This window comes from Crotalus tigris, unplaced genomic scaffold (assembly GCF_016545835.1).
Source record: "Crotalus tigris isolate CLP2741 ecotype Arizona unplaced genomic scaffold, ASM1654583v1 scf7180000017576.4783729, whole genome shotgun sequence".
NCBI lineage: Eukaryota > Metazoa > Chordata > Lepidosauria > Squamata > Viperidae > Crotalus > Crotalus tigris.
The window spans coordinates 868,811-1,072,500 of record NW_024096487.1 but is presented as its reverse complement, the minus strand read 5'-3'; the positions used below and the strand labels follow the sequence as shown (position 1 = coordinate 1,072,500).

The following is a 203,690-nucleotide window of genomic DNA, read 5'->3' as shown; positions in this document are numbered from 1 at the left end:
TAAAAATATGTTTTGGAAATGAGTGAAAAGGACTAAACAAGTATATAGCAGAATGCATGAAACTAAAAAGAAAAGAGATAGAATGATTGGTGATGAAACCTAATGAGGAAATGCTTGAAAGAAGATTAAGATATGTACTGGAATGATAGTGATAGGTTGTAGCAGAGGGGAAGAAACTCCATTCTGCCCAAAGCCTTAGAGTTAGACCCAAGAGAGTTAAGGGGAAATTTGAACCTGACTGTCCGTTTAGATCAGTGGTTCTCAACCTTTTTAATGCCGCGACCCCTAACCGGTCATAAGTCGAGGACTACGCAACCAGTCGTAAGTTGAAGACTACTCAACTGGTGCAGCACCGTTTGCAGAATGGGACTTTTGGCGGGCTCAGCAGGTCAGAGACAGCCTGGACAATTCTTATTGGCTTTTGAAAGCCAATAGAATTAGACTCTATTCAAGAGAGTCTATTCTATTGGGTTTCAAAAGCCAATAGAATAAAAGGGAGTAGCACAGCTAAGGAAAAGGGGAAAAAAATAGCGGACTGCGTTGTTTGGCGACCCCCGTGAAATGATCGTTCAACCCCAAATGGGGTCCCGACCCACAGGTTGAGAACCACTGGTTTAGATAGAGGCCACCACCAGACCCCAGAAAAATCAAACTTTGAAGAACTGATCAGGACAGGAAATTTTCCTTCTCAGTAGGTTTAAAAAGAGGACCAAGAAAGTCTCTTTTGATTCTGCTCTTAGATCTTCATTCCAAGAGAAGATGGGCACTTATCTATGTGACTCCTGACAAGTGAGAAAAAAAAGCTTTTTTTTGGGAAAAAAAGCTCATCTATGTAAGAAAAAGTGAAGCTAGGTACAATTAGAATTCCTTTACTTTAATGTATACATTGATCTCAACTGCTTCTTTGTATTGTTGGTCCTATTTTATTCCACTTGTATTTGTAGGCCAATATTTCTGCAGAGTTTAAACTTCGAGGATTCATTACATTTACCTTTCCTCTATCTCCACTGTCTTCAAGTCTCAGGCCTATCTTTAATCTACCTTATAAGCGATTCGTATTTACTGGTATGGAATTTAACATACGGTACTTACATCCTAGATATTCCTGCTATTTGCAGGAATGAATGAATTTCAAAAGTGAAAATGGCTGTGTCCAAGAACAGACTTCTGCCCACTTCATTATACAGAAGTGAGAAGTGTATAGTCAGGTGAAAAATCAGCATTGAATACAGTGGGAATTATTATTCAAAAAATAATTTCTCATACTTCCTGCATTTTGTATGACATTGCTGGCCCCGAAAGAGAACGGCATGATGCATACATAGGTACAGTGTGTTTGCATATGTATGTATGTATGATGTGCCACTGACCTCATTAATTAACTATGCATCATGGGAAGACACACTTCAGTTTTATTTATCTAGAAGAGTCAGAGCTATAGAGATCTTGGTATACTACTTTTTCCCGCCCACAGATTTATAGCAGCCATTCAGAATCAATTCTGGATCTTTGTATTCCCATGATTTGTCTGTTTTGGAATAAGTCTCCCCCCCCCCCAGTTGTATGCAGGTTATCTGAAAATGCAGCATGGATACTATTGCTTAATCTTGTTTCATTTGCATGTTTTTAAAGGTCATTTAAGAGGAAGATGGCTGTGCAATTCCATATACAGTAGTAACCACTCAGATATGTTTATTTGGGAGATATGACTAAACAGATGCACACAGTATAAACCAAGAGCATAAAGTGGAAGAATTACTATACATTTATTTTTCGGTGGAATAATCTGAGAGAAATTTGGCTCTTTCAGGATCAGTGGGTAGTTCAGAGGTGGTTGACGGAATGAAGTTTCTGCTCATTCCCCCTCAGCTCTCTGAGGTCAATGTAAATGAAAAGGTTGAGAGGTTGGGGAATGGAAAGGATGATGTTGTGAAAATCTCTTTTGTTGACTGGTTTCCAGATCATTAAATATACTGTGGAGAGCAGATGCTTTAGGTCACATTACTTTTCACCTCTTTCCATTATAAAAATGACTGTTTATATTTCGACATCTTGTTTAACCATCTCCTGCTTAGTAAAAATAATTTCTTGTTTATGCCATGGCAGCATTATTTTTCAAGAACCTTTGAGAAGGTATCATTCAAAATGACTTCAGTGCTCTATTAATGGAAGATCTTCTAGCTTAAGGTATTTGTTTAACATGATCTCATTTTACAAAATTCATATTGGCTACTTTAATTCAGTATTTATCTTGAGTTTAGTCAATTTGACCTTGAATTCAATTGCTATTTATGTTGACTGGCACCAAAAATTATGTCCTATAGATCATCTGTGGAGAGTCTTAAAATACTGGAATCTTTAGGGAACAAATGGTGAATATCATCAAAAGGAGACTTAACAATAGTGATTTCAAAATTAAACTGCTCTGAATACTTTCTAGCAGGGCTTTTTTGGTCATAGAACGCACCTTTTTTCGGCAGATTTTCCAGAGTTGCATTCTTTTCCTATTGTTACCATTCCTATCCTCGTTTGCTTTTGAAAATGCCCTGCTGGCAGTACGGTGCTAGTGGGATCCCTTCCGGCACTGTCTGCCTCCTCTAGGAGGAGCCATGAGGCGCCGGAGCACCACAGCCAGAGGGTGGCTTGATTGGCTGGGTCGGACCATGTGGTGTGGAAGCCGATGGTGGCGGTGGGAGACACATAAACATGGAGGCCCTCTTTCACAAGAGGGTGAGTGAGCCTTTTGCCTTCCCTTACAAAAAGTGGGGTATGAAGTTAAAAAGAGACGAAGTGAGAGGAAAAAAAGACGGCTGGTATGGAAACTTGCCTGACAGCAAAACTTTGCTGTTTCAGTTCCTTCGATAGTTCAAAGGCTGGGATGTCTACGAAAATCTCTTTTTAGTCTTTTATACTTGATATTCAAACTGCAGAGGGGAAGAATAAGAATAAAGCCAATGTCTTGGGATTTGGAGGTATTATTATTAATAATAATATATATTAATTATGTATTGGTCAGATGTAAAGGTAGACCTACAGTATGAGGTTTAATCAGATCTATTTATTAAATTGGGTTTAACTTAAAGGTAAATTAAAAGTAATCTGTTCACTGACAAAGATTCAACTTTAATTTGTTTCAAGCCAATATCCATATTAAACTCCAAATGTAAACTTTTCCACCTTGTTTGACAACTTCTTAAAAATAATTCAATCTTTTACAAGCAACCAAATTTTGTTTTATTGGGCCAATTTCATTCCACATAGAAGGCTGACATTTCCACTCATTAAATGGGTATGCCAGTGGTAAATGTCCCAAAAGATGAATAAAATGCCTTCTTGCAATTTAAAGCCACACAATGCATGGTAACATTAATAGTATTAACTTACCTTGAACAAAATCCTAGTCTTTTAGGTACACTAAAAATTGAAGGGTTTTTTTTTTTTTCAACTACAAAGGTAAACCTTGTAAGGTAGGCAAGGCGGGTTGTATGATGTGTGTGAGTTCCGGCACCTTTTTTTTTTTTTTCAAAAAAAGCACTCTCTATTAATCATTTCAAAACAAGTTGACATCTATATTGAAGCAAAAAGAAATAAGTGTCTTATCATAATTTAAGAACTAACCAACTAGTTGTGACATACGCTGTGCAGACCAGAGTACATTTCATCAGTTGCACAAAGTAATATTCTCAGGGTAATATTTTATGCTCTTGAAATAGACTTAAGTTCATTAAAGTAGATGCCATACTTAATTGGTTCATTATTAAGTGGCTCAAGAATTTTGTTCCTTAGGAAATTCCTTACATTAATCACATTAGGGAGTTAGTTCAAGCATAGCTACTTCTTTGATATGTTTAAGGTAAAATTTATCAGATGAACCAAAAGAGAAGAAAAAAGGGGAGATGCAAAACAGCTGCAAACTATAAGAAGTTTAATAATTGCAATAAGCCAAATTTTGGGAGCTCTTTACCATGCTTCAGCTTTTCCAACTTTGTAGTTTTCGGGTCAAAAATCTTGGTTAATTTTGAGGAAAAGGAAGATAAAACAAAATAGAAAAAGAATGTTGGGTATTTTTTTTAGACTATGATGGACATTAGATTTTTGTGGGACTAAAATAGCATATTATCAAGTCAGAGACTTCGATAGTTGATAAATCTCTAGAACAACATATGCTGCACTTTTAAACTAAATTAAGATTATCTGATCTTAAAAAAGAGATCATATAATTCTTGTTTTATTTTATAAGGAGCATTTAATCAGCTACCAAACAATAAGTATGATCTCGTCACATTATAGAATTTTTGGAGGAATTGATTCCACTTTCCAAAATTGAGGGCTCATAATTAATTAACAATACTTTTATAGCTTTCATTAATATATAGGTATTTGTGAGATTTTTAATTTTTGGATGCAGTTTTTGGGGAGCTTTTTTCTTTTTAATTTTATGTGCATGATTCAATCTTAGCTTGACAACAATTGAGTTTATGGGCTTTTAATGAAGCTTACCCAAACTTCATAGTTCTGTTGACTACAGAAAAGAGAAGAATTGTAATACCATAAAACTGGTGAGCACCAGATTTCAGAAAAATCATTAAATCCGTAAATAACCGTAAAGTATATTTAGACGCATGCAATTTGTGTGCTCGGTATATTGAAATATAAGATACAAATACAAAGGATTGATCAGCGAAGGGAGGGGGAATATTGACTGTTGTATATAATCTTTCTGGACTCCTCAATTCAATTTAATTCTCACCTTCTTGACTTCCTTCCTTCTCCTCGGAAACTCATTTTCATTCTGACTTTTTTACCTCAGCTCCTCACCTTGTTTTTCCTACTTTCAGATAATGCTCCAAATTCTTTTGGTTTTTGTCTCTAGATGATGCTATAAACCTTTTTTGAAGATACCCCCAACTGCACTTCAATCTATTTAGAAAATCAGAAGAGGTAAAATAATGTATTTTTACATTATTTATGGGGGGAATGGAGTGGTGGTAATGACTTGGATATTTTTTATTGACAAAAACAGGTGACAGTGATATTTTAAAATTGTAGTACACTGATCTATTATTAGCACAATCAAAATGCTTTTTGCAGTCTTCTTAGCACAGCACAGTTCACACCATTACTACACAATTCTTCATTCTATTGCTTCCCCAAACATTCCTATTTTCCATGGCTTTATTTTTATTCGAGGCTTTCTTTTGACACTATCACAGCAACTCAGCACAATTGAGGACGTAATTCTTTTTTTTTTTTTTTACTCCCCACACGTAGCTTGAAAACGTGCTTCTGTTTGAAAATTTGTCCCCCAGGAATATAGTCTAAAAAGGATGCAGCAGCTCTTGTATTCATGCTGTTTCTTGTTCGCATCCATACCCACACATCTGGATTAGAAGCAATTACAAGGCTATTTTGCAGACTGAAATGGGGGATAAGAAGTACAAGTCTTCCTGGATTGCCCCCCAGGATGAGCTAAGTCTTGGCTGTCAGATTGCCTTCTTCTGCCAGGTTTCCAAGCTATATTTATTTTGAGCAGGCATTTTGAACTTTTTTTGTCTGGCACGAAACAAGTCTGCCAGAAAGGGCTGTTTTTCTTTTTTGCATCATTAGTAAGGCAACCTTCCAACAGTGAAGGGTCACTCACTTGGTACTTAAGTATTTTTAAAGATGTTTCCTTTTCCTAACTGGAGAGATAATTTGAACAGAAATTCTCCAAAGGCTTTCTTTTAGCCTTTCTTTTTTTTTAAAAAAAAAAAACAGCTTTTCTTTGTCACTGCTTTGAACTCAGCAATGTTCCACTGTGACCTCCCTTGAGGTTAGTGCAATCAGCAGTCACCTCAGAATTGTTCTGAAAATACAATTCTGTATGAATTATATACTCAGAAAAGCAGATGGTTCAATGATTTGGTCTGGCAGACAAGAATATTCTTTGTTTTTAACTATGCTTAATTTCAGAAAAATAGTGGTAAGCAGGCTCTATTTTGTGAGATATCTACAAGGTTAAGCTATTCCTGAATGCGCTCAGAATTAACCTGTGTCCAAGTTCATTATTTCATGAGGCTAAATGATGCCTATTCATCAGAGTCCTTCAGGTTCCAAGTTTGAGTCCCAATTATCGTATTGTGAGAAAAAAAAAAGTGTGGGCATGAATTAGTTTTAACTCTTTAAGAATTAGGAAATAACAAAAGAAAGAACCATCTGTACTCCTTTCTCATTTGAAATGTGTTGAAAAGACTCTAGTGGAGCTTTAGGCAGTGATTACAAAATCAAGGTTAAAAAGTATCCCTTATCCTTTTAATGGTTTTCATCATTTTTGACACTGTGTTGAAAAATCTGTCTCCTATATATAACCTTGGAAAGAAATCAGTAACACCCAAGGCTTACTTCTACCTTGCTCAATGATTCTAATGATTAAGAGGTTTCTCCAATTCTTTCACATAGGTCTTACTATCTTAAGAGTCTCTTAAATGCTTTGTTTCTTTCATAATTTCAAATTTATTTAGATAGTTTCAGATGCAAAGACAATAAAAAAGATATACGATGGAATGGAATACAGTATGTGCAGGGAAAAATAAGATAATATGACAAATCATCTTTTTAATTTTACATTCAAATAACTAATCCAGTTAGAAGATAATTTTTAACAATAATACTGCAAAAGATTACTACTAATAAATTGCTGAAGAGAATAGCATAAAAAAGGCTGTAGTTTAAAATGGGTGGAAGTTCCTAAAAATTAAGATATTAAAAGCACAATTTCAAACTGTTCTTATGAACAGTTTTCTCTTATGAGAAAAAGAAATGAAAAACTGTAGAAAAATTGAGTGGTTCTATAAAAAACTCAGAGACAATCTGAAAACAAAAAAGACCTCATAACTCTATGATTCTAACTCCAGATCATCTTTCTAAAGTGTTGTATATAGTGTTTGGCATGTGTTTCTTTTTTCTGTCTGATGCAAAGATAGGATACTACGTTTTTCTAAAGAAATTTCTATATATCTAGTCTCTGGTTAATCTCCATGGTTTCTTTTATAAAGCTTACATTCTATACTATACTTGAATTCACAAATGGACTAGGCAAAAATCAGTGTGATTTCTTGTTTTAGCTAATTTGCATCACATAATAAACATGTTCTAAAACAATGATTTTTAAAAAATTCTATGCATATAAAAAGTAAATATATTTTAGGGTGTGTATATATTACTCTGTACGGGAATCCTTTCACCTTTTAATATTCCCATCAGGAATATTGGGATGGAACATTGAGATGAGGGTGGGAGTAGTGATTGGGGGAATGTTATATCAGAACTGTGTATCATATACTGCTCAAAAAAATAAAGGGAACACAAACGTATAGGATCCTATACATTTGTGTTCCCTTTATTTTTTTGAGCAGTATATTTTGTTTAATATGAGCAGAGATAAGTCAAAATAATATCCAAATGATAGTTAAATATTTGTAAATACTGAGTTGATATAAAATTCCATTTTCAAGTGTATATTTTATTTATTTGATGTTTTTTCAAAAACAAAACAATTCTGATACCATTGAGTTTATTAATTCTGCTATGAACAATATATAACTACTAAAATTAACATTATAACTGCTCATCTATTTTACTAAACTGTAGGCATAGTTTGAGGCACTTCTAACTTTATTTTGTCCTGGTATCTTGATTGGACACATACTTTAAGTCACCTAATCCTAATTTTAAAATAGGGTAAATTTTACAGCCTTGCAAAATTATTGCTCTTAGGCAAATAAAAATATCCTGTTTTATGGTTGTTTACATTGTCTAAAAATCAGTGAAACATAAAATTCAAAATAGACTCACATCATTCCTGAAAGAGATAGAGGGATAGAAGCCATGTGAAGTATTAGTATTGCTTTATAAAGTCTTAGTAAGACTACACTTAGAATACTGCATCCAGTTTTGGTCACTATATTATAAAAAGGATGTAGATACTCTGGAAAGAGTGCAGAGAAGAGCAACAAAGATGATTAGGGGACTGGAGACTAAAACATATGAAGAATGGTTGCAGGAATTGGGTTTGTCTAGTCTACTAAAAAGAAGGATTGGGGGTGTGTGACATGATAACAGTGTCCCAATATTTCAGGGGCTGCCAGAAAGAAGAGGAGAACCTATTCTCCAAAGTACCTGAATGCAGGACAAGAAACAATGCATGGAAACTAATTAAGGAGAGATGCAACCTAGAACTAAGGAGAAATTTCCTAATAGTGAGAACAATTCACCAATGGAATGGCTTGCCTTCAGAAGTTGTGAGTGCTCCATCAGTGAGGCTTTTAAGAAGAGTCTGGATAGCCATTTGTCTGGAATGGTATAGGGCACAGGTCTGCAACCTGCGGCTCCGGAGCCGCATGCGGCTCTTTGAGCCTTCCCCTGCGGCTCCCAGCCTCCTCTGCCTTTGCAGAGAGAGACAGAGACAGAGAGAGGAATTGTGCTTCCCTGCTTCTCTCTCTCTCTCTCTCTCTCTCTCTCTCTCTCTCTCTCTCTCTCTCTCTCTGTGTGTGTGTGTGTTTGTGTTTTTGTGTGTGCGTGTGTGTGTGTATGTAAAAGAGAGTGCACTCACAGTGTTTTCCGAGGAGCTGAAAAGCTTACTGGGCGGAGCTCCTCCCTTTGCTGCGTCTCTGCAGGAAGCAGGAAGGGCAGGAGAGAGCTAGCTAGCCCAGCTAGGCTGACTCAGGAATTCTGGGAGTTGAAGTCCGTGAGTCATAAAAGAGACGAGGTTGTCTACCCCTTATCTTGTTGGACAACAGCTTGAAGCTTGTCAGGTGAGCAGCAGATAGGAGAGGGGGGGAGAAAGAGAGAGAGAGGGAGAGAGAGAGAGAGAGAGAGGAAAGAGAGAGAGAGAAAGAAAGAGAGCGGGGGAAGAGGAGTGGCAGGCAGACCAAGGGCAGAGAGAGGGAGGGAGGGAGAGAGACAGAGAGACCCTTTTGACATCTAAAATGAAGATAACACTGCATATATCCTTTTTTTACCTGTGTGTGTATGTGTGTGTGTGTATATATATATATATATATATATATATATATATATATATATATATACATACATACATACATATACATATACACACACACACACACACAAACACACACACACAAACACACACACACCTATAATAAAGGTAAAAAAGAATATATGCAGTGTTATCTTCATTTTAGATATCAAAATGGTTTTGCGGCTCCCAGTGTTTTGTTTTTGGTGGGAAACGGGTCCAAGTGGCTCTTTAAGTGTTTTGGGTTGCCTACCCCTGGTATAGGGTCTCCTGGTTGAGGAGGGGGTTGGACTAGAAGACCTCCAAGATCCCTTCCAACTCTGTTATTCTCTGGATATTCCATAACTTACCTGATCTACTGTTATCGGTACAGCACTTGGGAGCTCTCATTACTGAGATTTTGGGGATGGAATTCTGGGGTAGATTTGGATCACTTATGCAATATCCAGGACAACTCACATTCTTCTGGCAGGATTCGGTGGCTCCTTCCACTCCCCAAATAGAGTTACAAGTGCTGTTTTGGTGCTACTGAGTCATATGGTATATATTCCAGTAATAGAACTCTGATCAATCAAAGTGGACTAAAGCTGTATAATTTGTTTTTCAGCATTTCCTCCCACACCCTGAAACATGCACACATATACTGTCCTTTGATCTCTGACTAGGGGAAGGGAAATCGAGCAGACAATCCAGGGCTATCTTGGGATAGCTATCAGCCTTTTTTTTTTTTTTACTGCATACCTATGAATGGCTGTACCCTGTTTATTTTAAATCCCCATCCCTGCATAATTGAACATGCCTGCCACGCCACTAATAACTACATTAAAACAACAACAACAACAACAAAAAGAATGAAATCTGAAATGGTAGCCTAGGTGGAAAATAACCACAATCAGGTTAGTTTATACAATGGCATTCACTGTACCTCTCCATAATATTGCTTTCATTATGCGTATATTTAGAACAGTTGAATCTGTTGAAATCAGATGGAAGGGAGGGCAGATCCAACGGCTAGAAATCCTTGGGTGTAAAAGAATGGAAAATTCCACCAAAGATGATACTGCAAATAGTTCCTATTAGAATGAAAAATAGGAGACATTGCAGATAAAACATACATCCTTTTACCTTTCTGAAAAGAAAAATAGATATTTAAAGATAATTTAAAGGGCTTACAAACAAGAATACAAGGCAATCACCAGAAAGTGCAGATATTTTATCAGAAAGTCTAAAGCTCAGAATAAGCTGAGACTTGCAAAAAATGCCTCAAACAACCAGAAAGACCTTTTAGACACACCAGGAAGCAAAGCAAAGGAAAAGAAATTGTGGGTCTGTTGGGAGGAGAAAAGGCTGAACTGATAATAGGGAGTATCAGTAAGACAGAATGTCTTCGTTTTTTCTCTCAAAAACGTTCATAATGCTGTACCTGTTGTTCCACCAGAAAAAGAAGTGAGCTGCAGCTTAGGGCAGACAAAGAATGAATAAAAGAACACTTAGATGATTTTAATGAATTCAAGTCTCCAGGGCCAAATGACTCACATCCTTGGATATGGAAAGAACTACAACGGGGGAGCAGAATTTGCACAGATGCAAACTCTACTTTTTGAGAATGTCTGTAGAATTGGTAAGATCATAGAAAACTGAAAAGAGCAAATGTTGCCCTTTTTTCTTATCAAAAAGAAGGTGGAGGAACTAGAAAATTATAGACTTATCAGTTTGACATCTACTGTTTATGAGCAAGATCCTGGAGCAGAGTATTAAAAAGTATGTTTGTGAATATTTGGATAGGAATGCAATAATTAACAAGAACCAACATGAGTTTTTCACAACAAATTATACCAGATTAAGGTGATCTCCCCTTTCAACATAATTACTAGCTAAATAAATTGGGAAAATGCATTAGACACAGTATACCTTGACCTCAACAAAACATCCAGTGAATTCTTTTATGATATCCTCATGAATGAAATGAGTTAGACTAGAGTACAGCTATTAATGAATGACCACACCCAGAGAGTACTCATAAATGGCTCCATTTCAGACTGGAAAGTAGTATTGAGTAGAGTATCATGGGGCCCTCTGTTAGGCCTTGGGCTGTTGAATATGGATGAAAGGGTTGAGGGAATGATATGCAAGCTATTAAAACCAGAAGAAGTAGTTAACACTTTGGAACAGAACATATGTCAAAGTTTTTGAATTTTCTCTGGAAGGCTGAACAAGCAGAAATGCAATTATCTGCATCAGGGGGAAAATTGAGGGCAAAAGTATATATGTATAAAGGATTGGGTTGTGCTAGTGCAGTGTTTCTCAACCTTGACAATTTTAAGCCATGTGGACTTCAACTCCCAGAATTTGTGGAATTCTGGGAGTTGAAGTCCACATGCCTTAAAATTGTCAAGGTTGAGAAACACTGTGCTAGTAGGTTCCAAACATCAGCTAACAGTATAATACTAAGAAGGCAAATGTTGTTTTGGAATATCCAGATCATAGGAAGTCCAGATCATAGGAAGTAATTGTGTTCTTGTGGAAAACGGAAGGACTCTTACGAATTCCAGAGGGTTTTAGCAGAGAGATTTATTGCGCAGGTTCAGAAGCAATAGCAACCAGCAATTCTGAACCCTGAGGGCGGGTTCAGATTTCAGTTTTATACTTTCCCTTTCTCAGGAACAAAGGAATACACATTGTAATACACATTGTAATACATTAAGTTCGTTTCTCAGGGGTATACAATGGAGAGAGTTTGCTACATACATTGTATCCAAGTCCAATGCGCATTAGGTTAGTCACATACTACTAACACAGCATTATTCCAGTAATTATGCAGTCACATCATTATTCTAGTGATTGTTCATTATACCACATTAGTGTCAGGCCAGGCCCACTTGAATACCATTGCTGGGTACCACAGTCCAAGAATGATATCAAGAGACTGAAGTAACTTCAGAGGAAGCCTGCCAAGATGGTTAGGAGACTGGAAACAAAGCCATATCAGGAATGGTAAAAGGAAATGGGTATGTTTAGCTTCCAGAGGAGAAGACTGAGAGGAGATGTGTTAACAATTTCATACATCTAAAGAGTTGTCATGTAGAAATGGGAGTGAAGCAGATTTAGGTTAGATAGTGGAAGAAATGTCTTGACAGTAAGGGATGTCAACTAATGAAATAAATTGCCTCATTAAACAAGTTCTTCAAATAAAGCTTGGAGAGATTTAGTGCAATTATTTTTTCACCTTTATTGCATCTACAGGTAGCCAACTAGCTGTTTCAGGTAACCAGGTCCCTCCTGGATAAGGGAGCCTTTGTAGATTGTCTGTGAGGAATTGTGAGGAAGATTGTCAGCATCTGTCAGGTAGAATTGCTCAACTTCATTTGGAGTTGGACTCTGGCTGGGCAGAGCCTTTGAAGTCTGAGATACAGAAGAAGAAGCTTCAGTGTGAACCTAAGAAAAATGAGGTATTGTTTTAGGAGTTGTGTTAACTTTAATGAGAAAAATTCTTTAAAGCATTTATTAGTCCTGGTGTCAACAAGCATGGCTAAGATAGTGTGGTCTAGAGACTGGAAAGTTTGGTGTTTATACCAAACCTGAGAAGGTTGTATGAAAGAAAGTGCAGTTTACCAAACCATTGCATTAATTCTTCACAAAAGCAAAGTTTTGCTTCTTGAACAGAGCCAAACGTGCAGAGAACAGTGTAAAATGAGTGGGCTTGTTTAAAAAATGGCAAGGGACACAAGATCAGAGAACTAATATAAACCAGATAATAGAGAGCAAGATAACATAAAAAGCTTCTTTTTGTTTCATTGACTGCAACAAGGCCTTTGATTTTGTTGATCATGCCAGAATGTGGAAAATGTTAAGGTTAATGAATGGGTTTGCCAGAACACCTGATTATTCTTCTGAGGAATCTTTATGATAAACAAAAAGTTATGGTAAGAATTAAAATCAGAGATCAGAATATGAAAGGGAACGAAACAAAGATGTGTATTGTGCTTATAATTTGTACATCATTACATGTTAATAATGACGGGATGGAGGAGATGACAGTACATCCTGAAATGGAAATTAAAACAATATCTATATGAGATATGCAGATGATATCATTTTGTTTGCAAAAAGTAACAAAGAACATAATAAACATAGTAGGAAACCATGTAGGCAAAATATGTTTGTGAGATGGGTGATGGTATACTGTAGATACAATGAAGGAATAAAATATATAGTAGACAAAATAGACATGGCAATAATTGGAGATTACAACCACCTAAAGATAATCTCCGAGGTATCTCTCATCCCTTCCATTTTTATGGAAAATTTTTGTTAATTGATGGTTAATTAATTAATTAAAATATATGTAATGCCAGTTTACATGCATAGTGAACTTACAGAAAAGAAGTGAAATGAAAGTCGCAGTTTTGTTTTCTTTTGTATTTCCTTTCAAGGATATATATATATATATATATGAGAAAGGACAGCAGTAGGAAAGATTACGGTAATTCCAGGGAAGAATGCAAAAGACATAATTTGTTTCACTCAAAAAAGTTAGAATAGTTAAAGCAATAGTTATGTGTTTTTTGTTTTTGTTTTGCTTTGCTTTAACACTGAAAGTCAAACATTGAGAAAAAGTGAAAGGAAAAAAAGATGCTTTCAAATGGTAGATTGGGTGGCAGTGAAAAAGAATAGCAAAAGCCAGGTAATTCTGGAACAAACAAAAAAAAAAGTCTTACTACTCTCTTGAAGCAACAGTCAGCAAGCAGAAATTCCTACACTGTTGGCATATAATAGAACAGATAATGTACTAGAAAAAATATTCTAGTCTTGGCAAAGCTGAGAAAAAGTAGTAGAAGGAGAAGACATCAGATAAGGTTGATGAGTATTTGTTGAAACAATCAGTAAGAGCCAAAACTGATTTAATAACCTCTAACTTATGAACTAATAACTATTTAGCAGGCTCATATTTAGTTAATGTAATATTCACCTTTTCTTTTCTTGCCTCAGGGATACTGTTAATATGTGAAAAATATTCTGCTTAAAATAGCCTTGAAAATTAAGTAAGCTTTTTACACTAACTACTAGTAACAGAATGTTGTATATGCTTATTTAACAATTGTTACATAGATTTTAATACCAGTAATAGCATTTCTATAGCTAGCAGTGAGGTTTTAATTAATTAATTGGCCTTGTATATAGATGATAGAAACATTCCAATTATTTTTTAAGGAACATAAATGCATTTCTCTAAGTTAGGGGTCCTCAAACCTGACCACTTTAAGACTTGTGGATTTCAACTCCCAGAATTCCCCAGCCAGCATGGGAGTTGAAGTCCACAAGTGGCCAAGTTTGAGGACCCCTGCTCTAAGTAGCATCTGCCTGTCCAATAAGATGTAGTGATGAGAGCAAGTTGCTACTAAATTTGAGGGAACATCACCTAAAAGGGACCTTCTCAAATCTTCTCAATGATGGCCCCGTTTCTGGAACCACCAATCCCCACAAATATGTCCTACTCCCACCCTATTAGATATGAAAACATGGCTCTTCACAGAGGAATATGGAAATGTTTCAGGCCTTGTTGTTGTTTATGCTATTGGATTTTTTATATGTTACCAATTGCTTGTGATACTTTTTTGTTCTGTAATTTTATGGGACTATTTAGAACCCACTCAAACTAATCAGAAGGAACACATAAGCAAAAAGAAGATTGATATAAATAAATTTACTAGTTGAACGTATTATTGCACAATTGATTCTGGGCATTTCTTTTATGCAGAAAAGGGACACATTAAAGATGGCATGATGATCAGATTGAACATTCACTATAATATACAGTATTCATATATATTTTCAAAATCATAAATATTAAATAATTTTAACCTCTCTCCAGCCCAATCCTTAGAAAAATTCTACATATAGAGGGGTTTTTTTTACCCCAGAACTGGTCCTGAGTCCTCTAATTTTTCAAGCCCAACTGGATGATTGCCTAAAAGCACAAGCTAAGGTAGCCCTTCTGTTTGATTTTGAAGGAAAAAGAATGAATTATTCTTCATTCAGATCATTATGGCAAGATCTGACCAAAACACTTTTCTTCTTCCATGAGTTTTCCAGTCAATTATTTTTTGGGTTTACACATTGCACAAGGAAAATATGGTTATTTTGTCTCTGGCTTAGGGTTCAATGCAGTTATTTCTCAACTAAGGATGCCTCTGTAATATAGGCAAGCCTTTCCCTATATAGAGATTAAACTCAAGATTTGAATCAGAGACTTCTGAAGGCAAACATGTGCTTAATAAATGAATTACAGTTGTTATAATTGAATGTTCTCAAGGCCACCTGTTTTAACTGCAGTTTACTAGAAAATAAATCAAGATTCTGTCATATTTGAAGACAGTAATGTTCAAACTTCATCAGACTTAGATAGAATACAGATTCATGTATGAGCACTAGTCCAGCAGTTCATTTTTCTTTTCCCCGTCAAAGTTTTTACTAAGTTTAGAAATCATTCAAAGACTGGGATCTTAAAGTTGTCTGCACACATATTTAGAAAGGATTCTAGATTTAATTCCCCTCCCTCAAATCAGGACACATTTTTTAAACATATGAAACATTTCTGCTTCCCATTATATGCTTGTTAGACCATGCCAACACACATTTTATTAATTTAGTATGCTTCCAAGATACTTTACTATATTCAAACACTGGTGGATATTAATAGCACTGTAATCTTGATCATAATCATAGGTGTGTCTATGTTTTGCAAGTATATAGTTTGCTGCAGCTGCCTCCAAGCTGACCAGTAGCTACGGGTTGGTCTCTAATCCTAGTATGTATCCACAAAAGTAAAAATAACTTGCTGGTCCCCTTTTAAAAGCCATGTATCTAACTATATTTTTCTAACAGTTTGGAATTCAGATTCCTTTCATTGCTGCCTTATGGGAGATGGCAGTGAAGGAAGGAAGATCAATTGTTAAAAAAAAAAAAAACCTTCTTAAATGCAAGAGCTCCATGGCATTGTAATAATAAACCTGTGGGTGAAAGATTTAAAGATTTGGCGGCAGTTATGATGTTGTGGCCTACATAACTATTTGTATGTCTAGAATCTTTCTGAGGACTGATAAAAGTTAGTACTGCCCTTCTAAACACTTCTAAATTGTGGAGATGAAATGAAGGCCCTAAAAAATAATAAACAGGGAGAAATGAAGACATTTGGAATGTCATAATGTTTCCATGATTAAAAAAAAAACATTTTACAGTATAGAAGTGCTCCTTTTTCCTCATCTTATCTGATTTTCTTTTTCATATCATCCCTTATCTATTTTGTTACAGAGTATTCAACTTATTAAATATATTTGCAATATTATTTAGTTTCCTTGTTTGAGTCACTAAGATTGCAATGTGCACTTACCAAAATTTCCTCAAGGAACCGCAAAAGTTAAAAGTTAAAAAAAAATTAAAAAAAATAAAAACCAGGCCCAATTTAGATCACTGTGGTTAGCATGAGTACAACAAACATTAATTGTTAGGTATACCAAAGCTCAATTGGCTCAAGAGACCAAAACCTTAATTATGGTTCTTCTGGAATATTATTTCACTCTTAGAGAGCATGACAGAGCAGGGTCAAAAGGGTAAAATATCCAAGTTCCAGCAACTGTCGGCCTAGGTGGCATGCATTTAGAAACCTTCATATTGTTTCATTTTGCTGCAAACTTACTGCAGATTTGGAAGCTGTAAATGGTGTTTTGGTCTGTCCAGATGTTTTGGGACTATAGATCCCAGATTTTCTAGCCAAAAGCCTTAGGGGAAAGTTGGAATTTTATTATAAATCCAAGATGATGGAAGTCAAGATAGACCGTTAACATTAAATGCAAATTTCTATTTTTCCATCTCTCTCCTAACTATTTCTATCTAATCATTCTTTATAATAAATCTTGTAGTGGTCAGGGTTTTTTGGCCAGCATTGCTGTAAATTTATTCTGAATATTGATAAATTTGTTTAGAATATTGTGATACATTTGCTAATCTTTTTTTTCTGCATCTCACCTCAGCATAGTTTCTGGCTTACAGGTCTGGGAAAAAGACAGTGAAATAAGGCTTTATAACACATAAAACAAGACCATGACTCTTATGTAGAAGTCTGATCATATATGACGTGGATAATATAATTCAAAATCTATATATTACCTTAACTAAATCAAACGTGAGAGAATTTTATTAGTTTGCTAAAACTAGATTGGGGGAAGGAGGGAGGGAGGGAGGGAGGGAGGAAGAGAGAGAGAGAGAGAGAAAGCAATTGAAAGTCGTTGAGTGAATTTCAGGGCTAAGGATAGATTTAAACTAAGATTTCCTTACACTTAGTCTGTTATCATAAATACTATACCATTGGCTCTACCATGATCTGCTTGAAAAGTTTTGTCATTTTATTGTGGACTTTAACATTTTTAAAAAGTATGTTCTCAGATTTATTTGTACCATCTGGTTGCCCACTTTCCTTTAGGCTGCCAACATTTCAATTATAAAATTGAATTAAAAATTAAATTAGGCATTTTTGTTCTATTCAAATGGGATATAAATTATTTTTTTCTAAAGGAAGTCTTCAGAATAGTTTACTTCACTGTTAATTGCTGCAGGAAGGGTGGAAGGGCTGTACAAACTCTTATATCATTATTACCACAGTTAAATCTGGACATTAAGATAAATACTTTCGGGACTTCCGGTTTGCCATCATGGCTGCTGTGGCCGCTGGAAGGTGAGCTCTGTCTTCCGCGTTTGATTTCGTACCGCTGGGAAACCCTGGAAATGTCAAAAATCGCCCTGTAGGGTCGACAAGTAAGGAGGGGATCCCCGCTTGATTGCAGAAGGGCAGTAGCCCTTCCACTTGATCCAGGACAGCCCTCCAAATTGGTGGACAAAAGACCGGCCATAGAAATATGGCCCGTCACTAGGCTGCAGACAGCCGAAGTCAAACTTACCACCAGGCACTCCTAAAGCAGCGCGGATGAGACTGGGTGAGATCTGAACCTCTCTTCAATCCTAACTATCTTTTTTACCTGTATAAGCTGCCCAAAGTATTTTCCCCCATGTGGAGAGAGGGAAGGGAAATTCTATCCCACCCTCTAAGAGCAGTGGCGACTGACTATCCAGGGGAGTTTAAAATGTTGAAAGAATAACTTTATTTTAATTAGATTTATATGTTTGGGGACCAAAAGATTTCTTATTCCTATTGAAGATTTGGGTTTTTACTTACAAAAAAGAAGTAAAATTGGAAAAAGAATTATAAAAATTTTGGACTTAAAAAAACCTTAAAAGACATTGGTGACATCTTGTGGTTAAATCTGATACTACAACCTGTTATTGTCTAAAAGAGACTTGGCTTGAAGCCAGACTACAGATAAGACTCCTTTAACCTTGGCAGATATCAGCTGTGAGAACTCAGCTGTGTTCTATACCCAGTGATAAAATTCTTTTTATCCCGATTGTAAAGCTTTTAATTTAATACACCACTAAGAGAATATGGATGAAGATCAAAAACAGATTCTTTCTATGTTGAAAGCAAGTCATGAAACTATTCTTACAACTTCTGACGAAATAACACACTATAGAAAAGAACAAGATGTCAGCCTAGATATTAAAACCCTAATTTTGACTACAATTAAAGAATCAACTATGCAGAACACAATAGAAGAAGTGGAACAATCAAACACTATGATCGAGGATTCAATAGACCAACACAGTTAATGGAAAACCCACAAAAGGGACCGATAACACTGAAAATGGAAAAGACTTTCTATATAAACCAGAAGAAATCTGAGGAGCAAGAAGAAGAACAGACTAAAGGGAAGATAAACATTCTAGGATAACTACAGGGAAATGGAATAATAGAGAGACAATTTGTTAGTCCTTCCAAAAGAATGGCAATTGGATGGTTTCTTTTATTTCAAATAATATATACAATAACAGGGAGATCTATTTGATGATTTAAAAGCACAGACATGGAAAGCGAGTTGGCAAAGAAAGAAAACTAGAATAAGGCTGAAGAAAATTGGGGTTTGGATTTATTAGTGAGGATGTTATATCATTAATTAAAATAGAATATACTCAAACAGACAAGATGTGTAATTTGAATACTAGATTATGCTATGAATTGAGATAAAGAAAACTTTGGTCATTTAAAACTTGGAAGTATAAATATCAAAAGTTAAATTTGAATATTGATGGGAAATTAAAAATTTGGAAAAACAAATAAATATGATATTGTCTATAAAGATTGAATGTAAAAATAATTAATATATATATATATATATATATATATATATATATATATACACAAGCTAAAATTTTTGATAAATGTAATAAACATGTTTTTACATAGTTGATAAAATAGTTTAAATATGAGATAGTAGATATTAAGAGAAAAAGAGAGGAAGTATTTGATGTTGAAATAAGGGAAATTTTGGTCATTAAATTTAAGACATTTGGAAATTAGTAGAATATAAGGATGTTATACTGTATCATCAACTAGATGATATAGATGGTGAGAAATAGAATATATTCAAATAGATAGGACATGTATCTTGAACATTAGGTTTTGTGATGAATTGTGGTAAAGGAAACTTTGGTTACCTAAAACTTGGAAATTATAAATATTAAATTTAAATATTGATGGGAAAAACTAATTACAGGATATTGATTGTCTATAAAGATTTAATGTTAAAGCAATTAGGATATGTATAAGCTAAAACTATTGATAAATGTAACAATGTTATTTTTACTTAATTGATATAATAAGAATTGTATTAGCTTAAACATGAGACAGTAAATACTAAGGGAAAAAGAGAGGAAATATTTAATGTGGTAGTTTGAAATCTGTACTAAAGACACTTGTATGTTATTGAATTATTGATTAACCCAGTTGCCATGTTGCTTTTTAAATACTTAAATGTAAAACTAGAAAATCAATAAAACTTTTTTTTTAAAAAAAAAAAGATAAATACTTTCATAATATTGTAATTAATTTGGCCAACCATGTTAGGTACCTCAGGTAGAGTCAAATTATGAAGTTTATAATAAACAATAAACTATCATAAGCATAGATAAATAGGCAGTGAGACATCTGATCATCTATGTACAGACTAATCTCATGTGTATTTTATGGTTTCCTCTTATATGATGAACATGCAGTAATACAAACAATGCATACAAACTTTACAAGCTACTTATTCAAAGACTGGGGAAGAAATTGTTCCTGCATTTAAAGCAAAGGATAGCAATGACTCAGACTAGATCTGCTTTATTAATTCAATATCATTTAATAGTTTCATTCTCTGTCTGCTTTTGTGCCACTCCTGTACAATCTTCTTAATTTAGATAAGCCAATTATGTAAATGGCAATAGAAGAGAATGTCTGTACGTAGCTTAGGGTGGAACAGTGAGTTCTTGATGCTACCTGAGCTTAGTTGTGGTTTTGCTGATGTTTCATTACCCAAGTAGGTATCATTATCAGTTTGTACATTGATATTCCTTTTTTGTATTTTTTGTTATTGTTGTTGTCCCTTACTTTTTTTCCCTTTCACTCTTCCTTCTAGCAGGGTCCACTGTACAGAACTGCCTCTGAATACATGACCCAAATATTCCAGTTTTATTGTTTCTCCTGTACATCTCCAGGGCTTCAAGATTTTATCTTTTGCAACTCCAAGGATTGTCAGAGAGTTATCTTTAAAAGTCACATTTCAAAGACTCTCAGCCTGTTCTCAGCTTCCTTTTTGTCCATGTTTCACAGCTTCACATTTATATATTTATTACTTTCCTGCTTCACTTATTCTCTTTATATTGGCTGTCATCAGTGTTGAGCTTCAAACTTAGGCAACATGGAAAATTGCAAGAGACTGTGAAAGGAATAGCCCTAATATGTGAAGAATATTATGTTCTCAATCCTTGAAATATAGGATTTGATATTTCCCCCCTCCTCCCATCCTATCCTTATCCTTAGCATTTTGCCAGTATGTCAACAAATCTATCCAGTAGAAGAGATGGGTTAATATGACATCGTGCTAACAGATTGAGGAAGTTCCACTCAGGGCTTTTTTTCTCATAGAACGCCCAGAACAGAGTTCTGGCACCTTTTTTGGATGGAACCTTGTACGGTAGGCAAGGCGGGTTGTATGACGTGTGTGAGTTCTGGCACCTTTTTTTTTTTTTTTTAGAAAAAAAGCAATGGTTCTACTTATGTATGTTTTGTCGAGTGACAAAAAATGTTTTGTAGAGTGACATACAATTTAATAAGAATCATGAAATTCTATAGCGGAGAAGGGAGAGGGTTATGTGGAACACTTGCATGCTGAACTCTCCATGTCTGTATTGGCTCATCACAGCTCCTGTACTGCAGTAGCCATTTGGAATTTCTGAGCATATTGATTATATGCCTTTGGCTATGTTGCCCAATGCGGTTGCCTCACTGATTTTGTTCCATATAGGCAGGGATGTCAAACTGGCGGCCCACAGGCCGGAGACATCATGAGCAGGCCACGCCCACCCCAGTTCCACAAAGGCAAAAAACGTCGTGATAAGTCACGATACGTCACATGACGCGATCAAGTTTGACACCCATGATAGGATATCAAACTAGTTGCATCAAGGTGTGAGAAAGCCCTCATCCTCTTTGTGACAGCAGTTGTGTATTATTCACCAGCTGCAGGCAGAAAAGCCAATGAAAACAGGAATTTCATGCATTTACTCTGATCTGAAAAAGAGTTTTAGAGCATGCAGGAGAGATGTAAAGCACCTTTTTGGAATCAGATCTAAAGCACCGCACAGCTGTAATCATTGCTTACCTTGGACTGATGGACTTTGTTTCATTAAATAAAATGTCAATGTAGGTAATTCATCCTTTTCCTGATTTGTCAGGACATATGCTCACAAAAGCAAAGCAAATATTATTTGGGTTATCTATCTGGATTTATAACTGAGAGTCATAGCTCCAAAACTAAAAACCAAATGAAGATTAAATTAACTCTGATAATATCTCATTTGAAGAAGAGCAGTGATATTTGCAGTGGATTTTGTAAGGATGTCCAGCTCTGTCAGACCACTGTGGAAGTGACAATAAGCAGAGGAAAGTGTATGAAGGACTCCAGAAACAACATCTTGTTTTTATTTGGTTCTCTTTTGAGTCATTAACAGTCAGGCGCCAGTAATGCTGAAACTTATCATTATTACAGCCACAAATGGGCTTTGAATCCAAAAGGAAGACTTTATCCTTTAGCTGGCCTTAGAAGAGAGGAAGAGAAAAAAAAACTGCCATAAAAGCAAAAACTAAATTTTGGGGGGGAAAAAATCCAGAGTGAAATAAAAAATGAAATTATTCAACCTTGATCTAGCATAGCAAGCATAACTAAGTAGCCCATTTCATGGCAAAAAACAATCACAGCCAGATAACAGTATCTAGCAACTCTAATTATATTTTAAGGACCAGAATAAGAAATGTTAGGAATTATTTCTCTGTTTTCCCTGCTTCTACTGCCCTTTCCTAAAATGTTTCCTATATCAAATGTTAGACTGGACAGTGTTTGAGGCAAAATCATTTCTCTTCACATGCATCATATTTTCTGGGGTAGAAAATACATACTCCTCCATGTCTCACTGAAGTACAGTTTCATCCAGACCTACTTTGCTCAATCAATATAGAGGTGTTAATATTCCAGCAATATCCGAAAGGAGGTCACGTAACTGGGAATTGGTCTTTTCTTTCACCTTAGTGGGCCTGATGTCTTTCAGAAGAAAAACCCCTATTCATCCTCCAACCATCTTTTTCTCCTCAGGGACAGGATGGAAGCAAGGTTTCCTACTCTTATGTTCACATGAAAAAAGGAACTGTTTTCTTCATGTTCTGCAGGGGAAATTGCTTCCAATCTCTTGCTGCACCTGAGGAAAATAATTGCCTCTACCTGCTCCAGCACTGAGAGACAAGCTCTAGGTGAGCTCCCTTAACAACAGGGAGGACAACATCAACTTATATCCAATCTGCAGCAGAAAGGTGCTGAGAGACCTCTCAGCGTTGAGAGAAGATTAAATGGTGGGTTAGCGAAATGGAATTTGGACCTGGGAATAGGGACATATACAAGGAAGGTTTAAAAAAAAGTCAAGATGGGAAGCACTTCTTGCATTATAGTAAGGTGACCAACTTTTTTACAATGAAAAGGAGGACACAAATAAATTGAAGAAAAAAATATCGTAAATAAAAGAAACATTTTATTTGTTGCAACAATAATACAGAATACACTATAATATGATAAATGCACAATAAAACATTTGTAATAATAACATTTTATATTGTAATTATGCTTACATGCCTATTAATTATTATTTAAATGAGTACTGTTCCATTGAATGAATATTTTTGTCAATGTATCATCTTTTAAAAATATATTGGAAATATCTGAACAAGAAATATCCTTCATACTGAATTTTACGGCAAGTGCTGCAGCTAGAGTATCAACATTCAATCTTGATTTCTCATTTTTCCAAAAATCATTAGCAATTGAAAAAACCCTTTCAACTGCTGCATTAGTTCCAGGGCAGAACAACATAAATTGAACAAGAATAAATAAATTTTCACATGGAATATGTTCATTTTTGAAATGGCTGAATATTTCCACCCATCTTTTATCAATTTCAATGTGTTTATTTTCCCATTAAATTAATTTTTCAGAATTTAAAAATACATTCAGGCTTCTAATTTCTTCAAAAAGACAATTGTCTATTTTAATGTCTGGCATTTCTTTAGAAACTCAACACAAGATTCAATATCTGTCCAATATACTTGCGATGAAGTCAAAAAACATCATTGAAACTGTTATTTCCTGTGATGTTTGTTTCAGACCATTCTTCGATATATTGAAAACATGTTTGGTAAAAATTCTGCACTTCTTTGATAAACTTTTCCGTTATGCCTGGATTTGATTCCTCTAAGTCTGACAATTTTCTTTTTATAACTAAAGGAAGAAATTTTTCTTCAAATCAAGTTTTATATTGAAGGATAAAGTCATTCAAAATAAGACTAACTTCTGTAGCTGAAATGTGTTGACCTTCAATCTTTTGAATCGTTTTGTGAAAAATAGATGCTTGATTATGTACAAAATACATTAATATCTCAGATATTTCATTACTGAAAAACGATTCCAGGATTTTAGGACATTTGTCTAAACTTAGAAAATATGAACGGAGAGGCTCAAATAATTGAAGAACACGCTCTATAGCAGGTGTTAGAGCAAGCCATCTAACTTTTGAATATCCTAAAAGTTTTTGTATTGAACATTAGCTTCTTTACAAAATTGTTTTAAAGTAGCCATACGAATGGTAAAACGACTAAAATACAAATAAATTGTGGTTATTATTACTTCTGCATCAATTGGCATGGCACATGACGCCGTGTTGATTGCATTTGACAAAATATGTGCATTACAACCTATTCCTAGTATTTTCTTTTGAAGTAAATCTTATAATTTTATATGCACATTATTCACCCCTTTGCGTCTTTGCCCACCAAAATTTGTATTTGTATTATCAGCTGTTAGTGCAACAACTTTGGATTTCAAATTGTTTTCATTTATTACTTTGTATAGATGGTTTGACAAAATTTCAGCAGTTTCGCCCTCAATAGATTCTAAATTTAAAATTTTTACTTGAATGCCCTTCCTAACATTAAAATATCTTAAAATGTATTGGATACATTTTAATTTCATTATGATTGGATGCATCAGATAAAATCGTTACAAATGCTGCAGTTTCCAAGTCTTCTGTAAGTATTTTGTCACAGTAATTTTTAAATACTGATTTAATTATAGCCTCGCATTTTGTCTTGGTGCATGAAAATTTAGCATCATGAAACTTTTTCAATAATTTAGTTGTACAATTCATACTACGAAAACTTTGATTGTGAATTATGGTATGGTATGGAATGCAAATGTTTCCTCCATTGCAGCTAACTGTTTTTCATCTTCAGAATACTTTGAAGTTTTAAAAAAACTTGTTACTTTACAACTGGAAGCAGATGCATCTGATGATTGCTTATGTTTCTTGGTGGTCAAGTGTTTCGTAATAGCTGCTCTGCCCCCAACTGCAATACAAAATTCTCCGCTGCAAATATTGCAGAAAACAATGTTATCCTTCTTTGATGTGATGAATGGAAATTCCTTATTCAATTTATCGTTGAAATGGCATTTCCTCTTTTTTGATTTTTCCATCCCTAAATGGAAGTTAGTCTCCTCCAGGTATCTTCGGGACTAAGTAGGAGATGGTGTAGTTGGGTAGCAGGGAGGGGTGCAAAGTTCCTGCCAATTCGCCTTCGCTGTAGACAACTTGCATATGCAAAGTTTGCCAGCCGGGTGTTTTGGCATACTCAGCAGCAATTCCTATTGGCTTTCGAAAGCCAATAGGGGGAGTAGCACAGCTCATGCAAAAGTTGAAAAAAAACCATCAAAAAAGGTGCCAGAATGCCGTTCTGAGCGTTCTATGAGAAAAAAAAGAAGCCCTGCAGATTAGTCTTCAAATATCAAAAAGGAGGACATGTAGGAGGACACTTTTCAAGGGAGGACAGAAATTAAAAAAGGAGGACTGTCCTCCCTAAAGGAGAACGGTTGGTCACCTTAATTATAGTGTGTGTGTGTGTGTGTGTGTGTGTGTGTAAGTTCTGGAAGTCCATAGGTCTTGACCTACAATCTGGAAATGTCCCCATACTTGATTTATATTCCTGCACTTTCTTTTTTTAAAAAAAACCAAATTTTATTGGTTTTACAGTTTTACATTTCAGTGCTTGGAAAGCAGCGTGGTGACTGGGTAGTCAAAATTCAATAACAAAGTCTCTAGTACATATCTCAGGTTGTATTATCAAAAATTCCTTCTCTATTTCCCTTAACATTCAATGTATCATACTTAAATTAGTAAATTCTAATCATGACAAACTCAATTAAAACATTTATCAATATTTTTTTGCTTATAGATATCCATATACTGTTTTTAAGTTTTAACTACTTTTTCATTTTTAATTACAATAATCCAATGTGCCTTTAACATTCATAGTATTTAAATTCCTGGCAACCCAAATTTCCTTTATTTTACTGCGCAAAGGTTTTAACATCTAAAATACACATATTACTTAGTTAAATATATTCTTATTCTATTTCATATAAATATATTCCTGCACTTTCTTGTATCTGGCAGAGAAACTTACTCTGTTCTAGCAGCTATTGATCCTGTGTATGGAAAATGTACAGTTTTAGGCTGTGTTTGCAGAACACACAGCCTGTGACTCATTTGATGATAGTTTATTAAATAAATTCAATTGCTTCATACAATTCAGTACACAGGACAACCACATTCTAGCTTACATAAAAGTGGGACTTTTTTTCTCACAAAACGCCCAGAACAGAGTTCTGGCACCTTTTTTGGATGGAACCTTATAGGGTAGGCAAGGCGGGTTGTATGACGTGTGTGAATTCCAGCACCTTTTTTTTTTTTCAAAAAAAAGCACTGCATAAAAGTATATTATAAAATAGATAACAAACAAGGCCCAAAAACTTCACAAGTAGGTCTATACCTGGTGCTCTTCAGTCAGAACACATTATTATTAGGGATGTTCCAAAAAAAGATGTTCAAGAATTTTCCAGGAGAAGCTAGGATTGGAGGGATCCAAAGCATTTCTATTTTCTCAGACATTTCCTTGGAACAAGAAAAAGGTTAGGACACCTACAGTTATGGAACTAGCATTGTCTAGCTTCCAATAAAAGCAATGAGTTTGAAGAAGTAAAATGGAAAGAAAAACCATTAAAATGGTTTTCTATTTTATATTCTGCTTGTGCAAACTGACAAAACATAACAATAAATCCGATTAATTTTTTCTGTTCTGATTCCTTAGCTACTCAACAATTCATTCTGGGCTACTAACAGATTCAAAAACAAGTACATACATAAAAAATGATTACAAGAAAAACACCAACATACTACAGTATTGGGGACAAAAACTCACAAATTCTACTTTAAGTTAGGCTCATGAGGTATCCCAGGTCAGTTCTAAGTTACCGGAAACCGGTATCAGAGTTTTTCTAAAGGCCAGCAGAGTTGAAGGCATTCAAATCTTGGGGTAATGCTTCTCCACAAGGTTGGCACAATGATAGAGAAGGCATGGCTTCTGGATCTCCTCAAGTGAAAATGTTTAATAAATAGAACTTGGAGCACACTAGCCCTCTAATATGATTATATAATTCACCTTACTTATGGTCAATTTCCAAAAGGTTGCTAATAATCAAGGCATGAAATGAAATGTAATAACCCATGCATTACTTAATCTATGATCTGTTTGATAAGCCTTAATTGGCCTGGGTACATACAACATGCCAAACCAAAGCCAACCCAGCCACATTATTGCTTAATATGATGACTGAAGTTGCTACAATTATATTGTTGAGATTGGGACAACGCTCTTGAAAATACAAACAGAGAAACAAAGTTTTTGATTATACAATGGAGAATTGGGTTTGCACATCACATTAAGTTACCTTTCCCCAAACTCTATACCCTCCGGATGTATGGGCTTCTGAGAATTCCAGGAGTTGAAATCCGACTTCTGGACAGTGTCTAGATTGGAAGACTCTATGCCTAGACATAATGTGTAGGTTTTTTTTTTATTGGCTTGGTGTAAACTTAGTGTAAACCCAGTCAACTGTCATAAACTGAAACAAGGCATGCCTTTGAGTAATACACAAATTCAAAATTTTTCAGTAAGGTCAGCAGAGGGGAAGAATATGTCAGTTTTCTGGTATTTACTTTGCATTTTACCAGAATCCAGAGATCCAGCAATTAGAACCAGGTGCCAAATACTATCTTTGGGCTTTTCCTCAGTGGTTTAACATGCCATAGTTCTTCTATGGCAATAAAAATAATTGTCAGAAGATAGGTTTTCTGGACTATGGCCTCCATTCTGCATTTACAGGATCTTGCCTACCCAAAGTATGATCCTCATAGGGTATCTATAGTTTTCAGATAAAGATTGGTCAATATAAAATCAGTGATGCCTGATATATCTTGCTATCAACTTAAGCTGTTGCTAATCTTAAGCATCTCCCCATATCTCATTTCACCCTCTAAACAGTTAACTTGATTCCATTCTTTGTTAAAGGGTGGTTAAGTATTTATTTTTTAGTATCTTGTTGCTGTGGTGGGGCTTTTTTTGAGATGTAGAAGAACCAGGAAGAGCATAATACTGTTTACATCTTGGATTATCGAAGAGGGAACGTTTATATTGCCATGACATTCTGGTGTCAATATTAGCTGGAAATGAAATATTAGTGAATATGAGATACAAGTAGTCCTTGACTTATGACCATTTGTTTAATTGATGGTTCAAAGTTGCAATGGCCTTGCAAAAAGTGATGTATAACTGTACTTGCACTTACAACCATTGCACTACCCTCATGTTCATGTGATTGCAATTTGGGTGCTTGGTAGTCAGCTTGCATTTATGGCCAATTGCTACATTCTGCAGTCATGTGATTGCAATTAGTGGCTTCAGGACACACACTGAACCACGAACTAGCTACATGGCTTGAGTCCACAAAACATAAGATAGAATGAGGTTGGCTGGATTGTGGTTCAGGCATTCAGAGCACCAATAATTTCAGCTGTTAAATACTATAACTTAAAACACTGCAGAGCTGTGATTTTAAGGAGAGTGCATCTTCCTCTTGCGAATAAAACCACTACCCGTCACAACGGAGGGCGAATGATTGTTGTTACAAAACAACGTCCATCGAGGAAAGCGCTGAACTACGCCTTCCTCTACTGAAGCATCTTCGGCCGCGAAAAGAAAGTCTATGCAAAAGTGAAGCAAATCTTAAAAGATTATTTTACGAAGCAACCGGCTACCCGGCCCAGGAGAAAGCCGAGGAAGAGTCTGGAAGAGAAGGACAATTCCCGGTGCAACCTCGATCCCCTTCCTCCAAAGGATTCCGACGGCCGGCTCTTGTTTCTGGCCGGAAGTCATTTTCCTCGCGGCGGCGTCTGGTGTCCTAGAAACGGCCCGGCGACCGAGAGCGGGAGCGCGTTGACAGGATGCTGAACGCGGATCGCCTCTCTCAGCCGGGGCTCGAGTATCTGGGTGAGGCTCCAGGGGCGCGGCGGGAAGAGGAGGAGGAGGAGGAGAAGGGGATGGAGATGCAAGTAGCTTCTCCGTTCTCGCCGTGGGGCGAGGGTTGCCTTCCCGGGAGGGAGGGAAGGAGGGAAGATTCTGGGCTCTCTCGGGCCTTTCTTGCCTGGGATGATGTGCCTGCCTGGAGTCTGCTTCGCCCGCGGCGCAGAGTACGATGACCTCGCCGTTGCTCGCTTGGGAAGGCTGCTTGGGGCTGTCGGCTTGCCAGCCCTCGGGAGATTTGTTCCGGTCGGTATTTTCCTCTCCGTCCTAGGTGGGGGATATGATCCTTTAAGGGACCCGGACGAGCAAGCGTATCGCTGGAAGTACTTGCTCGCTTTCGGAGCTTGGGACTAAATTGTGCTGTCAAGGGAAAACTGGAAAACACGACTAATGTAACCATTTCGAATATAACCATTTGAAGTAATAAACATTTATTTATATTGTAGTAATATCACTCTGGATGTGACTATAGGATTAAAAAAGACCCTACCTGTCCCCGTGTACTTTGTGCTTCCTTCTGCCATCTTTTAATGATAAATTGTCATTATTTATTATTTTATCCTTGTAATGGTTACTGGTTTTAATGTTGTAAGCTGCCCAGATGAAATGGTTGGCACATAAAAGAGAAAGAAAGAAAGAAAGAAAGAAAGAAAGAAAGAAAGAAAGAAAGAAAGAAAGAAAAAGCAAAGAAAGGCTATGTTATAATAACAGCGTAAATGCTTGATTGTTCATCACCTGGTTCTCCAAGCAGTGATGCTTCTGAGGAAGAGGCCTGATTCACATACTGATAAGCCACAGTCTGTTGAACCATGGAACAGTTATAAGATTTACCAGACACCTATTGTTTAGGTTCACATAACCCTAAATTAAACAAAGTGCAATAACAATATGTGTTGGTGCAATGTGAGAGCCCACCAATTATGGTTTAATCAGTAAATCATTGATCAGCAAATTATGGCTTAACACAATGTGGGAACCTAGTCACTATGAGGAAATTTCATTTACCACTGTAAACTATAAAAATGCTTAATATCTAAATGTTTTATCATTTTTATCCCCCCCATAATATATTTACTCTGTGTAATTGCACTTGCAGGCTATGTTTAATTGGGTTATTATGCTGTGTGAACCCTAGTTATTTTGTCTCAATAGGCAAAATTTTCAAAATTATCTCAGTAATTACATATCCTACCTGAATTAGGATGTAGCAGCCAGGTTGTATCATACAAACAAACTTAAGATGCTCTTCTGGCCTTTGGACAGAGAGATGTGAGCCTAAAGAGGACCTGCCAAAATAGGAAACGCTAGGCACCATCATCATTATTATGACTATTTCCTTCTTGAGTGTAGGTGAGAAAAGGAGTGAATTAGAAACAAAACTGGGGTGAAGGTGGCTAAATTTTTCTATACCCCAGCCATCTAGTTGTCAGTTGAAAAGATGTTGGGATAGGGGCCATTAGTCATCCTAATGCCTTTTATTAATTGCTTTGCCTATAGACAATTAGGTTAACAGTCACCTAGAAGTGGTAGTGGATTTTTGAGTGGATCAAAATCATTTGGAGTTCTCTGTTTCAACAAAAAGTTAAAGCCAAACCAAAATTTGACATGTTGCCTTAATCTTCAAAGGTAAAACAATTAGAAAATAGTAAAATAAGGATTACCTTATTAATAAATATATTCTGCGAACAACTTCAACTATAAAACATACTCACATAGTTGACTAATATTAAAAGAAATAAATATAAAAAAGTTTAGTTTTAATATTAGATTTCTGCTATATGTAGAACTTAAAATCTAATAACCCAAAATTTTGAATCTCTGTTCAAAAAGGAAAATCTTAGTTATTAAATTGCATCTATACCATTTAGAATGCCTGTAATGTTCATTGCACTATATCTTGGCTGGGGGAAGAATACTATTTTTTAAAAAGTTGTTGAATAATTCTTTGTTTAACATGAATCTAGTGAAAGTAAGGTTTGGAAAAACACCTTTGAATCTTTTTTGGCATTGACTTATAGTTGTTCAAACAGCATTCTTTGAAGAGAATAGTAACCCTCCTCCAGGTGCTTTATTGTATTTCTCAAGGTTTTGCTAATAGTATTATTTAGCCGTGAGACTATAGGTAATTGTGACAAGAGAAACCAAATCAAGTTAATCTTATTCAGACTGTTGCCCAGGGCTGTCATATCAGGTGTTCTTTGAAGAGATGTTTAACTCAGTTTCCTTACTTTTGGGGATGGGTAAACTATCTTATAAACACTCTTTGTCACGTGCACATAAAAATCATGCAAGGTAATTGGGTGCTTCCAAAATCCCTTCTACCATATTGTAGTGAATATTCCATATTCACAATATTTTCTATATAGTATTTAATTACAACAAAACATATTTCTGTGCATATTTTTCTTTACTCATCACAACATTTATGTTCAATATACTTGTAGAAGTTGATGTTTCAAAAATTACTTCTCATTGGTAATGAGAAGTTGCAATGTCAGTTGCTTGATTTAAAAAGGAATAATATAACTTAAGCTTTCTTTCCCAGTAAAAAAAAAATGTGCACAGAAATATGTTTTGTTGTAATTAAATGCTACATAGAAAATTTTGTGAATATGGAATATTCACTACAACATTGCTCATATAATGTGTCCACTAAATTCGTTTTAGGGGAATTTGGAGGTGGGTGCATTCCTTTAAAAAATGTAATGGAATGAGAAAGTAAAATTTAGAGGCCGTAGAGAGAAAAAAAATCCATTGGTTATGTCAAACAGAATAACAGGATTGCAGAAGGAAAATCAGGTTTATTTTGAAATGAAAACATGGTTAATTTGCAATTGTTTAAACAGGAAGTATTGATATGTAGCCCCAAAAAAGAGTCAGACTAATTGCTGGAATTAAGGATGTTACCAATATGGAAACTAGGTAGTGAAATAAATTCTAATATTACTTAGTTTTTGCAAAATATGCTTAGTTTTTATAAAATACTATTTAAGTATAAGTAGTCCTCGATGTACATCCATTCTTTTAGTGAATGTTCTAAGTCAGTAATGGCGAACCTCTTAGAGACTGAACGCCCAAACTGCAACCCAAAACCCACTTATGCATCGTCGAGTGCCGGGTGAGTGTGGCCCATTGGCTGGATGTGGCCAATTGGTTGGGTGGGGCCAATTGGGTGGGCGTGGCTGCAGTGGCAATGGCAGACTGGGTGGGACTAAAAAGTTCAATCAATCAATTCCAACTTTTCAAGAACTTTTTTTTCCTGTGAGAAGTTGAAATTGACTGATTGAACCTTTTTTTTTTTTTTGCACATGGCGGCGGAGGCCTAAAGCGAAAAGGTTTTATAAAACCCAGCTGAAGGCCTAGGACTTGGGCAACGATGCATGTGCCCACAGAGAGGGCTCTGAGTGCCGCCTCTGGCACCTGTGCCATAGGTTTGCCACCACTGTCCTAAGTTATAACAACACAAAATGTGTCTTATAACTTGTCCTCACACTTCTAACTATTGCAGCATCCCCACAGTCACATTATCAGATTTTGGGCACTTGGCAACCAGCATGCATTTACAACAGTCTCAGTGTCCCAGGGACATGTGAACACCATTTGTAATCTTCCCAGCTGGCTTCTGACAAGCAAAGTCAATGAGAGAGGGTGGATTCACTCAATGAGCATATGATTCACTTAACTTCACTTTGGCAAGTGATTTCCTTATCAAATGTGGCAAAAGTCACAAAATTGGGCACAACTCAATTAACAATCAACTTGCTTAGCTAATAGAAATTCTGGTCTCAATTGTGGCTGTACATCAAGGACTACCTGTATCACTTACCACAGCCCTGTAAATTAGGCCAACATAATTACCACATTTTGTGGAGTCCTTGGTGCTCTCTGAGCTTGGTGGTTATCTAGCTGATGATGTTATCTTGTCTAGTAATGAAATTTCTGCAAGCAAAAAACCAAGCTCAGCACACCAAGGACTCCAGACTTTCATCCTGCAGTAATGTATTATCTTGTAATGTAATCACATTTTAGATGTCACAGTTCAGGCATAATGATTTTCCTGTGGCCTTTTTGTGAATGTTTTGGCTATTCATCCGGGAACTTTCACATTCTTAGCTCTACCATGTTTGATTCTGTTTCTCAGCCTTGAATTCTTGGTTCCTTTGATGAGACTTGGCCTTTTCAATGAAGCGGTTTATATATTCCATCTCTAATTGAGGGCTTACTCTTCATAGAGCAATTTTGAAACTTTTAATTATTTTCTCTGTTGAGTTAAGTTCCTTTCCTTCCCCTCTCTACTAGAATCCTTTTTCCTTCATCTTGTGCCAGCTGTGGACATGTGAGAACATGAGTCCCTGCCAGAGAAACTGCATTTTATAGAGCTTGGGTCTAGTCAGTGCCAGAGATGTTGTGCTCTCTTACAAAAAGGAAATGCTGAGGAATTGGTGTTTTTCTGCCGTTACCAGCCAGAGAGTTCTTGACTTTTAATATAGTACCTGAAAACCAGCTCCTGAAGCACTGCGTATATGCATGTTAATTTCCGGTCATGTTTTCCTTCCTTTCTAGCTTGCCACCTATCTTCATATAATTAAGTAATTAACATAAACATGTATTTAGTTCAGTTAAATAAAACTAATAATGTGCTAATTTAGTTATATCTGCAGTCTGAGTTCCTGCAGCACACTAAACCCATTTGGGTTGTTTGCATTTAATGCATCATGGGAATGTTGCTACCGTTTCCCCCCGAAAATAAGACCCAGTCTTATTATTTATTTTTTTGCCTCCAAAAGAGGCATGAGGTCTTATTTTGGGGGTATCTCTTTTACACAACCTCACCTCGCAGCAGCATCAACAGCCCCGCCCAGCCGGTCCACTTTTTCTGTGGCCGGAGGAAATGCCTCTGCAGCTGAGAACGGAGCTCCGACCTGCATTTTGTCATCAGGAAAGGCCTCTGCAGCCGAGAACCGGTCTACGGATTCAATCTCAGCTGCAGAGGCATTTCCTTCAGCTTCAGAAGCAGTGGGCTGGCAAGGCAGGTGTCGATTCATGGGAGGCCTGGCTGCAATGGTAAGCAGGTGCAGGATGCGTGGGGCAGCTCCAGCCCCCCCACCCCAGCCTAGCTTGATTTTTAGGTGTGCGCCTCGCCCCAAAACTAGGGGTTATTTTGGGGGTAGGGCTTATATTACCCCCCCCCCAATCAAACTAGGGCTTATTTTGGGGGTAGGTTTTACTTTCGGGAAAACATGGTAGTATGATTTTTAAACCATTGTTTATGGCATAGCAGCTATGAAACCAGACAGTTGTTGTGCATCAAATAAACCATGGTTAGCAAAACATTACACAATTGGTTTCATAAAGCAAAAAACTGGGTTAGATCCAGACTAAATCAGCCACTATTGTAACTAAATGCTTTTAATTTTTCCCATTATTTTCAGATGGGATATATATTCAGCTAATTAATTTGCTTAGCACTTTCTGAGTCCTAAAGAAAATATTTTCAAAATATTTTAGAGGGAAAAAGATACAAAAAAACCCTATTGTCTGTCATTTTGGGAACAAGGAAGAAGATGGAAGAAGAAAGAACTCTGTGGCATGTAGCATGCCCTATGCCTCTGAGCTAGCTTGTTGTCATCCGGTGCAATGAAGGATGCTATTCTGTTACCATATTAAAAAATAATTCAACTGCCATTCCATTCAGCTCTTGTATATGCAGTGGGGCTCCACCTCAAATAGTAGATGTCTTGAATAAAAACCTGAAATAATGGAAGCAAAAATGATAGTGGTATGTGAAAAGCACTAATATGGAATATATAAATCCTTCCATTCTCCACCATTCAGTCAGAACTTAAGAAGCTTCTTGGATGAGGAGCAAAACATCTTCAAGGAATAATACAGTTGCGTTGTGAAAAAACACCTTTGGGACAGCCATAGCCTGAATGACTGAGAATCTCCGTAGACACTAATATTTCTTACTAATATGTAAGAAAAAGAACTCAGGATTTTAGTAAACATTAAGTCTGATTTAGGCAAATGCAGCTCTTACTTTTGTATCAACAAAAGTATAATGTCCAGACCAAGAGAAATGACACTGTAATTTTATTTCACTTTGATGAAACCTCACTTGGAATAGTCTGCACAATTAAGCAATGCTTTTCAAGGAGGACATTGGCAATTAGGAACATGTTCAGAGAAAGTTGACAGATTGGGTTTGGCAACCAAATTCTATGTAGCAATATAGCTTCACGGAGACGACATTTAAAAGCCAACAGATACCATCAAAAGAATTTCAGTGAAATATTAGAAAGAATTTCCTGATTGTATTTTCTGTACCTCAGAAAATAGCAGATTGCATGTTACTAGGTTTTTAAGCAGATTCTGGTGATTAAAGATATCTAGGATCGAAATATCCAAAGATCTTCATGTTGTAAGGAATTGAACTACGGTAGGTAATCTTTAAGAACCCAACCTTTGGCTGAACTATTCATCATACTAAGTCAGGAGATTTGAAACTATGATTTGTTGAACACACCAGCCAGACTCATAGTCAGACTAAATTTTAAAAAGATGACACAATATGCAAAGTAAAAGTCAACATCATGCTGTCAATCCGATCAGGAATTAGAATAGAAAAGGAAAGAAAATACTTCCATGGCAATAATACGTTTGCTTATCAGTAATAATGCCAACTATTAACTTCCGCTTGATACTGCTGACTGGCTACCATGAATGAAAACAATTTGTGTTTGATACAAAAATAAATGAGAGAATGACAAAAAACAAGGTTGCTTAGTGGCTTCAGGAAGCAGTGTGTTGTCTTTGCTATGCTAGCTAAAAACATAAAAGTGTTTGTTTTCAGTTGAGCTCAAGACTGAGAAATGCTTTTGTTCTTAATTTAGATTCTGTTTGACCATGTTGTTCTTAGTGGTAAAATACTCCCAGATTGTACAGACTCAGAACACATGTCCTAGATCAGCAACATAACCCATGCATTGTAACTTTATCTACGGAATGACATGCCAGGCCAACTCATTTTGCCAGGCAATGGAAGAGACCCCCTCCTCCTCTGAACAGTTGCGATGGAATTAATGATGAATCACCCAAACTCCTACAAAGCAGAGAATGGTATTGGCATAAACTGTTATTTTTCTTTTTGGACCTTTTGTCTTATTCCAGTTGCTATATTTTGATGTCAAATATGAATATAAAAAGACTAAAAAAATTGGTTCTACTGGAAATACGTAAGCATTATTTTAGTTAATATGATGTTTGAGAATTATTAAGGAGAGTTAGAATTTCCAATTTTTTATTCCAGCTCTGGTCTGTGGTCTGTTCAGCATTCCTGAATAGAATAAGCATTAAAAAAAAAGCTGTAGCCTAAAACAACTGATTCTGAAATGCTGATTTTTGCATGACATGTATGTATGTGTGCAGGCAACCTTCAAGTTAGTCTTAACTGCTGATGACTTTGTAGACAAGTCCATGCAGCTTTTTTGGCAACATGTTTTGGAAGTGGTTTGCCATTGCCTTCTTCATAGGGCTGAGAGAAAATGACTGGCTCAGAGTCACCCAGCTAGTTTTATGCCTAAACTGCTTATTGCGTGACATACTGTATTGAGCTAAGATGTAATTAGAATATTTATTGCTCAAAATATTTTGTGAATCCAAATAGTGTGTTTAATTTATTATGTGTTACAAGAATGTAGACAGTTGGATTCATGGAGAGAAACATGGTTCAGTTAGCCATGAAATAGCACTGACAGTAAACATGTAGTATCAACATAAACAAGAGCTGTTCTGAAACCAGTGTTTGAGGATTATACAATATCTTGAAGTTGCTATTCTAAGCATGCTTATTGTGGATATGAACATCTGCAGTTGGAGCAAGAGGAGCAAATCATAAAATGTATTGCACTATTTTGATTTCTACATTTATTATCATAACCCATGTATATAAAGGATGGAGCTGCTTCAACTGATTCCTGCGGTTGTGGAAATAATAAGATACATCTTAAGGCAAAAATTATACTCTTTAAATGCATGATTTTCTTCTTTTTAGGTTTTTTTTTTAAATTAACACTGCTATTCTGGGTTTAGCTTCCAAAACTTTTAACAGACAGTACAGAGATCTCAGTGGCTGAAAAGAAATGAACTTATATTATGCCAAAAATTTGGATTTTTAGTTTTCTGTAAGTGTGAGCCTGGTTCTGTATATACGGTAATTTTTTTCCCGTTCAGTCATGTCAGAATAAATCCCTACAGTTTTCTTGGCAAGGTTTTTCAGATGTGGTTTGCCATTGCCTCCTTCCTAGGACTGAGAGAAAGTGATTGGCCTAGACCTAAGGTCATCCAGCTGGTTTTGTGCCTAAAATGGGACTAGAATTTCTGTTTTCCTGGTTTCTAGTCTGATGCCCTAACCACTGCACCAAACTAGCTGTCTTGCATACAAATAAATCCCACTAAATTCAGAGAAGCTAATCTTGGATAATGAGATTGTAACTTCTAGGCAGCCTACAACATATATAGGATAAAGCATTAATAAAATTGTAAATCCATATATTGAAGCAATAATTAATAAACTCTTAACACGATAAATAAACTCATGGTTGCTAACAAACAAGTCTGAATGTTCTCTTAAATGTGCTGTTTTCATCTTCTGAAACATCAGGTTATGTTACCTGACTATTACCAACTTAACAGGATATTAGCTGCCAAGACAAAACTACTCTACTGGTTCGTACCCTGAATAATTCAGTGGGTTCTAGTTGTTATGCTGAGACATATTTTTGGCACATTAGTCATATATTCTGTCTATGGCCATTTTATATTGTCGCAGATAATATATTGTCTTTTATATTGTCGCAGATGAAAAGGAGAGGGTAATAAAGAAAAAGTAATAAAGCACTGTGATAATGTGTTTTCTGATAAGCTATAATCCTGCGAAATGTACTGTTCTTTATTTTCTAAAGGTCATGGTGCCACCACAGCTGCTCAAAATTAAGAATGTAGAAAAGATATTTGTGCAGTATGTTAATATATTTTTAATATTAATTAACACATTCTTAAGTACTATTACTGGGATCTAGAAATACGATATGGTTAGAATGAAAATCAAGGCATTGTTGGCATAAAATATTATACTGTTGTAGCATCATGACTTGATTCTCATCAAAATAAAATTAACAGTAACATAAAAATCAAATAGAGGAGAAAGGGAGCCGTTTATGATCTGCTATTGTTGATCAGAGCTTTTCATATTGTGCTCCTAGAACTCCATGAGAACTTGATGGGTTCCATGAGTGTCTAAGGGAAAAAAAAAATGGTCCATATGAACAAAGACAGTTTTCTTCCACTAAACAATTTACCCTTCATCAGAAGCCCCAGAGACTTTTTTTTTTTTTTAACTAACAGGGTTCCACAAAGTGGAAAAATTTAAAAACTCCTGCTCTAGACTCGTCCAAGGTACTGATGTCAGACTGACTGGATTATAGTTGCTTAGATCCTTTTTCACTTTTTTGAAGAATAGAACGTTTAATCTCCTCCAGTCTTCTGCAATTTTTCAACAATATTTCTTAAAATACATAAATGTTTGGCATATAGGATAAATCTAGTCTCACTCAGAATAAATATATTTGGCTTGATTATGTTTCCAAAAATCTCCAACTGCATTCTTGCCCCTTCAACCTTTTTTTCCATAATTATTTATTTATTTATTTATTTATTTATGAGACTTATATACCGCTTTAAGTGCAAGCACTCTCTAAGCGGTGTACATCAGTAAGCAATGTATATATATATTTACATTGCCCCCAACAATCTGGGTCCTCATTTTACCTACCCCGGAAGGATGGAAGGCTGAGTCAACCTTGAGCCGGTGAGATTTGAACCGCTGACCTACTGAACACAGTCAGCTAAAGTGGCCTGCAGTACTGCACTCTAACTGCTGCGCCACCTCGGCTCATTATATAACAACACATATCCTCTTTTGAGATGGTTGAGATGAACTAAGAGTTTTTTTACCATTTTTCTTCTTAGTATTTTGCCATCATACTCTAGCAGCTGCCCTGATCCCTTTTTCATATTTTTATTTTGTTTGTACTGTATGTTTTTATTTTTTAACATCTTTACTAACCTTAATTCACTTTGAGGTTTGTTTTTTCTGATTTTACTTCTTTCGCAGTGATGGCAAACCTTTTAGAGACTGAATGCCCAAAAACTGGCTGCGCCCCCACTCCACCTCCTGCCTTGCCCCTGCTCCTCCCCCACTCCACCTGTCCGCAGGGTCACATACCACCTCCAGGGCCCACTGCAGATCACCCAGGCAGCCCAGCAGCGCCATGGCCACACCCTCTGCCCACGCCCCGCATCATAAACTGTGCAGGATGAGGCATGAGGGCAGAGTCTTGTCTACGCTGCCTGGCTGCCATGTCCTTGGCTGCGCTGCTCTGTGTAGGCCACGCTCGGGGGCAAGTCTCCTCCAGGGGGGCTGCTGGTGAGAGTCGTGGGGAGAAGCGAGCCTGAAGCAACGGCACGTGTGCCACAGAGAGGGCTCCAAGTGCCATCTCTGGCACGCGTGCCATAGGTTTGCCACCACTATTCTATTGGGTATACCTTGCTCTGAGTAATATTCCTTAATAATTTTATGATTCATTAACTTGCCCCCTATCTTCTCTAGCTGCACTTACACAGTGGTAGGTATTTCTATCTGGTAGACAGGTATGAACAGCTAAATATAAGAAGCTGCTCAGCTGTTCCATAGAGATTATTGTCAAACATTTGTTTTCCATAAAACTTTCAACTTAAGAACCAATTTGGTCTAGTGGTTAAGGCACCAGGCTAGAAAGCAGGAGACCATGAGTTCAAGTCCCATTTTAGCCATGAAAGCTAATTGCCTGAACTTGGGCCAATCACTCTCAGCCCAACTCACCTCACAGGGTTGTTGTTTGGGGGGAAATAGGAGGGGGAAGGAGTATCAGGTATGTTAGCTGCCTTGAGTTATTTGTAAAAATAAAGGTGGCATGCAAACAAACACACATCAAATTCCTGGGTGTGCAGCTAAGGAGTAGGCTGACTTGGTCGCTCAACAGTGAGAAACTGGTGAAGCGGGCACAGCAGTGCCTGCATTTTCTGTGCCGCATGAGGTAAGCACATCTTCCTTCCCCTGTCCTGACCATTTTCTACAGGGGGACAATCGAGAGCATCCTGTCATACAGCATCACAGTCTGTTTGGAGGCATCACTTCTTCAGACAGGAAGGCGGTGCAGAGAGTGGTGAGAATGGCTGAAAAGATCATTGGCAGTTCCCTCCCTTCCATCCAGGACATAGCACAGAAGCGCTGTTTGAGCAGGGTCCGTAAGATTATCTGGGACACTACACATCCTCTTCACGACCTGTTTTCCTTGTTACCTTCTCGGAGGAGGCTTCGTGGTATCCGTAGCAGAACATCCAGATTCAGCCATAGTTTCATTCCATACAGCATTAACCTTGCGAACTCTCAAGCTTCCTCCTTCTGTTATACATTCAAGATGGACAATATTTAATATTTATTTGCTACGTATATGTAGAGATGTGGGTCTATACATATGTTGTTCATAGTATGTTTAGGTGTGTGTCATGTATGTGTTTTACTTTGAGAGTGGGCAACTAAATTTCATTTTTGATGTGTGTCATTGTGCCCACAGCATAAAAATAACAATAAAGCTTCGTTTCGCTTCTCTTCTCTTCTCTTCTCATCTTATCTTATCTTCTTCCTTTGTATTCATGTAGAATCGAGCATGAGAAAATAAATTTGTTCATATAAAACTCCTTCCATTAAATATGGTTTGAGAATGTTTAATATAATTAAACAGATAAATGTGAATTAAGATAAAGCTATCATAAATTTATTGAAATTTAAAATGCAAAGAAAAAAAAATTAAAACCTAATCTCAACATCCTTGCAAGGAAGTAACAACTTGAGAAATTGATACCAATTTCTGCTGGCTGAGAGCCATCAGCCATAAAATTTTAAATTTGTGTATCTGAGAAATACTTGAAGTAGAACAATTACCATGAAATGTATAAACTATACACGTCAAATATGTACCAAGTCACATACACCAGGGCTTTTCAACCTTTTCACCCATTATACCACTTTTAGGATATGGCAACATCCGAGTACCATCAGACACCTAGGAAGGTATCAAAAACCTGATGACCAAAAAAAAAAAAAAAAAAAGGAAACAAGTGATAAAGTACAGGTAGTCCTTGACTTGCCGAGCAAGATACCTGCCTGCCCGCCTGGCCAAGGTTTTCATTGTTGTGAGCATTTCTGTTGAGGATTGGCAGTGGGGGTGGGATGGGGGGGGTGTTTGGTCTGCTGGGTGGTTACAGCAGGTTTTGGTCACTTCACATGACCCTGGGACACTGTGATCATCATAAATATGAATCAGTTACAAACCATCTGAATGTAAATCACAAGACCCTGGAGATGCTGCAACATTCCAGCTGGAGCTTGGCGCTGATTCTGGCGCTTCCACTGAGCCCTGACAGCCCCAAAGAAGTGCCGGTCAGCTGGAAAGCAACACTGATCCCGGCGCTTCTGCTGAGCCCTGACAGCCTTGCAGCTCCAGCCATCTCTCGCTCAGGCTTGTGCAGTGCTTCCACTGGTTCAGCTCATTCCCCTCCCCCACTACCACTTTTCTAGGATGGTCACGTACCACCTGCCAGGTGCCAATGTACCACAGGTGATATCTGTACCACTGGTTGAAAAGTCCTGAGATAAACCACTATCTCAGACTTTTATCTAGAGCTAATATTGTTGGGAAACTAAGGAGTTTTGAAAACACAGCTCTCATTTGTGCCAGTGGAATGTTGTATTAATTATGTAAAATTGTAAAAGTACCCTTTCGAACATTTGAAACAAATCATTGTATAATGTTTCTATTTTTAGTATACAAATTTAGCACACTAAAATGTCTCATAGTTGCAGATTTCACAGTGAGTGTGCAAAGATGATAAGTTCATAGATTCTATAATAAAGTTGTTAGGTATTTGAAATAATAATAATAATAATAATAATAATAATGTTGGAAGGGAGGTCATCGAGTCCAACCCCCTGCTCAGGCAGGAACCCTACACCATTTCAGACAAATGGCTGTCCAGTCTCTTCTTAAAAAGTTCCAGTTTTGGAGCATTCACCGCTTCTGGAGGCAGGTTGTTCCATTGGTTAATTGTTCTAACTGTCAGGAAGTTTCTCCTTAGTTCTAAGTTGCTTCTCTCCTTGATCAGTTTCCATCCATTGCTTCTCGTCCTGCCTTCAGGGGCCTTGGAGAATAGCTTGACTCCCTCTTCTTTGTGGCAGCCCCTGAGATATTGGAACACAGCTATCATGTCCCCCCTCATCCTTCTCTTCATTAAACTAGACATACCCAGTTCCAGCAACCGTTCCTTATATGTTTTAGCCTCCAGTCCCCTAATCATCTTTGTTGCTCTTCTCTGTACTCTTTCTAGAGTCTCAACATCTTTTTTACATTGTTGTGACCAAAACTGGATGCAGTATTTCCAAGTGTGGCCATACCAAGGCATTGTAAAGTGGTATTAATACTTCACGTGATCTTCATTCTATCCCTCTGTTAATGCAGCCCAGCACTGTGTTGGCTTTTTTGGCAGCTGCAGCACACTGCTGGCTCATATTTAAGGGATTGTCTACTAGGACTCCGAGATCCCTCTCGCAGTTACTACTATTGAGCAACGTACCCCCTATACTATACCTGTACTTTTGGTTTTTCTTGCCTAAATATAGAACCTTATTCTTTTCGCCATTGAATTTCATTTTGTTAGATAGCGCCCAGTGTTCAAGTCTGTCCATATCCTCCTGTGTCCTAAGCCTGTCTTCTGGAGTGTTGGCTATTCCTGCCAGCTTGGTGTCATCTGCAACTTTGATGCATTCCCCATCTATCCCCTCGTCCAAATCAATGATGAAGATGTTGAAGAGCACTGGGCCTAGAACAGAGCGCTGGGGCACCCCACTACACACTTCCCTCCATGTAGATGCAGTTCCATTGAGGACCACACACTGAGAACAGCTGGTCAGCCAGCTACGAATCCATCTGGTGGTGATGCTGTCTAACCCACATTTTTCTATCTTATCGAGTAGTAGGTTATGATCTACTTTATCAAATGCCTTACTGAAGGCCAAGTAAATTATATCCACAGCATTCCTCTGATCCACTAATTTTGTCACTTGGTCAAAGAATGCAATAAGGTTTGTCTGGCATGATCTGTTTTTGACTAACCCATGTTGGCTTTTAGTAATGACTTTGTTTTCCTCTAGGTGTTCGCTGATTCGTTGTTTGATTATCTTTTCCAGAATCTTCCCAGGTATTGATGTCAGGCTGATAGGTCTGTAATTTCCTGGATCCATTTTTTTTCCTTTTTTGAAGATGGGAACTACATCAGCTCTTTTCCAGTCCTCTGGTAGTTCCCCAGTGCTCCAAGATATTTGAAAAATATAATTCAGTGGTTCTGAGATCACATCTGCCAGTTCCTTGAGAACCTTGGGGTGTAATCCATCTGGTCCTGGCGATTTGAACTCGTCTAGGCTGGATAGGTGCTCACTTACCATTTTCTTGCCTATCTTAACTTGTGTTTTTATACTGTTTTTTTATGGCACTATTTTTGATAGGTTGGTCTGTTTTTTTCCCTTTGGGTAAAGACAGATGAAAAAAATGAGTTAAATAGTCCTGCTTTCTCCCTATTGCTAGTCACCTTCTTACCACTTTCACCCACTAATGGACCAATCGTTTCCTTCACTTTTTTCTTTTTTTTTACATGTTGAAAGAAGCTTTTTTTGTTATTTTTGACTTTGGTCGCAAGCCTTAGTTCATTTTGAGCCTTGGCTTTCCTCACTTCAGTTTTGCAGGCTCCGGCTATTTGTTGATTTTCTGATTTAGTTATGTTCCCCTCTTTCCACTTTCTATACTTGTCCTTTTTATCTTTCAATTTGTCAGAGAGTTCTTTATGCAGTCATGCTGGTTTCTTTTGAGAGCTGTTATTTTTCCTCTTTGTTGGTATTGAGCTAGACTGGGCTTCTATTATCTTGCTTTTCAAAATTTCCCAAGCTTCTTGTGTTGTTTTCCCCTTGGAAATCCCCTTGGAATCCTTCCCAAGCCCTCTCTAAGTTTATTGAAATTAGCTCTCTTGAAGTCCAAGACTCTAGTTTGACTATGTTCTATTGCTTGTGCTTCCATAATGTTGAATTCCAATATTGCATGATCACTACCTCCCAAGGTTCCTGTGGCTTCAACACCTTCTATCATTTCATCTCTGTTAGTGAGAATTAGATCCAAAATGGCTAATCCCCTAGTTTCCTTCTCTACTTTTTGGGAGACAAAGTTGTCTGCTAGGTTTGTCAGGAACCTGTTTGATTTTCCACTTGGTGCAGAGTTTGTCTCGCAGTTGATGCCAGGGTAATTAAAGTCCCCCATTATCCTGCCCCATTACTCATGACAAGGAATGTGTTAATTAAGTATAATATGGTAGTATTCATTGTGTTTTTAATTTACTTATGGTGATTATATTGCATCTTTCCTCCAAATAATTCATTGTATTGTATGTTGTTCTTCCGCATTTTCAACTTTATTACAGATTTGTGATGTAATTTAGGTTCTTCAAACATCAGCCAGTATGTTTCATGGCTTAGTAACATTTGAGCATAATATTTTCTAATCCTATGGTTCTGTATAGCTAGAAAAAGAGTTGATCTGCCAAGAATGTATAATATTGAATGAAAATTAATGTTTGGCTTCATATATCACATTAGCCCTTAAAAAATAGCATAATTAATTAGCTTAGCATATCTTTAACCCAGCCTGTTGTGATTTATTTAGTAAGGTTAAATGATTTGATTATTGAGTGTATGTCTCAATAATCCAGTATTTTATACAAGTTAACCTGCAAGTAAGCGTTAATTTTAGTTTCATTTCGCTTTTAAACATATTTAACTCTTCTGCCATAAAGTCATGTATATAAGTATGTTTTTTTCTGTTTTGAATACTCTTTTTTTCAAGAAACAGAAAAAGCTAAAGTAAATATTTCTTTTTATTTACTTAATTGTAAATGGTTACATTCAGATTTTGTTTAAACTGTTGCATGAACAAAACCAACTATAGCTTATTCAAATGTTTGAAAAACTTGTGATATATAACATAGAAATAAGGTATAGAAAATACGTTTTACATCTTTAATGTGTACAAGGTTACCATTAGCCAATCTAAATAAAGTTAACTGAATCAGAATATCTTTAAGCAGAAATGTGGAAGTTTCTTCTGTATTTTTGTTTCTGATTATTTCTATTATATGTGCTTGAATAGAACATTGTTTAAAACATACAGTTTGACTCTGTCTGATTAACATTCAGAATGTTACAATGCTGGTATCACTTTTGTCACCAATAGGCAACATATCAGAATATATATTTCAAGATCATGAAAGATAAAATCAAGCTCAGCTTCTGGTGATTTTCTATCCATTTAGATATTTTGGAAACAGTATGAAAGTGGCATGCCATTACCTTCTTTTAGTCAATGGAATGGACTGAGTTATTAGTTTGAGGAGATGATATCTTCTGGAAAATATAATATAAAGATAGGGAAATTGTGAGGTACATTTTTCATGCAAGAAATGTGTTTTTAAATAAAGGGTAATTAAACAAGGAATTTCATACTTAAAAGCTTTTAAAAATAAGCCAGAATATATATCTACCATCCATCCATTCATCCAACCCATCCATCCTGCTGTATCATGCTCTAACTTAAAACTTGTAGTATTTTATTTATAAAAAATGAGTATCTTTAACATTTTAGCTTGAAATTGGTGCTTATGAATTACTCCTGTCATTAGTGCTCATTTACCTGGGTGTTGACAGAGTTAAGTCTGTTTTAAATTGCAGTCCTTTAAATTACTATATATTTTTTAATTTTTCTACGGCTCTTGAGCCTAATTTGAAGAATTTGGAAATCTTGTTTATTGTTGCTATTTTTAAACCACAAGGAGTCAAGATATGTTGTTTATCATCTAGAGTTCTACCAGTAACTCCATTTTCTACCTATAGAACAATAGGTGAGATGCTTTGGGCTCAATTTTTGTTATCCCAGGTTTGACTGACCATTGGGCTTGACAACTCATACACTATTTTTTTTAAAAAAGCAACAGAGCAGACAAGCAGCTCTCAACAAAAGACTTAATATTTTTCCCAATTTGGGGGATTCCTGGACATTGATAGAGGGAGTATCTAGGGGAGTAAATTTGGATAAGATTGCTTACAAGGAATTACTTAGTTTGGTTGGGCAGCATTGGAAATTAAAGCCCTTAACTGAGTTGAAGCAAGAAAATATTGTATATTCTTGGTTTTATTATAATCAATTGTTAGTGAGGTGGAGTATAGATCAAAAGGTTGGTATCACTTTAGAGGATGTGAATTTGGTAAAACAGATTAAAGATCAAAGTCGAGCTCATATAAAAATAATTTATAGTGCCTTAATAGAATTGGACTCTGAAACGGAGTTAGTTAAAGATTGTATGGTCAAATGGGCTCAAAATATTCAAGATCCGATTTTATTGGATATATGGGAGACAATTTGGGTTAGAAATGTAAAATTTACTCAAGCGCAAAATTTAAGAGAACATTTTTATAAAATGTTTTATAGATGGCATTTGGATCCCCAAAAGTTGTCTTGCATGTATCCGAATTTACAGCCCTAATGTTGGAGATGTGGAAATTTAGATGCAACTTATTTTCATATCTGGTGGACCTGTAGAGATATTAAAACTTTTTGGATTAAAATTTGGTGGAATATTCAAAAGATTTTAAAGAGAAAGATAAAGTTTACTCCGCAATTATTTTTGTTGGGTATTATTGTAAATTTTGATGTTAAAGAAATCAATTTGATGTTGAATCTTATAACAGCTGCAAGATTATTGGTGGGGCAATATTGGAAGAAAAACTCTGCCTACTTTGGAAGAATGGATACTTAAGGTGTCTAATTTAGCAGAAATGGTGAAAATCTCCACCTACTTGAAGGACCATTCACAAGAAAGATACATTATGATTTGGAGAAGATGGATTGATTATATTCAAAAGAAATATGAAACTGAAAAGCATTACCTTGCTTTTGAGTAGATTTTAGATAATTATTAATAGTTTTAATTATATTATTATTTTTGTTTTAATTTGTTAATATTTGTTTTGAGAAGGAGTAAAAGTGTGTTATGGTTTTGATTGATAGTATAGTTGGTTTATGTTAGTTAGATTATGTTTGTTTATTTTTTACCCTGTAATCAGCTCTGGGAAGAGGGGGAGGGGGAAGGGGTGGGGGGGTTTATATTGTAATAAATTTGTAAAACTTTTAATTAAAAAAAAGACTTAATATTTTATAGATAATTATGAGTAAGATTAAGATGAGTAAGATTTCCCCTAGTGAATTAGAACAGCTGTTTATTATACTTGTTTTATTATTACTGGTGGTTTAACCATACTGAACACAGATTGAATACTTGATTTTTATTTTATCTTAGAGTAATGAACCCTTATGTTTATTTCAATTACTGATGTATTTTATTAATTAAATTTTGTCAGCTTTCCATATCTCTACAAACTGTTTCCAATTTTTCTTAGTACAATCAAGCAAAACATAACATGCTTGATAGAAATGACTTACAACAAAACACAGATTTTCTTCAGTAACCTGTTTCCCATTTGAGAGAGACTTCCAAGAAAAAAATAATGAAATAATGTTGACTTGACTAGAAGAATCACAGCCGTATGGAGCAATCTCCTCCCTGTCCCAAATTTCAATGAGCCTCATTCCTACCAGCCTTTAAGAAAGAAGGCACCGAAGCCTTCTTCCCCAGAGATGAATCAGGAAATCAGATGATCCTGCTCTAGTCCTCATTGAAGTGTATTTTACTCTATTACATTTAATTATTTTGCAATTTTCTATTCTTTGAAATTGTTAACCCTTCCTAACTTCCCAGAGTTGCTTGGTGAGTGAGCAGTATAACAACTGATTAAATAAATGAAAAGGAAATAATACAAATTAGGAGAAATAATTGTTTTAAATCTGTTTCTAAGTGATGTCGAAGACTAATACATTTATGTTTTCATTAAGTCAATGGACATTGCAATAACTCTCCTCTTTATCCTGTCTCTTTTCTCATTTGTTGTGGTGCACTGTAGATACCTTTGATTGGATATCCTTCAGAGGGAGAGTTATTTCAGTCTGTTGCAATTCTTTCATGACTGACATATATTGCTTAGCTTTTGTGATCTAGAAACAGCTTTAGATTCATGTGACATAATTCCAAAGTAAATTTTGATGTGTTACATACAGTACCACAGAAAAAATATATAACCTGAAGATAATTTGATTGAGAGAGATTGCAAACATTGAAGTCAAAGGAAAATGAAATGGACTTTGCTTCAGTTTTCCAACTCACTCTGGCTTTGAGAGTGCTTAGTTCTCCATCATTGTTTCATAAGAATAGGCCTAGAGTAAGTTGTTTGAATTTTTTAAAAAAATCTTTAACACTGTTCTGTTTAAAACTATAATTCTCATAATTCTTAATGGAAATCCATTTAATTATATTACAAAACTACTTTCCTGATCCAGTATAGAAACAGAAAAACATAGAAAATTGATGGCAGAAAAAGACCTGGTGGTCCATTGAGGCTGCCCTTTGAGGTTTTTTTTTTGCTGTTTGCTTAGAGAGGGCTGTAAAGCACTGTGAAGCAATATATAAGTCTAAGTGCTATGGCTGTTCCACAAGCTGGAGCTATTTGCTACATCTCTCCCTTCAAAAACATTGATTAGAACCTATCTGGAGGAAAGAGAACTACCACAAAACTATGCTCTCTCTACCTAACCGCTGGAACCGGTCCAGAAGGATACCATGGTCTGTGGTACTGAAACCCACTGAGAAGTCAAAAAGGGCAAGGGCAGGTTCACTACTTCCATTTTGCTCTTGTCAGAGGTCATCCACAATTGTGACCAGGGCCATTTCTGTACCATGACTGGGCCTAAAACTTGAGTGAAGGTCCAGATAATGTGTGTCCTCCAGGGATTTATATAGCAGAACTGTGACAACTTTCTCAACAACTTCCCTAAAATAGGAAAGGTAGAGACAGGACAAAAATTGTCCAGGAGGTGGGGATCTAGTGATGGCTTTTTCAGGAGGGGTCAGACTACCGCTTCTATAAATGTTGACAGGCTCACCCCTTTCTCAAGGATGTGTTTACCAGTACTTCCTTCCCTGTAATCTAAACTCTCTGGTCCTAATAGTACATCTCAAGTTAGCATTTATCTTTTCAGCAGTTGCTTTATGCTGGCTCATATTTAATTTGTGAAAAGAAGCTAGGTGTCCTTGTAAATTACAAGCATTTTTGCCAAGCGAAATCTCTTCCATCCTATACTTGTACCTTTTTGCCCACTCAGATGCATTTTTTTTACATATCTCTCTGCTAAATTCCATCCTATTCAAATAAGCCCACCACTCAACCTTTAGATCTTTCTAATTTTTTAAAGTTTTATTTAAAGTATTAGCCACCCCTCCCAACTTAGTGTCATTTGCAGACCCAGCAAATGTTTCCCCATCTTCCTCATCCAAGTAATTAATTAAAACATTGAACATTGTAGGGCCCAAGACAGAGCTCCATGCACTCTACTTGGTATTTCCCTCCAGCCTGAAATAGAGCCATTAATGAGCACAATTTATGTACCTTTGTTGAATCCACTGTGAGTGCATCCAACAGCATCTAGCTTATATTTTATCATATATAAAAGAGGCTATTATGAGGCATTCTGGTTTTGTTGAGAAGCCAAGTGCACTATATATATATAGCATAGTTATATAGATACCTGAGGGATTGCCTTTTTTCAAGAGTCTCTACCCGTTTAACCAGGTCGAGCAGAACGGGCATGCTGGGAATCCTATCAGCAAAAGAATGGCCCCTGCTCTATGGAACATTTGCCCTTTGGAGGTCAGAGTGACCCCAACCCTGTTAGCCTTTCGTAAGGCCCTAAAAACCTAACAATGTTCTCAAGCCTGGGACCCTAAATGTGTCAAGGGTCCCGTTTCCTGGCTATATTGCTAACTGGCCAAGCAGCTTGTTCCCATGTACATTTAATTTGGATGTTTTAGTGTTTAATGGTTTTACTGTTTTTATGGTTTTAAAAAAGTTTTTCATACTTTTAACTAACGTTTTTTTTTTTTGAAGTGTAGGCTCAGTCATTGAGAGTATCGCCCATAGAAATGGAAGAAACAAACAAACAAATAAATTCCATGATGTCAATTATATCTATGTAATTATATCTATGAAGGAGATAAGTTTAATATGGCACAATTTCTTTAGAGCATAATCATTCTGGCTCCAGTCAATTGTAGCTATCCAGGTGCTCACAACAGTATGTTTCCATCTCTTGGAAGTTGGAACTAAGTTGGACGTTGGCCTGATTCATCACAGATAATACTATGCACTTAAAATTACTAATTATAGTAGCAAGTTTTGAAGGTGGTCTTCCAACAACTTACATAGTTTTCTACACAGATTGTATTTTCCAACTTAGCAGATTCAGGACTTGCTTGAAAGGAGAAGAGCAAGGGGGAATCTGCTTGTAATTTTTTGGATGTCGCTAAAAGAGATTGCATTTAAAGATGTGAGAAATGTGCATGGCAGCTCAAATATTTTGAAATAAATATTACCTGGAATGATCTTTTAACAGAATTTACAGGTTCGTCTACGGTAATACTATTCATACATTTCACATGGTAGCTTTGTAACTGCTCCCAGCTATCCACTAATATTCAGAACTCAGGCAAAGAGCTAGGCCAAGAGATTCCTCCCTCTCCTCCTCCCCTGCTATTATATGTGTGTTTGTGTATGTGTATCTTCCCATTGTGAGGAGAAAAAAATCCTAATAGGTGTGAGAAATGCAGACAATTATTGCCTGTTTATATTTGAATCTGGTAAACACTGTTTCTAGCTAGAATGATTTCTGGAATTATTGAGCATGGAATTGGGACAAGTGGAGAAAAGGGTGGGAGGGGCCAAGATGAAAATAACCTGGTTGCTGTTAACTTTGGAGTGTGACTGACTGAATTGCATTAGTCGTTCTTCCCTGAGGCGATACAGGTGCGCAGAGTTATTTTTCTTTAATCACTCACATAAGTTAACATTTATTCTTTTGCATTAAAATAATTAAATAAAACTACACCCTATATCTTTTATTACCAGATAATATCTTTGAACCTCTGGCTGACAACCTTGCTATTGGCCGCAAGGTATTTTCCAGGGTGTGCTTTACCCACTTTTGTATTAAATAATGTTCTAAGTTGAAAACAAACAAACAAAATAAAAACCTCATAGCAATCAAAATCTATGAAAAGTTTTAATAATAATAATGCCCAGTAGCAAATCATATTCTCTAGACACTTCTCCTGGGTTTGTCCTCCCTTCCCATCTTATCACTTTCATCAGGGTGAACAAAATAGATAGTGTAGGTGGGCGAGCTGTTAGAGAGCCAGTTTGATTTAGTAATTAAGGCACCAGGCCAGAAACCAGGAGAGTGTGAGTTCAAGTCCTGCCTTAGCTGGTGGGGTGACTTTGGGTCAGTCACTGTCTCTTAGCTCATGACATCAGGCTTCAGGGACAAGCCAGTTGGTCAATTCCTATAATCAATTCTTGACTGATCTGATAAAGTGGACCATGTGCAAGTCAGGAAGGCTGAAATAGAGAGATGGAGAGGCTGTTACAGGTAATCCCCGAGTTACGAGTGTTCACTTAACACTCATTCGAAGTTACGCGACAAGTGCCCCCTAGTGTTTACGAGTAAGACCCAAAATCACAAATATTGCAGCACCACGGCAGTCGTTCGTCCTTACGAATGACTGCAGAGGCTCTGCAACATTCACCCTATTCCCCCCCTCCCCACTCCCCACAACTGTTTCCACCTCTCTTCCTGCCGCGCCAGACACATTCACCTTGCAAAATCGGTCTCCTCTCTGCTGCGGTTTCTTTCTCTTTGAGGGAGAGGAGGGACTGCTCAGAAATGCTTTTCATACTGACAATGGAAGCTTCTAGGTATCATAATATTGCAGGAGTTCAAACACAAATTCTCTGCAAAAAAACATCATGGCCCCCAGAAAGCTTCCATTCTTGGGGAGGGGGAATTATTTGCTTCATTTGCATGCCTAGGGGGCAAAGTGTAGAATCAAAGTCAGCTGGGCGCAGGAACAAAGCTGTCCATTGCCTGGGTGTGCTGCTCGCTTGCGTGCTCCGGCCTTAATTTGAGAGCAGAAACGAAGCCTTCAACTGAATGGGGAGGCTTTGCGGAGCCAGGCCACTTGCACCTGCATCCAAACCACCACTTCCGGCAGCAGTAGCCACCTGAGCAACTATGATCCCCCTGCCCCAGCCAGGCACCCGCCCCGCCCGACCTACTTGTTGCCTGACCGGCCGGCTGGCACAAATCTTGGCTGCTCTTCTTGTTGTTCTCCCCACTCAAGCGAGGCAGTGGCTTGAGTTTCTCGGCTCTGTCCAAAACGAAGAAAGAGATTCAGCAACAGGATTGCTCTCAAGAAGACACGCATGCGCAGCTCGGTCACGTGAGTCGGCCTTATTGAGAGCAATTCTGCTGCTATGCCTCCACTTTTTTCTACTTGGACAGAGCTGAGAAACTCAAGCTGCTGCCGCTGCTTGAGTAGGAAGGACAAAAAGGTCAGGATTTGTGCCAGCCAGCCTGCCAGGCAACAAGTAGGTGGGCAGAGTGGCTGGGGAGAGGGGATCATGGCCGCTCAGCTGGCTCTCTCTGCTGACAGCAGCTTGGAATTTACTGTGTTTTGAAGCACTCCATAGGTGCTGAAACACTTTTTATCCGAACAGAATCCTGACAAGCTCCATATGCCTGGAATGGTGTGCTTGAGAAACAGAATCTTCTGTTCTGTTTCTAAGCGTGCATTGGCAGCCACGCAGAGCTTGCAGTCGTCCATCAGGTCACCGTTCGGATAAAAAGTGTTTCAGCGCCTATGATGCATTTGAAAGCAAAGCGAACATCCTATATTCACTCAAACTCTTTTTACCCGGACAGTGACCTGACAGAGTCTGGAAGCTCCGTGTGGCTGCCAGTGGGGTGCTTGAGAAAGGAGTGTTTTGCTCCGTTTTTAAGCATGCATTTGCATGTAGATGGAGCTTCCAATCTCCCCAAGGTCTCCATCCTGGTGAAAATTGTTCCGGCAGTGGTGGAAAGGAGTTGGGGATGGGAGCAGGAGATAGGCACCACAAACGCTGCGAGAGTTCAGGATCCCATTCTCTGCAAAAGAGGATGGGAGCCTGTACTTGTGCTATATTACAGATACCCAGGAACTGCCATCAATTCTCCCTCAAACACAGAAACCAAGGTAAGTGAATCTGATGCGGCAGGAAGGGAGGGGAAGCATGAAGTATCTTAGTGGGTCATGAGGCCTTGAGGGCCTGTTCCATCACTAGGCCCCACCATGGCCTTCCCCACATTGAGATACCTCATGTTCACTTAACAAGCCTTGCTCGTGTTAACGAGCAGGGAGTGATCTTGTTCAAGGTACAAGATTCACTCCCATGAATTCTCAAGTTATGAATGGAACAGGCAGGCTCCATTACATTTGTAACTCAAGAACTACCTGTATTAGTACTATAGAAAAGAAGAAATATAGTAGTATTTTCCTTTTGCTATTTTCTTTTGAAAGTTTATCCTCAACTGCATTTAATTACATTTAAAGTAATGTAAAATGGAGGGTTATTCCTTTGCTTCTGGAATGCATTTTCTAATAACTTGAAATAGTAAGGTTGTTGCTTTTTCATGATAACGTTTATGGAGTATAGTCCTATATGTTGCTATTCTACTTCATTACAAGGAAACATTGGTGCAAATAGTTTGTAGAATTTGGGTACATTCAGATGAAACTTATTATTCTGTCTCTTTATAGAACTCTGGAGTGGTATATCCAGAAATTACACAATTTCTCATTAGTAACCTGCCTTTCTTTTATTTCATCTATCCAATGAGACAAAACAACAAAAAAGAAAATCACCAAGAAAATAAAAGCAGCTGCATAGTGGTTTTTTGATGAATAATCCTAGTAACTGTCATATGCTTCTGACTTTTCTGGGGTGACTGAGCCAGCTAGATTTTGTTGCGATTAAATAGAATTACTTGTAAAGTTTGAATGTCATTCCCTAAAGAGATGACATTTCCAAAAGTAGAAAGTGAAATTCTGTGTGACACTTGGTACAATTCAGTATCCAATGTAAATCTAGGTAGCTTACCTATATATTATTTAAATACATATAATGACAACCAAGATTTAAAAAAATCTACTGAAAATCAAACGATCACTTCATGATCTTGAACTAACAATCTGACTACATGCCTATTGTTTGACTATGTCTTGATACTGTTCAAAATAAAATAAATAAAATAAAAACTTACCTACCTGTAGAGTATTTTGGAGGGGAATTTAACTGTGTATGGCTAAGGTAATGTTAGCAGAAAGCTGTGTGGGGAAAGTCTCCAATCAGCATCAAAGTGGCTAAATGGCAGATTTTTCATGCCAATATTACTCTGCTTGTGGGGTCATTTTTTTCTCTTAAAGCAGCAAGATTGTTAAAGCATTTTATCAAGTTATGAAACTTATAAATGAATGGTGTCATTTGTCCAGTTGCAACGACCCTTATCCCAGCACACTTGAAAATGTACAGCTTTGTTTACAAACTATTTGATTCTAATGTGTCAACTTCTTTGCATGTTACTTTGATGTATGTTAAAATCCATTGGAAAAAAACATGTTTTGGAGGTATTTTAGGAGGATGTGTCTGCTATCATGAAAAAATTTGTACTAAAAACTCTGTGTCTAGTTCTTTCAAAGAAGCTGGTGAAGCTTAACAAAATTCATTTAGTCTATTTAAAACGGGTGCACAACTTATGTTGGCTCAAAAATTGCCATAGGCTTTGTGTGACATATTGAGGGCCACACTATTAAAATGGCAAGTTTAGAATGTAAGTGGGTCCAATTTTGATTGTGAAATAATAAGTTTGATGTTCTGTAAGAATTGACATCATTCTCTGGAAGGTTCTAATAGGCTACGTTTATGCACAGCTGTACAGTAATATATTAAGGATGGGCTTAGCCCAATACATAATTATATCTAAAATTTTATTATTATACTATGCTGCTTTCATTTGTTTTTCCCGTAGTAGCTGACAGATACAAAATACAAAATGTTATTGAATTATGATGTATTTTTTACTACCATTATATAACACACAAACATGTACCCCTAACCTAAGAATTGTTTTAATGACGTGGAGAAAATGTGATCAAATCTCAGGATCTCAGATATCTCACACATAGGATGTACACTTTTCAGGACACATTTCAGGACATAATAACCCATCTGTCATGGGTTACCTGAATTCATGCCTGAATTAACGATACGTTAAACCAAAACGAAAAAAAACTGTCTTAAGCCTTAAGGCATACAGAAATGTGTGAACAAGGTCACTATATATGCTTTTCAATTCTAGGATGTAAGAAGCATAACAAAAGGTTTAAGTCTTTAAATTTGCAACTGTTCTAATTGGATTAACACATGTGATAAGACATTTACAGGATAACAAATTCTACTCTTAATTTCAGCCCAAAGGCACGTCATTACTTATATGGAAGATGCAGTGAGTCAGCTGCTAGAAAGCAAGGAAGATATTGGTCAATATGGCATTGCCAGATTCTTCACTGAATAGTAAGTATATTGCAATCTACCAGTTTCCTTGTTTATGGAAAGTGGGGAGATTGATCTGATTCTCCCTCTGATTTTATACTAACGTACTCATATACTATGTGCTACAACATTAAATTTCCATGGTAAAATACATAGTACAAAATAATGCAAAGATGAAAAAAAAATTAACCAACTTAAGTTAAAGTGGAGAAATGTATGTATAAATAAACATTATGAAAAATTCCAATGTTGTTATCCATCCAATTAAAAAAAGTTGTTCAGAATGTTTTTATTATTATTTATACAATGCTTACAAATTTGAGGTAAATCTAATTTTTAGGGAGACTTTTTCATAATAAGGAAATGTTCTCTTAGGGGATTAAAAGCAATTTCTCCCAAGATTTTTGTACTGGACAGCTTTATTCTAGCTTAAGAGGATGGTCTTTAATGATGGTCCTATATGAACCCTGATTTCATATAGTAGCATATTTAGTTTCAAAAAAGCTTAGCCTAAAGAAACCAACCAATTTTTAATTCCCTAGTACAGTGGTGGCGAACCTATGGCACATGTGCCAGAGGCGGCACTCAGAGACCTCTCTGTGGGCACGCACGCTGTGCCCTGGAGATGGCAACCGTCCCTCTTCAACCAGCTGCCCGCTAACTCAGCAAGGTCCCATGTGGCCAGATGCATCCCAGCACTGCTGGTTTCCCTCCCCCCGTCCCATCCCTCCTGGCCTTGCATGCTCTCCTTTTCCCGCGCACGACCCACTGCATCGCCTCCTCAGCTGTCGGCCAGTCCTCCAGCTCAGAGGCGGCTTCTCTGAACTGCTGGCGGTGGGCTGCGGAGCCCCAGAGTGTGCTGGTTGACGGGCTGGCAGGCTATGGCTGCTGACAGACACTGTCGGGCTCCGTACACTCGCTGGCCTCTTCGTGCGGGGGCCAGTGGTGTCAGGCAGCAGCTGCCCCATCCCCTGCCTCACCTTGCCCTGCGACAATGGCACCCCCGCCCTGCCTCGCCTCACCCCACAGGACACCACCCCACCTGCCAGAGACCCTCTGGATCTCCCCCAACCCTGCCCGGCCCTCACAGGTGTCCCTCCCCATGAGCAACATCGAGGTGACCACACCCACCTTGGTCACACCGACCCAGTCTGCCAGGACCACCACAGCCACGCCCACCCAATGGGTCACCCAGCGATAAATAAGTGGGTTTTGGATTACAGTTTGGGCACTCGGTCTCTAAAAGGTTCACCATCACTTCCCTAGTATGAGTCTTGCCCAGTCATGTCACTTGTTAATATCTACTACAACTGGATATACATTTCAGAGAAATTAAGCACAAAACAGCTAGATGGTGTAACCAGACATTAACTAGATTCAGTTCAGTAGAAGATATATCGAACATTATTTTATAATAATACATTAGCCAGTCCAAATTTCTGGATGTGGGAAAGACATTATATTACTGAATTTGATGACTGATTGCATTTTAATAATAATAATAATAATAACAACAACAACAACAATAATGATGATGATGATTCACACAGACAAGCACCTGCAACATAACACCCCAGACTTAACAACTGTCGATAAGAAAGACAAAAAAAGTCTGGATAGTGGACGTGGCAGTGCCTGGAGACAGCAGAATAGAAGAGAAAGAACTGGAGAAGATAACAAAATACAAAGACCTACAAATAGAAATAGAAAGTCTGTGGCAAAAGCAAGCAAGGGTAGTACCAATAGTGATAGGATCCTTGGGTGCAATCCCAAAACAACTGGAGCACCACTTGAACACCTTTGGCATTGACAAATTCGCTATTAGTCAATTGCAAAAGGCGGCCTTATTAGGAACTGCTTCCATCCTGCAAGGATATCTATAATACCATCAAACATCCACATCTGCCTATCCCAGGTCCTGGGTAAGGACTTGATAGGTAGACAAAATGCCAAATCCAGTCTGAACATCTGGCTGACTGTGCGATGATCCATAATAATGATGATGATGATAATAAAGTTGGAAGGGACCTTGGAGGTCATCTAGTCCAACCCCCTGCTCAGGCAGGAAATCCTATACCATTTTGGACAAATGGCTGTCCAGTTTCTTCTTAAAAACTTCCAGTGTTGGAGCATTCACCGCTTCTGGAGGCAGGTTGTTCCACTGGTTAATTGTTCTGTCAGGAAGTTTCTCCTTAGTTCTAGGTTGCTTCTCTCTTTTATTAGTTTCCACCCATTGCTTCTTGTCCTGCCTTCAGGCGCTTTGGAAAATAGTTTGACTCTGTCTTCTTTGTTGCAGCCCCTGAGATATTGGAACACAGCTATCATGCCCCCCCTCGTCCTTCTCTTCGTTAAACTAGACATACCCAATTCCAGCAACCATTCCTTATATGTTTTAGCCTCCAGTCCCCTAATGATCTTTGTTGCTCTTCTCTGTACTCTTTCTAGAGTCTCAACATCTTTTTTACATCATGGTGACCAAAACTGGATGCAATATTTCAAGTGTGGCCTTACCAAGGCATTGTAAAGTAGTATTAATACTTCACGTGATCTTGATTCTCTCCCTCTGTTAATGCAGCCCAGCACTGTGTTGGCTTTTTTGGCAGCTGCAGCACACTGCTGGCTCATATTTAAATGACTGTCCACTAGGACTCCGAGATCCCTCTCACAGTTACTACTATTGAGCAAGGTACCCCCTATACTATACCTGTACATTTGGTTTTTCTTGCCTAAATGTAGAATCTTACTTTTTTCACCATTGAATTTCATTTTGTTAGATAGCGCCCAGTATTCAAGTCTGTCCAGATCCTCCTGTATCCTAAGCCTGTCTTCTAGAGTGTTGACTATTCCTGCCAGCTTGGTGTCATCTGCACATTTGATGAGTTCCCCATCTATCCCTTCGTCCAAATCGTTGATGAAGATGTTGAAGAGCACTGGGCCCAGAACAGAGCCCTGGGGCACCCCACTACACACTTCCCTCCATGTAGATGCAGTTCCATTGAGGACCACACGCTGAGTATGGCTGGTCAGCCAGCTACGGATCCATCTGGTGGTGATGCTGATATTTGGTGGTGATGCTGATATATCATGGTCTGATATTTCTCTGATCTTCACCAATTTCCCATATGAACAATTTCCCTGTTTTTGAGAACTTCTATATGTATAGAATATTGATCTTTACGATATCTTCTCTTCCTCCTTTTTCTAAAATAGCTGATTGATTGATTATGTGCCATTAAATTGGTGTCCACTCTTAGCAGGCTCGGATTTTCTCCATGAAGAATAGCTCACAGAAATATAAAATCTATTTTAACATAGGAAATATGTTAAGAGGCAGAAGGTGAGTAAGCTAACACTAGTTTTATTAGAGTAGCTACAGCCACAAAACCTTTCAAGTCTGAATGTGCTTCCCCTCATCCGTCTTCACGTGAATTAGGAGGGCACCTGTCTTAAAGTTTTTCCTGAATCCCTATCTTCACTTAAGCCATGTTTTTCTGTTTCATGGCTTGGTAATGGGTCTTCCCTCTTTCTTTCATTTGAATTATTTTTATTATACAGAATAAAAACATAAAAAAGGAAATAAAGGAAAATAAAAATGGTGAGAAAAGAAGAAAGAAAAAAGAGAGAAAAAAAGAGAAAAAAATATGTCTTCCAATCTTTACAGCAGTTGTAATGCTTTTAAGCTTTATCATCACTCTCTCTAAGGTTACATCATAACTCCTTTTCCCCCTAAGCCACATTTTCCAATCATCCAATTCATAAATCACAAGTACATTTTTTTCTGTTTTCAGCAAAAAGTCCATAATGGGTTTCCAGTCATTGAAAAACATAGTTATTTTCTTTTCTCTAATTAAATAGGTCAATTTTGCCCTCTTTGTAAATTGGCTTTGTCACCTATCGTTCTTCCATTTTAGGTATTTCAGAGTCTTTCCATCTTTATGTCGTTACTGTGTAATAAAAATAAGTGTCTGTAAGTCTTTTTTAGTTGTTTGTCCATTAGATCCAACAAGAAAAGCAGATCTTCCCTCTCTCTATCAAGACCATCATTTATACCAGGCCTGTACCACATGGTACGTGGGTTTCATACAGCATGCCAACTAGTCTTATGTGGCTCGCCAATGTTTTTTAAAAAGTAAGTCGCTGCCGCCACTGTGCCAAAAGTTATGTTGCCAAGTACCTCCGAGCCTCACTGCCATCCACCAGCTCCAGCTAGTTGCGGAACAGCTGAATGGCACTTCAGGTATTTCATTACAGCCCACAAGTATTTTTAATATGTCACTGTGGCCTTTTCCCCTCGACAAATTGTGCAAATCCATTCTATATTCTACATCAGCGGTTCTCAACCTGTGGGTCGGGACCCCATTTGGGGTCGAACGACCATTTCACGGGGGTCGCCAAACAACGCAGTCCGCCATTTTTTCCCCCTTTTCCTTAGCTGTGCTACTCCCTTTTATTCTATTGGCTTTTGAAAGCCAATAGAAGAGACTCTCTTGAATAGAGTCTAAGTCTATTGGCTTTCAAAAGCCAATAGGAATTGTCCAGGCTGTCTCTGCCCTGCTGAGCCTGCCAAAAGTCCCATTCTGCAAATGGTGCTGCAAGTTGTCTGCAGCGAAGGCGAGCTGTCTGGAAGCTTCCACCCCTCTCTGCTGAGCAACTACTAAAAATGTAAGTAAAAGAGGGCCAGGGATGGGAGGTGGGAGGCCGATGGGCGCAGGGAGGGTTGCTGGCGCACGTGGGGCCCGGCGGGTGCCTTACCTCCCTTGGGCTGGGCCAGCTGGTGGCCCGGCCGATGGCCTGCGCCGTCTCTGCTGCTTGCCACCTACGCCTCGGCCGGCGCAGGGGGCGGCACCACGCATGTGCGGCGCTCCTGGGCAGGGAAAGTCCTCAACTTATGACCAGTTGGGTAGTCTTTGACTTATGACCGGTTGGGTAGCCCTCGACTTACGACCGGTTGGGGGTCGTGGCATTAAAAAGGTTGAGAACCACTGTTCTACATATACCTGATATACATACAGTCACTTTCTGAAGATATTCTGCTTTAATTTTGAAAAAAAAAAAAAACCCAAATAGTCCTGATGAAATAAAACCTGTTATCTGAAAAGGCTAGCTAGCATTTTTGTCTTCATGAAGATAAGATGCAGTGAAAAACACGGTGAATACAAATAAGAACACTTAAACCAGGCCAATTTCTGCTTACTCTTAGAAGTGGAATAATGGGGAAGTGAGGGGATGAAGTATTTCTCTTTTAAGTCAGGGGGTATGGGAGAGAGATCACAGTTTCTGAGAAGGATAAAGTGGAAAATGCCATGCTGCGTATGTGGCATAGGTTGTTGTTGTATGGTGAACATTTCTAGAATTCCTAACATTCCTTGTGGTTCCTAGCAAAATATTCTGCCTAAGGAAAGACAAGAAGTAGGGTGATTTCCAAATGATTTTTGTAGAGCTCGAAAAAAGAAACAGAAACCTACACTATTCCTGTATCTTGATCTATATAGATTAGAATGCAATTTGGACAATCTTAAGCAGCTTCTCTCCTTCCATTTTTCTTCTCTTCCAACTGTAGTCTACCTAGGTTACTTTGAATAAAGAAAGAAAGAAAGCCAAGGAATCGTAGAACTTTGTTCAGTTGGAGCCAGAACGCTTCTATCATTTATTTATTTACTCTTTGTACATCTCCCATTCCGAGAAGCTCTGTTGACCAACCTCGACATCAATGAGAAAAAAGAGAGAAAAAAGCCAATGTAGAATATGAATAAAAACAACATCAAAATAATAAACATGAAAAGTACAAAATAATGTACCCACCAGATTCCAGACTTCATTCACAACAAGCACTTCTCCTGTGCCAGATGGAACAACCAGGTCTTAAGTACTATCCTGAAATCCAAAAGGAAATAAGTATACCAGATCTCTCAGAGGAGGGAATTTGTTATTCTGTATTTCTGTTTTATAGAGGTAGGGATAAAAATGCCCAGAACTTCATTCGGAGTCAAAGATAGCATTTCTTTAAAATGGTTAGGTCCAAAACTACTCAAAACTACTCTACCTTGCAGGAATTTAGTTAAAGTCTATCTCTCCCCCATGGATGCTGAAAGTCTTCAGCTACTTCTGTGATGTTGCCTCTTTGGCCCAAGTCCAAGATGTATAGTTGGGTGAAATCAGCATACTGATGATACCAAATGCTATGCTGATGGATGATCTCTAAAAGTTTCATATAAACATTAAAAATAAGTGGAGAGAGTTAAAAACTCTGAGGTATTCCAGAAAGTAGAGGTTCCAGCCAACCTGTCCTCTTCCTCTTATCTTATTGACTGGAGCCTCTCCCTCAAGTAGGAGAAAATCAGCTGTCCAAGAGTGCTCCCTACTCCAGTTCCAAGGAAGTGGTTCAAAAGGATGTTGTGGTCTGAAAGTAGCTGAGAAGTCAAGGAGGTGTACTGCAGCCTGCTAGCCTGCCAAGGATCCAAATAAACCTCTTCTAGGTTTCTCTGAAAATTTTAGATCATCATTTTTCTCTATAATCTTCCCTAAGAAGGAGACAGGTCTAAAATTATTAAAATAATCAAATTTAGCAAATGCTTCTTGAGCTAAAAATACACCGCAGCCTTTTGAATATCCCCTCTCCAAAAAACTTTGATTACTGCTTAAATCTAGCCTGTCACTCACAGGGGGCATTAACTAACCATGATGACTAGGATCTAAATGAAAGGTGGCAGAGATAATACAACAATGAATCTTAGCCATTTTTTCAGGATTCACAGAATTACAGATTATTTCAAATCTGAAACCCTAGCACTGTCCAGCTAGAATCCAGCTGTGTTTGGATCTAAGTGATTTTATTTGCCAAATATTGTGAAAATTATTCACAGTAACCCTTCAGATGTTGTCGAGTATTGTCTTTGTCTAAAAGGGAAATGATTTTATTTTTATTTTATTATTTTTAAAATGACAGGGAAACGAAAATGAAGTGGGAGAATGAATGATTTTGTAGGAGACTTTTGAGAATTTTATGATTCCATGAAAGTCCACGGAATCTGCCATGAAAACAAACAAACTAATTAATCTGGTGTTCTTACCTGAGACACAAATTACTGTGTTCAAATTATTATACTTTGTCACTTCTCTTTTGAGAAGTTTGCAATTCTGGGAAAGGGGGCAAAAGGGAAAAAAGAGGATGTCCAGCAGCAAAGTGAATATAATGGTGATAAGAACATCACTAAAGGATAAAGTTGAGGACAGATCTTCATGAAAAAAAAATATATCTGTGTGGTTGCTAACCAGCTTGATGTCACCTAATCATCAAAAGTGAACAAGTCATCTTACAAAAAGCTGCTGGGCAGCATCCAGGATGACAATGACAAAATGTCATTGAAAATGTCAATGACAAAATGTCTCCTTTTTGCCCCCTGAATCACCACTATGTGAGTTCAAATTTGAACTCTTATCTGACAGGTAAGATATGAGGTGGGACTTTCTCTAGCCATGTCCTAGGCTTTCCCCCTTTCTGCATTTCCTTAAATTCCTCATGAAACTGAGCAGCTGCAGTAGATCTGTGAATGGGGAGTGGCCACTCTGATGTAATTGGCTTAATCCCCTTAGTTGCCCCCTTATTCCTGTGGCCTATTACGATTTTGACTAAACTGCCCGCAGATCTTCAGGAAACTCCCCAAGTGCCTTCTGAAAACCACTGGATCCAGGAGATATCTGAGGAAAACTAATCTGAGGCTATTTTCCACTGAGAACAAAAAGAGAATGGTCTGTCCATGACAAGGAACTAAGCTTGGTTTTCCCCACCTTTCAGATCGTATTGCAAAAACAGTTAACGTGTAACTCTGATCTGTGTTTGGCTCTATAAACTATAAATTAAGGTGGTCAATGGCTGTCATGGCAGCCATGAAATCCTATGCTGCTCCAGACCCCTCAACCTGGGAAGGCACATTGAAGTCTCCCAACCACACTAGTTTGGGAGGGAATACTTCCGCTAGCAATTACATTGAGAAGCCTTGGCTGAGCAACAGGTAGAATGGTACACCATCATCCAGCCCAACTATATTTTCTTCCCCAACTGCAGAAATAAGGTCTCACATCCAGTTATCTATAGAGTAGTGCATCTTGGTGCCAGTAGAGTCTCATAGACGACAATAATTATAACTTTCCATATATGCACTGGCACTGACAAAGCTCATATAGGCAGATCTTTGAGAGACAAACTACCCATCCCCTCCCCTACTCCTAGATTTTAATAATGAAAGCCAGGTCTCTCTTTAATCCATAATTAAATCATAGGTGGAGATTGTTTGTTTTTTTTTTTTACCAGCAGACCTAATATTCAATAACTGGATCCAAACCTTCAGGGCTTTAAGGAATCGGTACCCTGGCTTTTGGAATGAGGAACAAAAGGACCAGTCAGAAATATCAATCCCCATTTTCCTGACTGCAGCCCATTCACTGCCTTTCACATGCCTCCTACTGCCACCATCACCATGATTTTATTCTCCCCAGTTGTGCCATCACTATGACCAGAATAACTCTCCGGTATCTTGTGCCAAATCACAGTAAGCTCAGGTAGCTTTTCAGCTTTTGATGCTCTCTGCCGCTTACTTTACTTACTTAGTCTTATTCTTACAAGAGATGGGAGATTGTAAACATACTAGGATGCTGGTGCCCAATGCTGACTCTCACCCAAGATATAGTTCTTCAGGCCTCTAGCCAAATTTCATTCCTCTTAATGCTATAAGTGAGGAACAAACAATCTTGTCATCCCAAATTGAACTGTCATCCATCCCTCCTATTTTAAACAGTCCATGCAACAAGGAGTCAGGCTGTTCCCAAACAACATCCAGAACAACTTTGATGGACAGAGAAACTAAAGCACAGCCTTACTGGAGAATCAGTGTTCCAAGGCATGTCCTATGCTGGCACAAACCTTCAAAGGTCCCGCTTTCACTACTGGCCAACTGTGATGCACAGTGAAGCAAAACATTAGCGAAACAAACAGCGAAGCAAACAAAATTACTGTGGCAAGATTATAGTTGTTTGGGTCTCCAATGCTGTCCTGCTCCCTCCTAGGCCTCTTAATTTATCATGGACATCTTCTAGTCAGGAAATGGCTTCTTTTCTGGTAAGGTAGCTTAAACCTGTAAGAAACAATTCTGTAGCTCTGTGCTCCCAGGATCTTACATATTGGCCTGAGATCCCATTCAATTACAGGTATTTTCTTTAGTAGATGGCTTCTTTTCCTTCTTCCTTTTTACTGTTGTTTTGCTTCTGTTCTTCTACACCTCACAGCTAAGTGTGCTAGGAGGATAAAAATATCCTGAGAGGAGTCAAGGCACAGCTTACTATGATGACGAAAAAGTGAATAAGTACATTGCCAGGTGTAAAGAGACAGTCAGATTAGACTGTCAGCTAAAACATCTTCAATATGAGAATAGAAAAAGTATTAATATTTTTGAAAAAGTATTGATAAAAGTGCTCTCTTTTATTGTGCTCGCTCTTCCCCTTCCTAAATCTTTTGCCAGATTTCTGTTCTTACTGAAGAATAAATGAGCCCCCTCCCCTCCAAACTCCTTCACTATAATAGTTTGGTCAAACAAACCTGTGATTGTTCCTATGGCTGTGAGCCTGTCATAGAACATGAGCAAATGATTGCCAATGTGCTCAGCTTTTATAGAAGACTTTCTGAAAAAGGGATCTTATTACTCTGACACTTATGATGAGAGAATATTAAATTCCAGGAAGGGGTTTTTTGGGGGTTTTTTTGGTTTTTTTTTTAGACAGAATGCTCCCAAGAGTTTCTGAAAAGTTTATGCCAAGAGAGGAGGTATGCTGAGGTGGTACTCCAATCATTTTTTTCTTTTGGAAATTGTTGCAGGATATGTCAATATTTCATTAGGTTTTGTTGAGGAAGTTATAAAACAAAACAAGGAGAAGAAAATATCTGAGGCATGATTTTTTTAAAAAACAAACACTAAAATGATGTTTTCTTGTTTTGAACGTTTCTCTGCAAATGGATCTTTTGTTACATTAAAATTAAGGTGGTCAAGAATCCCTTTTCAAGGTTGTTTTCAACCTTCCAAGAAGAAAGACCAAGGTGGACAAGTGGAATATGTTAATGTAAGATAGCGATTCTGTCATGCGTTCACACGTGTCCAATTTTCTGTAACGTTATGGCAACTTGGCAGAAGATGGTGTTTTTGCTGGATTTGAACATTCTTCTTCTGGATGACTACAGCATACTGTTGTACGGCAATTACTAGCAAAGAATAGATGTGACAATAGGGTTTTGCTACTTAATTGGCAAAACCCAATATCAGTGCTGAAAACTATTAATATTGCTATGAGGAATAGGTTCACATACTGAATATTAAAAAAAAATCTTATGTCTGCATCTTGTAAACAAAAATAGTTCCTTAATACATCTAAATTTCTCAATAATTTCTATGTAATGTAACATCCACAATGAAGTTAGTAGAATAGATTGCCCAGTATAAGGCATCTCCTTCTTAAGAAGAAATGTGAATTTTTTAGATATGTATTTATTTTGAGATACTTTAATTTCCTATGCAGAAAGTTTACTTGAAGTTGGGGGGGGGAGGGAGACTAACCAGTAATTGTGCCTGCAGCATTATCTTTTTGTCTAGGAATCAAAAAATAAGACTTTGGGTTATGAAGCCTGTTTTTTGTCATTATTAAATCCATTCAATAGGCTTTGGAAATTTTGGTTCAGATTTTCATGACCTAGTGAATGTATAGTTTCAACTTAATATTTGTATTATGGCTTCCACATTCAGGCCATGTATTTCTATCTCTTTCTTTTAATTTCTTATATTTGAAGTTCATTTCTTTTTTAGAATAGTAGAATCATAGAATTAGAAGGAGCCTAATCCTTCTAATTTAATCCTTTTAATCCTACACCCAAGTCCTCATACTGTCTTGGACAAATTGCTGTCCAATCGTTTCTTGAAAACCTCCAGTAATGGAGCACGCACATTTGTGGAAAGCAAGGTCTTCTACTGCTTAATAGCTCTCACTGTCAGGAAATACCTCCTGATTACCAGGTTAGACCTCTGATGAACTTCTACCAATTACTTCTAATATACCACAGGTGCTATGGAGAATAAATTAATGCCTTTTCCTATGGCAGTCCTTCAAATACTGAAAACTGCTATCAAATCTCGCCTCAGTCTTGTCTTTATTAGGCTAAACATATCTAACTCCTCTAGCCCTTCTTCATAGGATTTAGACTCCAGACTGCTTATTATCTTTGTTGCTCTTCTCTGCACTCTTTCTAGGACCTCAGTATATTTTTTTGTATTATGATGAATGTAATGGACTCAAAATTCCAAATGCAGCCTCACCAGTGTAGTGTAGAGTGATATTATCACTTTTCTTGATCTTGATGCTATCCCAGGACCATATTCCCTTTTTTGGCAGCTACAGCACACTGCTGACTCATAAGTAAGCAGTAGTCCACCAGGATACTAGATCCCTCTCATAGGCTCTACTTTGGAGCCAGATACTGTCTATCTTAAATCTGTCTTCTGAAGTGTTAGCAATTCCCCCCAGTTTGTGTCATCCACAAATTTGATGAGTGCCTCTTCAGGCTCCTCATCTAGAATACTTACGGAGAAGTTGAAGAGCATTTGGTCAAGACAGAGCTCCACTGCTTACTTCCCTTCACATAGAGGTAGTTCCATTAAGGACCACATTCTGAGTGACTGCCCTTAATAGAACTACTACAATGATTTCAACATTGCCTTTACTGAAATTAAAGATGACAGCATTATCTCCAACACTAGCTGACTACAACAAATGTAGCGATAAGCGCAAGGATGTTGCAATCCTCAACCTGGCTGTGAGCTGATATACTTTCAACTGGTGTCTTCTGGGATTCTTTGTGGCTGATTACTGACAAGTCTTCCACATTGCTAAAATTCCCTACTGTTAGAAATATTGAAAAGGAGGAGACCCTGGCAGGTTGTTTTATCCCTGTAATCTAGAGAATGAAATAACATTCTGAGATTTATACTCAAGAGATTGTTATTGCATTGATCTACAATACAGAATGTAGAAGGTCTTTCAGTATATTCAAAACTTGCACACTTTGGGGATTGAATTAGAGAAGCCAGAGACAGATTTACTTGATCTGCCAACTGGTTAGTGTTTTGTTTTTTTGAAGGATTTGCTTTTTGTTGTTTTGCTGAGCAATTTGAAATCCAGCTTTAGAAATATATTGGAATTAGCTTGGATATTACATCAAGTGAGATTTATGGCCACTGATTTAGCAGTTTAAATATGTTATTCTGATAGAATATCAATGTCTTCAGCATCTGCAAGTCAATGCTTGCAAATCAATGGTAAAATATACCTACTGAATGTTTAGCTGCTTTCTTAGTAATTGGTAGCCAGTAACAGTGAACTGTAATTATATTCTATTCCTTTCACTCCTTGGGCTTTCCTTTCTGCTGATGAAGTGTGACAAAGATTCCACTTCAGCATAGAATAAAGGTCTGCATGTTGACATTTTCTCAACAGCATGCTCTCGGGAGCCACTTATTTTTGCTCAGTGAGCCAAAGCTGGTTTTCTATGCCTTGAGAATGAATAGGGGGGGAAAAAGCATATAAGGAAGAATAGTTAAATATTCAGCAAGATGTATTACTTGTATATGTAGTCTGTTTATAATTTTCCTTACTCAATGCATGTAAGTTTCCTTACAACTTACAAAGTAAATGACATTTATGGACATGAAACTTTAATTTTCTTATGAGGAATTAACTTGCTGCTTCCCCAGATTTTTCTAAGGAAGATTCCATCAGGCTGCAGCAAAAGACTGAAAAATGGCAGATTCAGTTGTTAACTCACCTTGAACTGTTTTCATTTTAGCTATTTATTCTTTCCAGCTACAAATTAGTTTCTCAGTCTGCTTTTTTCATCCTTGTCCAATTCAGTTTCTTTTGAGTTCTTTTACATCGTATGGCTATGAGAAGAAGCTGTTTTGGAATTTTAACTATTGAATTATGTAATCAGTTCTTGGAGACTTTTCAGCCGAAGAGTAGGGTTAAGTGCTTTAAATAAGAGTTTCTGATTAAGAACTTTATGAAGATAAATTCAAATCAGCAATTTTAGTTGGAAAAAATATGAAACAGGAAATAGGTTTTAGGCAATTTTGCATGACTTTTATTGTTAGCAACTTGAGTGGAAGAAATGTTGTAAAACTCTTTCCCAAAAGAGCTAGATGATAATCATTGATGAATGAAAAACAATTGTGGATATAATAACAATAAGACAGACATGATATTTACAGTATCATTTTATCTGCTCAAACTCTAGATTTGTGGGGAATCTGCTTGGAATTTTAGCAGCTTTTAGAGAATTTAAAATTTTGTTAGCTTTGACAGAGTTGTGTTGTTGTTTTTTAATATATTAACCCTGAATACTTCTTTTAAAAATAAGTAAGATAGATACTTATGGAAAGAATTTAACATTTCATCTTGGAATTTCTCTATCCAGAAATTATTCTAGTTGCATATGGTATGGAACACTTTAGCTATGTAGGCTGTGTTGTATATAACACGAATAAATGAATGTTTTTTGGTTCTTGCAATATATTCCCCCCTCTCCCTAACTATGTTTCTATTTTTCTGAAGCAGGCAAAATTTAAATCAGTACTGTATTATTTTTAGAACTCTCTATGATTTTATGGCATTGATGGTCTAATTGTACCTGTTTATATTAGTGTTTGTATTTTGTATTTATTTTGTGTATATTTGCTGAATTCTAATTGTTGATTGTCATAACATATAATTGTCACTAGTGACTCTAACCAGATTAAAATGCAATTGGGTAATATTTAAGAAAATAAAATACAGGTGCAACAAAACACAGATCTTGCTACATTTTAAAATTAAATAATTTGACGTTGCTGAACAAGTGATGATTACTTGCACACACTTATACCTCTCATGCTCCTTCTTACACTTGGCAGTAGCCAACCCAAGCACTGTCATGCTTGTAGTGCGCCTCCCTGCCACTTGCTCACTCTCCCCCACCTGACAGAAGCCCCCCCCCCAGTTCTATATCAGGCTTGTGCCGTATCTTCCCCACCACTTGCACATCTGGCAGCAGCTATTTTGCCTGCCTGCCTGCCAGCCAGCCAGCCTGCTTGAAAGCCACTTGTGACTTGCAACTCCCTACCGGCTTTAATTGTTGGAAGTTGGCAGGAAGTTCAAGAATGTGTTCACTTCACAGGTATTGCCATTGCTCATGTGATCATATGATATTGCACTTTATAATATATTGTATTCTAAGTCAACATGCGGTCCATACGGACCCTTAGTTATGGTTTAGTGACTCCCCGATTCTATTTCAGTTTGATACCATTGTCCTATAGATCTGTTTATGCCTCCCAAATCATTAGAATATTTTAAAAGTGCATATATAATGTATACATATAATGTAGGTTTAAGCTTTACATTCCTAAGATTTTTGAAGAATACACATAAACTTGTTAAGATGTGCAAAAAACTTACAAGCTTTCCCCTATGGTTGTCAAGAGTTATTGTGTACAAAGGCTTTTCTGTTGCAGCATCGGTAGTCCTTGATTTACGACTGGTCGTTTAGCGATTATTTGAAGTTTTGGTCAGTTTGCGTATATACTGGATAAAATTTTAAGACATCTTCAGGGTCATGTTACTTTTCAGTTGTTTTTGGAAGGCTCTATTCTCTAATATTATCGCAGCATTCATCAAATTATAGTGATTTTTTAAAAATTTCTCTTTAAGTTCCAAACATTTTCCAAAGTGTAGCATATGCATGCCATGATAAATGAAGAAGAACATGGGGTCACAATGCAACAATGAGTGAAAATTTATAAATGTTGTTTTAAAAACAATTGCTGTTTTCTAATACTGGTCAATTTTCTGTACAAAAGTAAGTGGTAGCTTACTGAAAACTCATTCCAACCGTATACCTTTCCTTAGGGAGAAATAAATAAATGTGATAACCATCACCATGGAATGCAGAACGCACATGGGTTTTGCCTAAAGAATTCATAATTACTGATGTTCCTATTTACTCTTCCATATACCTATTTTTCCCACAAGGATTTTGCATTGCACTGTAACATAGTTATTGCGCCTTTCTCTGTAGAAGAAAAATGTTGTAGCAGAATCTACCCTTGGGGAGATCTATACATCTGTATTGCATTACAACATAATGATAGTGGATCATAACAGATTGCAGCTGATCATATCAAATGAAACAATCCTACATTTTTCTTTGGGTCACTTATTGGAAAGAAAATCAAGACATTTTACTATGTCCCTGTTAATAGTTTTTTCCCCCCCCCAACCTTTGAGAGAAATTCAGACAAGCAATTGCTCTCACAAGCCAAGTCTGTGAGTTAATGCTATCTTCATTCTCTAGTAGGGTGTGGGTAGGGGTGGAGGAAGAGAGGAAATTGAGGCATGAAGCTGCAGAGGCTCAGTTTACCTTTGGAGTGAATAATGGGGGGGGGGGGTTGTTCTCAGTTGTTAGTTGGCCACAATGACATTAAAAAGCAAGTTGATACTCTTGGGAATGTAATGTAATTTAATTTGGGCTGTGTTCATAAGATTATCTTCCACAGTTTTCTTAAAGTTTCAGTTGTGAGAGTAATGTGGATGCTGAATGTCTATGTTAGTTATACAGCACTGCAGTGATAAGATATTTATGGAACACCATGCAACACTCAAACACTAATTCTTAACTTTGCTGTGAACTACTTTTTCTTTTCCTTGAGCTATCTCCAAGCATTTCTCCATGGCTACTTAGCCCTTTATGTGATAGGACTGCAGCCTTCCAGCATACTGAATTTCCCAACTCATAACTCTAAAATGCTTTATTTCAGAGTAGAAAGAGTGCGCTATATGTAGCCTATTATATCCATATCAGTTTGCTTATCCTTTTCAAACAGCCATTGTTTTTTAATAGGGCTTTGCCTGGCAGGGGTAGTTCTTAAATCCTGCCATGTAAGAATGGCCAGCTTGAGTTACAGCTGGCTGTACTATGCTGTTCTGATCAAAGGATTCCTGCTTTTTAAAACTTTCTTTTCCCTTTGTTTCTTTTCCCTTTTGTTTTCATATATAGTGGTCCATAATTCAACACAGCAAAATTGTGCAACCTTTGATTTGAAAGATCAAGGTATTAAGTAACTGGCCTAGTTTCCTGTTGTTTCTTTGACCTACTAGAAAGACGGTAAGAAAAAACTAAAAGAAATTTGTGAGCAATGGTCTGCACCAGTCTCCTTCTGTCTAGTGCTTTCCAGATATGTTAGATTAGAGCTCCCAAGATATCTAGCTAACACAGTAAATGGAAAATATTATAATATTTTTGTTTGAATTTTGAAAAATGATTTGTCTGCTGAAACTTAAAATACCGGTAGTATTTTTTATCAAACTAGAAAGATATGAAAAACATTAGTAGTGAGACCCATGTTGACTACTGTTGGTAAACCCCATGTCTTCATCGTGACTCATTAGACTTAGAATAGTGAGACACAGCATGCGGTACTTCAGTTGTTGCTGAATTATAATTCCCAGTGACCCTATAAAACATGGCCAGAGGTGAGAAATTGTGCAAAGCTACTTATCCATTCACAGTACTATCAACTAAAAGGAGGAATGAGATCAAATATCCTTACACTGAGGTCCACAAATGTGAATGGTGTCCACTTTGGTAAGCATGTCTTTTAACCTGTTGACTGCATCCAATATTATGTTGTACTTTAGAAGCATTAGCACTTAAGTGTTTGCAAATAAGTTTTTGCTCTTTTCTTAAGCTTCCCAAGACCATTGAAGTTGCTGGAAGCTTAATAAGACACTGGGAATTAGATTCCATTTCTTTCCCAAAATGTGAGCAGGCAGACCTGGTAGCAACAATGGGTTCCTAAAGCTACCAAATATGAGGGCATACTATCCTGACAATATGAGGCTGTGTACCAGAGTTGAACACTAAATAGTATGGGCATAACACTGATAAAACACCAGATAAAACTGTACAAACTTGGCAGTGAGCCCAGGGGCTTCCTGCTGTGTATATAAGTGAACAAAAAGAAGACCATATAGAAGAAGCAATTGTTATTTACCTGAGGGCGTGTTTTTTTTTAGGATACAGTTAGAGTCAGCAAGATATGTGTGGACAATTTGATGATTAGATTAGAAACAATGCTTGCTTATGTTTTGCTTTTTTCTCCTCCTCTGATATTGAGTGGCATGAAACTCTCTTGTAAGTAAGTATTTGTATGTCTTTTTCTCAATATTTTCATTAAAAATGTTAGAACCATCTCAGATAGATTTCCCCCAATTTACCGGAGAAAAAGAAGTGGAGGAGAGGTACAGTAGAATGATACTTGCAGGATTCCATTGTGGAGAAAATAAGAGGAGGAAGGTATATTAGATATATTCACTGCCTTGAGTTATTTGCAAAAATAACAAACAAATAAATACAAATTCTGTTATAGACAATCTCAATGGTCTGGTATAACTGATAGGCTGATACCTATCAAATAATGCTTTCCTTGAACACAGTGATTATTAATTAGTATTAAGATCACTACAGCTAGTCCTTGACTTAGAACTATTTATTTAGCGACCATTTGAAGTTATGACATTGAAAGCAGTGACTTACAACTGGTCCTTGCCCTCACAATCATCACAGCATCCTCACGGTTACATGGTCAAAATTTGGGCGCTTGGCAACTGGCGAGAATTTACAATGGTTGCAGTGTAAAAAAGAAGGTGTATTCCTGGTTATCCATGTCAGGAAATAAGTACAGTAATACAGTATAGGAAGAGACGTGTTTTATAAAGAAAAACCATTCAAATCACACACCTTTAATCAGATTAAATATCCTGCAATGCCTCCCAATGAGACCCAGACATGGTACCTAATCACAGAATGAGTCTATTTGAAAGCACTTTCTGCCCTTTTCTGGAACAGAAGGTTCTCTTATTTCAATAAAGGAAAATATTTATAGCTCAGGGTTGAAATGAGGGTTGAAATTAGGGATCCTTGGTGCTCTCTAAACGTGCTTGGTCTTTTTTGCAGACTTTTCATTACCCAAACTAGTTTTTTTTTTATTTGCACGTATTTAATAATAATAATAGTAGTAGTAAAGTTGGAACGGACCTTGGAGGTCATCTAGTTGAACCCCCTGCTCAGGCAGGAAACGCTATACCATTTCGGACAAATGGCTGTCCAGTCTCTTCTTAAAAACTTCCAGTGTTGGAGCATTTACTGCTTCTGGAGGCAGGCTGTTCCACTGATTAATTGTTCTCACTGTCAGGAAGTTTCTCCTTAGTTCTAGGTTGCTTCTCTCCTTGATTAGTTTCCACCCGTTGCTTCTTGTCCTGCCTTCAGGTGCTTTGGAAAATAGCTTGATTCCCTCTTCTTTATGGCAGCCCCTGAGATATTGGAACACTGCTATCATATCCCCCCTTGTCCTTCTCTTCGTTAAACTAGACATACCCAATTCTAGCAACCGTTCCTTATATGTTTTAGCCTCCAGTCCCCTAATCATCTTTGTTGCTCTTCTCTGTACTCTTTCTAGAGTCTCAACATCTTTTTTACATCGTGGTGACCAAAACTGGATGCAGTATTCCAAGTGTGGCCTTACCAAGGCATTGAAGAGTGGTATTAATACTTCACGTGATCTTGATTCTATCCCTCTGTTAATGCAGCCTAGCACTGTGTTGGCCTTTTTGGCAGCTGCAGCATACTGCTGGCTGAGATTTAGGTGATTGTCTACTAGGACTCCGATATTTTCAAAACCTTTTTTTTCGGGAGCCATAGTTGATCCAATATTGTGTGGTTGGTTTCTAATAAAAAATTAGCATGACATCCCATAATTTTTTCCCTTTGTTGAAAAAGCCCAAAGATTTTCTAAGGGGTACTTAAATATTTTTTTATATTATTGGCACATTGCCTAAATATAATTATACTGGAGACAATGCTCAATTGAGTCTGTGCTCAGAGCAGTAGCACCTGAGTTCTAATAGTCCCAGCACATCCCTATTGGAAAAATTGGGCTTTATAATTGCTGAATCCTGCTCCATCTACTCTTTTTTTTTTTTCATGTGAACATGCCTGTCTTGCTAACATAGAGTATGCTGCAAGGCACGTCTTTCCCATTCCTGGCAAGAAGATTCCTGTCTGGTTTGGCTTCTGTGGAGCATGTAAAGGCAAGGTTTCTAAGTACAAACATTTTTTGCTGATGCCCGCAGTCCTCTAAACCACTTTTAAAATTTCTGAAGTTACCCTGGATTCGGTCTCCTGTCCCCCTCCCCTTAACAGAGTTTCCCACTTCTTTAATGTGAAAGGTGACTATTGCTATTAAAGAGACCACCCATAAGCCCAACAAAACCTTTAAGCGAAACACTAGTGCTTTAGTATGTTAGGGTACTAATGAGGACTTTAGTTTTGTTAGTGCAAATAGACTAGTCAGGAATTGTGTCCATGGTAACTCCAATTGATATGTTAATTTGCCTATTCCTCCTCAATGGTTTGAAGAGACCCAGTCTTTAATAATATTTGATGTAATGGCTGTCATTCTTTATCTTTAAGGGCACATACCCGTAGGCAATTATGCATAATACCCATTAAGAAAAATGGAAAGTAGCTGAATATGACACACTGAACCACATAGTAACCAATCTCATTTCTGCCTAGTATTGTGCAAATCTATTTCATGTGGTTAGTTTGTGATTCAGCATGTCATATAAAGATAGAACGTTGCATTAATTGGACAAAGCATGGTTTAGTTCATGTATTTATTTAAATATTTTAATTAATTTATTTTGTGTCCTGCTTTTGTTTTTTCTACAAATAACTCAAGGCATAGAACATATCCAACATATATCTTCCTCCTCCTCCTCCTCCTGTTTTCCTCACAACAGCAGCACTGCAAGGTGGGTTGGGCTGAGAGACTGACAGGCCCAAAGCTGGCTTTCAGGCTAGACATGACTTGAACTTACTTTCTTACCTGGTGACTTAACCATTAAAGCAAACTGACTGTATAGAACTCACCATTTGTGATAGTTAATAGGCTTTAGGAGTGTTTTAGATGTTAAAAAAACATCTAAAACATCTGTTTCTGTAGAAAATAACATATAGCTTTATTATGCTTTCTTTATTCAAAATGCTTTTTACCTGAAAATTTTAAAATATTTTAAGAGTTTTTTTGTGGGGAGATGTCTTTGAACCAGTGTTGACTCCTAGTGACTGCTTGGACAGGTCACTGCAATTTTCTTGCCAAAACTTCAGAAGTGGTTTGCCATTGTCTCCTTCCTAAGATTGAAATGACTGGCCCAAAGTCACCCCGCTGATTTTGTGCCAGTTTCTAGTCTGGTGCCTTTAACCAAATTGACTCCATATTAAGTTTGATAAGATGATCACTAATCTAATTATATTAAATGTAAAGGAAAACTGTGCTACAGTACAGGATATATGAATTCAGATTGTCCTAAATTGGTGTCCTTCAGATATGCAGAGCTTCAAACTTCACGCTCTCTAGGAATTATGAGTAGGGATGTCTACCACACCTAGCTACAGAAAGATTTCATTAGATCTCCTACTGAGGTTCTTCACATTGTTTCTTGATTTCTTCCCATAGACCCTTCCTAATATGAAGTAGCCAAATGTTCAGGTTCACACATATCCTGGTACTGTGTTCTTTTAGTTCTCCAGTTTGTCAGTCAGGTAGAGAAAAGGCTGAACAGATGATTCCATGAAATCATTTTTTTTTTGCAGATTTTTCTTATAGGATAAAAAAATATGAACTTTAATAATAAATAATTGGGGTGGGGTTGGCCAGATTTTTATATAATATTACTGTTTAGTATCACCATCTCTTTTGTATAAATACACTGAAGCTATTTAGAAATCGGTGTCCTGTACTGTTTATCAGAATGTATACTAGTAACAGACCTTCATAAACTATAACTGTTTATTTATTTTATTTATTTATTTTATTTTTAAAATTTATAAGCCGCCCCACTCCCGAAGGACTCTGGGTGGCTAACAATAAAAAACACATAAAACATAACAAAACAAACAGTACAAAGACAATCATCCAGGGGTCAGGTTTTATAAACCCCAGGCCTGCCGGAAAAGCCAGGTCTTAAGTAGCTTATGGAAGACCAACAGGGTGGGAACGGTCCTAATCTCCGGGGGGAGCTGGTTCCAAAGCGTGGGCGCCATCACAGAGAAGGTCCTCCTCCGCGGCCCCGCCAAATGGCACTGCTTGGCCGACGGGGCCTGAAGGAGGCCCAGCCTGTGGGATCTAACCGGACGTAGGGAACTATGAGGTAATAGGCGGTCTCGCAAATAGCCTGGCCCTGAGCCATATAGGGCTTTAAAGGTAATGACCAACACCTTGAATTGGACCCGGAGACCAATAGGCAACCAGTGCAACTCACAGAGGATAGGTGTAAAGTGGGTGTATCGAGGAGCATCCACTATCACTCGCGCGGCTGCATTTTGGCTGCATTCTAATGGTTTATTCAGAAAACCATTTACTAGCCACTAATTTAAAATCAGTGTATTAAAAAAATATAAGTTTTTATTGATCTCTGGGCACTAGTAATTTATGCAATTCCGTCACTGTGCTTAAAGAACATAAATCATGTATCGTAGATATTTGGGGAAAAAGCATATATATAAACAGGAAGCAACTATTTTCAGGAAAGAGTTTAAATTAGAACTCTATTCTGACATCTAATTTGATTTTTTGAAAAATATACAAAGAGAATTTACATATAGCCGGCATTCTGTCAAGATAGCCTGTAGTTATGTCTGAATTTGTACAAACCAAGAAAACTCTTCACCATTTCATTTACCAAGATTAAAAGTACTGTTTTGTGGGAAGAAGTGTTGACATAGAGGTAAACAGCAAAGAATGGGCTCAATTTCCCACAACTTTGTCTTTAAAATAATCCTCCCAGCTTTATACATGATTGGAACCAAGTAGGGAGAAGTTTATCTAAACAAGCCTGTCCTGGTTAATTGAAAATGAAAATGAAAACCTCTGATCTCTTCTTGCAACCACACCAAAGCAGTAGGGAGTGGAAAAGACTCACACCCAAAACTCATTCACATCAGCATGAATCATAATTTAGTGTTACTTTCATGCTAATGTAATATGTTGTATAAAATACACTGGATATTAAAAGTTTACACATTAAAATGCCAGGTTTTTAATATGTAAATAAAGCAGACCAAGATAAATCACTTCAGATTTTTTTTTTCCACCTTCTGTGTGGCAACGCACATCTTTGCCCCAGTCCTTGGCCTTCAGGTGGGTTTTATAAAACTTTAGCTTTAGCCCTTCGCCTCTGTGTGCAAAAAAAAAAAAAAAAGTTCAATGAATTAATCAATTTCAACTTCTTGCAGGGAAGAAAAAGATCTCACAAAGTTGGAATTGATTGATTGAACTTTTTTGTCCCACCCAGTCTGCCGTTACCACCGCAGCCACGCCCACCCAATGGGCCACGCTCACCCAATTGGCCACATCCACCCAATGGGCCATGCCCACCCGGCACCCGACGATACTTAAGTGGCTTTTGGGTTACAGTTTGGGCACTCGGTCTCTAAAAGGTTCGTCATCACTGATATAACATGTAAGCTTTTCAATTTTTTTCAATTGAAAAAAACCAACTGAAATATTTTAGGGGGGGAAATAATAAAAAAGCATACAATAATCTGATTGTATAAATGTTCACACCCTCTTATAAATGGGGGTGTGACTGTGTTCAGAATTAACCAATCACATTCAAACTGATGATAAATAATGGTCAGTACACGCCTGCTATCAATTAAAGTGATTCTGATCAAGCCCATAGAAAGTTCAGCCAATATTTCTCTGGTATCTCTGATTTGGTCTTAAGAGCAATGTTTCCACAATATGCAGAGTTTGGGATAGCTTCCTTGCTGCACATTCTTTTCTCAGCAGCTCCACTAGCCTGAAGATGCTATGATGTTTTTAACAAGAAGTTTTGGCTATCACATAGGTCTTTCAGAATGGTAGGAGTTTGAAATAACAGTAAGAATTTGGAACTATTACAAACATTTCTAAACCTTTGTGTTATATGTCAGCGCAGCATAACTCTCATTTTACTGTTCAAATTTCTAATATTCCAAGCTGGTTGAACAAGCAGGCTAATGCTTTATTGTGAAGACAGAATGTTATATCTTATAGCCCTCCTCAGACTTCTACTCTGGGCAGTGTTGGCCACCTGGCCCAAATTGTGAACCTTTTTGAACTGATGGAATTTATGCTCAGCTGTAGTAATACACCTGAGTAAAAGTTGACAGAAAATCTTCCATCTTTCCCTGGAAATAAGGAGTACTATGCTGCAGAGATCAATTATAGAGCCATTCTTCCTTCTAGGAAAACGTACTGCAGCTCTGTCACAACAGCCAGCCAATTGGCCATTATGAGTATTTCAAACTATCTGTTTTCTCCTTTGTAACTTTTGATGGCTTCATATTAGAGAAGGCTTGGATGCCTTTCTGCCAATAGTTGATCTTTTTTGTTGGTGGCTGATTTCACTCCCTGATATGGGTTACATTGACTTTGCCTCTGAGGTGACTAATCTATTCATTCAACACATTTTCTGAAACCACAGCTTTCTCAATCAGCTAAGTTCCAAGGCACAGAAATCAGGGCACATATTTGGAAAGTCTTATTCCAGCTACCAGAAATGAAATCTCCATGAAAATATATTTAACTGTTCATTATATATATTCTAGATCAGTGGTTCTCAATCTTTCTAATGCCGCGACCCCATAATACAGTTCCCCATGTTGTGGTGACCCCCAACCACTTATACATCACCGGGTGCCAGGGGCGTGGCCAAAGAAAAGGGAAAAAAAATGGCAGACAGCCTTGTTTGGCGACCCCCATGAAATGGTCATTCGACCCCAAATGGGGTCCTGACCCACAGGTTGAGAACCACTGTTCTAGATCAAATTAATTTTTAATATTTCAATCCCTGGGTCCAGTACTATAGCTCCTGTTGTATCTCCTCCAGAGATATCGATGCTTTTTTGGGAAGAAATTATATAAGACAAGACTCTAATATGTCACTAGTACAGTGCTTCTCAATTATTTTCTGTCATGCCCCCCTAGGAAGAAGAAAACATTTCGTGCCCCCCGCACGACTGTAAATAGTATCATTTGTCTATAAAATTGTTATAAATACACCTCTGCATAACACTGTATCCTTATTAACGATAGAGCATCATGTCTATCCAATCGGGTCCTTTGCATGTGTCACGTGCGTTGGCAGTCATGTTGTCCTCCGCGTTGAGCTGCTACTGGGGCTGCGCTGGGACAATCTTCAGTGTTCGCGCCGCGCTGCTCCCTCTCTGACAGTATTTGCCGAGGTCAAACGAGCCCCCCTTTACGGAGCCACACGCCCCCCCTGGGGGGCGCGCCCCACTATTTGAGAAGCACTGCACTAGTAAGAGATTCATTGTTGGGTAACAAAAAAAAAACAAAAAACTTTTTTTCCCCAAATATTCAAAAAGTTTGAGAACTGGTTGAGACACTTTAAAGCTTTATATAGGGCAGACCTATATACTGTATGCTACACGGCAATACATTTTCAAAACATTGCTCAAGCTTAATTTCATTTTTAACTTTACACAAAACATTATATTCTATTCATAATGTGTAAACCAGGAAGGCCCCTGGTTTGAATGAATTTCCAATAGAATGGTATCAAAAAAAAATGTAGAAAACACTGGATACATATATTATTAGAAGAATGTAATGAGTTTTTTTATAAAATTATTCCTTCAATTATTATTGTTATGGGACTGATGTAATAGCCACATTGAAACTAAGCCGTAAAATTGATTAAATTGTTTGATAACTTTGTTAAATAGATGTAAAAAATTTGACTACAAGTCCAGCATGCAGGTTGCAGAATTTATTCCTTTGCTGGTGCTGAAAAATAATAAAGATAGCACTACATGTATTTTATTGGAGAGAAGAATTTCCCTAGATTTAATTGAAGTGCGGAGCAGCCACTGAAAAAGGGTCTATTCCTGGACTAGCCACCCACTGCAATTCAGCTTGGAAGGACACCTGAAGTAGCTTTTTTATATATTTTAGATTATAAAAACAAACATGTGAAAGTACATTCCTTATGATTCTGTGGTCTCAGACCATGAAGGTTTTTATCAGTTAAGACCAACACTTTGATTTGGGACCAATGTAGTGAAAATGATAAAGAACTGGTATAATGGATTCATACACATCACCCATTTCCAGTTAGTACTCTTACCATTGCATTTTGTGCTAAGTGATGTTTGTGGAACATCTACAAGGGTAGTTCCCTGTTTAACACATTATGGTACTCTAAATGAGTAGTTTCCAGGACATCTATTACCTTTGCAGGGCTATCTGTATCTAAACTGGAGCACCAGTAAAAACTGGTATAGGTGCTTCATACCAAAGAGGCCAATTATGCCTATTTTTTTTTTCATCTGCCTTTACACAAATGGAAAAAACAGTCCAACCTATCAAAAACAGTAAAAAACAGATTAGAAATACAAATTAAAATAGGCAAGAAAATGGTAAATGAGTACTGTGCACCCTAGATGAGTTCAAATCACCAGGAACAGATGGATTACACCCCGAGGTTCTGAAGGAACTGGCAGACATGATCTCAGAACTACTGAACTATATCTTTCAAAGATCCTGGAGGACTGGGAAACTACCAGAGGATTGGAAAAGAGCCGATGTAGTTCCCGTCTTCAAAAAAAAAAAAAAAAAAAAAATAGATCCAGGAAACTACAGACCTATCAGCCTGGGAAGATTCTAGAAAATATAATCAAACAACAAATCTAGAGGCAAACAAATTCATAACCAAAAGCCAACATGGGTTTGTCAAAAACAGATCATGCCAGACAAATCTTATTGCATTATTTGACAAGGTGACAAAAGTAGTGGACCAGAGGAATGCTGTGGATATAATTTACTTGGACTTCAGTAAGGCATTTGATAAAGTAGACCACAACCTATTACTTGATAAGATAGAAAAATGTGGATTAGACAGCATCACCACCAGATGGATTCGTAGCTGGCTGACTGGCCATACTCAGTGTGTGGTCCTCAATGGAACTGCATCTACATGGAGGGAAGTGTGTAGTGGGGTACTCCAAGGCTCTGTTTTAGACCCAGTAATCTTCAACATTTTCATCAATGTTTTGGATAAAGGTATAGATGAGGAAATCATCAGATTTACAGATGACACCAAGCTGGCAGGAATAGCTATCATTCCATGAGATAGGTTTAAGATACAGAAGAATCTTGACAGATTTGATCAGTGGGTGCTATCTAACAAAATGAAATCCAATGATGAAAAAGTAGGGTTCTATATTTAGGCAAGAAAAATCAAATGCATAGGTACAGTATAGGTGCTACCTCTCTCAATAGTAGTAACTGTGAGAGGAATCAGAGTCCTAGTGGACAATCACTTAAATATGAGCCAGCAGTGTGCTGCAGCTGTCATAAAAACCAACATAGTGCTAGGCTGCATTAACAGAAGGATAGAATCAAGATCCTGTAAAGTGTTAATACCACTTTATAATGCCTTGGTAAGGTCACACTTGGAATACTGCATGCAGTTTTGGTCACCACAATATAAAAAATATGTTGAAACTCTAGAAAGAGTGCATAGAAGAGCAACAAAGATGATCACGGGACTGGAGGCTAAAACATATAAGGAACGGTTACTGGAATTGGGTATGTCTAGCTTAAAGAAGAGAAGGACGAGGAGTGACATGAAAGCATTGTTTCAATATTTCAGGGGCTGCCACAAAAAAGAGGGATTCGAGCTATTCTCCAAAGCACCTGAAGGCAGGACAAGAAGCAATGGATGGAAACTAATCAAGGAGAGAAGCAACCTAGAACTAAGAAGAAATTTCCTGACAGAACAATCAGTGGAACAACCTGCCTCCAAGAAGTTGTGAATGCTCCAACACTAGAAGTTTTTAAGAAGAGATTGGACAGCCACTTATCTGAAATGGTATAGACCAGGGTTTCCTGCCTGAATAGGGGATTGGACTAGAACACCTCCAAGGTCTCTTCCAACTATTCTATTCTATTCTATTCTATTCTATTCTATTCTATTCTATTCTATTCTATTCTATTCTATTCTGTTAAAGATAGATTCAGAATCACACCCGAACCATGAATCTGATCCATTGCATTCCTATCCAGAGCAGGTTCAGTTTCAGTCCTTGGTGCAGATAAACAGTGCATGTCTGTCTTGTTTTGATTGAAATTCATTTTGCTGGCAATCATTCAGTTTATTATTGCAACCAGGCTCTGATTCAGAAGTTTTACCATCTCACCTGAATTTGATGAAAAACAGAGCTAGAGCTAAGTGTCATCAGCATGCCGACCACATTTTAGTCTAAACCTTAGGATTATCTTATTCAGCAGTTTCTAGTAGATGTTAAATAGGAAGGATAAAACAGAATTTTTCATAATATACCACAGAGTAAGTACTATGGTTGCAATAGTGGCAAATATCTGTAGCTCGGGTGTAGGATGAGGGTGAAGGTTCATTTTCCGAGCTTGTGGGTTAGTTTCCGAATGTTTCGTTACCTGGCTAAGTAACATCTTCAGCAGAATTTAGGGGATATCAATGTCAGTATTCTGTTTGTAGAGGCTTCAGGTGTGGGTATGTCAAGTGAGAGTCTTGTGATGGATCTTGCAGTGGGTCAGTTATGAGTAAGCAATGAGTGTTTTGATGAGTCTTGTGATAGGGAGGTTTCATCAGGTCAGGGTCATTGGGAGGTGAACTGCTGGTGGAGGAGGGGGCTTGCATGGGTGTTTGAGCAGAAATTACCAAGTATCACCTTATGATGACTATTACTCAGATATGAACAGAATCACTTTAAAGATGTTCTACCCATACCTTGCTGGGACTTTCCAAAAGGCTATAATCATAAATGGCATCTAAACGACTACAATGGCCATGTCCTTAGAGATTTTCAAACAAAGGCGTATTGGTCATCTGTCAGAGATTCTGTACTGGAACTCTGTGATGTTGGTTAGGATGGATGAACTCTAAAGTTCCTCTAATTCTTATGGTTTTTATGAACTCAAAGATAATTGATATCCTCCATCCTCAAAAGGAGGAAGTTGTCAACAACTTCCTAGAACAACAATGTTTTCCAGAGTACCTACAGTTTGCTTTTAAAAATCTTCATCAACAGAGATCAACAAAGATGGTAAGGATTTGGGGACTAAAACCTACGAAGAGGAATTAAAGGAACTTGGTATATTTGTCCTAAGAAAAGAAGGCTAAGGGGAAACACGAGAGTTGTCTTTCAATATGTGAAGAGCAGAGGGTGTGGATTTATTCTCAATGGTACTCAGGAGTAAAGCAAGAAATATTGCTTAGTAACTTTATTTCCAAGCTTGAAATAAGAAGAAATTTCCTGATTGTGAGAACTATTAAAAAGTGGAATGGCCTGCCTCCTTAAAACCAGGGGAGTACCACAGGAGATTTTCAAAGAAGTTGGACAGCTTCCAGAATGATTATGAGCATTCCTGCATTGGCAGGGGGTTAGACTAGAAGACTTTCAAGATCTCTTTTCCCTGTGATTCTCCTTAGCAGGGTTGGTAGTGATCAACAAGAGTAATGATTTTATGAATTCTTTCACTTATTTTAACCTGTATGGGCCTGGCAGAGGACATACAAATGCTTGCTGACTTGCATGCTAGAGCAGACATGTCAAACACAAGGCCTGGGGGCCGGATGCGGCCCGGGAAGTGGTTTCATGTGGCCCGTGAAGCCATCCTGGAAACAGTGAGGGAACGGCCCCTGCTGCCTTGGCCCTGGCCCAGGCTGACCGGGAGCCAGTGTACAATTTTGTGGTGGCCATCTATACTGAAATGCATTCAGTCTTAGCTCCACAAGGCCGTCTAGAAACAGTGAGGAATCAGCCCCTGCCACGTCGTCCCCGTCCCCTGGGTGCATGCTGTGGAAGTGTCACCCTTTGTGAGGAATGAAGAAATGGACCATGCCTTGGTGCTTGCCCCGGTCCCACCCCCTTCTGCCAGAGACCCTCAGATCTTTCCCACTCCTGCCTAGACCCCCACAGGGACCCTTAATGCGAACGATGTAGAGCTGGCCATGCCCACCCAGTAGGCCACACCCACTCCATCCACGCCCACCCAGTAGGCCGCACCCACCCTGACCCCCCCCCCGAGGGCAACCACAATGCTGATGCAGCCCTCAATGAAATTGAGTTTGACACCTCTGTGCTAGAGTGATCTGTGGAGCTACATGGTGCTGGGGAGAGAAGATAGCTAGGCAAATGAACGTTTGCTGGCACTTCCTGAAGCAGGTTGGGGTGGCTGAGACTTTCCATGGCCTGGCAAACAGCCCCAGAGCTGCATGGTTCTGGGCCTGCTTGCCACAACACAAGGCAGCATGCAGGGTGGCCAAAAGAGCATTGATGGACAGGGAGATAGGGAAGTGGGAGAGTTGATGAACCACATGGGTTGCCAAGCCCCTGAATTTTGATCATGTGATTGAGAAGCACTGCAACACCGTAGTTTTGGGCATGGGTTGTAAATCAAGTCTTTTCAGCATTGTCATAATTTCAAATGGCTACTGCATGAATATTTGTAAGTTTAGACTATCTGAATACTAGGTTAGCGATAGTGTATGTATAAATACAACTTTAGGCAGGATTTGCTCAAGATGAAGATTAGGGATTAATTTGCAAGAAAGATAGAGGAGTGCAGCCCTGTTAAGTGTCGGACAGTTCAAGAGTAGTATTTTATGATGCTCAGCTCAGGTGATTATTTACTATAATTATAGATACATGGTGAAAAACTATGTTAAAATGTTGTCAGATAGTAACAGGCAAATTGGTGGACATTTGCATTTTATTAATAGAATTGTAATGACTGTTAAGAAGTCCTTCTGCATGGTATAAAATCTAAATAAGAGTCCAGGACAACTCCCCTCAGCTGGTTTGCCCCAGCTGATTCAATGCGGGACAACTCGCCGAGGCCAATTTCATTTCATTTCATCCCTCCTTTAGCATCCTTTTTCTATACCACCATTTCTTGAATATTTCAAGTAAGAAGAAATATCGAAGAAATGGTGGAATAGAATCATTTTTTAAAAAAAGATGCTAAAGGAGGTACAAAATGAAATGCGAATGACAAAAATTAAAGTGATGTTGAAGAAACAGTGGTGGATAACAGTACAGTTATCTCAGATTGAGTTATCCGGCACTGAGTTGTCCCACAATGAGTTGTCCTGTGGCGAGTTGGCCGGGGTGAGTCGTCCCACTCCGTCTAAATAATACTAAAGCAGTATAATAGTAAAAATAATCTTGTAATCATCAGATATGAAATTAACATCTTTCCCTTTCTCTCTTTTTAAATGAACCATATAACACTTGGGGCTTAAATTATTTTTATACTTTTAGCAACTGATCCAAAGCTTGGTAAAATGATTTTTTTTTAATTAACTTTGCTGGGTTTTGAATTAAGCCCTTGGGACATTATAGTTTGATTCTGGTTGTCTCTTTAACTTGTCATATCTCACTAGGTAACAACAGATATCTTCCCCTGATTTGTACAACACTGACAGCACAGTATTTCAGTTCATAATCATTCAGCAGCACTTGCGTAAAAATAGCAAATAGCTGCAGAAGAAAAAAAAATCAGAATCCAGTTGTATGTTTATTGAAAAGCATTTCTTGTATATACGACTCCAATCTAAAACACATTAGATGGTATACAAAATCATAATATAATATTAAAATATTATGAAAACAAAAAACAACTAGAGGGTTGTCCATAATTTTTCACAAAGGGTAAACAGCTTTCATTGCCTTGGAAATGTCAGGAAAAAAAGGAGCCACACTTATCTCTGGGCAGTATATTTTGTAATGTGGGGGACTCTACCAAGAGGGCTTGCTTTTTGACCCACACCCGTACGCTAAAGTCATATCTAATAAGGCAGTTCCCGATGCACTGAATAATATTTGCTATTTCTTTGGTGTATAACTACATTAGTAAGTCATATTTTAATGTATTAAAAACATTTAGATTTAGAGAACCATTTTGGTCCAGTGGTTATGGTGCTGACTAAGAACCAAGAGACGGTGAGTTCAAGTCCCATCTTAGGCATGAAAGCTGTCTAGATGACAGTCATTCTCTCTTAGCCCAAGTCACAGGTTATTGTTGTGGGGAAAATAGGAGGAGGAAAGTGTATTGGATGTGTTTGCTGCCTTGAGTTATTTGTAAAAATAATAAAGGCAGTATATAAACAAAAAACAAAACAAAATTTAGTTTCTGGTCTATAATTCAGCTTGAATTCCAGCTACCAGTATCAAGGTCCCACATACTTTCTTTGTTCCAGAGCTGACATTTGCCGCATTATTTTCTCTACAATCATCTTCTTAGACCGATGCAGACAGCAAGCATGGCAATTACAACTCAAATAGCTTTTATTGATGTGTTGTAAAACTTGAAGCAGAGACGAAGGGTGGTTATTTAGTCAGAGAGCAAAGAATTTAAGAGAAATTTCTTTGCCTTGTAATTATGCCTAATGCTGCAAGCTGCTAGCCAATAAAGTTCAGAGACAGAAATACCAAAAATAGTTTAAGACAGTTAAACACCAGAGACTTCCACAGAAGCCAATCTAGCTGAGGGTCTGATCGCAGGCAATGGGCAGGAAGTATCTGGAACACATTCTTTAAAGCCAGAGTTCCTGGCTATGCTTAATTAGAGAAGTTAATGCCCCTTCCTTTTGAACTGTGTTGACCTTTACTGCTTTGCTCTCTTTAGCCAGCGGCATGAATTTAACACTTAACCCTCTCCTGAGGTCAGGCTCTGACTCCTTGCTGTTGGAATCAGTGGTCATCTGGGCTGAGTTATTTACCAGTGTCTGACAGCCTCTTGAACTGTAGGCTGGGAGTCAGTGGGGTTCTCTTCTGTCTCCAAATCTGTGGAATCAAAGGAGTCCTCTGAGGCAGGTCCCTTGAGGATCAACCAACAGGAGCAGACTAGCACCTCTCTCAAGGAAACTGGAACATTTCCCTTTCGCAATGAGGTATTCACTGCAGCCCAATAAAGAACCCTTAGTTCCCTCTCATGCCACTTTAACTATATAAATGGGTGGGTCATGTTCACAAATTGTCATACTTATTCCCTAGAACAGAGGTCTCCAACCTTTTGGGCACCAGGGACTGGTTACGTGGAGAGAGGTTTTTCTGTGGACTGGAGGGGGCGTGGCTTTGTGTGCTGCTTGCATCCTGTGGATGGGGTTTTCCTTGTTTGTGCGGACCGGTTGCTGGCATGCCCGCAATTGGTCCACAGTATTGGTCCATGGCCCGGGGGTTGGTCCACGGCCCGGGAGTTGGGGACCCCTGCCCTAGAAGACTCAGTCCACTTCTTCACAATCCATAGCCACAAACACCTTCCAAATAGCATTCCAAGTAGATGTTATTTGTATCACTTCTTTGGATGTCACCCATCCGACTTCCAAATCAGAGTGGATATTATTGTTTTATTTACAAAATGTCTTAGCAAATTTGAACACCTTGAACTTGGTTATTCAAGTCCAAAAGTGATACTTTCTTTGTTATTATTTGTTTAATATGAATTCAAATCAAGAAAATGTTTTGAAAACTGCTGAGAGAAATTAACTTGTAGTTAAGCAATTAATTTTAAAACATTCTATGCTCTAAAGTCCAGTTTGGTCTAGTGATTAAGTACTGAGGTAAAAACCAGGAGACATGGCTTTCGGCTTTTCGGCATGAAAGCCAGCTGGGCAACATTGTTATTTTTCACTCCTAAAAGATTTCAATTTCTTTTTCATGTGAATTGTATGGCTTATATGTTATATAAATGGTGGAAAAAATTCTGATTTAACTTGGTCTGATTTTTTTTACATCTCAAAAACTTGGCATTTTATCAAGGGCATGTAGACATTTTATATTCACTGTAGATCCAGAAGGCTCAAATATCCACAGCCACTTGGTCTTGCCAGATTTCAGCTAAAGGCTGTTATTCCTCATCCAGACCTGCACAGCTTCCAAAAACTGGGACAGGACATCAATAGTAGAATAGAATAGAGCTGGAAGGGGCCTTGGAGGTTTTCTAGTCCAGCCCTGCTCAAGCAGGAGAATCTATACCATCTCAGACAAGTAACTGTCTAGCCTCTTTTTAAAAATCCCCAGTGATGGAGCGCCCATGCTGGCTACTAGTTATAACTTTATTTGCTTCTAATTGTTTGCAGATCTGTTTTTTTATTATTTTTTCTAGTATATTAATGTTAAACTGATTGGTCTGTAGTTTCTTGGGTCTGTTTTTTTTCCTTTCTTGAAGATGGGAACCTCATCAGCCCTTTTCCAATCCCCAGGTACTTTCCCTGTGCTCCAGGATTTTTGAAAGATGTGATGCAATGGTTGTAAGATAACATCTGCCAGCTGCTTCAGTACTCTGGGATGTAATCTGTCAGGCCCCGGTGATTTATATTTGTCAAGGTTGGATAGGTGTTCTCTTACCATTTTCTTGCTTATTTCAATTTTTGTTTCTAATTTGTCTTTTACCGTGGTTTTTTTTGGTATGTTGGGCTATGGTTTCTTTTTGTTTTCTCCCTGTTGCCATCTTCTCTCTTTAGTGGACCTACAGTTTCCTTGACTTTTTTCTTGTTGTAAAAAAGAAAAACTTTTTTCTTGCTGTAAGAAATTTTTTTTTATTATCCATGATTTCTGTTGCAAGTCTTTGTTCATTCTGAGCCTTTGCTTTCCTGACTTCATCTTCACATGTTCTGGCTGTCTGCTGATAACCGGCCTTAGTTGTGTGCCCCTCTTTCCATTTTTTGTATTTGTCTTTTTTGTCTTTCAGTTTGTGCAAGAGATCTTTGTGTAGCCATGCTGGTTTCTTCTTGAATTTCTTGGGTATCTTTTTTTCTTCAGTGGTATTGTGGTGGTCTGGGCTTTTATGATCACATTTTGCAGAGTTTCCCATGCTTCTTGGGTTGTTTTCCCCTTTAGGATTTTCATCCATGGGATCTTTCCTAGGTTCTCTCTGAGTTTGTTAAAGTCAGCTCTTTTGAAGTTCAAGACACTGGTTGGATTGTTTTCTGTTTCTAGTGTTTGTGTTATATTAAATTCCAGTATGACATGATCACTTTCGCCCAAGGTTCTGGCAACTTCAACTCCCTCTATCACTTCTTCTCTATTAGTTAGAATTAAATCCAGTATGACTTTCCGTCTAGTTCCATCCTCCACCTTTTGGATGACAAAGTTGTCAGCTAAGTTGGTTAGGAATCTGTTTGATCTTCTGCTCGCTGCAGAGTTTGTCTCCCAGTTGATAGCTGGATAGTTGAAGTCTCCCATTACTATTGTGGTATACATTTGTTAACTGGTTGGCAAAGAGTTCATCTATTTCTTCTGATTGGTTGGTTGGTCTGTAATATACACCTATGGTAATGTCATTTTTTTTCTTTTTTATATTGACCCATATGTATTCTGGAGAGATTTTATCTTTGATCATGTGTGCTTCTGTAGATATGTAATGTTCTCTTATATATAGTGCAACTCCCCCTTCTCTTTTTGTAGACCTGTTTCTTTTGAACAATTTGTATCCATCCATCAGTCCATTCCATTCATGGGTTTTGTTCCACCAGGTTTCTGTAATACCAACTATGAAATACCCCCCTTGTGTATTATTGCTTCTAATTCGCCCTGTTTGTTCCCCAAGCTTTGAGTATTACTTAGTTTCCCAGGGACAGAAAGGAACAGCTGAGTTTCATCAACAGTTCACCCCATGTTGATGAATGATCTCACCCAGTGGCTTCATGATGTTAAATAGTAGCAGAGAGAGCATTTATTCCTGCAGAACCCCACATAGGAATTGAAGGCAAGATTTTTAGTCAATACTGACTAATGCAGGGAAAGATTGAGGGCAATAGAAGAAAGGGAATGAGGTGGCTGGATGGAGTCCCTAAAGCAGTAGGCGTGAGCTTAAATGGACTCCAGAAGATGGTAGAGGACAGGAAGTCCTGGAGGAACGTTGTCCATGGGATTGCGATAGGTCGGACATGACTTCGCAACTAACAACAACAACAACATTGCAGAAAGGAATCGAACCAACATGATACTGTACTGCCCACCTTCAATCCATGGAACCAATCCAGAAAGTTACCATGATCAGTGGTAATGAGAGCTGCCATACGTTCTAATACAATGGGTGGATAGACAATATTCATATTTGTACAGAAATATATATTTGATGCTTATTTTGGCATTTGAAAACTAACCCTAGATGCCTTGCTGCCTTTTTTTATCTCAGAAACTTTCTCATGTGATAAAAGACTTTCCAATTAACAGCTCATTATCATAATTAGTAAATATACCAAGATTAAGCCAAACATGCAGCATATCTGTTGAACAAAATGATAAGTGTATACTTAACATTTCTTGGAATCTACAACTTGTATTTTATGTAAGTTAACCACCCTGTAACTAGAAATAGTAGTTTCAGAAATGGCTGTTCCTTATCCAGTCCGTCTTGTAAAAGGATAATATTTCCTAATTAATTCTTTGTTTCTTGACTGTATATAATCTTTATGACAACTTTATCTGAATCTGGAAGATCTCCAGTTTGTTGATATATAGGCAGCTGAATGTTAACAGCAATTTAGTATTGAGATTTATTTATTTTTTATAAGCACAGATGTGTAGTTATTATATGTATTTTCCAGAGTGTGTGATACCTTACTCTCTTTCCTAGAGCTACACCTGACCCTAATTTAATTTTCTTTCTTTATAGCTTTAATAGTGTACGTCAAGGAACTCACATTTTGTTCCGAGAATTCAACTTTGTCCAAGCTACACCCCATAATAGAACATCCTTTCTAAGGACTTTTTGGCGATGCTTTAGGACAGTGGGGAAAAATGGAGGTGAGTCTTTAATTTTTTTTTCTCAATTTTTAAGCCAAAAGTGTGATAACCTTTTGTCTAGAATTTTTGAATCAGTAACTAAATCTGCCAATTTTTGCACTGGTTTTAAATATCCTTTATATTCTTTTTCTAGACTGTGTTTTGCCTATGAACTTGTATAGGCTACAATTAACATACAAAAGAGATTAGTAATGGAATTTTTAAACACATGTTTACAGAATCAATATTGTCTCATACTAGGAAAAATTAAATTTATGATTTAATTACATAAGTTAAAACCAGTCTGAGAATATGTTAGGGAGTTCAATGACCAATCCAGTGTAGGACCCTTTTCTGTTTTTCTCATCATATTAAATGGATGGATGGATACACTTAATTTAGCTCTTTCATTAAGAACTATCTGACATGGGGGACCCGTTTTGTAGAATGCACTATTACTAGTATAGTTCTCAACTTCATCAGAACATCACAAGCCCTTCCCCCACAACAAGAAGGTATCCATGGAAGGGATTGAAATTTTTGTTATTATGGCTGGTTTCACAGTCAGCCAGATGTTTAGACTGGATTTGGTTTTTTTATCTGCCTATTGAGTCCCTCCCAAGGACCTGAGACAGGCAGATGCTGTTTGATGGTGTTAAAAATATTGTCACAGGATGTAAGTTGTTCCAAATAAAGCTGCTTTTGGCAATTGACTGATGGTGATTTTGTCAATGCCAGTGGTGTTCAAGTGGTACTCCAGATGTTTTGGGATTACACTCAAGGTGCTTATTACTATTGGTACTATATTTGCTTTCTTTTATCACAGTTGTTCTACTTCTGTTTGCAGGTCTTTATATTTTGTGATTTTTCTCCAGCTCTTTTTCTTCCCTTCTGCCGTCTCCCGATACTGTAACATCCAGTATCCAGACATTTTTGTCTTTCTTATCAATAATGTTAACTCTCAGATGTTTTGTGACAGGTGCTTGTTTGTTTGAATTCTAAAGTACCAAAGCACGTAGGTTCTTCATTTTATATTATTTGTCTATTTTGTGGTCCCACAAGTTCTTGTTTGAGGGCAGATAGTATTTCTTGCAGATCTTCCAATACACCATTGTTGCTACTTTGTCATGCTAGTGTCTGTAGTCAGTTTGTGCAGTTTTCTTGCATCAACTAACTACTGATCCACTGTTACTTCTTCTTTGTAGAGCTCAAGCAATGGTTTACTTTTTTTACTCCATTTGAAAATTGGGGTTGGAGTTTTCTTGGAAATGGAATGAGAATGACAGATGTCCTGTGATATGTCATAAGAGACAGTCACAGGAAACATTAGCTTTAGTGAGGTAATCCTCCAATTATTTCATTGCAGTAAAGGGTATGTTAGCCAAGAAACTGATTTAAAAACAACTGTAAACAAACTCCATGACTGGAATGTTTATCTCTATTAGTACAGACACATCCAGAAGTATTAATACCTCTCCCCTTTTCTCAAGGAATTCCAATTTGCCATGCAATGCAGTGAAACTAACACAAAGAAATGGTATGCGCCATTCTTTACTCCACAGTCCAAAAAGGTGGGCACTTCACTTTTGCTGTATTCTTATATTCTTGTAAATAATAAAACAAATGAAAATGGGTGTGGACATAGTTATTGGTACCCCTTAGAAATTAAAAGACATTATCGGATTTTAATGAATTCTCAAGCAGGCTACTTAATTGCTATCAAAGGTATTTTCAATTTCATAATCAGTCACTCGGCTTATTTGAATGGAGTAAACTGCCTTTTGAGTCATTGTGTGCAGTGCAGTGAACAAGCAGAAGAGAAAGAAAAGCAGAAAGTTGTTTGAGGAGGAAAGGAAGGTAATAATCAAGCATGGTAAAAGTTACAAAGCCATATCCAGAGAGCTTCGGATTTCTGTGACTGCGGTTGCTAATAGTGTAAAGAATTTTAAGGTCCATGGGACTGTAGTCAACCTCTCTGAAAAATTGATGCCAAGTTAAATAGAAGGATAGCTTGAATGGTGGAGAAAGAATCAAGGAAAAGTTCACAACAGATCTGTACTTCCAAGATCAAAGTACAACAATATCAAGTTGCACCATCTGTCTTCATCTGACTGAATGTGGCCATAATGTTTGAACATCCAGGAGGACACTATTCTGAAAGATAGGTAAAACATAGCCATACTGGAATTTGCTAAAATACATGAGCCGAGGTGGCGCAGCAGTTAGAGTGCAGTACTGCAGGCCACTTTAGCTGACTGTGTTCAGCAGGTCAGCAGTTCAAATCTCACCGGCTCAAGGTTGACTCAGCCTTCCATCCTTCCGGGGTAGGTAAAATGAGGACCCAGATTGTTGGGGGCAATGTAAATATATATATATATTTGTTTTCTGAGGTTTTCGCGGGTGTTTATATGTAGGTCTTTGGTTGTTCGGGTTTTCTCCCGCGTAAAATTAGAAGTGTCTTGGCGACGTTTCGACGAAGTCCCATTCGTCATCTTCAGGCTGGTAGCCTACCAGCCATTTTGAAACCCGCCCTTATTGACAAACGACTCCCTAACACAAAAAAATGATACCAGACCCACACTCACAAAAACCACACAGGATGTCACCACCACACATCCACGCAAAAAACAAACCCAAAGCCACACCGATGATGAGGCACGACCACAAACCAGAAGGGGGGGGAGATTCGCGAGGTCGACGAGGCGCAAGAGACCGGACCATCACGCCCCCCATCTGTGAACCCCAAAGACCTCCGTGAGACTTGCGTAGACACCAGCAACGTAGGAAAGAAAAGGAAAATGGGAGAAAAGTACTGTAGCAACCCAGGGGAATGTAGTCTCGCTACCACTACCCCCCCCAGACCGGTTACCCGTAGCATGGCGTGCGCAAAACAGTGGGAATTGCAAAGTGTAACTAGCGATGGACCCGTGAATGCCATTGGGGAGAAAGAAAAGAATAGATCAGAACGAAGGGGAAGACGGAGGGGGGAGATTCGCGATGTGAATCCTGAAGATCTCCGTGAGACATGCGCAGATACCAGCAACGTAGGAAAGAAAAGGAAAATGGGAGAAAAGTACTGGGGCAACCAAGGGGAATGTGATCTCGCTACCACTACCCCCCCCAGACCGGTTACCCGTAGCATGGCTTGCGCAAAACAACTAAATACAACGACAGCTAGAAAACAGCCCCCCCCACAACTAAACAACTTACCTCCCAACCTCAGACCATCATTATGTCACATTCAACTCGGAATAACTTACAAGATCACCCGGATGAGAGTTGTGTAGAAAGTGAAAGCATTAAAGCCAAAAGAGAAAGTCACCGCAAAAGGAGCAACTGGGTAAAGGATGATTGTGAAAAGAACATGAAATGCATATTGCTACCCGAACCCGGGGGGAAGGAACTAAAGCATAGAGACCACCGAAATAATAGAGACTCTTATCCATTCACCCCAGGGTTAAGGGAAGGTAGGATGGACGAGGAGAGACACGTAACTGAAAGGAACAGGAAAGAACAGACCAGTCTTGTGCAATTGAATCAACTGGCCCGGTGACGAGGTCGAGGAGCCGCGCGCAGACTCTGACATACCTATAAAAAGACTCTCACACTTCCTGGCGCACTAGCCCTGAGGATGCCGGCAGGTGACGGCGAAAGCTTGGCGCTTTTTAATTAAACTTTTATGGTTTTATCTTTACCCTGGTGTTCATTTTATTCTTTGCCATGAATATTCCCAGGGCTCATGTTTTTAATTTTCTTAATCATATATATATATATATATATATATATATATATATATATATATATATATATATATATACACACACACACATACACATTGCTTACTGGTGTACACCGCTTAGAGAGTGCTTGCACTTAAAGCGGTATATAAGTCTCATAAATAAATAAATAAATAAATGTTGACAAGCTACAGTCTTTCTGGGAGAATGTCCTTTGGTCAGATGAGACAAAGAGGTTTTTGGTAAATCACAGAAGAAAAAAACAATGCTTTTCAAGAACAGAATGTCATCCTTTCTGAGAATCATAAAAGAGGCTCCATGATGTCATGTGTTGCTTGGCTGCCTCCAGCATCAGCTGCCTTGAATCTGTGCAGAGCACAATGAAATCATACAATTGTCAAGACATTCTGGAGTGAAACATAATTTCCAGTGTTAGAAAGTTATGTCTCAGTTGCAAGTCATGGGGTCCCCAGCATACATCGAAGGGGACCAAAGAATTATGAAAAACAAATATTAGACTGTTCTGCAGTGATCTGATTTGATTCCTGATCTGGATCCAGTAGATCATCAGTAGAAACAGATGAAATTCACAGTTGGGAGAAGGAAGCTGTCAAACCTAAGATAACTGGAGCAGTAGACAAAGTGCCAGTTGAGAAGTGAAAAAGTCTTATTTGGAGATACAGAAAGCACTTCATTGAAGCTATTGCCTCAGAAGAGTATGCTGCAAAATATTAGGTTAGGGCTACCAATAATTATGTCATGCATTTTCATTTGTTGTCTATAAGAATATGCTAAGTCATAAATTAAAAGCAAGGTGTCTGCTCTATGGACTATGGAGTAAAAAAATGGGGGATGCCATTTACTTTTGTCAATTTCAACTTATGTTATAGCAAATTGGGATTCTTTGGGGAAAGTAGAAGGGTTCCAATACTTTTGGCTGTGTCTTGTATGCATGATCTCAAACCATTGAGGATTCTGTTAGTAATATTCAAGAGACACATATATTTGGAATAGAAAAATGAAAAAAATTTTTTTTCAGATCTTATAGTTACAATGATTAGCATGGGTCACATTATGCTACTCCTGATGTGAATTTGCAGAAAACATATTTTTTCTATTTTCTGGGGAAAATCTAGATCAATTTTCCTTAACCCAGTTTATTTCAAATGCATTAGATCAATTCCCATAAGTCATAAACCAGTACAGCTGGTGTTACTAGAAGGATTAGAGGAGTTAATTGTGATATATCTGGAGGGCACCAATGTGGGGAAAGCTGCTGTATGTAATGAAGTTTGAGTGGGAAATGAATTTTTCCCCTTACAGGGCACACTTTGAATAGCATATCGTATACATGATTTCTTGTTTAAAAGATGACTTGTCAATGTCTGATGCTACAATTGAGAATGCCTAACAAATGAAAAAAGTATGTCTCTTTGTCTTTCAATCTTTTTGGGGGAAATATGTTATCAATCATCAATTTTTATTTTCCTTTTTATTTACCATGCAATGGTAGTACAGTTTTGTTTTATCTTTTGTCTAGCATTCTTGGCTCTTACAAGAGAAAATCATTCCTGTCGAGACAATGGATTGTGAGTGCTCACATGTGCACATGTATAGATGTTCATCAATCAGATCCTATGTGGTCTGGCTCCTATAGACAGGAGGATTCAACATAATACTAGGTTTTTTTGAGAAACAATTCTTTATCTATTGCAATATATTTTATTTATTTATTCTTCACATTTCTGAACTGCCCTATCTCCCTCCAAGAGGGACTCTGGGCTGTGTACAATAAAATATCGAAATCTAAAAATAGTATATAAACATTAAAATGTTAAAATTAAAATTTTAGAAATTTTTAAAAAATTAAGGAGGAATTATAAAAATTATAAAATTATATATATATATATATATATATATATATATATATATATATATATATATATATATATATATATATATATATATACACATACATGCACAGGAGCGTATGCCAAGGGAATATAATGATAAAGGCTGCCCAGCTAAAGTAAGCAAGCATCTATATTAGGCAGCAGTGATATAAAAATTGCTGGAGCTAGATTGTATCAGTGATAATGGCAAAGGCATCATTTCACACTGCAGAGGAGAAGGCTCTCTTTTTTAAATGAGTGTCTTAGAAGGATGTGAAAAACAAGGAAGTGCATTGTTTCCAATTTGGCAGGCTACAGCAAGAAATATAATTGACTACCGTGCAGCCAATTAATGAATAATATTAATTAAATATCATGAAAAACTTTTAATATGACACAGTTAATCAAGTTTATGCCCTACCCACTCATGCAGAAGAAGAGGTGGTTGGTGGTTTTTATGATTAAGTTCAGTTTGAAATGGATGCAAGAAAGATGTGATTGTCATAATTGGAAATATGAAGGAAAATGCAGTTGGATTGTGTGATCTGTGGCAGGAAACCAAAATAAAGCATGAGCTTCTCTTATCAGTTTCTGTCCCTTCAATTATATCTTCAGTGATTACCTGCCTGGAGACATCTATAATACTGGGAAAAGTATAAGAGAAAAGGGAAATCGGGACAACCCCAGTGGTAAGGTAGATGGATTTAGTTACTATGGTGAAATGTGCATCATTGGAAACCTTAAAGGGATAGATCATCATGGAGAAAATCGATGTGGTTGCTAAGAGTCAAAACCAATTTGGTGGCACATAATCACAATCATAGCTTGAATATCATGATTATGAGAATTTTGCATAAAAATGTAAAAAATATAATAAGATTTCAACAGTATACAAAAAGTTTCCTTTTCTGTGTAGAATATTTTCCATTTTAGGAACTGAAATAACTGTGTTTGCTTTCTCTATTAGAAAAGTTGCCACAGGCTTTAATTAATAAAATATTCATCACACCAGTGACAGCTTTTGTAATGAGGATACACTATATTTTTATGAAGGAAGGATAACTCTGAATTTAAATTGGTCTCTCCAAAAAATAAAGGAAGGAAGGAACACGCAGACACACAAATACTCATGCACATATACACACAGACATACAAAGATGGACAAGTGAGGGACAGAGAGATCTAATGAATCCCTTTCTTCCCTACTTTGGATGTCAACTTTGCTTAACTTAGTCCTGAAAATTCCATTCCCTTTCAAAACATTTGTACACTCTTCTATACAGTATATATGTGTGTATATATCTGTCATCAGTCATACTACCCAAAAGAAAACAGAGCAGGATCAGAACTATATCTATCTATCTATCTATCTATCTATCTATCTATCTATCTATCTATCTATCTATCTATCTATCTATCTATCTATCTATCTATCTATATCAACTCGTAAGTAAAATGAATTGCTTAATAAAATTGATTCCTTATCTGCAAATACCAAACATTCTCTTTCATGGCTAAAACTTGTAATTGGACACACATTTCTCTTTTTCTTTCCAGCAGAAACCATGAAAAGGAGGTGGGAATGAGAATGGAGATGAGAGAAAGAAAAGGATAATTAGAAATTTAAAAAAAGGTAGAAAAACCCCATTTAGTCATTGTAGCAGCTCCCAACCAACAGCTGCATTTTTAGACTGTCAAAGGCAACCATTATTTTAGCAGCAATATCTGCAGTATTTGTACCCTCACCCATTTTCCTTTCTTTCTTTTTTCAAAATCTGCTTCTATTATCAGCAAATGAAATACCTCCTCCCAGCTCAGGAAATTACCCAGATGGGGAAAGAAGTTCATTTTTTTCTGTTAAGAAAATGTGGTGCTAAATTAAGAATACCAAGCTAGCACATTGTGTATAGCCATATTTGAAAATACCAGTATTATGATTTTCATACGAACATGTGGAACATTGATGTTTCCCTCATGGACATGCAGTAATAGGATTTAGTTATTTGAAAAGGAACCATTAATGGAATTAGTTAGATGTTTAAACCAAAATATGTTAGAATGATACAACATCCACCTCAACTTCTTGTTTCCAAGTATTGGGTAATACTTGGAAACTGAGCCAAAGTTCCAAGACAATTTCAAGATTGATAAGATAGAACAGAATGAATGTTAATTCTGATAATTATGTGATTTAAAGGAAAATCAAATAGTCTTTTAGAATTTGCACAAACAAGTATAGCTGGGATTACACACTTCTTGAAAGATGAAAAGCATCTTTTTCCCGGATTCATCCTTGACTGTAGGAGTTCATTTAGCAGAGTTGTCTAGGAATGATTTTTAACCATTTTACCAGTTGGCAGCAGTATCAGAGAAATCATATTATATCTTCAGTGATTTAGCATGGATTATTACAGTGCATTTTATATCCAGCTGCTTTTAAAGACAGTTCAGAAACTTTAAATAGTGCAGAATTTTCATGGTTGTATGCTACAATCTCAGTTAATGATATTCACGATTCATATTTATCTCTAATCGGCTGCCATGCCATAGTGTTTCCAGGTCTGATTTAAAGAGCTGTTTTAAAGTAAAATCAAGTCTCAAAAGAATTTGGGATGAAATTTTCAGAGTAACAAGCCCACACTTGAAAGGCCCTCTTTTTTAAAAATCTTGATCAGTCAGCTTACAAGTAAAGCTTTTTCATTGATTACACAACATTTAATGGCATTCATTTCCAGAAGGGATTCATCAGGCCTCTTTGTATTTCTTCCAAAACATCCTAAAATATCTACTTACTCGCTTAAGATTTTATAAGAGTGTTGGACATCTTTTAGTATGTAATTATTCTGTATAGTTGTATTATGAGTTTGTTAAGTGCCTTGAAAGAGATCCCAAGCATCTTTAATAAATATCTACATAGATGAAAACTTAGAATGGAACACTCATAAATATACAAGTTATCTAAAAACACCAAAGTAGGCATTTTCAAGACCTTCTCTATTAGCTACTTCTAATGGTGTCCCTGTATCACATATGTGCAGAACAATTCAAGTCTAAAGATCCTGTTCTTCAGGCTATTAGTGAAAGAAATTTGCCTAACATACAGTGATGAGAGTTTTTGTAGTCACTATGTGACTTGCAGAATATCCAGTATGTTTTAAGAAAAGCCTTATTACAATTCATGGGTAAAGTGCTTTTATGATTTCTAGGCATCAGGTGGCAAACTCAGTATTTTTGGAGAAGCCACTCGGTGTAATATACAGGGGTATCTAAAGCAAGCTTGAGATTTTATAAAAATAATAAAATGTGGATTGTGACATTACTCCTTATGTGCTTCAATGCAATATTGCAATATTAATACAAAAGGACAGAGTTTATTTTTGGACATGCAATTCATCATTTGCTGTCCTTGCTGAAGTTCATAGTAGTGACATAAAAAAGAATGGGTTACATATATCCCGTCTGCTAGAGGCATTGCAGGAATTTTTAAGTATTCCATAGTACTGACAATTTAGCCATATTTTAAAATTGTTTTCTGAAATGTTTGCGCTGACTAATTTAGAATTTGAAGTACAGCTACCGAAATGGGAATATTAAAGGAGACACCAGGACAGCCATAATAATGCTTATTAAAATGATCCCCATTAGTTTCTTAAAGGAATCCTTCCCAATCTGCTGCACCAGCGAGAATCTCCAACATTCACCTCACAAAGGGGTTGCTCTCATTGGGCAAATTTTATAGCCCTTCAACCACTCTATTCCTCTTCACTTCTAGAGTTGCTTAGTAGGCATCTGCAAAGGAAGGTTATGTATTAATGAGGATTAAGTGTCTGGCAGGCACTGGTGCCACCTATGACAAAAAGAAGGAAATATCCCTTCCATTTTTTTTATTATTATCATCATCATCATCATCATCATCATCATCTAATTGGTGTTAAAACAGGAATGCTGTTCTTTCACAACTTACAAGAGTAAATAGGAAGAACTAGCTTACCTAAGTAGCCTCTCTTCCAGGTCAAAGTCACAGGATAGCTAACTTATTTCCTACCTAAGAAAATTGCGCAACTGGTTTTAATCAGGCAGGCAGGCCTCCAACGCTGGCAGAAACAGGATTCAAGGACTTACATTGGCTGCCCTGATTTAAGGAGTTTAATATGAAGTGAAACTTAATATGAAGTTATTCTACAGTTGTAATAACTTCCATGTTTGGTGGTTCTGTACCTTGATAATATTTTTCTCCTCCTGTGATTAATAAATGCTGGTCATGCTATAGTTTCCATGTTTGCCACCACAAACATTTACTACTAAAAAAATCAACTAGCTTTATCCCTTAGTGGATAGTAATAATGGCATCTGAAGGTGTTCTGTGGAAATAAGCAGTTTTTTTTTTTTCAAGTGACTGATTTCTGCAAGTGAAGTACTGTATTCTGAGAAGAATGTCAGTAGCTGGACAGTTGAAAAGTTCGTTTAGAATTAATCCTATGTCTTTAATTTGAATGTTTTATAGCTAACTAAAAAGTAACAAATCCAAACTACTAGGCAGAAAATAAATGCATAACCAACCTGTCTTCTACTCCTTTCTTGCCACTTTTCCGTACCAGTTCACTCCAATTTAAATTCTATAGCGGTCTAGCCACTCTGTGCATCCAATGAAGTGAAATTCAAAAAATGCTTATAGCATTTAGCTTTTAATAAAAAAATTAGTATTTGGAAAAGGTGGTAACCAACTCTCCTATTATTATTATTTTTGCCTTCATAAGCTTTATAGAAATGTAAACATAATAAAATAGGTAGTTTAGCAACTACTGATTTTAAAAACAATATACATGTTTAATTATATCACATTTTCATCTTTGGTAGAGGTGGCAGGAAAAAAAATGCCCTTTTGAGCTAAGTTTCAGATTTATGTTTTTTAATGGTGTTTTGTGGCAGCACCAACTCTTATACAGGAAATGGGGGATTCCACTCCCGTGGAAGGATTGAATCAACACTTTAGCCAATATGCCAGATGCTTTTTTATATATATAAAACACACTATTTGTTGTTTGATCTTGAGATAAATATGCTGTGATCCAGAAAATATACATTCTTTGCTCAAACCTTTCCAGGCTAAGCACAACAGACACATAAATGTTGAAAGTTACAGGCAAATGCATGAATAAACAGATTCTTCCTGTTGTCTGAGAGTGATTTTAAATATGACTTAACTGAATATTTGTTAGCTTTGATGATTTGTTTGTAAAGAGGAAATGTAAAGCTTCTGCTTTCATTACCCCCTTTTAGTTTCCTCTTCTTGACTTCCTGTTGGTTCAGCAGTACATCTGTGAAGTCTGCTTCAGCAGCTGTTTTTACTTTGCATCATAAAAATCATCTCTTACTACTACATTTTCTGTTGGCTTGGCAACCTCTAGTTTTCTTGTAACATGCCTTAGTATGTTAATTTAGACTCAAAATGATAATCATTAGGTATAAAAAACAGTGCATATGTACAGTGAACTGGGATTTACCTTTTCAGTGGCATGCTAATGTTACAAAACTTAAAAACTGTTTCAGAAATTCTGAGAACAGAATTGGGTACCGTAGATCCGTATTATGGACAAGGAAAAGCCATTATTTAAGCATTAGCAAAAAAAGAGCTGAATTGCCTCAAAAAATTAATTAAAATGCATATATTTTTAGGTAAATAGACCTGAAAATAGAGAAAGAATTGCTGAAATTCAAATAGAAACATGCTTCAATGCGTTGGGAAAGACTATGACCAGATGGTCTGTGTGGCACTCAGTTTGCTCTTCAAATGCTAATTACTGGGGGGCAATTTCATGGACCCTTTCTTTGCTTTGGTTTTTACCTTTTAATTGAACTTGTGTGGAGAGCCCTTGAACAGAAGACTGTCCCTCTGAAATAGAACACTTAGACTGCATTGCAAAAAGCAGATATTGATACTCCCATTTTAAACTTAACTGTTCGTATTTTTAATCCCCTGATTAAAAAACTTTACATCAGAATCCTTCCCTCCCAAAACTGAAATATAATGATTAAACATTTTAGTCTCCTTATGCTTTTCTTTCAGTTGACCTTTGGAATCTAGTTGACCTGCTCTTTGGAATGTATTGTCTGTTCTCCAGAACAGTTTAATTAAATTGTGTTTCCTAAGTATAAACAGCCCTTCAAGGATCTCCTGTGGAGTTTTGTGAGTTAAGCACGTGCTTATCCTAACTCCTGTGGATTGCAAGACACGGTGACTCTCTGGTTTTAATTACTGTATTTTTCTTTGAGTGCTGTTCAGCCAATCCAGTTAAATACATTTTGATTGAGAACTTTTTTCCTCACAAAAGAGGAGATAGTCTCAAAAAGACAAATACATACAAATGCTTGGAATGACTCTTTGCTTCTGAGTCCTTCAAAGTCACAACCTATTAAGAATTACAGTTATGCAACACTGATTTTATTAGGGTTGAGATAAGCATATTTTAAATCTTCTTTGAAATAATAAGGATTAACATATTTTGATTGAATTGAGACTCTCATCTTTAATTCAAGGAAGGAGTTGTGATTTTAATTTCATGAATCCCTATGTTGCATTTAACACAATTTATATTACTTCCCCAGCAATACTAGAGACGGCTGAGATGGAATTAAATACTTCCTTCTAGTTGCAGGCCTTGAGCTTTTTGTTAGATTAAAAAAAGAAAAAGACTTAATATAGTTTGCAGAGTTGCTCTGTTTCTAAAATGTTTCTGTGAACTCCTGGGAAGCTGGACACAAATGTAATATAAAATAATTGTGGTGGATGGACTTAATTACAGTAATGATGGGACAGATTGTCACAGAGAAAGTCATCTGTGTGATTGCTAATAGTTGACATCAACTTGAATGCACATAATCATAATCAAATGAAATCATATTCTATATTCTACCTTCTCAGGAATCTCATTCAGTAATGAAATGTATTGTCTCATTTACTGGAATGATAAAGTAAAAGCTCAATATTTTAGTAAGCATTCAATAATTTCTGTAGCTGAAACCAGAGACAGTTGGAAGTAGAATGTAATAGCCAACTAAAATGTAATGTTTATGTAAGTGGCAGGAATTCCCAAACTAATAAAAAGATAATTTTGGCTGATGGTAGTTTTGTTCAGCGAAACAGAGTTGTAAAACAGATTTTGTTAAATTGCCTACAATTGGACCAGATTATGAAGTAGGATCTCAGATATTTGAGCCAAAATGAAACAAAACCAAATTCATCCCTGTTAGAAGTAGTGTTAGAACATTGAATTAGGGAATTTAGGTTTCTGGAGTGAAGAAGTTTGTCTTTCTTTTTGAAAAGTCAGAGAGAAAAATCCCCAAAAGGGGCATTGTTTATTTTCATCATATCTGTTTGCTTGTTTGTTTAAAAATATAACATTCTTTCATTTCTGCGTGAAAATATAGCACTAAGAAGGTGTCTATTTTTTTCAGAATTGTACTTGCAGTCTCTTGAAACCTCTTAGTAGGCTTTTGGATCTTTGGAAAGCATCCAGAAAATCTATTGAAAGGTTTTGGTAGGCTCTTTTTTATTCCTGCTAGCCCAGGTATACCGCTTTACACAGCTTTTGTGTACAGCTTCAAAATATAGCTTATAGCAGTGAAAAGAACCCTCAGTCCATCTTATTTTTGCTTCTGTCATCTTTTCAAGGGAAATTGTATAAGAATGATTGATTTACTGGAAAATAGCATGAGGAGATCTTTGGAAAAATGGCTTTGGAGCAAAGCTCATAGGATTGCACAGTATCCCAAGGAGACATTTCTATGCATTTTCTTTTCTTGGAGTTGGCATCTTACTTTTTAGCCCTTATGAATCAAAATGGAATAGGCAGTCTTGTTGACTTCAAGAGGGTTTCCATGAGCTTTTTTAAAATATAGAACTAATTATATAAATTATATAAATCCTTTTTGTCCATGTCAATATATTATTATGCAAAATTCAGGTACAGTAGATATTATTTAATAATGTAATCCTTTATAGTTTAAACTACTAATTTTAAGTCTATGATTCTTTTGTCTATATTAAGAAAAATACTACTCTACATGAAATGCATAATCGTATCTACATATCTAAAACAGTTCTTCCAAAAATTAGTTATGCGTCCCTTGATCTGGTTTGGTGGTACAGAAGAATAGTTAAATCGTTCTACTGTATCATCTTATATTGTGTGCACTGAAAATAAATTATTATAGATTTCTTTAAAAAAAAAAAGACAGATGTACTCTTGCATTTACAGTCTGTTTCTGTTGCTCTCCTCTGGGAGGAGGTTTCGAAGTATTTCTAACAGGACTACCCGATTCTGTAATAGCTTTGTTCCCTATGCCATCTGTCTGGTAAACCCGCAAGATTCGTTTTTCTCACCATGTATACATAATCTGAACTAGACTGTGTTGTTTCTCTGTGTCATATAATATATGTGGGTATATGCATAATTCTGTATTTATTTTGTTATATTTATGTAGTGTATATCAGGTGGTGACCCTTTGAGAGCTTTATGCAACACAATTTCATTTTAATGTATGCTGATTAGTGTACATTCAAAGTGACAATAAACTTATTATTCTATTCTATTCTATTCCTATTTAATGTGTTGTCTAGCATGGGCTTCAGTTGTAGATTATTTCATGTTCACATCTTGTTTATTTAAATTCCTGGCTAGCTGTAGGTGAATAGGAGAAGAAAATAGGTTTTATCCATCCTTCTGGATTTTTTGTTGCCTTTGCAATTCCAGTAGTTCTAAAATAACTGCATCAATAATAGCACATGTAAATCAATCAAATTCTCTTCTAGCCTTCTAATAGTACTCTAGGTCTGGTTTTTATATCACTTCAATTTCTGGAGGTCCTCGGTAGACCAACTGGCTAATTAAGATCAGCCAGTAGGGAGAAGCCAGTGCAAAGTAATATTGTCAAAAACTCAGGTAGCCTCTTTTTGCCAGCAGCTGACCAGAGATGTGGAATGGAGATTGCTTGGAGACTTGTCAGACTACTGGATAGAAGAAGAAAGCAAGGAAGCAAGAACAGATTGTTTACAAGGGATAAATGTAGAATCTTGGAAACCAAAAGAGGAATTTCCCAACCTCATTTATTGTAATTAATTAGAATCTCTTGAACGATTTAAAATATTTCTTCCCAGATTTCTCACCCACATGGAATAAGTTTATATTTATTGGGTAAGCTGTCAATTGACTCACCTACTGTATTCTGCTTTCTCTTCCATTCATTTGCCAACTTTCCCACAGTCTCTCACAGAAATTCCCAAAGTGCCTGCCAAAATCTGGAGAATGCCAGAATAAAGCACCTGGGCAGACCATAATAGTCCATGTGTCCTGTGGATATCCCAGGTGGAAACCAATCTTATCCAAACTAAGAAATGATCTGATCATGCAAAGATTTAGATGTGATCTCCTTCATAGCCATATATTGTAAACCAACCAATCTGAGCAAATACCAGATTTAGTGTATAGATGCCTATATATGTAGCTAGATACCATTTGGGATAAATCCACATATGGGATTTTAAAGCATTATGTGATCTTTATGCCTTTACCGCGTAGGTTCTGTTTAAATTTAATATTTCACAAACATTAAAAAAAACAAGTATATCAACAAAACACGATTACTAAGGAAAAAGAAAAAGTGTGTTTATAGTACATCGTTGTACAAATAGAAACATTTGTCTCTTATTTTTTCTCTTTGGTTGACTTCCTGCTTATTATGTACTTATTGTGTAAATCAGTGCATTATACTTTCATTGTTTATATGCTCTAATTGCATATAAAGATTAATTTTGTAGCATATGAGTTGTGGCATGTTTTTTTCTTGCTTTTGATTAACAAACAATTAATTCGGTCTATACAAGTAAGGCAAAAATACCCAAGTAATGTTATATACTACAGATGTCATGAGTTTTTATTTCCTAAGAAAGATATTAGAAGTTTTGCTTACTTAGGCTATGAGTTGGTAATATAGGTGTGGCAATAAATATATGAGTAGGAGTTGGGAGTCTCTGAATTTAATCCTGATAACTTTTCCAGCCTTGAGCAAATAATTTGTTATTCCTATCTTATTACTTGTGTTATCTAGTAGTGTATATAGAAGAGTCTTAAGTCCATTGTTTTCGGTTTGATGATTCAGATCTTGATATCTATAAATTTTCTTGGTATAAATATTGGAACTTCTAAAAGATTGTATCTTTTGTAAATGTAAAATTGTATCTAATTCATCTCTGTCAAAGATTTTAAAATTTTATTAAATTATTCTTTATGGACAGAAAATAGAACTAAAGATGTGTGATTTTAAATAACAAGTCATTACAAATATTTTGCTAGGGAACTTTATTTGCTATGAATCATTTTGTGAAGACAAAGTCTACTAACATGTAAATGACTTTTTAAATAGCTGGTCTTACTTTAATAATAGACAAAATTGATATATAGCGCTACAATTTAGAAATATTTTTGGCTAAAACTGAATTTTGGTTAGAAAATTGCTGGCAAGAACCCTAGAAATACTGTCTTTTAAAAAAACCTTTCCTTATATTCTTTAGTGTACCAAATCATTTTTTGTTTTGTTTTGTTTCTTCTTCCTTATGGCAATCTAACTAAAAATAGCTTTTCAGAAATATCCAGTGTTTTAAATAAATAATTGCTACAGAAAAGAAAGGTATAACAATTGATAGTACTGTAAATCATCCTTTCAAAGGATTAGCCATGTGTTGGTTAATATTTTGTGATGTCATATATTTTTCATGGCTTTATTTAGTTTAGTCAGGATATTTTTGAGGGAGACAACAAGATCCTGATAGTTTTCAATTATGAATAAGTAATAGAATGGATAGCTATAGTGGATGAAGCTTGTTGCTTTGGATTGTGATCTTTGATATTTTCTCTTTTGTTTATAATGAAATGACAATTACTGATCTGAAAAATGAACCACTTAAAAATAAAACTGTATCCCATTAAAAATGTAACCAGTCTAGAAGACTTCCGGTTAGGCATTGCAGCATAACAGGCACAGGAAGATGCGGCTCCGTCTTCCACATTCGATTTCACCTAAAAAGGGTTGAAAGTCACCCCAGAGAGGCGACGAAGAAAGAGGGGACCCTTGTTGATCGTGGAGGGGTGGCAGCTCTTCCACTGGATCCAGGGAAGCCCTCCAAACCGGTGGGGAAACTGGCTACATTTGTGTGGCCAGTCAGAAGCTGCTGACAACCGAAGATAAGCACTAACTAGCAATTTTTGAGCAATGTGGATGGAACTGGGTGAGACTTTATCCTCTTTTTATAAACTTGAGAACAATTTTCTAACCTAAACTTATAAATCCAGACAATGACTACAAAGAAGGAACTAGCAACCCAGAAAACAGAAGGAAAATTAGAAGAAACAGATCCAAAGATGGAGGACCTAAAGGAAGGAATTAACAGACAGATACAGATAAATGAAAAATTAGAAGATGCAGTGATAACACCAGAAATGGAAAAGATATCTTACTTGTCAAGGTCTCAGAACACATTTGAAGATAAGGAAGAAGAGCTGATCGAACGGATGATAAAGCTGTTAGGAGAAATGCTGAATATTGATAAACAAGAAATGAAAAGAAAAACTGAAGAAGGATGGAGGTTCTTTAATGAATATAAATGGGTTGAGCGTTCTTCCAAAAATACTTCCATCAAATTTTCTTCCTCATTCCAAACAATATATAGAAAAACAGAGGAAGAATTACTTGATGATTCAAATGCACTGACTTGGAAAGTTATTTGGCAAAGGAAGAAAGCTAGAGTAAGACTGAAAAAAATAGAGGTTTTGACCTATTAGATGGGATATTATACTGTTAAACAGATGTTTGAATATGGTTAAGAAAATAGATAACTGTTAGAAATAAAAGTATTACTATAATTAGAAGGATAGGATTTGTAAGTAGAATATTATACTTTGTTATGAGATGGGAAATATGAAAATTCTAAAAGGGTTTGAATAAGGGAAGCTTTTGGTTACCCAAATATAATTTATTATGAAAAAATTATAAGCGATAGAGATATTTTGAACATTGATGGGAAATTAATTTTTTTTAAAAGCAGGAAAAACAGGATATTGATTGAAAAAATGGATTTTAAGTGCAAATGCAATTGAGATATGTTCTGGTTAGAAAAGATATTATAAACAATATACTATCGATAGTATATTATAAATCGATATACTATTGATATTATGTATAATACCATAAAAATGTGATGAAGATGTCTATATTTAATTGTATATGTATTAACAGTAACAAGAATTGTATTTGCCTAGTGTGGAAAATTGCATACCTCCGGAAGAAGAGAAGATCAAGGAAGCACCGGATGGTGTAATATTAGAACTAGACTGAGAAACTTCATACGTACCACTGAATAACCAATGGACCCAGACAACATGTTGTTTATTAAGTACTCATGATTGTAAAATTAGAAAATTAATAAAATATGTATTAAAAATGTATTAGTCCAAATATATTTAATATTACTTTAGGACTGCATCTCAGTTTTATTTTTATATCTAGGTACATATATCTGACAATAAAATATACTCATATCTCATCAGCTAAGAGGATCAGTTAAACATATGCCTCCTTTAGGAATGCAGGTATTGACTAGCCAAGGATTGGGCTGTCATTTCAAAGCTTTTAGAGAGGTTAATTCTACACATAATACTACTTTTTGGGGGGGGTCTGAACATGTGTGCATTTTTAAAGAGGGGGGTTTCTATGGCTCAGGAACACACATACAAAAGTGAGATCTTTATTGGCCAGAATAAACTGCTGTCCAATAGGGGTTTCCTTTTTTTGCACTTTTTATTGAGCTTTTGATTACAGCATTAGTAAAAGCAAACAGAAACTATACTCACACAGAGAAAGAGAGATAAAAGGAGAGAATAAAAAGTGAACGGAAAGAAAAAAAGAGAATGGAGAAAACAAGATAAAGAAAAGAAATATATAAAGAAGTACTTTATCACAAGTATAAATAAATTTAATAACTCTTAATCCCTATAAGTTTACAAAAATATTCCTATTTTTCATAACCTGTCCTATATCTGTATGCAAATCCATAAATGATAAACTTTTCGGTCCTGATGTCAGCAAAAATCTGAAATTATTACCAGTGTTTTATAAAAAACATGTCTTATTTTAATCTTGGTGGAACAAGTCAACTTTATATACCTTCCTTTTACTTACTTACTTCTAATAATCTTGATCTTTAACATTCAAATGCTATTGTAGGATTTGATCAATTTTTCTTTTTTCCATCCCAAAGGTTTCTTCAAAGCGTTAGAATATCTTTTCTGTAAATCTAATAAAAATCATTGTCCAGGTCATTTTCTTGGTTTATGATGTGTATTTTTACTTTAAGTTTCAAAGTTTTAACCAACTTCTTTTGTATATTCAGTAGAAAGTTGTTATCTAGGTCATTCTTTTGGCTTTTCGTTTGTGTTTCCACTTTGAATGCCTTCTCTGTCTTATAAGCCGTACTATTTTTATTATCCAGTATTTCTGATTCTAATTTTCTATATCAAGCAAAATTTATTTCACATCTTTCATTCCTTTTTATTTTTATTGATTCCATTTATTATTTATATACCATCTTTATTATTTTTATAAATAACTCAAGGTGACGAACATATCCAATGCCTTCCTCCTCCTATTTTCCCCCACAACAAAAACTGTGAGGTAGATTGGGCTGGAATGGGATTTTAGGTGCTGTTCCTTGGCTGCACCCCCTTCGCTCCCAGCTACCCGCCTAAGCAAATTCACAGCTGCCTTTCCCTCTCCACTGGCCCTCCCCTGGCCATTGTTCACTGCCAATGGCCTCCTAGTCCTCTGCCCCCAGCCCTTCATCTCAACCTTTCCCTCAGGCACCATTTGTCCCGGGTGTTTCACTGTATTGGACAAAAAGCTGCCAGGGAATCGGTTGGTGTGTGGCAGCGATGGCTCTGGGGGGTAGGCAACGTGCAATATGATAGATGGCAGGTTGAGGCAGAGAGCAAGATCTGTGGTGGCGTGTGGCTGCTGTCATGGGGGGGGCGTGGCAGGCCAACGGTAGTGGCATGCAGCTGCTGGTATTGTGGGGAGGTGAACGGTGGGGGCAGCAGCTGAACTGCATGTTTGGCATTAGGCCGGCAGGATTGGGTGTGCAAAGTAGTTCATTTTAGAGATGAACTACTTTGACATACCTCCCAAAGAGGTCCTCCAGAAGTTGTTAAAGAAATCTGCCATAGATTTCTGGGAGAGCATATTGACTGGTCTAGCAAAATGAATTTGCTATAGCCATTAATTGTTTAAATAATTGTATGTATTTAGGGAAGTTACTAATGAAACAGTATACATTATTTTCAAGTTTAAAGATTTTATTTTAAGCTGCTTAGTTTTTTTTTTAAAAAAGCATATATTGTAAAAAGTAGTATGAAAAGATTTTCCAGCTTAAAAAAAAATAGTAGAGTACAAAATATTTTAGTGACACATTTCTTGTGTGTGCCTTTTAGTCAGTGTTTTCCCCTAGAAATTGCCTGGACATGTCGCAATAGTTTGCCATTGCCTTTTTCCTAGGACTGGGAGAGAGCAACTGACTCAAGGTGAATCAGCTGGCTTGATACCTAAGGCAGGACTAGAACACATGCTTTTCTAGTTTCTAATTTTGTGTCTGAACCATTATACCAAACTGGCCCTCAAAGTGACTCTTAGGACACTCATGTGATCAACTTTAGACTTCTGCACATTTGCACTGTTCATATTAGTTGTGACTTCTATGCTATCTGTGATTTGAGTTATTTCTTCAAGTATTAGATGGAACCCTTTAGAAGTTTTAACTGTCTTACTTATAACTTCCTAATGTATTCTAATTTTTTTTCTAATTTTTGTGTTATGGTCAAACTGAGAATCAATGAAATTCATTAATAATATATGTGTTGATATAGTTTTGTGATGGCCCCAGGAATGTGTTGCATGTTCTTTGTCTTTAACTTAGAAGTTTTAGAAAAGCATGTTGGTTCCTTGCAACGAAGAACTCTGTTAAAAGTAATTATCAGTTAATGACCATTTGTAACGACCAAAGTTAAAGCATCACTGATTGAATGGCACTTTTTTCCAGTCACAGAAATTATGGCCGTTGCAACGTCCCATAGTCATGTGATCAAAATTTGAGCACTTGGCAATGCGCCCGTATTTATGAACATAGGGCCATTTCAACTCTCTACCCCTGCCTATCTTCCCCTCCATCCCTACCCTTTTGGGCACTTTGCACAGTGGTATTCCTCAGCAGCGATGGTGGCATTTATGGTGCTGCAACTGAAGTAGAGACCAAAGGTCTTCACCAGTTCAGCCAGCCGCCACCATCCCTGGTCCTCTACTTCAGCACCGGTGTTGTCAGCCATTTCCCCCCCCCCCGCTACCCTCACTCCCTGTGCTCCACAGGCCCAGCTGCAGTCAGCTGACCTTCATCATCTTCTTTCTCCTGGTGCTGATAAGATGTGCCTGGCCTGGCCCTTTGTGAGTCAGCTGCTGGCTGCTCCCGGCTTTCTTTTCAAGGCTGCATGCCATTCTCTCCAAATTGGGTGCTGCCTTCTCTCAGTGCTTTGGAAGGCTTCCTCTCCAAATTGGGCAAAGGCAGTCTCTGTGGAGTGCAGGGTGGCAGGGGCTTTACATGGAGGCAAATACTGACTTCATTAGAAAGTATGACATAGATTGGTTGTCATATAGAAAAAAATGTTAATATCTATAGTCAAAAAAGAAAGCAACAGAATATCCTTTTAATAACTTGCTAAGTGTGAATCCAATTTATTGTGTAGACATTCTGTCCTTCCCTCATAGTCTCTCTAATTAATCATACATTAAGTTGATTAATTCAGACTTGCAAAATTCCTCCTGCCTGTTCATCTGAGGAAATTATTTTGGTTGGGAGTGTAAACTATGTAAGTATATTCGTTATTATCAATGTTATAACTAAACAGTGGGCACCTAATTATGTTCATGATAGATTAAATTGCACTCCTAAAAAAAGTAAAATACTTTTTCATTTCTTTTTGTTAACTTGTTTAATTGTATTATTTTAAGACATGGGTATGTCTCACTATAGTTTTACATCATTTGACGGAGATGTGTGTGGATATGTGTAAGAGTTCACTGTTCTTGATTAGAATTTTTGCTGACAGTGATTTCACCTGTTAGATTTCAGTTCCATTGATTTATGCTATTTCATATCCTACTTTCCCCCCCCCCAGTAATTTAGCTTCATTTTAACTGATTTCAATAACACATTAAGTATTTGCTAAGTGTATACTTAGGAAATACTTTGATATAACCAAAATCACTTGCCTCGTTTTAGAATTAAAACGCAACCCCATCCCAATATTATATGAAAAGATTATAGGTAGTCTTGGACTTAACGACCACAAGTGAACCCAAAATTTCTGTTGCTAAGCGAGATATTTGCTAAGTGAATTTTGCCCCATTTTATGACTGCAATTGTTAAGTTAGTAACATGGTTGTTAAGTGAATCTGGCTTCCCATTGACTTTACTTGTCAAAAGGTCACAAAAAGTGATCACATGCACACACAGCAACCATCATAAATATGAGTCAGTTCCCAAACATCTGAATTTTGATTACATGACCATGGGGATGCTGCAACAGTCATAAGTGTGAAAAATGGCCATAAGTTACTTTTTTTAGTGTCATTGTAACTTTGAAAATAACTTCTTTTCTTTAAAGAAAGTTGGCATGGGACTTGTTAAGTTTCCACAGATTTCCATCTTCCTTTCTGTTTTTAAGCCACTAAGTAGCCTTTCTAGCTAGTTGGGTCTAAATCAGGGGTCTTCAAACTTGGTCCTTTTATGACTTGTGGATCAACTCCCATAATTCCTCAGCCAGCATGCCCAGCTGAGGAATTCTGGGAATTGAAGTCCACAAGTCATAAAAGGGCCAGGTTTGAAGACCCCTGGTCTAGATGATCTCTTATCCCTCTTTCCTGCTCTTTTGAATGTCTCTCTTGGATGATGATGATGATGATGATGATGATATTAATAATAATAGTAATAGTAATAATAATAATAATAATAATCATCTTGGAGGTCTTCTAGTCCAACCCCTGCTAAGGCAGGAAACCCTGTACAATTTTCAGACAAATGATTGTCCAGTCTCTTCTTAAAAACCTCCAGTGTTGGAGCATTCACAACTTCTTTAATTACTACACTACAGTTTTGTTTCCTTCTTAATAAATACTTTTTAGGAAAAACACCTGGTTGCTTTTCACAAGTATGTGGGACTTTACCATCCAATGTTCATCCCAAAGCTGCATCATGGGCAGTTTGGGATCAGACATCAGCTGTTCAAAGAATTTAACCAGAATTGCATTGCTGGTAGGAAATAGTTCTTTCCTCAGTTTGAGGCAATCTTTTCCCTTGATAATTATGTTTTGGAAGGGCTAATTACCCAAACATAAATAAGTTTGCACGTGCATATAGAAACATATGTGTACATATATAGAATAAGTTTAGAAGTCATGAATAGTGGAAGTATTGAGGGAAATTATAGCTCTGTATCAGACATTATATTCTGCATTTAGATTATAGTATCAGTTCCTCTGACTGAGATTAGAGAGTTGTCACCAGTCATATTTGACCTTACTGAGTTGTATGAACATATGTTGATCTATGACATAAAACTAAAGCTCTTTGTGTCGTCCTTGGATTTGATTCTATCATTGTGTTTAGAGAAATCTAAGAGACAATACAGTTGTTTTAGACATGATGCCACAGCAGTATTGCACAATGGTTTTGAAAAATGAGTTCTAGACCTATGATAGTCCTACCTTTCGACCAGTCACTCTCCGTTAGGAGGGTGTAATGGAGTCAACAATGATTACCCACACACAGAGAAGTTCTATTGAGGCTTCACACACGATGACAACCATTTTATGAAAATGGGCATCCCATCATTGTTGCCATTTTGTGTCCATTCTCATGGAATGTTCTTACAATTTTGTATGTATCTGCTGTCCCACAAACGTTGCATCTACAATTTATATGAATAGCACAATAAAGAAAACAATGATCTCTTTCTGTTAGATAAAATATAAGTGATTATACTTTTAAGAATTAAAGTGTGACAAAAACATATTGTGACTGTGAAACAACATTCAGGATGAAGTTGAGATTAATAATTTTGTGACAATCATTTTTTATGAATGCAAAATATACTATAACACAATAACTATATATGTGCCTAGCTTAACACATATGTGTGAACCAACAGCTGGCTCCCTTAACCCATAAAATTGCAGACATTCTTTTCACATCATTCATTCTTCTAAATTTGCAGTCCTTGGCTGCATTCCCTTTCTGAAAATTTCTGTTGCAGAGACAGAGAGTGCCAAGACAGAGACTGGCAAGAAAAGTGGGTTTTTCTCCCTTTTCTTTGAAGAGCCAATGTTCCTCATTAGCATTTGAGAAGAATAGTTGTAAATAGACATGAAATGATGTGGAGAGCTGCATAGTTTTAATATTAATAGTCTGCTCCACAGACTCTGACTGAGTAAGTGTTACACAATTGTACTAGTGTTACCAGACATCTTGCTGCTGAGTAAAAAACATTTGTTCATTTCTCTCTAGAGAATGTTTATAGCTTTATTCCAATAACTGCTTAGTAATTGAGATAACTTGATGCCAAACCAGTTTCCTCTGTACTTGCTCCTGTACTGTATTCTTCCACGTGGTTTAGGTACTAAGGTACAGGTTAAAATAGTAATGTATATTCCTAAATTCACACTGAGACACCTGATTAAAATCAAGTAAATTCATATCTGATTTACAGCTTTGCAATAGATCTCACATAACAGTAAACCAGATAAAGAGTTCAGTCTATACAGTACAGTACTCAGAAATAAGAGGTAGCTCTATAAGTCCAGCTCTATTTTGATGCTTCGATATCCTTTTATTTGGAGGCTATGCTTATTTATTTATTTAAAAATGTGTAGGGCATCAATATTAAACAGAACACTAGGCAGCTCGTAACATGTTTCTCAGAGACAGCATGTGAGGTAGATAGGCAGAGTACCGGAAGCTTCAACAATGCAGGAATTGTGTAACATGGCAAGAGACAGAAAAGCTTGGAAAGTTTTTGTTGCGTCCTTGGCGGGAAAACAGACACGAGAAGCAGCTGGAGTTCTCAGTTTCTTTTATTCAGCGTTCAGCTTACAGGAAGATGGCTTCAGCCTCGCCCAAACGCCTCGCAGCCTCTTATATAGGCAACTCCCGGGTAAATGGGTTACTTTTCCCGCGCCAGCACCCGCGCATGCGCACGGCGCTGGCGACAGCCTGTCTGGTCCCGGGCAGCTTTGCACCTGCCCGGGACTGCCTGCAAACGCCCGAGCCGTTTGCAAAGGCTCGGGACATAACACCCCTTTCCCCCGGGCTAAAACTACTACCAACATACAACATTTATTTTATATGACATTTTGCTCCCCAGTGCTCCCACTGTTTACTGGCCTTTGCCTTGCCAGCAATGTTATGTAGTCTTCTAGGTACTTGGGAGATTTCTTTGCTCTCTGTGACCTTCTTAGCTCTTGTATTGCACGTTAAGGGTGGCCTCCCCCTTAACACACACTCTTGAGTTTTGAAAATCTGTTAATACAATATCAGAAGGCCTTAACTTGGCCTTAGACCCACTACTGGAACAAATCTTCCTAAATGTATGCAATGAAATGATGGACAGGGCAGACCCTGTGTCTAGTTCCATAGATAATGGAACCCCTTGTAGCTTCACGTTGAGTGACAGCTTTTTCTTCATTGGGCTTGTGTGTGTTCATACAGATGCTTCTTCGAGAAGCGCAAAACCCTACCTATTCTGGCTGGGGAATCTGGTACCTGTCAGGCGTTCTTCTTGGGGTTGTGCCTTTCGTCGGCTCAGACACACAGCTGCAATATGCCCTTGTTTGCCGCATGCCCGGCAGGTAGCGGAGCGGAACTTGCAGTCGGTTCTCCTGTGGCGACCTCCACAGCCGATGCACTTGAGCAGAGCCGAAGAGCTTCCCTTCTGGGTCTCTTCCTTCACGGGGTGTAGACGGTCGACTTCCTCGTCCGGATCCTCCTCGGAGTTTCGTCGGACGTCTTCCTGGTGCACGGACGCACCCTCTGCACTGTTTCTGATCGGCCGCATGTTTTGGATGGCGCCGCCTGCTGCTTCTTCTGCGGTGACTTCCCTTAAGGCGTCTTGGAAGGATAATTCTTCCTTGGCAAAAAGTCTCTGTTGTAGCTCTCGAGGCCTTAGCCCGCACACGAATCGGTCCCTCAGTCGTTCCTCGAGGTCCTTGAACTCGCAGGGCTTGGCGGCCTTCCGTAGCGCGGCGATGTCTTCCTTGGCTGTTTCACCGGACCGTTGATCCCTCTGCTCGAAGGTGTGGCGCCATGAGATAACGGACACCTTGGGGTGGAAGTGCTCTTTCAGCAGCTTCTTCAGGTCTGCGTAGCTTACAGACTCTACTGGAACAGGTGCTACAAGATTTTCTGCGATTTCGAAGGCGTCTTGGCCGCAAACGCAAAGCAGGGTGGCGGCCTTCAAGCTATCTTCCCTCACTTGGTTTGCCTTGAAGTAGTTCTCCATTCTGGATACGTAGGACTCCCACCGCTCTGGATGTGAGACGTCGAATTCCGAAAGCCTTCCGATTTTCGCCATCTTCGGATCTTCAGGAGACGGGTCTATCAGCCAGCCTACCCCCGAATGCGCACCGGATTGGCGGGTAGCTGCCGAGCGACGCCGTTCCTCTTCCGCCGCTCAGGACTCCTTGGGTAAAGCTTACACTTCTTCCTTTCCAGGTAGTGCAAGGCATCCCACCTTCGTCGCCAGGGTTGCGTCCTTGGCGGGAAAACAGACACGAGAAGCAGCTGGAGTTCTCAGTTTCTTTTATTCAGCGTTCAGCTTACAGGAAGATGGCTTCAGCCTCGCCCAAACGCCTCGCAGCCTCTTATATAGGCAACTCCCGGGTAAATGGGTTACTTTTCCCGCGCCAGCACCCGCGCATGCGCACGGCGCTGGCGACAGCCTGTCTGGTCCCGGGCAGCTTTGCACCTGCCCGGGACTGCCTGCAAACGCCCGAGCCGTTTGCAAAGGCTCGGGACATAACAGTTTTTATGTATAGTTACTAGGAGTTGGCTACTGGTTGTTGATACATAACAAATAACACAGTGGTGACCAGGGAGGGAACTTTTATCTTTTCCCCCTATTGAATAAATTATGTAAGTGATTCTTTCAAAGAAGAAAATTATGAACAAATGCTACTAGGTACAGTATAGTACTCCAAATATTCTTCTTGCCAACTATTTCAACCTTCCCTGCCTTTTCCACTTCAGTTAAATCCCAAGGGAAAACCTGTTGGAAATGTTCCTTTTGGGCTCTTTCAGATGAGTGCTTTTTAAAAGAAGAACGTTGAAGAATTTTTACTTCCTCTGCAGAAATTAAGAAAAATTATACACTCATTTTCTCACCACATAAAGTATTTGATTAATTTCAACAGCCATTTGTGCTTAGCTCTGGTCCCAAGGCACAGAATATATATCTACAGAATGTCCTAATGCTACAATGCATCTTATAACAATTCCTAATACTAATAGATGTTTTTATATTTACTTTTTGGAAAAAGTAAAGTCCCTGAGTTTTTGAAAGTAATTTAATTTATCTTCAAATTATCTTGGTTTTCATGAAGAAAATAGTCTTGAGGAGCTCAGTCATATTTATACCAGATAGTTAAGTTATGAGATTCTATCAAGTTGAGTGGCCCTGTGATCATTCAGTAGAGAGTTCTCTTTCTTTGATTTTTAGAGGTATTTTTTGACTACTAAAATTAATAACTGACACCCTTCCGTCCATGAATCTATCTATTCCTGTTTAAAATGTGACTTTGCCACATCTGATGGTAGTGAGCTTCATAGTTAATTGTGCATTTACCGTATGTATAAAAAAGTTATGATTCCTGAAACTTTCCAAAGTTCTAATATTGTGAGAAAAAATATTAGTATTTTCTATGTTATTTATGGTTTTATATACTTCTGTCATGTTACCTTTACCTTTCTTTGTTCTATGTAAAACAACAACAACAACAAAAACTACAGCAATTGTAGTCTTCTCGTAGGGAAGGCGTTCTATCCCCCTCATAATTTTGGTTGCCGTTTTCCAGTTATGCAATATCTTTTTAGAAATATTATGGCCCAAAATCCACTCAATATACCAGATGAAACATAGACTTATTTTCAAAACAAATGTAAATGCATTACTATATTCATACTTCCATTTTCTAAAGATTCAAAACTTGGCATTCGTCCCCTCCCTCTTTTTTGTTCTTGATGTTCAACAGCTGTTTCATAAAAGCAAAAAATCTGGTTCGCAGATATCTATTGCCAGTTCAAACTGTATTAGTGTGGATGTCAAATTTGAATTATCTTTTTTTATTTATGCCCTTTCATTAAGAAGATTGTGCTTCTACTCATATTCCCTACTTCCTGTTTTTAACTAACTTGTAATCCAGAAAAGATCTTATTCCATGATTGCTGTGTTCACTTAGAAACCTTCATTTATGGATTTTTGTCAAAAGCTCAGTGAAATTTGCCTCTGCTGAAGCATGCCTTTGTTAATATCTTTAAAAAATCACACCAACTAAATCATTTCTTTATAAATAATTTCAAAAGATCTACAAAGTTACTAAGTTAGTGTGATCATTCTTACCTTTACAGAAGCTATGTTGTTTCTTTACTCTTATTCTATATTTTGATTATTTTTTGTTTAACAATACTTTCCAAATAAACTGTAAGATGTCTAGTGATTAATCTCATTTGTTGTCCCCTCAGTTTTAAAATTTAAAGCAATAATTTTATCTTTGGAAATCAATGCCAATATAAAGAGGACAAGTATTTTCATATTTTAGTTTATTGAGAATTTTAGGTGAGTACCAATTATTTATTATTATTTTGTTAATGTGCTTCAGTTACTCAGATTTCCCCCCAAATGGTCTTTAGTCTCTCTGTATTCTCAGAAATATAGAATATTCTCAACAAATAATAGCAATAGCACTTAATGTCCTTCTTTTATTATATTGCAGACATATTTTATTGTCAATGTTCTGCTCACAATTTTTTTGCTTGTATCCTTTTTGTATAGTTGTCCTAGAATTTATATTCCTTTTTGTTTTCATTATTTGGGATGAGCGCCCTTTTATTTAAAAAAAAAATGTTTTTGCCTCAAATATAGGACTGCATTACCTGAAAGTTCTGCTCACATTCAACCCTGAGGATCTCTTGGATTGCAGAAATACACTTACATATGAGTTAATAATAGAATTAAATATATACATTTATATACAATATAAATAATATAATAAAATAATATAAAATAATAAAACAAATAAAGGTAAAATGTATGTCTAATATAAAATAACAAAATAAATAAAAATAAAATTTAAGTTTCACCATACAAAGCAAGAGTGAAAAGACAGCGACAGACAGCAAGTGACATCTTTGCAAAGAAGCTGAAGAAACAATGGACTACCTGGTTAGCTGCTGCAAGATCACACACATTGGCTATAAACAATGTCACGATAAAGTAGTAACAGTCGTGCACTGGAAGATCTGCAAAAAATATCATTTGCTTACAAACAAGAACTGATAGGACCATAAAATAGAGAAAGCAATAGAAAATGAAGAAGCTAAATTGCTCTGAGACTTTAGAATTCAAACAGATAGGCACCTGCTGCATAATACTCCAGACTTAATAATTATTGGTAAGAAAGAAAAAAGAGTCTAAATCAGGGGTGTCAAACTTCCGGCCCGTGGGCCGGTTGCCTCATACAGAGGCCGCGCCTACCCCAGCTCCGGCAATTCAAAAAAAGTCACGATACGTCACGACACGTCATGTGACATGGCGAGTGTGATACCCATGATCTAGATAGTGGACATTACATGGAGATAGCAGAACAGAAGAGAAGGAACTAGAAATAGAATGATTGTGGCAAAAGAAAGCAAAGTTAGTACCAATCATAACAGGTTCCTTGGGTACAATCCCCAAACAACTGGAGTACCACTTGAATACCATCAGCGTTGACAAATTCATCATCAGTCATGGCAAACGGTAGAAAAATACATTAAGAATTCTGTTAAACAGATTTACCCTGTATGAGATTTTCTGCATCAAAGGTAGTATATGAAGTTTCATCTAGATTAGGTTGAATGTGAAATTGCTAAGGAGTCCCATGGAAGCTGTTCTAAGCTTCATGAAGATAGAGTAAAACATGTGTCACCTTAGAGTATGCATGTTTGCTTAAAAGAGAGCCCAGTAAATTTAGTGAGATACTTCCAAACAGCCATGTTTCTGTTAAGAACAGATTTTGGACTAGCTGGTTCATTACCCTTGCCTGGTATTCTGGATAGCTGTCTGACTAGTGTTCCCTACAGGGGAGCACAAAAATTGGATTCAGCCAGTATAGCATTCTTTTTTCACAATGTGTTTTTTTTTTTCTATTACATTTACTCAAAGGGTGTGCAAAATTACCTCTCTCCTCAATATTAAAAGAAATGCGCAAAATCACCACGATGTTTTGGCAATTTACCAGGCAGAAGGAGATGGAGAGCCAGCGAAACGAGAGGCAGGACAAGCTGGGAATATCTACCAGTGAATGACCACTAGTTCCAAAGTGCCATTGTGTGATCCCATCTAGGGTGCATCAGAAATCACAAGTTAATTGGTTCTGCTCCCAGTGGGAACCTGGGCATGCAGATGCAGAGCTGAATGGAGAGCAGCACAAATGCCATGTGCGGAGGCCCTTATTGTCAACATAGGGTGCATAAAAATGCATACTACTGCTCTGTCAGTCACAATCTTCTATGATATCTTGTTTTCAGTTAAGTTGAAACTGATTTGGGCATACGGGATTGTTTGTATTCTTTTTAACTGCACTTATTTTCTAAATCACTGATGGAAACAAGAGATGGTATGCTGTTGTGCCCAAGGACAACAAACTTTGGATATTCCGCACTAATAAGCAGCATATGTGTTCACCGCAAATGTATTTGAGTATGGTTTTATAATTACCAACCTTCAGCTGTCCTGGCTTCTAGAGGCATAACAGTGAGCAAAACACATACTCTTGTCTTAACAGAATACCAACTGTATACTTCATTTGCAGGCCATCTCAAAGTCATCCAAGTTAAATAAAACCTTAAGAATGTGAGACACATAAAACTATTGCTGCTTCCTTCAGTAGCTGGTGACACTGTAATGAGAACTGGCTAAGTTGATGATTCTCACTCCTTGGGTTGGATAGCATTGCACCTTTCATAATTGGCTTGAGTGTATCCGGTTATATCAAAGTGCTTTCATGTGAAAACACAAAAAAAGCTCTGTTCGGGCTACTTTGCACCCTCTGTTGTAACTGAGCAGCCATCATTAAAGCCATTTCTGTTTTATTTTCCTGTGAGTAATTCTGCAAAAAGGTGGTGGGGGGGGGGAAGAAGCGACTTTGTATTTCAGTACATTTGGTTTAGCCAAGAGGGTTATTCACTGCTGCTTTGTTCTTTGAAGCAAACTAGAAAACTCAGATTAATAGGTTGTTTATTCTTCACCATGTTCCTGGAATCAAAGGACCTGGGTTGCATTATTAAGGAAGTTGTGTGTGGCAGGCCTGGAACTTTCCTCACTGAACTCCAGAGGAAGAAAAAATATTGCTTTTCATCCTTTACTCATTACAGAGACTGAAACAGGAGCACTATTAGATGCAGTATCATGTAGTGTTGCATTGAGCTTCTCTCTAGTGCAGCTTTAACAGATGCTAATGAGGAACACTAGTTGAGGTCAGGAAATTTTTGGAAGAGAGACTGTGAAGCCAATGTAAAGTATGATAGGATGTCTCAATCAGTTTCTAAATGCTCACTGCTGAATTTACCTTATCCATCTATGTTCTACATATAGAAGCAATCATTTTTCTCTCCAATTATTTTATGTCTCTTTAGTAGATTATATTTCCAGATATTCTGGCATTGGAATCCAAATATTAAATGACAGATTGGAATTGAGAATCACAGTACTGCATATTGTATGCAGCACTGTAAAGGAAAAGGTGCTTAGTAATTTTTTTTTTTGTTAATCGTATCCTTACTACAAAATATTTAAATGGAAGCACTACTTACAAATATACAGTAGCTTTGAAAATCATGCTAAATAATCAGAAGTAATTCCTTATATGCATAAGGACCATAATATTCCCATGCCAGTTTGCATAATCATATGCAAGCATCTGAATCAGACTGTTGTCCTTCAATTTATTTTGGCTGACAATGGATTTCCAATATTTTGTTCTTAGATGTTAACATTTAGAACTGTCTACTATGAAACTTCTCTTTGTTGCACATGCTCATGAATGTTCAATCAGCTAGAATATTAATTATTAAATTACTGTGCTTCATACATTGCAGGCAAAGATTATTAGTTGCGGTCCTGTCATGTTTGTGGCTTGGCGGTTTGCTACTTCTGATCTTTTAAATATTTTTTTTCCAACAAATTATATATTTCTTCAAAACCATGACATAATGGCCATAGTGGAAAATCACATTTACCCTACAGTACACAGTTTCCATTCATTGGCTTAAAAATAAGTCAAAATATTGCTGTTATTCCTTTCTCTTGATTTTTACTTTGTGATTAAACTATGAATTATTAGTAAATTCATCATCACAAATTTACAATTTATAGTTAACTCATAGAGACATTTTTCAAGTATTTGCATCTAGATTGGGGAGGCCTCAGTTCAAATGTACTCTCATCCATAGATAGTATTGTTGGGCCAGTCATTCTCTTTCAGCTGAACTTTATCTTCATTAAGTTGTACAGAAAAATTGGGAAAACAAAACACTGTACATACCACCTTGCTGGAAAAAATAATGGGATGTAAATATAATAAATGAGTGGAACTTGGTTTTTTATTTATTTGGTAGCAAAGAAATTGCATAATAGCATCATCAGTAGCATGTATGCCTAATATCAATGCACAGTTTTAGAAAAAAAGGTTACAGAAGAATTTTTTAAAAGGATACCTATTAAAACAATTGGATTCTCAGTTTGTATGAACTATAGTAAATATACAGAGAGGTATAAATAAACAAGATTCATGTGGATTTTTTTTCTCCTATAGGAAATGTATCCATTCAGCTCACAAGCTACATGGGTATTAGCTTCTGATGAAGCTGTGATATTTTCTCTGTACCTACCTTTCTCTTATCCCATTCTTCAGGTGAACTATCTGCTTTCTTTTCTTGCTTATTAGTTGAGCTGGTGAAACATTTGCTTGCATTTTTAAAGCCTATTGTATTTTTTTAAAAGAACAACCTGCAGTGGTTAGAATGCACTATTGCAGGGTAACTGCCCATAGCCTGTAGTTTGATCCTGATGGGGCTCAAGGTTGACTCAGCCTTCCATCTTTCCGAGGTCAGCAAAATGAGGACCCAGATTGTTGGGGGCAATATGCAGATAATGCTTACATTGTAAACCATCCAGAGAGTGCTGTAAAGCTCTATAGGGCAGTATATAAGCCTAAATGCTATTGCTATTGCTATGACATTATGGAAACATAAAAGCCAGTTAGGGACTGATGTTTAGAATCAGCTAGTAGATCCAATTTCTCTTCAGTCAGACCCCAGACACTTTCCATTTTCCAAACCATTCCAGTTTACATTTAAAAGGTTTCAGAATATTTCTGAGTGGACTTTTTCACATTTGTACTAAATTTCATAATGCAAAAATAATGAATATTGTTGGTATTTGTACAAATCTGAAACTTGCTGAAAAAATCAACCAATCACTGTTTATCATAGCTGTCGCCACATGTACAATAGTATAACATCTTTTGTACCCACCTATTGGTTATTTTCCTGTATATGACACTGTGAATATATAGGCATCCCTTCACCCTTCCTTTTCCCAGAAATTCTTCTGTTTCTTTACATATATTTGGTGGTTTGCAGAAGCAAAAACTTAATGAGAGGTTATGCTGAGGAAAATTCTATTGAAAACATGTAAACATATAGCATTTGTTGTTCCATGATGATTTTATAGTTAATCTTTAATTAACATTATTGCATTGTGTTTGAACCTGCTTTTAAGAACTTTTCTGGTGAGTAGGCAAGTAAAGCAAAAGCAGTCTGAAAAAATGTATTCATAAACACCAAAACATGGTAGTTCCATTATCAAAGCTTAAATCATTCTTGGGGAAGAGAAAGAAAGGAAATGGATGACAAATAATACCTTGGTTTCAGATGAAATAAAATGCTGAAACTGAGGTTAAACATGGGAAGCAAAATGTGTGGTCAGAAAGTCTTCCAATGGAAACAGAAATTCTTGGTAGCAGAAAAATGTCAAGAACTGTTCTACCATCAGGGATTTTAGAGCAACTTTTGCAGATTAGCTGTGGGTTGGGTTTTTTTGTAATTTTATTTGCTTGTTTTGGTAGGAAATATGAGGAAAGAGTGAAGAAACAAATAGGACAACTTTGATGTCATCAACGTAACCAGTAGATGGAGCATTCTGCTGTCAGATTTATAAAAGTGTTTGAAAGAGTTGTTAAACAGACTTGGAAGGAGTATAGTTACGTATTACACAATTTTATTGTGTCTTTAAGTCATCCCGTGTAAGAAATTGTTTTTACTCACACCTATACCTTCTAGAAACAATCTGTTGAATTTCTGTTTCCCCTTATCTATTCCCTTAAATCTGTATATTGATTTAAATGATGTCATGAAAATAATCCAAACATTCTTCATTTGCTCTCACAAATCATTCAGATTAATTCTTTTAATTTATTTTCTACTGATCAAGACCCTCAAAATCTAGTATCAGTTTCCCTCCAGTAGATTCCCTGTATCAGCAGAAATATGGCAAGCAACAGAACAAGAATCTGAATCTATATAGGCTATGCCAGCAAATTAGGAGAACAACACAGATTGGGAAGAGGTACGTATCAGTACCAGAGAAAAGAGACTTAATATGTCCAAACTATCATACGACATCGTTACTTTTACTTGATATCAAAATAATCCTGAGGATCAACCAGAACAGATTAGAGTCCTACATGTAGAATGAAATGTCTGATATTCAAATTGGCTTTAAAAAGGCCAAGGAACAAGAGATATTGCTGCATTGTCTACGGAGATTCTCAGTCATCCAGGTCATAGTTATCACTAAGGTACTTTTCACAAAGCAACTGGACTTCCTTGTTTTTCTTTGAAGATGTTTTGCTTCTCATCCAAGAAGCTGCTTCAGCTCTGACTGGATGGTGGGGAATGGAAGGATTTATACTCCTTGCAGACAGCTGTCATTTGCATTCTTTTAGAGAGTTGTTGAGGCCACCTGGAGATTTATTTGTGTTGTCAGGGTCACCTGAGTAGTGCAAATGGATGTGGAGACTTCTTGGAACTGCTGAAAGGACTGTGTTGTAGACTGGAGATAGATGGTATTGTTGTCATGGTTCAATAGATGAAACCCTTCATTGTTTTCCTTAAAGAATCTTTTATTCAGGAAACAAAATATCGGCACTACATAGTTGAACCCCAAAACTAAATTCCCCTCCCCAGATACAAAATAACAAAGTGCAATTCCTATCCTCAATAAACCGTCATAAATCACATTCCCCAATTAGCTTAATGCACGGACTTTCTCCTCATCTGGCCCATCTTACAAAAAGGACAAGTCCTGTAATTCAAACAAAATTATAGGTTAGGGGTTGCCCCTTGGTTTATTAGGGTGTTTCTCATAGAATCTATTAATGAGTCTGTCGGCTTTTACATCACTAGATTTTACCCACGTGGCTTCAGACAATGGATATCCTTTCCATTGCACTAAGTACTGTAAAGACCTAGTTCTGTGGGGAAGTCTATATGCTAGTAAAGATAGAAGGTGGATGGACTCAATTAAAGGTCAGTAGCTCAACAAGTGTGATACCTGTCTATATTTCTTGTTTTTTAATGTAGTTAATGTCAAAACAGAAGATGGCATTTGAGCTAAGCTTATATACCTACCAGCCTCAATAATTTGCAGTGATCTTTTTTTTCAGTGATATTGTGTGAAAAAGAAAAATTGTTTCCCATTTATGAGGAATCATTTCTTTTTCCATATTGTTATCATTCCACAGGATATAGAAATGACACCATTTCACTGTCTACAGAATGATGTGTAAAGTTTTGTCCTATGCGGATATAATAATTTCTCTGATTTGCCTTTGGCTTACTTACTTTAAATACAAGGAAGACTGATAGAGTGGGGCCTCTTATACTTTTTTGTATTGTACCAAATACATAAACGTTGAATGCCTTTTCAGGCAGCTGTTGAATTACTAGGCATTCTGTTAGAAAATAAAATGTCTGGTGATTCTGTTTGTAGCTTTATTCCTTATAATATTTCACCATGGATTTTTTATTGCATTTATATTGATATATGAAAATCACATAATGTTTTTAATTGCAGCAGAGTATAAAATAAATCAGATGAATCAATTAGTTAGCCTATAATGTCTTAATGTGTTCATAATTTACATGCTTTTGATGCTTTCAGATGAATATAATAGAAGTCCCAGCATTATTATTCTGATTTAAACAAAATAATTAAGCATTTCCATAAAAGAGAGTTAATTGGTTTTAACTTATTTTTGCTCATATATGAAAATGTATCCCTATTTTTAGAATCTAATTGCCAAATTTCACTGTAAAGAATTTTATTTCCTAACTTGTGCCTCTGATTATTCTTTTTTAGCCATTCCGGGAACACATCTTTTCTTAGATTCTGAACTGTTAATTTTTTTTGTAAAGGCTGCTTCATCCAATATAGGTTTCGCAAAGGAAGTTTGCTTCTTCCTTTTCTTAGTCTAATGTAAACAAATAGGAAATCATGGTTCCTGCATAGAAAATGAGTTTGGTAAATAAAGTGTCAGAGGAACTTCAGTTTGTGATGTAGGATAATAACCTGCTGTTAAATGGAAAAAGTTTACAGTAGACACACAAAGCCTTTCAGCATGTTGAAATAGCTCTGTGGATCCTACTTCCTGTAGAAAGTCATACTTCCCCTCCTCAAATGGGGGTGACTGTGATGAAGTCTATGGGAAGGAGAAGAGGCAAACAAACAGGCTTCTAAACCCTCAGTCTTCATTGGCTGTTACAACATCCTTTGCTCATGTTTACTTTGTATACCAGGAAGAATCATATGGTAGATCCTTGTCATATACTCTGAGCCAGGTCTTCTATTTGTTATTGTTGAACATCAAGCTGGTGTATTTGACACTGTTAAAGTTGACAAACTCATTTTGAATTGTGATTTTTGCAGCCATGCTATGTACCTTGATATCATTTGCTTTTTTAGAAAGTGCATAACTTCAATTCTGTCCATAGGTCAGTGTTTCTTAAAAAGTGGTCCTAGGACCATATGGGTCCCCAAGACCCTTTTAGGGGTCCACAAAATTGAAAAATAATACAGTACTTAAATCCCTTCAGACAATTATGAGAAGTGATAGCAGCAAATGCATCAACTTTAATTTTAATACAGCAAATATCAATAAATATAACCAGTATAAACAAAAGTTATTCTGGGGTCCTGCATAATTTTGAAAAGTGGGAAGGTATCCTGAGAGAAAAAAGTTAAAAGAAAAAGAAAAAAAACTATTCTCTAGGTCATTTATAAAGATGTTGAATAGCATATGGCTGAGAATCCCAGTCAGTGCTTTCCTCCAGGTTGCTGCAGAATCATCTGTGAATACTTTTTCTATGAGGTGATTCAACTAATTGAAACTAATTAATGGACCGAAGTACATCTAGCCCATTTGCCAACCCATTCTTCTATAGGCAATCCTTGTTTTATGATGGCAATTGGGACCAGAATTGTTATTGCTAAGCAACATGAATGTAAAACACAACATCACATGACCATGCCACTTAGTGATAACAATTCCAGCAGTTCTAGTTGCCATTGTTAAACAAATTACCATAGGTCATTAAGAGAGGACATCATATGGACGCCATTTGCAATCTACCACTGACTTCCCTATTGACTTTTCTGCTGCAATCCAGCAAAAAAGGGTTGCAAATAGTGACCACATGACCATGGGATGCTGCAATATTGTAATTGCAAGCTGGGGGCCAGGTTCCCAGATCTCAGTCAGGTGACCGGAGGGATGCTGAGATTACCAGAATTCTGAGGAAGGGTCATAAGTACCACTCGTTCAGCACCATCAGAAGTTTGAACTGTTGCCAAACTAGTGGGAATAAAACAAAGACTTCCTGTACATGGTCAAGATTAGGTTCAGAATAAGTGACCTTTGTTTCTTCTACGTCATGAAAAATGAAATTTGTTTACCATTTTCAAAAAAAAAATTCCCTGGATGATTAGAAATGTCTGTCTGAGTAAAAAAAAAACAACAATTTACATTAAACTTCCTGAAAAAAAGAAAGACTATTTTTTGGAAATAGTCCAGGAAAGAACTTCATGAGTGCAGGCTTATTAAGAATACCATTCAGTCTTCAGAACTTCCTCTTCTCTCTAGGATTCCAACCTGAAGCAGCTTTTGGTCAGATTTTATGCAGCAGAACGAACTCCACAAATTCCCTAGGTAATTCATTCTATTGTCAAAATATTCTTATTGTTAGGAAGTATGGTATGTTCCCTAACTATGGTGCTGGAGAAGACTCTGTGAGTCCCCTGGACTGTAAGGCGATCAAACCAGTCAGTCCTAGAGGAGATCAACCCTGACTGTTCTTTAGAAGGCCAGATCCTGAAGTTGAAACTCAAATACTTTGGCCACCTAATGAGAAGGAAGGACTCACTGGAGAAGGGCCTAATGCTGGGAAAGATTGAGGGCAATAGAAGAATGGGACGACAGAGAATAAGGTGGCTGGATGGAGTCACTGAAGCAGTAGGCGTGAGCTTAAATGGACTCCAGAAGATGGCAGAGGACAGGAAGGCCTGGAGGAACGTGGTCCATGGGGGCGCGATGGGTCAGACACGACTTCGCAACTAACAACAACAAATCTTCCCTAATATTTAAATGAAATCTGCCTCCTAATAACAAAGCCATTATTTCAACTTGCACTCTGGATTAAGAGAAGACAAAAAAAAAAAAAATTAACTTCCTTCTCTTTTGCCAATACTATCAGTTCAAAATTTATTCATCGAGCAAGGACAACTTGTCCCAAAGATTGTTGTTTAGTCTTGCTGCCATCCATTTCCAAATTAGTATGCCAGCAAAATAATACAGCAATTATATATGTATTTATGTATAAGACTTACACAACTGCTCATATTATGCAACATTACCCTGGGTGGCTTACAAATAGCAATAACAGATAAATAAACAATAAATAACCATTACAAAAACACTTCCCCCTCCCCAATCAATATTCAACATTACTGGGTTCACTCTACTCCATTGCTTATGGGAAGAGGCAGGTCTTCAAGCCTGAGCAAAATATGTTTGGGAGACTATACAATATTAATTTCCACCAACTAGTGATGAAGCAGTCCATTTCAATATTTCTCAGCAAGAGTAGTACTCTTTGTAGATATCTATGTGGTAATAAATAATGTTCTCAGTTTATGTAGAAAGGAGGGTTTTATGACAGTGCTTTCCATAGTGTTTTAGAGGAGTTACATTTGGTGTTCATAGTGCTGTGCTTTTTTCAGTAAAGCCATGTATCATTGATTAGTAAGGAAAAGGGAGAATTGCATAAAGCTACTAAAGAATCGATAAAAGACACAAAAGCTCCTCCATTTTTTTAATATTAAAGAGGTGGACTACTTGTGCTATTTTCGAAAGAGAGACTGATCATAAGACACAAGTCAGGAACTTTTCCACAGAAAAGTTAATTTCCTTGGATATTTGCTTGATTTCCCCTTCCGGAGCACACCACTGTTAATGCTGCTGGGCATGCCAGTTAATTTTGCAGTTTATAGCCCTTATAATTGTTGCCTGACCTGCTGGCCTTCCATAATTTTTAAAAAACTGCTTTTCCTTCAGGCATTGGGGCCAGGTGGTTAAGCGAAGCTGTTTTTTGGCTGCCTTTTTATAAGAGGGAAGGGATTTATTTGGATCTCTGGTGCTTTATATATTGATGGTTATTATATTTGTTTTTTAAGTGTTTGGGTCTTTCGTTTAATTGTTTTGAATCACATTTTGTTTTATTAATTAGCTACCCAGAGTTCCTACAACTAAATGAGCAGCCATATAAATCATGTGTATGAATATATAAATAAATAGATATAGCATTTGGTTACAATAATTTTTTGGTAGACTTTATTTCTGTGTTGCAGTGGTAGGGAATGATGAATTCTGGGAGTTGAAGTCCACAAGTCATAATGGGCCCATCATTCCCCACCTATGCTCTATCAGAATCCCACCATCACAAACATTTGAGATTTGAGTTCTTTATTTTTCCAGTGCCATTTTTTTCTGATTAGAATCCAGTCCTGCCCTTGTTTAATGTTCAGCTACCATGCATCACATATTTATTTATATAATATGTAGGAAAATAATGTATACTAGCCTTCAGGTTTTTTACTGCATGAGTCCTTGTATAATATTTTGGTGTTAAATTGGTGTTGATTCATGTTATGAAGAAATATCTGGGAGATTTTAATTTGTTTGTCTGCATAAGAAAATATTGTTCGATTTGGTGATTCCTGATTTAAATCAGCCCAGGGCTGCTGTTCCAAACTAATAGTCTTTACCCTCAAGAGCTAGAGGAAGTTTTATGATAAAACTACAGCACATAATGTTTCTTAAGCTTTTGCCCTAAATGTCCCTGAGTAAAAACGAGTATCTTTTTGCCAAGCCTTAATATTCAGATTTATTTCAGGTGTTAGATGTTTTACCCATGGGACATGCTGAAAATGCTCCCAGAAATGCATAATATTGTCATCAGATTAGACATTTGTTATCATGCTTTATATCCTCTTTAAAATATATTTATAATTATACTTCTGGTTCCGGTTCGCGGCGTCTCTAGTTGCTGATGAGGAGACTTCTCTCCTCATCAGCTAGCTTTCCCTCCGCTGGCAGACCCTTATGTGGGTCCAAAGTCGCCCTGGAGGGTGCGACTTCTGTCGAGGAGGCTCTGCTCGGCTACTGAGGAGCAGTGGCTCCTTCTGTTGTCCAAGCCATCTCTGAGGGCCGACGGAGAAGAAGATCAGCCAGTAAAATGGCCAATCACCCTGCTGCTTCAAACCGCAAGTCAAAGAACATCTAAGCTGTAAGAACCCCTGTGGTGAATCCGGGTGAGACTTTTCTTTGTTATTCTCTCTATTCTATTTTGTTTTTGCTACCTGACAGAGCCTTTTTGGAATTACTTTCCTGGCTTGAAAAGGCAGCTTCTACATTTTTTGGGGAAGAAAGGCGTTCTATAAAAATAGAACAAAATTTTAAAGACTATATTTACTTCTATATTTTTTGAGGTACAGAAAAAAATATATTTTTGTTCTTTTCCTCTTTTTCTAAGAACTGTACTATCATCCTATGCTGGAAGATTATTTCTTTTTCACATTATACTTTAAAAGATAGAAAAGGGGAAATGGTGTTTGGAAAAGACCTTTTTTAACTTACTGAGGACATCTAGTGGCAAAAATGTAATACTGCAGCCTCTGGTTACTTAGGTTTGAAGGCTGACCTTCAAAATACTTTTGAAGAGGAAAGATAAGCTGGGTAACTGTGGGAACTGTGAGGTGGATATTGCCTAAATTATATTAAATATAGCCTCCACCAAAAAGAAAAAAGATACTCTTTTTAATTTCTATCAAAATGGAGAAACCTCAGTCACATTTAAACTGTACACTTATATTGGAAAAGATCTAAGAGGCTACTGCAGAAATATGTGCTACAATGAAAACGTTTACTACAGAACTAAGATCTAGGGATTTCACTTCAAATGTTCAAATGGACGTCCAGGCTATATCTGACTATGGTATAAATCAAAATATATTAGAAGAGGAATCAACAGAGATAAAAGAGGAACTTATTCTATCTTACAAACCTTCCATCTGCAACTTAGAGGAACTGAAGAAGCAAAGACTGAGACTTCAAACTACAAAGCAACGACCCTTCAAGGAGGAGAGATAGATGTCTAATGCAGAGGATGGGATTGCTATTATTGCAAAGGCTACTGCAAGCAACAAAGACAGATCTATTGGCTGAAAGGGAAGCGCCCCTATGGAAACCTTCTTGGCACAGGAAAAAAGCCAGAATTAGACTGAAAAGAGAAATTTAAAATTGTATAATGGATTTAAAGGCAATTTTTGATTTATGGTTTGTTTTAAGGATTATGATTTAGAGTTAGAAGCAAGAAAATATATATATATTGCTCCTCGAAGCACGAAGCTGAAAGCACCAGCCTGAAGATGACGAATGGGACTTCGTCGAAACGTCGCCAAGACATTTCCAATTTCACGCGAGAGAAAACCCGAACAACCAAAGACCTATATATATATATATATATATATATATATATATATATATATATATATAAAATTACATTAAAAATTGAAGAATAGCGATTCCTGGGTACATACATTTCAGTAAAAAAGGGAAGCGATCACCAGGAGCTGGTGATCGCTTCCCTTTTTTACTGAAATATATATATATATGGGTGATTTTTAGAAAAGATATTTTAAATAGATTAAGAATACTTTTTGGAATAACAGATGTCAAAGCAAGAATATACAAATTTGATGAAAATTATGTATTGGAATTGAAAAATGTTGATTTTTTAGATTGGGATGGTTTTAATAATTAATGGAGTGTTTTAACAGATGATTTTTTTTGTATAATAACATAGATGTGATCAGGTATGACAATTGGATGAAATTTGAAGTTTCTGTAATGAATTGAAGTGAATTAACATTATTTTTTAATTAAGATAGCTATTGTGTAATGGAAGAAGAGAGGAGACAGTGAACGTATTGAGTTGAGTTGTTTATTTATGTTTTTACTTTGGAATGTCTGATTTCCCAAACACCACGGTGGGTCCTGAGTACTTTTTCTTAAAAATTAAAAAACCAATAAAATATTTTCATACATACATACATACATACATAGTTTATTTACTTTGTTGTTAATATAGGTAGTCCTTGACTTATGACCTTAATTAAGCCTAAAATTTCTGTTGCTAAGTGAGGCAGTTGTTAAGTGAGTTTTGCCCCATTTTACAATCTTTCTTGTCAGGGTTGTTAAGTAAATAATTGCAGTTGTTAAGTTAGTAACACAGTTGTTAAGTGAATTTGGCTTTCCCACTGACTCTGCTTGTTGGAAAGTCACAAAAGTTGATTATATGACCTTGGGATACAGCAACCGTCATAAATATGAGTCAGTTGCCAAGCATCTGAATTTTGATCATGTGACCAACGGTTGTAAGTGTGAAAAAAGGTCATGTCACTTTTTTCAGTGCCATTGTAACTTTGAACAGTCACTAAATGAACTGTTGTAAGTTGAGGACTACCTGTATTGCAGAGACGCAAGGTCAGAATTGTTGCCAGCTCCTTGAAGGAGTTTTGGGTTACTCTGTTTTTCAAACTAATTTCTTAGCCATCATTTGAATTTTTCCAACAGCTTAAGCCAGGGGTCTTCAAACTTGGTCCTTTTATGACTTGTGGGCCTCAACTCCCAGAATTCCTCAGCCAGCATGCCTGGCTGAGGAATTCTGGGAGCTGAAGTCCACAAGTCATAAAAGGGCCAAGTTTGAAGACCCCTGGCTTAAGAGATGAAGGATGAGGTAAAAGAACAAATAAATATATAATGAAGAAAGTTCTTATTCCTATTCTTAGAAGAAAGAGAAATGCATAGGAATAAGAACTTTCTTATAGTCTTTCTTATAGTCTTTCAAAGCACTTATATATTCTTTCAAAGCACAAAAAATATATAAAGAAGATAATTTCTTTACGATTTTTCTGTCTTGTAACCAGATGGAAAAAGGCTTGACAAGGGAACAAAAGGAGCCACGTGAACAGCTCATTTCATGACTTGCTTCCTTCCTTTTTTCTTTTCCTTTCAATGATTACATATGATGCAGAATTGAAAGGAAAGAGGGGGGACTGACTTGCTAAGAAACCTTTTAGGTGGAGAGATTGACTTGATAGCAATCCCATCCAGAGTGGTGGACCATTAATAGTAATTGCCATGCTTAGATACCAAAGTGATGGATGAAAATCCCACTGTCATCAGGACATCTTACAGGATGACAGATACTGCATTTCCTTTCTCAGAAATCTTGTCAAATCCACAATGATTGCTGTTCTGTTAAGTACAAGAGATGATGCATGATTACATAGTTTGGATTGCCATGTCAAAATATAAAAAGAAATCCGCAGATGCCTTAAAATTAGCCTTTCTCTCAATATTAGCTATTTTCCAAAGACTAAACTCAATTTTCTTTAGTATGTTCTGTTACAATGTCTTGCTGTTTGTAATTCTTTCTGTCATTTGTAAGCTTAGATTTTAATTTCTTTAGTGTAATTTCTGTAAATTCTGCAAACCAAAGACATAAAATAGTGAAGTTTTCTGGTATGTGATTTTTTTTTTAAAGGGTAGTTGATTATATTCATTCTGTTGTTTAATCTTTAACAGGAATAGTGGGGATAATTGAGACAACTGCTATTTCTGTTTTTGTGTGCTTGGAAAATGATAAATCAATTTTTAAAAGTGGAACAATTTTTATTATCTGCCCCGATTTTATTGTAGAATTGGCTTTGCCAATCAGAATTCAAATTAGTCTCACAAATAGTTCATATACTTTATTTCCTTTAAACAAAACTCATGTAGCAGAATCAGATTTATCTGCTAACAATAACAATAAAGTTGGAAGGGACCTTGGAGGTCATCGAGTCCAACCCCCTGCTCAGGCAGGAAACCCTATACCATTTCAGACAAATGGCTGTCCAGTCTCTTCTTAAAAACTTCCAGTGTTGGAGCATTCACCACTTCTGGAGGCATGTTGTTCCACTGATTAATTGTTCTAACTGTCAGGAAATTTCTCCTTAGTTCTAGGTTGCTTCTCTCCTTAGTTAGTTTCTATCCGTTGCTTCTTGTCCTGCCTTCAGGTGCTTTGGAGAATATATGAACAAATATATGATATGAACAAATATATGATATATAATATGATAAATCTGGGAGAAGGTTCATGACATAGGCATCTTTTCTTGATGGAATTAGGTAACATGTCATATTTGGTAAGGTCATGATCTGATGATATCTACCTCATGTGAACTTTAAATATTTACTTTTCTGATATCACTGATTAAAACTACTGATGAGCTCCCATTACCAGTTCATATACAGTAGATTTATTAAGAGGGCCAAGATAATTTCTGTGCAAAGCCAGGCATGGAATGAAATCACACCTCACTTAGTGTTTTTCTACTCCATTTTCAAAGTAACAAGTACTACTTTGTTAATTGTCTTTGTCTTTGTGATGTAGTTTCTTCTCAGAAGAAAGCATATATCTTAGAGACACTGAGGTTGTGGTAGATCTTCCAAAGTTCAGAGGCCAATTTTGAAAAAAGAACCATAATTTAGGGGTCTGCACAGAAAACTGCAATTTAGATGTGCTGGTTTTCTTCTGACCTTTTGTTTAAACAGCACTTCTGTGGTTGATCTGAACAATCTGTGCTTCATGATGGGAAAATGAATACTGTTTTTAAACACTGTGAGGAAATCTCTATTCTCCACTTCACTCTTCCAGTTTGACTCCAAGCCTCTTGGAGTCCATGGGTGGTACTGAAGGCTTGAATGGTATGCAGTCATTCTGGCTGCCTCTTACATGGATCACAGTATGGCCTTTTAAAGATAAAGTATTTAAAATGGTAATTTGTGGTACAGATGGATTACAAGAAAGTTCTATTTATTGTGATAGTATCTTTCTGTGTCCTGCCATTGCCTTCCTTGTGGAACAGCCGTGAGGACTGTTGACTTGATTGTGGCCTGGCCTGGGGCCTGAGAATCCTAGAGACAGGAAGAATCTGTGCGGTCATGTACCCAATGACTTTCGTTTATTCCGAGCAGCTCTTGGCAGTTTCAATAGACTGGATTTTTTAAAATTGGGCTTCAGTGATGTCATTGTAATTACCTGGACAGCAGTAATCACAGCAAGTGATAGACATTGCTCAGAGACAGTAACAATCGTATTTTGGGTGATGTAGCACAAATATGATAGCAATATTAATAGACTTATATACCACTCCATTGTACTTTACAGCACTCTCTGGGTGGTTTACAAATGTCAACATATTACCTTCAACAGTCTGGATCCTCATTTTACAGACCTCAGAAAGATGGAAGGCTGAGTCAACTTTGAGCTGGTCAGGATCGAACTCCTGGCTGTGGGCAAAGTTAAACTGCAATGCTGCATTCTAACCACTGTGCCACTACAGCGTGGTTAGTATTTCTGGGCATGGCTGAAATTTGATAGAGTTCTCCAGGAATTATAATCGGGGAATGGGATTAAAAGTGATCTTGGTAGCTATAGGATTGGTATCTGCAGCTACCAATAGACAAACTCAGGAAGCAACATAAGATATTGACACAGCATTGGGTTGATTGAATATATATTTAAATGAAGAAAGAAGAGAGAGTTCTTGATTGTTTTTTAAATAGTTCTAATTTGACAAGATCTTTAAGGTAAAGGGAATGTATATACTGTAAATTTAGTCTCCATCCTCTTGAAGGTAATGGCTGTTGGCTATAGCTTTTTTTTTGTAGATATGAATTTCCAATAGGATTAAGCAAAGAAATAAAATGTTTACCTTTTTAATGTCTGAATATTGTTAAATGAATTTTGAAAGTGTTAACAAGTTTCCTTAAATTCTTCATTTCTAAAACCATTCACCTAGATTTCCTTCATGGAATTCTATCTTAGTCCTTCTATTATTAACAAAAATAAATTTTATTTTGAGAGCTGTTTGTCAGTACTGTCATCTCTATAATAGGCATATATACTCTAATGCAGTGGTTCTCAACCTATGGGTCGGGACCCCATTTGGGGTCGAACGACCATTTCACAGGGGTCGCCAAACAACACAGTCCGCCATTTTTTCCCCTTTTCCTTAGCTGTGCTACTCCATTTTATTCTATTGGCTTTTGAAAGCCAATAGAATAGACTCTCTTGAATAGAGTCTAATTCTATTGGCTTTCAAAAGCCAATAGGAATTGTCCAGGCTGTCTCTGCCCTGCTGAGCCCACCAAAATTCCCATTCTGCACACGGTGCTGCACCAGTTGAGTAGTCCTCGACTTATGACCGGTTGAGTAGTCCTCGACTTACGACCGGTTGGGGGTTCGTGGCATTAAAAAGGTTGAGAACCACTGCTCTAATGTCAAATACCATGTTATAAAGAGGTGGAACTTTTGTATCTTATACTATCATATAAAAGAATCATGAGGACAGGAAGGCCTGGAGGAACGTTGTCCATGGGGTCGCGATGGGTCAGACACGACTTCGTAACTAACAACAACAAATAAAGAATCATACAATATATGACTTTGAAAATATCTAATCTAATCCCCTGCTACGGCAGAAATCCACAACATCTCCAAAAGGTAGCGCTTCAGTTTTTGTTTAAATACTTGCAATGAAAACAAGTTCATCACTTCAGTCTATTCCATCATTAAAAGTTTCTACAATTACAAAGTTTTACTAAAACTGAGTTTCTTGTAGTTTAAAGCCATTTTACAGTGCATAAAGGTTTGTGAATCCTTTTAAATTTTCAATATTTCTGCATAAATGTGACCCAAAATGTGATGTGCTTTCCATACAAGCCTTAAAAGTAGTTTGAGAAAACTCAATTAAATATGAATAAGAAATTATACTTTATTAGCAATGTTTGGTAGTACTTTTTCAAACCAATCAAATGAAGTTCACTTCACCAAATGCATGGAGCGATTAGTTGATATAAGATTTAAATTGAAATGAGGAATGGTGGGGGGAAGGCATCACCTCACTTAAATCTTACATCAGTTTAGGCATACGATCCAGTTAAATAAAACTCACAAAAGCTTATACTTTTTAATAACATTGGGTAGTTGGCTGATTCTTGACTGATTTTTTGATGACCTGTGCTAGATTCTGACAAGCAATGCATCCTTTTCTAAATGTTAGCAAATTCTATCTGGTAGTCTATTTTAAAATTTTGCCCAATATAAATCTGAAGTTGATTGACTTGATTGACTTTTTTCCCTTTTTTGAGAAGAGGAACAGTATTTGCCGTTTTCCAGTCATCTGAATTTTCCATGAAAAGTATTGAGATAGTTTGGTACCAATCAAACTCTACGTAGCCTAATCAAGTCTAGATGTCACACTCTTTTAGACATAAATGAAGAAATGTCTGAAAGATCTAAAAATTCTATACACATGCATATACACCACCACACTTAGAAAAAGGAATAAAAAGGGCAACAAAATCACACCAGACTTCAAAACTTCATTAACACAGTGCCTTCAGTGCATCTCAGCTAATTACATATCCGGAGGAGCACTAGCATGAGAAAAGTTTAACTCACGTTCTGCCTACATATGGGTATGATTAAACATGCAGAAACAGCAGCTGGAAACCTACGAATATTCAAACCGAGTCTAATTTGCTTAAATATTGTAAAATATGGGCTGTCTATGATGGCACCCAATTGAAGTATAGACAAGGATCCCAGATCATTTGTGCACAGTAGCTTTCCAGGATCTCTCTTGCTAGTGTGATCCTTTACCCACCCCTAAATGTCAAAGAATTCTCTGTAGCTTCATTGTATGAGGCACAATGAGCTGCAATCAGGAGAAGAAAGCGGTAGCTTTGTAAATGCATGCCAGGGCTTAGTTAGAGAACATGCAGGGGCCTCTTTTGATTCTAGCTGCATTAATTAAATATTGGAGCAGAAAAGTAAATGCTCAATAGAGGGATAACAAGTAACTGAGCAAATGAGCTCTAACTATAGCCTTCCATTTAGTGTCCTTTGGCTTCACTCGCTTCCTGTTCTTGGCTCTAGTTTTACTACTGGCTTTTTTCCCCATTCTTTACATTGTTCTGCATATAGAAATATGGCAAAATTATTGTTGTTCAGCCAGCCCTCTCTTTAACTTCAGTTCCACAACCTTTTGGACTGGGAGCTTGCAATCATGCACAGCTTTTTGATCTAAGTATGTTTCCATTCTCTTTTACATCCCATAAGCGCTCTTGAGCGTCACCTCTTTGGTCTTCTCCCCTCAAGAACCACAGAGGCACTTCTTTGCCAATCTTTTACAAAGCAGGACTCTTAAGAGATTATTCGTTTGTTGGCTACTTTGTGTATTTTGGATCTTGTCTCTTTGCCTTTCTTTAATATGTTGACTGGTCTTGCACACACAATTCCAAGAAGCCATCAAGCTGCCTTACTAGATGCCAAAGTAATAATGTTTGTGGGTTTAATCGCCATACTTCTTCATATATGTCCTTAGATCTTGTTTGCCTTTCCTAATGCTGCCAGATGTTGCTTGGATGGTTTTACAAACATGTGGTAGTGAATGTTCCCATACCAGTGATTTCTTTTTAACAGATTGAAAATACTTTGTTTTAAAGGAATTTTTTGGACCAAACTAGGTATTATATGAAAACATGTGTAGATTACTTACGATAGCTTTTGTTTTTTTAAGCAGGGGATATCTTTTTCAGCAAGACAGTTTGGATCTATGTGTGCATGCTTACGAATGTGTACATACACATTTAGGATTTAATTCAAGTTGACACTGAATGTCTTAGCTGCCCAGGAAAACGGGGGATTTATATATGAGTTTACCAAGAAGCATTACTGGGTTTGCGGGGTAACACTGAAGTGGGAAAATGGCATGAGCACTTTTCCTCCCTAAATTTTCAACTTGAATTGCCCTTCTCAAAGGGATTGTTGTTCTATAGAAGGAGTAATTTATGTGTTTTCTGTATTTAAAAATCTCAAGGTTCCCCCCCCCCCCGCACATCCAGTTACTTTTTGAGTCATATATTTTTCTTTCGAAACAAAATTCCTAATTATATCATTCTGTTTATATCACAATTCTATATAGTTCTTCAGAAGCCCCATTATGTTCAATGAACAATAATAATAATAATAATAATAATAATAATAATAATAATAATAATACCCCAAATCAACAAAAAAGAAAAACAAACAAACAGTGCACCAGAAAAATGGAAGGTTAGATTAGAAAATAAGATCAGCAAGTTAAGATCACATGCAAGCAAGCTAGAACAGATGAAAGAAAAGAAGCTGAAGAACAAGAAGACCAAAGAATACCTAATCAAGAAATACCACTTAGAAACAAGGAAGATCAAGGAAGCACTGGAAATAATAAAGCAACAAATAACAGCTATAGCCAGGAAAATCAGTAGATATGAAGCTCGAATTGCAAACTATAGGCAGAACCTCCAATTTCAATCCAATCAGAAACGTTTCTACCAATCCATCAATGGAGAAACTGCAAGGAATCAGTCAGTACCTGACAAGGAAGAAACAGTGCAATTCTGGAAGCAGATATGGGATAACCCAAAGAAATACAACAAGGATGCAGCTTGGTTAAAAGAGGTGGATGCAAATAAAACAGAAGTTGAAATGAAAGAACTAGTAATAACAACAAAAATGGTAGAAAAAAGAGCAAAGAAAATCAAAAATTGGTCAGCACCAGGTGAAGATGAACTGCATGGGTTTTGGTTGAAACATCTAACTGTTATAACCCAGTTCAAACAATATACTACAAGGAGGAGAAATTGAAAAGTGGCTAACAACTGGGAAAACCTACCTAATAATGAAAAATCCAGCAAAAGGGGCAACACCAGGTAACTACAGGCCAATTACCTGCTTACCAACAACTTTCAAATTACTAACTGGTGTGGTAGCTGATGCAGTACAACAGCATCTAGTTGAAAACAATCTCTTTCCACCTGAGCAGAAAGGAAACCGCCCCAATAGCAGAGGAACAAAAGATCAACTCCTAATAGACAAAATGATCTTGGAAAACTGCAAGAGAAGGAAGACCAACCTGAATGTGGCATGGATTGACTACAAAAAGGCATTTGACTCTCTGCCACATGACTGGATAATCAAGTGCCTAGAAATAACAGGAGTCAGTAGAAACATCAGAAAATTTGTGCAAAGATCGATGGCACAATGGAAGACACAGTTGCAGATCAATGGTGAGAGGCTGGGAGAGGTTAATATCAAGAGAGGAATATTTCAAGGAGATTCATTATCACCATTACTATTTGTTATTGCACTGTTTCCTCTGTCAACAATACTGAATAACTCAGGACATGGTTATCAAACATCAAAAACATCTGCTAGACTATCCCACCTCCTTTACATGGATGATCTGAAGCTGTATGGAAAAACATCATCTGAAATAGAATCGCTGCTCAACACTGTCCGTATATATAGCCAAGATATTGTAATGGAGTTTGGCTTGGACAAATGTGCCACACTTACTATCAAACAAGGAAAAATAGTGAAAACTGAAGGAATCAAGATGCCCCACGAAAATAACATTAAGAGTCTGGATGAGGAAGAATACTACAAATACTTGGGTATCCTTCAAGCTGACAACATCAAGCACACTGAAGTCAAGAAAAAGATTAGAGGTGAATACATCAAGAGAGTGAAGAAGATCTTAAAATCCAAACTCAATGGAGGAAATACCATAAAGGCAATCAACACCTGGGCAATCCCAGTCATTAGGTACACAGCTGGAATAGTGGACTGGACTCAAGCAGAACTAAAAGCAATGGATAGGCAGACCAGAAAAATAATGACAATGAATCACGCCCTTCATCCACGCAGTGACATTGATAGACTTTATCTACCAAGGCAAATAGGTGGCGTGGAATGCTACAAGTACATCAGATGGTTGAAGAAGAAAAAATGGCTTTGGAAGAATATCTGAAGAACAATGATGAAGATGCACTGAAATTAGTATATCAGGAAGGCTTACTAACTACTGGAGAGACCAAACTGGCCTACAAGAAAGACCAAATGAAGAACAGAATAGAGGCATGGGAAGACAAAGCACTACATGGCCAATACATAAAAAAATAGCTGGGAAAGCAGATAATAACAAGACCTGGCAATGGCTAAGAGCAGGAAAATTGAAGAAAGAGACCGAGGGATTAATTCTGGCTGCACAAGACCAAGCCTTAAGGACAAACGCATACAAAGTCAAAATTGAGAAGACAGCAACAGACAGTAAGTGCCGCCTATGCAAAGAAGCTGAAGAAACAGTGGACCACTTGGTAAGCTGTTGCAAGAAGATTGCACAGACTGATTACAAGCAGCGGCATGACAAAGTAGCAACAATGGTGCATTGGAAGATCTGCAAAAAATATCATTTGCCTGTAAGCAAAAACTGGTGGGATCATAAAATAGAGAAAGTCATAGAAAATGATAAAATTAAACTGCTCTGGGACTTCAGAATTCAAACAGACAAGCACCTGCAACATAACACCCCAGACTTAACAATTGTCGATAAGAAAGACAAAAAAGTCTGGATAGTGGACGTGGCAGTGCCTGGAGATAGCAGAATAGAAGAGAAAGAACTGGAGAAGATAACAAAATACAAAGACCTACAAATAGAAATAGAAAGACTGTGGCAAAAGCAAGCAAGGGTAGTACCAATAGTCATAGGCTCCTTGGGCGCAATCCCAAAACAACTGGAGCACCACTTGAACACCATTGGCATTGACAAATTTGCTATTAGTCAATTGCAAAAGGCGGCCTTATTAGGAACTGCTTCCATCCTGCGACGATACCTGTAATACCATCAAACATCCACATCTGCCTATCCCAGGTCCTGGGTAAGGACTCGATAGGTAGACAAAATACCAAATCCAGTCTGAACATCTGGCTGACTGTGCGATGATTGATGATAATAATAATAATAATAATAATAAAGTTTGAAGGGACCTTGGAGGTCATCGAATCCAACTCCCTGCTCAGGCAGGAACCCTACACCATTTCGGACAAATGGCTGTCCAGTCTTTTCTTTAAAACTTCCAGTGTTGTTTACAGGATTAATTCCTTACTCTCTGTATTGAGTATTTATTTAAAACAAACCAAAGTTTGCATCAATGTCCCACACATTTCTTTTTGCAGAAGTTCCAATATTTGGGGCATACTGTAAAATGTTGTGATGTCAGGAAAAAGGGTATGACTAAAAAGCAGCCTTTGAATTGTATGATTGAAGGCAGAAAAGGAGAGGTTATGAAGGAAGCAAATATTATGCCACAAAAAGCTGGAGATTTTGTAAAAACTAAATATGATCCTGTGTACAAAGAAGTGTTTGAAACACTACATGCTTGTTTTCTGCAGTTCCTGACAATAAATTTTGCTGAAATGGTCATTATATATACTGTTTTTGTTAAGCACTCAAATATATTACTTCACTAAATCTGATAATTACTCTGTACTGTAGACTAATCTTATATATCCTGAACTAGGATTGCCCTAAAAATAGGATAGAATGATTTTTCTGCCTAATTAATATGAATCAGAAAGTTTAATATCATAAGGCTTAAGAACTTTTCTATTTCCTGAATGTTTCATATCCTATATAATTCACCCTGTCTTTAGCAGCATTTTGGCCTTCCCTATTAACATATGGGCCATATATAAGGAAAATTTTAAATACAATGAAATATTGTCACATGCTATCTAATATGAAGTACAGGTAGGCCTCACTCATTGACTGACACATGGAACAACTGTCTGAAATTATGATACTGCTGAAAAGACAACTTTGCAACCAAGGCACACATTTACAATCTTCACAGCATACCTTAAGTCATATCACAGCTAAAACAGTCAGTATACTTGTCCTGTGTCTGACCCTTTTCCCCCCTTTTCCTTCTCTTGTAGAGAGGAGAGCTTGAAGAGGAAGGGATTACAAGAGGATAAGTAGGCAAACAATGGGGAATACACATCAAAAGGAATGCACTAGCATTGGCATCCCCAACCTCAAGGGTTGAGAGCCAGAAGCACACTAGGCAACTGTGTTTACTCTCATGTGCTCCCTTCCTCTTCAATCTCTCTGCTGTGTGAAGGGGAAAACAAAAAGCAAGCAAGCAAATAAAACCAAAACAGGTCAGGCCCAAGAGAGATTGTCTAAACAAGTGATTTAGGTAATCTCTCCTGTGCCCAAGCTGTTTTTTTTTCTTCTGCTTACGAAAGAGTAAGCAGGCACATAATGAGATATATACCGACAATTTGCCTAGTGTGCTCACAGGTCCCAGCCCCAAACACAGGATAACAGAATAACAGAGTTGGAAGTGACCTTGAAAGTGGAACCCCCTGCTCAAGCAGGAAACCCTATACCATTTCAGACAAATGGTTGTCCAGTCTCTTCTTTAAAAACTCCAGTGTTGGAGCATCCACATGTTTGAGGCAGCTTGTACCAGCACATTCCTTTTGATTTGTATTTTCCGTTATGTGTCTGTTTACTCTTGTTGTCCCTTTCTCTTCAATGAATATAAATATAACAATTCACTCCTTGCTAATTATTCCAGCATTTCAAAGAACAGGAGAATGAAAAAACAAGAAAGCTAAAATAAAATCATAAGCACAGTTGCAGCCACATGATTCCCCATTTAATGATTACTTTGCTTAACAAACAAGTTGCCAATCCCGATTGTGATCATTAATCAAAGACTATCTATATCAGGGGTGTCAAACTCGCAATGTCACGTGACGTGTCGTGACGTATCGCAACTTTTTTTACATTGCTGGCAATCGGGTGGGCACCATTTCAGCATGACACATCTGGCCTGTGGTCTGGCAGTTTGGCACCCCTGATCTATATCCTAAAAATAAATGAAGAAGTCCATGATCCAGCCTGAATGTTGGGGAGACTATTCACCTTACATTTAATATTTTTGCTTTCTGTTGCAGACTTGCTGACTGCCAAGGAGTACCATTGCTTACTGCAACTGCTTTGCCCTGACTTTCCTGTGGAGCTTACTCAGAAAGCAGCAAGGTGAGCCTTTATGCATTCCCAGATGAATCATGCTTTATTATATTTTAATGCCAATGATCAATTCATACTCCAATAGTAAAGGTAAAGATAAAGATACCTTCAAATTGAGCTTTGACCTCACTGTTCAGCTTGGATGTATTTGTGTAACATTATTGGCAACAATATGTTGATAGGACTCAGCAATTCTAAATGACTTGTATTACTGGAACAGATTTCTTTGCTGCATAGAAATGGGGGCATAGTTCTTTCTTGATTGTAATTCATTCAGTTGCCCAGCCCTGTGAGCAGAAACATTTGACTGGCTGCTGCCTGTTGCCAATTAAACCTGGTGGCTTTCTGTATTCAGGTTTAAACATGAAAATTAATACCATGGCGGCAACATCTGTATTTAGAAAGAGGTTTCTCACAGGATATTTTACTGCATTTTTAGAATTGTAGCTCATATTTCCACCAAATCCTGCAATTCATCAATAGTTACTGATCTGTTTTTTTTTCCAGGAGTAAGAACTGTTATGATGAATGAGAAAGACATATAGTTCTTGATTCATTTGCATACCAAAATATCTAAACAATATCTGGCTTAGTTTTAAACCCATATAGAAACCAGACTACTATAGTTGCCTGACATCTTCCTCTCAATAATTTGTTGACAAAGCCATCTCTACTAATAGAATGCATTAAGACAACTCTAAAGCTAGGATTTCTGTGATTGCATTAGATTCTTGAAGATTCTTGTTTGGTTTGTTCGTCTCCAAGGGCCAAAACCTCAAATGAATAATAAGCAGATTCTACCAAGGGCTTTGGGATTTCCCAGGAACTTGCAAAGTGTTTCATCAAATAACTGAGGAGTTAACAGAGCTCTTGAGGTGATTGTCCTGCAGCAGCAATTCTCCGTTTGCCAATCTCATGTTGCTTTGTATTTGGTTCATGGAGTTGAAACAATAGAAATAAATCATACAGTGCTTGTACAAAAAGCAGCACAACTGTGGATAAGAGCTTACAGTGTAAAGATCAGGCCAGTGAAGTACCACTATTTCTCTTATTGTGTCATTGGTTTTGTTGTTCAGCAGTGCTAGTTAAGATGGCCTGCTCCTACTGGGGAGAGATAGGCAGGAAGGTCTGCCAATCTGCGTAGTGTTTTGCTGATAAAGTCATTCAAATTATTTCGTGTTTTTTCTATACCTGGCCAGTGTCTGAAATTGTAACTGGAGCAAAGTCTTGTTCAGTGATAAAAATTCATTTCAGCTCATGAACTCTGATGAAGAAGGGCACTTTAGCCTGTGACTTAAATGTATACTACTTTTGGGTCTTTTCAGTAGGGGACAAGGATTGAGTGATTAGATCGGTAAATGACTATGACTATCTAGGAGGGTTGGTTATACTAGGTGTCAACGCTGCTAACATCGGATGTTTTTGCATTGACAACAAATGGAAATGTGGCCATCTTTTACCTTTTGCTTTTAGAGTTAGATGATGCTGGGAGGGGGAATGTGGGCGAGAGTCAAGATAGACATAACAACACTGGACCCAGTGTGAGAAACAAGGTTATTGTAACCAGAGCTGATAAAAAATTGGTGGGCTGGAGAACTCGGCTTCAAACTAATTGGGGAATGTGATTTATGACTGTTAATTGGAGGAGAGAATTGTGCTGTGATACTATGTGCTCAGGGGAGGGGAAATTAGTTTTATATCAGTACCAAAGCTATGCTACTCAAAATAAAGATTCTTTAAGGTAAACAATGCCTCGAAGTTCTTTGAAGAGTTTCATCTGTCGGAACCATGACATTAGGTACCCTAAAAGAGGCAGTCAAGCAGACATTGTTGAAGAGGTCTCCCCTAGATCTGGCTACATTAAATAACCATCATTTTGTTTCTAGCCTTCTATTAACTAGAGAAAGTTGTCAAGAAAATGGTGAAGTTGCAGCTATAGAATGTCATAGAAAAAGCAAATTATGTGACAAATTCAGAGTTCAGTCAGGATATGGGACATACGTATCTTGGGTTGCTTAATTTAGTAAACAACCTTCAGCAAGATCTGGATTGCACTCCTCTTAGTTGTACTTGATCTTTCAGCAGTGGTTGACTATGGTAGCTTTTTGGACTATCTGTAAAGTTTGGGGACCAGAAGCACTGTTTTACAATCTCTTTCTGCTCAAGCAGATGACAGTGCCAGTTGGCGGCAAGGGAGGAGAGGTTAGCACAATAGAGAATCCTTTGTGTAGAGATGGCATTTTAAACTAATAGCAACACCATTAGGAAAACATGAACTTGACTGGAAAAACAGGAAGGCATGAGAAAGAAATTCAAGTTTCATCTTCTTTGACCCTGTTAGAAGAAGAAGAGAAAGAGAAATGCTTTCATGTGTTTAAAATTCTGCTATTATAACTTATGTCAACAAAATATTGTTTATGATGCTTGTTTACTGACCTGGTCTACTTTGAAGGGCTGACAGGGCCTTTTTTCAACACCTTATGAAAGCTCTAGAACAAACTATCTCCACCAGTTTGAGGTGAGGTTTCAGTATGCTAGTGATATCCAGTTAGATATATTCATCTTGGGCTGGACTGGAGAGTTTGTGACACTCTTGTCTAGAGGTTACAAGAGACTGATACAAAACAGACTGAAGTTCAGTCCAAACTTGCTTTTTATATGGATATCTGGAATTCTGTCTGCTCTGGATTTATTTCTTGGTTGGGGAGTTTCCCCAACAAGGAAGCAGGTCCTTGATCTTCAGGTGACTCTGAACTCATGGCTACTGCTAGATTTGGAAATGAAGGCTGAGATCTTTCTTTAAGTGCACCAGTTGGAATGCAACAGGGACATCTGCCTCATCACTATCCGACTAGACTACCACAATGTACTTTATATGGGAATATCTTTGAAGAGAACTGAAAAATCACAATAGATACAAAATGGAGGAATCCTCATGCTAGCAGTTGAGAGCTACTGTAGCCATATAGCAACACTTGTTTACCTCTCAACAGGTTTGTGCGTACAGTTCTTGATTCTATCCCTCTGTTAATGCAGCCTAGCACTGTGTTGGCTTTTTTGGCAGCTGCAGCACACTGCTGGCTCATATTTAAGTGATTGTCCACTAGGACTCCAAGATCCCTCTCACAGTTACTACTATTGAGCAAGGTACCACCTATACTATATCTGTACATTTGGTTTTTCTTGCCTAAATGTAGAACCTTACTTTTTTCACCATTGAATTTCATTTTATTAGATAGCGCCCAGTGTTCAAGTCTGTCCATATCCTCCTGTGTCCTAAGCCTGTCTTCTGGTGTGTTGGCTATTCCTGCCAGCTTGGTGTCATCTGCAACTTTGATGCATTCCCCATCTATCCCCTCGTCCAAATCATTGATGAAGATGCTGAAGAGCACTGGGCCTAGAACAGAGCCCTGGGGCACCCCACTACACACTTCCCTCCATGTAGATGCAGTTCCATTGAGGACCACACGCTGAGTACAGCTGGTCAGCCAGCTACAAATCCATCTGGGGGTGATGCTGTCTAACCCACATTTTTGTGGACTTCAACTTCCAGAATTCCTCAGCCAGCGTGTTGAAGCCAGTTGAAGTCCACAAGTCATAAAAGGGGCAGGTTTGAAGACCCCTGCTTTAGTATAACTTGCCAGTAGACGATGTATTACATTTTTTATGAACATAAGAGGATTGCATTAGACCAGCAATGATTATTTAAATTTTTATTTCATTCTTTTAATGTTTCTGCTGTGATGATTGGCTTATGGATTCATAACCATGGATTTATGTTTTTATGCCTTGGGTGGTTAATATTTGGCAGTATGAAACATAATACATAAAGCTCCAGCTATCTCTTAGGGGGTCTTTTAGTCTTTGCCACTTTTCTTATAGAGAACTCATCAGTAAGTCTCCACTGAAATACAAATGTCCTCAAATCATGTTTGAAAGCCTGCTTTTTAAAATGTGGTAGAGACATAGGTCTACCACAAAAGGATGCACCTTTTGATTCCCAGAATAGATTTGAAGAAAATGACAACTTTTCCACAATCTTTTAGACTCTTATTAACATATCTTTTAAAAATTCATATGTTGATTATATCTACAACTGGCTTAAGCAAGAGCTATATTTATGAGATTCTTCAGAGTTGGCATATAAAATGTTCTAACAGAGCAACTGAATTTAAAATGGGAGTCACTTATTTTTCAACCTAGCTCTGCCAAACTGTTTGTGGGAATGAATGAAGGATTGCCGCTAATAATTGCAAAATTGGCTAATAACTTCCATTAACTTGACTACAAATCTAAATTAAAAACTTGGATGTATGGCTGCTTTTAAAAAAATAATTTGCAAACCTTTTCCAGAATTAAGCTTTGTTGAGGGGGCAGGCTTTCTGTTTCTATGCTTGTGTGGGTGTGCTTACAGGAGATTTAAGAATTTTGTAATACCAGGTGTGAGAGTATACTGAGATATGTGTCTCTGAGGCACCCAGACTCAGGTGGGGATGATATCACTGCCTTTACTCTTTCGAGTTGAGAGCTTTGCTTTTGTCAACTACGCTAGTAAAAGAAGTTCTTTGATATTATCTTAGTCTGAAGCTGTCTTGTTCTGGTTTTCTTCATCTGTACCATTTGATATTCTTATGTGCTTGTCTACTTTTCTATCAAAGATTCTATTTCATCTTGACTGATGACCCATAAACATCACCAGCTGGAAAAAAGATTAAACTGGGGAATCATTTTTTTCAAGCAATTTCTTCTTTGTATGCATACTGTGTTCATCATATACTTTTTTTTTTTAAGTCCTCTGACAGGATCTTAGTTGATTTTTGAGGGGTTATAAATTCAGTGGCAGCACACACTGGAAAGCACAATCCACCAGGGAGTATGATTTTTACAGACGTTGTTTATAAGTCACCATATTTTTTGGTATCCCTGAAACTGCAGACAGATGCAGCAAGCTCTTCCACGAGCTGTTGCTATGTATTAATAACAAGCAATAAGAAAGAAAGAGATTGAATAACAGTAAAACTATTCAAATAAGTAAGAGGAAAGACAACAGCAAAGTAGAATAACATACCTTTTCATCTCTAAGCTTATTGAAGGAAAGGTGGACTATGATTTAATTAGAGGCTTATGAAAGTGAAATCCTGAACCATAACGTTTTTCCATGTTTGATATTGTTCATCGTATATCTGATCCTAATCAGTACAGAAGAACTGGTTAAAGAGCTAAAGGCAGTGGAAACTTTGGGACAAAGACCCTTGAGGTTGAAAATACTAAAAAGAGAGAGGGAGGGGGATTTGCATCTTAGTTGCACATGAAATATGAGAGCCAGTTTGGTGTGGTGCTGAAGATGCTGGCCTAGAAACCAGGAGACTGGGAGTTTTAAGCCTGCCTTAGGAGTGAAATCCAGCTGGGTGACTTTGGGCCAGTCAGTCTCCTAATTTCAAAACGATATGGGCACCGGTATCCATAAGAGGAGTTTGTCAAAAAATAAGTTCTGGCCCTTCCTAATTGCACACCCTTAAAGCTTCAATAACACAGTTACACCTATGTTCCCTTACTCTGTCCCACACAGACCTCAAGCTCTGGGAATAAAGTATTATTGGATTTCTATTGATACTTGTCAAAATGCTGGAAGAAATTATTAAGCTATTGGTTTGTGAGCATTAGGAAAAATACGCATAGCATGGCATGGGTTTATCAAGATTAAAATCTTACCAAAAATATCCATTCTCCATTTTTGATAGAGTAACTACCTTAATTGGCCATAGGAAAACAATAGATACAGTTTGCCTTGACTTTCAGCAAAAACATTCAATGTGTAGGATTACAGGACAGAAGATAACAAAATATAAACTAGGTTTTACTACCGTAAGAGAACAAGTTGGTTAAACAATCATGCTCAAGGATATATATCATTGGCTCCACCTAAAGATGAAATGAAATGAAAATTTTAATTTTCATTCTTTTTATGAAGTGAATTATTAAAATATGCTAAGAGAAGGATTTACTTTCTTACTCCATGAGACATCCCTATTTTGAAGAGCTTAATGCCTTCTCTTTCCTCTTCAAGGGGATTTTGCTCTAAATTAGGATCATACTTTTTACTTGAGCCCCTGCATTAAGATTCTCCCTCAGCACAGTACTTTAGGGAATCTATAAACAAGGCAGTGCAGTACTCCATTGTTATTCCACTTATACAGTCATTTGAGGAAATGTGTCAGGCATGAAAGACAGATGAAGGTTCAATTATTCTGATTTATTGCTAAAAGCCTGTGCACAGGAATCTTCTCAACTAATGATCAACACCTGGCTAGATAAGGGTCAGTGGCTCTCAAGGGGGCGGGTTGGACTTAGTTTGCTTGTGGCTAACTATTCTACGCTGATCCTTCTTTTTATTCCATTCCCAAGTTCCGCCATTCCTTCTCCTACAAATAACAATCCTCAACAATTCCTCTGGAGCAAGTAGAGTACAAAGTCTTGGGGAAGTAAAATGTACTTGTTTCCAACTGAATGCTGCACTTTTCCAGGACAGAATAACTTTCTTGCATAACTTAATTTGTTGTCACTTAATTGCACCAAATTTTATTTCTCTATTAATATTTTACAACTCTTTAGAATTGTGGGGTAGAGTAGACTGATACCTATTCCCTTGTCAAAACTTGACAAATTGTCATTGAGGTCAATATATGGAAATACAGAAAAGTTCTCTGTGCATTCTATGTTCTTTGCCTTTCCATTATTCTAGAAATAGAAATATTCGTAACAATTGGCAGCTGCCCATGTTTCACTCTTGACATCTTATGTCTGTCATCGATGCTTCTTGCTTTATTAGGAGCTGTCTAAAAGGCAAAAAAAAAAAAAAATGTGATACAGAATCCAGTCAATGGCTTTTAGCGTTTCCAGGGCTTGAAGATGCCAATGGCTATATTTTATTGCCTGGGAGATGGAAGATGCTCTATGTGCCAGCTTCAAAACCATCTCCTTGCTGTGACCGTTGACCACCTCTGTAATGTGGTTAGTAATGAGAATAAGAACTGAAGCTGCTAGCAGACAGCAGCAGGAGAAGGCTTCTGGGACATAATAAATAAAACAGAAGCAGTTTGACATCTTCAAAGGGTTTTGTATTAAATAGTAGCTTTTCTCCTGGGGACTCTCTTAGCCTTATCCTTTCTTCTTTGCAGTAATTAATTCAAGCTGCTCTGCATGCTTGAATCTCTCTCACTGAGCTGAGCTACTCTGAGTGGTGGTGGTGGTGGTGGTGGTGGTGGTGGTGGTGTGTGTGTGTGTGTCTGTGTGTGTGTGTGTGTGTGTGTGTGTGTGTGTGTGTGTGTGTTATGTCCTGTAACTCTTCCACCTCCTCCCACCTCTACTTAGTTTTCTCAAGCTACCTCTATTAACTGTTCTGTTCCAAAGCCAATGAAGATTCTCAGGAGTTTAAAGATACTGTAATTCCAAATCATGCTCAATAAAGCAAGGATCTTCATGTTATTCATTTTAACAATAATCACAGACACTGATTCTATTTTGGCCATGAGAACATCAGAACTGTTTATTTAGGCAAATACACTAAGTTTTGTTATAATACAGTTCAGCAGTTTTCATACTTAAATAAGAATTTAATTTTTTTTTGCAACCCTTTATGGACTTTTGGATGTCACCAGGATCAAAAGGTTGATGTTTTCTGGATTTGCCTATAGAAAAGGGATGGGATATGGGATGAAGAGATACAGTATCTGTTTGTAACTTTATAGGGGGTGAAGAGTTAGTAAATTTATTTATATTTGTTGTGATGATGGTTGGAAATCACGTCCTTATTTATTTCATTAAGGCAGTGTTTCTCAACCGTGACAATTTTAAGGCATGTGGACTTCAACTCCCAGAATTCCACAGCCAGCATTGCTGGCTGTGGAATTCTGGGAGTTGGAGTTCACATGCCTTAAAATTGTCAAGGTTGAGAAACACTGCATTAAGGGAATTAGGTCTGACTTTATTACCTTTTTTGCTGTGGCCATTAAACAGATTACACGGTTGTTAAGTGAATTACCTGGCCAGTAAATGAATCTGGCTTCCTTTATTGACCTTGCTTGTCAGAAGGCCTAGGAAAATTTGCAAATGGTGATCACATGACCCTGGGATGCTGCAACAATTGTAAATATATATCAGTTGCCAAGTGTCCAAATTGGGACCACATTGATGCTGTGATGGTCACAAGTACAACTGGTCGTCGCCTTTTTCAGTGCCATTATAACTGTGAAGGGTCATTAAATGAAGAGTCTTAAGTTGAGGACTATATGTAATCCAGTTTCTACCCTCTGCTACTTCGTGATGTCTTGCATGATTTTATGATGGTCTCTTGGAGAGTTTTGAAAAAATTATAACTCAGGGAGACTCATGGTTATCCTATATCTTTTACATTTCAGGACTACAGCTCCAGCTATAAGTCAGTGGAGCCTCAGAGATGGGTTTGTAATGTTATCCAGACTAATAAGCATGAATACAGTCTTCAGTTGCTCTTTTAAGTGAGGCGTGATATGATTGTAGTATCCGTATTGTAGTGACTTCTCTGGGATGAGAGGCCAAAGTATATAAGATTTATACTGGGCAGTGCTGAGCCACATCCATCTTAAATATTAAACTGAAGATAGGAGTAACTTTTTTTTACACTGGCTCATCATATGTTGAATGGTTATCTATGACATAAATAAATAAAATAAGAACTAAATTTTGCTGGGTTTTTTTTTGTATACTATTTATATATCAGTAGGTCTGTATGCAAATCTGACAATATTCTTTGCAGATATATAGTATACAACTCAGAAAATCCTGGAAGATGCAAATCATTTTTCACAAAATTGTAAATGGGAGCTCACTTTTGCGCTTCACGCGCTTACTTTTTGGCTCACCAAATTATTGCCAAGATTTGTTCTAAACAACCTTGGTGCATCTTTATGACATCAGGTCCACCAGTTTCCTTCAGATGGCAAACACATGTTCTCACTTTCTCTCCCATCACAATGACTTCCTGTTAGGAGATGGTGTTCAGATGCCTGGCTGAGGAATTCTGGGAATTGAAGTCTACAAGTCATAAAAGGGCCATGTTTGAAGACCCCTGCAGTATCTAGTAGCCTAGAGCAGTGTTTCCCAAACTTGACAATTTTAAGGCATGTGGACTTCAACTCCCAGAATTCCACAGCCAGCAACGCTGGCTGTGGAATTCTGGGAGTTGAAGTCCTCATGCCTTAAAATTGTCAAGTTTGGGAAACACTGGCCTAGAGTCTCACTTCTTAGTTATGTAATACCTGATGCACAAGGAAAATGAATGCCTCTAGGAAGTTTGGAGCTGTTCTTATAAGATTATGTGAGTTATTTTTCAAATGGTTTTCTGACCTTTCCATGGAAAGTCTTTCAACTATTTATGTCCTTCAACAAATTTTATTGTTTCTGAAACACAGAGTTTATCTTCTTTCAGCATATATTATAACAATTTCTTTTTTTTTTTTTTTTTCATTTTGCTGCCCAGAAATAGTAAGATTTTCCACAGCTTTTTGGTTCAACTTTAGAGAACCTGTATCCTTGGTGCAGAGGTAAATTCATTCTTGGATTTTTATTATTTTACCCCCATTTGAGTTCTAAAATAGTTCAACTTTCTTATAAGTGAAATCATGATAACGATTGATTTAATGTTGTTTACTATTAAAGTGTTTCTTCTTTCAACAGTTTATTCTTTATGATGTCACATCAGTGAACCCTTGTACTTTTCACACTGCTCTAACTGCCATCCAACTTAGAGACAAACTTCTTAGCAGATGCTGCTTTCCTGCCAAAGGCAGTGACTGATTTCCATCTGGCTCAAGTCATAATTCTTCTACTTTCTTCTCTCAGATGATATGCAGCAGATCCTTCATTGTCTAGACCAGGGGTAGGCAACCTTGGCTCTTTTATGACTCGTGGACTTCAACTCCCAGAATTCCTGAGCCAGCATGACTGGCTCAGGAATTCTGGGAGTCAAAGTCCACGAGTCATAAAAGAGCCAAGGTTGCCTATCCCTGGTCTAGATGTTTGTTAGCCTCATGCTGTATGTAAACTGCAGTATTCTCAATTCCCAAGCCCACTTTAACTAAAAGCAAGATTCTCCCAGAATTTCTTTTAACAAGATTTATTGAAAAAAATATATAAAAAGCTACAGAAATCTCAGCAACTGGGTTGCTCTTGTTTTAGGATCTTGTTTCCCGGCTAGTTTAGGTGGGCACTTTTTCAATATTTGGCAAGAAGGCTGCTCTCTTAATAAGTGAGAAATTCTCATTATACATCCAGGTGGCAAGGATATAAATTTGTCAGTTTCTGAACTTATTGTTATACATATATGGAATGCTTAGAAACTACAAAGAATTATAAATTGTTTTCTTGTAATTGTGGTTTTTCAAGCCCTTCTTGAGTAACCTCATATTTTACTCTTTCAAGTCACTATGTGGGTTCCAAGAGCTTTGCATTCCTTGGTGAAGCCAGATGCTGGACTGGATGAAGTCCCATTATGTTGTCAGCTTTGTCAGCTTTAGAATATTCCTAAATGAAGGGTCATGCACTGATCCATCGGAAGAACTGCAGTTACAGAAAAACAGCCAATCATTTTGGCCTTAGAGGTTCTTGTGAGGGGACCCTAATATTATAGGATAATAGTCTCTAAATCCTTGTGGAAAAGCCAGCATATCATTCAGATTTAAAATCAAGATTCCTATGAAGGGAATCTAAATACAGCGCAATACATTAGGTTTACTTTGCAGAAAATTATAACAAAATCTTTTAAACATATTGTCTGAAGAATCAGAAGAAAAATATATATCCTAAAAGGGCAAGAGCCTTCATTTATGTCACTGGTTCTATGATTTATAGCCTAGAAACAGTTTTTAATACAAAAACGTAGATTATTTTTGGTTTGTAAGAGACATCTGACACTGAAATACAGAGTGTATATCTATTAATGTGTCATATGAGTAATAAATACTAGGAGCATGCATGTTTTGAGTATTATTTATCACAGCATTATGCTGTAGCTCATTCAGAGTTGCATAGCCAATGCTCAATGATTAGCTGTGGGGGGGGGGGGAAACTAAGGAACAGCCAGGCAGGTGAACATAGGAAAGAAAGATTAGACAAGTGATTTAGTTAGCACACCTAAAACTTGGTTACATTACAATCTTACAGTATCGATTCAGAGACTAAATCTTGGAAAAAGGTGGGTTTGGGTCAAGGAGTTTAAGAAAGAAAGAGAAACAATTGGACATCCCAAATAGTTAAGTATCTAAGGTATCTACAGTAAGTAATGCTTTTCTTTCCTATGGCACTGACATATTCTGTATGCTTCTTTTGACCTATCCAAACAATGCTGGCAAATTAATGGCATAGTGATTTCTTCCTCCCCCAATTGATGCTTTGTCATCCAACTGTTCTGTGAAGTTTTTGTAAGAGTATTCCAGGCTTTGCTTTTATAAGGTTTTGTAGATTTAATACTGTTGGAATAGGATATAAATTAAGACAGTAAAGTTTTGCTTTGCCAATTAGCGTTAACTGTGTTCATCCAAGATTAAAACAGCACAGGGGAGATATTTGTAGTTGTAATCTTATTTTAGTTGGACCCTTTATTTTAGACTATTGCTTCTTTTCCAAATGCAAGAAACAAGTATTTTCTCATTTGTCTCTTCAGAATTTACTTCACTTTTAAATGAATTTATTTTATTAGAGTAACACACAAGCAATAGGAAATACAGATTGTTATTCTCTGCTCATAAGGATAACTACAGTCTTCTTGAAAATCTAGTTTTCAAAACTTTAGATTGCTTTTTTGAATGACTTTCATTTTAGGAATGCATATGTGAAGTGTGTTGAAGAAAATTGATGAGTAGCTGCAGATTTATTTATTTATTGCATGGTAAATATCTGCAGAATTTGGGGATCATGCAGGGCAGGTTTGGGGAGCAAATATTGAGCTGTAGCAGAAAGGAGGAGAAGGGAAAAATAATGTAAATGGACTTTTTCACACAATGTTGGGTGTAGCCTAGGATTTTTCTGGGCAAGAGAAAAGACTTGTGGGTGGTTAGACTTCAAGAATCAAGAAGACAGAAATAGCACTGATCACTCTACTGAATTTGGACATGGATGAGGAGAGTGTACTCTCCTTGTTTTATAAGTCATCTTGGCAGTTTTTAATGGTATTAATCATGGTATCTTTCTGGGCCACCTGAATATCTAAGAGTACAATGCACCATCTTGCAATGGTTCCATTCCTACTTGTGGGTGCTTCCAGTTGGTCATTATGGAGGGTGAGTGGCCAAGCTCGTGGCCGTCCACTGTGGGATGCTACAGGATTCAGTTCACTCCCTTGTGTTGTTTAACATACATCTATAACTACTGGTAGAAGTTATCTGTTAGTTTAGGATGAGATGTCATTAATATGCCAGACCAAGTGGACTATTGCAATGCACCATATGAAGAACTGTCTTTGAAGATGGTTTAGAACTTGCTAATGGTAGATAATATGGGAACCAGACTGTTGGGGCAGGGCAATTGCTATTGTAGAATCCCATTCCAAAATGCTAGTTGGATGAACAAACAAACAAATAAACTGCTTCCATCAGCTTTTGGTGGTACTTTTTAGGAATAATAAAAGAATACTAACAACAATGCCATAATAACAAAATATCATTTCTGGTTTTCCCTTTGATTGTCTTAAAGCATTAAGAAGAAACTTGATAGGCTTAATGCAACAGATTCTGGGACTGATTTGGAGAAATATAGAACAAAATGTGACTCCTTTTATCAATTTTGAACATTTCTGCTTGACTTCCAATGCCCTGCATCTCTGCTGTACATCACACTGGCTGTTGCTGAGCTCTCTCCTTCTTGATTCCAGGATTGTTTTAATGGATGATGCTGTGGACTGTTTGATGTCTTTTTCAGACTTCCTGTTTGCCTTCCAGATCCAGTTTTATTACTCAGGCAAGTCTATCCCACTTTATTACATTTGTGATTAATGTAATCGGACAGATCAGAAAGCATAGTACTGGGAACAGACAGTTGTCCAGACAGTTTTGCTCTATAATAAAAACTGTGCTGTCAGAAATCTGTATGTCAAGCTTTGTTCTGTATATCTGAGCAAGAGGATTATTTCACACATTTTTCATGCTGGATCAGGTCGTGCTTATGAGTATCTGTAATTAATATATTCCCACCATGCCTTTTAGAGCAAGTGTTAATAAGCAGTTGCAATAAAAATACCTTTAAAAATAACAGATAACAACATAGATAAAAACATATACTAAAGATAAAAAAAAGCTATGTGTGAATATCTACCCCAACAGAATTACTTAAGTGAAAACATTATGAGAGTGGAATGGTAATTGAAAAGGCTCTGCTGGTATTACTAACCTGAATGCTTTTAATAGCAGGTTAGAGAACAAGCTCTCTAAGACTGTTTACAGACTTTGTAAGTTATGTCAGACTTTATCCCGAGATCAGTAATGAAGGACAACCACTGCTCCTGATAAAAGATCATTATGATATGATTAAACAAACTTACCTGGCCTTTCGCATGCAGTGTTAATCTTTGTAAGACCCAGGCCAACTCTACAACCACTGTGATGGCTGATGTTTGCATGAATTCAAGGATGGTAATTTTACATAGGTAACATTAGGATGGTCTAGATTGGAGTAATGTATGTATGCAAACCGAAGAGGAGGTGAAAATGTTGATAAATCATTCTAAGCAAATAAAATGTAGTCTTTGTCAATAAGGAATTCTGTCTCCATAAATATCGGAGTTCTATTAAAATATTTCAGATTCCAAGCTATAGTTGGGAAGTGAGTTTTTGTAAGCATACCCTATTCCTAGCATTTCTATATGTGCTGATTCCATCGGGCTCCTCATTGCTATGGTCTTGGGTGTAGATTGGATTCTTATTTTGTTCATCCCTTTGGGGACCTCTCTGGTAAATCTAAGGAAGATTGGAGATTGGAGAGCCTGCTTATATGGGGAGATGTTGGAAGCAAAGCTGACAGGTTTTAGCACAATTTTTCCACAGTGCTTAAAGTTAGAAAACCTTGAAGGCGTCTCAGAGGTATCCCCAGGCTATGTTACCTTGTTCCATGGTCGAGCATAATCCTCCTAAAACTTGTTTACAAGATTTTCCATCAGTCAGCATTCAGAAATGCTAGAAAGCTGTTGACAGCTACCCAGAACCTTGCGTTGCAGATACATAGACAGTTTCTACACATAAGATAAACTCTATGCACATTATTCAGAAACGGCTACTGCATATAGGAAATTTCAGTATTGAAAATTATGGTCAATAACCAGTATGAGACAGAGAGAGAGAGAGAGAGAGGGATAGAACAGCAAATATCCATGTATGTATAATAAATGTCAAAGTAATTAATTTAACATAGTGTATAAAATTATAATAAAACCTATTGAAGCAATCCAACCTAATCAACTAAATTTATAAAACCTATTATCTCTAAAACTCATTTGCTTTATTTGCTACTTTAGAATCCTTGGTTGGGTAATGTGTGAATAAGTAAGAAAAAACAAAATGGAAGAAGCAAATAACTTTTGTGATATATAGCATTAGGACAAAATATACTGTAGAATGTTGTCTTGCTAAGCCAGGTGACAGTTTTTATCTAAGAGGTATTTAGGCTTGTGTAGGAAATTCCAAATACCTCAGCTCTTTTATTCTGAGGTACAGTTTTGCCTCTGTTGAGAACTAAATGAAAGCAAGGGGCAGTTATTATGTTTTTCATTTGAGAGTAAAATGTAATAATTATGATGGTGTGCAAATGTTTATTATGATGTCAGAGAGGGCCTTGTACCAAATGGCTTATTTCATTGCAGCTCCTAAGACAAGTTTCTCTGTTATTTCTCTCTCAAAACAAGGTTCAGTTGTATGGCTATTAATAACCCTTTCCTCACGTCATCTTTCTCTCTACAATCATGTCATCTGTTTGAGGGAGATTATGCTATTCTGGAGTTCAGAGAAAGGAAAATAAAAAGCAATAATTTATAATATGCTTCATCCTTGGAGATGATCAACCTTTCAAATTCACATTAAAGTGTCACCTATCTGTTTCATAGATACACTTTTGTAGGTTCCAAGCATGCACGCTAGTACCCTTGGAAACCATTTCTGTTGTTATCCAAATTCAACAGTTTTTTCAGGTCACCCACCAATATGCATACATGCAAAACACTCAGAGTGGAATCTACATCTTTGCATAGCTGATCAGGTTGGTTAAAAAAACTTTGTTTATATGTAGACTCTGGGAGTAAATAAGAGGAAAATGTTGCAACCTGAGGGAGAATGTTTTCAGCCAGTTTCTTTGCTCATATCTCTTTTGACCACCATACCGTATGTAATTTGAAGTTGCATTAAAATACACTGGGCTGCTTACTAGAGCTTGTATGTATATATAAACAGAGCTTTTTTTGTGTGTGTGTGTGTGTGTGTGTGTGTGTGTACATACATATATACATACATACATTTGGGTGGCCTTGACTTTTATTCTTCTTCACACAATAAAAATTCTACATAATTGAAACCCTAGTCCAAAGAATAGAATCTATAGGCCCTTTGACATAGCTTTGATAACCTTTGTGTGATTTTCATGTCATATAGCAACTAAATTAGGAAGTAAGCTGCATATTTATATTGGTCATCGCATATTCATATGAGCGCTGGAAACAGTAAAACATTCTCAAAGTACAATATATAACTAGAATAGAATAGAATTAATTAGCTACACAGTTAATGCAGCCTTTTATATAGCACATAGCCTTATAGTACGTTGATAAGTGATTTTTACAACATATCTTTGTATTTGAACAGAGTTTATTGAAAATGTGGCTGCCATCTATCAAGAGCTCTTGACAGGTAAAAATCCAAATACCGTGATTGTGCCTACATCATCTTCTGGGCAGCATCGTTCACGTCAAGCTCTCAGTGAATGCAGTCCAGCCGATGGAGTGGAGGCATCTGCATTTTACCAGTGCCTTGAATCATTATGTGACAAATCCAAATACAGGTAAGGCCAGCTGGTTAGAATAAGTTGTATCTATTTCATTGGCTTTAGGATAAGGAAGGGGCTTAGTGACATTGCGGTGCAAACAATTCATATCAAAAAGGTCTTGTAAATGTGACCTTGTTTCTTCAATCTTGTGCTGTTCCTCTTCTTCCAGAAACTAACGAATGTCACATATTGATCCAGATTAAGTTTTGACTTTTGTATGTATTATGCAACTGATTTTCAGCTGTCACCAGTTCTGCCCCATTTTACATCAGTTAGTGAACATATTTTGACTTCCAGATTTTTGGAGGTCTGTCAGATTCATCGATGTAATTCATATGTTCCTCTGAGAAAAGCACACGGAAAGAAAACTATTTCATGTTATTTACAATTGAAAAAAAACCTATACCGACTGAAAGAAATAAATGGGTTAGAGTGAACAGAGTTCATCAGCAGTTGAAATAAACAAGAAAATAATATAATTTGTGAAGAAGATAAAAGGGCAAGATTTCATGGAATATTGTTCCTCGTCACATCAGTCCTAACTGTGCTCTGATGACAACCTAAAATTGTCACCCATAGAAGAAAGCATGCGATTTTAAAAGGGTAACTAAAAAACTCTCCATGTAAAGCGTTGGACTTTTCATTTGTAGTTGGAATCTTTGTCACAACAAACAACTAAACAGCTTGCTTGTGGCATTCAGTTTGGTTCAAGACTCTTCCAAACATTCAGCATTAAATGGGGACAAAACTTTGCAATAATTATTTTGTCACACACATGCACATGCAAAAAGCATACAGAAAGAAAAGCAGTACATGCACACACTGGGAAAAGTCACAGAGAAAAGAGAACACAAAAACATACATTTACAGAGAATACAGTAAGAAAGAGGTCACATTTCCTCCTATATGCAGGGCAATCGAGCAATCGTTCTATTGACTTGTCTTGGGGAAGGTTTCTCTGCTGAAACAAAAATGGAAGGGGGGGGAGCCAGTTGCTCCCAGTGGACAATGGGCTTTTTTATCCACTCACCAACTATTTTTTGGAAGTGATGCTCTTTTCACATTTACAAATGAATGGAGCATACTTTCCACTAAATTTCCACATTTTCCATGCCTTTTCACTGAGGGAAAAAATAAAAGCACAGGGTGATTCTGAAAGTTTGTTTAACACATAAGTTCACCCATTGGAGAAAACTTGTTGTGTGGAATGACCTATCAGGAAATTACAAAGCAATCTTTAATGGTAAAGAGGGGGGCTCTGAGAAACGGGAGAACTTTTCTTGAATCCTCATAGAATGAGTTGGGCAACCATACCAAAGTTTCCCCAATCCTGCTTTAATTGCTGCCCGGCCAACTAGATTTCCTTCAACATGAAGAAGAAAGCTGTTGTTCAAAATAATTGGGAAATGCTTTTCACTGAGACCTCCTCCTCCCATGATTCTCCCAAGTTAAAAGGAATCATGAGTGCTCATGGAACTACTAGCCCATTCTCTCTTTTGTTGCGGAAAAATACATGTCTCAAATGGTAGGAAGATGGATTCATGATGTAGATGATTCAATCCATTCAGTTTGATCAGTCTTAAGTCTAAAGAAAAATAATTCACAGACCTTGATATATAAAATGTTTTTCTTGGGTTCCTTTTGTTTGCCTAGCTGTCCCGCAGCCACTGTTCTCAAGGAAATTCTGAGCAATGTACAGAGAGTAACTTTCTATGGATTGCTGATGGCTCTTGCAAAGCATCATGGGATCAACAAAGCTCTTGGTAATGAAAACTTCTGTATGTTCCATGAATAACGTTTTAGGGATTTGGTGGCCTAAATTCCTTTGTCAAGGTTACAAAGTCCTCAGGGCTAGTAGGTATATACCAGAAAAATTTATATTTAAAGTAAAACAATTCTATGAGATTTAAACAGGACAAGTCACATAACAAACCAAAAAGAGTGCCTTAATTCCCATCTATTCCCATCAGATTTTTAAGGGGGGGGTGGAGAGAGAGACAGAGACAGAGAGACATACATATTCAGGGTGTATTTCCTTATTTAGCTTAATTCATACAAATGAACAAGATCCTGATTTTTCTCAATTCTTCATTTTCCTTTGAAGAAGCCAAGACTTTGTTTCAGTAGAAATACCATGATTTCAGGACAGAAGCAATGCACATTTCCCCCCCCTTTCGGAATTGTTATTTGTCCTGCAGCCTTAAAATCAGGCTTTGAAAAAGGGGGTGCCTTTTTCCATAGCAGAATCTATTCGGTCTCCGGGTTGGAGATCGGCACTGGGCCTGTTTGATGCATCTCTGGGGTTCTGAATACAGGAGCCAGGCCTCCTTGGCCCTGCTAGCAGCCATCCAAGCTACTCTTGACCCCTCTGCATTTTCTGTGCTCAAGGATATGTCTCAATGCAAGCTGCTCACCCCTCCCAGCGTCCCAATCCCTGCCAACAACTGGAGCTGCTGTTTACCCAGAGTGTAGAGATTATATATCAAAAGGAACATGCATGCAAGTCCTCAATCCCTTCTGCAAACAGGCTTAGCTAGTAATGCATTCCCAAGCAAAGATGATGCTTAGATTGCACGGGATCGGGCTTTTCTTTCTGCCTATACAAAATCCACTTCCAGTAAGGTGCAAAGCAAACAGATGGGCCGAGAAAGCCCTGCCTACTACCGCCATTGTGCATGGGTTTTTCCTTCTGGCTTCCAGCCAGGCTCCTGCTGAGGCCTCTTGGAGGGGGGGGGGGGCAGCCGTAAGTGTAACAGGTGCAGGCATCTTGGCAAGGAAAGCAGGATTTTTCTCCTGCTGCCTTTTCATCTTCCCTGCGCACAGGATGATTTGAATAGGCTTTGGTCTGCAAGGGATCACAGGCTCCCGAAAGCCCTGCAGCAAGGGCAGTTCCAGACGAGAGCTTCAGAGGAAGAAGGAAGGCGCTTTCAGGCAGGGGCCCCCACCGTGCCTCCAATCTCACCAGGATCTTGAAAGGGAAGAGGAGGAGGAGATTAGAAGGCAACTGATGAATTTGTCAAGCAGACGGCAAGCCTGGCCTCACTCCTGTGTCAATATTGATTCACCAATCCACTGCATATTGTTTGCCAATTCTCCCAAGAGACTGGAGCACCCTTGAGATCTTAAAGATTCAAGAACAAGCTTCAACGTTCAGGAAATGGAGGCTGCAGAAGGCTGGCAGAAGCCCTTTCTGCTCATTTAGCCTTCTGTATTACAGTGTCAGGGATGTAAGAGCATCTTCCTTTTTGGGATACCAGGCAGGACGGAAGAAACAGAAAGCCTAGATTGCTCCTTCCGTCCTCACTTGAAGCTTTCTTTATGAAGGAACATTTTCCTCATTAAGAGGTTTCATCCAGTGGTGGGATTCAGCCGGTTTGCACCACTTCGGCAGAACTGGTAGCTAATTTTTTGTTGCCCAGGCCCAGAACGGACTTCTGGAAGCAGCATCCACAAGAGAATCGGTTGTTCACATATTTGAATCCCACCACTGGTTTCATCCCTGTTTCTCCCATGGATGACTGCTGCAAGGTGAAGAGTTACACAGAAGACCCCTGTGAGGATCTGCTGCCCTGGGAGCTGTACACAGCTTGGTAGCATCCCATATGCCGGAGATGCCAAGTTGTGCCAAGAACTATGTGTGCAGACTCATCTCTGTAGACTTCCACATCTAAGGCAGGAAGAGCATTCTGTTCTTGTCAACAAACTTTAGTTAGATCCTGTGGACCACACTGTTAAAAAAAAAAAAAAAAGAGTACAATTTGTTGTACAGAAGGAAGTAAACATAAGAGTAAGTTCATCTGTCAGGTGACCCCAGTGGGCCACTTCTTTGCAATAGTATATCAGGGCAGCTGAAAATCTTCTCACCATCTTCAGATATACAGTATGTTTTTTTCACAGAATATGTATCTGAGATATAGCAAGGAGAAGATTAAGCCTTCTTTCCCCCCTTTTTGCATTCTAGTTAGACCAACATGGCTATGTAATTCATGTGGAGATGCATTAAGAGTCTTGGATAGACAAGCATTGTAACCCACAAGCTATGCAACATCATTAGGAAACCTGAAGAGTCAACCATGATGAAAGGGTAGAATTGCAGAATTGTCTCTGATGACTTGAGTGACAGGGAGGAATTTGATAATGCAGTATATGGCATGTGAAGCTTTGCTAGCCAGAACTGTTGCAGAAAGGATAAGGAAGGCCATGTTATAGTATACTTAGAGCATAAAAAGTGAGTGTTGTATGGGGCTGAATCAAAGGAACATGAAGGGATAAATAAATCCTTTTTTTCTTACTTAAAGGGCAAAGCCTTTATAATATGCGGTCAGCTAAGTTACGCTATCATGGACTGTCTTTTACTTGGTACATTCTGGATGCCCTGGAGGTCTGGATGGCAAAGGCTTAGGTTTAATCCTAGACTGAATGGCAATAGATTTGGAGGGCCACATAGATTAAATATTTCCAGTCTTTGCTACTGGATGGAGTTGTACTGCCTTAGACAGAAATGGCATGCAGTTTGGAGATCCATCTAGATCCATGTCTCCTGTTCAAGGCCCTTTGTACAAATCTGTCGTATGAACCATTGTATCTGTTCCTGGATTGTGAGGCTCTATTTAACAACACTTGTATATTGGTCACCTCACCTCTGGCCTGCAGCAATGTAGTCTACAGTCTTGTGAAAATTAAGTACAGCTCATCAAAATTGTTGATTTTTCTCAACATATTGTATTTTACAGGTAGTCCTCAACTTACGTATGACCACAGATGAGTCCAAAAATTATGTTGCTAAGTGGGTTTTGTCCCATTTTACAACTTTTCTTGCCACATTTGTTAAGTGAGTAACTGCAGTTGTTAAATTATTAACACAGTCATTAAGTGAATCTGGTTTTTCCCACTGACTTTGCTTGTCAGGAGATCCCCATGGGTGATTACATGACCCCGGGACACTGCAAACCGTCATAAATGTGAGTCAGTTGTCACCATCTGAATGTAAATCACATGACCATGTCCAGGCTGCAATGGTCGTTAAGTGTGAGAAATGGTCATAAGTCACCTTTTTTCAGTGTCGTAACTTCGAATGGTCACTAAGCAAACTGTTGTAAGTCAAGGACTACCTGCACTGATATTTGATCATTATTTCAACAATATTGATATATAAAGGAGATATAACAGAATAAGCAATTCATTCTGGAATCTCCCTTTACTCATCTAGGGAAAAAGGCTGTTAAAGAAATGGGCAACCTGAATCTGCTAGATTCAGATCATGCTTCACGAACTGAAACCTTGTCCACAGAGCCAATGCTAAGAATGAAAACCAAAACCAGGTCTGTTCACAGACTGAAATGCACAAAAGGAACTAGGAAGGAAGGGCCACCAAGGAAATTTAGGCATCAACTGGTAGCATTAGATTTCTAAGCAGTATCATGTGTTCGGGAGAGATGGGCCTCTCTGCTAGTAAATGTACTCATATGCACAATCCTGCTGCAGCTATAAGCTGCTGGTGAATGGCAAGGACCTCAGAGTTAGCATTTTGGGGCACCCTCCCCACATCCCCCCCCCAAAAAACTCTTAAAAAGGCACCTAAAAGAGAGACACATGATTATGCTCCATTTTCTCTGCTTATACTAGAAAGAAAAGTATTTGCTTCCTTGTCAGGCAAAAGCCTTGATTTTTATGTTCTTTGTTATGAAGTTGTCCAAAGTCTAAAGAGAGGAATGGGATTTTCAATCCACAATGTAGCTATGCAGCTGTATGTGGATTTAATATTTTTAATGACTGCTTTAAAAACGGATATAGATTATTTTACTTACTAAGGTAAAGCAGCCTCCCACCATTTGGTAGTTAGAGAGGTCCTGATTAGTCAGCTAATTGGGGTCCTGGCCTTTTCCCTTGTAAACCAAATAACCTTCATTAGTAATGCAAAAGTCTGAAATCTTGTGTATATTTGTACTAAGACAATAGTAGTGAGAGGAGCTACAGTGCTGACTGTTAAAAGGAAATCTTACAAGTAAGTAGGGCATTCTTGTAGAGATGGGGAGCTACTATACACACACACACACACACACAGATATAAAAATCAAATTAATACATTCTTAGGTTGTTCGTTCTTTTATGTGTTATGGAAGTTCATGTGCAGTACAATGTTTGGGTAACATGATTGAAGGACATCAGTTTGAATAGGTAATCCTCACACTGAGCTAACAGGATGCTGTGCTGCTACAAAAATGTTACTTGTAGGAGTACAAGATCCTCCAAATGTAGCAATTGTGAAAAGGGTGATCAGGCAGATGACAGGATGAGTATCTGCAAATTCAATTGCTTTTTGAAGAAGGCTAACAAACATTAAGCTATACTGAGAGCAATCTGCAGCATGAATTTCACCACTGAATTGTTGAGCAAATGTTCATCTTCCTATATTTTCATTTTCATGGGTGGATTCACTTCGGATTCCATATTATGGTATATAAATACTTATTCTTGCTTTCTTTATTCGTTTTCAGGAGCTCTCCCTGAGAAAGCAGAGTTGCTCCTTGACCCAGTTATGGATCAGGAATTAGAGAAACTGTAAGTACTTTTAAAATGGAGAACAACTAAGTGGTTAGGGCACCATTATTTTTCCTTTTAGGTGTCACATGAGAGTTCTTTCAGTTAATGTAAAAGCAATGGTAACTTTTCCTTTCACTCTAAAACATGGTAGAGAGTTGAAATTAATTCAAGAAGCAAAAGAAAGCTCTTTTGTAATTTGTACATCCCTTTTAATTATTAAGACATCAGCTGGTTTTATTTATAAATACAGGAAACATCTTCCATATCATTCTTACAGCCTGTCATTTCAAATCAGCCTCATTCTGTCTTGTTCAGTAAAACCTACTCCTTGTTCATAACCTCTTTTAAATCCACTTTTATGATAGCAGACAATCTTGAGAGTAACTTCTGAGTGCATTGTTCCCAAATACTCTTGAATTTTTTCCAAAGTTAAGATTATTTTGCTCCATTCTGTATTAGTTTCTTCTCCTATAAGTTTGATCTTTAGTTCTTTCTAGTTTCCTTTCATGTCCAATTTTCAAAGTCTTGTCATGTTTCCAAAAATCAACATTCTAATTACCCTTTTGCTGTTTATTCTAAAACATTTTAACTCCTTAAACTTGCAAAAGTTTTGTTGAGGATTGTAGGAGACTTACCTGGTGTAGTGAAATTTGCTGCTCTAATAATTCTTAATATTCATTCTTATATTGAATTGAATAATTGTCTTATAACAACTTATATATTGGCTAACTTATAATTTTCTCATAACTTTTGAATTGGATAACACTTTTTCGCATTTACAAAAGAGATATATTAAATTTCTGAGAAGTGACAAAGAGAGAGAAAAATCAAGCACTGGGGCATTATTTAAAGGGGTCAGACATCAGTATTGTTAAAAGCAAAAGAAGGGAATATAAAGTTGGTTTATTTGATCAAAATAGATATATTGCTGTTTCTGGTAACTGTTAATGGATTTTTGTTGACCAGAACTAAAGTACAAAATTTTAAAGATCTGTTTATAAGCAAAAGATGAGATACAGGAAGAAGAGATCTTTGGTTGCATTTTCAGAGAAAGTTATAAGTTACTATGTTAAAAGCAAAGGAATATAACGTTGGATTTATTTAAAGTTAAAATATGTTATTTCTGGTAAATGGAATCTTGTTGACTAGGCTTGAATGATGCTTTAAAATTTTGTATATAGCTATATGGGAAAAAGAGATCTTTGTTATAGTATCAGAGGTGATAAGTTACTGAACTTATACTTATGATAAAGAAAATCAATTCTTTATATATTTTTCTTTAATATGTGTTTTTTTTCTTTTTTTCCCCTACACTATTTTTTGTAATTGCTTTAGCTTGTATTAATTTTTTTAATCTATGTATCTGTAAATTTTAATTAAAAATCATTATTAAAAAAGAAGCATTGTGCAGTTGATAGGAATATCAAGGAAGGAGCAAGCCTTCTTTGCCAAATATTGGTTCGTGCAAAAGACAATTTCAAACAGCTCACTATTTCTATAGGGGCAATTTTCTGAGCTAAGCAAAGGAGTTTAATCTCCAATTGTAAAGTTGACCGAAGGCTGCATTCCTCTTCTTTTTAGCAAATTGTTGATCGATAGATACTGTTACATATTCCCCAGCATGCTTTCACAAACTTTTATAGTGACAAATGTGAACAGAAATAAAGTAACAGGTTTTTTTTTTTTTTCAGGATTGCATCAATTTCAGGCCTTTCAGTATCCAATTCTAGTGCAGGTGGGGATGCAACAAACATGCCTTCACGTGCTTCGCCACGCATCTGTTCCTTTTGGAGGCCACTACACCACCGTCGTAAAGTGGATACTGAAAGCGATGGCTCCACAGAAGAGACAGATTCCTCAGAGAACTGATAAAGGAGTACACAACATTTCACAGGTCCTTGTCATCAAAGTGTGGGACTTAGGGAAACGGAAATGGCAACCTAGTGCAGTTGTAGGATCATACTGCTCTCTTGTGGCAAATGTGTCAAATTGATTGAAATATGAGAGCATTTGTTTCAGTGTTAAATTTAATTCAGTGTGGAGTTTGCATCACAATCCTTTGATCTCTGTTGTTCACACAAGATTTTACCCTCTCTCTACATATGAACCCTTTATCATATTGCTCAGTATTAACATATTTTATGAAAAATCCAGAGCAGAAAGGAAACGTATGGCTTTGATGAATGGGTAAATTTTTTTCACTGTGGGTTCAGGATGTGACCTATGAACTATGTGTAGACAATAAAGACTGTTGCACTAGGAGGTAGATGAATTGCGATTTCTTGCATCATAAGTTATATTGTAAAAAGGAGCAACTGCACCATTTGCTATTCAGATGTTTTTTGAAAGGAAGTAAAAGGTAGTACTAAAGAATCATGACAAAGATTTTTCTTCCATTCCTGGGGAAGTGAGATATGAATGTTATACAGCTGAAACTGCAAGGCAATATTCCTTGCAGTCAAAAAATAAGTCATCATAATATACAGAATACTTTTGAGTTTTTTAGTGACAACATACATGACAAACTTTCATTTTACTACTAGACCATTTAATTTGCACATCCTTCTTTTAAACTAATTTTCCTTCTTAGAGCTTAGTATAGAAAATATGGAGGGGCTGATTTCTAACAAGGTATTTTGCGTTCTTATTTGGAGCCCAAGAAAATAAGAACCACAAGGAATTGAGAACACAGGAATCCAATCTGATTTATTGGAGAGGAGGAAGAGTCCATAGCCCTCACCATGAATATCCCGTAAAGCAGTGCCATAACTTTGGCCGCATATCACTTATGAATATTACGATGAATTTCAAGTACAGAGATGGCCCAAGCAGGGAAACCTCTTCCAATCTCTTGAGTAAAAAGGCAATGGTCTGATAGGAAGCTCTGCAAACATCTTGCTGAGCAAGCAGTTTTAAATCTGCAACACTCGAAACTGGAGAGGGTATTTTTCAGAACCCTACGAATACAAAGGAGAAGCAAGCCAAGGGGGATATTTCTGGTCAGTCCATGCAGGCATTTATTTTCATAGGAAGTGCACAAGGAGTAAGCAGATTAATTGCACTAATGAGTTACACTAATGTGAAAGTGGGTAATCTCAAAGGACATTGGTAACCTTAGCTGCCTCTAGCAAGTGTGCCTCACTGAAACTCAAGACATCATTTCAATGTATTCTTGGTGATTACGCTTCCTATTAAACGACAGGCTTGTCTTCTTAGGGGACACGCTGGATTTGGTGGCAGTTTCCAGATAAACCCACTGTGCAGCAACAGCAGCAACAATCATGCAATTTGAATGCAAAATGGTTACAACAGTAAACACCATTTCACAAGGAAATAATTCTCCCACTCTGCCGAAATGAGAATGCTCCAGTGGAAAAATGTCACTGAAACGTGGGATTCAGCATGCAGATGCAATGGGTGCTCTAGAGCGAAATACCTTTTATCATCTCAGGCATGAGATTAGCAATGTAGGCCGGGAAGGAGCATTTATCTGCTCCAGTTCCTCTCCAGTCAATAAAGCTATAACAGTTTATGAGAACAATCCCAGAAAGATAGGGACAACAGTGATGCCTGGATAGGTGGAAGAAGCTTTCTTGAAACTGGTTTTGTTTCCGTATAATTTTCAAGAGAGCTATGGTGTTCAGTCAAGTCCATTATTGTGTTTCGGAAGGAAAGCAGTAGTAGCAGTGGTTGTGCAACAAAAGTGGGACACGGTGAATGGAGTGAATAGAGTCAACACTCATTTCTTTTAACTTATGAAATACAAGACAGCATCCAATGGACAACTGATTATAGGAAAGGTTTGATAGCCCTTCCTTGCTTATCACTGAAGATCTCCAATCTCCTGCATAAATTTATCATCGGTCATATTTGAAAAAGAAAAGAATCTTAACTAAGACCGAGAGTGCTGACCTTTCACTGCATGCTGTACGTTTGTGCTTTTCACAAGCCATTATTCTAAAATGGTGCATCACACTGGTTCCTTAAGGCAGTAAGATTACTATGGACTTCACTCTAATCTGGAGCATAGGTTATAGAGTCTCCATCAATGCAACAAGTACTATAATTTGCCTCTGAATTCATGCAGGAGCGTGAAAAAATAGTACACACTACTTTCCTGCTTCCACAATACTAAGTCCACCAATAGCAGTCAGGGAGAGAAAGAGAAATATAAAGAGCAGCACCACAATGACATCTGCACCCTATCTCAATCCATAGCAGCAGAGGGATGTTCTCTGGAAATGCCCGTACTTCAGTCGCTGAAGGCTGGGTTTTGACAAAATATGTTTTCTAATACAAAACAATGTCCAGAAAACTTTTTTGAGTACAGGACAAGCATATCCGTTTCCTCTATTCTCAAGCAGCCCTCAGCTATGCTCATCTCGTAAGTTATCCTGTAGAGTTCCCATGTGGTGTTTCCAAGTTCAAATGGTGTTATCCCGATGGCCAAGAGGTAAAATCTTCTAAATCATCAATATGAACCATAGCGGTCCTAAGGGTAGGAGGCAAAAGAGACAAAGAGGGGAGAAAAAATCACTTAACAAATTGTCTATAAACCTGCTTGAAGATTTCTAGGCATTTAGCTATGAAAACTAGTCCAAAGCTGATAAACAAAAGTTATTACTTATGAGGCAGTTATACCAAAAACAAAGGTGATCCTGTTAAGATCTGAACGGTGAGGTGGTCCACAAAAAGATATTATTGGCAAATTCTATGCAGTCCTCCCAGAAATGTCAGAAAAAAAATCATCGAAGGAATTTGTTTTAGCTTCATTACTGGACAATTCTTTGAACATGCATGTTTACATAATTAACACAGATGGAGTGGAGGCTTGAATTCAAGACTTGCACACCAAGCCTAAAGTAAGTCTGAACCAGAATGGAATCTGGGTCACTATTCAAGATAGTCCAAGGTGGTTCTTTCTTTTCCCTTGACACATTATTATGTACATGAGAAATATGAACCTTATTGTTCAAGAAAATGTATCCACCAAACTTGCAAGTTGAATCTAATCAAAACTCCGGAACAACTTATGCACTAGCAGTATGTTTTGTTTTGGGAAGATCTTTCAGTTTAGTTTTTCCGTTATTTTTATCCTTAAATTTCCTACCATTTTATATCTCACCATCAACCTCAGCAAAACAATATTGTACTGTCAACAATACAGAAGGTGTTAAGTGCTCTTATTGGGTCTTGTCCTGATGTCTGTGCTATGTTTGGGTTGGTTTTCATATGATTACCCCCTTTGGAGAGTTCAGAAGTCTCTTTAAAGATTTTAATTGCATACATATAAATACAATTCAGATAGGGCTGCAAATCCCATAACTACAATATTAGTTAGGAGATATATCTTGCTGTATTATCAATGTTTCTACTCAAAATCAACATTTTAACACTGATTTGCATAGAGTGAAATTATCCAATTGGATCCATGTAGCTTTATAAAATTTGCAAGTTCAAATTGACCATGAAAAATACAATATTTCTTAAAGTGGACTAATCAATTAGTTGTCTTGGAGGTACTTTAATTAGTGCCTTTATAGCCCATTTGGCAGAATTAAAGAATGTGTGTTGCCCATGAGCATCAAGATGTGCACTAGGCTCCAGGACCCAGATTTTAAAACTGTCTTTCAAATTCTTCTGTTTAAAAAAATATATAGGAAAAAAGCGTGTTGAAATGCAAATGGCCAGCCTCGGGCATTATCGCTATTTTTGGTGACGTTTTGGATCCTACACTACTGGTGAATAACGGCAACTCAAGGTCTTGTTTAGAAGCATGCTCAACTGCCCAGAAAAAAAAAAAAACTAGCCACAGAGAGAGAACTCTAAGGAGGCAGAGATGATAGGAATAACAGTTTCACTCATTGCTTCGTATCCCCAATGGCACCCACAACACACTCTCAAAATATTAAAGAACTACGTAGTCTACACCAGCATATGAGTTTCTTCAGATATCATGTATGTTGTTCACATAAGCACATTTAATCACCCATTTAAAAGCTCTTGTAAAATAGTAAATAGATGATTGGGAAGCCCATGTGGTGCAGTGGTTAGACACTGGATTAGTCCTGTGGACACTTGGATTCTAATTCATCCACCACCACAGAAACTCATTGGGTGATTATGGGCCAATGATTCTCTTTCAACCCAGCTTACAGCTTGCTATTGCTGTAACAAAATAAAATGAGGACAATGCACATCATCTTGATCAAGATAATATATAAGTACGATAAATAACTTCCTCCTCACTTCTCACCTGCAGCGAGTTCATCACACCATTGGCCAGGACAGCCATCTTGCCAGCAACAGACTTTACTCCCTGCTTGAACTGAGCAATGTCAGCAGCAGGTAGTACATTTCCAATGGATACACTTCCTGCAGGGAAGAAAAAAATATAAATATTTATTTTGCCGATAGATCTTCGCAGAATAAAGAAGCTCCTCTTGTGAGAGAGAACTCAACCTGCTTGAACTCACTCATTTTTACAAGTGTTATCCTACTCATTGCTGTATACCAAACTGTCCTCAGTATGGAACTAATGGCAGCAAAGCCATGGCGTGAGTCATGAACTATCACAGCACAGTTCCAAAAGAATAATTCTTTTGTTTTGGATGGACATACCCAAATTTGCTGTTTCAGATTCTCCGAAAAGATCAACGGAACTAATGGCGTTGCTTCCTGAGAGCTGCTGGAGTCGGGATCTGGCCTCATACTGGTGGAAATAAAAAGACTTTTAAAAATAATGGAAATAAAAATGTTTTTAAAAAATAAGGGGGGAAAGCTGATACCCGTGTTTCCCCGAAAAAAAGACCGGGACTTATATTAATTTTTGCTCCAAGAGACTTATTACGGCTTATTTTCCGGTTAGGGCTTACATTCAGGAAAATATGGTACTAAATGCTTCCGTCTGGCTGACGAACTTAACTGGGGCTTATTTTTGGGGTAGGGCTTATACTATGAGTGTCCCGGAAAAAAAATCAAGCTAGGGCTTATTTTCCGGTTGGGTCTTATTTTGGGGGGAACAGGGTATCGATCAGGAACACTGCTATTCACAATGGTCAGAAATTGGCCTCTGTGGGCAGAGAAATCATAGAAAACCTACCTCAGCATCAACTTCTCGTCCAAAGAACATATCAGATGAGATGGCTTTGGCACCTGCAAACTTCTGTCGAGCTTCGTTAGACTCTGCTACTGATGCCTTGCTATCCGTTTCTCTTCTGTTGGTCGGTCTGAGTAGGGGAGAAAAGCACTGAAATCTTTCACTGACTATACATTTCAAGCAGATCCTCCCCTCCTATTCTCCATTCACACAACTCTGCATGAGAGCAAAGGACTGTATTCCCCTTACTTTACCTGTCACCAATGGGTCGGATGCTTGAGACTGTGATGTCTATCTCCTCTTCTCTTTTGTCAAGTCCCCAGGAGGGCATTTCTGTTTCCCACTGTGAACCAAAACCATCTCCCAGTGAGAATGGATTATCTTTGTACCTAGGAACAAATGAGAGAAAGGAATCTACGCAGGCCAGATAGAGAAATGCTAACAGAACTAAAAACTCAGCAAAGCTTGGTCGTACTTGGGTGGTCCAGATGTGAAGCTTCCTGTATCTTCAAAGAGACCCAGCTGAGACCGAGAGGACTTTACACTCGCTGGTGTTTCTTGTTCTATTACTTGCATCTCAGACAGGACAGAATGCGAAATGGAACTAGAAGAAACAATGCAAAGTTAAAAGGCCTGGCAGAACTCCATACTTCCAAATATTTCTTCAACACTAGAATTACCCTGGCGTATATCACTTTCCACTTACTTAAAACGAACTGCTTTTGCCACTTGGGTGATAGTTCATTTAGTTTAAAGAGAGCCTTCTGGATATTTTCATGATCCTTTTGGTTTTCCCCACCCTAAATAGTTGAACAGCATTCATAATTTTGGCTGGTTCACTACTTAGTTCTAAGACAATTTGTCTATGTACAAATTAGAACGTATCAGTCTCAACAGTGAACTTTGAGGGACTCTAGTTCTTACTTCCATCTGTTTGAGAAAATGACCCATTCATTCCTACGCTATTTGTTTTTCACCAATTAGTAGTCCATAAATGTACAGGCCTGCTTAGTTTAGGACAGCTAAGTTTGCTGAACAGCTTTTGATAAGATTGTGACAAAGACCTTATGAAAATCCAACTATACAATAGCAACAGAGTTCTTTTCAACTTGTTTACTTGCTGATACTCTAAAAAAGGGATTGACATCTTAAGGCCTATGAGCTGGAGGTAGCGCACCACTAAAAATCATCTGGTCCATAATCCCAAATGTATGTATGTATGTATGTATGTATGTATGTATGTATGTATGTATGTATAGTCATGTGAAAAAGTACACCCTCTTTGAGTTCTGGGGTTTTTACGTATTAGTATATAGTAAAAATCACTTGGTCCTTAGCAATTCTTAAAGGTAGGTAAATACAGCTTGATTAACAACGTGACATATTACACCAGTGCTTCTCAACGTTTCTGTGACGGCGACCCCCATCACACAAACGTTCTGCGCATGCGCAGCGCCACGCGCATGGGGCGGGGCCATGCGCGACGGGCATGCGCGGTGGCGCCCCCATGCGTGACACACGTGCGCGACAGCCCATGCGCAACGTGCATGCGCGGCGGCACCCCCAGCGCGACGCACATGCGCGGCAGCGCTATGTGTGATGCGCGTGCACGGGGGCTGCCCCCATGCGTGGCACGCGTGCACGGCGCCACGGAAAATGGCGGATTGCCACCTTTGGCGACCCCCCAAAAATGGTCGATCGACCCCAAATGGGGTCGCGACCCATAGGTTGAGAACCGCTGTATTACACCATGTCATCATTCATTTTACAAAAAGAAAGGTAAAATGGAGAGACCACATGTGAAAAACTAAATACACCTTATGATTCAACAGCTTGTAAAACCACATTTAGCAGCAATAACTTGAAGTAATCATTTTCTGTATGACTTTATCAGTCTCTCACATCATTGTGGAAGAATTCTGGCCCACTCTTCTTTACAACACTGCTTTGCTTCATTGAGGTTTGTGGACATTTGTTTATGCACAGCTCTCTTGAGGTCCTACCACAACATTTCAATTGGGTTGAGTTCTGGACTTTGACTGGGCCATTGCAACACCTTGATTATTTTCTTTTTTTCAGCCACTATGTTGTAGATTTGCTGGTGTTCGTGGGATCATTGTCCTGTTGCATGACCCAATGTCGGCCAAGCTTTAGCTATTGAACAGATGGCCTCACATTTGACTCTAGAATACTTTGGTATATGGAGAAGTTCATGGTTGACTAAATGATTGCAAGATGCCCAGTCCTGTGGCTGCAAAACAAACCCAAATCATCACCCCTCCACAACCGTGCTTGATACGAGTTGTTTGTGCTGATATGCTGTGTCTGGTTTTCACCAAATGTGGCACTATGCATTATGGCCAAACATCTCCACTTTGGTCCCATCTATGCAAAGGGCAGTGTCCCAGGGGTCTTGTGATTTGTTCAGAAATGGTGGCGGCATAGCCTTTGGTCCTGTATGAAGAAGGCTGCCAAAGTCTTCTTTAAAATAATCTCCAAAAGAATTTTCTTTGTGGAATCCGTGCAAAACTTCTTTTAAAACCTGTTTTGCTCCCTGTGCTTAGTTACTGATTACTATTGATTTGTTTGCAACAGACCTTAAGCTGACTGATCCACAGTGTACATTTCCCCAAACTCCCTTGAGTTTCTTGTCGTTTAAATTACATTACATTAGGGATTTTTCAGTCTTCTTATACTGAGCTTAAATTGAGTGAAAAACTAGGTATTTTTGCTGGGAAGTCAACAATTTCACGCTGTTGTTTATAAAAAGTTTCATCAGAACCTGATTTGTTACAATGTCATCTCTCAAGCTGACCTACAATACCTTCGGTTGTTACTTCAATTAGTTTTAATGTTTCCAATCCTCTTCCTAAGAAAATCAATACAAGCTCAGGCAGCTTCCCTATATTTTCTGTAGGAAAGACAGATGCAAAGGACTTGCTCAATTTCCCTGCAGTATCTATATCTTCCCTGAGAATCTTTTACTTTTCTGGTCCAGTTATTTTATCAGCTGGTTTTCTGCTTCAAAAACATTTAAATGAGTTCTCAGTAAATTCTCTATAGTTTTTGCCACGCTGTCTTTATTTTTCTTTCTGCATCATCATTTATTTTATTTACTTATAAAATTTATAGAATGGCCATCTTCCCTCACTGTAACTCTGGGCAGCATCAGCATCATCGTCATCCTTATTATCTTCTTTTATTACCCTTTTCTATTATAGTTTGTGCTTTATTTGTTAAAAAAGGATTTCCCTAACTTGTACAGATTTCTGAAAACTATTTGAATATCACATTAGTCTCTTCTTGGATATGGCTGACTTTTCTTACTGCAACTTCTTACTGTAAGGGCCACAGTGTTAACCAATTAGCACCAAGGGGGCTGAATATATACAGCATCCAAACAGACTTTGGAAATAGCCAAGGCACAGATCAGGCCTACTGAGACTACTAAATGACATGACACAAGTGGTGAGCCAGGCTTTTATTCTCCAATAAAGTAACTTACCTTCTGGACACCAAGCCCATGCCTAGTCTTTCAGCCTGCTCACGCTTCTTCCCTTCTAGGTTTTGAAGTTTCTTCTCTTCCTTCTTCCGATCAATTTGGAGCTCTTGATAGGCCAATCTCATTGAGGCCACTCTGTGAGAAAGATACCACAAGCATCACCAAACCATACGAGAATATATATATATATATATTCTGGAGGTTAATACAACTTCTTAGCATGCAGGCTGCCCAAGTTCGAATCCCATAGAGGGTATGGCTAGCTGATGAGAGCAAAATAAGCTCGAAATAGCTATTCTAGTCTCCCATTTAACTCTTTAACTCTTTGTCAACAAAAAAATTTGAATTTGTAATGTATCGCAGTAGTGACTTGAGCCTGCTTAACGCCCCTAGTTTGGGGGGCTGCAAGGCAAAAGTGATTATAAGTAGAACCACAGTATAGCAGTCAAAATATCAAGATGCATCAATCAGATCGGTCTGTCCGGAAAAAACTATCTCTCTCTCTATCTCTCTCTATCATCTATCTATCATCTATCAATATCTATATATCTAATCTATCGATCGATCAATAAAGTATCACAAACCAGGTTCATGGGCAGGCACTGCCCATTATTTTATTTATAAATGCTGAGGTTTGGAGATGGCCATCACATCTTTTTTCATGTTTCGTGAGTTCATTCTCCAGTTCAATCCCCGTGTGAGCAAATCTAGGCATATCCTAACTTAAGGATGCTACATATAAAAGCCACTCACATCGATTCCTCCGCTTCCTTCCTGTACTCAGCTGCTTGTTGCTCTTTCAGCTTTTCCGCCATCTGGGCTTGCCGTTCGACTTCCGTAAAACTCTGGCTGCTCACTTTTTGAGCTCCGAGACCTTTTTTGGCTCCCAGCTACAGTAAAAGAAGCAAAATAAAAAAATGCCAGGAAAGCAAAGAAAACGTGAAAGTCACTGAACCCGAAACATCAGAGGAATTTACATGTATTACAGCAACCTATGCAAAGGCACAACAGAAACTGAGATGTCTGAATATCATGCCATTCCAGAATTACTTTATTATAGAAAACGAAGATATAAAACAATGTCCTCAATTTTGCAAGCTTTGCTGCATGAACCAAAAGCGGAGGGGGGGGGCAGGGATTTGGAGGAGCGTCTAATATCTTTTCCCCAAAACATAAGTATGTTAATTTCTGAGGTGAGGAAACCATCTGCCCACGACAGTTAACCCACACTAAAAGTAAATACAGGGTCACTAAATCCATGGCATTAAGAGGACCATTTCAAACTACTAGTATGCAGAAAGGTTTCCAGAGAACTGGATGATGCTGTCCACCAAGAGCAGAGAAAATGAAGAAGGAGGAAGAGGGAAATCTTCATTAGCTTGCACAAAAACAGGCAGCAGCCACAGGAGAAAAGGAAGTCCTTGCAAAGGGTCACTCACATGGGGCAGAGCTTTGCCAGAAAAAACAAGCTGGCGCATGCCACAGAAAGGCAAAGTCCCGGACAGCAGACTTACCCCTTTTTTTGCTGCACCTGCCTTCTTCTTTCCAATAAGGGAAGGCTTTATTTCTGCAATAAAGACAACCAATGAAGGGTGGGCTCAAGCTGCTGTGAATACTAATACTCATCACAGCATTTCAAAACTTTTATGGTTAAAAGACTACCGTGGCCAAGTTTCCTATAAACATGGTTAATATACCCATCAGATCCAGCAGCAGCACAGATTCAGTGTCAATATGACCAGCCATAACATGCATTTTCAAATTAGTAACCACTTGGGCCTCCCCTTCCAGGTTAAGAAAATGATAGAATTACGAGACTAAGATGTGGTGACTTGGTAGGTAGCGAGGTCAGAAGTGTCCGTGTGAAGAGCCCAGTAGAAACAAAGCATTGCTGTAAATTTAAATGAGGCATATGTCGCAGGTTGCTCAGTAGTTCCCCACACAACCAAAGCAAGTAGAATATAACTGTCCAAGCTGTGCCACCTGTATCCATTTGACTAATTGCCAAAATTCCAGAAGCAAAATGTAATCTAAATTCAACTGCTAAGTAACAGCAATTCCTTCCACGTTGTGCTGAGATCTTAAAGATGCAAGACAGATAAACTCAAGAGCTGGAAGCAGAACCACAGAAATGGAAGGCAAATAGTCCATACAGAGCCAGTTACCTCTGGCCGGAGTTGCCCCTTGTGGAGACAGACACATGGATGCGTCTGAAGGAGAAAGAAACACGTATGTATTTGATTCTAAAAAGATGATGTTTAGACGAAGGTGGAGCGCACAAGTCTGACCTTCAGCAAGATATCCTACACAAGACTGTACTGTGGTCTACAAACCTAGTTCAGACAAGATGTCTCATCTGGCAAATCTCGGAAATACTGAATAGACTCAGAGAGAAGCTAAGAATATTACTTGTCAAAATGCATCCAAAAAATTGGATTTGGCTTTTTTTTTTTGCTGATATGCTTATCCATGACTATTTATGATTATACTTTTTTATAAAACACCTGTATTTTTCTGAAATATCTATTTTTCATATATACTCACGTATAAGCAGACCCTTGAAATTTAAACCAAAATACCATAAAAAATGCAGGTCACCTCATCTGCGGGTGGCACATTTTTTTATGGTAGTTTGGTTAAAATTTGAGGGATGATTTATATGTGAGTATGTACAATATATTTCATATATTAGTTGATTAATAAATATACAAAATATATCACATGTACTCACATGTAAAATGATATTTAAATCAAGATAGTGTGTTTAAAGGTTTTTCTTCCTATAAGGATTCAGGGCACCTCTCATATTCCTAAATGAAAAGAGCATGGATGTTATGGAAAGTTGTGTTATTTTTTTTTCCCCTAAGGATATTTACATCAAAGTGAATGGAAGCATAAAAATAATAGATATGAGGTATAAATAATACATAAGACCATGGCATTACAATCAGGCCACAGTCTGGATTAGTTGGATGTGACTCTTGAAGAACAAGGCAAGGTTGCATCAGTTTGCTACTACCTCAATCCTCCTGAGAAATATTAGCTGAGGCTCCAGAATCACAGGGATTTCAACAAATTCTGGGGAAATCCTTCTGATAGATAACCTATTTAACAGGGAATCAAACTGACTCCAGCTGTTGTCAACTCTTCAGAATTAAAACATTTAAAAAGAGAAGCTGGATGGCTTCCTGTTAGAGATAATTATAGCCACCTCTGGACAGCAAGGGATTAGACCCGTTGGCATTTTAATGTTTCTTCCAACGATTCTACAGTTTCCAAAAAAATAAAATCTTTGTTACTCAGTTCCTATTATAATATCGCAATAAGCAGTTCAAAATGAGAACTATTCATCTTCTCAACCCAGTGTAGCATCTGAAATAAATCGATGGTCAGTGCAAACCACCTGAAGTGAAACTGATGATTGCTGGTAACACTGGGCATTGAGGAAAACAGAGGAGATACCTATACTTACCAAGAGAACCTTTGGGAGAGGTGCTCAGCAACTCAATAGATGGACCTTGGTCAGCCGCTACGGAGGAAAAAAAAAATCCCCAAACTGTGATATTCTAGAAGCACTACACATGCCCCAAATACCACAATTCCATGAAGAAGCTACTGAAATAAACTGAAGGACTTATCAGAGAGGCACTTACAGCAAATGACTGAGCGAATACCAATTTGAATCTATGCCTTATTGTTACTCTTTATTGTTACTCTACTGACTGTAACCATGGCTTACTGTAACATAAAAATGGGGATACTGGGCTAACAGTTTCTAGCGTATTCCTAGTTTTAATGCTCCTAGGCAGCTAATAAAGGAAAGTAATTAACAGAAAAGAGCTGACAAGCCATTACAACTTTGCTTATCTACAAAGTTTAGCTTGATCCTGCTTTCTCAACAATCTATAATTAAAACAAGCTATTATCTCAGCCAGGTGTATGAATACAGCCACCTATCAGTTAATAGACATGCTTCTTTCATATATCATGCATTTATCCTGTTGGAATACAGAATTGCTAAACTCTTCCAGCAGATAAGGCTCTTTAACTGAAAAATGCTCAGTTCGTGAAAACAAAATAAAGCTACTACATGCATCACTAAACGGATTAGGTAGTTTTGGTGTTTCAAAACTTACAGTCTGCATGACGTGGATTGTCTGCTGATCATCAAGATTAATAGCAATCAAAGTTCATTCCATCCGGTGGAGATATTTAATGCGGAAAGAGAAACTAAGTATTTGGCTTTTGCTTTGATACTTACGAGGCATCTCATTATTTTCAGATGGCTTTGTTGGTTTCTCCAATTCTGATGTGGACTCTATTAAACTCTGCTCTATCTTAGCCACATCCCAGTTATTACAAGCCTTAAAGAAAACAGATCAGTTCTTAGAAAGGCTCAACAATGTTAATTCATAACTCAAATAAGATCTGGACTAATAAGCCAATATTGTAGACAGTGAGTATTACTACTTTCTTAAAGATAGGTCCCATTCTAATAGTGTTGCCACCAACCATCAATTATGACCCTTTCACCAAACAAAAAATATTTGAGCCATGAGGTATAGGCAGATAGTCCTCAACTTGCAACAGTTCATTTAGTGATCTTCGAAGTTACAACGGCACAGAAAAAAGTGACTTATTACCATTTTTACACTTATGACTGTAGCGGCATCCCCAGGGTCACGTGATCAAAATTCAGAGGCTTGACAACTGACTCATATTTATAACGGTTGCAGTGTCCCGGAGTCATGGGTTCACCTTTTGCAACCTTCTGACAAGCAGTCAGTTCGGAAGCCAGATTCACTTAACAACCATGTGACCAACTTAGCAACTGTAGTGATTCACTTAACAACTGTGGCAAGAAAGGTTGTAAAATGGGAAAAATTCACTTAATTCACAGAAATTTTGGGGTCAACTGTGGTTGTAAAGTCGAGGATTACTTCATTTCTGATACTAGCCAGCCAGTCACTTCCAATAAATTCACAAAAAGGGAAAGACACAATGTGCATAGTCTAATGGCATTATATTGGGCTTGAACAAAGAATACAAAGGAATTTTATTAAGAAGAATTATCCAAATGGTTTGCATTTCAGTGAAAAATACAGACTTCACACATATAATAGTGTAAAATCCCAGCTCCTTTAATGGGAGCAATCTGTTACCTGACAGATTTGTTGGGACTTCAACTCACAGGATTTCTGACAACTTCAACATCTAGAAGCCACCAGGCTGGGGAAAGCTTTGAAGATCAACTGTGTCCAATGCTATTGCATATAGCACTATCCCAATTCATTACAAATCAGCTTCATATATATGACAGCTCAGAATTGCAATGAAAAAAAAAATGAAAATGGCAATTTCTGACCAGGTTGTCAATTCAAATGGTTCACCATAAACAAATAGTCATTTAAAAGGTACACTATACATAGTCTTGGTAAACAACTCTAACTAGGCACAGGAACCCATTCACTAAGTGATGTGATCATACAGTAAAAATATCATATGACCATATCATATCTCAATGCCAGAACTAGTTGCAGTTGTTAAGCAAATCCTGTGTGGTTGTTAAGCATGACATCACTTGATCACAACAGTTTCTCCATTAACTTTTGTTTGTCGGAAACTGGCAGTAAAGGTTGAATAAAGTGAACACGTAACATGACTGGGGGATGCTGTAATAGCCACAGCTTCAAGGCTTACTGGCTGTAAGTCTCCTTGTTCAGCGCTGTCATAACTTCAAATGGCTGCTGAGTGAGTGGTCGCTAACCAAGGATTATCTGCATTAAGGAAAACTCATCAGACAAACCCTACAAGGAAGATTTCCAATTGAAAAGAGCAATTCAAGTTGGCTCAACTCACTTGTGTGTGCTCCAAGAAGAAATCAGCATCACTCCTTTCCAGAGAGTGGTCAGGAATCCCACTTAAGCCATCAATCAGGAGCTAAAAAAGGAGAGGATCAACTATGGATTTTTATAGCAAATCTTATAATTTCCCATCGCCCCCAACAGTGCACAGACGTATTAGTCCTTACATCATTTCCATATTTGGCCATGGCAGCACTTGCCAGCTGCTGGATCTTCTCTCGGTACATGTGAGCAGCACGGCTATTATACTTGGCAGGGGCATCTGAGGTGGTACAGCCATGCTGGCAGAAAAAAGCTGTCTGAAAACAGAGAAAATACAGTTGGTTTTTTTAGGATCAAAAAGAACAAACTGAAAACTAGATAATATTTCCAGATATACTGTAGATATGGAGCGACTGAGCTTCAGTGGTATAGAAACATTGAAAAATATTGAATATTGAAAAAAATTACCATGTAATTTTTAAAAAATAGCTTGTTAATAACTATTCACCAAGTTATTTACCGGGTAATCACAGCATTCTCCCAAAAAAGGAATTAAAAAAATTCCAATGGCCATCTAAATCAGAGAATGCCATTTCAACTGGTCCTTACCGCATTGGCATTGCTCCCCACTTGCATACACCTCAACTGAAACCAGCTCCAGTTGGAGTCAAGCTCTGTAGACCTAAAAGGGGACAAGATTGGCATTATATATTATGCACAAATTCTCCATACAGGTATCAAGGATTTCCAAAAGGCAAAATGCCCTTCTGTCACAATATAATCTGTTGTCCTGTCAAAAAACAGTACTTTTACTTCTCTTATGACAATACTTACACATAACAGATAGGAAAAAGCTAGCAGATGCCAAGGTTTTAATCAATTTGCAGGAACGTAAAGATCACCTTGTTATATCAACTTTCCCCAAACTATGCCCTCCAGAACTGCTGGCACTACCAGTTTGAATATCCAGGGCACTTGATTTAGGGAATGCCCTGGATAGTCCTGATATTTCTCCAATGCAGAATTCTTCTAATTTTTTTCTATCTAACAAAATTGGGAATCTGATTTATTCATCAGATTTATATGCCTTCACAATCATAAAGAGGTTTTTGGCAGTTTGCAATACCAAAAGACGTAAGAATACAAAAGATATATCAGAAAAGACAAAAAAACAAAAATTAAAAATAATCCCCCAACAGCCTGATATTGTGCCTCCAAAGCTCTCTTTTTTTTCCAGGAGGTAAATGTTGGGCACAAGCAACTCCTCAATGGGAGACCATTCCAAGGGGCAATTCCCTATCACAGAAAAAAAATGCTTCCATGTTCACACATTGATCTCCTCAAAATAGTATACAAGCAACTGCTTCTCCTGGCACTACTGGATTGGTCAATGAAAAGATGAAGTCTTAAGGGTAACCTGGTGCCAATAAAGATATTTATAGACTAAAACCAGCTGTTTAGATTGCATGCAGAACTTAACAGAAAGTCTATGGAGAGCTCCTAAAGCAGAGGTACTGTGTGCCCATCAGCCAACTCATTTTATAACATTTCAAACCCAAAACAAATAAGCTAAAGCTATAGTTTTGACAATATAAACAGGGCAGGGAATTTGTGACTGTTGATGGTTCTGAATTACAACCTGCAGCATTCCTCATCACTGATTATACTGGAGGGCTGCTGATTCAATGCACTGGCGGAGCCAGTGATTTTTTATACCTACCTACACTATAAAGTAATACTGCAATATAAATAATTTAACACTCTTGTTAACACTCTCTTAACAATCTTCTGTGAGTAGGTCTCTATTTTTTCAGACTTCACAAATATATTGAAATGAGATGTTATAACAATGAAGAGGGAAAAAACAAAATGCACCATTTAATAACTAGTTCTCTTTTCACAGATGTCCATCATTTGTTAACTATTCCAAAACAACTACTTACATGTGTTAAATAGTTAGGGAATTATTAAGAATGAAAATGTTTTACAACCATTGCCTATGCTGTTAGAAGCAAAGACACAAAAAGATAGAATGTGGAAGAATTAGTTAGTTTGTATGTAGGACAATGCATATTAGAATTCTTAATAAATATTAAGAATAAGGACAAAAACTTAATTAATGCATTTGTGCATCATGTAATGCTTATTGAAACACAGTACTTTATAAATGCAAACAGGTGTGACTAACAAAATGCAGACAATTTCAGTGGGGAAAGAGAAGCCATTTTATTCAAACAAGGGATGATGATGAATAAGTCAGAACTCTTTGTCACATACATCATCAAACAAATCAAGGACAAAGCATCTATAGTTTGCTAATCACTTGTTGTGCATAAGTAAGCAACACAACACAACAAGTATATGGCCTGCATTGTCAGTCAAAGCCTCCAAATAAGTCATCCATAGAATTCAGAAAAAGCATTATCACTGAAAAGAATCTGATGATAAATAAACCAGACTGTCTTAAAACATGCAAAACTATACTCAGTGAGGTAGAGGAAAGATTTATAGTAAAAGAAATGATGAATTTGACATTTTCTAATGTCAATTATTCAGAGCTTGGAAGATTTTTTTTTCTACCTTTGAGTAAGGGTTGACTTCTAGCAACTGCCTGGACAAGCCCCTGCAAGTTTTCTAAGCAAGATTTCAAGATAGTTTACTTTGCCTCATTCTTTCTAGGACTGAGAAACAGTGACTGGTTCAAGGTCACCCAGCTGGTTTTGTGCCTCAGGCAGGAGTAGAACTCAAAGCTTCCAGCCTGACACCTTAACCTGACACCAAACTGGATCTCAAAGGTACAGTATAAAGTACCAGAATCATGCCACCTGGTACATTTTAACAAAATTGCAAGATAGAAAACAATAGGGAGTTTAAAAACCGTTATGCTAACATACTCAAGAATGAATACACCGATGCAGTTATTTGATATAAGAGACTAGGATTGGGGAAATAAGATAGTACCAAGTTAGCTGCCCTTGATCATCTGTCAAACATAAATTATTAATTCAACTGAAATAATCCCCTAGGCAGGGGGTTGGAATGGATGACCTCCAAGATCCCTTCCAACTGTTATTCTATTCTATTCTAAAGTATGTAAAGGATTCTGAACCCATACAGAAAAGAAAACTCAATTGTCCCCTTACTTGCAGGTAATTAAGCTAGATCTGCTCGATACAAAAACACGATTACTTATGTAATGAGGCAAACGATGTGCAATGCTAATTCATCTAAGCAGCTCTGGATACTATTTTAACTCGCTTTAGCCGACATCCAAGCACGACTTACCGAATGAAGCTGACATGAACGCCCAGCGAGCGGTGGATTCCGGAACAGTCGATACAAAGAAACACCCCATAGGTGATACTGGCCCAGCTCGGGTTCTTTGCCCCGCAGTCAAAACAGGACTACAAGAAACAGCAACAACAAAAAGGGGAGTTTAAAATTAACGGATCTCCCAGAAATGGAGAAGCCGGCTCGTGGTGTCTTAAACCGAATCCGTCACCTAGGCAACCACTCGTTCCCGATTAGCAGCTGCTACTTTGAGGCCGGACCGCTATGCTACAACCACTCGACTCGAAGGCTCATTGCTAACATTCGGGTGCGGAGTCAAGTGGTTGCCGGCGGGGCGGGGAGAGAGATACGGGTCGATCCCGCTCTGAAACGTCTCGTGATCCGGACAACCACCATCGAGCCCTCAGCCCACACGCTTTAAACGTCAGTACCTTATTGGCCGGCGCAGCTCGCAGACGCTTGAAAAGGGTCTGAATTTCCATCCGGCTGGGCCCCGCCGCCATGTTTTCTTTCTCCCAGCAGTCGCAGTGCTCGGCAGCCGGTCACTGCGTGGGCCAATCCGCGTGAGCGGGCGGGCTTCTACGGACGGGTCCCTCTCAGGGCTACTTCAGAGTGCGGGCGCCATTAACACTCGGAGCAAAGTACTTGGCAAGAATCAGGATGGCTGCCTGCCAAGTTGCTGGGGAACAGAGGACCATGGCCAAGCCTGTTCTGCCCTCAAGTGCCCCAACTGGGACGCTCGACTAAACCGTGCAAACGGTTTGTTTTTCCACAGGTCTGAAGAATAACCGCAGCCTTGTTTTCCCCTCAAAGCCTTCGACCACTCAAACGGGGGGGCGGGTCCCGCGCGGTGAGGGCGGGGCCTAATCAGATGGGGCAGGGCTTTGTGACAGGTCCTGTGCAGAGATTGAATTTCTTTCCTTCTGTCGGCTTTCCCAAAGACCCTGAGAGCTGAGGAAGGAATGAATGTTGGCTGTGAATCGGGCTGAACCAAGCCCCGAGAAATTGTGGATCCCCGGCTCTGGCACCTGCCTGTTCTCTCAGCACTTCAGTCAAGAGGAGTTTGAGATTGACGGGGAGGGGAAAGGGGAGAACAGAAGAGAATGAAGGCTGGAGTGATCCCATCTTTTGTTTTCCTTTAAGTCAGGAGTCTTCAAACTTGGCCCTTTTATGACTTGTGGACTTCAGTTCCCAGAATTCCTCAGCCAACGTGCCTGGCTGAGGAATTCTGGGAGTTGAAGTCCACAAGTCATAAAAGGGCCAGGTTTGAAGACCCCTGCTTTAAATTATAATTTATTATTTCAGTTTGTGTGGCTGCCCATCTCCGTAAGCGACTCTGGGCAGCAAACAATCTTAAAATCCATCATGAGTACAAAAATCAAAACACAGCAGCCAAAGAGAAGGTTGTTACAATCTATGGTTGCTAGTACAATGAGGAGAAAGGACCGTTCAGTATGCTAAGTCAGGGCTGCCGCAACCCAGAATTTGCAAGTTATGCACTGCAGAAAGATTCCATGACACAGAGGGTGCCAATTACATTTTAAAAATACTAAATTTCTCACACTAACTATGTGTGTTCACTTACATTAGACTTAACTTCTTCTGGAACAAGGGCTGTATGTTGATTCAGAGAAACCATACGCCTTGCACAATCTGAAACTATCAGTGCCTCCAGTTCACATATTGCTGTATTGCCAGGAAGCTCAGCCTCACAAATGTGAGCTGTGCCAAGCCTTCTGTGCAGTGACACAGGTGTCTTACAGGTCAGGGGTGGCCCTGTACTGTGAATATGACGTGTCAGTCTCAGTCTATTATATAACAAAAGAATATGTTATTACATAAACCTAACATTTTAATTAATTTTGTTATGGGATTTCTGAGACAAGAGCTATCTCGTTCCAAGGTATTCATTGGAGCAGTTCCAAAACTGAGACCTGAGTACCAATCTCCTACTCAGAACTGCAGAAGCTAATGGGCTCTTGATCATTGCAGTTTTTGATAATGGAGACTATTCACAATATGAACTTGTGAAGCAACTTTAAGTGAATCAGTTCACTGGTTAAGGAGTTTTGTTATATTTCCATGGAAAGCAAGTTTTTGCATGCTCTGTTTCTTTCCTGCAATTGATATCCTTTTAACTGGAGATAATCAGGGTGCGTCCTGGGAGTGTCTGTTACAAAATAAGCACCTAAGGGCATAAGTAGAGCCTGGTGATCCCCAGATCAAACCTTTCAAATGTCCTCCTCCCCCAGTAGTGAGACCCTTCCTCCAGGATATAAACTTGAAGGCTACCAGAGAAGGGTCACATGACTGCTTTTTCCTGGTGCTACTGACACTGCACCTTGCAAGGGTCCCCATTTACCTCTTCTGTCCCCACAAAGTATCCTTTCTCCAGCTCAGGAGAAGATGATGGTAGGGGTAGTGGTACTGTTGCTGAGACTGAAGTGACAGCTGACTTAGGAACCAGAACAGAGAAAGAGACAGCATAGTAGCAGTAATTCGTCCCTTTTGTATTGCTTCTCTGCTGTGGTTTCTGTTGGGGCTCCATGGAAAAATGTGAATGCCAAGCAATTGTGAGGCTCTTAAGGCTAGAAAGGACTTTCCAGGATGGTGTCTTTTGTGGGATTTTATGCTGACTTCAGCCCAATTGCATGTCCATTAAATATCTTCTGATTGCCCTATGGTGGCTGTCTCTTTTTTCATTATTGGTACACTCCTGTCTTTATCCTTCTGCAATGGGTTTCATTAGAAAACTAAACTAGTTTCATTAGAAAGCTATAGTGTTTGATATTTTCCTATGAAACAACTTTCCAGCTGCACAACTGATAGATCGGGCAAAACAATTGTCTTCTCTCTGACATATTGCTCTGCCTGTGTATGTGTAATACAGGTGAATCTTGTTCAGTGACTGCAATTGGAATCAGTTGTTAAGCAAAGCTGTGGCTAAGTGAAAATCAAACACAACCACAATTGTGCTTATAATTTTATTTCAGCTTTCCTTTGCTTTACAGCATCAGAAGGATACTGCCTCAAACAGCCGAGTGAGTTGCAATGTCAGGGAAGATTTTTGGAATTCAACACACAAGGAAGCTGAGTAAGAGAGCAAATCTTACAGTCTTCTTTTTTCCCATTCCCCTGCCCTTTGGGATGCTCATCCTGACTCTGGGATAATTAGAAAAAATTAAATGTTTATTTACATTCATTGGAGAGAAGGGATTTCAAGATAGTAAACAAACATTCCAAGCACTGTGCTATTGAGTAAGCTGCCAGCTACTTAGGACTCAAAGCCTTTACTGTGAAATTGATTAGGGTCTTGTCAATTTAAGGGAGCAGCTGCCAACTGGCCCAAAATTCTAAACAATTAAGATCATAGTGCTGAGCAAGCTGTCTAGGGGTGTCAAAGTGGCGGCCTGCAGACCGGATGTGTCAGGCACAGGCCATGCCCACCCCGGCTCCACAAAGGCAAAAAAAAGTCACGATACATCACGAGACACAATTGAGATTGACACCCGTGCCTTAGCACTTTTACTGATGCCCTGTGCTTTGGAGAAAAACATCTCAGGAAGACAGAAATCTGCTCTGGGAGGGGAGAAAAAAAAGGGGAGAAAGGGGTTATATTTGAAAATCACTTACAAGTTGCAAATGGTAAATCTGTTACCCAGGTGGCCAAATAATTCTTTTTAAAGTATTTAGTAGCAGGCTATTTTGCCTCCTAATTTCATGATATTCGTGTTTTTTGAATTCTTCATTGACAATCTGAGTGGAAACATGTATATAAATTTACATTTTACATCCAGAAATGTGATATGGTAAACATCAGTGTTACAAGGTTCATAGTATCAGATTGGTTCATGCCTTTCGGTACAAGGAGGAGGGCCAGCCTCTGCCTGGCTTTTGAGAGACCACAGCCAACATTCTCATCGTTCCTGTCACCATATAATGTTGCATGGATTTTTTGATGCATACTGATATGGATTTTAAAAATGTGAGCCCGTTATGTCTGATTTTGCCATAATAGGAATATCACACATACTTGTTCAGAGCACTGATGCTTTCTCTGTTCCCTATAGTTGGTATCTGAAATCAGCAGTTTGTAACTTGGCCAGACCACCACTTTCGCCGTAAGACCTGAACTGAGCTCCTAGGACAGGGCTTTTCAACCAGTGGTACGGGTACCACCTGTGGTGCATTGGCACCTGCCAGGTGGTACGGGATCATCCTAGAAAAGTGGTAGCAGGGGAGGGGAATGAGCTGAACCAGTGGCAGCACCGCACAAGCCTGAGTGAGAGATGGCTGGAACTGCAGGGCTGTCAGGACTCAGCGGAAGTGCCAGGATCAGTGTCAGGATCAGCGCCAGGCTCCAGCTGGAGCTTGGCCCTGATCCTGGTGCTTCTGCTGAGCCCGGAAGAAGCACCAATCAGCGGGAAAGCAGCACTGATCCTGGCACTTCTGCTGAGCCCAGAAGAAGCGCCGATCAGCTGGAATGTTGCAGCATCTCCAGGGTCTTGTGATTTACATTCAGATGCTTGGCAACTGATTCATATTTATGACGGTCACAGTGTCCCAGGGTCATGTGAAGCGACCAAAACCTGCTGCAACCACCCAGCAGACAGGAATAAAAACCAAACACCCCCCACCCCACCCCCGCTGCCAATCCTCAACAGAAATGCTCACAACAATGAAAACCTTGGACAGGAGGAAGAGCGCCACTGGGTGGGCAGGCAGGTGTCTTGCTCGGCTGTGCTTTGGGGGGCACTTTTTCAGTGCCATTGTAACTTCAAACGGTCACTAAGCGAACTGTTGTAAGTCGAGGACTGTCTGTACTTTTATCACTTTTTTCCTTTTTTTTTTTTTTTGGTCATCAAGTTTTTGACACCTTGCTAGGTGACTGGTGGTACTCGGATGTTGCCATATCCTAAAAGTGGCACAATGGGTGAAAAGGTTGAAAAGCCCTGTCCTAGGGGAAAGCTTGTGCTCCAGTCCAGATGGTTATATACTGTGAGCCTATGCTTTGTATCAATTCAAGGATGCAGTGAATAAGTAGGGTGTTCCCTTGCATAATCCGTGAAGAAAGAGTTAGACATTTAAGAAGGATTCCAATTCATCTTTATATTTGCAAATGAAATTGTCGTGTAAAATATTTCTGGTGACTTTATAAAACACCCATTTCCCTGCCACAGGGCAGAATTGATTCAGCCTGCCCATCTTCTGGGATGTTGTTCTACTTTCCAGTCTGGTCTGTTGTCCTAAAATGTCCTGATGACTTCTCAGGCAAGTACTAACAAGGTCTGACTCCTGTTTAACTTCCAAGCCTAGGAAAGACTAGCCAGGTGCCACCACCTTCCCAGCCTCTCTAATAAGGGACAACACCCAATCAGAAACGTGTTGATATAACAAAATCAGTCCGTTGAAATAATTGACCCCGCCCAGTAGGTGGCAGCTCTTTTCTCCAATTCCAAGCAAACAAACTGTCAAGACAGATCAAAGCTAAAAACCTTTATCCTAATACTTCTAATGTGAGGGATGAGCAACCAATACTGGATTTCCACCAATGTGAATTATAGTGTAAGACTATTAGAAAAATACAAGTTTTCTACTGCATAAATTCATTATGATGTTCGGATTTTAAAACCCTACTGCTTAAAGATCTAGCAATAACCAACCTCTCTTAATAGTTGTGCCTTAGAGAGAAAGGGGCATTCTTTCTCAGTCATTTTTCCTGGCCAGATTTGCATGTCATGTTTTCCTGTTGACATTTGTTATCAGCTATATTCAGGATCAGTTTTTGATCTATTTAGGTTGAGTTCACATACAATCAGTAAGCCAGATTAGTGGTTTGCCACTTTTAAAGTAAAAAAAAAAAAAAAATTACATGGGATGAACTTCGCCATTTTAGGTTATACAATCATGGCTTATGGTTTATAGCTTAACCATTAAATCTGTAACACAACATCCCAAAATGCCATCTGAAAAATAGTACAGAATCCTAAAATAAAAGATATATTTAATAAAGTTTGTTTTATATATTATAAAATGTGTAGTAATATTTCATAAAACTACAGGTAACAGCCTTTGCTTCCCAACAGCCTCATTTAGCAATTGTTCAATACACAAAAGGGTGAAAAACAGCTTTGTAACTAATCCTTCCATTTATTGCTGTCGCAGAGTCCTGGGATCACATAATCACCATTCACGTGCTTCCCACATGACTTGCGATAAGAGTTAATGGAGAGCATGGAAGTAAAAAGTTGCAGTCGTGTGATGTTTTGCTTAATGACTGCAGTGCTTAACAACCAAATGGGAAGTGACATTGTAAGCCCATGATGGTCCCGTGATTTTCCATTTAGCAACTTTGGTGCTTAGTGACGGAGTAGCCAATCCCAATTGTGGTCACTAAATGAGTACTGTCTGAAGTTCATTTTAAAGTGACTGAAATCATACAAGATTGCTAAATCATATCATGTGAGTTTAGCCAATTGTAGCTTCAATTAACAGAATTAAGGAAACTATTGCTGCAGCATGTGAACCCAATGTAAGGATTGTTGGTGAGAAGGCACAAATATATTTGAATAGTTTGAGAGTCAGTTTAGTAGAGCAGTGAAGGTGCTGGCCTAGAAGCCAGGAGATTATGAGTTCTAGTCCCACCGTAGCCATGAAAGCTGTTTGGGTGACTTTGGACCAGTTACTCTCTCTCAGTCCAACCTACCTCACAGGGTTGTCATTGTGGGGAAGATAGGAGGAAGAAAGGAAGGAGTATCATGTATGCTCATCACCTTGAGTTAATTATAAAGTGATATAACAACCACAAATAATAAGTAAATAGTTTCCACAAGACATATGTTACATCCTGACTAAGAGGCAAATACTTTTTTTTCCACAGAGACGAGTTCTAGGTTTTCTTACAAATGCAGTATTTTCTTCACTAGATGGTTTAGGTTCTTTTGTGTATAGTTTTAGATCCATGCAGCCATCCTGGGCTCTGTATTTTGCCTCTAGTCTCAAAATAATAGAAACACTGCCCCTCAGAAATCATCCTCATTGCTTTTGCATAACTTGACAAAATATCCTGGATTTTATATATATATCCTGGACAGCCCTTAATTTCATTGTGAGATACACAATGACAAGATATTCTATATTCTAAAGATCCTGGTTCAAAATGGGATATCAAACTGGATTTAAGTATTCGCTTTTCTTTCAAAACAAACTGGAAAGATAGATCCTTCCCCAGTACTGAGTTTCAGACTGAGATATCAAATTTATGCTAACTCTAGTGATTTCTATTATTTTTGTGTTAATTAAATAGATGTGGCTGCCTCCATTTATATAGCATAAATGTAAGAATTGTTGACATTAGCAATTCTTGTCTTCCTTGCACATGACAGGGCCAGCTTCCTGTTCATGACCTTTCCCTAGAAATCTGTGTTATTGTACAGCAAAGGGAAGCTTACTTTCTGACAGTTGGACCCTTTCATTTTCCAATATGGCTTGGCAGTCTACTTTGTTCTAAAAGATTTATGGCCTTCAGACTCTTTCTTGCTTCCTGACCTTTCTCCCTATGCCTTCCACTAAGACAGGTTCCACATTCCACATACCAGTTATTTGCTTTCTATCTTGGAACGGTGGCCTTCAGCAATAAAAAGGAAATAAGGGGAAAAAAAGTTGCAGGTGGTCATGTTTTTCCCTGAAGCCTGTGAGTTGTAGAAACATTCCCAGGGTGGAGTCCATTACTAAGTGTTGTAAGAATTTAAACAGAGAAGACAGTTGTAAGGGGAAAGGAATTGGAAGAGTGAACTTAAAGCAGGAGTGTCAAACTGCCGGCCCATGGGCCGGATGCGTCATGCTGAAACCACGCCCACCCCAGCTCCAGCAATGGGGAAAAAGTTGCAACACGTCATGACACGTCACGTGACATTGTGAGTTTGACACACTTGACTTAAAGGAATGTCTTGTGAATAAATGCTGGGAAATGTGGAAGGAAAGAGAAGAGGATGACCAACAGCAAGGTGGATGGACTCAATTACAGTGGCGAAAGATGCATCACTGGAAGACCTGAAGGACCAGGTTGGGGGAGAGATCGTCTTGGAGATTATCTATGTATGTGGTTACTACTACAGCCTGATGGCACATAAGCAGTTAGTTGGGACAGACTGCTACAGACTCAATTCCCAGTGAACACCACACAATCCACTGGAATCTCATTCACAAACCATTTACAGATAGTCCTCATTTACTGACTCCAATTAGTTCTGATGGCCCAGTTATTAAGTGAAACGGTTGCTAAGTGAACATGTGACTGAGCAAAAGAGACAGTGCAAAGGTCTCCAGCCGCTGCTGTTTCATTCAAATAAAGTTTTCCCATGTAGTGCTATGTATTTGAACTATTATTTTTCCCATGCCTTTTTCTTGGATGACAAGCGAAACAACTTCAAGCAAAACAAGGTCCATTTGCCTTTTGAAAAAGCATCTTTGAGACAACCGTAACCCGGATGGCTGAGAATCTCCATAGACACGTTACTGAGCTGCTTTTCTCTGCAGGCAATGTGTCTCTAAAAAGTACTAACTGCAAATTAACAAGCTCAGCTCTGTGGTCTTAATTTGTTGATTAGAACCCTTCCCCTGGTTAGCAGCTGCTGCCTGAAACTGACTAGACCGTAATCAATTTCGCACTGAAGGCTTTTGTTGTAAATGTGCACATTGGTCAGAAAATGATTTTTTAATTACTATTATATTTGCAGACAGCTGCTAAATGAGAACTGTCTGTATTACAAACCTTTTAGCCTTTTTTAAACCTAAAACAATTTTATGGTGGCTTACAAGTATAGTCATAAACAGAAACATAAAAGCAATAAATATTTTAAAATGAAAGCAACAATTAACAAGGATCTCTTTAAAATATTTAAACATGATACAGTATACTTTGAATTGTTGGCACCTTGCCAAAATAGCTCATAATCTAACAATGTGGCAGGATGCTGTCATGTTTGGAATAAGGAGATCAAACACATATATATGCATCTAATTTAAATGGAGGCTTCAGGCATTTGAATAGATTTATTTATTTTTAATTAGAATATTAAGAAAAATATTTTCTGTTATTTTGTGTTCTATTCTTCAGCTGACATAGTCCCAGAAGAGGGGCCCTGATATGTTAACATGTCAGATTGAACAACGATTTGCTGTCATGAGCAATCACAAGATTGGGTCCATCCAGCATGCATAGCTATTAAACTTAATGCTCCCAGTTTTAGGACAATAGAAAGGGGCACAATATCTTGAAAGAGATTCCTGTGACATCACAAAGACCGTTATATCTATCACCTATCTTTGTTATAAAGAGCTTAGTTTACCAAATGTAATTACTGAAGAAGGTTCATCTTCAGCCACGTTGGTGGGAAATTCATATTTTTTAAGGTGGAACAGTGAGCTTTGATTTTTGAGGGTTTGTCTCCTGCAACATACAGTAGGTGCTATTCGTCTTAGCTGGTTTTCATCATTCAGTTGATGAACTCCTGAACAACTCTAAATAGATCAGTCATAAAATAAACCTAGAGTTATCCACATCATAAGTATACGTGATTTCAATACTAGTACTATATCTAGTTCTGCAAGCTTACACAGGGGCTCTGTTAGGCAAGGAGGAAGCTTCGCATAGGACTGCTCACAAGGATGAGATAAACAGTTGATGAAAGTAATGCCATGCTTGAACGTTAATAGATGCTTCCCCCCTTCCCCTCCCCCAAGAAAACCCACCAGCTTGGGCTTTAAGCTTTCCAATATATTTGGCGAGGGAATTTTTGTGTGTGTCAGAATTAAACATGGCACTCACCATTTTCTGTTCTGTGCTTCCTCAATTATGTAGATGGCTTTCAAACTTGGATTATTTAGCCAACAAGCCTTCAATGTTTTGGCAGAGAGATCTCAAGCAGGGAGACAAGTGTTGTGCTTTCCTTCTTAGCACAAAACCCTTAGAGATACAAATCCATTATGACCCTTCCACTAGGAATTTGCAAGGCCTGGTGGATTTGGGTGCTGGGAATTATGATGCGAATGAGATACCACCAGTAGGAGAAGCCCTTCTGTTTGTTGCTGTTGCATTTCAAGGTGAATGGATTTGGTCACCACAATATTGAGACTCTAGAAAGAGAACAGAGAAGAGCAACAAAGATACTCAGGGGACTGGAGGCTAAAACATATAAGGAACGGTTGCTAGAATTGGGTATGTCTAGTTTAATGAAGAGAAGGACGAGGGATGACATGATAGCAGTGTTCCAATATCTCAGGGGCTGCCACAAAAAAGAGGGAGTCAAGCTATTCTCCAAAGCACCTGAAGGGAAGATAAGAAGCAACGGATGGAAACTAATCAAAGAAAGAAGCAACCTAGAACTAAGGAAAAACTTCCTGATAGTTAGAACAATTAACCAGTGGAACAACCTGCCTCCAGAAGCGGTAAATGCTCCACCATGGAAGTTTTAAAGAAGAGACTGGACAGCCATTTGTCTGAAATGGTATAGGGTTTCCTGCTTGAGCAGGGGGTTGGACTAGATGACCTCCAAGGTCCCTTCCTACTACTACTACTACTACTACTACTACTACTACTACTACTTCCTCCTCCTCCTCCTTCTTGTTATACTTTTTTGCTACCCTTAGGGGTAATATACAGATCCAGCTCCTGCACCACTGTATCCGCAAACTGTATGACATCTGATGCCACAGAGCCTGTATATGGATACAGCCAGGCAACTGGGAGTGAAGGTGAATGGGTCTGTCAGATTACTTTTCTTCATCCAGCCACCACAACACTGAAAATTGCATATTACCTTGACCCCAGCTATTTGTTATCCCTGATTCACAACTTGCTACACGCTGATGCCAATTTTCAGGCACGGGGCAAAGCTGTCAGCTGGGGCTATTTTCTGCATCTTGGTGCTCTGCAGGAAAAAGAGGTGCGCCAAGCTGCAAGCAGCAGGCTGGAGCAGCAGCCATGGGGAAATTGAACAATGCAGGTGTTTAGTCAAGGTACATTCAAGTCCTGCATTTTGTAGCTAGGCCAGCCTCAGTTTCACGGTCACAAAGCCACCATCTTCTTTACAGAACTGTGAGTGCTGTTTTTGCTGCATGAGCAGCTGCAACGCTCATGGACAGGGCCTCAGAGCACTACTGTCCCTCACCAATGCTCTGCAATAAATATGAGAATGTGATTCACAAACTACGCACAACTAGTAGAGAACTACTGTGGCTAAGTAATCATCGCTGGGGATTTTTTGGCTTTTTAGTGAAACAGCTTTCAGCGGATGATGCCAACTCATCTACTGGCAAAACCCATTGCTTATCTGCCCCCTGGTTGGTAGATTCTGGATCCCTTGGAGTGGTGGGGGGGGGTTGGGGCATAAAACAGGCATGTGGCCACAAAGAGATTACCACTCCAGGGAATTCCCAAAGCGCATACAAGCTTATCTTGAACAGAGCTATTTCCTCTGAGCCTTGACCCACCCAACCAACTAGACATATCTTTAAGCAGACAAAGTAGTTTACAGATGCAAGCCTCCTAGCCTCTGGGCAAATATGGCAGTTGCCCCGGGGTTCAAAGCTTCTCCAAAAGATGGACAGTGTCCTGTTACCCCCAGCCTTTCAGGCTGAACTTGAGAAGGATATAACTCCTATTTCTTGTGCAGTTCTGAGAAAACTGCTGCCACTCCTGCCCTGTGCTGGGTGTTGTGCTGTATTCTCGAGCCCTTGTAAAGAACTGCCTGTGGGCAGTGCTTTGATGTGTGCCAAGAGCCAGTGGAGTAACTCCCTCCCATCCAAGTCTGTGCAGAGTGATTCACAGAGCCAAGCAAGTAACTGGCCTTTCTCCCTGCTTCTTCCAAAGCTCCAGCCCATCTGACTGCTTAGCACAAGCACTGGCTATATTGGCAAATGTGAGCGAGGAACCTGATCTTTTCACATCCCTGAACAATCATCTCTTTGAAAGCAATTCTGCTGCAACTTGTGCAAGCCTCCTTAGAGCTGTGGTTTCAGATGGTGCAAGGAGCAGAGACTGCGCTTTTGATTTGTGAGCATTTAGCTCTGTGAAGGAGATGAACAATAAACAGAACAGAGAAATTGCCAACTGCCGCAGCGGGAGTTGGCCCAAGGATCTGCTTGGGCTCGTGAAGGATTTACAGAGGGCTCCTGGTACCAGGCCCTCTGAAGGAGAGGGGATGGAATCAGAGAGCATACAATATAGGAAATTCTGAGGTAGCCTGGTGATTAAAAAAAAGACATGGCGATCAAAGCTGAAACTACGCAGAGTACGTCTAAAACCAATCCTTCAGACAAAAAGCTACGTTTGTGGCAAGCTTTGAAGAATGTAATTACAAGGCTTACAGCTTAAGAGTTTCTGTCATTCAGTCAGAAGCTACTATATGGTCACCAGGCAAGCATTTTCTTCTCTTAGTAGCCTCTCTGTATCATATGAGTCTGAGCTTTTACTGGCTTAGCTTGGAAATGACAGCTTGAGAGTTTATTTTATCACTATAAAATGGGTAATTGTTTAGGAATGAAACAGCAAATGGCACATCCAGATCACAGGATTCAAAGTGGAACCTTACCGGAAACATTTGATCGGGTCTCCTGATCTTTGATGAAGAGGGAAATGACCTTTGGGTTTTGTAAGACGACCTTTGAATTTATGTCTTTTTTTAAAAAATACTTTTGTTTTTCGGAGTCACAATTCTACTAGGCCATGGGTTTTATTGTAGTGCTGCTATTCATCAGCCTGGAATCCATGACCTGGAAGGAAGGATGTCAGTGGTTGTTCAGAAGTATAGAACAAACTTCCCTTCAAATCAGAAGTGAAACTTGATCCTTGTAGCTTGTCCAAATCAGCTCCAGGAAAATATGCTCCTATTTGTTGAAGCATGGCAGCCTCCCCATTGGCACCCAACATTTTGGTAAACAACAAAAGCACAAAAGCATTTCACAGATAAGGAAATCGCTGAGCCCCATCACTACTGTGTTTATGGAGCGTAACTGCTAGCAGGAATAGTGATATTCCTGATGTAAATATTTAGTTCCAATTAAAGCCCAGATCAAGGAATTTATTTTTTAGACATCACTGAGCAAAATTTGAATTACACAGAAATCTAAATGAGAGAAAGAGAACGAGAGATACTGTGTGGTTTTAAATACAATTCTGCCATGGAATTTGGTGAAGCTTTTTAAAAAATGGTTTTCATCTTCCCCTTTGCCATTCTAGCAAGACTTTTCTTCTTTACCCACCCTATCCCAACGTGCAGTTAACAAAGCTGAGGCGGCAGCCCAAATTAGAGCACAGATCATCTGACATTGGTGTTGACTGTGGAGAAACAAAGTCCAGCACCAGGTGTGGAGGCCTTGAGCCAGGTCAGCAAACAAGACAGGAATGCAAGATTATTCGTTCCAACAGCCATGCTTAGGATTTTGGCAGACTTGCACCTGTGGCAAAATTTCAGTCATGCGACTTAATGTGTCGTCAGTGCAGGCATCGACTATAGAAAGCGATCTGGACAACTTTGGGCAAGACTGCAGCGGCCTCAAGCTGCAGCAGTTTGTTGGCAACTCGTATCGGTGAAATATTATCTGAGCCCATATGAAGGGGTTGAGTTCCAAACTTCAAATTGGTACGTGCTCTGGAGTGCCATAGCTTCCTGGGAGTCAGCACTACTGAACATTTCTCCCAGTCAGGTACAAAAACTATCCTAAGATTCACAAAGGCTTTCATCCAGCTGGGAACAGCCACACATCCAGCTAGCATAAGTCAATCAGCAGAGACCTGTGTTTCTTCTATGATCTAGCTAATCAAGTTGCTTCAACTGAAGAATATCATCCCAATCAACTTAAATCCGATACTACAATTAGACAATGACTAGCATTAGACTGGAGCAAATGTCGGATGAAGTGACAGTCACGGCAAAAGCAGCGATGACAGCAGTTATGCACACCATTGTCAGAACCCCTTCATGAGATAGTGGGTTGTTTTTTGGGACGGGGCTGATAGTCAGAAAGAGCACTGCATTTCCGTTATATTCTGTTTATATATTTTAAATGTTTGTACTGTTTTCGTTTTAATAATAACTTGTTTTTATAATGATTTTTATATGTTGTTTTATTGATTGTTGTACATTGCTCAGAAACCCTTTTTGTGAGATGGGTACATCTCACGTCACACGTAAATGTGATTAATATAAATAGATAAATGCCACTAAATGAAAAGGTTGCCTGCTATATATGTATACTGCCTCAAAACTTTATGTCAGTTGTTTACTGGATGGATAAGATGAACTTTTATCCTAGAACAAGCTGATGTAGCATTGGCTTGTTTTTTTCCATTAGCTTTTCCCAAAGTAAGAAAACACTTACTCAATGTAAAGCTAATTGCTCCCTAATAAGCATTTTTGTGTTGCTTATTCTTATTCTTATTCTACACGTATCTTCCTATTCAATCTCTTAGTAAACTACTTAGAATGGAGCTGGATTGGGGGAAGGGAAGAAGGGAGGGTCAGAATGTCAAATTGGGCAAAGCCAGAAGGGTCTAGGTCAGGGGTGTCAAACTGTCAGCCCACCCCATTGCCGGCAATGGAAAAAAAGTTGCGACACATCACGTGACATTGCAAGTTTGACAGCCCTGGTCTAGGATAACTCACTGTGGCTAATTCAATGCAGCCATCTCACCATGGCCAACTTGCTGTGGCCAACTCAGTTCAGCCA

General features: G+C 37.9%; 2 protein-coding genes across 3 annotated transcripts; one reads left to right on the top strand and one right to left on the bottom strand.

Annotated features, from left to right (window-relative positions):
- Positions 1-28,754: 28,754 nt before the first annotated feature.
- CUNH11orf49 (chromosome unknown C11orf49 homolog) lies at positions 28,755-171,592 on the top strand. Its single transcript, XM_039358115.1, has 9 exons — positions 28,755-29,150; positions 55,884-55,986; positions 91,827-91,957; positions 146,548-146,632; positions 159,528-159,613; positions 162,499-162,694; positions 164,333-164,442; positions 169,177-169,240; positions 170,914-171,592. Exons 1-9 carry the CDS (start codon positions 29,105-29,107, stop codon positions 171,089-171,091), a joined length of 999 nt encoding a protein of 332 aa, XP_039214049.1. The 5' UTR covers positions 28,755-29,104; the 3' UTR covers positions 171,092-171,592.
- Positions 171,593-172,213: 621 nt separating this feature from the next.
- On the bottom strand, positions 172,214-189,798 carry ARFGAP2 (ADP ribosylation factor GTPase activating protein 2). Of its 2 annotated transcripts, XM_039357972.1 has the most exons (17): positions 189,392-189,798; positions 188,955-189,073; positions 186,279-186,351; positions 185,855-185,986; positions 185,683-185,763; positions 184,085-184,187; positions 183,296-183,352; positions 181,989-182,033; positions 181,338-181,390; positions 180,577-180,713; positions 179,827-179,958; positions 176,797-176,925; positions 176,576-176,710; positions 176,325-176,451; positions 175,844-175,934; positions 175,479-175,597; positions 172,214-173,714 (listed from the first exon to the last, which is right to left on the bottom strand). In XM_039357972.1, exons 1-17 carry the CDS (start codon positions 189,461-189,463, stop codon positions 173,694-173,696), a joined length of 1,626 nt encoding a protein of 541 aa, XP_039213906.1. In that variant the 5' UTR covers positions 189,464-189,798; the 3' UTR covers positions 172,214-173,693. The 2 variants fall into 2 exon arrangements, with proteins under 2 accessions (XP_039213906.1, XP_039213914.1); XM_039357980.1 differs by lacking the exon at positions 181,989-182,033.
- Positions 189,799-203,690: the final 13,892 nt, after the last annotated feature.

Coding starts and splice junctions, on each gene's coding strand:
- CUNH11orf49 (XM_039358115.1), top strand. CDS start 29,105: ATGCTGAACGCGGATCGCCTCTCTCAGCCGGGGCTCGAGTATCTGG. Junction 55,987..91,826: donor GCCAGATTCTTCACTGAATA/GTAAGTATATTG, acceptor CTTTCTTTATAG/CTTTAATAGTGTACGTCAAG. Junction 91,958..146,547: donor GACAGTGGGGAAAAATGGAG/GTGAGTCTTTAA, acceptor TTTCTGTTGCAG/ACTTGCTGACTGCCAAGGAG.
- ARFGAP2 (XM_039357972.1), bottom strand. CDS start 189,463: ATGGCGGCGGGGCCCAGCCGGATGGAAATTCAGACCCTTTTCAAGCGT. Junction 185,764..185,854: donor TGGCCAAATATGGAAATGAT/GTAAGGACTAAT, acceptor CTCCTTTTTTAG/CTCCTGATTGATGGCTTAAG. Junction 176,926..179,826: donor ATGGGCTTGGTGTCCAGAAG/GTAAGTTACTTT, acceptor TGTTTCTTCTAG/TTCCATTTCGCATTCTGTCC.